This window comes from Tachypleus tridentatus, chromosome 7 (genome assembly GCF_004210375.1).
Source record: "Tachypleus tridentatus isolate NWPU-2018 chromosome 7, ASM421037v1, whole genome shotgun sequence".
Classification (NCBI taxonomy): Eukaryota; Metazoa; Arthropoda; class Merostomata; order Xiphosura; family Limulidae; genus Tachypleus; species Tachypleus tridentatus.
In genome coordinates this window covers 53,789,688-54,033,896 of record NC_134831.1, presented here as the reverse complement: position 1 = coordinate 54,033,896, position 244,209 = coordinate 53,789,688, and the positions used below count along the sequence as shown (strand labels likewise).

The window sequence follows — 244,209 nt, the reverse complement described above, 5'->3', positions numbered from 1 at the left end:
CAGCAAATAAAGATCAATGACTCTCTCGCCTAAATCTTGTTGTATTTACATCTGAACAAATACGTTAGTTTAAATGACTTATTCATTATTTAGAAGCATTATACTGAGAAATCAAGTTCAATGGGATAAAGCAAGCGCATACACATTCATAAACCTGAAACATAGTACTTATTCTAAATAACAAAGGAACAGGGTTGAGATATTGCTCAAGGTAAGTTCCTTTCTATACACTTGATGAAAACAATATGAACTCTAAATAATTAATCTAATAAGGTTAAACGGTGCTCAGTATAAACCAGCATATACACTATTTGGACAAAACAACACAGAGAAAGCAGTATAGCAACGTGTGGTTCAAACTTTGGCCGTTAGAGCTGCTTCATATCTTTATACAGAAGGTTACTTCACAAAAAGCTTGACAGTTTCATCATATATGACGATCTTCCAACCTGACGAATTTCACTTCTTGTTTTGTTTTGAATTTCGCGCAAAGCTACGCAAGGATTCTATGCGTCAGCTGTTCCTCACTTAGCAGTAACAGCTAGTTAACATTACCCACTGCCAACTCTTGAGCTACTTCTTTACCAATAAATGGTTGGATTGATCGTCACGTTACAGTGCCCTCACGAATAAAAGAGAGATAATTTTTGGTGTAGAAGATTCAAACCCTTAACTCCCAGATTACGAGTCAAGCGCCCTGCGCTCTTACTATCAAGCCATGCCAAGACTTCATTTGACAGAACTTCTAGGATAATCACCACGCTATAATACACTTTGGTACTGTTCCTTTCAAAAACCCAGGAAATTGCACTGTTTAGGTCGCTAAAGCATCTATTAGTCCAGATCCCATATTATGCCCTCTTTGAAAATCAGTTAAATCACTTTTGGTTTCCATGTTGTTAAATAGCCGACGTGTAATAGAGTTTACATTTGTTTACATTTATAGTTTATATATTTAAGATATCAATGGAGTATTACATTAATTTATCAGCTGAAGATCAAGTCCTTTTAACATTTGGAGGAGGAATGGACACTTCATTAACCTGGTGTTTCTATTTTTCTCCAACTCTTGAATGTACTTAAATAAAACAGTACTTAATCTAAGTAATATTATTTATTGAAGTTAAGGAACGAGTTTGAGATAGCACTCAGATGAATTCCATATTCATATATCATAACACCGCATAACGTACCCCGCTAGTCCAGCGGTAAGTCTACGGGTTTACAACGCTAAAATCAGGGGTTTAATACCCCTCGGTGGGATCAGCAGATAGCTCGATGTGACTTTTCTATAAAAACACACACACTCAACACTTATTGTAGGTAATTAAAAATAGGAAAAATAAGTTAGAGATAATATTTACTTAAGGTGTACATTTTAATACACCTTACAAACACGAAATCTTTTCTACACACTAAAGTGAAGAATAAAATGATCGTACTTAGTATAAGTTCCAATTCTTACATTCGAGAACCTACTCAAATTAATGTAAAACAAATTAGGAATATTAAGTGAAGCTGTGATACATTCTATGTATAAACAAAGAAACAGACCTATGCCTAACTCGATGAGACAATCGTAGTATCATCCTTAATCTCATGTGAAATACCATTCTGAAAGAATTTAATGTATATATGTGGTGTAAACATTTATCTACAAATATGTTTTGTATAAATGCATAGCTACGTTTTTTTAATCTATTTCTGCTGTAACTGATCAGGAATAAGCATATCATATTACGTATTCTCAATTCGGTTGGTATGGGTATTAAAATTTTAATTAAAATAAAGTACAGAATAATGTTTCGACCTTCTTTGGCCATCTTCAGGTTAATAAAGAGAGTTTGTATCTCATCTTTTGTATTCTATATTACAATCCATCAGAGTGAAAGCAAACGCATGGAAAACAAAAGTGAATAATTGTAAATAACTTGGTGTTTGTATAAGTTACAAAAAGTGATTGTTCGTAACTTTTCATTCCATGAAGATATTCTTGTACTTTCAACAAACTTACATATGTAAATTTGAGGTATGATAAGATTACACAAAGTTTCCTCAACTTACCGCGTTTGTAGAGTAGATAACCACTTGTTTAATGCATTCAATATGATATTTACTGTAGAAAAAGATTCAGTATTGTGAGATTAATTATATTGTTAAAAAAGATAAATAAAGCACAACCTGTTACCCCGGAACACTCTCACATTATTCTGAAATATTTTGTCTAAGCCTAAATCAGTTAACAAATGTCTTGTTTACCTTGACGATGAAGTAGTAATGGCGAAATGTTGGCTTAGATAAAACAATGTTTTTTTTAGTAATAGGTGGTGTTTTATTTATCTTTTTAACGATAAATACAACCCTCTGGTTTTGCACTACAAGTTTCAGACTCTCATAATAGATTTATTTTGTTTCATTAAACAATAGTTTTTGTTCACATTATTTGAAATCCTAACTTCTTAATAATGTACTTCGATATCACATGTTTCTAAAATTATGTTGTTCTTTATCCGAAATAACATTTGAATCAGAGGAAATGGTGAACGTCAGTGTATTTACACGCTTTATTTTATTTTCTGTTATAATGTGTGTTCACCTATTCGTAACAAAATTGCTTATTCTTTACCAACTAATTGGTGTTATATTCTTGTACATTATTAAAATTTTAATACGGAAATTTGAGTAACCTTAGGATTTATTATTTTTTGAAGCTTTAGTTTTGTTTGTTTTGAATTTTCGCACAAAGCTACTCGAGGGCTATCTGTGCTAGCCGTCCCTAATTTTGCAGTGTAAGGCTAGAGGGAAGGCAGCTAGTCATCACCACCCACCGCCAACTCGTGGGCTACTCTTTTACCAACGAAAAGTGGGATTGACCGTAACATTATAACGCCCCCACGGCTGGGAGGGCGAGCATATTTAGCGCGACTCGGATGCGAACCCGCGACCCTCAGATTACGAGCGCATGCCTTAACGCGCTCGGCCATGCCGGGCCTTGAAGCTTTAGAATGTTCTGACTCTGAAAATGACATCTAACTGTCAAGATCTCTTTTGTTTTCCACTTACACGTAGAAAAAATAAGCTATCTGAAAATCCCTTTCCAGTAAATATAGAATAATTGTTTTGTTTTTACGCCAATATTACCAATTCGACAAAAGTGGAAGTCGCCATAAAACAATGAAACGTTGTTATATATAGTTATTTAGACATTCTAAAAGCGTGAAAAATGTCGCTAAATAAACTCTTTATAGCTAATAAAATGTGTCTGTTTAATTTTATAGATACAGAACAAAACATTTTCGTTACAATATGGAGACATTCCTGAAATGATACATTATACACTGAAAATGTATTCCATTAATAATATTTTACTATTTGTGAGTTATGTTGTAATAAGAATTGGCGACTTCTTTTTCTGAATATCACTGTTGTCGGTAGTAAAAGTCGCTAGTCACTTCGACAAACTTGTATCGCTAGAAAAACACTAAAATCGCTAGATCTAGCGACAAAATCGTTAAGTTGGAACGTTGGTTTTTGACATGTTTTATATTAAACTTACTATAATAAATAAATTGTGAGAATCCTAAATTCTCACTACTAAAATCTTACTAAAGCTGACGCAAGAGAAGCAGATGTCATAAGTAATTTATCGTCAGCGTGACTCAATGTTTTCTTATCAGTTCCGTTTTCTCAAGAACGGCAATACTTGTTCGTATCCTCACGTACATATAAGTAAACGATATTTAAATTATGAACCACTTTGACGTCAAGGGCTTTAAACTATGTTGAACTTTTACACGTATTTATTGTTCATTTATACGTTGGAACACCATCAATAACTAAATTTCAAAGTAGCATTTTAAGACATCTATTATTGGTGAAACTTTTAAAGCTGAAAGCTTAATCAAGTTCGGGTTGTACTTAAAACCGTATTACTGTAATAGACAAAACACATCGTTACAAATATCTATTTAATTACTTACCTGGCTCGGCATGGCCAAGCGTGTTAAGGCGTTCGATTCGTAAGCCGAAAATCAGCGGTTCGAATCCCGGTCGCACCAAACATGCTCGCTCGTTGGTGGAAGTGCGGCGACCTTATTCTTATGTTTATCTTTTTTTTTTCTCAAAATTTAGCTAATTAAAATGGGGGATGCGTCTTCGATGCTGTTAAGTAGGGTATTTAAAAACTAAATTTATTCATTGGCTTATAGTAAAACAAAAATTTAACTAACAAGCTTGCTAACTCAATAATCAATTAAAGAGTATCTCACAACTTCAGACTCAATGAAGTTCGTTGAAAGTTTTAAAACTCTGCAACAACATATTTTAACTTGCGTTTTATACCACTCAGGCTGGTCTAAAATTTTGGCGAAATTACAGATGTTAAACCGATTTCTCAAACACCTTTCTTGTCAAACAATAACAAAAACGTTTAAACTAAAAACATGGCTTTCAACATTACCTGTTCCCAAGATTGTGAAATCCCTCGAATGGTCCTATTGCACAAAGAAAACAGTAGTACGTTAAATTTCTACGATTCATTCTTGACACTGAAAAATATTAATATTAATAAACATTACAGTTATTAAATTAGTAGCTAAATTTGAAAAACGAAGTACAATCAAACTTTTAAGTAACAGAACAAAATCTCTCTTTACTCATTTACTGTCTCTAAGTTGATCATTCGCCAATTAATCTGGTGGATTCCTTTTCTGTAGGCTTTGGTATAAAGGTGGGATATCGTCTTGTCCACAATCAAAACTGCCTGTCTTATTACTAGTGGTTACCTTCTGGTAGATATATGAGGGAATCTACTGAAGTCTTCATCCCTGGTATACTCTGAAAATGACATCGACAAAAACCTCGGGTTCTTTAACAGGTTGATTTATCTCTATAACATCTTTTTTGAAGTCGACCAATTGAATGTTTTATTAGCAACATACTTTCAAATACAGTTATGGTGGATGATCTTTGGTTTGGACTACCTTTTTTATCAGAACGCTATAAACAAATCATTGACTCATTTTATTACAGCACACGTGACTTCGATATATTTTTAACTTTGAAGATAGTTCTGTCTTGTGGCATGTATTGCACAATTATACTTTGTCATCACAATGAAATCCAGGCTTATTAGCATTTGCATCAGAGCGATTGCATTTTATCCTAGCTGTTTCAAGTCTTTCTCGGGTAAAGTCATGGATGTCTTCAATGATCTTTCTTAGTCTGACTCTCTGAATAATGGTCCTCTGGGTGTGTGTACTGAAAATTAAATGGTACTCTTAGTTCCCTTCCCAGGCTCAGTATTGTTGGCATGTTGCTTTCAGCTTTATGTGTAACTGTTTGAAATTTCATGAGTAGTAGTGGAAGATTTTTATCTGACTTCCTCTAATATTGATCCAAATTGATTTAAAAGTATATATTTGTATCCCTCCACCATTCATTAGAAGAGGACGGAAGAGCTGATACTCTACTTTTTTTTTTATTCTAACGAATTAACGCATCTCTATAAACAAGGTAGATTGAAGTGATGATCCATGAACAATTCAAAATTTGAAAATTTCCAAAATTTGGAACTTTAATTCACAGAACAGTTTACAAAGATTACAGCAATTCTCAACAAATTCCTGGGTCTAGTTCAATAGAAACGACCTTTTATCTCCTATATCTTCTTACTGCATAGATGCCAAAGGATTTGTATTCAATTTAATTACCTCCTGTACTTTCATGGTTTCTGTTTAAGCTTCAAATTCATTTAAAGCTGAATTTCATGTGGGAAACTGATAGACTGGGGAGTATATATTCAGTATCAATCTTAAAAGATATTTTATTTGTCTGACACAAGTCACGAAATCCAGTGGACAAGGTATCTTTGTATTTTATGAACAAGTCTCCTAATATGTGACATTTACAAGCTATAAGACTTTCACATAACTATTCATTAAGTCCCTGCACGTGAGGTGAAACTTTTACACCAGAATTCCTCTATCTCTCTTCCAAAATGAATATTTATAGTATTTTTTAACGTGTAATACGTTCTTGTACAAATTCAGACTTTGTAACACTTTAACCAAAATTGACGCAAATCTCATGATTAGTTGAGTTATTTTATGGGTAGTGAGTCTGATGATGTTATTCTTATCCTACAAACCAATGAAAGTTATTCACATTTTCTAGGAAATATCCTCACAGTAAAGGAACTTCTCATTTTTATCATGCAGGAATTTCACAACCATTTGCTGTTGGTGTCCATCTATCCTCTTGCTTCATCTTGGGAAACAATATCCCACCTTTCATTACCAGATTGGGCTGAAAAATGGTAGCTGTAAAACCCAACCATTATGTTGCAAGGTTTCCTTAAGAAAGCTACTGACTTGTTGAGTGATTTTTATATAATTAATTCCTTATTTACATTTTGGCAGGCAGGGTAATCTCATCTGAAATTCGCCCCTTAAATCTATCTAAGCGAATTTCCGTTTTCTCAAGTTCATTTAGTTCTTTATTTGTTCTTTGATATATCAGGCCTTCGCATACTTGGTTAATCATCATGTCTTAGCTGTAATGTTCATGTTTTTCACAGAGCCATCCTTTGGAGCAGTCTCATTTTTACTTTAGGCTTTTGTATGTAGTTCCTGACAATATGTCCTTTTACAAAAAAGTTCAAACACTTATTTTTTCAGGTTATTTCTTCACCCTGAGCGAACTGTTATGCAATTAATTATTTGAGTACTTCTAGATTAACAGCAAGGGAGTTCGTGTTTCCATATTATTTGATGTGATGAACTCCTAATCCCTAAATGGTGCTTTTAGTTATTTATATATTCTATAGAACATTTTCTTTGAACAAAATTTACACCTACTTCGCTTTAGCCTAATTTACATATCCCCATCCTTTATGGCATTATAGTCTTTGTCACTTGGAGCATCACGGTAAGATAACTGCGCAACTTTTCCAAGTCTTCTGCGAGTTCAACTTAGGTCTTGTCGTTACTTCTTACTCTGCTCTTACAGTTTGCTTTAGAAATTCCAAATGTTTCACAAAAAGCGATCAATGCTCAGTAATTATTAAATATTTTCTTAGAAAGGGTACTTAATGTTCCTGAAGCTAGTCTTCTTAGTGTCTAGCAAGATGAATAACTTGCCTTTAATGACTTCACCCATTCACAGTGAAAATTATTTCATTATGTGCAGAAATGCATCAGTGGTACCTTCCCATTATAATATGTCGATTTTTCGATTTCTTAATGATGTTGAACCTGGCTTGGAAATAATTAGTAGTGTAGCTGGAGTCATAGGTGGAGCAACTGTAGTGGTAACAGTTGTAGACCAGCTGAACTCTTCTATTACGTATTGCACAGTTCGTTATGTTTGTGATTGAAATTCTTGAGCAGATGCAGAGAAAAAGATGTTGGTTTCATCCTTACATTTCACAATTTCAGAATATGTTATCTTAAAGTAAACTTCCTTGTTGTTTCTTCAGTCATAGTGTTATAATCCTTCTGTACGTAATTGATATTCTTTCTTTTTACTTTATTGACAAAACTTTACATTTCCACTTTTTACTTTGTTAATTTCGTTTTATACTCTTTGATTTCATTGTTATAATTACTCTGTACAATCCGTATGACTTCTTCGGTTAAAGTTATTTCTATTCGTAATTATGTAAATCTAGTATCTCTTTCTTATAATTCCTTTTCTAACATCCTTGGTCTAACATGCCATTGTGGTTACGGTACTTGGCTCTTATTTGGTGAACTACGGGTTCAAATCCAGTTACCAAGCATACTCGCCTTTTTAGCAAAGGCGTGTGTCTGTTACAATGCTGTGGTCACCCCCACTATTAGTTGGTAAAAAGTAGTCCAAGCGTTGGTGGTGGGTATTGTTGGCTAAGTGTTTTCTCTCTGGTCTAACATTTCAAAATTATATTATAGTATTTTTATCCTTAACAATTTCCTCTCCACTCAATCACAAACTACAAAACAATTTTTCCATACTTGGGAATCAAACCCAGCACAATGATTTAAAAACGATAATTTGTCATGGCTCTAGTGACACAGAAGTATGATGAAGAGGTGTGGTAGATTGGTGTTCTAAGACACTCATTTTGAACTGCTAGAACGACGACAGATGCCATTTCACTGATATATTCTTATTGTGGCAAGAGAAACATTCGGTAAATTAAGAGATAAACAGAAAGTTGTGAAACATAATTCTTGCACAGTTTTTAATTTGTGTTGGTAATAAGTGTTGATTCCTTATAAACTCTCCTCCTCCAAAGTTTCTCAGTAGTAAGTCTGAAGGTTTATAATACTAAAAACTCGGCACAGCACCGACCGTCCACTGTATAATAAAGCTCTTAAAAGCAAACAAATAAACGTTATCAATTAAATGAGCTTCATAATGTTTCTGTCGAAGCTTCTTGGAAACTCTGAGGCCCATACGCATTTCTAACAATCCATAAACGTTTTAGGAACCTTTTGCCCATTCGTGGAGTGGAGTGGAAAGAGCTGAAGATCATTCTTATTAAGTACACTTAAAGTATAAATCAACTGAAACTGTAGTAAAAGAAACCTGTCATGCTTGCTATTTAAAGCGTAAAGAAAATCTGACTAGGCCACAAATAAAAGACCAAGACGAAATGTGCAGTGAACAAGATCAATCTATTTACAAAATGGAAACGCTATTAACTGAGTTACTGACATGTGAGAAGTTTTATGCACACTAAATTTTTCCTTATACTTACAGGGTTAACTTTCTCTGGTAGCTAAGAGAGACAAAATAAAAACAATGAATGTCAGAATCTAAACTTCGTCAGGACTTTATAGAGTACTATGTCACACACTAATTATAGAAAGGGGAAACTAGAAGTTCCTATTCCCAATTTAAGCTCATGACCAGTTTACCAAACATTCCGATGATACCCATTCCAAGATTTTCATCAAACAGAGTAACTGCCTAAGAACATGGGAAGAGACATATCCCGGAAGGAAGATACACATATGTTGAAGGTTCAATGTATCATTTGGTCTGGAATTTTTAAATCAAATTTAAAAAAACACTATTCTAAATACTTGGGAAAAATTTGAAAAATTATGTTCTCAGCTATGAGAAAAATACAGTACCTACGTAACACATTAGTTTCCGTTTAGCACGACACAGTAAACCGTTGCTGTAAAATACTGTAACAGTATTATAATGGCAGAATGTGCAGAATGATCAAGGTTTTTATAGGTTTCAGGTTGCCTTGAAACCTATTGTATTCATTGTTGTTGTATTATATTAATTATGGCACTGACTGTGTCACGTAGGAAGGTTTTGTACATATTTTGTTGTCTTCAAACCATAGAATGTACAGCTAAGACAGAAAAAAACATTAAATGCATTTTAGAGAAAAAATACTATTTTATCTTTTCTTTTTTGAACGTCAGAAGTAAAGTATTAATTAGTACTCTCCGAATAACACTATTCCGAGTATCAAATATTTAGTAATGAACAATTAATCTACTACTACTGAAATAATACATCTAACCATATATACAGTGCAAGTGCGCATGACTGGGGGAATGGATTGATGGAAAGATATGTACGTACGTGTGTATCAGTGTGAACACTTACAAGGTTTCAAAGCATCCATATCAATAATAGGAAATTCTTCACATATGCTGCGTTAACCGACGTTGTGATCTGACAATAATAAATGTCTGCACTTTACTCTGTTTTTTTTTGTCTAACATAATAAAATGTAATTATAATAATAATAAGCAAAAAAGGTCGTCATCACGTGAGTACATTCAGAGCATTTGAAAGTGAAAACATCAACGTTAAATGTTCCAAAATAAATTATTTACCACACTATGTTTAATTACTTGTACCTGACGTTTCAGCTTACAGCCTTATCAAGAGTTTAAGGAAGTCACAGGTTACCAAACACATTTTAAATGACAGTAACCGACAACTAAATTCAGTTACAACAATATAACGTGCAACTGATACGTGATACAAGTATAGTCGTTTGTAATGAAAGTGATAATAGTAACATAAAAAGAGATAAAATTAAAATGATAAAATTAATAATAATAGTAATGAAATATTAATGGAGTTAGGCTTACCTGTTAATTAAATCAAAAGTAATTCCTTACCTTTTCTGTGGCGAAAATTGTCACAAGTTTCTAAAATTTTAATTGTGTAAGGTGTCCCATTAATTGTGTCATGTTCTTTGTAGTAATGTTCACTGGTAGCTTCTTTGTTATTAAGATTTCCAGAAGAACAGATGTGTTCTTTTAAACTATCATGTATTGGACGACTAGATTCGCCTATATATGTGGCCGAACACTGTGTACATGTAAGTTTAGTGGCCCGGCGTGGCAAGATCGTAAGGGCGCTCGACTCGTAATATGAGGGTCGCGAGTTCGAATTCCCGTCACACAAACTATGCTCGCCCTTTCAGCTGTGGGGGCGTTATAACATGAGGGTCAATCCCACTATTCGTTGGATAAAAAGTAGCCCAACAGCTGGCGGTGGGTGATGATGCTTAGCTGTCTTCCTTCTAGTCCTATACTTCTAAATGAGGGACGGTTAGCGCAGACAGCCCTCGTGAAACTTTGTTCAAAATTCAAAACGAACAAACATGTAAGTTCATAGACAGTGTGCAGGACTTCTCTAAGCCATTCGTCTTTGCAAAACACGTTTGGTATTCAGGTGTGTTGTCGTTACTAAAGACTGAACAAGTGAGCATATCCTTCAAATTTCTCAGTTTTTTTGTATGATTTTGATATTCAAACTAGATTTTCTAATCACTTAACGAAGGCAAGTAATTTATGGTACATTTTTACATAATATTTTCTATACTTCAGTCAGCACTGAAAATTCTTAACAAATAGTAATATATTAACACATTTATCAAATAAAAGGGAACAACTTGCTCATATGTAATTTACATTAGATATTACAAAATCCTGTAAAATGGCAAGCGTCATAGGAGCATGCATGGGTGCGACTGCATCCTTTAAATTGCACATATATATGTATAAGCATGTTTAAAAGAGGTAAAATTAACCTCCGATACCATAAAAATACACCATTTTCAGTGAAAATGACAAATTATTTTCAATTTAGCAATTATGTTTGGCTTTGACACCCATTTCCTTTTACTATAAAGCTAGCACCCCTTCTTATAAACAGATTTCTGCTTACGCCCTCTGTAGAGCATACCAACATTAAAAATATCATTCTTTTATAATAAACTGAAATCTTGCTGATCTTTCGTAAAATCGACTTCATTGTTCGATTAGCGGCAATCTGGCAGTCTCATAGTATTATAATCCGGGGCTTGAAACTCGTGGTAAATAGAGCATTGCGTTAAAAACAAAGGTTTAATGGTTTGAATTTCACACAAAGCTACACAAGGGCTATCTGCGCTAGCCATCCCTAATTTAGCAGTGTAAGACTAAAGGGAAGGCAGTTAGTCACCACCACCCACCGCCAACTCTTGAGCTACTATTTTACCAACGAATAGTGGAATTGATCGTCACATTATAACGCCCTCACGGCTGAAAGTTTAGTGTGACGGGAATTCGAACCCGCAATCCTCGGATTACGAGTCGAGTGCCATAAGCACCTGGCCATGCCGGGACAAACGTTTAATCGAAATGAAAGTAATATTTACATTCAGTTTCTTATCATGATTTATTCATTCTAAGTGTAAGAGATATATGAAATATTTGTGACCTCAAAATTATAAGTCAACTGTCATTGTTATCAAAATATAATGGGATAATAGTTACGACCTTCTCATTTCGTTTTAGTAATTGTTATGGAATTATTGTCATCGAAACCAAAATGCTCTGATGCCCCCAGTGGCACAGCGATATGTCTGTGAACTCCTATGGCTAAAAATCGGGTTTCGATACCCGTGGTGAGCAATATAATGGTCAAAATATAATGGGATAATAGTTACGACCTTCTCATTTCGTTTTAGTAATTGTTATGGAATTATTGTCATCGAAACCAAAATGCTCTGATGCCCCCAGTGGCACAGCGATATGTCTGTGAACTCCTATGGCTAAAAATCGGGTTTCGATACCCGTGGTGAGCAAACCACAGACAGCCCATTGTGTAGCCATGCGCTTAGTTCCAAACAAACCAAAATTACTATGGTAAATAAATTTCGCGTTAAACCGTAAGCACACATTGGATAATAAGAAAATGTGAAATACACAATTAATGAATGATTAACTCCTGGAGGTGTTATACAGAGATTTGTGGTGTATTTTGTTCTTTTATTTTTCAAAATAAAATTATCAGGCTGTCGCACGTGAAGTGTCAGATTTTCATATGCAAATTTGAAATAATTTTTAGTGCCTAAAAGAGAAGCATTATTGTAAATTTGTCAGAATAATATAGTATGTTGTCTTGTTCATTTCAAACTCACATTTTCTTATTTCAGAAACCAAATCATGCTTATGTTGATTTTTATCACCAAAGATAAAACTGATATTTGAAAATGAGTCACCCTCAGACAACCATTAATGATGAAGAACTGAAGACCTTAGTTGAATCACATACCCGATAACCGTGAGAAAACTTGCTGATAAACTTAATGTTTGTTATTCAACAGTTTCTCGACATCTGGAAACAATTGGTAAGCTGAAAAAGCTCGATAAACCAGTACCTCACGAACTGGCTGAAAACCATCAAACAAGACGAGTTGAAATTTGTTCCTCACTCCTTACTTGCAACAAAAATGACCCCTTTCTCCAGATAATTGTCAGCTGTAATGAAAAATGGATTCTTTACAACAATCGACGATGATCGGACAGTGAGATGACTATGAAGAAAATTCAAAATATATGTCAAAGCCAGTTCTTCTTCAGTGTTTGGTGTTTTTCAACAGGTATGATCCATTATTTATTCTTAAACCAAGGAAAAACAATTACAGCAGAAAAATATTGTTGTAAACTTTAAATTATGCATCAAAAGTTGTCATGAAGACATACTACAACAGTCAATCTCAGTGAACCTGTACTGCTTTATGACAATGCTCGATCTTATATCTCATGTGTTACTGTCCAAAAACTAAATGAACTTCAGTATGAAACTTTACCTCATCCATCATATTCACCAGATCTTTCCCATAGAGATTATCACTTTTTTAAATAATTGGACCTTTTATAAAGAAATACGTTTGCAAACCAAATATCAACTAAAAGTGACTTCAATGATGTCGAGAAAACCCATTTGTAGAGAAATATATATAAATGTAAAAACTGCTCGTTTGGGTTGAGAAAATATTTTTACGTAAAGGAGCGAACAACGTTACGACCTTCTTCGGTCATTGTCAGGTTCACAAAGAAAGAAAGAGGTAACTGACTGGAAACTGACCACATGTTTGAAAGGGGTTGTGTAACTGAGTGTTGGAATGTAGAGGGCGTCCTTAGATGTTTGAAATGTAATTTTATATTATTTATTTTATTATTATTATTTATTATATTATTTTTAATATAGGTATACATGTGTTCCTTTGTATTGGTTTATTTTGGGCTTGAGTTGTTGTATAAGTAAGGCTTCTTTAATTTTGCATTTGTTTATGTTTGTTTCTTTATTTAGTATTTGAGTGTTTTCTATGATTATGTTGTGTTTATTTGGCTTGCAGTGTTCGTAAACGTGTGAAGGTGACTTTCTATGTTCTTGAATCTGGTATCCATTTTTCTACTTGTTTCTCCAATATAGAAGTCGTGGCAGCTATCACATTGTATTTTATAAATAATGTTTACACAGTATAGACCTCAGTTTTGTGTCTGGTTTTTGAATAAATTTAGTATTAACTGGAATGTCATATTTTGTTACTAGTTTTTGCCAAATGTTGGTTATTTTTCTGCTGATATCGGGAATATATAGCATGCAGCCCCATATAGTTTCGTGATTTTTTTATTCATGAGATATATTTACTTTTGTTCGTTGATTTTGCTTTCTGTCTAGGTGTGTGCGTATAATGTTTTCTACGGTTTGTGGAGGAAACTTATTGATGTTGATGAAGTATTGTTTTATATCTCACGAATCAAAAAATCACGAAACCATATACTGCTGCATACCATATATTCCCAGCTCCACAAATATAATTTTAATGTATTTCAAGTGTTGGTGTCTTTTGGGCATTAGACAGGTTTGTTTGCTTGTTGCTAAGTTTTCGCGCAAAAGAACTCGAAGAATATTTGCGCTTCACTAAATAAAATAGAAGGAAGATAGCTGTTCAGCCCCACAAACCGCCAACTCTTACGTTTTATTAATCAACGAATAGAGGCTTTAAGTGTCACATCATAATGTTCCCACGGTTGAAAGAGCGAACATACACGATCCCGCGACTAAAAGACTTCAAGTTGATCGCCCTAACTATACAGTCATTATCGTGTTGGTAAAAAGTTAATTGAATCAGGGTCGTATGTACAATTATGTAATACCATTAATATTTTCTCTGTATACAATATTATTTCTTATTGTACAGGGTGATTATAAAGAAAAAATCATGTTTAATATAATTATATCTTAAAAACTATTTGTCCTAAGGGAAAAAAAATACCAGTGCCAATTTAGGAATAATAAGATATGTCCAGAAAATTCTGGACACAAGATATTCAATATATTTTCAACCATTTTACAATCAGTGTATCAAGTTTATCTCTAAATGGAGCTGTCGTAAACATCACTTGTTCTGGACTATGGTCAGTGATATTTGCAATATACTGCATCCTGACACGTGTTTTATTGAAATCCCTAGATCTGCTTTGTTGAAAAAGAAAAATATATATATATGCAAGATAATCGGTTTTGGAAACATCCTATACCATGCTTAAGCTTTTCGAAATAAAATTTTGATTATGAGCGCACCTCTAGTTAAAGAGTTTTAAGATATATTAATTTAATTTAAATTGTGTTTATTCTATATATAATCACTGTATAAATCATTTATTACAGCCACTTTCTTCTAGTTTTTGCTTACTTTATATAAATAACTTAGACAAGATTATGTAATACAGGTGAAACTTTATTCTGTTAAATAATTCACTAAGCCTTATATGTGCAGTAAATCACATTATAACTGGTTATTTGTAGTTTCATGAACTATAACAACAAATACACAGAATATTTTCTTTAACACACATCTGGTGATGTTGTTCTTCGAGTTTGACAGGATTGGGCGGACAAGATGCTTCATTGGTGTGTTTCACCAGTTTTACCAATAAATATAAGGTTTGCCTTTGTTACTCATCAGTTCTTTTTTTTAAAAAAAACTTGCTCTTCAGACTATGGGTTTGCTTAGGCAACAAGGGAATGTTTTTAGTATGGAAACAGTGCTCAGTAAAGCTGGGTAAATAATAATTGTCAAAGTCATTCACTTGAAGTTAAGTTTGAAATGTTAGAGGTACTTATCAATTGTTTCAGATTGTGCTTCAAGCTTCAAAGTTATTGATTTGTTATGTTATGTTTGACGGAATTATTTCTAACATTTTATATACGACTGTAAGTATGAAAACATAAAATCGTGCTACACAGACAGACACATGTATTGGTATCACACACACAAATGATCGATATATGTTACAAAAACAACTTGGAATTATAAAATATTTCTCTAACCAAATACTTTTTTTAATTAGGTAAAAAGCTATAAAGTGATATCTGTGCTCTGCCCATCACGCATATCAAAACCCGGTTTTTAACAATACGAGTCTGTACACATGCCACTGTGTCACTAGGGAGATTAACCAAACACAGTGGATCATGAGTTAGACCCACTTGTAGTACCGACAAGATTTTGTACACACGTACTTTTGTGGATAGTGTTTATCACCAGCGATCTTTGTTTTTGCATACTCTTTCTTTTTACGGATTCTACCTTTACACACAGTGTTCTTTTAGTAATGGTCTTTACCTCGCAGTGTTTACAGTATTACAAAAGACTGTTTTAATGTTCTATAACGCGGCAGTTTTTATACAAAAAATTTTGTTTCCAAAAGTGTAGTATATACAATTTTCTCTTTCCAAACGTCTAGTATATACAATGTTCTCTTTCCAAACGTCTAGTATATACAATGTTCTCTTTCCAAACATCTGGTATATACAATGTTCTCTTTCCAAACGTCTAGTATATACAATGTTCTCTTTCCAAACGTCTAGTATATACAATGTTCTCTTTCCAAACGTCTAGTATATAAAATGTTCTCTTTCCAAACGTCTAATATATAAAATGTTCTGTTACTTATCAGTCTTTACACATTCAATGTTCCATTACCGTACTTCTAGTGCATAAAGTTTTATGTTACCCTGCAGACTTTATATGGCCCGGCATGGCCAGGTGGGTTAAGGTGTGCGACTCGTAATCTGAGGGTCGCGGGTTCGCATCCCCCTCGCAACAAACATGCTCACCTTTTCAGTCGTGGGAGCGTTATAATATGACAGTCAATCCAACTATTCGTTGGTAAAAGAGTAGCCCAACAGTTGGCGGTGGATGGTAATGACTAGCTGCCTTCCCTCTAGTCTTACACTGTTAAATTAGGGACGGCTAGCGCAGATAGCCCTGGAGTAGCTTTGCGCGAAATTCAAAAACAAACAAACAGACTTTATGTATATGTTTTTCTATTTCCAAACATCTATTGTTGCAATATTTTATTACTTAGCAAATTTTACAAATACATAATGTTCTTTACCGAACATCTTGTGTATGCTGTGTTTTGTTACTGGTCGGTTTTTATATAAATAGTTTACCGAAAATATATAGTGTATACAATGCTACTTGGTAGTCTTTATATATATAATGTTCTGTTTCCAAATATGTGTTGTCTACAATGATGTGTTACTTGGCAGTTTTTACACAAAAAATGTTTTGTTACTCGTTTTCTTTATATTTAAAACGTTCTGTTATTTGGTAGTCTTTATATATATAATGTTCTGTTTCCAATCATACAGTGTATACAGTTATATGTTACTCGGCAGATGTTACATATACAATGTTCTTTTTCCGAACATGTAGTGCACAAACTGTAGTGGCTTTATTTACACGTACATTCTTCTGGTACCAACAGTTACATACAGTGGCCTGTTATTGGCAATCTTAACACGTGCAATGTTTTGTTATTGACAATTATTTATACGTATTTTTTGTTAATGACAACATTTTACACGTGTTTTTCTATTGACTCTCTTTATATATATATATACAATGTTTTGCTTTGAGCATTTGTTGTACTGGCAACAAAGTTTTAACATCGATAATATTGTACACGCTAAACTCTCTAGATAAATTTTTGAAATGAGTTGTTTCTGTATATGATCTCTCAGCACTCCTCCAAATTAAAAGTAATATTTATATATGAGAAGGTCTAGCGTACAAAGGCTTCTGGGAATTATCCAGAACATCTTGAGTGTAGCATAAACTCGGTCAAAATGTAAATCAAGTTATATAGGTATTACTTAGTGTTCATTTTCTAGTCAATTAAAATAGTTCTCACAGTAAATAATATTTTTACGATGTTAAAATAAAGAACTTTAACGAAGATATTAATTTCGTGGCACTTGTATATAATGTTAAAATAATAAATAATGAACACAATGTTAAAATCGGTACACAATCAAAAATATGTTTAATTCAGGTCAGTATATGGTCTCTAAAATGTGGATTCTATCGATACATGTTTTAACGTTTATCACGCCATTATCAGGGGAAAACGTGCAAGACATAGGTGTCATATTTATTAATTATGTGACCTACGTGTGAGTTGACATTTTTGCATAAATCTTAGAGGAGGTCCTGCCACATTATTACACATAAATTTGCCGGACCTTCGTATTTATTTATTTATAAAAAACAGAAAATAAAATATTATGGAAAAATACAGTAACATGAGCTCAACCTAAGGGTGTTAGAACAAATAATATCAATAAATATTTACAAATAATAAAGTTTGAAAGATCATCACTTATTAAATAGAAGCAAAGATCCTGAAAATATCTGTATAAGAATGTGGCGGGACCTAGTCCGAGATTTATGTAGAAATGTGAACTTAAACACGCGTTACTTGACCTATCTACGAATAAGTAAATATGACACTTATGCCACTGTGCAGCTTTGTGCTTAACTCCAAACAAACACTCGTCTTTCACGTTCACCCCTGGTGATCACGTAGTAAACCTTTAAACATTTTAGAGACCATAGATCGTCCAGTTTATTAATCATCAACCTATAAAGAATGCTTGTTTGTTTATAATTACGTACAAAGCTACACAATGGACCATCTGTACTCTGCCCATGACGAGTATTAAAACCCGATTCCTAGCGGTATATTTTATAAAGAAGTTAACAACAAATCGAAAAACTTGAATAGGGTAATTATCTGTACACAAAGAAAAGAAAAATTTCTTTTATAAAATAAATATGCTACGTACAAACATATTATAATTTGGTTCGATATGACGTTATAAGTAATATCTGTTAATTCAGAAACCTAATTCTGTTTGAAAATTAACACATATTTGGATGTTCTTCACATAGTTTGTAATTACATACTGCTGGATCATCGTCTTTATCGATTATTTTTACTTACCAGATTTTCCGTCAATTAGTATTTTTTTTTTTTTACTTTTTAAACGACAACACCAGTAATATATCATTTTCACTTTAGTTGCTCAGTACTTTAATTATATACTAAACAACGTAAACAGTCAAAAGCGTGAGTCGTGTTTGCTCTTGAACTTCACAAAGAAGTTTCTCAGTCCATCTAACTAGCTACTGAATAATTAACCAAAAATAACGGATATAGAATAACTTTATCGGCTATTTAAAAACAGGTTTCTAAACAATTTCATGCACCAAACTACTTTTGGATCCACGATTTTGTTGGTTATAGACTCCCTCTTATAAGTTATGTTTGTTAGCTAAATGGTGCATTATGTTAAAATCAATACCTAGAACAAGTGGATTATAAATAAGATGTTATGCAAAGCACTTGAATGTTAATTGAAATGCGAGTTAAAACATAATTAAGAGGGTTTTTCAAGGAAGGAAAGTTAAGTCAGTGCGTTTTCGTGAAGTATTTAGATCTGTGCTTGTTATCGCGAGTGCATTGACTTACACATAGTACAAGTTTATTTAAATTAGTTAACGTCATTTGAACCGTACACCTACAACAAGTTATGGAAGTACAAACGTTCAAGTTTATAGATGCCTTAAAGTAGAATAAAAATAATTTGTTCTTGTCACGTGGACTAAACATTGAATCATTTTAACCAGATAATGTAAAACCCGCCAAAACGACGTTATTAAAGGACCGAATAAATAATGCAGTGTTAAAATACAATGGATCTAATATTAATGTCTTATAATCAGTATGTGGGTGTTTTCTTATAGCAAAGCCACATTGGGCTATCTGCTGAGTCCACCGAGGGAAATCGAACCCCTGATTTTAACATTGTAAATCCGTAGACTTACCACTGTATTAGCGGGAAGTTTTACGACCAGTGTAATAAATTATGAACATGCTTTACCAGCTTAGAAAAGGAGTTCCCAGTACATTAGTTTAGGTTTTACTATTTTCCTCATTTATAATTATAACACGTACGTTAATTGCAACAGCTAACACCTTTGTCATAAGTGCAGGAAAAAAAACAGTAAGTTTCGCATTTCTTGTTTGTTTTGGAATTTCGCACAAAGTTACTCGAGGGCTATCTGTGCTAGAATTTCGCGCAAAGCCGTCCCTAATTTAGCAGTGTAAGACTAGAGGGAAGGCAGCTAGTCATCACCACCCACCACCAACTCTTGGGCTACTCTTTTACCAACGAATAGTGGGATTGACTGTCACATTATACGCCCCTATGGCTGGGAGGGCGAGCATGTTTAGCGCGACTCGGGCACGAACCCGCGACCCTCAGATTACGAAACGTACGCCTTACGCGCTTGGCCATGCCGGGCCTCGCATTTCTTACAATGGGGTTGAATGTTACCCAACACAAAATTTTCTCGGTAAATCCATTTTGTGAAAGTGATTGGCAAGTTGTTATGTTAAATATAATTAAAATATGTTATAAACGATCTTTTTGAGTAATAAAAAATAGCAACTCGCAGAAAAAAAATATGTAACTTCATATTGTTATTTCCTATCTGAACATCAAATTATGCGCAACATGGATTAAACGCCAGTTCAGAGGCCAATAGGATAACAATCTTAAGTTTGAAAAACTGACAAGAGGGAGGGCAATCAGTCACCGGATGACGCTGTCATAAAGAATTAATCCGGTTACTGTAAAGAAATAATAATATAGATTTACTTTTATAATGCCTCACCAGCTTAAAGTGTGGACAGTAGCATCACGAATCGTTCCCTGGGATTTATAATATTCAGACTAGCACGTCAACCACTAGACGGTCCTCGCTCATTATTACCAAGCTTATATTTTCTTTGTTTCAAGTATCTAATCTTTCGGAATATTTATTTATTTTACCAATACGGTTGAAACTATTTGGTGCGGCATTCTGTGGTACGGCACATTTTGAATCTCCTGACGTTAGTTTGCAATTCGGCCACCAGGACGGTGCTGTTAGCAGCGCCAAGGTAGTAGGTTTGTTTACATCTGCAGTCGAATGCTTTGGTTACACACTCCTGTTTTATTTCATATTTTGTCTATATTTTAAACCTGCATTATATCTTCCAAGAAACTAAAAGTTGTGGAAGGCGATGCTAGTGCTGTTTTAAGGTTTAGTATACTTTTTATCACATAGCAATAAGTATGTAGAGCAATCTGGCAAGCCTAGAGATAAGACATATGTTTACATGACTTGTTCTTACGGGGCAAATTTTGTGGTTCGGTATTTTCTGTACTCCGGCACTTATCAGGTCCCAACGGTGAAAATGCTTGATAAATCTCAATGTTCGTGATTTTATAAATATCGTTTACTAAAAGATATGTAGAACTGCATAATATTGTTTGCTTTAGCGATTTGATAAAAAATCATTACTTATTTAATATAATGCTAAATGGCATTATTCAGAATCTGTGGTTAGTAGGTTCAAAATAAAATGAATCTTCGACTTTATCCTTCGACTTCCAAATAAGGATATGTGTGTGTGTTTATTTCTTACAGCAAAGCCAGATCAGGCTGTGTCCATCGAGTGGAATCGAATCCCTGATTTTAGTGTTGTAAATCCATATACTAACCACTGTCCTACCGGGAGACTCCACATAATATTTTAATTTAATTATCAAGTCAACATGAAACTATAAAGTGCGTTAGGCTTAAGCGAATCGAATTATTCCACTCCAAATTCATATAAATTCGGTGTCAGGTAAAATATTACTCTACAACCTTTTACAGTGGATCCTTTTATTAACACTTTTTTACATCACTTTCTTGAGATGTACTGTGCACAACAACAACAGACGAATAATAAGTATTAAAAAATGAAAGGGAGACGCACAGACTTGGAGTAAAAGCTCAAAGTCTCCAAGATGTTTTCCCATACACCAGAACGACCAGATTTCCAAATTTAAAAAATAATAATCAGGATAGCTCACCCCCTGGCATTCTTTTTAAAATAATTTCAACTACTTTTCTCGTTACAAAATGAGCACAAAAAGTCAAATTATACATCCAATTAATCTTAAAGTCCGCCATTCTATACCTGGATTTATTTAAGAATCCATAACATTTTCCAACATACTATTTTTATGCTTTAGTATTACTTTGAAATTTTTAGACATATTTTTGTGGAGAACAAATGGAATATCCAAGTTATGTTTTTAATGAAATAGTTATCAAATTCAATACCTGACTGTGAGCACTGCTAGAACTGTCTCTACGTTCACGTCTGGGTTTCTTATGCACAGACGGAAATTTTGAGCTAGACTAGAGAAGAACATGTGCTACAACAATACGTAAATCAAGTAAGTGTATTACATTAGTGATTCGACGTGGCTGACAATTTAAAATCTTTAAATCATAAAACCAGAATGTTTTTATGCGCAGAAAGTTTTTGAGTTTGTTTGTTTGTTTTGAATTTCGCGCAAAGCCGTCCCTAATTTAGCATTTTAAGACTAGAGGGAGGGCAGCTAGTCGTCATCACTCACCGCCAACTCTGGGGCTACTCTTTTACTAATGAATAGTGGGATTGACCGTAACGTTATAACGCCCTCACGGCTGAAAGGGCGAGTATGTTTGGTGCTACCGGGCTTCGAATCCGCGACCCTCGGATTACGAGTCGAACGCCTTAACACGCTTCGCCATGCCCAGTTTTTCGAGACACTGGGACAAACTACCTGGTCACCCAATGCAACATGTAAAATTTAAACATTTTATTTAAATATTCGTAACTAAAAACAGTATTCTATTTTTACGATACATTAAAGTTCCATAGAATACTTGCAAAAATATGGCAAAAAAATAGAACATTAACGTATTACAATAATCCAATGTAATGCCATCTATTGGCAATTTATTTTCATCATACGCGTAAAAACAAACATATATTGCCCTATCTTAACTACCTTTGGAAATGAACGATCGACTACTTTGAGTAACAATAGTTTTTATTCTGAAAGTTTTAAAGGTATGAAGCAATAAGAAAATCAAATCGCAGTATTTTAATCTTAACAAACAGTGAACTGGTAATAGGTACTCTGAAAGGGGCCCCATGACCCCCAAAGAGGAGCTAAGCACTTTTTTTTGTTTAGGTATACTAAACACTGGCCATGCCCAAACAAGAAATATTTATATAAAACGACTGAAACAATTTTAGAAGGTTAACACATACAGAAACTTCTTTTTTCAGAGTATTGCTTTACTCTTTAGTATATTTAATAACATTGTGACATGCTAAATTCTTGTTTTGCTCAAACTATAATTTTAAACAACACTTTGAATATCATATGAAAGACAGATCAAAAGACCGCGAAATAGCGAAACACATTCAACAGTGTCTGCTCAGTCTGTGCCAGTTTGGCTAACTATTGTTGTATATTTCTGCCAACTACAGGTAATATATACTATGTGCCTACGAAAATCAAAAGGTAACTGTTTTATACACGTGCGAAAAATTTTTAAGTGGGAAAGTACCAAGTTTATAGGCATACATAAACTTACATTGTTACCTTCTTCAAAACGAATAAAATGGAAATATCAGAATATTTCACTTTGCACAAAGGTGTTATTTTTTGTATTATCGATCGATGCAATAACGAACTAATAGGAGTTCCTAGTACGTAATTACCACGACATCTCTCCTTGATCGACACGAAACAAAACAATTAAATTCACCAATTTCATGACTCGTTACACTGTATTCGACTTACTATTGCCATACGTCAGCAGTAAAGGCATCAATTTTAGCAATCATTACACTTAGTATCTACTGATTTACTGTTGTCATACGTTACCAATAAACGTACAACACTTAGTAATCAAACTTTGAAACAGAATAGGCATCAACTGCACTTATCTTCAGATGTTTATTGAAACATTGTTGTCAAAAGTCATCACTTGAGTAATTTTTATAGTCTCATGTCAAAATTCTATAGTCGTTACATTTTACTGGTTCAGTAAATCATGTCTTCATAACATGGCACAGATAGCTGTATTCATTATTTTTACATGTCATTAGCAAATACATCACATGAAATGGTCATTATAATCTGATTTATTACTATAAAACACCATCATCAAAGAATCTTTTTCATCTATATTTTTGACTAGACAGCAGCAACTATAGGAATTAAAAATTAACTTTGATTCTATATTCTTGGTAGCTAAGTTTTCTTACCAAACTAAGAACATTTGTTACACAAAATTATGAGACCGAAAAAAGTTGCATCTTTTGTGACGCTACTCCAGTAAAAATGCACCAGTTGTAAAAGTTATGACACATTTTTAGTATTAAAAAGCAAAAATGAGTAAAGGCACAAATATATTTTATTTCTTTTGTTTTAAAGTTGCACTGTAAATTAAAATGCAAAGTATACAGATCATAACAGCTGCAAGACAGTAACAGTAAATACCATGATCCTTCATGCCATATATTCAAATATATGCACTCCACTATTCACAAACAAAATTTTGACAAAAATTACAAAAAATACATGTAAAAAAAATATCATTTGAGTGAAATTAGGGCTAAAAGTTTATACATTTTCAATAAAGTAACTATATATGTATATACGAAATTGCTGGAATTACTATTAATGGATAAAAATATAGTACATCAGTTTAATTTCAAAAGCAAAAGTTCTAAACTTAAATACATTTCATAAGATACCTCTGAGAAATTAGGATTTTATGGTTATCAGAGCAAAAAGTAGGTAATTTGTAGCAAAGTGTTGTGTATTTTACTGGGTTTAATTTACAGCTTTTATTAACTAACAGGTAGAATAAAGTTTTGGTAAACTAGAAACAAAAGCTAAATTACTTTTTATTTTACTCCAATTATAGTTTGTTCTCCAGGCCAGATTTATATATATTTTCGTTTTGTTTTTTCACAGAAAGGCACTTCTTTGGCCAATTGTAATAACATCATTTAGACCAATAACTTCATGAAAAAAACACATTAAAGTTTACTCTATGAATCAAACAACTTTTTGTTATTAAGTCAAACTATATATGACTGATCCTGCTTTAACATTGTAAATTGCATTTTTAAACTTCCACATTTTAAATATCAAGACAAATACCTAATCTCTTCTCAAATATCTTTCCAGATAACTATAATCTTCATTAAGCATTGACCACAAATACAGAAGCAAGAATCATAAAAGGATTACTTAAGAAATGTTTTTACTTGAAATACCAATTAATCCTTTACTATATAACATATATAATACACATTTCAAGTCAAACTCATTAAATTTACAGTTGCAATTTTAATTTGAACTTTAAATCCTTCCAGTAAAAATATTTGTTCAGAATATCATTACATCAATCCTTATGTGAAAATTGTGCTTGTTTACCAATAAAAACCAAATTTCTCAGAAATACTTGAAAACAACCAGATAAAACATCAAATACCAAAAGTACAATGCATGATAAAAAATTCCATATTAGCAAGTGCAAAAAAAGTCTGTTGTGAGTGAAGCTTACATAATATTAGCTAATTACAGTACCATTAGATACTGGTTTCATCAAAAAACAGTGTAAAACTTGTAAGGTTAAAGTAAAATGCTTTCATTCTAATATTATAAAATACTACAAGAGAATAGAATACTAACACAAATCGGTTACATTTTAAAGTTTGTATTATCAGAAATATTTATCTTAAGGTTCAATAAAATACATCTCAAAGGAATTCAAAAAAATGTGTAAACAGTAAGTCAGTAAAGAATAACTTTTATAAAAATGGTCACTTTGTTTTTTTTAAATAGAAACTGATATTTAGGATTAGCTAACAAAGTGAGATAAAATTGGTTCCTCAGAGTTTGAAAATTAAAGTTTTCAGTACCATTTTCTACTATTTGATAAGTTTCGACAACTACACAGATGCTTATTTAAAAGTATTATTTGCAGTGTTATAAAACAAAATCTGAAACATCATCTTATATTTGGGGAAAGTCTTCATAAGATGCACATCACAAAGTTTAAATTACCACAATTGAATTTTAGTTGTTACTTGGCATTCTTTTGTAATGTCAAACAATAGAAGAACATTCAACAATCATAACTTGTCTGACAGCTTCAAGTAGCCCTCTCTACATGAGTGTTTAATATTCCTTCATCACATAGAAAGTTCAAAGTAACTGCACTAAATGAAAATGTCTCCAGAATAATATACCACAAAATTTAAGTTCTTTAACCAAAACATTATAAAAATGAAGTCAAAAAAGGATTATAGGATTTTGTAACTTACAAATATATTTTTATTTTTCCAATAACTTCACCCCTTGTAGATTAAGTACATACTTTATTATATATTACCCCACACACACACAGAGCAATCAATCCACTTAAAACAGAACCAAAATTTAATTCATAAGCTAACAAAGTAATCAATAAAGCAACAAACTCGTTCAAAATTATCCAAAAGTTAAACTAATGAAAAGCTGTAACATCGCTCGTGTCAAAAATTAAACCACTCAGGACAGAGTACAGCCTGATTACTACTTAGAATAAGATGCTTCACATTTTTTGCAAAAAAACAGGGAAATGATGATAGTCTGAGAAGACATGACAAACTGGACTATAACAGCATTAGCTTTACATGCAAAACATTGTTCATTACACTTTACAATATATTACATTGTCAAACAACTGTAACATGTTCAGATCAAACTCATTTAATTGTATCTTTCAAGTACTTGAAACTGGTTATTAAGTAAATACAAATAAATAAATACAATTATTTTTTCATGTCATGGCTAACAAAAACAAATGATGATGAACCCCAATTTAGTAACAAACATGCACAGCCACCAAAACATTTTAAAGAACTAATTTTTCAGATCTATGATATACATTCATTAACAAAATAACTTAAAAGCATAAAGTCACTTATACAATAATGCATTCAAAGAGTGAAAGCAAAGCAAGTTGAAGCTTGTATAATGCAAAATGCAACAACATTTGCAATGAAACATCATCACAATGATCTCAGTAAATGATCAAATTAATCTTTATCAGAACCTGCACGACCATTCAGCCAATTTTTATTAGAGGATCAGATAACTGATCATATAAACATTCACATGCTTTCTTGTTTGTTTTTTCATTTAAACCTTTTCAAGAGTTATCTGCACTAGACATCCTATTGTAAAATCATAAATTAGAGAGTGCAATTAAATCAACAGTATTAAATGACAACTCTTGCTATTGGGAAATACTGACTGTCCACCAAATAGTGGCTCCAAAGTGCAGAGCAAGATTAATTATATGGTGCTAACAAGACTTGAACAGCTCCATACTCCAACGTGCTAACTAGTGGGCCATGCTTGGCCTATTTTATGAGAACTTGGAAGCAAAATTGCATAAACATTCATGAAAACTTAATTACAAATAAATGTTGTGCAAGATAAGGAAGATCAAACCTTTATCACAGTAAGATCTGGACATCAATCACTCTACATCTTTAATTAAATCATTAGATTTAATTTAAATCATCTTGACCAAAATTGGCAAAAACTCCAACAAAGTTTGAGAAAAATATGAAAGATTTAAAACTTTTACATACTTTTCACATTTTGCCCTCCTTTGCTTTTCAAAATTCAAACAATTATTTTTTCCTTCTTTTTAATGCAACACTAATAATTATAATTCTTGAAAAGACCAAGAAACAGTTTACTAAATAAATAAAAAAGAATAGATTTACACAAATTTTTCATAATCTAAACATACAGTCCAGAAAAACAATTACCACCAAAGATTAACCCAAGAAATTAATGTTTGTGTGACAATAAAAAAAGAATATGCTAAAAAATGTTCATAATGAAATATCAAAATAAACTTTTTTCTACAGCTTGAATACCTTTAAAATGTATCATCACAAACTTAAATGAAAAAAAAATTAAATAAAAAGAGGGAAGAATATAATTACTGAAAAGTTGACAAGTTAGGGGAAACTAAACAAAATGAGCAGAAAGAAAAATTAAAAACCTAGCATTTGATGCAAAAGATGAAGAAAGTACATTAGGGCACGTTTATTCTTTAATAACCTTCCCTTTAGAGTTCTTCAGACTCCTACTTTATGTATATTAATACATAATATTTTGGCTCAACTGTAATTGCATATTCTCCAACTGGCTTATAATCATCATTACTGAAGTAACTGCAGCAGCAAGAAATGACTAGATTAAATGAAACTCCTAATTCTTTTCCAAAAAAGCAGCTTAAACAAAATCTGGATCTCAATCTGTTTGGTTTAGATTTATTTTGAAACAAAAATATGGTTCCAGTATAATTTATTTTTTTCTGAAAAGTTTAATTCTACTTTTGCTGCTGCTACCAGTTATAATGCATCTTTCAGAGCAGCTGAAACATTATTTCTTCAAATGAACTAACTTCTGTATATACTTAATTAAGAACATTTATTACTTATTGCATTCAGTATGCATAATGAAATCCTGAATACTGCAACACACATAAAAATGTTTGAAGATATAATTTGTTTGTTGTTAAACACAAAGTTAAACAATGGACTAATTATGTTTTGCCTACCATCACAAGTATCAAAGTAACATTTTGTGTTATAAACCATTATACTTACTGCTGAACCATCATGAAAATGGAAGCATATCGGGAACTAAAGGCTGGAAAATTACATTTATATTTTTATATCTTAAACTACATTCACATAACTAAACTTTTTACCCTTCCTGATTTTTTAACTGGAATCTCAAAAACTTATGACAATAACACAAATACTACAAAAGCTTAACAAAACTTTGATATAAATATACTGTTCATAATGTACATTACAAAATTATTCACTGAAATCTATTTAATAAGACAAATATAATCAATATTTTGATTTTTTTTATTGGTAGCATTTTTGATGAAAAGTTCATAGTCCTGTAAAATCAAGCTTTTTAATCTTTTGTTCTACTTATATTACCCTTATTTTAAATACATTATAAACTATCGGAAGATATTAACATGTTTATATATTTTTCTCCTTTAAACAAGATGTGAGTGATTCATAAACCATAGGATGATGTTCATTCCTATGAAAATACTATTATTTTATCCACAACAACAAAAACACATCTATATATATAATAAGATAAATACAATACAATTTCAAATCAAGTTGAATCATACAAAAAATGAAGAAAACATTAAGATTTTGTCCACTTATGCTGAATGGAATGCAAAAGCAAACAGACACCCCTTTCCATTTAATATTACTGAAATGTATAGAAGCAGCAAAATACAGACTTAAAACTTTACCATTATTACAACTTCTTTACTTAAATTTACATCTTTGTTTCCATTTTCAAAACTGGAATGCATGAAAAAATAACGTGTATTTAAATATGCAAATTTTAAGCAGTGTAGCAATATTATATAATTCTAGTGATTTTACAAAATAAATATACAACTTTCTAATTCAGAAGTTACTGAGACAAGTGAAGCTCCAATATTTAGTCACTACTGATGTACATATGTAGAAAAGTTTCCTTGAAGTTGTAGTAAAATGTTAAACATTTCATTTTGGTAGTTCCCAAGCTGTAACTGTTCTGTAGGCATTAGGATACATAGATGAAACTGTGCTGCTTAATAATTGCTGGGACACTCAGGTGGGTTGAAGTAACCAAAGATATTTAACTCATATAGGCTTGCCAACACCATAAAAAGGAGATACCAAATGAAAAGTATCACTCCATACTTTCTGTCCAGTTTCCACCCATTACAGTGTGTGGCCACAAGTAGAAACACCACAGTTGATATAAGGGTTACAGTTGAATATGTCAAACCTTAAAAAATAAACAAGTTTTATCAATGTTCAGAAAGATACCAACAGGCACTGACTTAACACATGATTGAAACAAATTTTGGTGTTTCCCAGAAAAGTAGCCTCTGGGCTGATTTAAATCAGCCATTCAAGTTTATGAACTTTTGTTCTTAATTTACATTATCAATAAGACAGAAGTCACAAAACAACTACAAAGTAAAAAATATGAAATGCACCAATTTCTTTTTCATATACATATACACACACACACATCAAAATGAAAAAAAAGATACATAGCCACTTGTCCTTGAAAAATAAACACTGACTGGGAATTGGTGGAATTCAATATTTGGACATGTCCAATGAAAACCATTGTCTACAAAGTATTCTTCAAAATGATAGAAGCACAACTTCCCAGTCATTCACATTGCAAATTCTGGTTTAAAAGTTTAAGAAGTGGCATGGTAAAGTCACATTTATAGGTTAAGTTCATAAACTTCAAATTTACTTCCCATGACTTTAAGAGACATTAGGAATTTAATGTTTCTCATGAAAGTTTTCCTACTGCTAATACAGGATTTTTGTAGTATTATTTTCCTTTAAAAGCTACAGAAATATTTTTCTATTCATAAAAGTCAATATTTAGCACTCTGAAATGGCCAGACCTACAGTTCTCTGTGCTGTGATATTCAACAGCAAGTCACTATCAATCAGGTTTTTCTTTATCCAATTATATAATATTTTCAATGGAAAAAGAAATGTATCAAACAAAAGTAAAGGTAAACATGCTAGGCTTCCGCTAGCCATTAGCTACATCGCCATTAGAAAAAAGATATAGCCTGTGGCTAAAAAATCTAGTGTTGGTTTTGCCACAGTGGCAAAAGATAATTTTTCGGTCTTGGATGGTTTTCCTTTATTTATTGTGCTCAAGTTTCAGTCTTAACAGCTTTCATGGTTTTTATCGTTATCCACGCCATTAATGATAACAAATGACCAGAAGCACCCCCAGCGAGTTGAAGAAAGAAACGTCTTTAAAAACTACCACTGACTAATCTATATGTTCTTTATATATGTACTTTTATGATTTTATGATTTAATAATTCCAGTTGCATCTGTTGACTGTGAGCAGGAAATTAGCAGGTACAACAGCATCAAAACAGATGCCAAGAACAGTCTGTCTGTGGCCAAGACAGAAATGTTACTGAACTTATCCATGGAGTCCAAACCTTTAGATCATTTTAACTTCAACTCCACATTCAGATACTGGGTCACTCACAAAGACAGATGTGGGTACCATTCCCTGTTGAAGAAATGTGCTTCGGAACCTCGGATGTCAACTTCTACCACATCTTCTGTTGACAATGATTTGGCTGAAGAGCTGCCATTGGATTTATCTACTTACTAGTCATGTTACTGTACTCTAGTTTTAAGTCATTTTTTTTGTTTCTGTGTTATTTTGAGAAATGTATCTCTTAATTCTCCTTTTTATCATGTTTATTTTGTTTTTTTGGTGAGGAAGATTGCTGGGGAATAAAAAAATAGTACAAAACTTAATGTCTTGTAGATTTTCACATCATTACAACTATTTTTTACTGGATGGAGTTGATGCACATTAAAAGTTACGCACCACACAGTTTTTGGCGACCTAAAATTGTGGCTAAACAACTGTCACTGTTATTTTTCTAGTGGAAGCCCAGACATATTAATAAATATAAAAGTTAAACATTTCATGAACATGACAATGTTTTGATAAATAATTAAAAATATTTTTTTCAAGTCTGTAATAATCAAATTCTGTAATTATAAAAAGTTTAAACACACACTCCAAAACATTTTATGTCCACTGCTGTAAAGTCCTGAGTAAATTAAATACTGTATTTTATGTATTAATAATTACACCTATTTTATTTACCTGAAGAAAGAAAAAAAGAAAAGACATTCTTGTTGAAAAACTTACTAAATTTCCAAAATCCACCCCAGTAAAAAACTGCATATTGTGTAACTAAGCAAGAAAATACCTTTAATTTATATAGTGTGTTAAAACCATGGAAACATGAGACATTACATAAAATGAAATAAATACTTTTCCTACTTCAACCACTGGGTAATATACATTACAGCACTTGCCACAACTATGTCCTTTGTTTATACATGTAGTAGGGGAAAATAGTGCAAAAATAAGCCAAAATGCTCATCTTTCAAATAAAACATGAAACTTTACCTACAGGGATTCGCAGACATAAGCATTTAAAATATATCCAAAATCATGATGGCTGAAAACCACCTCTACTTTAAATCATCATCTTAACATGCATAAACTCCTCCCATCATGACCTTTCAAAGTGTCTGCACACAGAAAGTAGCCTTCATATTATTTCTTCAGAAACTGTAGAGAAAGCAGCTCTACTTTCAATGTCTTATTCAAATAAACAAACTAAGAGTAGACAACTTTATTCTTACACCACAGATGAAAGAGAGCATGTCTCATCTTTAGAAAGGCTTATCTAATATGCATTAGAACATATAGCTTCTGAGCAGTGTGCTCTCAACATCCACATGAAGCCTTTTCCAGTGCATCAGTTCAACATCTGTAGCAGCATTTGCTTGTATCATTAACTACTGCTATTATACTCATTAACTTTGCAATCTTTGTGTAATCTTCCCATCATAACAATATACTTTTCTTCACTCTGTAGGCTAGGCACTCCTCACTTCACCAATTATGATTTGTAGCAAACTTACATGTAAAAAGTATGTTATTTACCACATTAATGGTGGATATCTTGAAAAGTACAATAAATCCTTTGCTTTTATTTCCTTTTTTCTTTATCTTAGTTTTCCTCTGCTCACTGTCACATTATAATCTGTATTAATACCTTAGTGCAAAAATATAGTTAACAATTCTACAAAATGTATTTCAGGCAGATACTTACCTCCTTTCACAAAATGCTTTATAAATTATTACTGCCATAATTTATTAAATTATTATTATAGCAGATTTTTCATTTAACACTAGCTTTGTAATTTCCACTTCGTTTTGCATATTAGCATTATATTGGAGTAACACTCTGCCAATGGGAGTGCGACACTACCCATATCATAACTAGCACTCTCTAATTGTGCACTTCTTAATCACTTCAAGATTAGTCATAACTAACTGAACCAATTCACACCAGAAATGAGGATGACGAAAAGGAAATGTGAGAGGAGGTAAGTACCTATCAGAAATACATTTTCAGTTGGCAATAATACCTTCCAATATGATATTTTACCTCTTCTTACAAAAAGCTAGAATCCCACACTGAACTGGTGAAGGGACAGTGTAAATATGATACCTCCTTGAAAAATTGCCTAAAGAAAGACCACGAGATGTAGTAAGAAATTTAAAATATCAAACCAGTGGGAGACCTCACTACTTCTGAGCCAGGTATACTCTTCAACCTTCAGGTATGTGTCATTAAAACCTAAAAAGCAGAAACATGGAAGGGCCAAAATTTTTTCAGTAGGAAAGGGATTCCCCAGGTCTAGAGTGGATAAGGTAAGACAGATTATAACTGGAAGTTTAACCTCAACCAACACTTGGTAGCATCTGAAGTTGTACATCAGGTCTGTGGTAGGAAGAGTGTCCTCTAATGTTCACTTCAAAACTGAGTACTTGATGGAAAATAAAAGCATCTGTACCAATAATTCAGTTCACCTGTTCACATGTTGGTAGGAAGTAAGGAGAGTTCAGGAGGCATCCACCTCCAGTTCAAAACCTGGCAGCAATGGGAATGTTACATCCAGTCTGTGGTAGGAACAGAAAAGCCAGCTCTTCACATGCAGGCAATCATTTGTTTTACACAACTTCAAATAAAACCAGATCTCCCAGAAACTGATATCCAATGGACAATAGGAAGAAAGATGGACATCAATTTGGGGTAACATTTCTGATCAAAACCTTTGTGGCATTGGGGATTTATCATTCAGTCAACAGTAGAAAGAGAGATCCAGTGAAACACATGAAGACTTATATGGCTCGACTGTCTCCAATCAAAACCTGGCCCAACCCTGATAGTTAGAAGGAGAATATCTCAGCCAGAGAAGTAAAAATATACACACACATGGCAAGGTGCTACAACCAATACTTGGCAACATCTGGAAATGTACATCGGATTCCCAGACAGAAAAGCATTACACTGTTGACACCAGCTGAATGTCTCTGCCTTACTTCCAACTGAATGGTACTGTGCTTCACTCAGGAGAACTTGCCTCCATGGTCCATTACCCCAATAGCTAGGAACTGTTCAGCATTCAAGACAGTGCAATGGGTGACCACAATATCCTATTTTGAAAAACAGAGCAATCACAGTGAGTGAGTAGATCAACAACACCTGGTAATGTCTGGTCTGCATTAAGAAAGGTTCAATACCATGGAGTATCAGAGGTAAGCAGTAAACCCTGTCTGCTTTACCCATGTAAGTTCATGAATGTGTGGTCTGGGACAAGCATATTCATGAAGCAATAGACCACAAGATATAACTGAATGGCCCTACAGAATAACCCACCTCTATAATATATTTAACATGATCCTGTGACATTTTATTATATTTCAATAAAATATAACTCACAAAAGAGTAAGTCAGGATAAGAACAATCCTAAAGGTGCGAGATAGAGGAAAGGGTATGAGGAGGGAAATCAGGATTACTTTCCCAAGAAGCTAGTCTTGGGCATAAAGGAACACTCAGGAACAATGGAAAATAACAACAATGACAACAAAGGTTCAAACAGAGGATGAGTAAGGCAGTGAGAGGTAACACTAAGGTTCCAATCCTAGATATAAGCATGGTGGGAAGGACAGGCAATGGAGAATGAGTGAAATAACATACATGAGATTGGAACACAGAAGCAAATTCAGTAAAGCAGAAGACAACTGGCCTATAACCTGCAACAAAAGAAAACCAACAATTCCAGGCAAAAAGCCAACTGAAAAAGAGACAGTAATGGAGGAAGGGAAGGAAGATAACCTAGGTATATAGAACACAGCATTAGGTACAAGTATACCACCACTGGTAAACCAACAAAAAGGAAAGAAACTGGATGGGAAAACAAGGAAGCTAAAAGCCTGAAGTCCTAACCTTCAAAGTAAGGGAATGGACAAATGTCATGCATGAAGATGGGATGAATTATGGATGGATAACTCACACTGGAGTGTGGGAGAAGGCAGAGGAAAGGGAGGTGACAAAAAATTTTGCAGAAGCAGAATCTATGACAGAGCTGGCTAATACAGTGCCACTAGCAGAATTTGACATACTTTGGTCTGAACTATTGATATGGCACAAAGAAAAAGACAAGGAGGAGGATATGCACAGAGGTAATGATCTATTCAATCTTAACTGAGAGCATTGACTTCTCCTGCCAATGGACAAAAAACAGGATGCCTAAAACAGGGAGGGTTTATACTGAGATGAGAAACAAAAAGCCCACACAACTCTCAAGAAATAAAAGGATCCAAATACTACCTTATCAGTAGAATCCTATTGGTATAAGATAGTTGATTCACTACCAGCTTCAGAGCAGCTATAACAAGACATGCCAACAAAGTGATATTATGGCAGAGGCCCAAATATAAGAGACCCAAAATACCTAAAATAAAGGTCACTTGACTGGTTGCCACCTCTGCCTTGTAATATAGACACCATTATAATCATTGGAGTGTATCATCATCATCTAGTCTCATAAAATCAGCAGAAAGGTAAGAACTAGCTGACAAATTGCAAGAAGGTCCAAAAGAATAGGAAGAACAAACCCAAAAAAGTTCCCTGCAACCAAACCTCCCAATGTCAAGAACTGCTCCCCAAACAGAAAGAGAAGCATTCTTAAAAAGGTGACAATGTGGATGAGGAGGAGAAAGGGAAAATACCTACAGAGAGGAGAAAAGGCAAGAGGAGCATCTAAGGGAACTCAAACAAGGCATAGTTGGCTGATCAGAGCCCACTGAAGATGGTGCATGTGGGCATGACCAAGAGGAAAGAGGGCTTCATAAAAAGCCCTTTTCATAAAAGAGATGCAATCTCCTACAGAAAGAAATGAATATGAGACTTCACATACAAGACCTATGATAGCTCTCAACTTAAAACGAGAGTGCTGGTTCCGAGAGAGAAATGAGGTTAGAAACACCACAGAGCCTAAAATTGAGTAATTGTGAGGAATGACTTTCCAATTTGATAAGCCAGCTCCACCCAGGCACCTTGCCAAAGAAAAAACTGAGTATATAGGGTATGGTCAGCTTGTGAGGAAGCTAGAAGTTGCCAATTGCCATATATACTCATGTGAAGAAAAGCCCTGAGAATGAAGCAGTTGAGAAAAGGCCCAGACCACTTGACAGAAAACATAGGAAGTCAAGGCAAGTTTGAAAAGAAAAGCCCAAAACTGGAACCCAAACACCCACAATGAACAAAATATCTGCATGTCAGGGATATGGGAATATGTAGATATGCATCTGAGACATTATACTATTTCATCCACAAACCAGAAGTGAAAATTCAATGAAGAGTGAAGTACAATTCCATGGTCAGCTTGAGAATGATGAAGCAGTTCAGAAAGGATAACTGAAAACTAGTTGCCAATCTCAGAGTCATTTTGGGAACAATACAAAAAATGAAAAGAAACACATAACAAGAAGAACCTTCAATGTCTCCTTTGAGAAGTAACTTTGTAGCCACCTCCAACTGTGCTGACAAGAAAAGATTCTACTGATGGGAGAAAGAAATCAGGTGGTGAGACAATGAGGGTGGGTTGGATGAATGGAATGTAGTTTAGTAGGCAGGCTGTGCAAACCCCAAACAGTTCAGAGAACCCACAAACACTTCCTGATATAAAACAAAGGTGCCATGCATAATTCATGCAATGAAGAGAAAGGTAAACCCAAAATAAATTGGTATCTACACCTAAAAGAACCCAACAGCAGAGGAACCACATCTCATCTGGGGTTGAAAAGGAAAGGTGTGTCATGTGAGCCAAAAAAGACTATGTTGATTAACAGAAAATCCTTAATGAGACAGATGAATAGCCTCAACCAGAGAGTGAAGGGAGTAATCTACAGATTTACTGGGAAATATACAAGTCCCAACCACAGTAAATAGGTTAAAGGAGAAAAAGAGAGGCAAAGACAAAGTACAATATACTTGATTACTCACACCTACAAACCCCCAAAATGACTTGCAACAGATAAATATATTCAGGAGGGAGAAAAAGGGCTACACAAAGTCACATCCACCTGTACTGACACATCTAGGTGCTGGTATGACAGGACACTCATTAGATTATCCAGAAAGTTGCCTAAAATGATACAACTCTATGCATCATAAATCAACAGATAATAGCAATAGTACCAAACCTGTAGACATGGTTGATAAATCCACTGTAGCAGGAACAGCAGAACAAAAACAGAAAAGAGAAAGTAGATAAAACTAAATTGTGATTCTTCACAGAAAAATGAAAAAAAATGACAATAAAAGAATTAACATTCAAGTTTGTAGACACCTTAAAGTAGGATAAAAATAATTTGTTGTTGTCACGTGAACTAAACACTGAATCATTTTTACCAGATAATTTAACATAACCCGCCAACGACAAAGGACGTTATTACAGGACTGAATAAATAATGCAGTGTTAAAATACAATGGGCCTAATATTAATGTCTTATGACCAGTATGTGTGGGCTATCTGCTGAGTTCTCCGAGGGAAATCGAACCACTGATTTTAACATTGTAAATCTGTATACTTACCACTGTATTACATCTGGATGTAATAACTAAATCCTACAAAAAACAAACATCTACATACTAAGACTGACAATCAAGAAGTAATTAACAAGTGCATGATTAGGGAGAGTACTAGTTATGATAGGGGGTAATGTTGCACTCCCACTGGTAGAGGGTTGAAGCATGATTATTTAAATGTTGATATGAAGAAAGAAGTGGGAATCACAAGGCTAGTGACAAGCAAAATATCTGAGCTGATAGAGAACAGTAATAGCCAAGAAAGGTTTTATTAGCAGTGGTAAGAAACTGTACTGGAATAACAGATTTTGTCATGATGAGTTTGCTATTCTAACTACTGGAAACAAACTGCTGCAGGTTGTTAATTAATTATTAAATATTAATACTACCTATAATTTGGTGTCTGTACCCAATTTTCTAAAATTTTATCCTCCAACCAGAGTTATTGATTATAATTTCAGATTTCACAATTAAAACACTGGAAGACTGAAATAATATTCTTATCCAGTACATTTTTTTTTTTATACCCAATAATAGGCTAATTAATGAAAGGTAAACACAAATAAATGCCTCCACCTACCATTAATTTTTTGAAAAACACTGAACTGAAAGCAATCATATTTTTTTAGTTTCCATTATACAATACCATGCAAAGTTTTAACTCAAACAGTACACACTGAATTTTGAATTTCCAAACGTAAATGTTTCTCCATGTTGACAATCTCAGACTCAACAGCAGCATAAATTGTAAGGAACTTTGTGGGAAGTATATTCAACATTTCTGAATAACCACATGACCTTAGATTATTTTATAAGGAACACAGAGGTGCATGTCAATTTATAATTGAACCACATTCAACCAAGTTACGACTGATTTTTTTTTGGCAGAAGAGTTAGGTGACTTTTTTTTTTTAGCTTAATTGCAAACAACTGTCATGGCATTGTTGAAGTACAATATTTATATAGCATTCACCATTCCTAATTTTATTATGAAACATGTGAAGAACTGTTGAGACAATGAGCCAGTATCTTTAAAAATTTGTTTTTGTGAAGATGGAAAGATCAGATTGAAAATTAACCAACAAAAGTAAAACAGCAAAATGCCTAAAGTATTACAGGGTCAGCAGATGTAGATACAAACACAAAAGCACACAGTTACAATTACTCAGTCAGTTGTGACAGTAGCCAGGGAAGCTTTGGCACAGGAGACTCTGCAAAGCACCCAAACAAAAACACAAACATACATGAGCAGTTAACTTATGATGTATCCAATTTGTCCTCAAATATGAAAAAAAAAAAAATAGATGATTAGCATAGTATACATTTCAACAATATGAAAAAAATTAATTTAAGATCAAGAAAAAAAAAAGGAAAATACAAAAATGGTTTCTAAGTGCAAGAATATTACAAAGATAAAGTGAGAGAAGTATTAAATTAATGACAAAAATAGCACGATCATATGGGTTTGTCTATGTTAGACCCGAAACATTTTAACGACAACTTGAAACAAACAAAGAAAGCAGCATGACAAAATGATCTCTGTATTATGCACTACACAGCTAGGCTTCTGGATTTCCAGATAAGATGGGATACCCAACCTCCAACCAAGAGTAATGTTTCTTCCATTGAGTTAGACTGCTTGTAAATGCTACAAAAAATAGTGAACTATTTGTTTTGTGGGTAAAAACATTCATTCACAAATGAGGATGATTATCCCAAAAAACAAGCCCCATCTTCTTGCAAATTATTTTCTAATATTTTCCATGAAGTAATAATATTCACAGTAAATTGAGAAAATTATTACCAAAAATAAACATATTGCAAAATTTATAATTTTCAGGTATTTTTAGCTAATTTTTTTTATTTCATTTTTATCTCATTTCTAATACAAATTGTTTTTCACATGTGTGACTAACCCTTATTTGACTTTTAGTATCTGTCATTTTATTATTACTTGCTCACTAAAATTAGCCTTAACAAGTGAACTGTAAGTTAAAGTATGATAACAAAAATATAGCATTTATCTTGCAACATAACATTATGTTCACTGAAATAATTTAAACACTCAAGTTGAAATAGTTATAGAAGATTAAGCAGGTAAGTTCTGTGACTATTAAACCCTGAATGCCATTACAACATAAGCATATCAGTATTATGATAACCTTTGTCATACAATAAATTGTGGTAATTCAAGTCCCTTTAACAGAAATAAAATTTATTTTTATTGTACAAACAACAGTCATTTGTTTCTAAACTTTCAATACTAATGGTAACTGTCAATAAAAAGGGAAACCATAATAACAACTACTCTTTGGAGCAAGAATGACAAATCAAGGTACAACTGAGTACCTACCTTTACTGTACACTTTAACAAAAGAACCAGGCTTCATGACTGCTGTTTGAAAAAACCATGGCAATCCAAGGCACAAAAGGATATCGAACACATTGCTTCCTACAGCATTGGAAATGGCCATATCACCCATACCTGAAATAACAGTATCATGTATTCTGTATCTAAAATCCAGGAGTGAATATGAGTACTACAAAATACATGCTTCATAGAATATTAGAAGTTTTTAAAACTGCAGGTGTATATAATTCATATAGCTTTGAACACAAGTGAACAAAAAAGCATATGAAAATATTGCATTTTTTTGTGCTTTATGTTTTCTATAATCCATAATATCTGCAAATTTTAAAATTGATAATGAAAAGAGTAGGCATATTTTAATAAAGCATGTTTTGCAATATGTATAATTTAACAAGTTATTTCATATGAATATAAAAAGTGTTTTCATTGTTTGCACTTAATAGCAAAGCTACACTATGTGCTGTCTGTGCTCTTCCCACATCAGGTATTAAAATCTACTTTCTAGTATCATAATTCTGCCGACATACCACTGTACCACTGGGGGCTAAGTGTTTTTCTCAAATGATATGTTTAATCTCATTCCAAGTCAAATGCCAACTGCCATGAAGCTGAGTTTCGAATACAGGATTGCAGTTTATATGTGGAATACGCATAGCCATGGCAGCACCAGAGCAAATAAACTTTGCTGCCCTATCAATGAATTAATCCCCACAAATACAACACAGGAGATATCCAGAAAAATGGGGTATTATTGGAAGATGAAGAAAAATGGGCCAGTTATTGTTAAACATTGACAAGAATAGAGTGAGAACTAATGTGAAGCAATTTCAGGCCCAGTAAAGAGCCAAGAGAGTTGGTGTAAATAGTAAAATCAGCAGACTGCATAGCTTCTATATGATCCAGTACAAGAGAAATGGCATACAACTATTTGACAGTGAACACAAACTATAGAGGGGATCCTATGAGCAACTACTGAGCCACAACATACTAAGGTAGAGCCCACAGAGTCACCTGATTTAAAATCATTCTTATAAATGGGAATAGAGAGAAGGTCCAAAAGACGTTTGGCAAAGAGAAGATGGTACTTCCAATGACTGGCTCAATTTACCCAACTACATTTGGATAACAAAAGCCAAAAGAAAGAATGACAGACCATGTATTGCAAAAATGGTATAGCCCATTGAGGGAGGAAGATAGCCCCAGGTGAGATGCCGTGGAAAGGCTGAAGTTAAGTAGCATGCTGATAGTTAAGTAACCATTAAGTGGTAGAAGTTAAGAGGAAGTTCGTGGGAGTCAGTATACAAACTTTAGACTGGAGAAATGTGGAAAGTTCCCATGCAGAGCCAAAGCCCCAAACTGTGAATGGAGTCCATCATCTTCAAAACCAGAAACCCATAGAGCAGCTTGGATCAAATAAAGGTACAATAGATCTTGAGCATAGAACATCAATCAACTTCCCAAAAGGTAGAGGAGAGAGCATGGAGGATGTTCAGTGCTCTAATACATTTGACACTTTATATGAGGAATTAAAGTAAGCTGATGGTCAAAGATAACCTTCAAGAACTTAGCCTCAAGAACCACAAGAAGAATAATGTTATCGAGACAAAGCTCGGGATTGGGATATAGACTTCTTTGGTGGCAAAAGTGCATGCAAACAGTTTTGTTGGGGTTCATTTGAACAAGCAACTGAGGACAGTTTGAAGTTGCCTCTCAATAAACCTTATACTTAACAAATGACCCAAGATTTAGAAGTCACTGATATACAGTCCATTTGCAACCGTAAAAGGAAATTGTTTAGTGATAGCATTGATCTTAATACTGAAAAGTGTGACACTCAAGATAGCCCTGAGGGAGAACAGGAAAGAGTTGAACCAATATAGACTGGGAATCACCTGTTGAGTAAAAAATTAAACTAAATAATGTCAATGAGATGCCAATCAATACAATGGTTGAAAACATTATGAAGCTAGTACATACCTGTTTTCTTTTTCTGCTTGAATGGGAGAGAGGAGTTGCAGGGAGCATGCACTAATTGACTGATGAGCTTTATGATTAATCAATTAACATATACCATTAATTTCCTAGCTCTATTAATGTGTCACAAAATCACATATACATATCATGGTGTTAAGTGAAAAACATTTTTCTTCCCATTTCCTTTACCACATTACCAAATTCATTTATTTCCTGTTTCAGTTATTATATATTTCACACTATTGTATTCCAATATTTTTAATGAGGTAACACTTAAGTTTTATTATGCAAATAATTCAACACCACCATGTATTAGTTATGGAAGTCTAGAGGTTTTTTGTTTTTTTTTAAATTTCGTCTTTAAAGGATATGTGGGGGCCAACAATCAAGTCTCCTTTTAAATATTATTAATAAAACATGGGTGTAAACAATAAATATCACTGTTTTAATTGAACATAGGTCAACTAATGTTGAGTAGGTATGTTACTTCACTGTTGAGATTCAATAGAGCAAAATATTGCTTTAGTTATTGAAAGAGATGATAATGGTGCAACAAGTTTTTAAAGCAGTGGGTATTTCCATGTTAGACATGCAGTTCTTTAGATTATGTTTGTTTTGTTGTTCAGCATAAAGCTACTAACAATTGACTGTGTTCTCCCCACATGTACTGAAACTCATTTACCAGAGGGGAATGGATATTTATAAATAAAAATTTTGTTTGATTTAGAAGGATCAGCTAGACCCTCACAATACTCTGGAAGTTAAAATTTGTTGTTTTTTTTTTTTTTTTATACTAGTAATTCTCTACAATATAGGCTTTCCACATTGGAGAACAGAGTACCCGACTTCAGCATTGTAAGCCTGGAAACTTACTGTTAAACTTACTGGGGAGGCATGTGGGTTAAAAGAGCACTTAAATGTTTATTTTTATACTCTAAAATTAATTTTGTATATATAAAAATCAAACTGTAATCTTCATAATTCAAACATGCACTTTATATTTTTCTCTAATCATCTATGTCAAAACTTGCCTTCAACTGAGTTTTCTGTGTTTAAAGCACTGATTCTGAGCATTCCAAAACAACCATTTTAATTACTCTTTCCAGAAATATTTTGTTCCCAGGATATACATGACTGAGAGCTTCATAACAAATTACATTAATCAGATGCTGCTGTACATTTTAAAGTAATTTACATCCATTGTTGTTGTTATGTAATCTTGATTTATTTTATGTCTGCAGACAAGTTAACTAGTTTCTACTTGGCATTTTAATTCTTTTTTTTTTGTTTTTTTATAATTATGAAAAAGTTTTTAATTGACAAGTTCTTTCCAGGTCAAACCATAGAAGTTTGCAGATCTGTGGAAAAGTCATGCATGATAGGTATTGGAAAAAAATTTATCTTCACCACAGATACAACAATATGCTTCATCACAGTTCTTACAAGAATACTGCAAGCATACGACTCTCTATGCTCAAATCAACTTTCATTCTACCATTCCTAGTCCTAAAAATTAAAGTCAATACTGATATTAGTCGTGATACCACTAGTTGCTATAGATTTGTAAATTTATAACCTACATTGATATGAAGTGTATTCAAATTTGCTTTTTATTTTAAAAAACATTTCTTTCATATATCTTCACTTTTTACATAAGTTGGTTTGTGATCAACCTTGTAACCACAGAAGTAATCATGAATTTCTGTGCTATAACTTTTAATATAGAATGTATAATTTCATTACAAAATTTAGAATGTTTTCAGTAAATATTAATCTTTTGTATACAAGAATTCAGATATTTGTTTAATTAAGTATTTTTGTGTTAATTATCTGTACATGAATATATGGAGTCAGGGTGTTGACTAGTCCATGTGTACAGTGGTTCTCATATTAAGATTTAAAAAATATTTTATTCATCTAAACATTTTCAAATTTCATTCTGGTAGCTTCTAAAACCTCCTAAATGACTATCTAACTTTTTTCTTTCAGTAAAACTACATTTTTGTTATTTTTTTAACCTTAACTTTAAACAGACCTGGTTGGTTTTCGACCTATCTGTAATGAAAGGGTTACACATAAAAAGACTCATCCACACTGAAAAAAAACTTAATTTATCAGTGTTGTGCAGTTTAATAAAGCAAGTCAAATATATAAGTGTGAAATGCAGTTTTTTTTACACATTTCTTGTTTAACATCTGTAACAACTAACTATGATGAAAATCATAAAAAAATAATATGTAGTAAAACAAAGTTTTCATTACATTTGTTTTATCTTGAATCAAAAATGTCAAACTAAATGGACCTTAGACACACAGGACTCAAATATAGCCACATCATTAATTTTAAGCTATTGACCAGAGGGAATGAAACCAGTCAGCAGCACCTAAAACTGAAGGCTTTAGTATAAACTTCTGATTGAAGTAATGGAATTAGATAACATCTTCATAACATACCCACAGCTTAAAGTGTAGATCTTGTTCAGTAGTATCGCACTTCAAACCCACAAGTCTTTAATTAGCAGCCCAAAATATTAAACAATGGGTCATGTCTGGCCCAGCTGTTTGGTTTATAGAGCTTTCTTGCTTAACCTTATGAAATGGTCACACACATATAACAAAGTTTAAAAACACCATCACAGATACACAATTCCCTTTATACTGGAAACTGATAATCAAACACTGAATTGAACACCAATGACAATAGCATTTCCAACTCTTCTACTAATACCATACATTCAAGTTTTCCTACATACCTTCCTGCACAACTAAGAGACTAGATATTGCATCAGGTACACTAACTCCTGCTGCTAAAAACGTCAGCCCCATTACAGTGTCAGGAATGTGAAGTGTGAAACCTTTAAAAGAAATGACAGATCATAGTTTACAGTGAATCTTTATACTCATAGCACAACTACTTGTCTTTTAAAATACACTGCATGCAACTCATAATTAACAAATAAATTACAGTTCCTGGTCAACTGAAACATTATTAATTTCCCTAAAACATTGATAATAGATCTTGTTTCAACTTAATTGTAATTTATTGCAGTTAATTAGAGATTTTAACACTACTTATTGTAATCTTATCTGTTACATTACAAAAGAAAGATTGTATTTAGAAAAAATATCAAAGTTAAGCCTACTGCCATACAATAGTTATGACCTTCCTCGATAATTAATACAGCATACAACAGTGTATATCTTAAGTATTCTTAAAGATAAAGCTTTATTGATAATAATCTAGTTTCATAATGTTGATATAGTGAAGATTTATTAAGCATATTGGATTTTTACATAAATACCAAAAAATAGTCACAAAAAAAACTTGTCACTAATATGTAATAAATGGACACTCAATTTTTTTTTTTAAAGTTATCCACATGCTAAGTTTCTCACAAAATATTTTCATCCATAGTCATATTTTATATTTCTTTTCTATTTTACTTTTAAACCAAATAGCTAATGTCGTTATGCATTCTTTATTACAAAAGAGTAAGCAGTACAAAACATGAGACAATACAGATAAACAGGTTCAGATAATATCTACTTGGGATATATGTGAAAAAATATCAGGGCCCACTCAGTTAGATAGAGTGGAACAGTATTAATTTCTATATAAAGCAATAAATAGTGATATTACTAAGTTAAATTATGACATTCCCATTAAAATCTGAACATCTCTTTTACATTATTTTGAGGGTCTGTTTTCTTTCCAAAATAATTTTTCTTATAACTATCATTATGAATATATAACAGCAAAATGATGTGTTTAACCTACCAATGATAGTAATAAACCAAACAAGGATGTAACAAAGTCCAGATATCCACACACAGGACATGAGAAATGTAGCCATATACCAGTTCTTCCAACGCTCCAAACGACAGTCAGGAATAGTAAAGTAACACAGTACAGTGATAGGGAGTGAAATAGCCCACATAAATGCTTTATAAAGTTTCTGTGGAATGTGGAAAGGGGAAACATTTTCCACATCATCAGTTCTGGTAAAATTTTCAACTTTATTCAAATCTGAAAGAAACAAAATCTAATGAATATCCATTTAAGAAACAACATATCTTCACTAGGCTTAAAATATATGATTTAGTACTGATTACTGCTGCTCTGCAAGAGTAAATCTACTGAATAAAACATTGGATAAAATGTAATAATAACGATGTTCTATAAAAATACCAAATCAGATGACTGTTCAAGAAATGTGAAACTTACAATAACTTAAAAGCATTCTCCAATAACTAGACAATGACCAGGACACAGAGAAAACTTTACTGAGAAGCAAGAACAGGAGGAATAAAACTTGATGTACTGCAATTCACAACGAATTAACACACCTAGATTTCGTACGCTCTTGCACATTTATTTTCAGATGGCTATTGCACTATTTAATTGGCTAGTTTGCACTTCTTCTGCCTTTTTCACTGTAATGGACCATTCAGCTGGGAGCTGAAGACCAAATATCCACAACCATGAACTAGCACTTATACAAACACTATATATGAACATTTTATTGTTTATATATGTACAATCAGGTTTTGAGACAGAAAACAGTGCTCTATTCTTCAGTTATCACTACAGCAAATATGAAAATACACCAGAGTGAATATGCATTACACCATGGATACACATATTGCTTTCAGTTATGTTGAGGAAGTCTTTAGGAGTGTCACATGACATGGTCAAGTGTCAAGATGCCAAAGTCACACCCATCTCAAACTTAGATGGGTTAAAGGAACTGATGCTGATCTCCAAGTTCAATGGAACAAACAAATGAGAATGATGGCATATTACTCTTTCCTGGAATGCCACTATGCAGCTAGGTATACTTAATACTTTCCATATGTGGTTGGTAGATATAGCCAACATTGTAACTACAAAGTAATCAGTTTCGATATCTTCACAAAACTTCAGATGTTTTCACTAAATATCACATGTATTTTGTACACAAAAGATCAGTCTTTAACTTTAGTGGTTTTACTAAAGATATGCCAATAATATTATCATCATACTATATGGTGTCAGTATTAACTGTTCCAATTGCAATGCAATTTTCATTAGATTAAAAATCCTTTAACACTTCTAAAAAATTTCACTTGTGTAGCCTCTATAACCTCCTAAAAAAATCCAATGTTTTTTTTACAGTAAAACTATTTTATCAATCCTATCTCTATATGAACTTTATTGACCTGACCAACTTTGGCAACATAAGATATCAATTTAAAACATACCTACTTTTCTTTCTAAAATGACTGCAGGTTGTAACTGAAACTACAACTGCTTATCTTAAATAGCTTAAAACTTGTAACAGTGTACATCTGCTTCTAACAAACAATTCCAGCATTCAAATTGTAAATAACTCAGCAAACACATAGGATGACAATTCATGAACTACTGACAAGCACAGCTCACCTACCATTATCTTACATAATCTAACTTAAGTTTGTATTTTTTACATTTTAGTCAGGAAAAAAATAACTAAAAAGGAAGAAATAGAGCATTTATGTTTAGAATTTTGTTTTTTTGCTATTGGTTGCTATTGAAATTTAAGACAAATTTTTTATAATGATGATACTAGTATTTTGAATTGATACCTCTACAAACAAAAAACTGTCTTGACTAGTACTTCCCTCTATTGGCACAAATGTTTTGCTTGCCTTACAACTCTCGCTTCTTTCTGCATATCAGCAAGTGAATGATCATGCAACAACCCTTAATCTTCTTAATCACTTCAAGATTGCTCATAACTAGTTGAACTGAACCACTAGAAGTGGGGAGGATGGGTGGGAAATGTAAGAAGTGACAAGTACTGGAAATACATTTTCAGTTCAGAAAAATGTTAACTTCTTATATGATATCTTGCCTATTATCACAAAAATCCCACATTGAATTGGTGAAAGGTCTGGGAGAATATGATCCTCCTTCAGAAAGCACCCAAAAGGATGATCATTAGGTGTGGTAAAGACTGAAAAAACATCAGTAGGAAATTGTACCACTTCTGAACCAGGTATACTCTTCACCCTTCAGAAATGTCACTAAAACCTAAAAAGACCCAAAAATTTCAGCAAGAAAGGAACCTCCATGTTTAGTGATTAAATGTAACAGACCATAAATGGAAGGTTGACCTCAATCAACACCTAATTGCAGATGGAATTGTACAGAGGTTTGCAGTAGGAAGAGTCCTCTATGTTACACCTCCAAAACAGGTACAGGATGGGGATATATGAGTACCCCTACTAAAAATCAAACTACACGTGCACCTCCATCACAACCAGCACCATATCCACTGAGAAATAACATCCAGCAGATGGCAGGAAGCAAGGAAAGTTTAAGTGGCATTCATCTCTAGTCAAAAACCAGGTTTGCAATGGAAGTGTTACATCCAGTCTACAGTAGATACAGAAGCCAGTTTTACTCATGCAGGTAATCACATGTTTTATCCAACTTAAAATAACACTAAATCCACTAGGAACCAGCATCCAGCAAAAGGGAGGAAGATGAAGGGCATCAATCTGGGGTAGCATCTTCAGTTCAAAACCTGACAGCATTGCAAATTTAATATTCAGTCCACAGCAGATGAAGGAAACCAGCCAAAAACATGAAGTGTCTTATGTGGCTGAACTATCTCCAACCAGAAAACAATGTGAAGAGGATGGGATCACAGGAAGAAATATTTCAGCCAGAGGAGCAAACTGCAATAAATATGTATATGGCAAAGTATTACAACCAACAGCTGGCAGTAGCTAGAATTGTACGTTAAATCTACAGCAGAAAGGGCATCATGCCATTGACACCAACAGAATTCCATTACTCTATTCTCAACTGAGGAATGGTCCCCATGGTATATCACCCCAGAACGTACAAACTGGGAAGCAGCAAGTGCTCCCATACTCTACAAAGGGAAAAATACATTGGCAAGTTCTTAGGATCACAGTACCTATTTTGAAAAGCAGAGCTACCAAGTTGACAGAATTGATCAACAATCACCTGGCAGTATCTTGAATTATACCCGAGGTCTGCAATAGAAGATTCTCAATGCCATTAAGCTGAGCAGTAAACCCAGTTTGTTTTACCCATGTACACCCTTGTGCAAATTAATTGAAACAAATGGCCATTTTAAAATATTTTCAGTATGGTGGCCAGTGTAGGCTCACTGGACACGCTAATTTCCTTTAATAGTCATTTTTTCACACAGACTGCATCATTAGCTGTGTTTTGCAGTACGGTCGATCTATTTTTGGGATATATAACAAAAGTGAGGAACATTACGTCATTCAAAATTGTGTTAGAAGGGCAAGGAGACCAGTCAAAAAACAACTTCTTACCAACTCAATGAAGAAAAAATGGTATCAATGGGGTCTGAAATACAAGAACAATGGTGGAAGGTGTTATTCAGTGACGAGACTCATTTCTTCGTACAGGGTCAAAGAAGTCTGCATGTTTGCAGATCTCCAGGTGAGAAACATTGAGAATCTCACAGTCAGTTCATAAAACATCTCTTGAAGAAGATGTTTTGGGGCTTTTTCAGTTACTATGGCGTCGGAGGCTTACATATTGTAGAAGGTATGATGCGAGGACCACAGTACATCGAAGTTTTGCAGAGAAGAGTTGTTCCAGAATTGAAAAAAGAGATTTCCAGATGGAATTGGCATTTTTCAGCAAGATCTGGCTCCATGCCACACATCGAAACTTGAAGAATTTTATAACTACAATGCGAATAAAGGTGCTGAACTGGCCTGGAAACTCTCCAGACTTAAAATCTTGAAAATCTTTGGGCAATTTGTAAAGAAAGACTTCGGAGTAAAGACTGTACTACGAAAGATAAGCTAATTGAGGCCATAATTGAGGTGTGGTACTGTAATCCAAAAATTAGTAAAGATTGCAGTCAACTCGTGGACTTGATGCCAAAGCGAATTAATGATCTTCTGAAAATTAAAGGCTGTCATATCATGTATTAATTTGAGAGTAATTTTTGGATTCTCAGAAACAAAATGCAAAAACTTGTAATTTTCCATCTTGTTTCAATTTATTTGCACAATGGTGTATGTAAATTGTCTGGGAAGAACATATTTATAAAGCAATAGACCATGAGATGGAAGTTTGAGGGGTCCTACAGAATAATCTATCTCTACAACATGCATAACATGATCCTATAACGTTTTATTGTGTTTCAAGTAATTTATATATTGAAACCTAGATGACAATTAGACAAAATGAATCAACAAACACCTGGTGGCATCTGGAATTATACATGAGCTCTATATTATGAAGTGCTTGAATTTTGAAGACTTCTAGCATGATCTATATAACTCCCCTGATGATGACCACCCAGGAAATATGGAAAAGCCATGGAAAAGGTATGGTGACAAATCTAAGAGGGGAAGAAAAATACAACAAATATCTAGAGAAGGGAAAGAATACACCAGACAAAGTAATTGGTTAATCCAAATCATAAGGGGTTTTGAAGTAGTCACAGAAAAATATAAGAGTACAATGAAGAAACCAATGGATCTGGAAAAACAGAAGAATGCAGTGCATGTTGTATACCACCTGAAGGCCCTCATAAAGCAAGAGTAATCAGGATATTGTGCTCCCATAAGTGGAGGATTGCCACATGATTATTTAAGCGTTGATATGAAGAAAGAAATGAGTTGCAAGGCTAGTGACAAGTAAAAGTTTATGCCAACAGAGAGCAATACTAGTCAAGAATCCTTTTGAGAAAAGAACTAAAAATATCATCTTGGAATCCATTTTTATGATAAGTTTATTCATATATGTTGATAATAAAGAAATTTAATTAAATTTAATTAACTTGACAAAAGTTCATAATATGAGTAGTTTGATCTACCCATAATGAGAAGGTTAACAACTAGTGTAAGGCATCTTGCTCTAAACAAAACACCACTAAAATATCTAGAGGTACAAAACAATTTTTGCAGAACTTGTGTAATAATAAAGTAGTGGAAATGCAAAATGGAAATGATGTTTTAATCTTGAGAGTGAGAATTAAGTATGTGAAGAAAAATTTTAAAACTACAACTTCAAGTGTTAGCAAAGATATTCAATAGTGCAGATTGAACCCTTGATAAAAATGGAAAAAGCATAATGGATTAAAGTGATCACTTTGAAAAGAAAAATTCTGTATTAATAGAAATGTGGTAAATCATAAGAATCATTACTCCAGCATATAGCATGTATACAAATAACGAAAAGACTCTGCAATGAATATACGAGACCTATAGCTTCCAGACAGAAAATCCTACAACTTATGTCCCATACAACTCAAAAGCAAAGTCTCAATTAATTACATTAAATTCTCAATTTGTGAGCAAATATTTAAATTACATATTTCAGAATGTAAAAAAACCCTAAAATAATAATAAATTACACAGAAAAGCACAATAAAAATTAAAATGTAATCAGATATTCAGACAAAGATAGTCAGGTAGGACATACATACTTATGAGAAATACTTCTGACCAAACTGATTAGTCTAATGCATATGATAACAAAGGAGAAAAATGAGACAAGTCTTAATTTATAAATTGGCTGGGAGTAAAGCCCAGAAGAACTCTTGTAATTGAGCTAAGCTTTGTGAATATTTGATTTCTTTACATAAAGGTAAAGTGTATAAGAATTTTAGACACTGATATTAATAGAAAGACAATTTATTTCACAACCATGAAACTGAAGATTGTCATTCATTGCCAATTACACAAGTTAGTGCACTTATAAGAGCTTCAAGAGCTCAAAATTATCATGTTGAAATCTGTTTTTGATACCCACTAAATTTTCAATTAACTGAAAATTAACAGATCACATGGATAATAAACAGTTAACAAAAAACAAAACAGCAATCAGTTACATTAAATTAGTAAACATATGGAATAACTGGATTATCAACAGTGTGCAATGTTAACATTTTATGTCTGAATGAAAATGTTTCATACCTCCATTTACATTATCATCACTCTTTTCCAAATCTTCACAGAGAAGAACAATCTCATCATCACAGAGGTGTTTATATGCCACATCATGAGAGTTCTCGGGAAAATTGTGCCTCGATAACTCACATAGCCAAGATAGATTTTTAACCCATTTCTCTACCCGTTCGTTGACAAACATGAAAGCTATATAAGCTCCATACAAACTCAACAACACCAACGATTCTAACCTGCAAAAATAAAATTATCTTTCAGAAAAAACAAAATTTTAAAGGGTCAAAATATTTATCTCATGTCTAAAATCACAAATGATTCAAGTCTAAAGAAATATATGATGCCTGAACAACAATTATACATCATGGGACATAAAGCAAAATATTCTCATATTATAGTAGGTAGATAATGTGAAGTTTATTATACATTTAGAGCTACAGAATCAACATAAAATAATGCTCTTTGACCCATGGAACATGCATCCAAATTAATACAAATACAACATTCATATTTTGCTATAAAGAAACTAAATATGGTGTTATAATAATACAATCTACGTAGTAGAGAGAAAGAATTTAAGTGATAAAAAGTTTCAAATTTAACTAAACAAGATTTTCTTTTTCAATAAACTTCCTTCAAAAAATTACATGCTAAATGCCAGTTTAAGACAAATTAAGTATCTATGGCAAGTTTTCTGACAGTTTTACATATTCACATAGCTTTCTGAAGATTTATGTAGAATACTAATCAATCATATTCTATTTCATAATCTGTGGGTTCATAAAATAAACATTTCACATCTAATTTATACTTTAACTTATTTTCATGTAAAGAAAATATAAAATAAAATTAGTAAAACTATAAAAGTGTTACCTTTACAGTTAATTTGTATTTATTTTTACTGTTTATGTAGCCACTTTCATAAACCAGAAACAATATTTTCTTCAGGTATTCTTTCAGAGATAAGTTATGTAGTCATCATAATGAACAAATTAAGGTAAAATGTAGAGCAACTATCTAGTACAGTGTGAAACTTAATCTTTATACTGAAAAGTATGACACTCAAAACACAGTTCCTGTAGAATAGAACGAGAAAGTGTTGAACCCACATGAACTTCGAATCTCCTGTCCACTGAAACATTTTTAATAAAAATGGGCAAATGTCCACATAACCCATATATATGTCTTGCAAAATGCCATACCTCCATGTTGTATCATAAGCCTTCTCAATGTCAAAGATACAAGATGTTGTCGTTTGAGAAAGGTTTCTCTGATTGATGTTTCAAGTCCAATCAGGTGACCAATTGGGCATCAGGAAAAACATTCTGCCATATCTGGTTAAAAACAAAAGAATAGCAAGAGAAGCAGGAGATAGATGGTGCAGAATTTCACAGTATACATTATCAGGTCCAACCAATCTACTGTCAGACCTATCAAGGGCCAGTTTGAGTTCCACCTCTGTAAAGGGACAATTATAGTCATAGAAAATATCAGCTCAAAAGGAAAGAGGTGATCACTCTGCCCAAGTCTTGATGGCTAAGAAGGTGGAAGAAGAAGCAGAAGTGCTAGATACCCGGCAAAAGCTTTCACCTAGAGTATTGGTGATGCTCCGGGTATCACCTACTTCCTGACCATCAGAGACCAAGATAGAGTGGGGGACAGAATTATACTGCCCACTGACCTTTTGAATTTTGTCCCATGTGACTTTAGAACTAGTGGTAGAAGATATGCTGGTTGTGAACTTAATCCAAGATTCCTTCTGGCTTTGACGTCTTACTCACCGAGCATGTGCACAGGCCTACTGAAAAGAGATGCAGTGCAAGTGTGAGAGATACCTACAAGAAATATGCCAGGCCTGTTTTTGAGCCTTCTCTACAATGTAGCAGGCAGGATTAATAGCAGGATTAAGTTCTGTGAGAGCAGTATAAGAGGATTAGCTTGTTTGATGCAGCTTTCACCAAGACACGTGGGTTGGTGGTTTCTACCATGATCAGTCTCTCTCAAGATTACAGGAAAATGATCATTGCCTTGTGAATTACTGTCAACCCTCCATAAAAAGTGGGAAAATAGTGAGGGGGAGCAAACTGAGAGATTAATAGCAGTAAAAGACTTACTAGGTGCATGAATATAAGTAGAAGAACCACTATAGAAAAGAGAAAGGTTGTGATCAGAGAGAATACTGACACTATGGAGCAACCCTTCCTATCAATATCAGCCCTTCCCAGAGAGGGTGATATCCATTAATGTCTCCCGAGATTAAAAAGGGAGATAGCAACTGTTCAATGAGAGCATCAAGGTCTGATTGATCATAGGTCTCTCCAGGTGACAGGTAGAAAGAACAGATAGTAATAGTATGACCAAAGGAAACACGGATGGCTATGGCCTCCAAGGGTGTGTCGAGTGGCAAAGACAGGGTGGGCATATGGTGATCAACCAACAGTGCCACCTCTCCATGCACTCATCCATCACATAGCCTGTCATTTCTATAGAAAACAAAACCACTGAAAAGCGATTGTATTGGCAGGTTTCAGAAATGTTTCCTGTAAGGAAAGACATACAGGATAGTAGGAAGCAATCAGTGTTTTGATGTCATCCAGATTAGAACGTAAACCTTGACAGTTCCATTGTATCAAGGTGGCCATTGTTATTTACATGTAGGCGAATTGGATGGAGAACCCTTCTGTTTACAACCATGTCTTTTTTATTTACCGTCTTTATTCAAGGGAGATCTATTGACCTCCAGGTACCCTGACCTAGGTCAATTGGGCAGGTCTTTGCTGTTGGAAGAGGATTCCAATGACTGAGGACGTGAATGAATGATTGTTTTGCTTCTTGGGGTGGGAAAAGATATATCCAAGGAAATACCTGTGCCCAGAACCAAAGGAAGTGGAACTTGGGATTTGTTGGAATGTATGTTAGGAACAGAAATGGGTGTTGAAGTAGATTCATCAACTTTTTTAATCATGGATGTCCTAAGACTCTGCATTTGGTTTGAGAATGATTCTTATGGAGTCACAAAGAGATCTGTCTGCACTCCCACTGTAGCAGTGAAATGAAGTGCAGCAGCATATGTCTGAGATGAAGTGGTGGACAGCAACTTTCAAGCCTAAGGGTAAGTAATGTTTTGAATCATTTTCAAACACTGCACCTCTTTTTCTTCCAACCTCTTAGGGCAAGAACGAAAGTAGGACGGGTGAGAGCCATTGCAATTCATGCAATGAGGGTTCATTTCATACTCATAAGCATCGTGGTCCTTTCCACCACAATGAGCACACATTAAGGAACCACAACATTACGTCTTTGAGTGACTGAACTGCTGACACTGGAAACATCTGAGAGGATTTGAAATGTATGGCTGTACCCTACAATTAAGGTAACCTGCCTTGATGGTGGCAGGTGAACATGGTGATGTAAATGTCAGAATAAGGACATTGGTCAGCATTGTAACTATCTTTGTGAGTGGAGATATGCCTCACTGTAGAAACTCCTTGGGTGGAGAAACCAGTGAGAATCTCCAACTCAGAGATGTTCTTCAAATCCCTCTCAATAATAACTCCTCGTGATGAATTCAAATTAGAGTGAGGTGTAACCTCAATAGTAATATCTCCAATTGCTTTTGAATGCAAAAAGAGTTCGCTGTGTCGAGATGTGGATATTTCCACCAATGTCACCATATCAAAGCTTTTTTACTGACTTTGAAGAGCCAGCAAGTCCTTCTAGTCCCTTCTGAATGAAAAAAGGGAGACACTTGCCCTAAAGATTTGTCTGAAAAAGAATGTAGTATAAGAAAATGAGGTACAACAGGTGTTACAGATGTTGAATATTACTGCTCAGAATCTTCAAGACATGGTCATTTATCAATGGACTGTTTTTTCACTATTTTATTTAAGATTTTATTTAAAGGATCCATAATAAAAACAGAATATTTTGGTGCCACTGATCCCACCCACCATGGAGCAGTACAATGCCAAACAATGACACTGCAGCAATGCCTGGGTTTAGTGAGCACTATACCCAAACACCAGCATCAAATATGTCCATAACACGTATTGAGAACATTAAACACTGGTGCTTGGTTGACCCTAGCACAAGTGGACCAGCCAATTTATCCAAGGGAAGCCACCCCAAATCTGCCTGTCTACAGGAATTCTAGGCCAAAGTGGTATGTTAGGGTTAAACTCTTCAACCATCAGAATCCTCTCCTCCCCTTCAAAGGTCACCATGCACAGCAAACACGTGGGTGGATGTTTAGATCCCAGAGGAGGTAAACTGAAAGACACAGAACCTTCCCTGGGAGGTCCCCTCACCACATAGTGGAATCCACATTGAGAGGATAACAGAACTTAAGTATCTTGAGATCTACTATGTACTTATGACTACAGCTGTACAGTTCAAAGCATTTATCTCAATAATTTAATCATAAAAAAATATATTAAATAAATCAAAATAGAAATATATATGTGTGTAAATTACTTACCAGGAAACTTCTTCATTATAAATAGCCCATAGCAAGGTAAAGATACTTAGAAGATAGAAGAAGCAATCTCGAAATAATGGCCACCAATTCAGATAAATCTCCTGTCATGAAAAGTTTATTTCACATTATTACCCTTTAAACACAATACTCTGCCTATGAACTAGATATGAAAGCTACAAAACAGCATAACATTGTTAATTATAATTTTTTGATAACAGAAAACAAGTAGGCCCACAAAATAAGTAATATCACAATTCAAGATACATTAGGACTCAAGAAGATTTAGATTGTGGACAATTTTTTGACAAAGCACACCATAATAAAATAAATTATCTTGGGCTATGGTTTATACTGACAAAATTCTTATGCTTCCAGATAAGTAATTATGAAAAAACTTCCTGCCATACAATTTCAGTGTTTCATGTGCATTAATCATAAATATTTTAAATTTGTGAAGCTAAATTTAGAACTTCAAATCAGTTGATATAATTATCTTACTGTTTTTCAGAAATTGATAGAACAGTAACTGTGATCACCAACAGTACTTGCTGCTTTTGGTACATAAATGCAGACACTTGCAGGTATTCAAGAATTAAAGGTAAAGATGAATTTACTTTAACCTTTTATATATGTTGCCTATTGGTTCCACAGTTTATTTGCATGTAAATGAACCTAAAATCATTTCAGTACCTCCTGATTAAAAATTTATAATCAAATGTGAAATATATTTAAGTCCTATATGTTATATCCTACAAATTAAGGAAAACATTAGGCATGGAAGAAAGAATGCTATATTAACATTTATATATTTATCAAGTCTGACTAACTTTTAAAGGCAACTAGTAAAGGGTTGCTGTTAATTTTTACTCCAGTAACAAATTCACGACTGCTACTAGCAACATCATTTTCTTATCTACAATTACTTGTAACTATATCATAGTTCAATATTTCATGTATTTAATGTTAACTATGTATACACCACTTTTATATATATAAATCATCTGTGTTTTCAAATATTTTTGACAGTAAAATCCAATTTATTTCCATGTATGTGCTTTTATTTTACCTATTTCACAAAACCTAACAGATACTTCAAACTTGGATTGGGAGGAAACCGATTAATGTATTCTTGAATCAACAAAATTCCACAGTACTGTACTGCAAACAGTATTTTATTCTTAAAAGTTAGTTTAATTACTGAAGGCTGGCAAAGCATAGAAAACCAAAAGGCCTAAAATGTCTGTTAATTACATTGGCAAATTGATGTAATATGGAAAGAAAAACATCTGTAGCTTATGTATTTCTATCTTGTTATTACCTCCAATGAACAACCACTTGTAAATAGTATTATGTTACCAGCAAAACTATGCTGCAACAGCACAGGTCAGGTGGTGCAAGTTAAGCCAGCTGCATCCTTGATACCAACACTTCTAAAATCACAAAATATGCATGCAACTTCTCCAAAATGAAAAAACACTATTTTTGAATTAATTTTGCTCTAAATTGACTACTTTTATCACTAAAATGTAGATTTATTTTAATCTTAAAAATCACACCTGTTTCTTAAGAAATTCCAACATTTTAATAAATGATATCACCCAGGTTGCTTGTTGCTTTATTTACCTTGAACTATTACTGTTTACACACATAACATACAAGGGTATCTGGTAAGTTTAACTTACAAAAGAATGATGCATTTAGGAATATCTTGTACAGGGAGATAAAACATGTAGAAAATTACTTCTCTTGATAAACTAACACTCACAAGATTTCTGCTTCTACACTGAATTAAATATTTTTAAAGAACTAGTTGTTTAAATTGGTTTTTGGTGTTGAAGAAACAGTAAACACAATACTGTTTTTTAATTTTCAACAGACTTCAATTATGCATAAAAACACGCATCTACAATTAAGAACAAAAGACAAATATCCAACAAAAATGCACACACCTTTAATCATTACTTAACTGAATATAAAAACAATTTCAAAACCTGAAGTATAATTTCAACCCAGAGGACTGTCAAAAACCCAATACTGACTTACCAAAACAAAATAATCCAAGATTTACAAAAATATTAAAAGGCTTGACTAGTAAACTACACAATAATAAACAAAAAACTGACAATGACAACAAAATAGTTATTGACACTAGTTTTGTTACCTGTTAAATCCTTAAGAGTTTTAGATAGTTAAAAATAAAACTGATTCATATTAGAATTAATGAACTCATACGAACAATCATTAGGCTGACGACATTTGAGCAGCTGCTAATACCTCTTTATGCAATTGTACAGAATGAGAAATGGACATGAAAAATTGGCAAAACCCCCTCTTTTCCACTGGATTTAGAGTGCACATGTGTACTCACTGACTTGTAAGTGCAGGTACCAGGGCTGGCCCATGTGCTAATTGCCTGGGTATTTCATGCAGGCCAAACAGGATAACAAAACCAGCAAGACACCAGCACATGGAACAATCTGTTATTCCTAATCATAGTAACTTTCTGCTTCAAATCTTACAATATAAAGAATTAAAATGCATGTAACATGGGTACTAATATTCAACAGAAATAATCTGTGAATCATTCTTCTTCAATGTAAACTAGAAATGTTTTTCTAGTGTCTTCCAAATATTTACTAGTAAAACTCCAATAGCACCAATAATTTGTTAGGTTTGATTTTGAGTTCCAAATATTATGCATGCTTATAATATTAAATTGTTTTATATGCAAACATTTAGTATTATTTTAAAGTTACATCAAATGGTTTTGATACATTGCATGCTACAAAAAATTTAATCCATGCAAGAAAAGAAAAATTTCTAAAAGATGATGGAATTAGTGATGTACTGATACAAAATCGACTTGTGTGAAAATGAAAAATAAAAGCATGAAATCAATAGTGAAATGCAACATAAATAAGATGCAAACTTATGATATTATGTTATAAATTTAGGATAAACAATAGAAATGTCACTCAACTTCAATTCTTTACCTATTACTGAGTGTAAGTTATTGTAAACCAAAAATGGAACTAAATAGAATCATGCTTCACAGGCAGCTGTTACGGTGAACATGCACCAAGAGTTATGCCATAATTAAAATTTAAAACCAATTTATTTTTGCCCAAAAAATAACAGCTCAAGTTGTTCCTTCACAGAAAAATAATAAATACACTTCCTTACATTTTGAAGAGAATCATTTCTATAGACAAATCCTTGATGATGAGAAACTCACTTGAAGTAAAAATGTATCTCAGAATGGCTGGTATGAGTATGAACACTTACTAATAAAGCAGAGAACGTTTCAATTTTCCTAGAAACATTGTTCTTTGCTTTATTAGTAAAATTGTTAATACCTATACAAGTCATTCTGAGACATCTATATTAGCATATCATATTCTTACACCAAGTTTAGATAGCATAACTCAATAAAAAGGGCATACCCTTCCAGCAAAGAGACCACAGATGCTGATGACAAATGCTATGTTATACACAGCAGATCCAACAACTGTCCCAATACCAATGTCATCCTAGATTTATAAGGAAGACAACAATGATTATCATATCTTTAAAGTTGAAAAATTTTGTTCAATAAATATAATATACTATTTGGATTTGACTGAATAAGAATACTTCAGATTAGTTCTTAAAGAAATAGCACTTTTGTCTTCAGTATACTTTTGGTAAATTGGGAGAAATTCTGCTATGAAATAATTTTAAAAAATTGGTTAGAAAAATTAATTTTACTAAACAAAACCTGATTAAGAAAATGCACTAAAATCAAATCCAATAATATTGCAACACAATATAATTTTATAAAATTCTGTTAAAGTTATGAACTGTAAAAGATTTTAACATTTTAATTAATCAAACATTTTAAAAATACATTTACACTGATCAAAGATGTTTTAATACTAGTAAGTGAACAAAACATTAATATAACAGATAGCTTGACAGGTGTATGCTTTCAGTAATCCAATGTACTTGTAGCAAAATTAATCTGTTTCAGTAATGCACTTGTTACATGTGACATCTACAACAAAATTCATGTTCTTCAAAGCTGTTATTATACTAACAACTGGGCAGTACATGTAAAAATATGAAAGTTCTCATTCAAATATTGTATAATACATGCTAGTACCATTCATGAACTGCTTGAACCCTCCCCTCTTCCCCAAACCTTAGGAATAGTTTGAACTGTGTGTGAAATAGACAATTCTCATACAGAAAAAAATATAATAAAATGTCAACTGATATACTAAAACTTAATTTTATTGGTTTTAAATGTGTGTGTTCTTATATCAAAGCCATATCATGCCATCCCATGGTGCCCACCAAGGGGAATTGAACCCCTGATTATAGCCTTGAAAGTATCAAAGAATTATTCACAATTTCTGAAAGAGAGGATGCAACAGGTAGGCAAGATAAGTAGGGTCTGACTTTCACTTTTGAGTATAATTAAATAAATTTGAAAGCAATAAAAAGGACATTTTGACTGCCAATAACAACATAATGAGTAATTTAAATTTAGTTTCATATTTCTCAGAGAGGTGATGAATGAATTAAAGAAGAAGGGTTATCTATAGAGCAAATGCCAAATTTCATACTTAAAGAAATTCAGGAATTTTTTGTAATATTGTCTTATAAAATAATGAAATAAAAACATTAACATTTGGATTATTAGCCACATCTGCATACCAAGTTTGTATGCATATCATGATATGAAAGCAGTTTAATTAAATTATGAATGTAACTCAGTGAAACCTCATGGCATGTACCAAGAAAATACCCATATCAAGATGGTTAAGTACATCACATCAAATGTCATTTCTACATTATTTGTTTAGTTAAATGTACCGTGGTATTTAGATAAAATTGTTTGAGTGGAGTAAATTTTCTTAAACTCACCTTAGCAATAAAAACACCTATAACAGCTGTTGCTAGTTCTGGGGCTGAGCTGCCAGCTGCCATGAAAGTTGCCCCAGCAACATCAGATTTCATTTTAAACACTGATTATAAAAGAAGAAATTTAAAAAAATTATAATAATGGTATTATATTCATTCTCTTACTTAATATATATTCTAGTCTGATTTTATAAACTGTAGTTAAAGAATAGTGCATGTTATAATTGAAACAGAGAGAACTTGTCAAAAGATAAGCATAAGCAGATATGTACCCTGAAGATTATAAAGCAAAACAAAACTAAGGTACGTATGCAACAAAACATTTCTCCCTGAGATTGTCATATTTTAAGTATTCATCAGTATAGTTGACTTGAAAAGCAAATAGTCATTGTTTCTATTTCAATCTTCAATAAGAAAAATAGCTACATACCTTCGCAAATTTTCTCTACAGCCGACACAAAGTACTTATCACAAACTATAGCCAAGCCAAGGAACATATATAGGGCTACAAAAATGTGGAATGCTAATCCCCCTGCCCGTCGTACTTCATATCTCATCATGGGTTTAGGAAATTGTTCAATTCCAGGTGGAGTGCAGTTGGAACCAGAAATTTCCAACAGATGACGCAATGGTTTGGCTATAATAATGAAAAATATTTAAATTACACAATGATCATTCTATATGATCTGTATGAATATTCAAATGCCTGTATAATCTAAAAAAATTACTGATTGTAATAAATCAGAGTTAAGTGGCATAATTAAGAATTGTCGATTAATAGGAGATATTCAAAATACAATAAAAATATGCATCTTACATCCATTTCTACCATCTTCTGAAAATGAAGAAAGGGTGTTGTCATCTGTGATTAAAATATGATTCAAACAGAAGAACAAAACTAATCCTGTGCAGCAGATGGTGACACACACTGTGTAGATACTAATTATGGACAAGATAGCATCTTCATGCTGTCTTCTTCTCATTTCCTGTTAAAAGAAATTTCAGTCATACACCTTTTGTCACAGGATCATTCTTACACAAAAATTCAATTTGATTTATAGTCTACAAAATAAACCCAATAAGCATACTCAAAAAGAAAATGTTTCAAGGAATGTTTCTTTATTATGAAAAGAGTCACATACTAAGTAACTGCATATGCTTTCAACATAGTATATGGTGCATCTTTAAATGCATAATAGTTATCCCTATAGCCTAAACTACATTTATTAAATTAAATTAAAAGGTTTTCTGACAATTATTTTTTGATAGCCTGATAAAGAGTAGTAATTAATGCTTTCTAATCAGTGATTATCAAGTCAACTTTTCCAAAATTGATTTTATAAACTTGTATAATATTAATGATATAATACAAGCAGTGCAACACATTTCTAAATGGATACACAGTTAGAAATTATGTACATGTAGTCTACAGTGAGTTAGCTCGAGATCAACATAAACAAGCCTAACGTATGTTAATCTAATACCAAACAGCTGAAGTTAACACTAGTATTTGTAATATTACACTTAACTCAGCAGTTTGTCTGCCTAAGCAATGGCATAATCATTTTATCATGTCAATTCTAAAAAACTTAAAAGAATACATAGAAATATTTGTTTGTTTTAATGCAGGTTTTGCAATTTAATGACAATGTATATTGTGCTAATGGGTAAAGCTGTGTCAACAATGATGTACATGCATTCTCTGAAGATATCAACTTGCCACTTAACTAGCATATTATATAGAAAATAAACTTTTCAAAAAGAGAAATAATTGCAGGAATAGTGAATATTAATCCTTTAAAAACAATAAAAACAAGATAGTAGTGATGGCACTTGCATCATCACTATAAAGTATCACAGACACATTGTTTAATATAATGTTAACCAATATAAATAGGATCAATTCATTTGTGATTGAATATATCTATATAAATATAATAATAATGTTGTCTGTCTATAACTACTTTGCAGAGTGTGGATGGATCATCAGAACAGGTTCATTAGGTCCATGTGGGGGTACATACAAATTTTCAGTTTTGTATTTTATGTTTCTTGTGGGAAGTTTTTAAAAATTCCACATAAGGGAAGCAACTTTATGTCCTAAGATAACCTTCCATTAATAACAAATTTACACATCTTCCCATCCAGTGGATGGGTACTCCCTCTAGTGATTACACATATATATTGTTAATTCTTGATATCAGGTAATAAAAGAGCAAAAAAAAGAATAAAAATAAATAACTCATTGCTATGGTATTCAAGTCTAAACACAACTAAGAAGTATGTCCAAGAGCATTTAAATATTCATGCAATAGCTATACAGGCAGTTTAATACAATTAAACCACACTTTCCACAAACAGACAACATAAATCTTTCAATACGAGAAAATGATCTATAGTTAAAGGAAGCTTGTTTTACTTTGAATAGTTCACATTTTATGAAACACAACTATAGGTAATAATACTTTTGGGTTCTGGAATACTTGATTTGGTCTCAATTTTTATAACTATGTAATTAATGACATGGCAAAATAAAATAATGAAGACTGTTGAGTTATTTGGTGACAATGGGAATAAAAGTGAAAGTAGCTTGTGGCACACCTTAAAGAAAAATAAGCTATCTTGGGATTGTGATGTGACACAGCCTTTGCTTTATTTTCACCAAGTAATCTAAAAGAATTTGCCAAATGACAGAACACATTACAACACTGTTTATTTTTTACAATTAAGTTAAACCAATATTAATATAAGATTAATATAGTAGTACTAAATATAGGAACTATTTTTCCAGTGAGGATTTACTTCAAGTATTTGGTTCAACAAACCTAAAAAACAACAATTTTTGTGAGTAATGGGAAGCAATTATCTGTAGCAAGTTAAATCATATATTATAACAAAGAAACATACCTATAGCAACTATAAAAAGACACTTCCTAAACAGCTGATGTATTACAAAAACTTACTGTCATTACCTATTTATTAGGAAGCCAATATAAATACAATAATTTAAATACTTTTGGAAATAATGTTAGTCAAGTAAAAATTTTTAAAGTTTACATATAGCATGTGTTTCAATAAACCTTTTAATGCAATACTTGTTAATGTTGTCTGTGAATGTATGCATTTTCTCTGAAAAATTAAGAATGTTATACTTATTAGATATCACCTGTAGACAAATACTCAAATATAATTTGTTATTAAACATGGGATACTGAAAGTGCACGCACTTTTATACTGTAGTTGTAAAGCAAGTAACAATGACTTGTTTACTTACTGCTTGGCTAAATTAATATTTTGATTAGTGTAGTTAGTATTTTGATTAATAATTCTCATAAATGGATTATTTTCCTTAATACTGTAATGATTAAACACAAATAAACAGGGTCCCAAGTCCAAATTCAGCCACATTGTAACAATCATAATACCTGTTGCTTATGTGTTAAAATCTTCAAATAACTGCATTTAAAAAAGGAAACACTAAAATTTGTATTAAGTACTATGAAATAACTTATGATTAAACAAAGATAATTACTAGGCAACTACAGCAACTTGCTTATAATGATGAAGCAACAAGAAGCCAGTTCATTCATGGAGTTCAAAGGAAACAGATAAATAGTGTTATATACCAGCAGATTAAGGAATTGAAACATATCAGTACATAATAAAATGCACAATGTCTGAATGTTAATTAGATGGAATGTTTCAAAATGTGGACATAATCAACCACAGCATCACATTAATGCTACCAGTCTTCAAAAAATCCAAGTCCTCAAGAACAGTATCATAACCATTAGACTATGATCAAACAGTGTAATCATAAACTGTTTGCAAGATGCAAGATCATTTACATTATTTCTCTATTTACAGAAAAAATAAAATTTTGGTTTCATAATCCCAATTTACCAAACTAATACTACTGAATAGAAAATAAAATGAATATACTTAGCTGTAAACAATTTAAACAGAAATGTTTGAGGAAAACTATTCAATGTTACACCTGGAAAAATGAACCGATTCAAATCTGAAGACTTTGTTGTTCAACCAACAGAATATGCTGAGTGTGATGATTTCATAATTAGCTCAACTGTGAAAAAAGAGAAAACTACTAAATCAGCTTTGCGACTATTTATTCATTTGAACAATATGATAACAGTTAAACGAAAGGATAATATTTCTCAAAGTTACAAGTATTCCACTAATCCTCATAAATTTCAATAAATGAAATGTATTACTCATATTCACAGTAAAAACAACAGTGATCAGAGAGATTGCATAACCTTGTCCTGCCACTTCTCAAAATTGTATGCATTTATATTGGAAAATATGAAAGATCACCTTTAAAAACTCAGAAAAATCCTTCTCAGATTTAATATAATCAACAATCAAGATCATTCTTTGTAGTATGACAAGTAGTCTGAACCTTAAAGTGACCAGTAAATATGGTACAAAAGTGACTACACTTTACAGTTATAAAAAAAAAAAAAAAAAGGCCAAACTATTCCACCACCCCAGGTTTGGGGATGATTGTCCAATGCAGACTTTCCACCTTGTGTAAATGTTTAAGTGCATTGCTCTATTAATTTTTGACATGTATTGACAGGAACAAATGCATACATATATGGACCCAACTGCATTTAAATTAATGGAATATATACTTTAATATATCCCAAAAAGTCAATTTACTTTATGTTGTATTCCAAGGTATTGAAGTCAAATACTTTAATTTAATAAACCTATACAAATTTAAATACCACATATTTTGATAATTTATATAAATTAAATGTAACATTTATTTGTCAGCAGTCTTTCCAAACAAGTCTGAACCATCTAATAAAAATATTCGTCATTGTCCCATTTATCCACAAAAGCATATAACTTATTAATCGAGAATGCTTTATTGAGTAGAAATTCCTATGGTAATGACTACCCAAAACCTACAAAATTAAATTTCCAACACAAACTTGTATCTTACAAAAAAAACATTTTTAAGCTTTTTTACACATCAATAATGATCGAATGAATAACATTCTTTCTTCACACCAAGATTATATTATCTTTACATTTACACACTCAACATGTCATTACTGGAAACCTTAACAATGGAAAAAAGAAAATGAAGATTCAATGCTTCTGATGAATAAAAGAACTACATTTTACACATAATTCAATGTTCTGATGCAATCACTGATATGTACAATAACAGATTGGAGTGAAAAATAAATAAATCTCAATCAGTTTTCAAAATGGTTTGGATGGACAGAGGTTATCAACAATACAATATTTTTTTGAAAAATTCACACTCAAACATTTCACAATAATACTTCAAATAGCTACAGTAGAATCTTTATACTTAATTGAAAAATATAACACTAGCAGATAAAGTTAAAAGTAACTTTGTTTTTATTTATAAAAAAAATGCATCATTACACTTTGTAAAGAACTAAGCTTTAATTTTCAAACTTTGCAACCTTAAGATAAATGTTTAAACTTATAATCAATGCAAACCAAATTACCAAACAAGGTAATAAAATTTTCAGTTGATATAAATATTAACAGCAATAACATAATTCCCAAGTTGTTCTGTGTTCCTAAACTCCACAGGCCACCCTCTGAATAGAGAATCATATGTGGAGTCAAAGAAAAGCCACCACCAAAGGGTTACCCACTTTAATAAGAAAGGCTTTTAGTACAACAAAAATTGGAAAAAATATTGTATCATTATAAAAGAAAAGCCAAATACTGATGCACACAAAATTATCAAAAGAGTTCCCAGAATACAAACAAAACCTTTCAAAGCTAAACATATCAAAACATCAATTTCAGCAATTTTATACCAGCCTACCCTAACATGAAATATTTGAAAAACTTAAGTCCTTAACTAATAGACCTTTTAACAATGCAGGTAGATTACAACTGAAACTTGATTAAATGCACACAGTTTTGATGGTGGGAAGTTCTTTTGCTTTAAATTTACATCAGTGACACAGATAAAAAAAATAAATTATTTATATTTGTGATGATATTAAAGGTTTGGGTGTTGGTGGCTGCAAAGAGGTTGCTGCTGCCTTACAAGACGATCAGGATTATTTGCCAATATTTGGTGAGTCGGACAAGTGACAGATGGTTTTAATTATAACAGGTGTAAGGTAACGCATGAGAAATATCACAATTTGAATTATAACTATAATTTTAATATGATTAACTAACAATGTTATTTAAGAAAATGATTTTGGTGTTCTGGTTTATCAGTCTCTTAAGCCATCCAAGTAATATGCTGTTGTCAGTAATTTTTTGTTTTATTTACAGTAATATAAAAATAGAAGTACAAAGAAGTTATAATATTATTGTATAGGTCAATAGTTAGACCACATATGGAATACTGTGTTCGGTCTTGGACTCCTTGCCTTAGCACTTTTGGAAAAGGTTCAAAGGAAACTACAAGAATCATACCTGAATTTGAGAGACTGTCATACTAGAATACAATAAGTGAAACTGTTTTTTTCTTAAAAAGAGAAAGTTAGAGAGGATGTGATTACAATGTTTAAGATTGTAAAGACAACCGAATTCTAATATATTAGCTTTATTTGTATTTAATGGTAAGAATAGTAGGACTAGGGAACACAAATGTAAATTTTGGCAGGACAAAAATCACTTTTAGCTAAGACTGCTTTATTTTTCTAACAGAGTGGTATGACCTTTGGAATGGATTGCTTTCAGATACAGTAGATGCAATCAACTGAAGGAAAAGCTTAATAAATATTTGAATGACAAGGGCTATCACTTATTAGGATAAGAGACTAACTTTGAAGAGATGTAGCACTAAAACCTACCTTGATCTGCTTGGGTCTAGTGGACCTGAACTACATAGGAGCCAGAAACAAAGGGATGATACAAATCAGCAGTCCTGAAAACCAAGAAAATACCTATTAAGGAACTGGGGTATTTAACATTTGATATGGAGTCTCAAGCAGAGCCTCAGAACACACAGACTCTAATGTTGACAACAAGGAATATTTAAATTAGTACCATTAATGTGGCTACAAGGATACTGAAAACATTAGAGGCAATGAATAAAAGAAATCTCATAATACTTGAAATATTTAAGACTCAATCAAGTAAAAGGAGAGGAAAAAAATAAAAATTACCAACTTCTATAAAAGGAAGAAGATTATATGCATAACATCAATTATTTTGAGTACAAAATTACAAAAACTTTCTTCCAACATAAAGATGCTCACAAATGGGTTTGATATAAAAAATGCAGAATATATAATTGTTACCCTAATAAGTCTATGGTTAATTTAGTGTTAGCATTAAATAGGAGAAAAATCACAGATGTTAAAAGTATACCACCTACCTCCCTGGAGTGAAACTATAGGCTGGTAATATGCAAAACAGTAACAAGACCAAGTACTTATAAACTCATAAGTGTAAAAGATTTAAAATTGAATAATTGAATATTAATGTCATGAACCAATTTCAAAATAAGGTAAGTGAAAAGTACAAGTTATTTGCATAACAGAAGTTTAAATAAAGTTAAAATAACATGGGAAACATAAAGGACCTTCTAATATCAACAAAGAGAAAGCCACAGGAGTTATAACTACTAAAGAAAATAGGACAAAATGCACAACATGGATGACAGAAGATGAAATATGCTCTTAAAAATAAAATATACAAGTTTAGGTTGTGGATGAAAGGAAAAGTAGAAAAAGAGCATATGAAACAGCAAGAACAGTATCAGCATATAAACAGAGCAAGAGTAAGGGAAGATTTTGAAGAAAAACTGCAAGCAGATTATGAAAATTTAAAAAAAAAACAAAAAAACTTGTACATAAAATTTACAAAAATGGTACAGGAAATGCAGCAAAGAGTAACTGGAACATTTAAAAATGCTAATGGTAAAAGAGAAACTGCAAAATATGGGTTGTCAGTCATTAGATAAAAAGAAACAATTTTAAATATCTTGGAGTAAACCTTGATAGTGAAGAAGAGAGAGAGAGAGAGAGAGAGAGAGAGAGATAAGACCACAGAATTGCAGCCTACAGCAAAAACATTGGAATACTGTATTCTTGACATAAATAAAGAGAAATACCAATGAAGATAAAATTTATAAGACCTTATTAAGACCATGACTGATATATAGCTCAGAAGTATATAAAATAAAGGCAGCAGAGATGAGAGCCTTGAGACTCGCATATGGAGTTACTCATAGATATGGAATGAAACATGAAGATACAAAAAATTCTTGCAATGGATTTATTCTGGACTTTATCAAGAGGAGACAGTTCAGATGCTATATAGATGTTAAGTGAGTGGATGAAGAGTTACATGAAGAAATATATGAAGTGGATACCAACTGGAAGAAAACTCATAGAAAAACCAAGGGTGAGATATAAAAAGATAATGAACAAGCAGTTGGAAATGGAAGAATAATGCTGGAAGAGGTAACATTACATCTGGAAAAGAGTGTGTTGCAAAGTTTTGTGATATGATGCAGCACACAAGCTTCAGCCAAACAGGTAAAGAAGAAAGGTTGGTTTGGAATATTTTATTTTAGAGTTTAGTAAAGTGGATGGTATGGCCTAGATGGACCAACAGGTCCTTCGTTGTCTTTAAAATGTATGCAAGTATAGTGCAAAATACTAAAAATGTCGCACTGCAATGTTATGCATTATTAGTTCTCTGTTTTTAAGTCATAAATGAGAATTGTCTCCTGTTGACACTGTTTCTCAACTGGTTATAAATAAGTTTTTAAGAACATATTTGTGCCAGCTGGAGTTGACTAACTCAGTCCCAGTCTCTAACACCAGCTCTTAGTAGGGAAAAATGAATGGGAAAGTGTGAGAGAAGGTATTATTGGAAATACATTTTCAATTTAAGAAAATATTACCTTTCAAAACACATACAACCTCTCATACTTATAATTAGAACCCCCACATTAATGAGAAGAAGCCAGCAAGGACACTGTCCATAAAAAAAGCATCTGCATAGATCATGGGTGTGTAAACAGAAGTTTAGCATCCCAGAGAAGGGGAGAACCACACTACATCCAGAACAGGTATGTTCTTCACGTGGAACGTAATTTATGGACTGTTTGTGGAATTTTATGATTTATCATCACTAGTGGAAAGGCCCCAATCAGACAGCCAAGATTACACTACTTAGGGTTGAAATTATAGGGCCATAGTCCCATTGGATCACAAGATACAATGTTATGAATATATCCCAGTCTGGAGCCACAAAGTGATGCATCCTGAACCACCAGAACTATGTTGAGAAAATAAACAACACTGAAGTACACAAACCTTCTGCTCAACCTGCAGTCTTAATATACCAGTTAGGTAATTGGAATGTTTATTTGGAGCCAAGAATCCAAACTAACTTGAGGAATCTGGAGAATATTATGGACTCAAAGAATATTTTGTCACAAGTATTAAATGGTAGTCAATAAGGTTACCTTAAACAGGTTGGGACTTTTGATAAAAGTGTATTCAACTTCCTCTCAATACACCAATTCTAGTAGCTGTCATTGCAGGACTAAACAAAGACTGGGACAGGAAGATGGCAACTTTAGAAATTAAACTCTTATACTGTACAAATGACTGCATAACCTCTATGCCTGAAGCTTAAGTTTCTGGATATATGGGTGTACAATGTCAGGTCATGGCTGCCTCTACAGAGATGTCCTAAGAAGTAGAAGAGGTGGACACTCTGGAAGGTACCACAGAAGCAGAAACCTTGGTTTAGTTACCAATATGGTACTCTCAACAGGACCCAACATTTGGATGCAACAAATCACATTTACTAGCCTGGATAACTTATGGATTGGAAGGAAGGCATAGAGTTGTAATCCCATCCTGATGGAATGCATCCACTGCCAAAGCCCAAAGGTGAGATACTAGTAACCAAACTGCCAAATTGTTCCAATGAAAAGCCAATCCAACAATCAGTTACAAAATGAGAGCTAGTCCAACAGTACCATGCAATGCAGCATCTAGTTTGTTAGGGAAATCTGTTTAGGTTGAGACAATTAATACAATTAATCTGCTACCACACACAGCACCTGTGAAACACTGCAAGCTAGTAGGGTAATATGATAGAAGTGGTCCCAAGAAAAGAGGTCCAAGACTTGAAAACAAGGAATTCTGGACCAAGTGCCTACTCAATGAGAAACATAAGATATCCTGTGTGACAATTTTCTCTTTAATAAGCCCAAGAGCATGAGGCATTGCTTTTTGAGAAACAAGGAGGACAAACATTTTGCAGGGAAGCCTTGTCATACATGCATAGATCCTGGAATTTCTGACTGTTGGTATATGCATTCCATTCCTGAAGCAAAGTGTTCATGAAGAGATGGAACTCTGGACAAAAGAAACCCTTATTATAGTAGTGTCCTGAGTTAATACCTCGAGGTTGAAGAATGTTCAAGGCGATGGAAAGTAGAGAATACAGTGAATTGATGTATATAATCCCTTAGTTACATAAAGACCATTAACTCTCTCAACACAAGCTCCCTCAATTTGACTGATCACATGACCTCTTTGCACTCAAAGTTTTTGTATATTTGATATTACTAACTTTTATTACAGTATGTATATCTTCACAAAATTTGGCAGTTTTTCTGTAAATATTATAAAAATCTTTAACATAAAATAATCATTTCTTGAAGTACTTTAAATAAACTAAAAGGTTTGTTCATAAATAGATTATTTGTTTTGAATTGTTCATGTGCAAAGTGATTTTTATGTTAAGATTAAAAATACCTTTCATCACAAAAATTTAATATTTTGTGTGTGTAATCTCTTAAACCTCCTAAATATATTTAAAATGTTTGTTTTCAGTAAACTTTATATTTTATCTGTTAGTTTCTCTAATCTAACCCCATACTATGTTGGCTAACTTGACCAACCTTATAACCACCTTAAAAAAAACATAAAAAATAACAAAAAATAAAAATTCACTTTTTTTTTTTCTTTCAAAAATGACTTTGTATTGCAACACGAAACTACATTTGTTTATCCTACATAGCTATAAGCTTGTAATGCAAAACATCTATTTACAATTAAACATATTCTTTCATTGCCCTTTGAATTGTGTCTAACTACTATTCTCACTATTATAAGCTGTAAACCACTTGGAGAATGTGAAAATGTTATAATGTTGAATTATGTTACCAATGAGCTGCCTGTGAAACATTTTTATTGTATTATTTTACCTCATATAGCCTAAAGAGACCCCTATATTTACATTTTGTTTAATTTTAATATAATAAACAATAAACATGAAAAACATGAAATCACGTATTTACCCGAATCTCCTTTTTTTTCTTTCTGTTGATTCTTAATTATATTTAACCCTACTTTTTCTTTTATGCTAACAGTTGCAATGTCCCAAGTTGTTTTATAATGAATAATGCACCAAAAAACAAACTAATAACATGAAAAAAGTTGTCAATTTCTTCTAACTCTCACAATTTTTCTGGCTTTCTAACAATGTGACAAGAGCCATTACAAATTCATCCAAGCTAGTCGTTATCTTTCAACTGAGAATGAAGCTTGTACTAACAACAAAGTGACAATTCTATGTCTAGAAAACAATATAATGCAATACATTTGATAGATAAAAATGTTGGCTTTCTATTGGTTATAGATAATACAGAACCAGATGTAAGAGAAAACTATTAACAAATCCTGAATGAGAGGATGTGACAAGAGGGGTCTGATTTTCTACTTGATAACTCTGTAACCAACAAACCTGAAGGCTATAAATTAGTTTGTCTAAGTGATGATGATTTTATAGTGAGTAACTTGCTTTTAATTCCACACCTGGTGGATAAAATAGAGAAATGGAGATATCTAGAGAAAGTGTTACATTATGGAAAATTCAGTATTTAAAAAATATCTTGTACAATTAAGAACTTAAAACTTATATACTATTAAAATAAGGATTACTAGCTAGAATTTTATGCTATACTAATGGTTATAATATAAATAAAGTAGAATAATAAAATTTAGAATGCAAGTCACAAACTTCATGACATGCAGAGTAAAGGATACCCATCATTATAGGTTAAACATATCTCTTGTGTTCTTGTCAAAAAGGCATGGGGGATGCAAGTGATGCCCACATTTCCAGAAAAGCTAAGATTACCTGTGCAGTGAATATAAATATGTCAAATGAAATAATTACACATTGATTCAGATGAATTATAAAACTAAGTCTCTAAACAGTAGTGTCCTAATGAGAGGTAAGAAACCTCTTAGGTGATCCTCAAATACAGACTCAACCCTTCATAAAACACCAGATGACATCCAGCTGCCCAATAGAGTAGCTTAGTAGTTGTAGATGAATGGGTTATACTTCCAATGCTTATCCAGTCTGGCTTCAAATGCTGCAATACTCAATACCGATAACATTTTTTTCTCCAAGTGAATTCTATAGTTAAATTAGTCTTATAAAAAACATTCTCCCATGTTTGGCATCTTTATGGATAATTCTTTGCTATGGCCTCATGTCCCATTTTCAATGATTGCTAGATCAAGGTTCATAGTTACCTCTGAAATTTGTTAAACTGCTTACATGTCTACCATTTCTACTGTTAATCTCTTGTATGTTGAACTTGGTACTTTCAGTTTTCTTAATCTCTCATAATACCTTAAATTACACAAGATGGTATAAGCCTAGCACACCTTCACTGAATATTTTCAAGTGCTTTTATATCCTTTAAAAAATTACAACCTTATTTGGAATATTCCACGTGAGGTCTTGCAAGCCTTTTGTATAAATAAACATACCTCTCCATCCATATGCACAAAAGCCCATCTTGTAAAAGACATTATACTATTCACTTTAATATTTTTTTGCATATAATATTCAAATAATTCTGAATCAATAGTAACAATTAGGTCCTTTTTAAAGTGTGCTATTTCATGACTATTGAGGAAAACGGAGTTTACAAATTTCAAAACATAAACCCTTCCACTTCTCTGAGTAAGCAACTCTTAAGTCATTTTGTCAACGCATTTGAATTATCTTGCAATTTATCACAACCACCAATCATTTACATTCTTACAAATCTTAGCATCATCAACAAATACATTCATATTTGAACAGTTCATAGCTTCTGGCTCATCAGTGATATAAATAACAAATAAAACCAAAAGAAGCACACTTTCTTGGAAAATTCCACTAGATACATAGAAAAATTAGTTATATACACATATTCATTTCCTATTAGACAAAAATGCTGTAATCCATTCCAAAATATTAATCACTTACCCCATAGCTTTTCATTTCACTCAATAGTCTCATGTAAGATGCTTTATTAGTGGCCTTCATAAAATCAAACTGAAGTGTATCACCATATCACATGTAATAACCATTAAGATGCAAAATGACATTAATGAATAAAGGATAATTTATTTACTTTAAAATGTTAAATAACTATATCCTACAATTAATCCAAATACTTTTGATGCAATATGTATCAAGCTGACAAGTCTAACTCTTTGGTAATTTTCTACTTCCTGTCTTAAACACACCATAAATTATAACTTCCTTCCATTCACTAATATTTTTATTTCTTTACAATGTGTCAAATATACTTTTTATGAGTTCATATAAAGTTCAGGCAATTTACTCAAATTCAGTTCACCTTTTCTTCAATACACTGTTACCCAAGATATAAAGACATCATCCTGTCTTTATTCAATATTAAAAGATCCCAAAGTTTTATAAATTGTGAAAATTTTAAAACTTTTCTCAGTCATTTTTTGTTAGTTTCTATTTTCAACACTCAAAGTTAGATTGCTAATACTGTTTTAACTTCATATACTGACAAATTTTCTTTGGATTTTGTTCTTTTCCTTATCTTTGTAGTTTCCTTATGGAGTACTTTCTATTAAATGCTTTTCTCTTCATCTGTACTTTAAACTCTTTCTCATACCAGATTTAAATTTAATTTTCTCTTTAGTCACTTTACCAATCACTACATTTTTCTTTGTTTACCAGATAGGTTTACTTGTACCTAACAATTGAGTAACACATCTATCAGGTAGAACGTTTAATTTACCTTTACATATGTTCCATCACACTTGTAGTCTACATTTTCATCACCATTACAAAACAGTTCATTCTAAGTTCATTAGAAGTGCTCATACAAGTTACAACAAACAAAAAAAAAACAAAAAGAATCGATCACTAGTACTAATGATCACTTTTACGAATAGGACTGTACCCTGCAGGACTTGTAGCTGCTTGTCCCACACAACCACACTTCGTAGTAACGCTAAATGTACTAGTAGTACTATTAACTAAAATATTATTACTTATATATTAAAATTTTATAGTTCTAACCCCTGTATATCTTACACATGTATTAAAAAAACAAGTACCACTAATAGTTATATTACTAATCACTCATAGTAATACTAACACAGCATACAACACCGCCCAATAATGAACTAAACTATTCGACATATTTATTATACATTTAACTTCATCATAGTTCGTGACTTAAATTGAACGTAAACTAAATAAATTTTTAAAAGTTAAAAGTCAAAGCTTCAAAATCAAATTCAATTTATCAAGCTCATCGACATCTTTCAGTCACTCTTGCAGTATAAATCTCTTTAAGTTTTATATAATAAATACTCTATAACTGTAATTGCAGTCTACTATGAAAACGAACTTAAATGGAAAAATAAATAAATAAAAGGACTTACATTCAAGTTCAATAAAACTTCTAAAGTTTAGGTCTAAGAGTTTAACATAACTACACGTTACAATTTCTATGTTCTGGCAACGCACACAACTTCGATAGCTTGGTATCTTTCTCGACGCTATCCAACGTAATGATTTGTAGATGACGCTTTGTGGTTTTACTTTAGCATACGAATGGCGCTTTCCAAAATACATTTCTCTCCGACAGTTCCATATTTATACAATTTGGTATTTTATTGAGCTCTTAAGCCCAATTTTCAAATTTAGTTTGTTTAACAGGCTTCAAATTCTCACCAAATTAGCTGCTAAGCACCATCCCCAGAACATACGCAACATTACATAGCAGTTATTATACGTCTTGACGTTATTTATTTAAATTAAATGCAAGGAATATATAATATTTCGTTAAACAACTGTTTTCTCATATTAAAAGTATAAAATTCAGCTATCACTATTTAAATTCAATACATCAATGTAGGCAAATAAATTATCAAAGTAAATTAATTTAATGTTTTTTTTGTGTAATTGTTTTTTCTCTTAATTAAAGTATTAAAACAACATATTACCACATAATATTCTATCTTTTTATTTGATAAAGAACTAACACCATCCTATCACCAGCTGCATCTTACGACAAACATTAGCAATGAATCACTCTGCAAAACCCGCACAGCGGCGTGTCTGCGGATTCTTATCGCTATAAAACAGCTTTCGATACCCGTAGCGGCTAGAGCATATATAGCCCATAGTGTAGCTTTGTGCTTAATTCTAAACAAACAGAAAACACTGTTCAAAATATTTCTTATATGGTCATTATCTTAAAACTTTAAAAGGGGAAGGGAACCAGCACAAGAAAAATCTCCAAAATTCAGAGCTAGGAAGCCAGCTTCAAATTGGTACGATACCATAAAATATCCTAAACACGTTGAGTTGCGAATGTGTTATAAGAGTAGCAGTCAACCCCCCTAGCGCAAATGGTAAAAATCTGATATCTGGCTACTTTTGTTCTGTCAGTGATTTGAAATTAATGTTTGGTTGGGTTGTTATTAAACGCGAATATACACAATGGGCTATCTGTGCCATGGGTATTGAGACTTGAATTTTAGCACTGTGAGCCTGCAGCCTTGCAGTTGAGCTACTGGTGACAGCAGCTGAAAAGCTCAGCAGCCTTGGCATAAATACAAAATTAAAAGACAACTCTGTATATGAATGCAGAAAATTGTTACATTATTGAAATGTAATTTATAATAACCCGATTGACAATTCTGGATTTCACAATAAAGCAATATTCTACTCTTATAATTCATTCTGAAGTTATTTCATAACAAATTATTATCCATTTTAACTACAATGTCACTTGAGCTTTAACTTCACTGTTTGATTTAATTTATTTCTGGTGATGCCGATTGGGTGTTTCTTATGGCTATTTGTTTTTGAATTCGCTCCAAGCTAAACGAGGGTTATCTGCGCTAGCCGTCCATAATTAGAGGGAAGGCAATTAGTCATCACCACCCACTGCCAACTCTTGGGCTACTCTTTTACCAACGAATAGTGGAATTGACCTAACATTATAACGTCGCCACGGCTGAAAGGGCGATCATGTTTTGTGTGAAGGGGATTTGAACCCGCGATCTTCAGATTACGAATTGAGCGCCTTAATCACCTGGCTATACCGGGCCCATTTTTTATAAAACGCCATTAATAAACATTAAGTGTTTCACAAGATTGTTATGTGTCGTGATTGTTATTCTAGTTTCATTTATTGTATTTATACTCACCACATATAATAAGCTACTTATATATCGTAGTCATAAATATATTGCTGAAATTACGCAATAAATAAGTCATGAAATGCATACATGTTTATATAATTCTTACATGTGGAGTCCAATACATTTTGTCATTCCTTTCGTCAACAATAAATTAAATGTACAAGTTCACTGGAAATATTATTAAACATGGTAGTGTTTAATAGTAGATATCGCGATAAATCCCAGTGGCGGCTGTAAAAACCGCCAGTTTAAAATCAACTTTAAAATGCCTGTATATTAACAATGATTACACTATGTAACAAAATTTTTACTTTTTCTTGTTCCTGAGCAGAAAGTGTTATTTCCCACTTGCTTATGCCTAAAGTAAATGGAAAAGGCATATTTTTCTCTTCAAACTTTGCTTTTGTGACCTTGGTAATGAAATTTTCAAATTTACCCACTTTCCAGAACATTCCAGGTAGATTCAGTGCCTAGTCGCTGATAGATAATTTTCTCGAACTCACAAGAATTTATAAGAACTTTCTAGAATGTTGTAGAAATTACGAGAATTTTCAAAATCCTTTTGAAATTTTCTAAAACGTTCCATTGTAATATATACACAGGGACTCACCACTTATCACTTCATGTTCGTTCTAGCTGGTTAAGTGAACATATAGACCTATCTGATTTTATCAGAGATTGCATCAAGAAGCTGCAAGCATTCTCCAGATGTATTTTGCTATGTATGTAGCCAAGTTATCAAGACAAGAGCGAAAAAGTACTATGTGAAAGAGGAATACAACAGCATCAAGACTTGCTAAAAGTCTTGAAGTTTGATTAGTATGGCTGGGAGGTAATCAGAGAGTTTGAAATGGTGGCATTCCTCATGGGTCTCCAAGAAGGCTTTACCAAGATTTCCTGTTATCTTTGCCTTTGGGACAGCAGGGACATTGCCTCGTACTACAACAGGAAGCACTGGCTACAACAGACCGAGTTTTCTGTGGGGAGGCACAATGTCAAGTGTGACCCACTAGTGAACCTCCAGAAGGTGTTGTTCCCACCACTGCACATAAAATTGGGTCTTATGAAACAATTTGTCACAGTTCTTAATAAGGAGTCTACAACTTTCAAGTACCTTCGAGACTTCTTCCCTGAGCTGTCTGAAGCAAAAATCAAAGCTGATGTCTTCGTTGGACCACAAATAAAGAAGATCCTGGAGTGCACAGTAGAAATGAAAAAAAAGCTTGGAGCAGCTTTGTTGCAGTGGTTCAGGGCTTTTGGGCAAGCATAAGGCCGAAAATTATGTAGAAATGGTTGAGGCTCTGGTGAAGATAACCGGAAAATTGGGCTGCAGGATGTCCCTGAAAGTTTATATTCTTGACGCTCATCTTGATAAATTAAAGGAGAACATTGGAGCATATTCAGAGGAGGAAGGCGAGCATTTACACCAAGATATACTGGACTTTGAACACCGCTACCAAGGAGCGTATGACGAAAACATGATGGGAGACTATATTTGGGTGCTGATGCATGAAAGTGATTTACATTACAGTCGCAAATCTCGAAAAACTACTCACTTCTAAATATTTTTGTTTATTTTTGTATCACTTTAGTATAAATACATGTAAATCTTCATTCATATGTTGTTTTATTCAGACTTTATGTAAATGAAAATGTGCAAATTTGCCCGTTTTTACATAGAAAATAGGTTAAATTCTAAATTTCATTATATAGGTCACAAAAGCAAAGTTTGAAGGGAATAATGGCCATTTTCTGCACTTTTACAACATAAACAATTAAGAAATAACACATACTATCCACGAACAAAATTTGTGTTACATAGTGTTATATCATGCTATTGGATGAGTGAAACTAAAGGTTATTTTACTTATAAATCCGTCTAAATTGCTATATATGTACGTATTGATAGATTGAATTAAAATTTCACTATTTCGAAGTGAATACTTTCCTAGAGAATCGTACAGAAAGAACAAAAAGACGAACCTTGAGGCTCTAATTCTTTCACAGAGCTCTTTTGTCTGGAGTCACAATGACTTCTTTCTTCTACTGAAAAGGGTATTATATATTATGAACTACTTTGGTCGTATAATTGGAATTGAGGATAGATTGTTAGAGATCGTGGTGACTAATAAAATCGAACCAGTTATGGCATTGCTGGAGTACAAAATACAGTTAATAAGAAGGAAACAAGCAAGTGTAATAAAAAAATAATAATTTTATAAAAACATGTAGCTATCAATATACACGTAACATAGTCAGCTATAGTAATAGAAAAAGTTATAATGTTACAAAAAAGTACTGAAAAACAAAAATCAAAGTACAATAACTCAAAATTGTTATCCCTACTTTCTCTTAGACTAACATTATTACAGTGATTTCCCAAAACAGGGATAATTTTTATTATTATTATGAGTAACTTAGGTTTTCCTTGTAATTAAACACAAAACCACTAAATACGCTATTTGTGCTCTGCCCACCATGGGTATCGAAACCTGATTTCTAGCGGTGTAAGTCTACTGACAAATCTATGTGTTACTGTGAGCCTCAGTTTTTGTAGTTTTGATTTTCGTGTTTCAATACTTTTTTTAAAGCATTAAAACTTTCTCTATTACAATAGCTAGCTGGGTTACATGTATATCAATCCTTATTTGTCTTAATAAGATTTAATTTTTTATTATGCTTGTATAAACATATTTATTAAGAAATAAGATGAGTTCCTTCTCTTAAAAAGCTAAAATTCGAGTCTTAATTCTATTTGGTTTGTTTGTTTTGAATTTCGCGCAAAGCTACTCGAGGGCTATCTGCGCTAGCCGTTCGTAATTTAGCAGTGTAAGGCTTGAGGGAAGGCAGCTAGTCATCACCACCCACCGCCAACTCTTGGACTACTCTTTTTTCCCCCAACGAATAATGGGATTGATTGTAACATTATAACGCCCTCACGGCTGAAAGGACGAGCATGTTTTGTGCGACCGGGATTCAAACCCGTGACCCTCGTAATTACAAGTCGAACGCCTTAACACGCTTTGCCATGCCGGTTCCTTTTTCATCCGTTAATGAAAATAATTAAAAGAGTGTATTCACATAAAATGGTACCTTTGCTAAGTACCTCGTCATAAGAACTTTAATAAAAACATGTATGCTTTATTATATCTCTGCCTGGTCCATATTGACAAAGCACGGCGTTATGTAAACAAAATAACTGTTATGCTTCTCAGAATGTATGTGCTACTCACATGATTGTTGGTAATTCCCATGAAAAAATAAAAGAAGTCGAAACCCGTCTTTGGATAAGATCATTGTTTACTTTCACGAAGTGTGTTTTACTTTACAGGAGTTATTCAACAAGGTGATCGAACCAGAAAACAGATAATTCGGGCTAAATGAACTTAGTCATTCCCTTTACAATATTTTACGTTTAAATACATATACCTCAATATATGAGAATTAAAAATTACTTAAACAAGGGTATAAACAACATATAGTATTCTTGCTTACAATAGTTTTACTCCAATTTTTCTTAAGGTATATCTAAATTGACTATTTAATTATAATTAATTAAATCCACACATCACTCTGGAAAGTATTGTAACTTTATCTTACTTCTTTGAAACATGCACAGGACAAACAATACAACCCTTTAACAATGATACAAGTCATAATTTTAAGTTATAAATTTATCTTTTTGTATAATAACGCATGCACATTACAATGCATTGTACAAATACACATAGAATCAATAGGAGAAAACTAAAATAATCAGAGGCTGTACAACAATCAAAATTAAGGTACTAAAGAAACACATTATTTGTGCACACAACATAATATAAAACTTGTGATTAGTTCATAGAAATTCTACACAATGAATTTCTTAACAGCATTATACAAGAAACATTTATGTATTACTCAGTGTCTATTGATTCTCCTCTAAACATGTACTGCACAGATCACATGACAATAATCTTCAGATGTGTTTTAGAAGATAGCTCTCTAGAGAGATTTGCCACATTTTTACCGGTAAGCAACTATATATAATCAGAAATTACTAGAGTTTTCATTAATTTCCTTCAAATAAATGATAAACAATTTCAAGATCGCCAGGAAAAGTCTTAAGTCTTACGACATTGTATCTAATATAAGCAACAAATATGCTGGCATGCAAAACTTGATCAAAGAGTAGAATATGTCCCCTGTGTGTTCAGTTTCTCAGTTTTATTGAACAATATGCTATGTACTTTTGTACTGGAAGTTGTTTATTCTTTATCTTCGTGAAGAAGCTTAATGTGTTTTCTCTGCTTTATCCCATCTGTGTAAGTGCCTACATGATGTGCTTGACGAACAAAGTTTCCTGATGATAGAAAGATTATCAGATGCAAGGTAGAGTGCCTATACAGATGCAGTGCGAGTCTAGAAAATAAAGTACAAAGCCATAATGCTAGTCCTTGTTTCCATTATAGATAATGACTCTGAAAAGCTTTAAGTGTTGTTAGATCCAAGAAGTCTTATGCTACAATTGGAACATCTAAAAATAGGTAAAATGACGGAATTATGGAGCATTAGTCTGGAGAGGTGTCGTTCATTACAAAAATTTAAAAAAATGTTTTACTCACGAAAAGTTGGAGAGTTGAATAATAAAGACGTTGACTATGTACTTGGACATATATGAGTCTATAATTAGTAAAAAGTTGGAGATTCAGGATGTTTAGGGGCAATGTAATCTTTATCCTCACAAAAAGCTTATGTGAAAGGAACTGTAATGGGAATTGAGATGGAAATAATAGTTTTGATGGCGAATTAAATATCAAGGGGCGCCATTTAATACCGAGACAGAGCCTGAAAGCAATTTACAAAGAAGATGAGGATGATATAGTGCAAACTATCTGATCCCGATTGTTCATCCTCATATGGTAAGAGGCCATTCAAGGCTCGTTTTTTTTCCTTGACGTTTTATTCTATGGTATTTTATTAGGTGGAATTGGTCTTCTTTTGTGTTTTATAGTATTTGATGACTGAGGCATCACCAGATATTTAGATCTTTCGAATAATTATTTTACTAAACATGAAGTAATGAAGTATAAGAAAATATGTTTATGAAGTAATGATATTTACAGAACAATGACAACTCCAAGAACATACCAAGAGAGTTGTCGCCGTATGATCAAATAATATTTAGTTTAAGACAAACTGACGCTATCAAGGACAACAGGAGGAGATGCTTAAAACAGAGATTCAGAGAAAGCTGCTGAAAAACATTCGTTATAATTACAACAGAAAGTGTTTGTACCCCTGCGTCCCGAGTGATTTTTTGCTCATAACTTAAAAAGTACCACGAGTAAGTAATAGAAGTAAAATATATTATAAATATTATATTAACACACATCTACATATTTTTTATGTAAATTAAGCGACAAATAAACTGTTTATAAACAAATAACTACAAATAGGAGGAGCAGAAAGTGTTTGTACAGTTCAGAAGTGTGAAAAAACTGATATTCCCGTAAAAATTTTGCTTAGTTTGGAGAATAAACTACATTATACCATTCAAGAACTATACACTGGGTTCATAATTATTGGAATTTAACCAGCAAAAAATTTACTTCCGGCAATTTAGCGTCGTCTCCGTCATTATCTGCTTGGTCATCATGGCAAACAGGAAACAAATGTCCAGTGATTTAAAAAACCAAATTAATGTGCCGAAATATACTGTTCAAAGCATAATTGCCAAGTTTAAGCTTACAGGATCAACTGCTAACTTCCCTTGTTCCGGACGTTCCATCAAACTTCTAGAGAGAACCAAGAGGAAGGTTCTCAGAGAAGTTAGTAGGAACCCTCGTTTAACACGTAATGACATACAGAAACTGGGGTTGAGTAAGCACCTCTACAGTTACGAACATGTTAAGCTCTTCTGGGTTCAAAGCATGCCGTCCTCGTAGAACTCCATATTTAAAGCTTGTTCATTTAGAAGCACGATTGAGGTATGCAAGAAAGCATGTAGATAAACCCTTTACCTATTGGAAGAGTATTCTTTGGTCAGACGAGACTAAAATCGAGCTTTCGGCCGCAATGATGTTTGCTATATTTTTCGTAAGAAGGGGGAACGAAATCTTCCAAAGAACACCATCCCTACAGTTAAACAAGGAGGTGGCTCGATTATGCTATGGGGTTTCTTCAGCTCTTCTGGTGTAGGAAGCCTTCACCGCGTGAACGGAATCATGAAAAAGAATAGTACGTTGATATATTAGGCACTTATATCAAGAATGATGCTCGGAACTTGCGGCTTGGGCGTCGTTGGATCTTCCAGCACAACAATGACCCTAAGCACAAATCAAAATATGTGCAATCCTGGTTTTAGAGGAACTATATAAGCGTTCTGGAGTTGCCATCGCAGTCACCCAATCTCAACACAATTGAAAACGTTTGGCATGAGTTGAAAACCACGGTTCATCAGCGTCATCCGAAAAACTTGCAAGAGTTGGAGGCCTCCTGTAAAGAAGAATGGAAGAAAATACCAGTGGAGTACTGTCAAACGAACATACAGGGCTATGAGGAGAGATTGCGCCAAGTAATTCACCTGAAAGGCTACACAACTGACCATTAAAATAAACGCACGAATACTTTCTGCTCCTCCTATGTTTGGTTATAAACAGTTTATTTGTCGTTCAATTTACATAAAACTTTATGTAGATGTGTGTTAGTATAATATTTATAATATACTATATTTTCATTATCCTTATCGTGATAATTTTAAAATTAATGATACAAATCGGTTTAACACATCATACATATATGAAATATATATTTTTATTTTATATTTTGCACTTCATAAATGTAGTAATTGTTTATTAAACACTAGAGGGCAAACGCACATTACTCTTACATATGTGTAGGGCTATACGTCTACCGCTATCCTAGTGTTAGATAGTTTTGTAAGGTGTAAATTTTTAAGTTAGTCGTAATGTAACAAACATAATGGAAGAGGTAATATGTTGTTGTTTTTTTCATTTTAGTGTTGTGTTTTTAATTTTATTAACTGTATTTTCACTAAACGTTTATATGAACAAAACTTAAGCCTAAACACATCGCATGCAGGGGTACAGGTTCTATGATATGTTGCACTGTAAGACTGCAACTGTGCAGTTTAGATGTTAAGTTGAATTCTTTGTATTATTACTGTCATTATTGAATGGTAAAACGAAATACATGATTTAAGCAGGTGAATGCTGACACCATCAAATGATCAAGCTCGTTACTTAAATAGCATTGCATAAAATTCCAGTTGTGAAATGACAAGATTGAAATATGAAGCACATGATTTAAGCAGGTGAATGCTAACACCATCAAATGATCAAGCTCGTTACTTAAATAGCATTGCATAAAATTCTAGTTGTGAAATGACGAGATTGAAATATGAAGCTAAACGTAAACTTCAATGGCAGTACTGTAGTATTACTAATAATATACCCATAATGATTAGTATTACTAAATACGAACGTTGATATTTGCTGCATAGTTAGCCCTTTGATGTTAATTGTTTTCAAACCAAACTTGATTGGCATACTAATATTAATAAATAGTGTCAGTCATTTTCGCTATTTTTTTATAACGTTTCTTAAGCCTTCTGCTGTTTTGCACACTTAAAGTTGAGGATTTTAGTATGACTATGTCGATTACAGAAACATTTTAAATATTGTGAAGTAAATATTTTAAAGTTGTTGTACAATTGAGTGAATGTAACAAGAGTAAAGGGATCTCTTGGGTATTTCCAAACCTTTCTTTTTCATTATTTATCTTGTAACTAATTTGGTTAATGTATTACAATAATACTTCCAAATTCTTGATTCTATTACTAGTAAATAATAATGATAAAGTAATAAGAGTTGATTCTTCTGTTAAATGTTTTTTTTTTCTTTTACACAAAAGGACATTAAAAGTCTTAGAAGTTTTTTATATCTGAATGTGGTAAATTTTAGATTATACTTGTGGGAACTTTAGGTTTTGGACACTGAAGTTTCTAGAATACTAATTGCACACCATGTGACCATGTGTATGTTAGTTGTTTTTTACTTGTATTATAGCATATTTTATGCCCATTTTAAGAGATTGTAAAATATCTGATATTTATGATCTGGCAACAAATCTTAAGAGCCAAGGTGGCAGTTTAACCCAATGAGGAATGAGGCTGTTCCAAGAATATTTGCCCCAGTTTTCAGTTTTGTATGAGTTTCAATTTTAGTCACAAATAAATACACACATTAGCATTTTTGAATTTAATGTTTTCATTACCTTCAAATCATGCAGTCTTTTTCATACAATATAGAATTATGTAAAGCCAACAGAAAATTAGTGACAACCAACTCAGCCATGTCTTGGCAACTGATAGCCTACTTGTAAGTTGGAAATGTAAGTTATTGCAAACTTAAGCCAAGTTGAACACCCTTTACAGTTTTTTTTCATATTTATAGTGATGTTTAAATATATCACACTTATTCATTAAATATTTTCATATACCAGGTTACTTTTGTTTTTTAAATAACATGGTATTCTTGTGCTCTGCTATAGACATGTTAAAGAGTAATAATATAATTGGTAGTACTTCATTCTTATACATTGCTACTGACCTTTTCTAGATAAAACTAATTTCTAAAATGAAGTATAATAAGGTTTTACAAAAGCTTTACTGCTTTTACTTGTAAAAATATTTTAAGTTTCAGCTAAAACTACTGAAGCCTAGGTTACAGTAATATGCTTGAAGATTTTGGGTGAGCAAGGCCCATTGGTGAGCATGCCTGTGTATTCATGGCTTAACCTAGAAGGTGACTTTGGATGGTGTTGACAAGCTGTTCTCTTCTCTCTAGTCTATCACTGCAAAGTTAGAGACAGCTGGTACAAATAGTCCTGAATAAGCTTTGCATGAAATTCAACAGCTTGAAGGTTTATAAAAGATGCATGATAAAGGTAATAAATAAGAATAAAAAAAAATGTTCTCAAAGACTTCATAATTTAAACTATAAATACATCAGATGGAATATCTGAGAAGCTAACTTTTGTTATTTTTTTTTATATAGAAATTAAAGATCCGAATTAGAGACCTGAACCCACACATAGTTTGCATATTATGTGCTGGATACTTCATTGATGCTACAACAATCACAGAATGTTTGCACACCTGTAAGTTGAGTTTTATTAGCATTTCTGTGTTTTCAGCAATTAATGCACTAATATATTTATTACCTTAATTGTTTTTTATGTGGCATATGAATTTGTTATAAACTCTGAATTTTAGTCATTGCCATCAACTGTGTGTGGCAGGATTTAGTTATCTTAAATTGTATTATGGGTTCTGGAAAATGTTAGAACTTTTCTTTAGTAAAGTCTGTATGAAACCTGTGTAGGGTTCTATACCATTTTTTGATGATTTGGATATTTTCTGAGAACAGTATAATTGCACTACTTTTTCAAAACTTAACCAAGCTTAGCACTTGAAGTTAGCAATCATTGGTTAGTTATAACTCTGTTCACAAATAATTAAAAATAATAATACTTCACAAATATGTTTTTAAAATATTTTAATTAAATTGTACATCACAGCAAAATGCTAAAATTATATAGTAAGGTTTTGTCAAATTATGATCAAAATGTAACTAAATATGTTATCTACAAATCAGGAAAATGGTCTACTGTGAGTGGAGCCTTCAAAATATCATAAACTGGTGATTTAAGATTTTGTGTAATAATTGATACTGATGTATAAAATGTTATCTGTAGGGCTCACTAAGCAAATATATATTTCAAAGTTTATTTTTTTTTTAGTGTTTGAAATATTCAGAGTAATTATATTTTAGCTGTCAATGAAATGTTTGTAAGTGTCAGATATTAGATTCTTTTTTATGTTTGCCAGTTGTCAATTAAATGCTTTTATTTTCTAGCATAAAAGTATATTATGTTGTTGAGCTTAGAAGTCTTTTACATTAGGTGTCTGGTACTTATAAGTGATTAATTCTAAGATAAATGAACAGCACTACTCTCTCCACTTGCTTTCAAAAGAATGTATATAAACAAACACATTTATATTCAAACTAGTTAAATGTATATATAACAATTTTTTTACACTACAGAGATTATTGGCATGTAAACATTAAATATACAGTGTTACCCCTCTAAGTGGCCACCCCTTGAAAGTGGTCATTCAATTGCAGTCCCTTTTTTGTTTACATAATCCCTAATTATGTACAGTGCAACTCCTTTAATCAGACCAGTTTGTCTCAGTCCCAAAAGTGGCTGCTTTAGAGGGGTTCCACTGTAGTTCTCTTCATGTCAAGTCCACTTAGGCCTGTTCACTTTCTTTAACATTTCAGTTCACAAGCCAAACTACCTCTCTATTTCTTTAGCATTAGTATTCTGTGTATAATTCACTTATGATAGTAGCATGAGTTACCACAGTCATTTACTGCATTTCCCCTAATTATTTGGTCTTATTTCTTCAAAACATCTTGTGTTCCTTTTATTAAAGTTCACTCAGGCTGATTTAGTTACCTTAGAACCACACTTTGATGGAACAAATTCTTCTCTTTCAGCTGTAAGTCTTACATTAACATTAAATGTTAGGTTTGTCATTTCAGCAGTTAACATTACCCCAAACGTTTCCTTAGCAGTGACTTTACTCTTCTACTATTGTGTTTCTGTTGCTTCCTGTTCATATCCTCCTATTTATATGTTTATTACTAAATCATTTGCTCACTATGTTCTATAGAGCATTTGGAATGGAAGGAAAAAATCTGCATTCCACTATCCAACTTCTATATACCTTCACCCTGTGAGTGGGTAAATTTTATTTGGTTCTAAGTGTTACTAGAATTCCATATAAATAAAAATGAAGATGTGTGACTATCTATACATACAACAAACATGGTAGATACAAAGTAAGATCAACCCTTAAACAGCAGGAATGTTGTAGGTAGCAGTGTGAATTGATGATGACTGCCATTTAAAGGTTAATTTTATGCATTATCTAATGTGTTTTAAACAACGGAAAGATGTGGTTTGACCAAGTTGAGTCATTTGTAAACTTATATCTTCAAATTGCAAATGGATGTATTTGTTTTGAAAGCTTTTTGCTGCTTACAACACTAAATGTACCAGCATTTAAGCATGGTAGAGACTTTGTGATTGTATGGGCAGCTTTTTGTCAGAATAGTTAAGGGCCTGTAATGTGTTTTAGTTAAAGGTAAGAGGATATAAATGATTACCGAAACCTTATCCTAAACTATTTTTATCCTGTGCTAGTCTGTTTTATATATTAAAAAAACACCAGTTAATACTTTTAAAATTTAAGACTTCAAGGAACAGATTGTGAGCACCAGAGTCACAAGATTTAAATGTTATTGAACCTCTGGTTAATTCTTGGAACCAGTCCTCAAAGCAGATTTCCAATACCAACATCACTTTAAAAGTCAGAAGAAATGTTGAACGAATGGTCAAAATATATGTCTGAATAACTCCATATTAACCCTTTCTAGGACTATGAGCATCTTTGAGGTGATTTTTCACACTTGAATACCAAACTCTAGATTTCAGCAAACATAATAATCCTAAATATGTTTCAACAGTTTTTTACTAAAATATTTAAAATTGATATTTTATAATTTGTAATATTAATTCACAAATAAATGTAAGTAATGTTCTAACTTGCATTTCTGTATATCTAAGAGGAGTCTTGCCTGTAAACAACAAATGTATTGACAATTATGTTTTAAAACGTTTCTGCAAAGACAAAAACATAGATTTATATTTCCTAAACATCTATTATCTCTTGGGAATATATGACAATATTTTGTTTCTCACATGATTTTCAATTTCTTTTTTGAATTCTATTAGTACAGCCTCTTGGTTCCCACCCTTTTGACTTCTAAACTACTGAACAGCTACAAATGAAACTCAGCCTTCAAAATATCAGACAATGAATTTGAATAAAATCATTTGAGAAATAATTTTGGTTTTATTAAGACTTAAAATGTAGTAGGAAATTCAGAAGTTTTAGGAACAAATTACAGTTCTGAGAATTTAGTTTTTCTGTTTATTATTTTCATTCTTGCAATTTTTTTATTTTATTTTGAGTTATGTTTGTTCAAAAAAACTAAGTTTTCTTCTGGGGTAAGACATCAAGTAAGGCTTGTTAGATAGAGAGAAAACTAGGCAGTTGAAACATTTCTGGTGACTTAAGTCCTTATTTATTGATATTAAATTTATCATATTCACACAATACAAACATAAAAGGATTTATAGTTTATGTACAAAAAATATTTGTTAAATACAAACTGAATTTGATAAAGAATATTGTTACTTAACCTGATGCTCCCCAGTTACAGTCTGCAGACTTACAACACTAGAATCCAGGTTTCAATACCTGTGGTGGGTAGAGCACAGATAGCCCACTGTGTAGCTTTCTGATTAATTCCAAACAAACAGTTTGTAGTTGGAATTGGTTACTAGTATAATTGTTATTGAAATAACAAAATAAATTTGAATATCAATGAAGTTGAAACTGATTGGATAAAATTTGTGATAAACATTGAAAAAATTTGAATTGCAGAGTGAAAGGAAGTTTTCAATATCTTTTCAAAATAATATTTCTCAACAAAAAAATTATAGAAAATCAGATTGTGTGTTTTTTTAAAATCTGAACTAGGAACTATTTAGTAACCTTGTTCTAAATATTATACAATTTTTTAAAGTTTTTGTTGTGAGAATGAAAATATTAAATATGTGACCCCCATTCCAGAAAAGTTAATAAGTAAAATGTAGAAATTAACAGGTATTTTTATTCTTTTGTTTTAAATTTTGAGCTAAAAGTTTGTTTCAAAAGTAAGCAAATATTGCAACATGATTTTTTTTTCTTGTGGCTTTTATTATTTATGAGTAATGTTTAAAGTCACTGTTACTATGGTAATTCATTCAGGTGGATATGTTCAGTTTTCATACCCAAAATGACTTGCTTCAGCTGAAGATGTACTTGACTGGTCATTCCTTTGATCGGGAAATTTATTAAATATTAGACATTGATTAAGGTTTGAGGCTTTTTTTATGTGATATGGCCATATTCAATTTCCCTTATGCTGATAGCTGAAGAAGTTGTACTTTTGTGTTATTTTTTAAATAAAATTATCTTTTATTTGCTTTTTCTTGAATTTGCATTTTAACTTTAATGAGTATTTTGTCTGTTTTTAGAGTTCTTGTTAATTATTAACTAGTGACTTGTGAAGAATTGTTTTAAATTTAGGTTGCCAATCAATGAAGGTTTTTCCTTAATAATTGTAAAAAAATTTGCTTTGAGAATATATGTTTGTTTGTTTTTTGTGGGGAATAGTAAGCATGAATTAAAATGTTTTAAAGTGCTACAATCTATGAACTGAACTTTTTTTTCAGTTTGCAAGAGCTGCATCGTGAAATTTCTACAAACCAGCAAACACTGTCCCATGTGCAATATTAAGGTTCATGAAACTCAACCTCTCCTGAATCTTAAATCAGACAGGACTTTACAAGACATTGTATATAAGATTGTACCTTCTCTGTGGGAAAGTAAGTATTATAAATTCTCTACATATTCCTTAAAGGTGAGTGGTTGAACTAAGAACTGATTTGTGGAAGGTTCTATGATATGTGCAATATTATCATCAAAATCTGATACAGTTACTGAAGCAAAATTATGTCAAGTGAAGATCTTTAAACAATATGATCAACTATGTTTATTGATTATTTTTTTTGCTAGTTTTGTATTTCATCCATAAAACTTTTTAAATGTTTATACAATTGTTGAAAAAAGAACTACTAATCTGTTAGAATATGTGATGTAAAATGACCCACAGTGTATGGGAATTTATTATACATAATAAAAAAAAGGAGACTTGTTATGATATAGTTTTAAATATGAAACATGTTCATATTGGAAAATAATTTCCATATGATACTATATAGTTAAGTATTAAAGATTATAAAGTTTGTGAGGGAAGAGTATCATTACTTGATTTAGTAGTTCATAGTGTGATTGATTTCACTGAAATTATTAATGATTAAGTGCTGTTGTCTACAGGTGGTCCAAATTTACCTTTCCTATTTTAAAATTTAATAATTAAATGACTAACAAAATACAACCATACAGTTTCCAGCATTTTGTAGTGTAAATTAAACACTTTACTGACATGTCAGCAGATTTCTGTATATTCATTATTAGTGACTATCAGCACATCTAACAGATATTTGACTTTAGTCCATGTTTACTGCACCATTTTCACAGCTATATTAGGGATCTGGGGATATAGCATCCATTATCATAGTCTTTAGCTCCATGATGTTTGCTGTATGTTACATTATATGATGTCCTTAACATACACCTAAATACGTCTAGTGAATTGATGTCTGGTGAACACAGAAGACATGGAATTGGCTTACTCCAACCAATCCACTGGAGTGAGTTGGAATGAACCTTTATTGCAGGGTTTCCATTTTACAGGGTAATCAGTATTTACTAGACTAACAAAAGGAAATTACAATAAAAACCTTTTGGTTAAAGCTACAAGATGTTAGAAATATGACCATGCAGTTTTCATAGGTAGTTATTAAATCTTTAAATAGGTAAGACAATTTTGAGCCACCCTGTATTTGAGATTTTGGTGTAGGTATAGATATTTATTAACTCTGTTAGTATGCTTTCTTATTGTAGATGAACTTAAACAAAGAGAAGACTTTGAAAAAATGAGAGGTTTGACTGAGACAAATACAGAAGGTAGGTAACATTTTAAATAAACCATCATATTAGTTTACCAACAATATGAATTTATTGATTATTCCAAAGTGCTATCCAGTTTTGAATTTACCATATTTTTTTTATAGAAAATTTCAAAATGTATTAGAATTGGATGATTAGTGATACTTGCAAATCAGTTACTTGATGGGCTCATTAATTAGTTGCTTTTGATCAAATATAACAGTACTCCTGACAACATGGCTTCCCCTGTACAGGCAAAGAAAATAATTAGGTGTATTAACATCTCAACTTTGGGAACCACTGCAGTGTTCTAACATAATTTTAGTTTCCATATTTTAATCTTTTTTTTTTAACTGAACTAAATAACATTTCAACCATTTTAAGTCATATTCAGGTTAACAAAGAGAGAATTTGGAACTGACCAGAAGATGACCTAAGAAGGTCGAAACAAACATTCTGTACTTTAATTAAAGTAGTAATACACATACCAGCTGTATTGAGAATACATTTTTACTTCAAATGGGTTTCTTTTCATCACGGATCTAATAGGCATGTTCTGTATATCATAATTTTTTCTCTAAAATATATTTTTGGCACAAATATTTTAATTTTTTTTTCAGATAAGCTGGGCATTTCCTATATTGTGAATAACTTACTGTTGTTAACTATAGACCAACGTTGTTTGTTTTCAAAATATGCAATAACATTCAAGCGATCTTGTGTAAATGAATCTGCTAATTAATATATGAAAACGTGTTTTACTATCACTTTTAAGGGTAATGATGTATTTATCTAAAACATATCACAGTTATAATCAGAAATAAGCAGTTGTTAATTAGACAGTTTATATGGGTGATGTTTGAACAGGATAAACATAAGTAATGAATAAAGGGTGTGAATCACCAAAATATTTTTCAGTCTTCTACCATACTTGCTAAATTTATCTAAGCTTATCTGATTTGATTTAGTTTGAACATAATTAAAAACCTGCATGTTTACAAACATTGCAATTAAAAAAAACATAGTATACCTATTAAAAAGTAAAAGCTGTAATTTTTAAACAAAGAACCAAACATCAAGTTACCTCTAAGCCTGAAGCAATGTAGTCATATATTCCTGTGTCTAGGTAAACTACTTGTATCAGATGATGAGAAACCTTCTCCAAACATTGTAAACTGCACAACAGTATGTCTGCAGATTTATGCTGCTAGAAACTGGGTTTTGATACCGTGGGCAGAACAGAAATAGCTCATTGTGTAGCTTTATGCTTAATTCTAAACACAGACAAACCAAATACTTGTTTGTGATAGTGTTCATTTCTGACATTACATTATTAGTAAATGACAGACACAACTAAAGTGATATTTAACTGATTAGTTCAGATTGACATTTGAGGAAGTCTTAGGAGAGTAATATCTAAGAAAGAATCTTTGTCCTTTCTACCTGCAGTTTAATCCTTGAAGACTTTCTTCTCAAGTGTCAATCTAAACTAGTCATTTGTACCCATATTGATGTTGTTCATCATGAAGACTGCTTAAATACATCTCTATAAAAAATAATGTAAAATCTTGTTTCTGTTATCTAAGGTTGTAAGGAAGAAGAAGATAGTAACAAAGAAGATGGTTTGTCTAACCAGCATCTTTACATACATGATGAGCTGGTACATGTTCAAGTAGAACCACTAAGGTATGAGAACTCAAAACTTTTGTTTGGTTATTGATGATTTTATTTGATGTAATGCATCTGGGGTAATATTAGACTGCTTTAAAGAGTTTCAAAGTGGAAATTATTTTTTGTTAGATGTAAGAATTTAGGCAATATTGAAAAGCTAAGAGATGAAATCTGGAAAATAGATGTTAGTTTAAAGTTTTACTCTTAGTTTTAAAGTAATACCCTATTATTAGAAGATTTCAGAAATATTTTACTTCAATTTGGTACAGAAATTGACAAAGTAAAAATTAAGTCTAGTGTTATGTCATACATACTTGTAACTTTTTTGTTCTGTGTTTCTATGTTTGAAATACAAGTTATTCATAAGTTTCATAACATCATTCAGTAGTGAAGTTTGGAAACAATAAATATTTGAAAAAATGATTTTCAGAACTTATGCTACACGGTGGCAATGTATTATTCACAATCTTCATATCTGTTATGGAATATTTTAAAAATTAACAGTCTTGAAATTTTTACAGATCTTTTGAAAGCACAAAGTTTTTACTGGTATTGGTGTTTTTGACCTACATTGTTATAACATTTCTAGTTTCATCTACTAAGTGCACCAGTGGATCCAAGAATAAAGTAAAAATGAAATGATGATTTATTTAGTAAATGTTTATTAAAATTTAAACAAGTGTTATGTGACCTAGGAGAAGTCATACAAAGAAAGATTTATCTTTAAGAACTAATACAACCGTTTATCTGACTTCATTATATTTGCCAGGAATTAGTGGTTTTTCCTCTATTTTTTACATCATAAAAATGAAGATACAATAAGATGTACTTCTGCAGGGTTCTTGTAAATGTTCTGTTTCAATAGTACATAAAATCCAATTTAAGAGTAATGTATATTTGTATTTTTTCCTTTTGAAATTCATTTTATGTGGTAATGCAGCTTACAGTGTGTATAATTATGATTGATGGTTTGAAGATGTTTTACTGATGTCATGAAAGTAAACATTGCAATGTTAAGCACCACATAAGTTAATCTTGTGTGATGTTTTAATGTTGACTGACTGACAGACAACATACTACTGTATAATGGCATGAGTGGTTAAAACAGAAGAACCCTGCAGACAGCCTTTGTTCCTCTTTTATGACAACTAAATTTATGTTTTAATTGTGTTTTGTTCTATGTGTGAAAGGACAAAATTTATAAATATTTTTGTATCCTAATATTAACCCAGAAGTTATTTGTTAAATTGCTAAGATAAATCAATGACATTTTAGAAGTCTGTGTTGGGTGCTGAGGGGTTAGAAAAACCATTGTTACATTTTGAAGTAATAAACAGTTTTTTGTGATTTAACAATGAAAATAACATGTTTAGATAAATTGTTTTTAAGTTAGGGGAATTTTAAGAGTGCAATGTATAATATAAAAATATCTTTATCATTGTCGTCATTGTGTGTGTGCATGTGTGATTACATGAGAACTGCATGTGATTTTATTCTTTTTAGCAAGTCAACTGCTAAGGAATGTTTAAAGGATAACTTTCATATTACAGTTGATGTATGTAGCAGAGGTTAATGTAAGCATAAGCCAAAAAAATAAATGAAATAAAGGTAAAGCATGTAACAGTAAACAGTAAAATTTTATGTATTACAAATATAAAAACGATAGTCCATTACCATCAGTAAATCAATAATTTAAGTACAATGATATGATTTTAACACTTAATAGAAAATATCATAGTTTTAAACAGAACTTTGGAAATGATTACTTTTAAGAAAATTCACAATGAAAAGACTGCTTTATTTTCATACTTTTTTCAAAACACTGGAACCTAAGCTCGATGATAGTTACTATTATGTATGTGGACTTAAAGGTGTTGAAAATGTATAACCAAATACTTTTGATTATTGTGATCTGCTTAAAGAGGTATAGGTAAAGTGCATCTCACTAGTAAGACTGGATCTGAGATTCCATGATTCTTGCTAAGTTACTGCAAAAAATAGTGATCCACACTGTGGATCCATGGATGTATTATGAAGATGATGGTAAAATCCCACTTTTATTAGAATAGGCAGTGAATTGGTAGTGACTAGTGTCTTCCTTCTAGTCTGATACTTCAGTGTTAGGAACAGCTAGGATAGATAGCTCTTTAGTTACTTTGCACTAAATTTTACAGACAGCAACAAATTTAAAAGGTCAACTGCATTACCCATGGATTGAAGTAAGGTTATATTGTAACAGTCTTAAACTTTAATACTATATAATGTATATATTTTCTTGATTAAACATTAAAAATAGTTGCAAAATCAGTAATATAAATTCAAAGTATTTGTAAAAAATGGACTTAATTTCATTCAGGTGATAACAATTGAAAATAAATGCTGTTTGTAAAAATTGATGGCCTGTTAATGTATATTTATTTTTTCAGGAAAGTTAAACCTATTATCTTTGAATATTTATGAGTTGAAGTTCTTCAACCCAAATAAATGACTGGGAATTAACTTTTACTTTCCTAGAAATGGCCCTAGTACAAGAGACCCTTTTATTAGAGATGGAAGACAATATGTTCGTTGTTCTGTACGGGCCCAGATCTACCACTTAAAGAAGTTGATTCGAAAGTTATGGCCAGAAACAATGAATAAAGAGGTATTAAAATAAGAGATACAAGCATTCAATCATATAAAAGGTTTTCTTTGTAGAAGCTGTTGCCATTAATTATTTTAAAACTAAAACTTTTTGAATGCTTGTGCACAGTTAAAATTAAGATATGGAAAATGTATCTTTTATCATTTACTATAAATAAATACAAGGTTTTATTTTACGTAAATGTAAGTTAATGATAAATAACTTTTAAATAACTTGTTGCACATACAAATGTTTATTAAACTATGATAACTGTAAAACATAGGAAATTTCTAAATAAGCTCATCACTAAAAGTTGTTTTTGTATAGAATACTTATAGCTAGTTTCATAATGATTAAGTAGTTGAATTTTCCAAGATTTAAAATTTTTCGTTTGGTTTCTATTTGTATGCACTCTGTGCAAAAAAAGGGTAAATATGATAGATTTGAAAAATAAAAAATGGGATAGTGTCAATTCAATTGACACTAAGTACATACAATCAGAAATTTGAAAAGTATCACAATTAACTCTTTTGCTTGGATGTACATTTCTCAGTTGTTGTGAAAGGGTTAACTGTAATAGTTAACATTGTTCAAAACATTTGTCACTAATTTTGTTATTATAGTATCTCTTTTTCTATTTTTTTTTTATATATAGGTTGAAATTGTGTGTAGTGGGAAAGTAATGTCCGACCATTATTGTTTAAAGCGTGTTTGGTTATCATCATGGAAAGATAAGGTAATATAATTTAGAGATCTTTTGTTTGAAACTAGGTTCTTATGAAAATATTTTATAATTCAAAATATGGTACACTATTATATACCATGAGATTAGAAAAAAATCCCAAACTTTTTTGAAGTGCTGTTACAAATAACATTTAAATGTTTTCCTTATTGATGTTCATTTTGAATTGAAAAACATGAGGTGAACCTTTTGATAAATGATTTGAAATATAGAAAAAAATCTTTTGCTCAAAAGACAATTTTTCCTGTGATTGATTGATGAGTACTTTTTTGGTTTTATACGTAAATCTGTATACCAAGGTTTAAAATTGAAGTAAGGATAATAATTTTGTTTCTACAATTTTTAACTATATTGCATAATAGGTTATTTTGTAACTTTTATTTAGTGCAATTCATAAAGGAGTATGTCAGCTTTAATTCTTCTGCATAGCTCTGAGATATCTCACCTATACACAGTGCATTTATAAGTTTCTTTGAATTTTGCTTTTCATTCCAAAGTATTGCCCCCAGAGAATATTGTCTGTGCCTTGTTTGTTAAGTGATTTATTTCGTTGTTGGTGTGTTTACTATAAACCCTGCTTTTCATCATCTTTATGAAGTTACAACATAATACATGTGATGTTAAAACATTACTAATGAAACACAGCTTTGAAAATAAATAAAAGCAACATTGTAATGTAATTGCATAAAGCAGATTATAAACTGTCAGTGTAAAGTAAATAAAGTGACTTGAACAGCAATCTATGGTTGGATGGAAAAATATGTAGTCCAAGCACATACAAGAATAAAGAAAGGAATGTAATGGTAAGATTAGAAAACTTAGAAACAACAAAATGTTATTTGTTTTAGTTTTTTATATTCTCAATCCTGAAGATGTTTTAAAAGCAACATATTTTCTATGACAAGAAATCAAGTATTTAATTCATTTCTAAAGTACATATTGGTGTATAAAATACATTTTAATAATAGTAAAATTACTTTATAACACCAACTTTATTTTTCTTTAATTGAACACTAGATATTTTGCAGGACAGTTTCTTCAGGAACATTCCACTAAATCACAAACTGTAACTGACAGCACAAAGCTGCATGATGTACTTTAGTGGAATACCTTTAAGAAAACTGTGAATTGAAACTTTGAGTATTTGAATGTTAAAGAAAAATAACATTTGGTGTTATAAGGTTGTTATTTCCATTATTACAACCAAGTAGACTTAAGTTTAGTAAGTATGGTGGGCACTAGCAAAATATTTTAGTGACTTAATTTATATTTATTAAGTCATACTGACACAAATGAAAACCTTATCATATAATCATAATACATTTATTAAATATAAATTGATCTTAACTAATAACGTTGCAGACAAACATCACAATATTTATCTTGACAATCATTTTTAAGTCATGTCCAAGGTCATTGATTTTTTTTTGCCTTTTCTACAATTTATAATTAGTATAATTATCAAAATTAAATATCAAAAGAAATACTTCAGTAAACTAAAATTGAGACACATATTAAATCAAGTCATGAATTTTTAAAAGTTAAAACTACATAATGAAAAATAGAAATCAAGAGACATCTGTGACACCCTTTTTATCCAGAAAGTGTTAAAAAGTGTTACTAAAATATGTAATCACTGGCATTCAACCAAAAGAAATGTATGTTTAATTGAAATACTGTTTTCTTTTATTTGTCTTAGAAATTACTTGGACTTGTTAAAAGTGATGTATTGCAAGTTATTCTCATCTCTATGGTGTTTCTTTTTACAGAACCCTCCGTTAGTGCTACAGTTTTACATGAAAAAAAAGCCTCTGTGATGAGTTGGTGCCTTCTAGTTATGTTTATCAAGTGACATATACTGAATGAGAGTCCTGCCTTATTTCAGAGTATTTATGATGAATTAGAAAACCATCCAATGATCATATTACGTACATATATATGCATGATCTTGTATATATGAAGTATTTATTAGTCATTTTTGTAAATATACTGTACAATGACAGAACATGTTAACCATGACAAATAGTATTAACTTTAAAACAGCATTCTTAGAACTTTGTTGATTTTTTTGAACTGTTAGATAATATTCCATCTCTGAAAAAAACCAAAATACAGGATATAAACCACACAAGATTTTAATGTTAGGTTTCATTCTGATTTTAGGAAAATTAAGATAGTCTTCAAGCAGCTTGAAGTATAGATTTATGATCTTCAAACGATTTTTGTACATAGCAGTTTTATCTCTGCCAAACTAAGAATTTCTATGAAGCTGTAGGTTTTAGTTTATATCATTGGCTCTGTTAGCTATTTGTTCATATTTTTGTACAATGCACTTTTCCAGTGTTTCAGACACTATCCTGATTCACCAACACTTTTGAGGTTAATATTTTCATTCTGGAAACTTGTCTTTTTCCATGGTTTCAGAAAATGTATGTAACTTGTAATATATATAATCAAATTAACAAAGCATTTAAGTTTTTTGTCTTTCTGTTTTACACTTATTTTTGTGAAGAAACTTATTCGAATGCTACGTTTGTTTGCTGTGTAAATATTGAAAACAACACTGATTTATTTTTTCATTCACCTCTAATGATTTTTGAACAGAGTTTTAAATTCTAAAGTAGTTTTTAATACTATTTTTGCTTTTTAAGTGGTAAACTTCTGATCATTAAGATGTTTTAATAGTCTGACAACAGGTTATAGTACACTGTGCAGAAACTTTTATCATATTGTTTGAACTTCTTTGCTATGACAATGAATGTTATGATGAAATGAAAAACATGGGTAAAATAAATTCATAATTTTTTCTACCTGCAGTTGTTTTTCAGTGTGTACTACTATGTTAAATTGTTATTTACATTTTGATATTTAGCAAACTGTTTATCAATATTTTTAGTTGATTGTATTAATGGTAGATATGACATTTTTTATTTTTTTAGAAATGCATCTAATTTTTCTTGAGTGCAATGTAAGAACACATTCTGTAGAAGTTTATCAAAATTTGTCAGATCTTTATTAATTTGTGTGGGTGTCAAACATCGTTTTACCTTATCCACCAGTGGCACAGCAGAAGGTCTGGAGACTTGCAGTGCTAGAAATGGGGCTTTGATACATGTTCTGGGTAGAGCACAGATAGCCCATTGTGTAGCTTTGTGGTTAACTTCAAGCAAACAAACCTTTTACCTTTTTAGATATATTAATAGCATATTTACAAATTGATTAGAATTCTTCTTTTGTTATTACTACATGTGTTTTCTTGTTCCAAAATTTCAAGTTTAATGTCTGTTATTTTCTTTAATCCAAGATTAATATTTGTTATTCTTCAAAGATGTGTTCTTATAGAAAGGTTGCATTTTTATGATATTCTGTTTAAGTTTTTTGTTGTATTTTATACATATTTTGAAACAGGGTTACACTTGTTATACCATTTATTCAACCAGGTAGTTTCACTCAAATTGAAGCCAATATAAAATTATTATAACTTCTATATGCTTTATATTTGTACAGAATGTTTCAAAAATATTGAACCACAAAAATTGCATATAACAAACAAAAGTCCTAAACTGATGGTCTTGTACTGTTTTTTATTTTTCTTAACAAAAAAGAAAAAAAAAAGATGCAAAATGAAGTTCATGATAGAATAAAAATTGGTCAAAAAATGTGATATTTCCAGTAAGGTGTACATAGTTTTGAAACACACTGTACTTGCTTAGAATGTTTTTATTGTGATACCTGTTACATAGGAGTAGTAATGTGTTTTAGAATCATTTTAATGGGATGTCTATACAATGTACATGTCAAGTTGGTTATTGAAAGTTTAATTAAAATGATGTTTTATTGATGGTAGTGTTGTCAAAAATAAATTAATTTTTTGCTTATACTTAGCGTTTGTGTGTGTATATTATGGAAATGGTGAATAAAATGGGTTAACATTGTAAATATTATAGGATCATGCCCCTTCTATAGAAATGAACTGCATCAGAGTGCAGTAATGCATTAATAGTATACATTTTGATTAGTTGTCATCCACTCAGTGAGAAAGAGCCAACAGCATAATGCCTTTAAAAAGTAAGGCTAGGTTCAAATGTATGTTGGCTACCCAGTAATTTGAAGATAGTTTTAAATGTTTGGAGGTTTATCAGGTGGCATTCAAGCAACATTATAGATTTGTTTTATTCCATTAACAAAAAGTTTGGCAAAGTTTCAGTTTTAATCACATTAAATGTTACTCATGTAGGAAATTTTATCTTTTGGTTTGTAAAGAGATGTATTAAAAGAATAAACAAAATCTTCTGTGCATTTGAGAAGAATTATGGTGAAGCATAGGTATGAAACATCTTGATGATTGCATTGCTTAAAGTGTTCCGAATGCTCGGTGAGCAACATGTAACAGAATGTTGTATTAATGAACAATGCTGTTAAAATAACTTTCATTGATATGAGCATGCTTATAACTTAGGTCTGTTGTTTTTCCAGTCAAACTCTGTGTTATTCTGTGCTTTTTGCTTTTTCTTATCATAATGTTTATTAGGCATGTTTAATCAGTTGTTTGGTTAAAGAGAACATGGCTGCTAATCTGCTTGGAATGGGGGCTGTTTGTATCTGTTGCATATCTTTTAATTGGCTGCTGTAATATGATGCTTTTGCAATGCATGCGTACTGTACCAGATTTGAATGTAACATCAGTATAGATAAGCAACATGTATATATTTTTTAAATATAAGAACATTATTATTGTTTTATGTATAACATGTTTAAACTACATGTGAAAGTTTTTTTTCAACCTGAAAAGTAAAAAGGTTTCCAACTAAGCAACCAACTTTTATGGTGACAGTAAGTTATGGAAATTAATACTATCTAAGGATTTAGCCTTCAATAAGTAATGTGTTCTTAACCATTGAAGGTCAAAAATCTACCTTTTGTTAAAGCCCTAATAAAAAGTACAGGCTTTTTTGCTGTCCTCAGCAGTTGTGTGGTTCCTGGGCTGAACATGTAACACAGAAGTCCAAGGTTTGTCTTGTGAAGTCTACTTCACACAACTGATTGAGATAAAATTTCATGTTTTAGTAGGAATAGAATAGACACTGAAGAAAGAAACTAGTGCTGTTGATAATAGAAGTAGTTAAGGTGGAAAGCTCAAACTCTGTGTGAAAGTGATGTTAAATAACTTGAAGTGTGTTCTTTGTGTGATGCATGACAATCCAGTAGAGATAATAGCCAATGATTTAATTGCAAATACTTCTATGAATGCTACCTCCAGACCATTAAGATACACATTGGCATGAAGTAGCTTTAACAGGTATATATGGTGTTTAAAAACCACTTCTTATGAAAAAGAACCAAACAATGGGATGAGTGAAAGATGCTTTTGTAAAGATGAACTCAAAGTCAAAATATTTTGTTCACTAGCAGAGGAGAGAATGGTATCCACTGTACAAGAGTTAGTGAAACATTTTGTGGGATTATTACAAGTGTAGATGCATTTTTGAAAGTCTTTCAAAAATTAAACTATTTGACTGCTGACAGTAAGTCATTAAGACAGGGATTTATCTTTAAGCAACAGTGAAACGTCACCTGGAAGAAACACTCATTTATGTGTCTTGTATGTATAATACATGTGCATTTCCATAACTATTTCCAATACTATATTTATATTAACAAATTGTCTCCCAATGGTACAACAGTATGTTTGCAGGCTCACACTGCTAAAACTTTGTTTTGATACCCATAGTGGGCAGAGCACAAATAGCCCATTCTGTAGCTTTGTGCTTAATTCTAAACAAACAAACAAACACACATTAATAAATTAATGGTGTAGTAAGTCAATTTGTACCAGATGTAGAAACTATAAAAGTTATATTTCAAATGCAAATTTATTTTAACATTTTTGGGAGTTGGGTGTTATATTATTTACTGTAGGTAAGAGTCTATATTTTGCAATAGTTTTGTAATAATACAATTAAATCAGTATTCTGTGAATATTTTGGACCAAAAAGTAACTGCTATTTAATATACTAATGGAAGTTATGCGAGTATGTTAATCTTTTAGCTACATGGGAGAATTATATAATCATAAGTTGCCTCAATCTTTAAATAAATGGCAGTGTTTGAGCTAATCTTGAGAATTGATATTAAGAGGTAACTACCATGTTCACAAGTGGCCAGAAACAGTGAATGTGTGGTTGGATTTGGAATGTTCTTGGCTTCAGCAGTTGAATCAATCCTTACAATTGGTTCCTTGTTGTTTATTTACAAGTTTTATTCTGGAGAAAGAAAGTATTTACGGTGATGACTAAATGCTTATTACAGTTATTTACTTCCTGAAATGTTGCACCTATTGTCATTTATAAATCCAGTACAGTTATTTTTTGTTTTATTAAAGTATGATTTTGTCATACCAATAGTTCTTCTTTTATTGCTGTTAATATTGCCCTCTAGCAATGGTTGTAAAAATATTAAATGTTTGATGTATTTATAGTTCATTCAACTGTTTTTTGCAATTTAGTTTGAAAATATCATGCTTGTTATACATTTAAAAGGTGATGGGGCTTCACATATTGTCCTGTTGGTGAATGGCAGATCAGAATGTTCGAGATTTGTTCAATGATGGCACTGAACAGGTTTAGTTTGGGGTGCGTTATAAATAGTTGCGATAAATTTCGCTATTTGGTTGAAATATCTGTAGCATTGAGTGCTTCTTGATGGCTGACTGCCCCTTTCTCTGGTTACTAGTTCAAAATTGGTTAATTTTTAATCCTAGGCGTATGTTGTCTGCCCATTTAGCTGAATCCTGATCTATTTTTTAAAAAATTATGAGGTACAATTATGCATAGATGTAACTTTATTTAATAAACCTACACTCAAATTAAACATTGAAGTAATGGTACTTATTGTACAGAGTATGAACGAGTTGTTAGCATTCAGTGTACGACAGTTTCATGAGTTGAAATAAAGAAACTCGCAAAAATGAAGAATGAAACTTGAGTTAAAGAACACAAAAGGCTAAAAGATGTGTAAAGCAAAATTACTGCCATATAAAGTCGTGAAGGCAAACAACCGAATGTGCAAAAACATCTGAATTTGTGTTCACAGAGTGATAAGCACATGGTTTGAAATGGACTATACGTGCATATTTTAGATCTAAATAAGTCGAGAAATTGTATTTAATATAATCCTCATTTTTTTAGGAAATTATGTGTGTGGATTAAGTATTGTTTGTATTATAAATAAAAACTAAAGCTCAAATTGAAAGCACTTAAAACACCGACAATGATTCAAAAGTTTGCCAAGGTAACAAAAAACAGTTAAGGTGATTCTGAATTGAAAAGCCAATACAAAATTTGTACTGAGTTTGATCTCAAAGGCAAAAGTGATCATAACAATAAATCGTTTATTTTTATCATATTCTTTAATAATCAAGTAAGTTTTTTATATATATATATATATATATATACATACATACATACATATATCACGTAGTTCATTTCAGTAATTCTTTGAGTGAGATTGCTGTTAATAAAGTTTTTGTATGATAATGATTATTAAGTGTATTAGGAGTAAAATAATTGAGTTCAGTGTTTTAGTTATAATTAAATACGATATAATGGAAATTACCGAAACTTGGTGATATTTATAAAATGCTAATAGTTAGTTAGTTATCACCATTATATTCCATAAAGGAACATAGGGCCACAATCGCTTGCGGATTCTTCAACAGGTATTTAAGTGAGTAGGTTGTCAGCCCGCTGCACCGAGCCGTCCCTAATTTAGTAGTGTAAGACTAAAAGGAAGGCAGCTAGTCATCACCACCCACCGCCAACTCTTGGGCTGCTCTTGTACCAACGAATAGTGGGATTGACCGTCACATTATAACGCCCCCACGGCTGGGAGGGCGAGCATTTTTGGGCGACCCTCGGATTACGAGTCGCACGCCTTACGCGCTTTGCCATGCCAGGCCAAAATGCTGATAACAGCAACGGTTTTGAAATTCCAGATTATATGTTACTTAATAGCGATAGATTTAAAAAGAAGGGTGGAGTGGTTCGATGTATAAGAAATGAGACCGAATTAATAGGGATTACAATCAGAGACTTTAAAGGCAGAGAGTTTTAAATTGATAATTATTATAAGAAGTCTTCTGATATCGTTTACACATTGTATACTGAGATCAAGACTGTTTATGAGATAACGTGAGCTACGACACACAAGTAGTGAGAGATATATTTCCTGAAGACATTCAAGATAGTTTTCTATGTGAAATAATGAAACAAACTACCAGAAATGATGTCACTCTATATTTTTATTTACCATTAATAATGATATAGTTACAAGTGTTGAAGTAGAGGAACGTTTAGGGAAACAATAATCATTGCACAATTATGTTTGATGTTTCATATACGGTAAAATAAAATTAAAATTTAGTATATGTTTCTATAACGCCAATTTTAAGGCCAATATCATTTGTGAACTAGAATAAAGTTAAAAGGAGTTGTGAAACTTAGTTGGAAAATTTAAAATATAAATGCTTTTAATTCAAGACAAGCGTATTTTAAAATCGAAAAGGATAGCTGGAAAGATCAAATCTGATTGGCTCAGTATGTTATTCAGGAACACCGATGTCCAGCAGGATAAGGATTGTTAATCAATAGTAAAGTAAACAAACACGAGCGTAATTTTAAACATAAACTTATTTACTAAAAATATAGTTTTCTGTTACCACAATTTGGCAGACTCCTTGCAAGTTGTCTGGCTGCTGGGGTAAAAGCAAGAACAAAAGAATGGAAGCCAAAAGACTCAAAACTAACAGACCAAACTTTGGAAGTACTTAAACAAGAAGGAACAACGTCACGTACTCTTCGGGCATGTTCAAGTATACTTGACTTAATAGGGGATCTTAGATAGGCATGTTCTTTCCTCTTTATTTATTTTTTAGTGGATGCGATATTGGCTTGCTGACAGTGGAAACAAGTAAATTTATTTTCTATTTGAATACTTTAACGTAGGAATCCGATTTTTGAATCCGAAAGAAACATTGTGGCGACAATTACGTTTACATATAAGTATCAGTTGTATCTGTTCCTAAATATCCTGCTATCATCAGTTTGTAATAAATGGGTAGACAACTATATAATAAACAAAAATTAGTTAAATGCTTCTCTGCAGAGAGAGATTCAACGCATTTACTTTTTCAAATAGATCACACAGGTATGCTAATTTTGACAAAAAAATCAGCATCCAAGACTTTTTTAGTGCATTCGTGTTCTTCTTTTTGGAGATAATAGTATAGTTACTGTCGTAATTCGAACACACAGAGAAGTACATTTCCACGGGAGAGCCATCGCGAGCTACAGTAGTACAACAAAGGTGTGTGCTCAGACCCCATATCCCCACTCATCTTTTTAAAAACCTCACCTTCTGTGGCCTAATTTTTATCAAGTTCACCACTTTCAATACACTTTCCAGGATTAGGTTCAGTGAAGGACTCAGGTACTTTGACGCAAGGGCTTCCCTGTGGATTATGCAGTGGATCCACAGTGCTTCAAGAGCTTTGCTTCGTTTGAGTGCCTGCAATCCTCCATAACAGCCAGACATAGAGCTACCACCATTGATACAGACACCAAAGCACTTAGTCCAGTCTAAGTTGTTTTCACACATAAAAGTGTCAAGGATCAAAAGCAAGACTTGAGTCTTTGTATTTGCAGTGATACTTTTACAAATGAGAAGGTCTTTCGCAATTTTGTCATCATCCACAAACCGAATGTAGCAAATCAAATGAGCATCTTTGTTATTATCCGTCGCCTCATCTAGCTGTAACTCGAATTCCTTCTCTTTCATTTATTCGATTAGCTGATTGTTGAGGTCTTCGGCCATGTATTGGATTCTACGACTGATAGTATTGTTGGATAATGGCACCTTTGAAAGCAGTTTTCCCGCAGATTCACCAACCATAATGTTTACCATATTAACTGCAGCTGGTAAAATAAGTTCATCTGCGATGGTCTGAGGCTTTTTACACTTTGTGACTCTATATGCCACTTTGTAGGATGCTAGCAAATCATTACTTGGTATTGATACTTTTTTCAAAAATGCACCTTTTTGTTCTTTCAATTCTTTTCACTTTTTGGCAAAATAATCACGGTATTTACTAGCCATGCTAGAATGATTGGTCTCTAAGTGGCGCTTTAGTTTACTTGGAAGCATGCACTCTGGAGCCAAAACTTTTAGACACAATACACATTGCGGACACTTCATAATTGACATCTACCAAATTGAACCAAAATCTAGATGACTATCGACATATTTCCATAATTTCCTTTTCTTCACAATTGTGCCACTGGTCTGTGGTTCGCCATCCTTTTTTTCACTACCCCACTTCTTATTAATGTTCACAAATCTTTCCATTTTTATGCACAAGGACTAAAAATCAACAAAATAATTCACTAAACATCGCTAGACCTCGCAGATACTTGATTACAACATCCTTCAGTTATTTCGATTACTGACGGACTGGGAGAGTCGACAGGTATTTATATGGAAAAACTAAAAAACGAGAAAGTTTGAGAAGTTATTGGAGTAGTCAAATGTACAGGTAAAAAAAACAAAACATTGGCGAGCGTTATCAAAAGGAATGTAACGCGATTTAAGACAGATGTCGGTATCGCTGTGTTTCCCTCGAAAATTTGAAATATCCTTCGGCGCCCTGGGGCGCCAAGGCGCACAGTTTGAAAATCACTGACCTAGACGATGGAAAGGTCATGAATGTGTTGTGTTCAGATTTGTAAAAGGTTTTTGATTACATGCCACACAGTAAACTAAATAAAAACGTCATTTTGCTGGGGTTAGAAATAGACTAACTAATTGGAGTGTAGAATAGCTGGGTGAAAGGAAAAAAAGAGTTGTTATTAATGGAGTCTAGACAAAATGGGCTTTTGCAACTATTAGTGTGTCTCAAGAGCAAGTATTCATTTACAATAATGACATTGACAAGTACGTAATCAATATATTTACTAAGGACATTGAACACCTGGAAATTTCTAGATGTGTTGAGGATGTTATGATACTACAGAATGGCTTGAATCAACTTGTAAGTTGGATATATAGTTGGAAAATTACCTTTGATAATAGTAAATTCAACGTAATGGATTTGAGTTATAATAATTTAGATTACACGTATAATATACCTATGACATAGTGGTATATAAGTTGCTAGCAGTAAAGCTAATACAACCTTAGGACGAATATCTTAGACGTATTAATTAAGAATTAAAATCATTACTTAGTCAGACTACTGTGCACAGTTTCTGTGTCCTTACCTAAAAAAGAATATCGAATTATTAGAAAGGTCTCAGAGAAGGGTAATTAAGACGATACTGGTGATAAAGAAAATTATTATACGAAGATATGTTAAGAAGAGAGAATTGTTAAAGATTTTTGTTAATCACTAATGTTTACAGTTATTACTGTCACTGTTAATTAAATATCTATAGAAATGTTTAGTTTCGTTTAATTTGTGTAACTGTGTTTCTATATTTATTTAATTTTTAAGCCTCTATGGTTATTGACAAAATTACTTAAGTTTTTCCACGTAAACTTTAACTCACTCCAATAATATAAACAGACAGTTTTTAAAAAAAAGTTGTAAGATGGTCCTTGAAAATGGTGGATGTTAGATTTGACTAAATTAATTCAAAATCGGCATTTAAATGTAAGCAGCCATACAAGACAATAATCTAATTTTAGATTTGGGAAATTTCCTTATTTGTGCATGGCCAAGAGTGTTAAGGCGTGCGATTCATAATCTGAGGGTCGCAGGTTCGCATCCCCGTCGCGCCAAACCTGCTCGCCCTTTCAGATGTGAGGGCGTTATAATGTTACGGTCAAACCCACTATTCGTTGGTAAAAGAGTAGCCCAAGAGTTGGCGGTGGGTGGTGATGACTAGCTGCCTTTTCTCTAGTCTTACACTGCTAAATTAGGGACGGCTAGCACAGATAGCCCTCGAGGAGCTTTGAGCGAAATTAAAAAAACAAAACAAACAAACCTTATTTGTGGGTCGAAGGAGTTTTGAGGTTTTCATGACTGGAAAATTTAATGAGAAATTATAAACAGGCCTAATTGTTAGATACGGATTGTGCAATATGCTTAGTATAGTTGTTATTCATCATGAATTTTTATACATAATTTAACAGTATTTAATCATATATTTTTAATTAATCATCCACAATCTTTAATATAGATGTAATGTTCAGTTGTCAGCATAAATTTTGTTCAGTTTATAATTTAAGGTATGTTGCTAACAAATTGGCTTTATGGTATTAAATGTAACTAACTATTAAATATAATTAACTCTTATTGATTTTTTTGCTTAAAAGTCTTGTGTAAGTAAAATCTTGCTAGTTATACAATTGATTGAAAAATTTTTAAATCATCTGAACCATTGGAAAGCGTAATTCTAGAATAAATATTAAACATACAAATTAAGGTCAATTTATAAGCATTACCCAACACCTATACTTGTTTCTAATACGGCGAGGCAACGTATTTATAACTAATGAACTTTCGAAGCCAAAGCAATACCTTTCTCCTGGAGTGGTTTTTTTTTAATATCTTCTAGGTATATATGAATAGTTTTAACCGCTGTACATGTTATGTTTTTAATGTTTTTATTTTGGAATGATAAACCTTAGTTATTATTATTATTTAACTCAACTAGGGAGAAAAATGAATTACAATTTCCTACAAAACACTCTTGGAAACGTTTTCGCCAATATAAGGACAAAGCACAGAAGATATAAAATACTGATGAGAAGCCCATAGTGATATGTCTACAGAGTTATGCTGCGAGAAACTGTGGTGGTCAGGGCACAGATAAATCTCGAAACCAGTATGTGGTTTCTCAGTGGTTTCTGTGGATTCACATCATTAAAAACCGGGTTTCAATATTTAGGGTAGGTAAAGCAGAGATATCCCATCGCGTAATTTTGTGCTTAACAACAAGCAATCTAGTGTGCGTCAATTTAAAATATTAATAAAAACTTATTTCGATTATTAGGCATGATTATCCCAAACAAAAGTGTAACATAAATTATCACCAAAAATAAATATTAACTGTTAAATTATACTTAATATTTCTATTCGCTAAATATTATTTTCTAATATTACAATGCTTTAAACACTCTGGTTTACTTTTTCACAAAAATACCACTTTATTTCAACATTTTATTACAATACATAATTCGTTTACATATATTAATCATTACAAAATGGCCAATATCAGTTGTTTCACAAACAAAATGTATCACACAAAACACTTTTTATTCAATTAAAACTAGAAATACTAATTTTCATTTACCTTAATACACATTTTCATTCAACACATGTAGGTAATTTAGATTACCTTGGGTTTTATTGCTAAAATTATAACAGCCAGTTAATAAAGAAGAGAAAATTCTGTCTAAATAAATCACTTTGCTGAAAATTCTCACAGTTAAAAGTTTCTTAAAGAAGACAAAAACAGTTGACACAAATGAAATAACTAAACCTATTAATAAGTTCTAGTATTCTTTATTTAAATATTACTAAAAAAAAAAGTGGTAATGCAGTTCAGATGCAGTTACCTCGCGCTACATTATAATATTTCAAGATATTCCTAATGATTATAACAAAATAATACCTTTTCTCCTCTATCAACATTTCGAAGGATATGATATGTCATTGTCTAGCGGTTTTCCCAAATAAACGAACTTTAATTCACGTTTTAGAAAACAAGAGAAACGAATCGTGTTATTGTTAATATATAAACACTTTCTGTTTTTATACTCTTAAGATACAAACAAATGTGTAGTTTGACCAGAGACTGAATGAGGTCGAGTTAGGAGATGTATACGTCTATGCTATGTTTCAAGAACTCTAATTGCATGGTATGCTATAATTATTATAAAAGCGTAATACAAATATGGGCAAGAGAAATTTTTAAAAATGAAAAGTTAATAGAGATATTGTATAAAAATCAAGCCATCTTTTACAGTTACATGCAAATTCGCTGATAGGTTTACAGTATTAAGGTTTCATACAGTGCATTATTACGTTAAAGAAAACGTAGTTAGATTTTTCTAAAGTAACTTATAAAATGTCATTAGTTGTTCAAATATAAATACATTATGTAATTGAATGTCTGAGATATAAATATTTGTGCCTGAAGGAACGACTTTTTATCGCTTAACTGCTCTTAGATAATAAGATATAATTTTTTAGTAAGAACTAAAAAACATGTAATTTAATATGGACCTCGGTTCGAATTATCAATAGCCTGTATTATACAAAGGAGCTTATTTTAAAATGCCTGGATAATTATAACTGATAACCCAAACATCTAGAAAATCGCATATTAACTTCAAAACTTTATGGATAACATATACGAAAGCTGAAAACGTTTTGTAGAAGAGTTGGCATATCATTCATACTTTGCAACTTTTAATGGCCTGAAATACAATATTCTAACATCAATGTTCTTACCACCAGATAGCACATGAGCAGCCGATACATTAAAAAAAAAAGATATCTATATTAAACTCCACTGACAATATAAAACATTTAAACTGCAAACAAGCCAAGAATATATATATTTATATATACAGACACACATTTATTTATACTGGGAAACACTTATGAAAATGGAATATATTTTTTGTTTCTTTAGAAAATAAATAGCAACGTATATCTACTTTCAAAATATTATATAAGCATTTCATAAACACACTGCAATACCAAAATATACAACTCAGACAATTGATAAAAATGTATAGTATTTAAAACTATTTTAAGCTCAATATTATAGATTAGAGAACTTTTTTTAATGAAGGTCGGATTAAACACTGTAGCTTTCAAGAGGTAGAAAATTTGATTTGGATACTAAACGTAATATACACCCAACAGTTGATTTGCAATCAGTGCTTGCATGCAAAATAAATTTTAATTAATTATGAAATGGTATACTTACCAGGTTTTATTTAGATCTATTTGAAGTAGTTATTTCTATGTTTCTATTACAAGAGGAAAATAATAAAGATTGTGGATCTCAATCTTTTCCCCCTTTTACTCATGTGCGCATTTATAGGCTGAACGTTAGTAGTGCGCGGCTGTTACGCCATGTTCACTATTTATAACAATTTGTAAAAGAAATAGTAGTAACTAATTATAACAGATTGTAAGAAAAGCAATAACAAAGTAATGTTAAATTTGTAGTTCACAAAGCGACATGTACTGCCATTACTTTTATAACAATAAAGAGAACATTTTAAAATGTACATAAAACAGAAAAAAACGTTAACAATGATAGTCATAATAAACCGAACGTTTAATTGATATTATAATGCCTTCAAATTATGTAAACTTTTAAAATAAAATTTTAAAACAATTTTGTTTGACAAAAATTAGTTTAATTGTGCAGCTTAAAATTTCTTTCTTTATTTATTTCAAATTTTAGCAGGTTCGAGTAAGACCAAAACATTCTAATTATTTTTCGTAGGAAATAATACAATAACGTTGTTCCTTAAGACATTACATACTATACAACAAACTTTGCTGAAAGAAAAGAACTCACGAAAAGTCTGTCTACGGCTACTCTGATTTTGAGCACCCTCAATTATTAATTGCTGTCTCTGTTAGTGTCACAAAAGTCAGTAACAGGTTCCGTGATTGTGCCACTCTTAACTGAATAAAACGCACCTGTAATCGACAACTAATATCATCGAAATTTCTCATCAAGTTGATACAAAGCAGCTACAAACGTGGAAATCCTAACCAAACAAATTGATTTTGTTCACTGTGAGGAGTGTATATAAGGAAAAACGACAACATGATTATGGTTTAGTTTCGATTTTAATGAATGACAAGCAAGAATACGAATGCAGTATTTCAGGTAATAGGTTTACTTGTTATTACGATAGAAGAATTTGCCGAAGTTTTACACCAATTAAAATATATTGATATTGAAAGAATACTTCTGTTTTTTGTGTTTTAACTTTGTTGTTACACATGCGATAAATGTTCACAATCTCTTTAACGACAAAAAATAAATTCTTTAAAAAATGAAGATTATAACATATAATGATAGAGTGATTAAATAAAAAAATATAGAACAATGTAAAGTAAAACATTTTAAACATTATTTTATTTTTATTTTTGGAAGAAAACTTTGACAAAAATATTTCTTCTATTATGCAGTATCTCACACAAATCAATAAAGTTCATAAATGTAATTAGGTCAAATCGGATATTTGTATTCCTGGGAACATATTATTGTACTGAGCGATCGACTTCTTTAAGTGTGCTTACAATATATTTAACCATGAAGTTTTCTTTAAAAAGAGTAAAAAAATGATAACTTTATTTTTTCTGATATGTAATTTAAACTTTTATGGGCGTTTCCATAATGTTTCTAGTGCATAAAATTTTCGAGAATTGAATTAAAGTTTTTTTAAAATATTTCATAGATCTTTGGTATGTAAGAAGTATTATCCATGGACTGTATGCCATCTTTAATTTTCTACACGTTAATAAATGATTTCTTTGTAACTTTAATCCCAGAATCATCTATGTGAAGTAATAAACATCTGCAAGCCACGTTCTGTACTTTCTCTTGGAACAATTTACTCGAAACTGGTTTATATAAAGTAGTAACAACTGCATCTCATATTTTTCTTCTCTACTTCTTGGATCTTTCATCAGCTATTTCTTGGTGTTTTCTTTAATCCTAGGAACGTTTATAATTCATCTTTTCTATTTCATAGCTCTTGTTTTTTCCTTAACCCTACGAAGATCTTTGTGAAGTTCATGCACGAATGGACTGTAACTCTTCTTTAAGCTTTAAGTAGCGCTGGGCTGAATAAACGTATCTTATATTTTATAATTTCTAATTTCTGGTTCTTTAATGCTAGGTAGATTCACGTGAAGTAGATTGTATCTCATTTTATTTACTTTCAGGTTATTTCGTCAGGTATACTGAGAGGGTACTGAAGATAAAATTTTCTCTATTTGACTGTTCTTTCAGCTCAAATTGTTCTAAGAGAGTATATATATATATATTATTCACTGTGTAGTACTATTTTCTTATACTATCTGAGATATTTTCCACATGCTTCATCCTGGACAGACTGAGTGAAGTAGTTGTTCTTTCAGTCACTTTCGATAAATACGACCATCTTTTGTTAAAGGATGGGGTTCAACAAACTTTATTAAAGCTTTGATGAAAACAACGGCAACAATAAATCAAGACATATTCAATGTCATGACGTCATTCACGGATGTACAAATATGGCTGGACTGGAACACTCGCACGACATTGTTACAACAAAATTTTTAATAAAGCTGCTTTTACTATTACCCACACTTATGTTTTAATATCGCTCATGCAATGAAGAGACACAACAGTAGTGTACAACAACGTCACTTTATGACGATACAACGATTGACACGCCCAAATAAATATTTTATAGCTTCAGTTTACAACACCGTGTCAAAAAGAGACAAAGATTTGGAGATCGTTTCGTCCTAGACAAGAAAAATACACAAATGAAGAAATTTTGAAATGAAAACAACTAACAATAAATAAAACAAATGAATATTAGCATGGTTTTTTACGAACATGTAACATGTGAGTATTCCATTAAATAGTACATAACACTATGCAACACAAATTTTGTTCCTGGGTAGTATGTGTTATTTATTAATTGCTTATGTTGTAAAAGTATATAAAATGGCCATTATTCCCTTCAAACTTTGCTCTTGTGACCTGGATAGTGAAATTTAGAAATTAACCTATTTTCTATGTAAAAAACGGGCAAATTTGCACATTTTCATTTACATAAGGTCTGAATAAAACAACATATGAATCAAGATTTACATGTATTTATACTAAAGTGATACCAAAATGAGCAAAAATGTTTAGAAGTGAATAGTTTTTCGAGATTTGCGACTGTAATGTAAATCACTTTCACGTATCAGCCCTCAAATATAGTCTCCCACCATGTTTTTGTTATACGCTCCCAGGTTACAAAAGCAAAGTTTGAAGAGAAAAATAGGCCTTTTCCATTTACTTTAGGCATAAGCAATTGGGAAATAACACTTTCTGCCCAGGAACAAGAAAAAGTAAAGATGTACAGAATATATATATATATATATACACACACTTCTACTCTTCATAATGATTCTGTGATTAAATTATTTATTTTATTTTAAACATTTTAACAAATAATCTAAAGAATTGTAAAATCGTTTGAAACATAGAAGGCTATTCTACTTTTTAAAAAATAACTACTTGCACGTGCAAATACAGCGAGTGTCGCCACATATATAAGCCCTAGTGCAGCGAGCGACTTATTTAGAACAGGTATATTGATCAACGACAAATTTCCAACCATTTCACAGCGTAATGCTGTTCAGCCAGTCGATGAGAATTATACCAAGAATATTAAACGGTTTAAGTTCAAGGGGAAAGAGCACGGAAAAGGGTACTTTTAGAATTCTTAATAGCAATCACATTGTGTACACTCACACAGAATAGTTTAGGACACCAATGGACCCTGAAACTAGATCTTAAGCCCATGTGGACCATTCTTAAAGTGAAGGTCATGGTTACGAAACAGGATCTTTCGATAAAAAAAAATATAGCGAATATGAGCTTCTCTCCCGGTATCAATAGAAAAATATGATAAATAAGCATTGAATCTGACAAAGGTTTAGAAGCCAAATGTTCATCAACTTTCATAAACAGCTGGAAATTAATGGTTGTTTACATGAGAAAGATGGCCGAAAAAACTTGAGTCACAGTGATTCCATTCGATCACAACCTATCAAGTCTCCCAGTGCAACCACGATGGAATGTTGTGCCTTGTTGGGATATGCGGTCTAAGACTGATATCCACGCCCAAAGAACACTTTGCTATGACACATATTGCTGTGTTGGGCAATAGTACATAATACGATAGAGAAAATAGTTGTAAAGGCATCACTGGACTTGGAATATCGTTTTTACAAAACTCGATTAACTGTCATTACACTGATTTTAATCAAGAATTTTATAACGTATTTTATAGTATTAAATATATCACTATATATAGATATATGTTTGTTTGTTTTTGAATTTCGTACAAAGCTATACGAGGGCTGTCTGCGCTAGCCGTCCCTAATTTAGCAGTGTAAGACTAGAGGGAAGGCAGCTAGTCATCACCACACACCGCCAACCCTTGGGCTACTCTTTTACGAACGAATAGTGGGATTGACCGTCACGTTATAACGCCCCCACGGCTGAAAGGGCGAACACGTTTGGTGTGATATATATATATATAATTTAATTTAAATACTGTTATGACCACAGAAGAACACTGACAAAGAGCTCCGAAAATTTACACTTCTGCTTTGATATTATATTTCTGTTTAATCTCCAATAATGGAAGTAAGAAAAAAAATGGTTTTAATTAAAATTCTCCATTCATCATTTTAAATAAAAGAATTTCGATTTGGATTAGTTTTACCACTGTTTGGTGTAATTTAATTTCAATTTGCTTTATTTTTGGTGTGATACATCACCGGTTCAAAGATATTCAACCATACTGCTTTTAAGTTACGTGCATAACGACCATTAGGACTGGACAGCATTTTTTCAAAATGACCTTTTCTTAAGTACATATACACGCGTACAGTAGAGATGACTCCCGTTTAAAACATATTCTGTAAAACAAAAACTATATTTTATTATGTTTTTTAAACTTGGTCAGCGATTTGACCTTACTTTTGCAGTTGCTTTCATTTTATTAATATGGTAAACTTATGATTATGATTATTTATGGTGACTAGTCTATACTGAAGTAATATTTTAGACAAAATTTCCATGCATTTACTGTGTAAGCGAAGCGATCGTATATCACCTAATGAAAGATTACGTTATATTCTATTAAAATTAAATGGTTTATAAATTTTATACCGAAGTCATAAATTCATTAAGTACACTACAATATGACGTATGAAATGCAGAAACTTGTTATTAACAAATTATCTACCTAGGAACTTCTTGTAATTCTAACAGTTGACAGTGAATATATTTTCATTCAACTTAAACTAAGTTTTTAAGATAATTTATAAAACTCATTCAGAAACATACATATTTTTGTTGAATAAGATATATGAAGGCTTGATAATGGTCACAAATGGATCTTCTAAATAAAGAATATATTCACGATATAGCTTCATTCGTGTCTGAATGATCTTTATAACATACACATAACAGAAAGATCTGATGTATTAGAACACAGCACGTATGAAGAAGTTTAATTTTGTTCATGACATCTACATTTCTTTGACAACAATTTTTGCATAAACTAATTAATTTCTTTTACAAATGTAGTTTATAAATATGAGTCATTCGTTAGTGGTAACGAATGACGACTGATATTGCTATTAATTCTAAACTTTTAGTGAATAAAAATTTGTGTCATTAATCCCAAACTTCTAGTGAATAAAAATGTGCATGAAAGAGCTCGTGCATGAGGCAGGTTTTGTAAATATAAATGCTATGTCAAAATCCTGGCATAAACGTAATGAACTTATTATATCCCGAAACCGGGTACTTCGCTGAAGATACATTATGGTGAAAGTATAAGATATTTGATGAAGTGCAGCTGAGCATTAGTATCAACCTTTCAAATGATTTATCATCTTATTAAGGAGCTCAAGGGTAGAATGGAAACTTGACATATCGAAATAAACTCTAAACATAAACCTAATAAATATAACTTTTGTGAAGTAATGATTATAGAAAGAAGTTTTTAATGGAAAGTGTCGCTTTAGTTCGTTCTTAGCGTTATCATTTCCTTTAAGCCGTGTTTTAAGCAAGAAATAAAAAAAAAAATCATCCGACGAAGGAAAAGAGGAAAAATACGTAACAGTCTGTTCTAAAGTCTGAAGATAATCATTATGCAAAAAATACGTAACAGCCTGAAGATAATCATTATGCAAAAAAATCGATCATAGGCGCTGACTTCATGGGTACTCCGAGGAGCGACTACCCACAGAAAATAATTTGTGGTTACTCAGAACCCTGCGAGCTTTTTTCATAAAGTTATGCTACGTAAAACCTTAATTAGCGAAGAAAATATCTAGTTATTTTAATTAAATAGAGAAAATACGAAAAATAAAAAACAATCATGGTAATTGTTAATAAAGGCATCGACTCTGTGGACATATTTACAGTTTGAGCACCTCTACATCCAGATTTACGTGTAAATCGCCTTTACACCCAGATTTACGTGTAGAGTACCTCTACACCCAAATTACCAAAATTGCCACAAGATTTCTAGGTGGAAGAGCCACAAGTACAGAAATTTAAAGACGCATTAATACCTCATTAGTTACAAGATACCAATCCATTCTCGATGATGATTCTAAAATATATAACATCAATTTACAACAGAAATTTTTTGGGTTGACACTTGTTATGACGTAAGCAATACTATTGTCAAAGGGATTTTATTGTAAGCTTTGAATGAGAGAGAAGAAGACAAATGAGTATTTGAAATGTAATTTTAAACCTGTCAAAGACTTTTCATAATTGCAACTAAAAAAGGATGAAACATTTTACCTTGATAAGTTAATCATTTGTACATTAAGGAAATTTCCAAACGTTTTCGACTCAGAAAGTTATTTTGGGTTTCTGTACTTTCCGTAAAATCCTAGATATGCCCTATCACGTGATCCCAGATCTTCTTCAAATGAGCAAATACACATTACTTGGTTACAGACTGAAGTGCGAAACACATGTAAATATAGTGTTGTTAACTCATTGTACACTGGAACAGAACCAGGATTCGACTTTGGGCATTTGATTCAGTACGTACGATTACGATAAGACAGAAAAGGTGGTATTCTTATGTTATGTATGATGTCCAGGAGTCTGAGAAACGTTCGTTCAAAAGTAGTTTCAGATATTTCTAACGACATCTTGGAACATTTATAACCAATTTTTAACAGTCTTCACTGATTGGCTAGTTGCTATTAATCTGATGGCTCCACACATAAGTGAAAAAATAAAAAGTTGTCTTTGAGGTCGAGCCATGGCTCATGAACAGTTATGAGTATTTCAGAATACCAAGACTGTTGGCATAAATAACAACAAACAAGCGAGGTGATTGGCATTATTTTATAATATTGTTTTTTTATAGACAAAATATTTAAAATTAGGATTATCTTTTAATTTGTTTTGTCAAGTAAAAATGTTAAAATCATACAAAAAATGGCTCTTAATGTAGTGATTTTGTAAAGTTATATAAAGAACAGGAATCGTAATATCACTTCTCTGCTTCGCTTACCTTGGTGCATATTTCCATGAATTCGTCAATGGTTACAACGCCATCCTTATTTAAATCCATTTTCTAGAGAAAAAAATTATGTTAATATTAGATATTTTACTGCCAAATGAAAACGTACTTAACTTTGCAAGAGTATATCAGTTAAATATATATATAAAAGTCATCAAATTGCACGTTTTTAGAATATCTAGGTTATTTCTATAGAACTGTCAGATTTATGTTTGCACAAACGACAATAGGTGAGCTACGTGTAAAATTGATGTTTGAAATTTAGTTAAAATCCTAATATTCTAACATTATAAAGGCTGATGTTAAAGAAAGCAATTTTTCTTGATCCTGAATAACTATTAATTTGTAAAAACATATTTTAACACCTCAAGAATGTTTTGTACATAAGCTACACTGATACAGAGACATTTATTTTATTTCTAACTTCACATTCAATATCTTTCGTCTTTTGTTGATGTGGCAGTCCTTGTTTAATATTCAAATATTGAGGAATCAGCTCCTCCTTTTTAAACAGTTATTAATCACGAACTCTGGCGACAGATTTTCAAATTACAGATTCATTAAAACCATAATTGTTAGTATCTTGAAATAAATATCTGTACAGAGTGAACTCGTACATTGGTACAACAGTCAAGCAAAAAATAAAAGGAGAGATAGATTAAAAATAACTTATATTTTGTACAAATAAAACTTTTGCTCAACTATTTGTATCAGTACTAAAAAATTGACCGCTGATATTTCAATGGTTATTAAAATAAATTACAAATGTGATGACTCTAAGAATTTAACTCTTTCGTTGCTGCATTTATAGATAGAAAAACCTTCTCAATGTCAGGTTGCCTTTAGATATGCACTGAAAATAAATGTTTTAGTTTTTCTTACTGATCTTCTTGGTTGTATACAAACTTTCAAACTCATATGTGGTTAATATTACACTTTTCAAAGTTAAAACAAAGGTTGTGTAGTGTGTCTCACATATATATGCTCATAGCAGTGAAAGACATAACTGCTTTAATATTCTTTATTCAGATTTGTTTTCAATTTTGTGAAAAGGTACACGGGGGGTGATTTAACAGTGAAAGATTAAAGGGTTTGGTTTGTTTTGAATTGCGCGCAAAACTACACAAGACCTGTCTGCGTTAGCCGTTCCTAATTTTGCAGTGTAAGACTAGAGGGAAGGCAGCTAGTCATCATTACCCACCGCCAACTCTTCGGCTACTCTTTTATCAACGAATAATGGGATTGACCGTCACATTATAAAACCCCTACAGCTGAAAGGGCGAGCATGTTTGGTGTGATGGGGATTCGAAACGGCGAAAATCAAGCGTCCTAACCACCTAGCCATGTCGAGTCTTTTTATTAAGAATTTCTTTATGCAAAGGTTCATTCTTGATAACTGAGTAAAACTAACCTCCAGTTTGTTATAACGGTAACAAGAGGTTTCTTTAAGCGCGGGTTTATAACAGTTCAATAAATTAAATATGTTTACAGTGTCATTTGTGCTATATATTTTACACACAAAATGAAACAAAATCGCTTAATTTACAGCAACTGTCAGGAATTGGACAAGTTCACTTTATCAAGAAAGTCGTTGTTACATAATTTGATAATAAAAAGGACTAAATTACATTGTATTAACTCGTTTACTTTTCTTATTGTAATTCGGTCAAAATAATTTAAGTGATAATACATGGATATATATATTTTTTTTGGCGAAGAGTTATTCTAAATCTGTAACATTATATTGTTGGTTAAAGATATAATTCCTTGTTGAAAATATAGTACTTTATTGTTTTGTCATTTCTAGTTATGTAAGAGGTTAAAGGTTAAAAGGTTAATATAAAAAACAACAACACAAGAAACGTACCAGAAAGATCCTGTCAACATGGTCTCGCAAGGATTTTTCATCAACAGCGGGATGGGATCTTCGGCCTAGCAGGGCGTAAACGGAACAAACAATATCCGTCATTTCTTTCTTAGTTATGCAGCCATCTCCGTTGATGTCATAGAGGGAAAACGCCCAGCGTAGCTTGTCCCTAGGTGAGCCTCGGCAGAGGAGTGACAAACAGTGCAAGAAATCCTATAAATTCAGTTCAGAATTTTATTCCAAAACATTAGATAATTCCAGTACAAATGAAACTTTAAGCTATTTTTAATATCGAAGGTATAATTGCATTGGTACTACTATTACTACTATGAGCAACTCATTATGAAACTTTAAATAAAAATAAACGAAAACAGTTATTTGATTAAAGTAAGTTGCTGAGCAACCAAGTGAAAGTTGAAATAAGTCATTGGCATAAGATTATTAATTCACAACCTGTTAATTATTTTATTTATTTTGTATTTTTCGCTGATGCTTATATAACTGTATATCTTAATATATATATATATGTATGTGCGTGTACAGGGAGGGAGAGAAAGAAAGAGAAAAATCAAGAATTACAAACAAACAAGAAGCAAAAAAGAAGAAACAAACCAAACTGTGACAATAAAATTCGGGTAATGCCTTGACGGAAAAATATCAAGTTCAACATCACTAGAGTTTGAGATATAATTAAAAGGTTAAAAGGTTACTCTTCTTGTCATTCTTTTATTTCTGCAAGAAAACTTTGCACAATAAGTTCGGCTGACAAATTACTGATCCTTATCAGTTCTCGTTTGTGTCTTATGTTCAGCTTTCATTTTATGTGTAATCTGCTCTTATTAAAATTGTTTCTCTGCATCAAAATATCTAATGGATACATTTTCATAGGTTATGCCTAATTGGGTGGTCACGCTTATTTAGCTGTCATTCTTGGCCATACTACGATGCTCAACACCCACTGTCATGCGAAGTTTTAGTTTTCTTAACGTTTCACCCATAAATTTCTTTGGTTTTTACGTATCTATAAAATGTGCTTATTGCAAATTATTTTTGCTAAAAATAAAATGTATCGTACAATTATTGAAAGTACTATGAGGGTTTATAACATTGGTTACGTATTATAATTTAAAATTGCCTGAAATTTTAATTTATAACTTCTTGTTTGTTTGGAATTTCGCGCAAAGCTACACGAGGACTATCTGCGCTTGCCGTTCTTAATTTAGCAGAGTAAGACTAGAGAGAAGGCAGCTAGTTATCACAACCCACTGCCAACTCTTGGGCTACTCTTTTACCAACGAATAGTGGGATTGACCATCACATTATAACGCCTTCACAGCTAAAAGGGCGCGCATGTTTGGTACGATCGGGATTCGAACCCACGACCCTCGGATTACGAGTCGAATACCTTAACACGCTTAGCCATGCCAGGCCCGTTATAAAATAAGAATAATAAAAACAAAATATCACAGTTACGACAGAAAGTGTTCGTACACCTGCGTCGTGAGTAGTTTTGTTTTTTCCTCATAACTTAAAAAGTATCACGACAAGAATAATGAAAGTATAGTATAAATATTATACTAACACACATCTACATAAAGTTTTATGTAAATTGAACGAGAAATAAAATGTTTATAAACAAATAACCAAATATTGGAGGGGCAGAAAGTATTCGTGCGTCTACTTTAATGGTCAGTTGTGTAGCCTTTCACGTGAATTACTTGGCGCAATCTCTCCTCATAGCCCTCCATGATCGTTTGACAGTACTCGACTGGTATTTTCTTCCATTCTCCGTTACAGAAGGCCTCCAACTCTTGCAAGTTTTTCGGATGACGCTGATGAACGTTGGTCTTTAACTCATGCCAAACGTTTTCAAATGGGTTGAGATCGGGTGACCGCGATGGTTTATATTGTTCTTCTGCAACCAGTATTGCACATCAAAAAGACATCAAACGTCTTCCTAATGGAAGAATCATGATTAAATGTACCGAACCTCAAGAGTTTGCGCATATTTTGGCCCACTGGCCCAAGGATGCCTTCGGTGTTCAAGCCACCATTACAACACCAAAAACAAACACACCAAAACTAACAGTCATAATCAGAGGTGTCGATTTCGACATTGAAGATCATGAAATCACTGAAGAATTAACAACTCAAGGCTTTGACATTGCATCATCGAACAGAATCATCTCATTCAGAACGAAACAAAAAACGCCACTGATCAAGGTAACCGTCAACAAAAAAGACGATCAAGAAAAATTATTAAAAAACGGTTGCTTTTTATTTTTCAAAAGACACACGACCGAACCGGAAAAGACACATCAAAAACCAATAATCCAATGCTACAAATGTCAACGGTTCGGACACACAAAAAACTAATTGTATGGCCAAGGATAGATGTGTCAGATGTGGCGGATCTCACGAGGTCGCTCAGTGTCCTAACGAGCGTAACCAAGTTAGATGCGCCAACTGTCAGTCCCCACGCAGCCAGTTACAAAGGCTGCCCCAAATACACCCAAATACGCAACAGATTCCTTTTCAAAACCACGAACAACAATAATCAAACCCACGGCTACCAAAACAACACCAAACAACCTCTACTACCAACTCCAACCGACTCGCAAATCAAACACGCTCAACCTCAACCAACACGTACTTACGCGGACGTAACACGCCCGAAAACAACACAAGCATTTAACCCAACAGATTTCACCACAAACTTGCTAGCAATGCTGATAGAATTGAGTGATCTCCCCTCATTCGAATCGAGGCACGAGTCACTCAAGGCTGTTTGCAGCCTTGCAAGTCATTATTTTAACCTCCCTCACCTGAAACCACACCATCTCTCACTCAAAATTCACGCGAGGGAAATAAAACAACACAATGATACAACACATTAAAATCTTACACATCAACTGCCAAGGAAATCTTAAAGACAAAGGATAGAAATATACAACATAAACAAACATATAAACGCCAACATAATCATCATTTCAGAAACACTTTGCACAGAGAAACAAAACACCACAATCCCCGGATTCATCTCACACAACATACCTCACTCAGAAAACAACAGAGGTATAATAACTTACTTTAGTACAAAAATATCGCATCTAATCTCGATAGAAGATTCATTTAAATCTGACATTAATGAGACCATTTTTTGTAATATACACTTTAACAACCGGCTAACTATTCCGATTCTAGCCATATATTGCTCACCAACCAAAAATATCGACATTAACTTCCTTCAAAAATGTGTTAATCGTAAACCCAAACCAATTATTATTGGAGACTTTAATTCACCGCACACAGAATTAAGGGGTAACAGAAACACACGCAGAGGATCCTGCATAAAAAATTTTATTTCTAGCAATAAAATGCACTTAATTAATGACAATACACCTACACACTTCTCAGCCGCTAACGGCTCATATGATGTACTCGATTTCATCATCGCACCCAAGGACATGGTTAATAGAATATCTAACTTTAAAGTGCATGATGAAATCACCAGTGACCACTTCCCGGTGTCATGTATGATTCACCCGCGCCACCGGCTGTGGCGTACGTGACTCCTTCCGCATACACCTACACTGAAACAGACTGGCTCACTTTTAATGCCTCTCTGGACTCATACCTACCCCACCCAATCGAACATGTAAACAACAAAACAGAACTAGACAAATATGTTGATCAAATTACAGAAGCCATAAAGAAAGCCACAAAAAACACAATTCCTAAATCAAAAAGAAAACAATCACTTATTCAATGGACTCTAACACCAGAAATTCACGCACTAATAATCAAACGCAGACAATTACGACGAATACACTACATCACACGTGATCCACACATTAAAACAGAAATCAATAGAACAAATACAAAAATTAAACAAGAAATTAAAAAGTCAGAGAAAACAATTGGCATAACTTCTGCAAAAACTTAGAAAAACCAAGAAAATCCAAAAGAATTCTGGAAAAAATTCAAGAGTATTGCGTCAGACAAAAACACAAATCACATGTTACAACACATCACACACAACAATAAAATCGCAAGGACGGACGAAGAGAAAGCTGACTTATTAGCTGACTATTACAAATCCGCTTTTAGCGATTTAAACTCAGTAGATTTCGACACACAACACCAACACCATGTCAACAACTACATAAATGCAAACCAAGCTTCATTCTCACCAGGATTTCCCGAGAGACACTAGAAGCATACTCAAATTCAATCAATAGAAAAATAACCATAACCGAACTAAAGATTAATATCAAAACTTGAAGAACACTTCCCCCGGACATGACCAAATACCAAATATTATTCTCAAAAAAAGTTCCACTCTCCTACTACAACACCTCACAAACATCATGAACATTTCATTAGCGACAGGGTATTACCCTGACACATGGAAAAAAGCCATCATAACAACGATCCCCAAGAAACAAACTAACAGAACAAATCCAGATAATTTCCGCCCCATCAGTCTGTTAAGCTGCCTTGGCAAACTGATGGAGAGAATTATCTCCAACCGTCTCCTCCATTTTTGCGAATCAAACAACATCCTTCCAGAATCTCAAAATGCCTCCAGAAAAAATAGACAAACAACAGATCACCTCACACGACTCACCGAATCAATATACAAAGCTTACAACAACAATCAAGTAACCATTGGGGTATTCCTAGATGTCAAAAAAGCATTCGACAGCGTTTGGCACAATGCCATCATATACAAACTAAACCACCTACAAATAAATCCTACGATAGTCAAATGGATTTCAAATTTTTAACCAATAGAACAGCACAAGTAAAAGTCAATAAAACCATATCCAAATTATTTAATATAACGGCAGGAGTGCCCCAAGGATCAGTCCTCTCTCCACTTCTTTACATAATTTTCGTCAGTGACATACCTTTTCCAAATCTAACATACACACACAATTCACAATACGCAGATGACATCGCAATCTGGAGCACCTCCAGAAACCCAGTAATGGCCATGTCTCGCGTACAAGAATCACTAAACAACGTCTCAACATGGAGCAACAAGTGGAGGGTCGTGTTAAATCCGACAAAAACACAAGCAATCACCTTCTATAGAAAACTAAAGAAGCAAAGAAAAAATCTAGAAAAATAAATCTATCACTTGGAAACACAACCATCAACATGAGCAAAACATCACATTCCTTGGCGTCACTTTCGACACAAAACTAACATGGAAAAACACATAAACAATATACACTCATCAATAAGAAAAGGATTTCATATCTAAAGACTATAACTGGTAAACAATCAAAATGCGCACCGAACACCATTATACAAATATACAAGGCTTACATCCGTCCACTAATAGAGTACGGATGTCAAGTAACATACAACATGTCAAACAACACACTCCAAAAAATCCAAGTGCAACAAAACAAAATATTAAAATCCGCATTCAGTTTACCATCTTTTACACCAACAAATTATCTACACCAAATTAGTAATTTACCAACTATAAGAGATAGAATAACAGAACTTTCTCTGAAATATTATCGAAAAGCAGAAAACAGAAACAAACTAACGGCATCACTACACAAATTATCAAGTGCACCAACAAAATACATATCACCATACAACATATTTCAAGAATCACAATCCACTCAACAAAGAGTTTAAATTCATAAAAACTATGTTATTAACATGAATTCCTTTTTTTTCAGGTACAGGGCACACGACAGACAAAACTTTCGGCGCCTGTCGTGTGAAAGTGGGTTTTCTCGGGGTACTCCCGTTTCCCCCCCCACATCAAAATCTTCAGGCATTGGATTTCTAGATCCCAGCCCAGGCAACCTTTTTGCCAGACCCAGAATCGGGCCGTTTGATTTGATCTGAACTTGAATGAATTACATTCATGTTCACATCTACCCAACTTTTTCTTTTCGAGACAGGTCCCGACCTTTCCTTCTTTCCACTGCTACCTTTGCCTCCACCCAAAAGACCATTTAGTGAGACATTCCCCACCCAAAAAGTCAAGAATAATAACGATAAATAATTTATTAAAATAATAATAAAAAAAAACCCACCACTTAATCCTAATAACAATCCACGAAAGGGGACGAAGAGGAACTACAAAGTTCCTGAACACCCCAGTTGGAGAGAGAACTCTTCGGATTTCTCTCTCTCTAAACTGAACCCCTGCCACGTTAGTTTAGTTTAGTATTGCACATATTATAACGCCCCTACAGTTGAAAGAGCAAGTGTGTTTAGTGTGACGGGGATTCCAACCTGCGACCTGTGAATTACAAGTGGAGTACCTTAACCACCTGGCCATGCTGGGCCAATTTAAAAGTGAATTGAAAGTTTATATGTATAAAAGTTATGATATCTGCCAACAAGATTAACACACACAGTTTTTTTTCTTAACACAGATATATTTCAATATAGAAACAATAATAATTTACAAATAATGATTTATATGCAAAACTTTTACAAACTTAAAAACAATACTCTTGATAGTCTTCTATTTGGTCTGGAACTGAATATTTTATCGAAGATTTACAATGAGCGAATTAATTCTGTGTTTATACGCAGGTACAATTCACTTGAAGGGAAGCTAGCTACCTCTATTCTTGGCTGGCCTCACGCGGTTTACACGCTGACTTTTCACCAAGGAAGATATCTAATGTCCTCGTATAAATACTAACGTCCGATGTTAATTTTCTGAAGTTAAACGATTTGTAATGTTCGAAATCTATAAACGTTCCTGGTCAAATATCTGCAGTTTTACTGATTAATAAGCGTTAGTCACAGTTATATCTTCTGTAGCAAACCAACAATATATTTAAAAAAAACTGTCTATTGGTGCATAAATTTATAAACTTTAGGTGAGGTTCTCAAAAGTTCAGTTGACAACAATATTTTACTTACATACATAATACTTTGTTGATTCTTACAATTGAGAATCTTCTACAAATTTAGACAAAAGGCAGGAATTTCGCAACGCATATTTAACACTATAACTTACACGCATTTCTAAATATATATTGAAACTGAAAGAAACATAGATATTAAAATAAATATATAATAGTAAATCTGTCAAATATTACATTTAGTGTTCAATCCCTACTGTTGACACAGTGTGAACGATATATTGTAGATGATATCTTAATTCTGACTGATTTTATATTTTAAACATTTTCTGCATCGAGTTTTCAGTAGTAAAAGATATAAAGAATAAAAATAAATAGCACGACATATGTTTATGATATTTTTTATCCAAACTTTGAAACTGCTTTTGTTTTAACTAAGCCCATTTTTCCTTCATTAGAACCATTTATTAATCCAGCTATCTTAAATTAACTTTTCGTGATGCTCATGATCATAGTTTGTGTTTTGATATTTGTTTGTTTGTTTTTGTATCAGCTTAAAACTGAACACTGAGCTATTTGTGCTAACCTTAATGAAGGATGGGATGATAAATTCAAAAGATATTTTACAACTCCGATGTTCTGTTTTCAATCATTTATTTTCATTTTAGTTCTTTTTTCTTTCATCAAAAGTAACTTCTATCTTAGAAATGACACCAGGCAAATGGTAGTTTAAGATGTGGCTTGTTGATAACTTGAACATTAATGACAATTCCTGATTTTTAAAACATTATTTAATATATGAGGGTTTGTAAATATGATTTTAATGGATCTTACGTTAGAAAATATTTTGTTTCACTCTGTAGATGAATTCTAATTTTACTTGTGTTTTATATGTATGCGCCATTTGTTTCTGGTCACCTTACTTGATAATAAAGTATTACCAAAACCAAGACGATGTATACTTTCTTTCCTTTATATCTTAAATGAAACATAACTGTTATACTGTCTTCACAGCTATACATGCGAGTAGTCTGAACTTCTTTGAGAAATTGAATAAAAGAAATAATATTCATTCTATCACAATGTAAACTTAGAAATCACGTGGTATTTGGTAATTCCTTTGTACCATATTCTTGCGCGTCAGAACAACCAACTGTTATTATTTCGCAAAAATACTTGTTATTAGATGATTTTTTCTTCATCCAATACAATATATTTCACTACAAAAAAAGTAAAGACAACCGAACTGGAGCACCACCGCTAAGCCGTATATCACAGGCTGTAGAGAAAAACGTTATTAAAGTTTCAAGTTTTAAGAACTCAAGGCATTTCTTCTTTAGAAACACCTCTTCTTTTCAATTGAAGTTTAAGCTTCAAAGACTCGTTTTATGTTGGATAGAGACGATAAAGTATTTTTTATTTTAATCGAAGCTTCATTTTAAATAAAGAAACCTACACTTCTATAAGGTGGGAATTCACCATTGGCGTACAGTTTTTCATTCTCAGTAAATTGACTTTGCATTTTTAGTAGTATCCAGGTTTAGTGTAAGACGAAACTCAAAACTTTAGAAGTTACTTATAAGTTCCCTGAATTGAATATTTTGTGAATGGTATAGACTTACTACAATATTTAAGTTTACTTTTCTGCACAGCGCAATCAACGTCTTTCGAAGTTTGTTTTGCTGTATGCAGAGCGGTGTTAGCAACTCAGAAGTTAAAAAGTAAACCTCACTTGAAAGTTTGAATACTATCTATAGAAATAATGACCACATTTAGGTAAAGTTAACGTATAATAAAATTGCATTTACTGAAAAGCAAAGCTCATGATTCATTGTACTGCAGAGAATGTGATTAAAACTTAGCTGTGTTGTGGGAAATGACTAGAACTTAGTTCAATCTATTTTTGTAGATTATTACAAGAACTATAACATACGTTCACCGTACGTTTGTAAGATATTTTGTGTGATGGGTTTTTACTTATTCAGAATTTTTTCTCCCAACGATGTCTGCTGTCGTGTGAGTGGGTAAAATAGTTTTATGAACGTGACTAACCGTACTAGTTTACTGCGTGAGTGAGTAAGGTAATTTTCTGAGGGTCGTGGGTTCGAATCCCCGTTACATCAAACATGCTCGCCCTTTCAACCATGGGGGCGTTATAATGTTATGGCCAAAAGAATAGTCCAAGAGTTGGCGGTGAGTGGTGATGACTAGCTGCCTTCCCTCTAGTCTTACACTGCTAAATTAGGGACGGCTAGAGCAGACAGCACTCGTGTAGCTTTGAGCGAAATTAAGAAAACAAATACAATTTTATGAACGTGACTAACCTTATTAGTTTAGTATGAGTTGAAAACTTTTTTATTTGTTTTATTTAGTAAAATATTTTAGTAAAACGAAAAGTAGAATCTAAAAGGACCCACTTGAGTGTGATAACTTTAATCACATAAACTTTAACTTTATTTAATCTGTTCATTAATATGGTTTCTCATTTGATTACGTTAAAATATGTGGTTTGCACACAAGAGAAATACACTGTTAACTCTATTGATTGCGGAGGATTTAGTACCACACATATCCCAATGACTGGGGCTTCTAATTATCCAAAAAACATTTAGAAGCGTAATGCTTCGAAAAAAATTTGACGAGGACACAATTAATTGTAAAAAGGTTATATTGGACTTATTTTGTTTGATTTTTACTTGCAATGGCTTCCCTATGGAACACGCAAATAAAATCACATTAAGCACAGTCGATAACAAAAGACGTGTGTTGGATTTCATTTGATCCTTCAGTAACGTACCAAAATATTGTTGTTCGTCTTAATTAATCTGTATCGTGTGGGAAACTGAAGATTAAGCTCATTGTAGATACAAATTATGTTTGTTTTATTTTAATTATTTCGATTTTATATTAGGGGAATAAAATAATCATGCGACAGGATGAGGCAAAATTCACCTTATACTGAAAATCGTAGCAAAAGTAAAAATGAAATAGTTTTTTACTAAAGTGTACAGATAGTTTTAATAATTTAATTATCTGTTATGTGATGCTTTGTTTAAAAATAGTTATAATTAGTGTTACAATTTTTTGTTATTTCTAATATTCTGTACTTTTTTTAAAATTTCGCGCAAAGCTACTCGAGGGCTATCTGCGCTAACCGTCCCTAATTTAGCAGTGTAAGACTAGAGGGAAGGCAGCTAGTCATCACCACCCACCGCCAACTCTTGGGGTACTCTTTTACCAACGAATAGTGGGATTGATCGTCACATTATAACGCCCCATGGCTGAAAAGGTGAGCATGTTTGGTGCGACGGGGATGCGAACCCGCGACCCTCAGATTACGAGTCGCAGGCCTTAACCCACCTGGCCATGCCAGGCCATTCTGTACTTACAAATTGTTTCAGCGAAGGCACAGATGTTATTATCGTCTGTAGATATTCACACTAGTAAAAACCTTTTAATCTTTCTATTTTTTTTGTTTCTAAACTACATATTTATAAAAATTTAGTTCTCCGTTTACTTTTATCTTCATCTTTATTTTTTTATGTTCTCACTTATTCTACTATTCAGCGTAAAGAACCGATCAAACAAATCGGGTAAAATCACTAAATGTACGTGTAAAAATACATAGCCCATTTGACAGTAATTAGTTGGATTAATTGTAATATATTTTTGAAATTTATGTGTAACTTGTATATTTATATGAAAGTGTAACCGGAAAATTCAAGCCCCACATTTAATTTCGTCCATAAACACTTAAGACAAATGTGTATAACAAGTCTATGACAATGAATCCTAGCATCTGCAAATCTTGGGTTAATAAAAAAATAAATTTAGTTGTCTTTAACACGTCCATCACGAGCTGAGAGGTGTCTTTACACTACCATTAGTTGAATGTTAAAAGTTTGTTCAATCCGGAAACTCCCAAAGAGTGTGGTTCATGGAAATATACTTTCGACACAATTTTGATACAAGTTTTCATTTGTTAACTGATACATGAAGTGAAACTTAGCATCCTCAAGTCTCTGGATTGTATTAAGATCTACCAGGTGGTAGTAAATTCAGTGTACGATTCACAGTTATTTGGATGCTTCTTATGCTTGGCCGTTAAGCTCTTGATGTGCTGGAGGATTTCACTCACCTTGCTACTTCAAATCACTTTCGCAGCCCCAGCGCTAAAAGAGTGGATGAAATGCCTTCCTTTTAGCCAATAAAAATGTTCAAAAAATTTCAGTTCAAATTAAGAAAAACTGAATTGGGTAGTTTGTTGTTTTTTTTCAACGCAAATGTTCGTGAAGGGCCTGCTAAATCAACCAAAATCTCGTATCAGTGGTCCTAACTTTATTGATGACTTCGTTGAATAAGAAAGTAACTTACGCGACCTAAGTTAAAAAAGTGTTTTTTAAACACAGTGGATCTTGGATTTGTTACTTTTGTCGTTTTTTTTTAAATTGCGTTGACTAAAATAGAAATTACCTTGAAAATTCCATAATAATATTTAACATAAATCATTACAGTACCACATATTTCAGATTTCTATTTTAGAATTACTGTTTACTTATTCATTGATTACGTTACGTCTATGTTCTGCTTTTGAATCATTTGCTTCACTTTCTTGATTTTCATTTCAATCAGTTTATTTCCTTGTGATCTATTTTTGTGCCATAAAATGTTCCTGAATTAGACTGAATAATTGTTTTCGAGAAGGATTTGCAACACTACTTAACCATAGCATCTAAATACCGACTTTAACACATTCTACACAAGATCTGGAAGGACTCATAAGACTAAATGTTTGTGGGCGTGGTGACTGGCCTTTCTTTTCTTTGATCGCAGCTGAACTGATTGCAATTGTTTATAAAACAAATGTCAAACCTCAATATAATACATGACTAGACATACGCACATAAATATATAAATCATACAAGTACAGAGAGGGTGTTCTTCAAACAAAAACGTTAAAACCACAACCATGAAAAGACACTGATGTAAAAACATTACTCTTTCGTTAGCTAAGTTGAATGCTGAGGTTAAGCTTTTTAGCATAACACATAACAATAGATTAATGACAATTAAATCATGTTTAAAGATCGATCAGTTAGTTTGCTAAAAATATAAAATAATAAATTAAATTTATCTCAAGCTAAAATATGCAAAAGAGTGATTAATAAAGAACGGTATGAAATTAAGTTAATACTTATGATAAAATCAGAAAGCCTGGAATAACACTTTAATGATTTTGTAAACTGTGATCTTGTGTTTTGTAAGAATAAACTCGCAAAATAACCAAGAGTTTTTCGAACTTATAAAAAAACGTAATACGAACGTGAATCCATTGAACAATATATATGAAATAGCTTAAACTCTTTGAAGACGACTTAATGTCAAAATTAGTTCAAGACACTCAAACGGTGTAGATACAATAGCACGTAATTCAGCGGATTGAGTTCGTTAAGGTTGTTGTTGTTGTTTTGGAATTTTTGCACAGTTCTACACAATGATTATCCATATAGCCATCTTTAGCTTTGAAGTGATGGACTAACGGGAAGCAACTGGTTGACATTAGCCACGGCCAACTCTTCAACTACTTTGCACTAACCAAATAATGAAACTCTGATAACGCTTCCACTGTCTCAAAATGCAGAAGTGTCTATGTGGCTATGGGCAGCATCATGAAACCTCGAGCACACTACCTATTAAGCCACGTCAGGCTATCACAAAATAAATAAAGTGTGGACAGAGCATGTGGAATATGCAGAGCTTAAAGATATAAAGCCTAGTACCCGAACATTTGCCCACTTAACCCAATGGTCTCAGTCTTCCTGAAAATGGCATCCACCTGTCAATGGTTTAATCTTTGTAAATCATAATTTTAACATATTTAAATTCTAAATATCATTTTAAAAACAAGGCACACTGAACTGATGTTTTTAGTTAAGGCCAGTGTCTGTGTCCTTAAATTCACTCACTACCTCTTCGAGTGGGATGAAACCACTAGCCATGATGAACAAGTCCTCCAACGTAAATATCTTCTCATCTTTACCGGCCTTTTTTACAACTTGTCACTAACTACATGAGAAATGAATCCATGAAAAAGAAATAAACAATCATAACTGGAAAAAAAATCACGCCCGGAGTTGAAGGAAAACGATTGTTCTTAAACACTCCTGATGGGAAGGGGCAGACAGCTATTACGTTGTCTTCTCTCCTTCAAACAAAACTCCTGCAACGTTAAGTTTTTGTTGTTGTTGTTTTTTTTGCTCATTAGAGCCTATAACACTGGTCCTTAATTGTTTCACAAAAAGCTACGAATGAAGAGAGGAGGCATTTGTAGCATGGATGAGCAGCTGTGTTTAGTAACTAATAAAAGTAACTGCCACTTCGGAAATTAAATGCAATTTTGTCAATAGCAAGCCCGTAGTCAGAGGGGTTTGGAAGATGCGAACGAGTTCCCCACTCGCATTTCTTTGATGATGCCCTCTCATTATATATCTGCTCTTGTAACACTATGCACACATACAAAAATAGCGCTTTCATACTTATAAGAGAAAGTTTACTATAAATGTTTATTCGCAATGCAGATAAAGGAACCGTTAAATAATTTGATTTTTTTTCTTTCGTCCCCGGGCACCAAAGTTACTCGTGAAATGAGTTTCACTTTGGACATAAAAGACTCCCCTAGTCTCACGCTGGAACAGTGGTAAGTCAACGGATTTACAACGCTAAAATCATGGGTCCGATTCCCTTCGATGTGGCTTTGCTGTAAGAAAAACACACACACACCTTAAACTTCCAGAGTGTTTCTGTACTAAAATGTTCACACATAAGTTGTAATAAGGTAGTTGCAGCGAACGAGAGGTCAGGGGTGTCGGGGCCAGTCAGAGACCAAGTAGGCCATCAGTCAGTAGGGTGTATTTAATGTGAAAAATAATAATTATTTATCATAAAGTGAGATTTTTAGAACATGAATACAAACAATAATTACAGGCTAGAAACAGATGCTCAATCTATTGTAAATGTAACATCAGCTAGCTAATATCAAAACTTTAAACATTTAATTAAAACCTATAGCTGCACAGCTTATAAAACAAGCCAAGATATACCTCTGTATAAATGTGTCATTCTTAACAAATACTTTGAGCTAGAATCCATGAATAATGATTTCAAAAAGTTGTTTGTAATTAAGCACAAGATTACACAAAGATCTATCCGTGCTCTGCCCACCACTGGTATCAAAACCCGGTTTATAGCGTTGTAAATCCACAGACATACCGCTGTGTCACTGGGGGGGCAAACTTAAAAAAAACAAGGAATACCTCGAGTATTAATCTCTATATTATTGCGCAGCTCTAAAGGAAAAAAATCATAAATGTAAACTACATAGAGATTGGTTATCTAAGTCCGTTTGAAAATTCAAAATTAGTAGTCTGATATGTTTATGTTAAGTAGGCGCTAACTGCTATTCGTCTTATAGTTAATGTTTTACATTCTACGCGATCTGTGTGTTCTATGTATTTCATCGTTTGCTTCTAGAGTTTCACAACCTTCATGATCAGTATTCTGTGATTAGTCATCCATAAGTTATACGATGTGTATTTTCTATGCTTAATGTTAAACATACCTTGACGTTTCGAGTGTTTGTTTTATTTATCCAATACGATTAGTGTTTCACAGTCTCCACGATCTGTATGTTTTATTTCGAAAGCATTTGCCTAGTGTCTCTAACCTCCAAGATATAAGTGTTCAATGCTCGTTTCATGTTCTACACTTTTCATGATCCATGTAGAAAAAGTTTTTCATACTAAAGTTAATATTTCACAGTTTTCACTATCTGTATTTTGTATACTTAATGTTACCCAATCAACATTTAATGTGTTATATTTTCTTATTCTATGCATAATGTTCTACAGTTTTTACTTTCCATGTTTTTTGTGCTATGTTTAGTGTTTTACAATATTTATTTTAGTTTACACTATACTCTCCTTGCTGTGCTTAACCTTACAATATCTTCTTTCTGTGTCTTCTGTGTTCCTCATTTTATGCCTGGAATTCCTAAATGTCACTTTTTATTTTAATTCTTACACATTCTATAATAATAATTCCAAGCTTAACATTCTAGCGTTAACATTCTAATTTTGTTTGAATAATTTTAGTTTGTTTTCTAGTGATCTAAGGTTATGTGACTTTGTCAACAAAGACATCAAATAAGGAAAGTATCTAATATTTGAAATATCGATCCAAAGACGTCTAAGCTGACTTTGTTGTTGACAATGTTCTACTTTTTAACAACATTAAAGCTGTATTGTCTTCCAGCAATACATTATCAACAAGGGAGGTTTAATTACAATTGAGACTCAACCATTCATTTTCGATACTGCTTGAGAGTTATAAAACACAAATTAAAGTTATTTTATTTAAAGTTGACTGTCGTGGTGGTATTTAATTTTTGCCGCGTTCTCTATATCTCTAATATGCCCAATACTATATTTTTAATTTAATTGGTGGTATATTCTGGATTTCTCTAATAGTTCAAGACTATATTTTTAATTTAATTTTTGGTGTATTCTGTATATCTCTGATAGCCCAAGACTATGTTTCTAATTTAATTGTTGGTATATTTTGTATTTTTGTAATAGACCAACTGTGTTTTTAATTTAATTGATGATGTATTCTGCATATCTGTAATAGACCAAGACTACGTTTTTTAATTTAATTGTTAATGTTTTTGCATATCTCTAATAGACCAAGATTACGTTTTTAATTTAATTGTTGGTAGATTCTTTATATCTCTAATAGCCGAAGACTATGTTTTTAATTTAATTGCTGGTGTATTCTGTATTTTTTTAATCGTCCAAGACTATGTTTTTAATTTAATTGCTGGCATATTCTGTATTTCTCTAATAGCCCAAGACTATGTTTTTAATTTAATTGCTGGTGTATTCTGTATTTTTTTAATCGTCCAAGACTATGTTTTTAATTTAATTGCTGGTATATTCTGTATTTCTCTAATAGCCCAATACTATGTTTTTAATTTAAAAGTTTTTATCAAAAATAATAAACGTCTGCATTCACGACAACGTGATGTTCAGCTGATTGGACAATTAAATGAGGAAAACATCGGATTTTTCGCCAAAACGCATTCGTGTCCAATAAAAGATCTGCATGTTCTATATATATATATACGGGTTCTCGGTTTCCATAGCTCAGTGTTAAGCCACCGACACGCAATACAGTTACGCCAAGACTGACTGAAGCACAACGCAACAACGCCATTGGCCGCTTGGAAAGGCGAATCTCGAAATGTTGCCAGAGCTGTGAATGTCCACCCAAGCACCATCACACAAGAATCGCAACATCCGGTTACGTCACCTTCGGGATAGTACCACCACTGCGACGTCACCTTCGGGATAGTACCACCACTGCGACGTCTACTGCTTCAACCATACCAGGGCTGCGTATGATTTCCGATCAGACCGTACGTAACCGTCGACGAGATTCTTAGGCCCCATGTGCAACCCATCATGGTGAACGTCAACGACGTTTTTCAGCATGACAACGCCCGTCCTCACACAGCCCGACTCACCACTGTCTTCTTGAGACACCACAACATCAACGTTCTTCTCTGGCCCTCCAGATAACCAGATTTAAACCCCATCGGACATCTTTGGGACAAGTTGGACCGACGTCTGCGATGGCGACAACCTCAACCGCAGACTCTACCTCAGCTTGCAGCAGCTTTGCAGGCTGAGTGGACAGCCATTTCACAGGATGTGATTCGTCATCTCATCGCTTCCATGGGCAGTACATCTACAGCAGTTATTGATGCTCACGGGGGGCATACTCGTTATTGACGTTGAGTGACGTTAAACTTCAACTAGTGAGCGTGGACTTCGCCTTTGCAGACTTTGGATGTTCAGCAGTGAATGTGCAAAGTTTCACACATGTCATACAGAACTATCCGGAATAAACTTGTTAACAATATGTCTCAAATTTTGCCTTTTGCGTTTTTTTTTTTAAGAGTAGTATATATATACTGATAGATGTAAACACAGAAACAGCTAGATGGTTTTCTGGTTTGAAACAGAGGAAAGACGAAACCACATTATCTGAACAAAGTAGATTTCATCAAAAACTTGTAGAGGAATATTGATTTCAACACGCCCACATTCCCCTTTCTGTGTTTCTGGACTGAAGAGGTCCACGAATGTGTCAAAAATAGTATTCTTGTACAAATCATTTGACAGACTATAGTTTTCTCCAAAACTGTAACATTGTTTTTCTTTTAACTATTAAACACGACATTGTGTTCTTTTTATCAACTAGTTTGATTTATTTTTCTTAAGTTGTCAGTTATATGCATGTTCTGATAACTAGCTTCCAAGAAACTTAACCCAATTAACCTAAGATGTATTCTTATATATGTTTTTAGTAATTGAAAGAATTGTGGAAACACGAAACGTTACACTATAAGAATCACAAAGTACCAAAAACTACAAGGCGAATTTCTTAATGGTATAGAATATTAGAACAGAGCTTGTAACAGTGTATTACTATTTTGTATGTGAGCCCTTCGTTTTACATAAAGCGTTGCACACTACTTTTATGCTACTATAGAGCTCATCAATGAATGATTGTAAAATATTTTAGTGAACGCCCTATATCACTCTCACACGTTAGTCAGGTTGTAGGTTTACTTAAATCCATACAGCCTAAAGAATATCCACAAAGAATTTTGTGCAGATAAATCGTGGCTGTAAGTGCTCTTTCAGGCTTCTTTACAACCAATGTATCGTTTCACCACACTCATTATTTGCTTGTGATAAATTTCGATCGTTGCCCGAGGGGGCGTGATTAAAAAGAATCTAAATATATTTGTCAAAAGCTAGCATGTTGTAAGTTTTGTGATGAAACTTCAAACTTGTACTAATCATTCACCATGCTTTACTGTAGATCTGTACAGTAACTATGATGCCGTTCATTTCTCCAAAGTCGATTGTTGCTGAACACTTGGAACTCGAATTCATCTGTAAAAATCACACACATCTCCAGTTTTGCTTATTCGATGTTCACGGCTAGATATATATTTATTTTTAGTTTGGTTTCTTTTCAACAGGGGTTTTACAAGAAGGTAGTGGACAACCTCGTGTTAATATGTATCTTAATATTATCTAGTTAATATCTAGATCTACTTTTACATTAAGGTGACTTGCAAGATCTCTACTCGATATTGTTTATCTCACAAATAACATACTCTGAGATATTTAGCATAACCTTTGATAATTTCGAATTTATACCACGTTTGCTCTTAACATTATCATCCTTACATACCTCTTTTGAGTCTTGCAAACAGCTATTTCTAAAACAAACATGGAATATTGGTGTAGTTTTTCGTGTGAACTATTCTTAACCAGGCACAATTTTCATTCCTATGCGTTTTTATGTCATATTTTTGTGTCCGAAGCAGTTACTGGATTTACACTGCTACTACTGGGTATAATATTACTGCCTGCATTTTTATAATATTTATAATGATGTAGCACTTTCTAGTTGATTCTATGATAATTAATTACAGTGTAAACTGTAACTGCAGCTAATTTTCACACTTTAAAGAGGGGACATTCCCATGGTATTTGCTTTTTTTACAATCCTTTTCCTTGCCTTTTCCATAATTATACATACTGTATAAATACAAATATGAGGATCACCAAAATATTCTTAAGCTACTTAACTGCAATAGCTTTATTTCCTTCCAAATCCTAAAAATCTAATTCCTGGAGTGAAAGAAACGACTTTCATCAAAGGTTAAAATGAGGGTTACCTTAAACCTTATGGCTCCATTCCTGTTTTGGTCAAATGTTTTGAAAACGTAATGAGCATACAGGCTGGCATCTGGAACGACAAAAAACAATTAAGTGTTGGTTATTGTTTTTCATTCTGAGATGGAAAAGAAACCTTTTTATCGTTTTTAGTTAACAAAAGTTCGACTTTATTACAATTTTGTGACGCAAGTAAATAGTAATATTTCATAAAAGAAATATATATACATTTTCTACACATCTATTTATATGTAGCTATAATAATGTTTTTTGCAGATAATTATATAGTAAAAAAGTAATGCTTCTCATTGGTCTATATTTTCTTGAGGTGAACTACCTATTAATAGATACGCAGATTAAAATAATAAATAATTCAAACGTTAAAATCCATACACATTTTAATGTGATACGTCTTGCAAGTTTACTCCTGAAAATAGGTAAACGTCCAAACATGTAGAGTCTACATTTCAGAAATGTTTTTATTTGTGTATCGGTTTTAACATTGTGTAGCATTTATTTATTATTTTAAAATTATACACAAGTGTCAAGAGAATATAGATTGTTAATAGATTTTGCAGATTTCCTACCGGCTATTTGTCCTATAGATTATGGGTAAATTTATGGTTTTAAGTATTTTAGACTGATCACTACCTGAGTGACCACTATCTGTGTGTTTTTGGTACAGTTGAAAGGTTTATTTAATTTCACTTTAATTACTGCATCACTTAATGTATTTTTTAGTATTTGATATAAATAAAGAAGTAGAAAATTATAAACAATTTTCTCATATACAACAACAATAAACAGAGATTGGACTATTAAATTAACAACCACTACGGTACTGCCCTGGTACAAGTTTTTCGTACTGAATTTTTCCACTTGCTTCATATTGTTTATAAAACTTTTAGTTATAGGTAGTCAGTATGTATATTTGTTGTTGTAGCTCTCACGTCCAAAGTACGTAATAGACCATTAGCACTCTGTCCACCATGGGAAATCGAACCCTGAGTTTTAGCGTCATAAGTCCGTAAACATAATGCTAATCACCAGCAACCAATGTAATATACACAACTGCACATACGAAAAGACCATTATCCAATTTCCAGTGCAAAATGGTTCAGAATGAAATATTGTAACAATGCCAATGTAAAACTGTTATTTATTCAAATACTTTCCAGGTCATGCGTTTAGTTTGAAGAAATTCTAAAAATTGAGATGTAAGAGTTTCAGAACTGGCAATAGTCATGTTTCTGAAAAGAGAGTTGTGGAGCTGGTAGATGTTGTAAACTTTTAACATCAAACAACATGCCACATGTTCATTAATTTTCTATTGTAAAAATGTTAACAACATTTTTGGTTGATCGTTAATGCCTGGCATGGCCAAGCGCGTAAGGTGTGCGACTTGTCATCCGAGGGTCGCGGGTTCGCGCCCGCGTCGCGCTAAACATGCTCGCACTCCCAGCCGTGGGGGCGTATAATGTGACGGTCAATCCCACTATTCGTTGGTAAAAGAGTAGCCTAAGAGTTGGCGGTGGGTGGTGATGACTAGCTGCCTTCCCTCTAGTCTTACACTGCTAAATTAGGGACAGATAGCCCTCGAGTAGCTTTGTGCGAAATTCAAAAAACAAACAATTAATCATTTTGGATTAGTTTTTGATGCTTTAGTTTTGAAGAAATTTCTTGCTCTTTGTAGTTATGTATAAAGCTCTTATGTTGTGTCTTACTTCATCATAAACTACATCTTGGAGCCATAATTCTTAACTGAAAGTTGAACAGCCACGATAGTCATAGACTAAAGAAAACTTTGTCTAATCTCTTACAAAAACTATAATGTGACTAATCAAAAGATATAATGAAATTAGTAACACTTATGCCAAAACACAGGCCAGGGAGACCACTTTCAAAATCAGATATTAAGTATCATAAACTTAGTTCATTCAGATAAGATGTAGCAGTTTCTTATCTGCAGAACTTAAAAAAACAACAACACCAATGTCAAAATTGACCTCTTCGCTGTTTACGCATTCTGGCTCAAGAAAAACTGACTGAAAGGGTTCTTTGTAACAAGAGACTTAAGTTTGCAAGAATCCCAAAATTGAACAAACTGTAAGTAGAGAAAAGTACCTTTTACTGATGATTCACAGACTGATGAGATACTTCAACGAACAGACGCTAATACATTCTTCATGGGAGAGTTGAGAGATTAAAGCAGTCTTTAATTAAGCATGATGAGGATAGAATTCAAGTATGAGAATCTTTACCATACTGATGAACACTATATTTTTCCCAATATAAATAAATACACTATTAATTATATTCTTCTGTTCGGACGTAGGGCCCGGCATCGCCAGGTGGTTAAGGCGCTCGACTTGTAATATGAGGATCACGACTTCGAATTCCAGTCGCACCAAACGTGCTCGCCCTTTCAGCCATGAGGGCGTTATAATGTGACGGTCAATCCAACTATTCGTTGGTAATAGAGAAGCCCAAAAGTTGACTGTGGGTGGTGTTGACTAGCTACCTTCCCTGTAGTCTAAATTAGGGACGGCTAGCGCAGATATCTCTTGAGTAGCTTTGCACGAAATTTAAAACAAACTGTTCAGACGTCGTTTAATGGGAAAAATTGATCTGCCAGTATGATAATGATCTCAAATAAACATATAACAAAGTGAAACAGTATCTTAACAGAAAAGAAGCAGATGGAACCCTTGCATAAATAGTATGCTATCCGCAGGGTCCAGACATCAATACTGTTGAATGTGTGTAAGACTATCTCGATCAATGTAAACAGCAACGGCAGACGAAATAAAAGGAGGTCCTCCAGGCAGCACTTCAAGATATCTAGAATTCAAATCATATAGAGTGTCTTGAAAGTTTGAATAAAGCATTGCTAACCGGATTCAAGAAGATATTTCAGTTGAAAAAGTCACAAACATATCAAAGAAATAAACTTTAGATTTGATTTATGATAATTGGTTTTTGCTTTCAGATATTTTGAAATTCTGAAATACATGCATTAAATGAACTCAATATGCAGTGAATTAAAATACACGGTGATTATTGAGTGATCTCTTTTAATTGATGCAATACTCTATGTGTCGTAATAACTAGTGCTAATAAAACATAAACAACATAATCCTAGTGTAAAATGTTCTTATCACCTCTTGAAGTTTTCCTTTAAAAAACTTAAGCGTGAGGTGAAACAGGAAACACTAGCCAATAACAGATTGGCGTCAAATGACTGTAACATGTTAAAACGCTCAATTCTTTGTATACTATACAAGTGCTATCTTTAAGGAGCCAACTTCTGTTTTGTATAAACTGAAGGAGAAAAAAAAAGCCGATACAAATAATGTTAAATTTATTACACACTTTGATAGAATACACTAGTTTTCAGTCGGGGAGTGTCACAAAACAAGTAATAACAAATGTAAAGTGATGTAGAAATGGTTATGCCAAAAATATACAAACAATAATATCGGGATGATAGGATACTCCAGACTGGAGACATGTCAGCGTTTAAAATTATCAAAAAGAAATTTTCTAGTGTTATAAGTCGGTTGTGATAAAGGATCAGGATTGTAGTTTGAAATTTGTTTAAAATATACGTCTTTAAGTAAAGGTTATATTCTATGTAGCCTGGTATAACATAACTAAATTAAGCTAAAATCTTGACTTTCACACTAAAATGTTACATAACTCAGACAACGCGGAGATCATTATAACTGTAAAACAGCGTCTAGAGGCAACCGTTAACATTTCCCGCTTTGGATGCTGCTTTCACAAGATTATCTACAAAAGTAAAACTTAGAAATGTTAAGTTGGATAAGTTTATAAGAGCGTAGTATAAGTTGCTTAGAAATGTGCTACAAGTAGTTATTTAACATTACAAACACATTTCTAAACTTCCATAGGGAATAGGGTTAATTAGAAAGCATACGAGATACGCCCAGAATGGCAGCAACAATTGTAAGTCATAACATGGTCTAAGATAATTCTGTTGGCATTTCCCATTTTATATTTGTTTTGAAAGACAACTAATGTAAAGAAGAATTTTTTACTGCCTGAATATGTCATACAAACATTATTCTTGTATGGAGAGTAATTTTAATGAATTTAAACTATAATTAATAATGTACACATAATTAATGTGAAATAAGCAAAATATTAGAGAAATATGCTTCGCATGCTTTCTAAACCCATCCAGTTGCTTATTCTAATTAAGGCAGCATATGTTTTGTTGTTTTTAATGATGACTCGAAATGCAATTCTTTCAACATTATAAAGGCCAGGCATGGCCAGGTGGTTAAGGCACTCGACTCGAAATCTGAGAGTCGCAGATAGCCTTCATGTAGCTTTGCTCGAAATTGAAACCAAACCAGAATCAACACTATAAAGGTATCTAAAAATTCGCAGCTTGTTGCTTTGAACAAGAAACAATGACTATATTTAAAAATCATGGCCTTCTTGGGTGCTATAAACAATATATTAAGGCACTGAAACAAAACCTCAGAAATTTACTTCGTGGTGAATTCTGCTTGTTTTTCGTTTCTTTTAAAGTTGAATTTCAGTTCGTTTCCTTCTATGTATTGAATTCCGTCTAGTTTTCATTTCATTGTTTGTTTGTTTTTTAATTTCGCGCAAAGCTACACGAGGGCTATTTGCGCTAGCCGTTTCTAGTTTAGCAGTGTTAGACTAGAGGGAAGGCAACTAGTCTTCACCACCCACCGTTAACTCTTAAGCTACATTTTTACCAATGATTAGTGGGATTGACCACGGCTGAAAGGGCGAGCATGTTTGGTGTGAAGAAGATTCGAACCCGCGATCCTCGGATTACGAGTCGAGCACGTTATCCATTAGGCCATGCCGGGCTTAATATGTTGAATTTCATATGAAATAGTTTTGTTCCATGTCGTAGTGAATTTTGCTTGGTTTGTGATTAGTTCAGTGTTGTGGTGAACATACTCTGGCCTGGTTTCTACAAAGTTCCCCACTCGTACAGCTGTAAGTTTTTGGACTAGCTGCCTTTCCTCTAGTCTTACACTGGTAAATTAGGGACAGCTTACGCTGTCAATTTCCCGCTTGTACAGCTGTAAGTCTTCGGATTTACAATGCTAAAATCAAAGTTCGATTCCCTTCGGTGGACTCAGGAGATTGCCCAATGTGACTCTGCTATACGAAAACACACATTTTTACAGAATAAAAAATGCACTGTTCTCTTTTTGTTTTCTCGAAACACACTTTGTACGTTAAATAACGCAGTCAGCTATAAAAAAGAAACTTCCATAAAAGCGGCTTTTCAGAAATTCCATTATTTTCGAGAAGATTTATTACACCAATGTTTGGATGATTTTCAAATATATATTTTTAGTTCAGACCCTCAATAAACGCGGATTATTACGAAATAACTCAATAAAATCTTTGTAAATACATCTCAAGTTTTACGAAAAGGTTTCTCACTAGATTTAAAAGGAAAAACCTTGATTTCAGTAGGCTTCAGTTCAAGTTCTTGGTGAAAAAAAAAAGTGCTTGCTTCAAATGCACAATAAATTTCATATAAACCTTCAAAACATTACTCGTCACAAGAGGCTGCAAGCGAAGAAAGTTCAGATACTTGTCTCCTGTAAAACATACTTCATCATCTTATTCGGCCTAACGTCAGCTTTGAAGTGGCCATCGGCAGATGAACATTTTGTATTTGAAGGGCTAGTAAGGCTAAGAAACAGCAACAAAATCCATCGTAACTTTATACACGTATTATTCTAAGTTCAAAAACTTTATCATCTTTTCGAATCTTTGATGTAATTGGCGTTAAAATATTTGCTGTCTGGAACGTTTGTCTGATCTTTGGAAGAAGTCTGCGTCGAAGGACTCACAAAGAGAGTGAAATTTTTTTAACGACTCAAGTTACATCAAGAACACATAACAGTATTTGGAACCATCATAACTTTATAATTTTGGTGTAATTTATTGATTTTTCTTGATGTTCAAAATAACAAAAAGCTGTAGCATTTTCAAAGTATATATTGTTGTTACAAAACTGAGAGGAAAAAACACGTTTCACCAGTACCTAATTTATTAACAACCATGGCTTCTCCAGTAAAGACATCAACAGGTACAGACTGAAATGGTTTGTAACAAGGTTTATATAAATATTTGAACAAAGAACTAGAAGTAACTTTGACATTCTCTTTGAGACAAGTGGGAAGGAGCTGAAGTTGGTTTGGTTGTTTAAAACATTTCTGGATTTGATTTTGAACTGTCTAGTTTGTTTCTCAATATTTTTCACAGCTATGTAAACTTTTGCAGTTTTTTTGGATAATTTTCCTTTAATTTCCAGTTTCTAGAATGCTCTTTAAATCTTATTTCTATGGAACGCCCAGTTTGACATATATATATATATACACACACTATTACAGTCTTGACTCGTTAATTGGTTTATTTGTTTGTTAATGAAATTTCGCGCAAAGCTACACGAGGGTTATCTGCGCTAGCCGTCCCTAATTTAGCAGTGTAAGACTAGAGGGAAGGCAGCTAGTCATCATCACCCACCGCCAACTCTTGAGCTACTCTTTTACCAAGAAATAGTGGCTTTTACCGCACATTATAATGCCCCTACGGCTGAAAGGGCGAGCATGTTACGAATCGGATGCCTAAACCCACTTGGCCATGGCGGGCTGTCGTTAATTTGTAAACACTACCACTGTTGTACTTTTCGATTTTGGTCTTTGTTGTTACTCAATAATTTGCCTTCGTTTTTGTAGTAGTCAGTCGGTCTGTAGATTTCTTTGTTCAGTGTATTATATATTTTTGAGAAAGGTTTTATTTGGTACAGTATGTGGATATATTGATTTGAAATTTACAGCTTTCACTTTTTTTAAACAATGATGTTTTAACTAACTTGGTTTTATAACCACTGTTAACAGCATTTTTTTATAGTTTTTAATTCAGTCTTCTAATATTCAGTTGAGAAGGGTAACAAACTATGGTGTGTGTGTGTGTGTGTGTGTGTGTGTTTTCTTATAGCAAAGCCACATAGGCTATCTGCTGAGCCCACCGAGGGGAATCGAACCCCTGATTTTAGCGTTGTAAATCCGTAGACATACCGTTGTACTAGCGGGGGGCGACAAACTATGCAACACAACAAGTTTGGGAGATACTGCATGTCTTGAATAAGTATATAATGATAGTGTCACTATAAATAATTGTTGTTTTTTTTATTGTAGGGAACATAAGCTGTTATTTATTTGAATCCAAAAATTAAATTTTCCGTTTTCATCAGGTTCCATAGTAAATTTGAAATTTCTGTTTTGTGGATTTAGAAGAGTCACAAAACTGTCAAGATGTTGTTTGGATTCTGCCTAAAGACAAATCACATCATCAATATATCTATACCAGTATTTAACATGTTTTGTATTATTTTCATCACTAAACAACTTCTTCTCTAAATTATCCATGAAACGTCTCCAAGAAAAAGAAAGAAGGAGAAACCCATAACTAACCCATAAGTCATTTATATATTTAGTCATTAAATATGATGTACTTCTCATGTAAGTGGTGATTATTGTTTTTAATTTCTGAATACACTGTTTACGTTCTTGTTATCTATTAAATCACTAATAATTTGTTTATACGTTCATTAATAGGTATTCTTCTGAAAAGAATAAAAACACGAAAAGAAACAATTTTGGTGTTATTCAGTATCCCAGATAATTTTATTATACTGAACTTAGGTTTAAAACCATTTAGATTTTTGAAATTACTGTGGGTTTTCCTGTGCTAGTTAGTAACGGAACTCCATTAGAACCTTTAGATCTAATATTAAATATATTAAATCTCTGTTGAATAGCAGCAAATAACAACCTAACAAATTCCAAGATCGGTCCTAGGTCGCCCACGACGTATGTATGGACTTCTAACCTGTACAAAACACATATTCCCATGATACCTGTTGTTTCCTATACTAATGCACCCGCTGTCACATACAGAAAAGGTTTAAAACCACCACACCAACTTAAGCTCTTTCCCACTTGTCTCAAGGTGACTGTCAGAGTTATTTCCAGTTGTTTAGATAAACACATGTATAAACCCTGTTACAACTCAAGTCAGTCTGCATCTGATGTTACCTTTACTGGAGAAACCATGGTTGTTAATAAATGATGTATTTGTGAAATCTACAGCCATCTTGTTTTCCTGAATTCTGTAATCACGGAATTTCATCTAGTACCGAGGGTTTCAAATATCAATTATATATACTATTGTACTTTATTAATAAACTAACTATGATTTGTAAATGTTCAATAAATGCAATTAAAATGTGATTAACTGGTGTATTAGCTGTAGAGATACTGAGAGATTTTAGGTTTTAATTCAACTTCATTAAGTACTACTACTCTACAAACACGCTCGCCCTTTCAGCCGCGGGATGTTTTAATATAACGGTTAATCCCACTATTCGTTGATAAAAGAGTAGCCCAAATGTTTGCGGTGGGTGGTGGCGACTAGCTGCCTTTCCTCCAGTCTTACACTGCTAAATTAAGGACGATTAGCGCAGATAGCCCTCGAGTAGCTCTGCGCGAAATTAAAAACAAACCGAACCAAAACTAGTACTTCTCTGAAATTATATTTATCAAAAATACTTATTATTTTACATTTGTTACTCATTATTTATTTCTTGAAAATCAAAGACATATGTGATAAATAAAACACTGAGCAGGACGAGAATTTGTCAGACTGTGTGACCATTAACTGTTAATAAAGAGAGTGTCAAAAGTCATTCTATGAACGCCATTGTGGAAATAGTGGCACCTTTTGTTGCTCTGTGACACTATACAACAAAGAGTCACGCATAATTCTCGAAAAAAATAGTTATTACACTACAAAGTGGAGAACGTTACACTAATGATTTTTATTACAAAAATCAACAAGTCACATGAAAACAATACCACATATAAAGTCACAGTGGAACGGAATGTATCCGACCTACATTTGGACAATGATGTTACGTAGTGGTTTGACGCCAACAAAATTTGAGGACGGGTAGGTAAAACTAATTCTACGATAGTTCACTACTAAACATTTCCTACCGGTGTTTTCGTTACTATGGTATTTTGCTACCTGTTTCAATATGTATAAATGACTTAATATGACTCGACTTCTATTCGAGGCAGTGGCTGAGCTACAGGCTTATGACCTAGCAAACAAACTCCCCTTTCTTCGTGGAATTGCTTAGAGTCTGAATTATTTCTAAAAGTTCAAATATTTCATATTCTAAATAAAATATTTTACAACGTAATACCATTTTTTATTTTTGAGGAGTGTTTCTCTAATAAACTAATATTTTGTGGAAATATTTCCTATGTTCTTAAAAAAGATATGTAAGTGAGATTATGACATAAAGTTATGAGGTTGTGAAATAGCCTGGTAGCGAAATGTCCGGGAATGAAATATTTAGTAGCAAAATATCCAGCCATCGTAAAGACTATTTTCAATGTAAAATATCCATACATTCAGACAAATAATGGTTTGTTCAGAAGTGGTACATAGAATTTCCAAGACTGGAATATCCCTTGCACATAATGGTATTTGAATACAAAGGAATTATGGATCAATTGGGAAATCAGGGATATTCAGAAAGAGACCTGCAACATTACCAGCTGTGGTAAGCAAAGTGCCTCATCTTGAAACAGGTAAAAATCCACATACGCATAGGTCAGATCCATGTTTTCCAAGCAACAGTGTGTAACATAATTAAGAAGGAACTCCATCCGGCAATGCGTTTGTGAGATATTGGATGTCTTGAAGAAGTATATATGATAGTGTCACTATAAGTGACGTATTAATTATGACATCCTCTTGAGTTCACCAATATAAGGCAATCAGTCATACCTGTTGTTCAACCGTCTCATACTTCAAGTATTTGAAGAATGAAACCACCTGGTATTCGTGCTAATCCAGATGAAGACGTGTTTTTTGTGCAATCAATCGCACTTTTGAAACAGGCGCTGAGAAAATGTTATTTTCTTTATCCAAGTGTTAAATGTCAGTAAGGATAGTGCGCTTTGGGCATGGAACTTTACGACGGAAAATTTTGCGATGAAATCTACAATGCAGGGTTCCAAAATCATTTTTATATAACAAACTTAACCATATATACCACATGTTAATAGCCTTTATAAGAATATGAAAATAGTTTGGTTGAGGAGTCAAGTTTTTCTTAAAGAACTAGAGATATTCGTTTTACTAGACCTTAACTTTACAACCTATGGCAATATCAAGGTTTCTGGAAGTTAACATTGCATCTTCATTTAAAATTCAAATTGAACTTGTAAAAAATACGTAAAAAATGTCGTAAACTGGAACTAGCTCCTATGTTCAGAGGGTATGGCTTTGTAAGCATATCAACATATCCTAACGAAGCTCAAGTATTTAACAGTGGAACAATGCGTAAGGCATCAACTTTAATTAAGGATCGTTATGGATCGAATTACAACAATACAGAGTGAGCATCTCTAATCTTAGATGATTTTGTCTGATGTTAGCAAACAAAGCCTCTAAAAGTGTTTACGAATTTACGTTTCCTGTGAAAGGTGTTTAAAATATTTACTTTCTGTCACAGGAACAAAATATCTCGATATTTTGAAATTGTGAAAGTAACTCAAGCAGAAAGAAATATATTTCAATAAACAGATGTTGTCCGACATGATTTACAAGCCAGCTATGCGTATTTGTATGTTTAACTAAATCAATAATTTTTATAGGGTTAACGTTAAATTTAAAGTGTATTGTTATAATATAACCGTCACAATTTTAATGCCGTGTCCTTGAGTGGTAATAGGATATATGTTACTTAATACTGCACTGATTTCCTTGTATTTCATAAAAAAATAATCTAATATTATATGAAAATTTAAGTTCTATAAAACGTCACATTTTGCTCGATGACAAAACATTGTGAACCTTCAGACTTTTGCCAAATGGATACGCTCACTCTCTCTCTTAATCATATTAAAACTATTATCATGCCTTTCTAAAAGTGAATATTTTTAAAAACTTTATAGCACAGTCACGGAATTTCTGGTGAATTACCGATAAACTTTAAACGGATTTGTTCGTAAATCCTGATAGTTAGCGTCTTCTTTTGTTTCCTTTGGGTAAATTACAAATGTTGTACATTGTCATGCATCACTCTATTGTTGTATAACTGTGAGTTCCAACAAAATAGAGATTCAATAACATAAAAGTTGTTATGGACAATTTTTAAAATTTTAAAATTAATGTTTCACCAAAGAATGGTTGCTGTAGTTCCGAACAGGTAAAACTTCTAACGAATACCATTCAGAATGAAAACTAACAAACAAACAAAACAAAGTTGGTAGAATGTTTAACACCTCATTCATTCTTTTTAGACAGTTCATTAATGCTAAAAATCATGAGTTTGACAATTAAAGTTTTAGTTAAGGCTACATTATTCATAGCATTATATACATATATAAACACTCAAGTTTAGCTTCTGCCTAGATATAAATGTCAAAGAGTTTTAGATTCAGTTAACAGTTTCAACTGACATACTTTTATTAGAAACAACAAGAAACTTACTGCCATAAGGAAAGAACTGGGAAAAGATCTGCTTGAATGCGTCCTCATCTACAAACCCAGATGGGCATACCTGATAAAACAAAATGGCGTCTATCAGAAAAGACATATCTGTTTATTTGTTTAAGTATTTATCTCTCAAAATATCCACACAACATAACTAAGGAAAAAATACGTAGTGTATTTATATGATTCACGAGGTTTTCTATTAGGAAATTAAGAATATATTTAATACATTAAAACAGAGAGAATTATGTATTTGCATCCAAACCATCTGTATATTTGTATATTCAGATCCATAAATTTGATAAGCACTAAATTTTAAATATTAACGTTTCATCCGATGTACAAAATTTTATCTCTGAGCTACAATAGAATATATTAGAAAAAATTACTCCTGTTACAACCCTGAGCAGCACTCCGAAATGTTTAGCCTATTCTAAATAATACTGTAAACCAGCAGCTTAACTTACAGTTGTAACGACGTCGTTCTTTTTGACAAAATAAAGCTAAAAAATTATCATCACTTTGGAAAATCATTAATTAGTAGTTCCCATTAATTTTAGATGTGCACTAAAGGTCTTGAATATGCTCACTTACTGCTAAAAATTAGTTATATACAGTTAAATCACACATTGAGTTAAACTATTTTTTAACACAGGTGCATGTCAAGAATATACTTAGAAGAAGAAACGAGATTTGCTGAGTGAATCTTCAAACGAATGTCCAGAATCAAACACAAAATGTCGTCTTTTTTTATTATCTCTAGTCTTAAACTCAAGTCCTTAGCACTTTTGTTTTGGGATTTATATCCAAATGTTGGTGGCGCTAGAAGTTTGAATTACTCCACATATTCTCTGATACGTCACTTATTTTTATTATTGATGAATAAAATATGGCGGATTACATTCACCGTGACTTGAAAAATAAATGAAATAAAAAGAGGAAAAATATGTTGAAAAACGACGAAAAAAAAAAGCTTTTATATAATCCACTTTACATAACTAGAAGCATCGGGAGATGAAGCTGGATTGAATTACTGAAGAAACGCTTAGACAACAGCTAACTAAAAAGTAGAACTTTGAAGTCTTCTCAGATGGGCCTAGAAGACTGATTCTCATCAGCATGAACCTAAGACAGTATTGTCAGTATGGATCAACAAATATGTAAAGCTTTACATGCAAGACGTCTTTTGAGAAGCTGGTTGTTTTCAAAATAACTTACAAAGTGCACTGACGCTTAATAATGCGAAGGAATACCATTCAAACTCACTCACGTTCAGTGGTTTCTAACATATAGCTATCATCTTCGCTGCGATAGCCTAAAAACCTCATCCATGCAAAATTTAAGGTTTTCACATTAAATACTGATTTTACTAGGTTCGAGATTATTTGTTTAAAAAGATGTTACTCATAACTAATAGAGAGATAACTCACAAAGTGTTACATTTCAACTTTTTGGATACTTACAAAATTAACGAAATTCAGCTTTCACTTGCATACAATTGTTTGCATGTTTTATCCAATTATATTCACAAAAACGCCAATTACTTTACTTAAATCTGTAATAAAGGATTCCATGAATGATGGATGTAGTTATTCTACTCAGATTCAGGCTGTTTCATGTATTATTTGTTTATTAATTAAGTGAGCATTTTTATAAGTTTTAACGCAGGTTTGTACAGCGATCGTTTAGGTGCTTTCATTGCACATATTGCAAAAGTTTTACTTTTTCTTGTTCCTGGGCAAAAAATGTTATTTTCCAATTTCTTATGCCTAAAATAAATGGAAAATACCTATTTTTCTCTTCAAACATTGCTTTTGTGACCTGGGCAATGAAATGTTCAAATTTACCCATTTCCCAGAACATTCCAGATAGATTCAGTGCTGAGGCAATTGGAGTTGCCTGTAACCTGAATGAGTGGCGCCTTTTCATCGATAGAGAAAAATATATATGTAAAAACGGCTGGTTTGGGTTGAGAAAATTTTTACATACACATTTTTTTCTCTACAAGTGGGTTTTCTCGTCATCACTGTTCATTGACAGCTCATCCAGAAGCCTCAAAGCTGTGCTGCTCCATAACGGGAATAAGTATCCGTCTCTTCCCCTAGTTCATTCGGTGCACCTCAAAGAGGAATACGACAGCGTCAAGACATTGCTAGAAGCCTTGAAGTATAAATGAGTATGGCTGGGAGGTTATCGGAGACTTCCAAATGGTCGCATTCCTGATGTATCTCCAAGGAGGCTTTACCAAGTTCCCCTGTTATATTTGCCTTTGAGACAGCAGAGACACCGTATCGCACTACAACAGGAAGCACTGACCACAACGGACCGAGTTTTCTGTGGAGAGGCACAATGTCAAGTGTGAGCCACTAGTGGATCTTCAGAAGGTGTTGTTTACACCATTACACATAAAATTGGGTCTTATGAAATAATTTGTCACAACTCTTCATAAGGAGTCTGCAGCCTTCAAATACCTTCTAGACTACTTCCCTAAGCTGTCTGAGGCAAAGGTCAAAACTGGCGTCTTTGTTGGACCACAAATAAAGAAGATCCTGGAGTGCACAGAATTCCACAAGAAGCTCAGTAGGAAGGAAAAAATAGCTTGGGGCAGCGTTATCGCAGTGGTTCGGGGCTTCTTGGGCAATCACAACGTCGAAAATTATGTGGAACTGGTTGAGGTTCTGGTGAAGAACTACGGCAAAATGGGCTGCAGGATATTCCTGAAAGTCCATCTCCTTGATAAGTATCTTGATAAATTCAAAGAGAAGATGGGAATATCGGTAAGTTTACGAATTTACAACGCTAAAATCAGGGATTCGATTCCTCTCGGTTGGCTCAGGAGATAGCCCGATGTAGCTTTGCTATAAGAAAATACAAACACAAATATGGGAGCATACTCAGAGGAGCAAGGCGAGAGCTTCCAGCAAGATATAACGGACTTTGAAAGCCGCTACCAAGGAGCGTATAACAAACACATGATGGAAGACTATATTTGGGGGCTGATACGTGAAAATGATTTACATTTACAGTCGCAAATCTCGAAAACTACTCACTTATAAACATTTCTGTTTTTTTTGTATAACTTTAATATAAATAATGTAAATCTTTATTCAGACCGTATATAGATGAAAATGTGCAAATTTGCCCGTTTTTACATAGAAAATAAGTTAATTTCTAAATTTCATTATCCAGGTCACAAAAGCAAAGATTGAAGGGAATAATGGCCGTTTTCTGTATTTTTACAACATAAGCAATTAAGAAATAACACATACTATTAAAGAACAAAATTTGTGTTACATAGTGTAATTGGAAGAAACTGATGACGACTTAAGATGAAGAGTGAAATCTTCTTCCAATAAAAACAGAAAGAAGAAAGAATCGTAAAAAACATGGTATTGTTAGTTACTTTACTTTATGGTATGAATGGTTGTGTATATTTTTATGTACACAAAATAGTATACAAAGTAGTATAAATTTAATCAGAAAGTTTTAAACCTTATGCCATTCCTTTAAATGGTGTGTTTTAAACATCCAATTCTGTTATTTTCTTTAGTTAAAATCAGTTGTGTGTTTTGTCATAATAATTGAAATAATAACAATACAGCAGTCTCTCCCACTTTCTGTCTTTGTCCCTATGTAACATAAAAGTTTATTTTACTTCAGGCTAGTCTATTAAGATCGAAACCTTATGCCATTCCTTTAAATGGTGTGTTTTAAACATCCAATTCTGTTATTTTCTTTAGTTAAAATCAGTTGTGTGTTTTGTCATAATAATTGAAATAATAACAATACAGCAGTCTCTCCCACTTTCTGTCTTTGTCCCTATGTAACATAAAAGTTTATTTTACTTCAGGCTAGTCTATTAAGATCGAAAAAGCATGACATACAAACATGCGATATGACGACACGTCTCGAAGAAAATTATTTCCCTCCTATAAGTTCGATGGAATACTTGTTTATACCAATATTTCTAAACTGTTTCGTAAAATTCACCTCGAAGTTGAACCAACTTCCCATTCAGTCAAAAAGAAACCAAAAATATGCCAAAGTGATTCAACAATTTGACTTTGGAAGAAGCTTATAAGTTTTAGAACGTTTGCACAAATAAGAATATTGCTTCTTGAATCAAACACGTTCAATTCGCCTACATGCCAGCAGAGGTTTTAGATATACATTCATTCGAAAGGTTATATATAGTTCGTATTAATTAAATAGAAGTGTTATTGTTGTGCCGTATTCTTTCAACTGTTTGACTAAAACTCTTCAAGATATTAGTGTAAATGGATCACCTTTAGTAAAATCCCTTAAATATACGAAAGAAATGTTAAGTAATTTGTTATTTAAGTCGTAGAACGTCAAATTCAGCTTATTACAGACACTGGTTCATTGCCTTAACTTACTGTCATCCAAAACGAATGTTTACACAAACACCTAAGTAATGGCTACTTCTCTTCTTGTAGTCTGACTCTGAATAAGAACAATTATATAACTGTAAATCCTGAATAGAAAATGTAAATTTAATATCGAAAACCAATACCCGCTTATTTCGTTTAAGATGGTGTTTATGTTGTTGTCATGTCATCTTAAAACCCCTTATTTTAGTTTTGTCACCATTTACTGCTCGAAATCCTTGAATTTTAAGTGCAATTACCTTGACCCTTGAACTGAAAGTTCCTAACGTAGTTATATTTTTGTACACAGTTAATATCTGAATATAATATAATGTATATATATATTATATATAATATATCAAAAGACAATCAAACAAAACCCTATATCCAGAGTCCCAGACTGTGACCAGAAAGAAATGAAAACTGGTTTTTACAGGTAGCACAGATTACAAGATCAGGCAAGCACAAAGGTTGTTGAATAAACTGTGAATTATTACAAGCACGATATGTCTAACGCAGTAGAATATGTGCCACTGGGGTAAAGTCGAATACCAAATTGGTAATTAATACTTAACATAGATCTTTTTCGTTTTTAAAAAACTGAAACTGAGACATTGAAATTTGAATCCATGACTTATAAATAAACTTACTAAGCATGTCTATAAGTGTCGCATGATTAAGCCTTCAGTTCATTAAATAATAAAATGAACAGATTGGGAGAACTCTTGAGGACCATCAAGCAACGTTGTAGTTTAAAAAATCTAATACTTGAAAACGGAGTAGCAGTCTTGCAGTTAATTAGCAATAAACCCAACTTACGCTTTGTTCCATCTAACGGTAAAACACAGCTTATGTTTGAATAACTTTATTTTTTTAATTTTAAATCCAATATTTATAAATCTTGACAGCAGAATGTAATCAAACCTGGTTAACAGTCCTCTAAGTAAAAGAAAATGCATGATTTATCATTTCAGTTTATGAGTTAAATAAGTATTTGGTGTGGTCTAGAAATAAGGCAATTTATTATGTATAAATTGGTAATTATCTTCAATATTAACTTATATATACTTGTAGTCCTTATGCAACATCACATCCAAGAGATTGTGTAATACCGAAAATAAAGGTTTTCGCATTTATTGTTTAAAATGCAGTCTTACAGAAAATTTTGATTTAAAATACACTGGATCGCAGGAGAAAGAAAATAATATGGAATAGAAGCGCCAAAGATACTAATTCAAATATCTAAAGGTGTGTAAAAAATAAAATTTACAAAGTAGCACGTAAAACTCTTCTGGAAATTAGATTTATAATCTATCGTCATTGCTGAGACAGATATAACTAAAATACTATTTTCAGAGCAATTTAAACATAAAAAGAGAAAAATAAATATCGTAAGTCCAGTATCATAGTTGGAGTTTGGCTGGTAGTTTTGTTTAAGATAAATTAGCCAAGAAAACGCAGCTAAATTGTTTTTATAGCTAACGAGTAATTAGAATTAGCAGATAGTAGAAAGATTATTTTTTTGGTGCAAACGAATTTAAGAGAAGAGACCTGATGTAAAAAAAACAACAATTTGTATTTATTATATAAAAACTATAAAGTTAAAATCTATATTAATAATACACTTGCATTTGTGTGTCTGGTACTTTTTTTTGTTGCAAATTTCTCGACCAAACGCTATCAATCTCACATCGTTATAAAGACCTTTGTCCACGCAGTCCGGTTTACATAATGACTTTTCCATTCAGAATCACTTTACGTGTTTTGTACCTAGTCTTTTGTTTGTTTGTTTTGGAATTTCGCACAAAGCTACTCGAGGGCTATCTGTGCTAGCCGTCCCTAATTTAGCAGTGTAAGACTAGAGGGAAGGCAGCTAGTCATCACCACCCACCGCCAACTCTTGGGCTACTCTTTTACCAACGAAAAGTGGGATTGACCGTCACATTATAACGCCCCCACGGCTGGGAGGGCGAGCATGTTTAGCGCGACGCAGGCGCGAACTCGCGACCCTCGGATTACGAGTCGGGCGCCTTACGCGCTTGGCCATTCCGGGCCTGTGTACCTAGTGAAACTGTTTAATGCAACAAGCATGCTATATGATGGCACAATGTCATTGTGATCACGTGAACACTGACTTCTACTAGCTTTAATTTCAATTTTAGTTTTTATTTGCAACTAATTTCACACAAAACATTTAACCCATTGTTATTTCCTTTAAAAATAACATTCCACTAAATACGATTGCTTTGAGCTTTCTGTAATATTTAAGTCTAAAATACGTATACGCAGTTCGTTCAAAACCTTGTGCTTTTTACTTTGTGAACAAGCATTCAAATGTTTCTGCTAATTCAGCTAAGTCTGCTTTCATTACAGCTTTACGTTTACTTTACTTTGCGATAACTTATCTTCGGTTAGTTTTAAAGACTACTACAAACACCTTTTAGCTATTTTTTTCTTTGTTTCGGATTTTATTGTTCCTCTTTATGAGTTTTTGTTTCAACTTGTGAAATCTACTATGCAATGAATGCTCATAACTATTTCGTACTCTGTACACCAGAGTATGTTTTTATTTAAGTGTAGTTTTATTAAATAAAGTTACGTATGCGTGAGTTTGTTTGTTTGACCACAATAAAATAGAATTCAAATAGACCAAGATCTATCGATTTAACACATAATGCCTAAAAGAAGGCGTAACTTAAATGCTGTGTGTGAAAATGATAGAATAAGAAAAATTCACGCGAAGGGCATAACAACTACCGCAAATATTTTGCGGATCGCAAAAAGATTGAAAAACAAAAAAAAAGGAAGTTAAGTTCACTGAAGAAAGAATATTAATGGTGAACTTGAGACTTGAAGTGTATTAAAATATAAGCAATCAGAAATACACAATGCTGCAGTAGTGCTTAGTCTTGGTTGATTTAATTTTTCTCAAAGACCAAAACACCAGTGGAATTTATTTGCTATTACTGTCCTAGTGTTAATCAAAGCACCAGTTCCATTTCTTCTCTAGGTATTCTACAATTCGTTGTATTTACTTACATCAGTGTTATCTGTTGTTAACAGTCTTCAATGGGGAAACACGTTTCACACATGTAATCAAGTGTGGTACCTCTACGTGGCATAAGGTATGTATTTTATTTAAATGCAGCTGACAGTTTGGTTATGCACAGCTGTTAGAAAACAAGTGGAACACTCACACGACTGACTCTCCCATTTCATCATCTGCGTATTTAGAAACCAGCACAATTACCTTTGCCATCCTTCATACTTTGTTCTTCAGAAATTTTTAACTGGTTCGATGTTGTGGAGGACATTCCTCTTCCCTCACAAGCCTCTGACTGAATATGTGGTCTGATAGCAGTTATAGTTTCCAGAAACTCCCGTTTGATGGTAGAATTCACTCTCGGTGCACAACGATACTTCATGAGATTTTTTTTTGTTAGATTGTAAATTCTTAATAATTTCCAATACCTTCATTTGCTAGTTCCTTGAAAGGATGTGTGCTGATGGAGTAACTGAAATAATAAGTGTATCCTGACTCCATCAACATAAATTGTGATTTCAAACTTCGTAGAGGCAAGAGTAACCTTATGATCTGTTACAGCTTTATTTAGATAAACTTGTTTGTTTGTTTGTTTTTTAATTTTACGCAAAGCTACACGAGGACTATTTGCGCTAGCCGTTCCTAATTTAACAGTGTAATACTAAAGAGGAGGCAGCTGGTCATCATCACCGACCGCTAACTCTTGGGCTACTCTTTTACCAACAAATAGTGGGATTAACCGTCACGTTATAACGATCTCACAGTTGAAAGGGCGAGCATCTTTGGTGTAACAGGGATTTGAGCCCGCGAACCTCGGATTACGAATCCAGCGCCTAAACCACACAAGGTGTGCTCATGCAGTCTGTGTGGAATGGTGCACGCCAAAGTTAGTATATTCAACTATATCTAAGCCACCAGATGAACATCAAACATTACCAAGTAACCTCCGCACTAAGAGGATTGTGCCTTTAAACCCTGGTTTGTCTACATCTGATAAGACACTGGTCCCTCTGTGTGATGGAAGAATAGAAGTGTTCAGTAACTACCATTAACTAACCATGTCTCCTCAGCACAAGTCACAAATGCCTTTGCCCATAGATGAGAGAGCTGAAATCCAGCTGAAAATGTTTTCGTTAAAGATTTTTCAGAATACCTTACATCTACAGCATCTAGACAGTTGCTTATATTTATATTTCTGCATTCTTGCTTAATTAAAATATCTGACGTAACTAACACTAACAATCTTTATTAACATCAATAAGTTAACAAGTAGGAGAATTTACAAATAACAGGAGAATAGTGGGTTTGGTCGATAAAAAAAGAAATGAAAATACTGAAGAGGCGAAGTGAAAAGATGAAACTAGTTATCCAACAAATGAAACTTAAATATTTGTTACATTAAATATAAATATGTCCTCATAAGAATGCAAAACGAAAGTCAGTTAAAGTAACTGAATGAAAGTTAGGGTTGAACTAAGAGCTAAATTGAATTTAAAGATTGAACTGTGACAAAAAAAGAGTCCCCCGCTGGTGCATTTACAACGCTAAAATCATGGGTTCGATTCCCCTCTGTGAACTCATCAGATAGCCCAATGTAGTTTTTCTATAGGAAAAACACACAGACACACACAAAAAGAATAGACTGAAGAAAACACACTCACTGGCTCGATGACTGAGACAATGGATATGAAAACTTTATAGACTGAAATTCAGGACAAGACAACCTGTAAACATACACAAAATAAATCATCAAAATCATAGGTTTTATGCTAATACCGTGATGATCAGCGGGTATTAATATAATATGCTCTCTCTCCATCCACCTGCAACAGCTGTACAAGATGTGTATATACATCAACAAGTTGTCACTGCCTTGTACAGTTGTCTCGGGAGATGTTGAAATACCACTGAATTGCATTTAGAAAAAAAACATACACCCAAAAACGTTCTATAAGTGTCATAAGAGGTAAATACTTGAATGTTTTTATGACATATAAGAGAGTAAAATCATAAAATAACTCATATTTGTAACTAGTATTCTCTTCAAAATATACCTACAAATGCCCAATCACTTTCGTTTATATTAGCTCTAGTTTAATTCAAAAGAAGATAAAATATCATACATAGTGTATAAGTAGAAATACTTGTGCATTTATTACTATTTCTCCAAATTAACAGCAGTGAAAATTTTGAATGTTTTAGGTAACTAATATGCGATGTAGAATTTTTAATGCTATTATACATATAAAATGATACGCATGAAATACCATTTAAAGTCAGAAACAAGTCTGTGTAGAGTAATAAAGATCATATAACATAAACCATTCACGCAAAATGTTTTTGCATGGTAATGAAAAGTATATTGTAGCGTTAATAATATAAGACGATTGTCATTAACTACATGGTAATTATCTTTGTCTTTGAATAGCTGAGGACAACAAAAAATGTTAAATTACACTTTTTCTTACGTCTCGTGTCTGACGGGGAAGAGGACAGACAGTTTCTCTTTTTACACACACATCATAGAATACAAACTGAGATAGACGTTGTTTTTTGTGTGATACCTCATGTTTCTGTTACTATACACCGTATGCTAGTGAAGGCAGACTTTGTTCGGATTTCAGGTGGATGAGGAATGTTAAAAGCCACATTAACCTATTTCGCGCTAAATTTTCGGACTCATAGAACTTGTTAGAGCATGCTGAGTTGTTATACCATCTCAAACCTACATTGGACGACAGCAGAATCAATTTCCTGTTTGCACGAAAACAACCCGCTAGCTGTTGCAGGAATCTGTATAGTGATAAGTATTATGCCGGTAACTTCTACTGTTTTATGCGACCATTATTACTTTTATAACCCTAAGTTTCTTTTATGAGAATCTCGAAAAGGTTAAATTCCTTTGTAGGAAGAATGACATTTGGACTTATGTTGGTTTCACATTTAGAAGGGAGAATCATTAACCACATAAGTTGATACTGTGACGACACTGATGCAAACGACGGTACTTTCGGCAAGAGTTTTCTTCTTTCTTTGATGCTATTAGGTCCACACCTCACATGGCGTACAATATATCTGTATTCCTTGGGCACGATAGAATGATATTTTACATCTGTGCGAGCTTTATAAATCACTTTGTGAAAAACGTGGTAAAACGATATTTGTTAAACAATTAAGAAGTTTACTCCATTTCTCTGGATAATGTAATTTATAATATGTAAATATGCGATCGACTTTACTTTGCAACTTGTTAATTCATTGGATGATATGTAAGTGTGCATAAGGTTAATGAAGGTCTACTGGTTATTTGTTTTTTAATGTTCTGCATACGCACTTGAAGATAAATTATTTAAACACTTCGAAATGTGAAAAATAGAATCTTGACACTGGTATAAATAATAGTTTGTGGAACAAACAGCTAGCATCATCTTTAAACTATATCAACGTTCTTATTATATATATTACATATACTGTTTATTGTTAAAAGCAAAGCTCTGTTCACCGTGGGTACCAAATCTCTAGTTTTATCGTTACAACGTCTACTAAGGATAAACAAACATACTAAAAAGTGAAGTTGGTTAAAGGTGGAATCAAATTAGAAAATAAATGCAAACTTAAAACAACGTGACGTTAGACTGAGTTTGACTGCACCAGTGTGTCTATATACAATTTGATACACTAGGAAGAAATAATGATGCGATAATAGAGAAACTCATTCCTGGAAATATACCACGTGGTAGTTCTTTTACTTGTGAAACAACTTCCATCGTAAAAAAGTAATGTTTACTTTAGGACGTCACTTCTAGGCCAAATTCACCTGTTGTTCACCTATTCTTCCTTACGTCAAACGTGTGTATATAGATGCTTATGTATATATAAAAACAACACATATTAACCTGTTGACTGCCAAGTATTTCAGCTGCTACATTACAACTCTAATGCTTCTTCATTTTGTAACTTTTTTCGTGATGTCATTTTGGATCGAAAGTGAAACAATTTGTAGCTAGGTCAAATGCATGTATGATGCTGACATCTAGCGTTGAATTTAGGTATTATTGAAAACAAATTAACTCGTCCGTGGCACTGTGTTACTGATCGGCTTGGACGAGTTATCTCGTCTACGGCACTGAACAGGTTAATTATCGGAACCTAGCTTCGACAGATTATTTGGTTAATAGTTTCTTAAACAGATACTGATGTTCACTTGAAATTTTATTTAATAAATAAAACTAATTATTGAAGTTTAAAGTGTAAAGTATTCGAGTACAAGAATACAGATGTGATGACACTCTATTTGTCATAGAAAAAAATATTTTATTAATGGTCCTTTTAGAATAAAAACCTTTTTACATACTTTGATATCGGCTATTTTTTAACACTAAAGGACATGTACAGTTGGAAGAAAGTTCACAAACTTAACAAAAGATAAGTTAATTATGGACCACATTAAAGTGCTTTTTACATCTATAATAAGTATAGAAAAATGGAGAAGTTAATAAAATTAGAAATGTAGAAAGTGTAGAAACAAGATGACAGACGAATATATACATGAAAGTGTAAAGAAATGTAAAAAGTAAAAAATATGAACGAATGAAAGAGGAAAGCAATCACTAAGGAAATCAATGGATTCGGAGGACGATGAATTTGTTTGTTTGATTTTTGAATTTCTCGCAAAACTACACCAGGGCTATCTGCACTAGCTGTCTCTAATTTTGCAGTGTAAGACTAGAGGGAAGGCAGCTAGTCATCACCACTCACCGCCAACTTTTGGGGTACTACTTTTACCAACGAATAGGGGGGTTGATCGTCACATTATAACGACCCCACGGCTGAAAGGACGAGAATGTTTGGTGTGACGGGGATTTGAACCCGCGTCCCTCAGAGTACGAGTCGCATGCCTTAACCACCTGGCCAGGAGAACAATGAAAGGAAGAAAAAACAAAATAATATAGAGAAATACCGAATACCTTTTAAAGGAAGAAATATTTAAATAGTAATAAATAAATAGATAGTAAAAACATGTAAGTAATGGTATTGAATTATGTGTCCTCCACTGAAACAAGGGTAAGTCTTCGGACTCACAACACTCGGTGGACACAGCAGATAGCCTGGTGTGGCTTTGATAAAAGAAAAAACACATACAAACAAATTATATGTAAAATGTATATAAAGAATTTATATAAATAAGTTAATATTAGAAACGTAGTTTAGAAAAGTATGTACCTGCTTTCTGAAGAAAAAATTCTGTGGAAAGACAAATTCAAGGTGAAACGTTCTTAGAAACGGCAGGAAAATGGAAAATACGAACTAAAATATTACACAACTTTATGTTGTATTAGCTCGTTGTAAGAGATTCTGATAATACATTTATCGATTTTTCTTCAAAATATAACGTGTCATCACAAGTTTCCATAGAAATTAGAATTTAATTATTCGTCGTGAGAATATGAAATCAGTCACGAAAAGCTTTGAATAACTATATATCCACATATGTATGTATTTAATGTGTGTATTTTTGATGTTAAAATCACGGTATTTGTATATGCAGTCACATTCAATGCAACTACTGAAATACCGTATGTACAATATTTTATTGTAGACTTAAGGCAGAAAAAAAAGTACGGTGAAGCTGTGACGACTAGGAATCAGCCAGTGTCACAATGAGTAACTTATACGATCATCTAAATCTATTTCTGTTTTTTCTACGTACTAATTTTAGCTAATGTATATTTATTAAAAATAGCTACTAATTAATAATTAGGCTTATGTGCTCGCATAGGTCAGTAACCATGACAACGGTCCTACAACTTCTTACTGTGTTTAAGTACAGATATGTTATGTGCCAGTGTCGTATGATATGTTTAAAATAAAATAAACTTAGAACTTCATCTACTTCCTAACTTTCCTTTCTACTGACATACAAACTTTATTTACAGAAACAACTGCCTTACTCGTTTGACCCCTTTTGTTTCAATAATATCTAAAATATTTCAAAATGAAAAATGTAATTTGATATAGTATGAGCTCACTTTAACATTTCTCGAAGACGGATTACGTAAATAAAACATTCAAAAGGGCTAATCAGCCGTTTAACTACGCAATTTTTGTCTTCCTCCACATGAAGAAAAAATATATTTCTATCCTCGAAATTTTCCTTTACTTGTCTCGACAAAAACGTTAAGTTATTGCAAAGAGAGTTTATAAGTGAAGACCGTCAAGGATAATGTTTAAGTTTATATTCCAAGAAGAATGAATATCATCACTTGAACTCACTCGCATTACTTCAGCAGTAAAAGCCAACAAAAGCTCTAATTTGCGAAAAGACGTCTTATAACAATTGTTATACCGAAAGTCAAGACAAACATTAACAGCAAACTGTTTTCTTTCTCTCTCTAAATATCATGTTATTTATTTTTTCCTTCATTAGTAGTACACAACTAAAAGAAACAATGAGTAAGTTTTATTAAGCTAAAGAAATTTAAATTGAGCACTTTTAACCATTATATCAGTAACGAACAGTTTTGTTCAAATTTGTTTTGAATTTCGTGCAAAGCTACACGAGGACTAGCTGCGCCAATAGTTGTTCCAGGATTTTTAAGAAGTATAATCACAACAGACCTGCATTTCCTTACTAAGAGGGAAAAAACTAGGTTGGTGAGAAATAACACTGTATCATTTGAAATATCGTTATAGTTATAAAAATATGAATATAAGTAATATGACAAACACTGGTCTATTCATACCAGCAAAAAATAAGTTAATTTTTGGTAGTTCAAAAGAAGCTATTATGGTAAGTGAAGAAGAAGTGAAATTAGAGGCTTTTCAAATTATTATTTAATAATGTTTATGGTTTTGGAACAGACAGAGTAAGGATGAAAGTACAAAACATACCACTACGTAGTTCGAGTTATGTTAACAGGAGGTAGCTGCATATTCACCGCTTCTCTCTATAATACCAAGTATTTCAGAACTTTATTGTATACGAAAATCAGTGTTTGACCACATGCTGTTATAGACAAACATCAAACACGGTTATTCCTGGATTTAAAAACAGCTGATATGTCTCTTGTCAGTAGCACCTTTTCCTACCGTTATATTTTCCGCCTACATATTAGGGTGGAGTGTAGCATCATTATGGTAAACTTCAGACACAGTTGCAAGACACCCAGTCAGGATTTGTCTTCAAGAATTACTCTCACTTGAGGTAACTGTTACCCGGTCAATAATAATTGACAAATACTATAATTAAGAATCATTAGTGTCAAATATGTTTCTTCAATAAGTCTTTTTCCTCTAAGAGCTTTATAACAAGCGCATAGAGAAGTCAATGTACTATTCACAATGCATTAAAGATGTCGTAATGTCATGGTAATTAAAATAACCGAGCAATTTACTTATCCGACGTTGTTGTGAACCTTTAAGATAAGAAAAAAAACGATAGAAAATTTACATATCTAAAATTCACACAAAACAGTTACACGAAAATAAAATTTGAAATGAAGAAACTCCATCTTACAGTAACTAGCAGAGATGTTTAAATAGTTTCTCGTTTCAAACCATCTGCTACGTCATCGCAAATTTGACTGTAATACCACATACTTTATCAAAACAGCACGAATATATCAAATCTCTCTATTTTATGATAAAAGCAAGTGACATGTAGCGCATAGCTTGGAGAAGCTGTATACGTGACTATTCTATATAACTGCCTATTTGTCGATATTTCACCTGCTTTTACCTACTAGCTATGAAGGAACTTTCTTTTGCTTTTACTAAACAAAAAATATGGCAAGCACGAAAGATATTTATGAGAGATTGATCTATTGTTCCTCAAGAGGAAACTTTAAACTTTTTCATGTTTGTTTTCCTTAAAAAATGTTTCAAGGTAAATATTCTTATATTATGGCCAAAATACAGTATTCTGTCTTTGAACATAATTATTTTCAGTTGAAAAAACAAGAACAAAGATTGAACTGAATTTGAAATTTAATACATTGAGGTTTTATTTTCTGTGCTTTCTCTTTATAAAAAAAAAATTTCTTCATAAACGATTTCACCGCCAACATTCTGTTCTGGTATAAAGCTCTCCCAAAGTACTTCTCTTTCTTTCTTTCTGGTAAGTATAGGGGTATATCTCATATACATACAGGAAATAGACAGAAAAGGTGGCTACTTTAAAAATATTGTAAGTTTGTTATATCTTTTATTAGATAACAGTGTGAGTGTTTTCTGAGAGTAAAGCCACATCAGCCTATCTGCTAAGTCCACCGAGGAGAATAGGACCCCTGATTTTACCGTTATAAGTCCGTAGAGTTACCGCTGTACTAGTGGGGAACATTAGATAACAACAAATATATAAAACTATATGCTTTAGAACATACTCGACGAGATCTGTTGTAATATTATCTCAAATCCTAATTTTAACTTTCATAAATACCTGAACTTTCATAATTTTAGTTACATATTCTCAAAAGAGTGTTGTGCGTCTGCTGTAGATATTTACGAAAGCTAGTGCTAAAATTAGGATCTAAGATCACATGTAAACAGATCTTGTCGAGTGATTTCTAAAAACATATATATTTTACACATTTTTCTATTTTAAATATATAAAAAATTAACAAGAGGGGCTACGTTTTTGTCCACTCCCTGTATATAGGTATAACACAGCTTTTGCACTAAAGTATTTAATCACGGTTCCTAAAGAACAGGAGCACATAATTCCTCTGTTTTCATTGGTAGAAGTTTGCAAAAACAACCAATAATTTAATTTTGAATAATGAATTAATTATACATATTGTTACCCGGAACTTCCTCGATCATCCTCTTTGGAATTAAATTTAATTAAGTGTGTTTTAGACGAGCGTATCGCCTGGTAATCCTCTCAGAACATAGTTTTTCAAAATAAACTTTCTTCATTTTCATTTCTAGTTATTATTATTACTAAATGGAAGACGTGAAAGGACGGTGTACGATACTGTCACGGCAGCCAGAAAGCATGATTAAATTTCCCATTTGATAGGGTGTGGCACATTTTGAATACAAATCAGTTATTAAAAATAAACTTCGAAATTTCTTTGCATTTTATTACAGCAAACAATAAATGTCTATTGCCATAACATTTATATTGAAATTATACATACTTAGAGAGTGTAAGGGAAGCATATAATACAATAATTGATGTTAGTAAAAACTTTATGTAGTTTATATTAAAAGGCATAGGGAACTGATAAACACGTAATTAGGAAAAAAAAGCGCGGTGAGGAACTAAAAATTTGCATCACCATTAGCACATCTTTCCTGGATGCCACTAGTTATTTAAACCTCAAAACAAATATCTAAAATCATGGAAAAAATAGAATACTGATAAACATTCCACAGTTTTTGGCCAGTTTTTGTTTTTCTAATCGTTGTTTTGTTTTTGAAATTCGCACAAAGCTACATGAGGGCTATCTGGGCTAGCCGTCCCTACTTTAGCAGTGTAAGACTAAAGGGAAGACAGCGAGTCATCACCACCCACCGCCAACTCGTGGGCTACTCTTTTACCAACGAATCGTGGAATTGACCGTCACATTATAACGTCCCCACGGCTGAAAGGGCGAGCATGTTTGATGCGACGGGGATTCGAACCCGCGACCCTCAGATTACGAGTCGAACGCCTTAACCAACCTGGCCATGTCGGGCTTCTAAATCGTTGTACACAAAAATACCTTGATCAGAAACAAAGCATACTCTATAAAACTGGAAACGTCAATGTCTTTTTTTTTTTTTCCTTGGATAGGTCGAGTCGCTAAACGACTCGGTCTCATGAATACGACATAACGACATTAATGAATATTTGTTGATTGAAAGAGAAAACACTGATTTTGGAACGCTTAATTTCTTTAATAATAAATTAGTGTATTTGTAGAAATAACATGAATGATATTCCAGGTTTATTTTAAGTCACTGTCATTAATAACGATAGTCTAATAATTCGTATTTGACAAATTAGAGAAAAAAAGCAGTAATTTACGCTGTTCTCTACTTTTCTGTAATAGTACAGCTACTGCTTTATATATATTTATGTATCATCCATCATCTTATCAGTTTACCTTAACATAGCTGTTAAAAGGTTAGAATATAAATAATTGTATAATTTAATAGATTAAGCAACAACTGCTTTGGACATTTAAAAATTAATATTTCGTGAGACAGAGAAATGTCTAATATTCTCGTTTGTTTACTAAGTAAACACGATTAAAGTCATGGAGTAGGAAACTGATTCCTTCTTGAAGAACTTCGGTACACGATCTTTCCATAATAACATGAAGATGCATTAAGTTACTGACAATATGTAAGATGAAGTCTATCATCAATAGCCTACAGAATTGCTTATGATAAAAAGAAGGGATGTTCAGCAAGTGAGGTTATGATAGTAGGGAGGTTCATTAAGTGAGGATATGACAGTAAGTGAGGTTATGACAATAATATCAAACGTTATTAAAGTTCTTTGTCTACCTTCCCCTCCTGCTTCTGTTTATCTTAAATCCAACGTATGTATTCTCTTCATGTGCTGATATTCCCAAACAACTTTGGTATATCTGTTTTCTAGAGAAACAACGTCAGCTATGGTATTCTAAAATGCTTAAAGTTGTAGATGAAATCTAATAATCATTGTTATACAAGTCAGATATTTTCATTGCCTTAGTGCAAAACTACTATTTACACTCTGTTTATCGCGAGCTCCAAATTTTAACGTTGTAAGCCTGTAAAGTTCCCCATTGTCTCCCAGAAGGACTACCTAAGTATAAACAGCTAGAATAAAAAAGTAAAATGAACGTAAAAATATTAGAATATTACACTAACGCTACTAGTTTACCTTTGAAAACAAGAAATAATATTTCTATTTCTAATACATATTGTTTTAAAAAGTTCTCGAAAGTTCCCAATCTCTACTTTTTGTATTTTTTACTACTGTTATAGAAACATGTAACTTCGCCATTATTAATGCTTTTTAAAGATTATTTGAGTCATTAAATAAGGACACATAAATCACGAAACGTCAAACAACGCCTAATTTTAGGAATCCTCACAACGGAAAGTACTGACGTCTGTAAACAAAGCTGTTCTATTTCACGCAGAACATAGAAATCTGTTTTGTTTTCTGCCTGAAAGTAATGTTTGGTTTAGATTAAAAATTATATTATTCACATTATTTTCAATAAAATTATTTAGCATAAGTTTACATTTTCAACTAAAGCTGATTTTTCTAGCTGAATTATTAATAATAATTATGGGAGGGAAAACTTAAGTATTTACAATAAGGCCAGCGCAATTATTATTTATGTATTAAATATAAATAATTTAAGGGTTTAAAAACACAGAGAATATAAATGCGAATATGCTCCATTTTGCTTTGAAGATACAGTTATTATTATTGCAGTGTGAAAATGGTTTTAGTTTGTTTACTTACCAGTTTAGGTACTGTAGTGTACAACAAAGTGTACTAAGTCATGCAACATTTATGTACTGGTTTATTCATGTTGTTATTAGTTACTTGTACCATTCCACGATCAAGAATATACTGGGAGAGACTGAAAACCTAAGACGTCATGAAAGAGAACAAATATCGGACAATATACTATTTGACATTACGTTTTTGTTGATGTTATTATTATTGTTGTCATAAGATAAATGGTAGTTTCCATCTATATAAGTAGGTTAAACTGGCTAGGATTTATTTTCGTGCTCAAGATAAAGTGACTGAATTTTATCACGAAACACTTGAAACTCTTGCACACGTCTCTACATCAATCCAGGTTCTGATTCCCTGGGATTTTAAATAAAGCTATTTGAATAAAGTGCAAACAAGTTTCGCTCATGCTGCACGTTTCTACCTCGATGATCGATCAAACAATTAGAAGAGTTTCTGTATTCTTTCAGTTATAAAAACTTTGAAAAATGTTGACTTTTTTGCCTCATATTGCAATACAATACTTTTTGGTTTATATCGTACTAAAATGTACTTTCTTTTTCTGAAGGTTAGCACCACAACCTAAGTTGGTTTATGCACTGGTTGTAATAAAGTAGATTTAAAATAAGAAATATAAATTTATCCATAATTGTAGACTAAGTGCTGTGAGTTTTATCAGCTGATACATTAACAATCTTGTTGTTTTTACTGTTGAATCGCCTGGTGAGCCAATGATAAGTTTACAGACTTGGAACCTTAAAATCTGGGGTTCGATTCACCTCAGTGAACAGAGCGTAGACAGCCCATTGGGCAGTTTTGCGCTAAAACAATCATAGCGACGACAATGTTCTTGTTGTTTATTTTAACACAAAGCTACACAATGGGCTGTCTGAGCTCTATCAGTCGCAGGATATCGAACCCCAAATTCTTGATATTGGAAATAGGTACCGCTGATTCTGTGAGTACCTTACAAATCTTTTATATAACTTAGTCCACCACGCATAACGAAGATCAACAAATTTAACTATTTTTCGTTAAGCTATGTGCCCTTGTGATTACACTTCAGATGCAGAAATACAGAACTTACTATAAATAAAAAAGTTTTGTGAAAACACACTATCCATTGATGTCATTTAAATGTGATATATCTTTATATTCATTCATTCACCATTAAATTCCATCAAGGAACATAGGGCCACAATCGCTTGCGGATTCTTCAAATGGTATTTAAGTGAGTAGGTTGTTAGCCCGCTGCACCGAGCCGTCCCTAATTTAGTAGTGTAAGACTAGAGGGAAGGCAGCTAGTCATCATCACCCACCGCCAACTCTTGGGCTACTCTTTTACCAACGAATAGTGGGATTGACCGTCACATTATACCGCACCCACGGCTGAAAGGGCGAGCATGTTTGGCGCGACGGGGATGCGAACCCGCGATCCTCGGATTACGAGTCGCATGCCTTACGCGCTTGGCCGTGCCGGGCCTTATCTTTATATGAATAATTCAAATACTCTAGTTTCACATTCTATCAGATGAATTATTGAAAAAAATTATCGGTAGTACTTGTTTTGTTTAAAAACAGTTTTTCCTACACAATTATTAAAAATACACAAAATTATGAGTGTGCATTACATAACAAATAACTTACGTGTTATATTACAAAAATAAAAGTACCTTTGGAAGATATTTGCATCAAAACAAGAACATTGAAAACGACTTTCTCTAAAGACTAACTGTCAATTCATACAAATCTAGAAATTAGAACATAAAATAGATTTTCATTGATAAATAATAAAAAATAATTAGAATCATGGCACATTTGTACATTGTACACTAGCTCTCTTAGGAATTGTGTTAATTACGAGCAAAGAATTCCATTTGAAACAATAGGTGTACTCAGAGAAGCGCAAATTTCCGCCACGCAGTGTTGATTGTATTCGGCTCTCAATGGATACGGAATACTTTTTGGCAGGGCAACAAGGAATAAGATTCTACATATATCCACCAAGTTCCATCAAAACCCGATCATATTTTACTGTTTAGAGAAAAAAATGGGCAAAAAATCGGTCTCCATATTAACAGATAGATACTTTTTGAATTTTCGTGACCTTGATCCTCAAAAGCTAATCATTTCTACGTTGGGTGTCATTTCTAAGGTGTGTCATAGTCTAAATTTATAACAGCTTTTGTCTAAGTCATTCAGCCATTTTCGGGAAAATGTATTGGTATTCTTACTCCTTTTTATTTATATGAATGACATATAAATATAAATTATTTAAATTTGGTAATTATATTAAGGTTTTGATTTGAATTTCACACAAAGCTACACGAAGGCTATCTGCGTAAGCCATCCCTAATTTAGCAATGTAAGACTAGGAAAAAGGCAGCTAGTCGTCCCCACCCACCGCCAACTCTTGAGCTACTCTTTTACCAACGAATAGTGGTATTGACGATTATGTTATAATACTCCCACATTAAAATGGCAAGCATGTTTAATGTAACAGGGATTCAAACCCGCGACCCTCAGATTACAAGTCGAGTGCCTTAACCACTTGGTCATGCCGGACCGGATACTAAGGTATTGAATATACATCCTTGTGCAAATTAATTGAAACAAGACGGAAAATTATGATTGTTTTTCAATTTTTTGCGTTTTATTTCTGAGAATCCAAAAATTACTCACAAATTAATACATGATATGACCGCCTTTATTTTTCAGCAGATCATTAATCCGCGTTGGTATCGAGTCCACGAGTTGACTGCAATGGCCTCAATTAGCTTATCTTTCGAAGTACAGTCTTTTCCCCGAAGTCTTTCTTTACAAATCGCCCAAAGATTTTCAAGATTTAAGTCCGGAGAGTTTCCAGGCCAGTACAGCACCTTCACGTTGTAGTCATAAAATTCTTCACAAGTTTCGATGTGTGGCACGGAGCCAGATCTTGCTGAAAAATGCCAAATCCGTCTGGAAATCTCTTTTCCAATTCTGGAACGACTCTTCTCTGCAAAACTTCGATGTACTGTGGTCCTCGCATCATACCTTCTACGATATGTAAGCCTCCGACGTCATAGTAGCTGAAAATGCCCCAAAACATCTTCTTCAAAGGATGTTTTACGAACTGATTGATGTGAAATTCTCGAAGTTTCTCACCTGGAGATCTGCGAACATGCAGACTTCTTTGACCCTATACGAAGAAATGAGTCTCGTCACTGAATAACACCTTCCTCAATTGTTATTGCGTCCAGTTCTTGTATTTCAGACCCCATTTATACCGTTTTTTCTTCATTGAGTTGGTAAGTTGTTTTTTGATTGGTCTTCTTGCCCTTCTAACGAAATTTTGAATGATGTAATATTCCTCAAAATTTCGTCATATATCCCAATAATAGATCGACCATACTGCAAAACACAGCTAATGACGCCGTCTGTGTGAAGAAATGGCTATTAAAGAAAATCAGCGGCTCTAGCGAACCTACACCGGCCGCTGTGCTGAAAATATTGTAAAATGACCATTTGTTTAATTAATTTGCACAAGGGTGTAACTTACCATGAAAAAGTTGTTGATGATTTATAAATAAATTTGCAGAGGTTGATGAGAGTTGGACAAATAAATAGAAGATGGTAATGAATTACAAGTTAGATAAAAACGGCTGTTTTAATTAAAGTATGGCACAGGTGTTAAATTTAGTTACTTCTCAGAAACAATACCTTATCACAGGTTTGTTTACATAACTGTGTGAATCATACATTGTGTAGTTTAAATATCGCATGGTGGCGAATATTGTATTGTCATGTTACTAGAACCTTCTAAATTTTTCCTTCAGTTTTACTATATCATAATATATTGTAGTACATGGAAAGTTCTAGGAATCAGCTGGAATACTTATGAATATGCGTCCAACTTCTAGTTTTACTTAAAAAAAAGAAATAATAAAATAGATATAGTTCAATAGTGATAGTGAGTTTAGACATCAAGAGCGTAAAGTGGCGACTTATAGAGTGAAGTATCATAGACTGTAATCTAACAACAGAGTAGAGAAAAATAACTTGTCTTGTTGAACAAATCTCTGTCGACGTTTGACGAAAAGAGTCTAAAGAAGCTGTATTGTTACTGCATTTAAAAGTCATTGCTTAGGACATATTTGGAGTATTATATTCAATTTTGGCTTCCTTATTTAAAGCTCTGTATACAAGTGTGGTAAGTGAAATTATCAACGACTGTATTGTAATAACAGAGCATAGAGAAATAATTCGTTTTGTCAATTTTGTTCTCAAGTAACTCAACCAATCTCTACGGATTTTGACGAAAAGAGATGGCTATTTAAAGCTCTGGATACAACTGTGATGATTAACTGTGTAACAAACATTTGAACTTGTTTTAATATATTGTTTTAAATCAAATGGACTGTACGCTGTTTGTTAATTTTGAAATTTATTGTTAATTGTAAGAATGCGACCCAGCCACAAATGCGTAAAAACATGACAAAGTGTTATGAAAAAAAACGGTCTTGGTGTTCTATCTGATAAGTCTTAATCCATATAGACAATATGCTATTTCAAGTCTAAAGAAGCTGTATTGTTACTGCATCTAAAAGTCATTGCTTAGTACATATTTGGAGTATTATATTCAATTTTGGCTTCCTTATTTTATAAAGGGCATTGAATTTTTCGAAAGAATTCATAAGAGGGTTATAAGCGTGCTACCAGAGATGGACAAGTACGTTGTCACAGGGGAACAGGTTCAGACCCCTGAAATTGTTTTCTCTTGAAAGAAGAGGAGTTGGAGTGAATTTGATTGAGGTACTTAAGATTGTTAAAATTGATTGGTGTGAATTTTGCGCAAGGCCGCCTGAGTGCTATCTGCGTTAGTCAACTCTAAAAAAGCAGTGTAAGACTAGAGGAGAAAGCAGCTAGTAATCATCATCCACTGCCTTTTCTTGAGCTACTCTTTGTACCAACGAAGAGTAAGATCGACCCGCACATTGTAATGCCCCCATAGCTAAAGGGGTAAGCATGTTTGTTGGAATGAAAATTCGAACCCACGACCCCATAGGTTGCAAGTCAAAATCCCGAACCACTCGGAGATTCCATTGAGAATGGTAGAAAAAGGGGACATAAATATATATCATTGCAAGATGGGAGTCATCTTCACATAACGTAACTTTATTTTTATAGCTGGGTAATTGAACTTTGGACTTGGTTGCCTTCATATCTAATGGGTATGGTTTAATTAAGGACGTTTAAGGAAAGGCTTGTTACGCATTTCAAGAAGGACCGGATTTGAGTGTTTTACTTTTATTTTAAAGCTTAGTGGATGGGACCTAGATAGACCAACAGGACCCTTGTTCTCCATTAACTACACATATATGTATAAGACGTCTTAGAGAAACTCTATATTTTTCACACGAAAATGAGAGTTTTTTTCATTTTAAATAATGATTGACCATTACTGAAAAATAATGTTTAAAAGTAAATCAAAATCAATTGAACCTTATAGTATACGTATAGCAACATACAAAACAAGAAGTCGTTACTAACATCATTATTACTCTTTAAACCCTTAGATTGGATTTATGCACCAAACAAAGAGCACTCATAGTTGAACGGTTAGAACAAAACTGTAAATATCATCTAGGTATATTACCATGGTTATTCTCGTTCCTTTAAAGTAATTCAGATTAGAGATAATTACACATAGATCCGCACATGGCTTTTACAAGTATATATGTTTTTGCACACATTTTCAACATTTATAGTTAAAGAAAGGGCTTAGGGTTTCTTCCTCTCCTTGTTCTGTACCTTAATTTAATATTTATTGGCGTTAATGCAGACAATAGCCTACATATGCTCTACACATTATAGGTATCTAAACCTGATTTCTAACGTGGTAAACCTTTTGACTAACTGCTAAGTCACTGAGGGAGGAGTTATTACATTTTCAGTTATCCAAGTGCATAATGATACTGTAGCTTTACCACTTCATCTTAGTGTAAGACATACATCAGTACTGTGAAATGTTAAAGAGAAGAATTTAATACATTTTGAGAATTCACTTTAACACATACTAATTCACAATTTTGCTAATATCCTTGATTATATATTGTGACAGAAAATTGTCAAATTTCCTTGCATATCTGGTAAAAGGGGAAATATTGATTTTGTCATTTACTTATCGCAACCGCGCCATTAATCCGCCACCTATGGACCATTATTTGAATTAAATGTGAAACATTTGGGAAAATAAATGGCCTCGGAGGAATTATGTATGACAGACAAAAGATAGAAAACTATCAGACTTAGAGCGGAATAATAGTGTTATAAATCTAACGCATCAATAGTACCTGCTCCAAAGCGCTTATCTTGGCTAGGCTATTATTAGGCGGCAAGGATAAGTGTGTTGCATTAGGAGCTTCCAAGGCATATTCTAATAAGATATTTAATGCCCACGCTTTATTTTCCAGATCATTCAAATTAACACGGAATAGTTTCGAATACTAGCAACCCATAGCCTGTGATATAATATCGAATACTCTCGTTATAACACTATCCAAGCCATAAAATAGGGTTTGTTTTAAAACAAGTTCCAATATTTAAAATTATTTAAATGATTCACAAGTTTGTAGTCTATGGTATATTTCATTAATTTAATGAAAGATACTTACAGTAATGTGGAGCAGCAACTAAGTTTGAATTACATAGTTAAACATAAAAAAACAAAGTTACGAGTAAACATTTCTGTAAAGAAGTTCATTCGATATTTCTTTACTTTTCAAATAAAAAGTAAATAATTGCTTTCTACATATTTTATAAATCATGACTAGTTTTTTAAGAGACCCAACCAAAACTTATTGGTCGTTAAGGTACATAATCAGCTCTGATTGGTTCGTTAAGGTACGTAATCAAAACTGATTGCTTAATCTGAAAGATGTGAAACAAACAACGTAGGGCAAAAAAGCAGTTTAATTTTATTGAAAAATTCCAGACCCTTTTAGTAACATTTATAGTCATTCATAAATAAATCGTTTTAAACTCAAAACTAAGTAACACTTATTTTTTAGTCCTTTATTCTTAAAAACAAAGCTATGCAATGGGCTATCCAAAGTACTCTACCTACCACTGGCATCGAAAACCGATTTCTAGTGTCGTAAGCCTTCTGATTTACCGCTGAGCCACTGGGGAAGGCGGAATAGCATTGGAAGTGGTCTCTACTTCCAAGACAGCTTCGTCTCGATTTGATACTTACTGATGTTACTATGTGCTATAAACAATGGGATATATATATATGCTATGTACATCAAGATATCGAAACCACATTGGGTTAAAAGTTATTTACACTTAAAAAGAAACTTAAACTTCGCTTAGTGCTTATTTTTCTCAAACTAAGGAATGGTTGTTTGTGTCTCTAACGCGATTGGAAACAATAACTGTTTAGTTAGTTATTTATATAAACATTTCCAAAGGTGTCTGTTTTATGAATAAAGAATAGCATAAATAAATAATCTGATGAGATAATTTCAAGTTACGAAAATGCAACTTTCAATACATGTGGTTTAAAATATGAAAATACAACTTCCAATGTGTGTGGTTTAAATAATATCCCTATAGTTATTTGTAAAATTAACGTGAAAAATTAAATAACCCTACAGTTTAGAAGAGTTAAATATCATACCTTGTTACTACATATTATAGAAAGGTTTAACTGAATCAACTAGAACAACTTCAGCAGGATTCAGAACGTTAGTTTTTTATGTCCAGTAGTTCCTTCTCTAATGACTCAGCGATAAGTCAATAGGCATACAACGCTAAAAACTAAGCTTTGATATTCGTTGTGGGCAAATCACAGATAGCCATTATGTAGCTTTGTGTTTGAAAGCAATCTAGTTATCTAATGTACAGTAATAAGTCGTGTGTTTTAACTTCTCATAAGTAGCAAAAACCACTCTCTCCTCTTTACTGAATTATTCAAACATTCTTAACCATGTAATGTGTTATGCAAATGCTTAAGAGTTCAGATAATAAAATTCGAATTTAGAAAGAGAATGATAAGTAGTACCATTTAAAGACTAGGTCCGTTTTGACATTTGAACTGATCTGTACCTTTATTGCATCAATTCGGGATAAGCCTCCAATAGTAGCGAAGCCATCTTGAACAGTTACCTTCTCCTACGGACGTGGCTGTGATTTTACATGTACAAGTTCCAATCGACTTGAACACACAATGCGTCAGCGAAGGTCCATCCATGAGTGTCAGACAATATTAGTTTAAAGATATGTCGTCATTGTATATTAGCAGAAGCATGATTATTTTGTTTTATTCTATGTCCATTCAAAAGCAGATGTTTGTTTTGGTGGTCATCAAAGTAAATAGGAAAACAAACTGATCACACAGTAAGGCTTATCCTAATTCGCACTAGGGAACTAAAGTTTAAAGTTCACGAGACTTTATTTTGCCCACGCATTGACATTTAGACATATAAACATACACCTTTACTCACTAATCCTGTTTTCGACAAAGTAGACGAACCAGTAAATGATGAATTTATTCCACCATCTTGGATAGTCTTAAACTAATCCCATTCATCTTCAGCTACTAAGTTTCACTTGGTTGTTAAAATACATTGGTGAATGGAGTCACGTTAAGGTGATGATAAAACAGTTTATTTTGAATGTCATACAAAGGTACACGAGAGATATCTGCGCTAGCCGTCCTTCATTTAGTAGTGAAAGACTAGATGAGAGGCAGCTAGTCATCCAACTCTTGGGGTACTCTTTTACTAGCGAATAGTAAGATTAACCGTGATATTATAACGCCCCCACCCCGGCTGAAAGGGTGAGCATACTTGGTGGGACGGGAATTTAAACTCGCGACCTCAAATTGCGAGTCGAGCATTTTAACCACCCGGCCATGCCGGGCCCAATAGAATGTTCATCTTCTCAGTAATTATTCTCGATAGTTTTTATTGATAGAAATTTGTTGTATACTATTTTAAGTTACATGCACCAGATACTAGCTTTTTAATTTCAGGTGTTGCTATTTATGAACATCATCCTATATAACTTGCAAATATATACTTAACAATGAACAACCTTGTACGAAGTAGTTTGTTTTACATATTTGCTCCATATTTTATTTGATCTTTTAATACTTCAGTACATATTTATCATCAGCAGTACTTCCATTTTTGCTTTCACTATGAAGATCATTCTAGCCCAAAATAAATTTTAATTGAAATTATTTTCACTTTGATTATATTCCTCAATCAATGTTGTTGCTGTTTTTCTTCCATTTTGTTCGTAAATTTTTGAACATTATCAATAAATGTTTCGAGGTAGTGAGAATGTTAAACTCGCGCTTACACTGACGCATTACTGACCATATTAAACGCCACCAGACGTTTGATGCGAGAGCGGAAACTCACAAAAATACTTTAGTCATTAGACATCGTAAGTGTAAAGTGTAGCCTTCTCGCGAGTCCGAGAGGTTAATATTTGTACTTTGTTTAAACCGATGTGTTCCTCAGTTCTGAAAGTACACTGGATGTTTTTGTGGTCTTATCTTACCTAGCGGTAATTCCTTTCTGACGCGACGTTTCGTCTTTTATGACGAGTCCTATTAGTCTATTAGTATCACGGGAGTTATGATGTTTTTACATATGATCCTGGGTCTTGATCATATGTGAAACTATAAAATCCAAAAATAACAGTTTAGAGTCAAACGCAATCAGGGTTGCTTAGAAATGCATTTCTATTCACTCCGCTCGTACTAAGAGATTAGTTGAAATAGCTCTGCGAAAAAAATAATACTGAAAAGGTTGAGGAGTAGAATGATAAGGAAGTGGCTGCAAGTAAAAATTGGCAAGAAAACCTCAGACGCGTGTGAAACTCGAAATTTGCTTTAACTTGAGATGTGTGTGACGCGGACTTCAAAGTGGACTTTTCTTTATTCTAATTGGCTCTGTTGGTTGTGAGTAAAATAAATTTTGTTCAGAACTCAGTAAGTAGTTCAATTTTTTTTTCTGTTCTTCGGTCCCGGCTCATGCTTATCTTTTTTTTCTACTTTTATTCTAAAATGTCTTTCACTTTTATAAGTTTCCAATTATGTATCTGCGATTTTATATTACTATTGGATATCGTGTTCTGTTGTGGAGAAACAATATTCAGCTATTACAGATGTTTCTTGACGGAAGAGTCTTATTGCGTCATCATTTTTCCAGTGTATATCTCTCCACATGTACAAGGTAAATTATAAATAACGTGTTTTTGTTTTAGTCTATCAATGATTTGCTTGGTTTTATTTTTAGCAGTAACAGAACGCGAACCAAGAATCTCAGCTCTACTTTCAGGCACGTTAACATCTTACCGTTCCTAACATACATATATGTATATACTTACCTTAAATCTACGGCTATTAATAAATCTTAAAGAACAATAAAAATTTAGTATATAGTATATATATAGTTCTCTGTAATGTAAATGGACAAAGAAAGAATACGTAGCTTTTGTTAAATTAAACATATTGATGTCCTAGTTTGCTCATTTTTATCACGTTCAAAGTGTCCCAACAGTTCATCCTGTCCATTATATTTCACATAAATGAACACAAAGAGAGTTCAAACTCCTTATGTTTCATGTAAGGGTGTATCTATATATAATGTATTTAAATACATGCTTGTTTGCGAAAGTTGGCGTAATTTGTTTGTTAAGTATAAATGTATAGCGATGTCATTAAATATTTACTTACGTGAATGCTCATACATTAACGTTCAGTACGTAAGCACTTAGTTTTCAGCTACTTAAACAGTGCAAAAAAAAGACATTAATAATATCAGCCCAGTTGATATTATAGTTGTATTATTGTTGAATTCCGTTAATAATAGTCAAATTAAATGAAATTAATTATACTTGAACGATCAAGCGAGTTCAAATCTACTTTATAACCTAATCTTAGCTTATATTTTGCATCTATAATTTAACTGGATGTTTAAAAACAATTCCTTACCATTCAAAGTTATACATATTGTAATAACATGCTTTCATAACAATGTCCACATAGTTGCAACATAATGCAAATAGCTTACTAGAGAAAATAGATTTACCTTTACTTTCGTCTGATAATATGCTTATTGAATCGCATGACTTGTTTAGTTTTGCATGTTCATGTTTATGTTTCTTTATGTTTTTGAAATTCGCGCAAAGCTACACGAGGGCTATCTGCGCTAGCCGTTCCTAATTTAGCAGTGTAAGACTAGAGGGAAGGCAGCTAGTCATCACCATCCACCGCCAACTCTTGGGCTACTCTTTTACCAACGAATAGTGGGATTGACCGTCACATTATAATGCCCTCACGACTGAAAGGGAGAGCATGTTTGGTGCGACGGGGATTCGAAACCGCGACCCTCAGATTATGAGTCGAACGCCTGAGCCCACCTGGCCAAGCCGGGCCTAGTGCTTTAGAAAGGTGGACTTTTCAAAACCGTTCCGATTATAGAGTTTTTATTCCTTTGCTAAAGATGCTCACAATTACACATTTGGCAATTAACTGGATGTTCAGAAACATTAATACAATTCAAAATTGTTTCTTTTAAAGTATTACCTCGTCATTGTGCTGTAATGCAAATTGATTAAAAAACATCCTTTGTGACAAATAATATGTTTACTGGGTTATGTGATTTTTTCTTTAGAAGAGGCCAAACTAACAGCATACAACAAACTTACACAAACTTTAAGACAAAACTTTCGAGAATATTAACGTTCTATTACTAATTTGGACGTGATTCCATTCGCAAATGCATTATGGTAAACTAAAATAAATTGAGTTGGAAGTTACCCAGGAATCTGTGAAGAAAAGAAAATATTTATTGGATAGAGTACGCGATCGAAAATTCGATTAGGATAAAAAATAACAAAACTGTGTGGATCTAACTGTCCCTGACATTGCGGAGAGCCTCGTAAACTTTAGTGCCAGAGTCCCTGGGGTAGGATGAAATATACCTCGTAAACTCGGCTGTATGGTCAGTTATTTCTTTACTCTATACTTTCTGTATACCCAAAGTATTTCCACTTTTAATTAACAGGAAGTTGGACAACAAACATAAACTGATGATTTAGCATGGTGGTGTGGTTTTAAACTAAAACAATTTGAAACTCATGGAGGATATTTTTATAACTCATTGTGTATTCAAATCGAATTAGTTGAAAGACTATCAGAGGACCGTCTAAGATGGCTTCACCCATAAGAGAGTGCAATCTTGTCTATATGGCTGCACGCGTATTTGATATCAACTAGAACGAGTTATTTAACTAGAGCAAGTTATTCAACTTCGACTGTTCTCTAAGTGGAATTGAACGTAATATCTTTATCGTATATCATTTCTATCTAGCTGAGTTAATATCAGTGAAATATAATAATAGTAATGAAATAGTAATAATTGCTGTCTGTGATGTGGATTTGTCATCAGGAAAGGACTATATTTATTGTTTATAGGAAAATATCGGAGACAGAAGAAAGTACGAAAATGTGAAAAATATAAGGTTATTAAAATAATAGTTAGCGAACAGCTTTGTTGCATGTAAAAGGTAATTTGTAGAAAGAGATTGTTGATACCGGAAAGGGGCCCAGCATGGCCAAGCGTGTTAAGGCGTGCGACTCGTAGTCTAAGGGTCGCGGGTTCGCATCCCCTTCGCGCCAAACATGCTCGCCCTTTCAGCCGTGGGGGCTGAAATGTGACGGTCAATCTCACTATTTGTTGGTAAAAGAGTAGCCCAAGAGTTGGCGGTGGGTGGTGATGACTAGCTGCCTTCCCTCTAGTTTTACACTGCTAAATTAGGGACGGCTAGCATAGATAGCCCTCGAGCAGCTTTGTGCGAAATTCAAAACAGACAAACAAACAGATACCGGTAAAGCCGAGACCTTTATATCCAGCATGAATACAGCTTTGCTGTAAACTGTACTGGCGAGTCTACAAACTACTGTAGAATAAAACACCATTTCACTCTAATCAATGATAAACTAAATGCTTTAACAACATAAACTCAGACGTAAGCCTTAACATTTATACCAATACTAAAGTCGCTAAAAATGTTAAGCACTTACTTTTTTGTTTGAGCAATATGATACATCGGTGGTGTAGTGTGTGTGTTGCGGGGGAGAAATCATGCTAATGTTTGACTGTATATCTGTGTCTATCATGAAATCTGTGATGCGTATAGTAAACAAAAAAAATCGACAAAATGAAATAGAAACAAAGGACAAAACGTAAATATTTACATGAATTGGTTCTAAATAACTCAGCGACTGCTGGTGAAGCGAATGATGGATTAGGCTTCATAGCTACTTGTAGTACTTTAAACTATTTCTGTTTAAATTTAGAAAAACAGTACCATTAGTGCTGCATTATATTCTTCACATCTTGTATTAGTATAACTTTATTCTGGTCAGAAATATCCAACTCAAAACATTGGGCATGTAACAGTATACTCGGTATATGATTCTCAATATACTTTGCGCGAATTTGAACTACTTTTTATATCAAAGTATTATGTATAATAATATTATTGTTATATTAGGTATGCAGATTTGAAGTTTGTTTACTCTCAATTTAATATTACTGCCTGCAGTAGACATCAAGAATTCAGTATTAGAAAGAATATATGTTTTATAATTATTATTATTTTCAGACTAGGTTTTATCGGTCGCACAAGATAAGATTGTCATTTACCTTATCACAACATTTCACCAGATTTATTTGACATCATCAAGTGAGATACTAGAACTGACGCTAACATAAATTAATTTAAAATAAAATAACCATGTAAGTGTTTATAACAACAACAGACTACAAAGCATGTGATTTAGCAATTCTATACTTAATGAAGTATTTGTGAAAGAACTTATAAATATATGTAAGTATAAAATGAAGCTTTAACATCTGAGTCTAAGTACAGAAGTTTGTTTTATATATAAGGAGTAGAGAGCAACTGAACTACATATCATATCTAAAGACTATAAGTTTGAACACCATTTTATATATAATCCGGAGTAGAGTCAAGTAACATACAACTGAACTACATATAAATCATGATATTTGTATTTGTTAAGAATAGAAACAAACTAACGGGCACCAACAAAATACATATCACCATACAACATATTTCAAGAATTTGTTTGTTATTAACATGAATTCCTTTTTTTTCAGGTACAGGGCACACGACAGGCAAAACTTTCGGCGCCTGTCGTGTGAAAGTGGGTTTTCTCGGGGTACTCCTGTTTCCCCACATTTTTTATTAATAAATTTTCCACCCAAAAGACCTCTTCTTTTTTGTCTGTTAATGTTATTTCTCTACTGAGAATTTTTACTTTAAAAAGATTAAAAGAATGATTTTTCTCCAAGACATATGTTTAAACATCAAACACTAATTGTAAATATTCCGTGAACGAGTAGAAATCTAACAATGTGTACATTCTATTGCATGCATATTTCCTGGAGTATTATTGTCTAAATAAGCTATATAATTTTTGGATTGCAGTTGACCTAGCTGTTTCGAGGTAAATATGCAAGTTCTTTTAACATCAATTTTTATATTTTCCGATTGTTTTCAACCCACTTGTTTATGGCATGATAGATGTTTGGAATGAAAGGTAAAACACGAAACAGTGTTTCTTCAATTGCTATTAATCGTGTAATTGATTATTTTGAAAACAAGCCACAAATTAACATAACAAATAATCATCCGACACATAACTATTTAGTGTTGGAAATTGTGATTTCATTTATCCGAAAAGCAGTTTTTAATATTTAAGATACCTACTTTTTTGGCATTAGTCACAAAGAGAACTTTGAGGTTTATAAAATCCAGTGTGAATGTTCTTATGACGTACGGAGGTTTGGAAATTTTCGCTTGTCTTTTAACAATAATATTTAGGAATGACTGCTTGTCATCAACTTATTTTCTCATTGTGAATTTCATGTTTTGGTATATATAGTTTAAATTGGAAAAATGTCGTAAACAGCGACAAAGTTAAAAACCGAAAAAAAAGTCATTAACATATCAAAACCCAAAAATTGATTTGAGTGAATCTGAGATATCAGTATCTTGAATTTTTATTGTGAATACATTGGAAAGTAGTGAGACTACACTATATCCCATACTTTGGCCTTCAGATTTGATATAATATTGATCTTCAAACTACAGCTTGGAAGATTCAGCTGCAAAGACAAACAGAGTTTTAGTGCCTCATGTTATTCTGTAGAAAAGTTTGATTTCAATACTTTAAGTTTGTCGAAAAGATTTAGTATTTGCGAAAAGAAAGGCACCAAAATCACGTACATCTTGAATATTTTTGGTATTTTATAAAACGAAAGAATGGGTAACTGTAGACGTTGGAGAGAGAGCACATTTCTTATTTCAGAAAAACCTTGATTATTTATACTTTCGTTGCGACAAAATTTTAATCAGTATAACCTATAGAACCTTGTCTTAAATTTCAAGAGTCATCTTTCTGACATTTAATTCTAGTTAATTTTAGAAACCATTAAATAGTTCAACATCATTGGGAATTTATTTTCATCCATTCTTGGTTTAATAATTTACAACTATTTAGACCTATGCCCAAACCTAAGAACAAGAACTATCTTACCTAACAGGATAAAATACCTATACCTAAGTTAATCAAGATAACATATTCTATCATCAGAATATTTATACTCTTCCTCGGACTAACTCTACCTTCTATGATTCCTGTAGTATTTTCTCAAAATTCATGATTACTTTCAAATAACATTTTGCTACTAATCATGGTCCTTCTGTGAAAAATGACATTTTGTGCAAAAAATAAATAAATAAATTATCTACTATTCTTTTTCTACAAAAGTGTTGTGATCATCACAATATTTCTAATTTTCTCGAGTATAACTTAAAAAGTTTAATTTTTATATTGCCGAAATACGGAAAATAGAATACAAACTTCTTCGTGAACATATCTGTAAAAATGTGTTTGTTTGTACTTTAAGGACAAAGCTACATAACAGGTTATATGTGCTTCTCTGCCCATCACAGGTATCGAACCTCGTTTTATAGCGTTGTAATTCATAAACATAACGCTGTGCCAATGGTTTGGTATCTATGTATATCAGACTCTTATCAAAATTAAACAAAACTATTTGCCAGCAATATCAAAATTTAAAAATAGCTTTGACTGATGAATATTACGGAGTAGTATTCCGAAGTATTCTTATTACGAAGTAGTATTCCGAAGTATTCTTATTAATATCAACAGTCACGAAGAAAAAAAACAATAAGAATTACTGGTAGGCTTGGTTTGTTTGTTTCTGAATTTCGCGCAAAGCTACACGAGGGCTACCTGCGCTAGCCGTCCCTAATTTTACAGTGTAAGACTAGTCATCACCACCCACCGCCAATTCTTAGGCTACTCTTTTACTAACGAAAAGTGAGATTGCCCTTTACATTACAAAACCTCCACGGCTGAAATGATTAGTAGGTTTGGTGCGACGGGGATTCAAACCTGCGACCCTCAGATTACGAGTCGAGTGCCTTCAGTTATCTTTTCTTTATTTTTCTCACATTCCAAGAAAATATTCAAAATTTACCACCTATTTATCCACGAATTTCGAATCTTTTCGACACACCTAGACTGCTGAAATCGAACTTTCTCAAGAAGAACATAAAAAATTTAAACTTTTTAAAATGATGAAAGTGTAATTTCAATGAAATCTTACAATGGTAACACTGTTGTCATTATGAATTGAATAGTATATAAACAAAAGATAGTTTCACTTCTCGATGATTCATCTCATTTCCAAACAATGTGAACCAACTTAACCCCTTCCAGAGAAAACAAAGTACATTAAAATTTTATACTTTACAGTTATATATTGTTAACGTTATTTCCTCAAGCTACAAGTCCCTATTTGACTCCATGTACAAAATATGATAGTTACAGTATACTTAATGGATGGTGGTTGGGAATTAGACTAATTAATTTAGATAACTGGATGGGATCTTTCATACCAGTATAATTGGTTTATTGGGCTACCAATTAGTGCATTTGTACCATAATGGGGGCTGGAATGCTAATGTCAAGAGGTAAGTTTACTTAACTTACTTACCTCTAATGGTAACACCAGACTTTTCTTATTCTTATTTTTCAGTTTTTTTTTCTTTACTTTGGAAAACAATCACCTTTCCACAACCGTCTGTATTTAGTAAAGGGTTATATGTATGTGGAATATTGTGGGCTTGAGCACCCACATCTCGCTTTCCTAATTTCTATTTCCATGTATATTATTTCTATTACTATTTCTTTCTTTTTCTTTATGTGAGACTGGCGAATGGAGGTTAAGACTGATACACAGTGTATCCCCACCGTAATGTGGGTTCTACTTCCTCAGCCACTTCCAAAACCTAGGGTACATTTTATATCCCACATTATAGTTTGTACTCTGGGAACCTTTTAATTGGTGCAACGTTTTTTATCTATTTTTGTTTCGGCTTCTTTTTGGTTATAACAAACTAATATAATTAGTCAGAGGTTTAGATTTCCTGTTTTTAATGCAGTCATTCCTTTTAATTTTGCTTACTTAACTCTGTTAGTAGTAATTTTCTCTAAAAAACGTATGTATATATATATACATATCATTTTTAAGGTGTAAAGCCGGATATATAGATAACCATACGATACATCCATATATACTGAATAGAAATGTAAGACAATGAGTAGTAGTATAATAGCATGTGTACACAAATAAGCATTTTTAACATTTCTTGTAGTTAATATATTTCTCCCTAGTTTTCCACCTCACCGCTGGCCATACCAAGGTTGGTAACGGTTTTGTTGCGACTGGTTATGCTTCCTCTTAAACGTAACACTTTGCACACACTATACACAAGGTCGAAAACATGTTAATTACCAATCATGAATTACTTATAGTAATATATCTTCCCCCTCCATTTCTGATAGAGTTTTAATCCTGACCCTTTTACACTGTGAAGACCCTAAACTCTGTTAATCCGTCGCTGCTCCATAAATAAATATTTTCTCAATAAAATATATAGCTACTCCGTTTCTGTCTCACTTTCTCCTAGAATCGCCATCTTTCGCCTGCACGATTCTTGGCACTCTTTATAGTCATCTTCAAGAATGGCTACTCTATCTTCAGTATCTATAACATTCGAAATCACGCAATGTTAGCTACAATTAGACACTAACCATCAGAATTCACCGTGATTGCCGATCCGATAATCGGAACGCTTGGTCTTATATTTTAAACTGCGGCTTAAAGATTCCTTAGACGTTTCTATAACAAGACAGAAATCGATAATGCAGTGTTAAAAAATCAAGCTATGATCCTGTCAGTAGCGTATTTTCCGAAAGGACAGGAACCTCTATACATAAAGAAATGATACGTGACATCAATACAGTTGCAACAGTAAGTTAATAATAGCTATGGTGCACGTGTCATATCTGCCATATAAACATTAATTTACATCTACAGCCTGTGCGAAGCTATATATATGGATGTAGTAGCTAATAAGACTCCATAAAAAACACAGACAATATTAAAACAATTGTATATCAAGAGGCATACAGCCGCTGTTATATGATAGGTAGTCAAGTCAAATAAACTTGGTGGTTGAAAATTACTCTATACAAATGCGCAATAATGTATTTAGTAATATTACCTAATTTTATTACAATACCTACAGCCATTTTTGCTATAGACTGACAGAAATGCATGTAATAATAATATAAAATAACAAATGAGCGATCCCTATTATGAATCAAGACCGTGGTAAGAATTGAATATATTGTTATCTCAAATTCACTTTTTCTTTGGATATGTCTTTTCAGCCAAACCTCTGTAGTTCGCAAGAACTCTCAAATTGACTTTTATAATCCAATGATCAATTATACTACATGGTCAATACAAAAAGTTGGATACAATAAAAACTATTGTTCGTACAACTAAAATTAGAAAATGACCACCTTAGGTTTAAGTTTTATGTGCCAAACAGTTTCCTTCCCATTGTTGTTAATCAAGTAATTGGTTATTTTGTAAACGAGCTACAAATGGAAAATGGAAGAGTAATTTCCCATGTACATTCCTGATGCTATGAAAAAACTGCTTAAAAATAGTCAGAGAGCATAAAAATGACATTAATATACAAGTACATTTCTAGAAAAATAAGTCAAACGTTAGCCAAAAAGTATACAGACAATGGTGGGTCAGGATAAGTGTATACAATAGAGCGTACATATTTCACAAGGTGTTATATTGGTGATTCAAACACCTAGTAACCTTCATACTCATTTGTGAAAAACAAATGACAGATTTTTCATTTTGTGGCTTTGAATATGTTTAGGAACAATCATACTTTTGGTTCATCTAAGATAAAAATCCTCAGCAGAGAAGAAAACATTAACAGACGAAAAACAAATAAATCTGTTAATAAAAGTAAAAAAACCATTTTTAACAAATACAAATGTTTTTCATTAAAATCGATGTTAATTGCTTTCTTTCCTTTGTATATAAAAGAAATTTATTTATTTAGGCTCGAGCTTTAAAACTTTATTTTTATATTTGAGAATTTCTTAATATATACTTTATTAACTGTGCAGTTTTTGAATCACATGCTTTATAGATCATATTGTTATAGACGATCACGTGATTATCTTATATTAATTAATATTTGTTAGCGTAAGTATTTGTATCTAGCGGCACAGCGTTATGTCTGCGTGCTTTCAATGCTAGAAACCGGGTTTCAATACCTGTGGTGGGCAGAGCCAGAGAGCTCAGTGTGTAACTTTCTGCTTACTTACAAACAAACAATTTTTGTGTCTCACTTGATGATGCCAAGTAAATCTGGTGAACGTTTGTGACAAAATAAACAAAAGTTTTAGTCTGTAAAACCGATAAAACCGTATTTGAAGTTTAAACGTTCTGAGTGTCTGAAAGTTTATTGATATTGTTAGAAATTGCAAGCTCTTAGTATTTCGAACTGTTAGAGAAATTAAAAATACGAGAGAAGCGTAGTGTTCATAAATATTATTCAGTGAGAGTTATTTAGTGAGTTTTAAATATCTATGTATATATATATATATATATATTAACGGAATATTCCGATTGTATTCAAGCTTTAGGAACTCGGAAAAAAATAAACAAAAATTCTGTTACTGTCGCAATATTTTATCTGATACTTTGTCTTACTAGTTAACACAGAAAGAGGCGTACAAAGATCGAATTGCAATGTTGGTTTGTAGACACCAGTTTGACGACGGTTTTAAAAAAGACGTGGCGAAACGTTCCCCAGAGATAAACTAAAGCGAGATGGTTTCGTACATTTCCAAATGGTTGAATCATCAGCAACTGCTTTTTCCAAAACTTCCAAGGAATCAGAAACACGAGTAACATAACCTCAATAACAATCGTAAATAACACCTCAATTCCAACATTTTATACGAAGAAAATACTCTTATACAAATCAGAAGAGTGACCTTATCGTCATCTATATCAAACGAAAACAAACATGACATGAACTTTGTTAAATGTCTCAGAAAAAAATGTTGAAGTTTAAATGAGTTCAAGTCGATATTTTCGAAACAAAAGGCCAAAGTAAAAAAACCATAGTTGGAAAACAAAAGTATGTGCTATCGATTCGGCTTCTGACAGAAAAGGCAATTTTAGTAGCTTCACTCTTATAAAATTCTCTGAACTTGAAGATAGAATTCCAGAAAATCAGTTAAATCACCAATAAAGAGGTTGTTAATGATGCCGTAATATTTAATAGAAGCTGAAAACTCCTGTCAGGTCCAACTGATATACTTGTCCTGAAATTTTTTCACTACAGGTTTTGTCTACCAAAGTAATTTAAGAAGAAAGAATTCGCGAACGTATGTTTCTGATTCCTTCTATTGTGGCATTTCACGCACGCTAAAGCTGAATGGCTGCCTACTCACCAAAGGCTCATTCTATGTTCAGTAACATTCGTCTCCTGTTCAAAAATGCGAATCGAGTGTATAGATATACACGTTTTACAAGAAAAGAATTCTTATATTAGAAGGACGGGAAACAACTATTACATAACATGAGCAATTAATTGAACACTCGTCTGAACACAGTCATTGGTAAAAAAATATTGTTACGCATGATCCTGTAATATCTTTTTACTGACGGGTAAGTTAGCAAAACAATATTCATAGCAAGAGTGAGGTTACCAAAAATCAACATTGTTTCGTTTCTGGCAGAACAAGGTTTGTGTCATCGTGGACACAAAGATGTGAAAATTGTTAATTTCATTCCCGGAAGTCATGGGAACTCGTGGCTTTGCTTTCCAAGTTTGGCAGAATGTTTTGTGAACCTTTGGAGAATGTTATGGATTAAAAGAAGACAAAAGGCTGGTGTGATTCAACCGTTACTTTCTTGAATACTAAAGGTTTAACACAAATACTGCTGCCTAATATTTTAAACAATAACCAGCGAAGTTCAAATATAAAAATATCTCAGCATCAACATATAATGTACTGCTGATATTGTTCATAAAAATCATATGTCGATTGTAATCAGTTACGCCATATCTCATCCTCGGGTCCTGGAGTGCTATAAAAGTGGTGTTTGTGAAAGACCTGTAGACAGAATGTCTGTATAACATTCTGAAAACCTGTGAGTTGACTTAAGATGTGCAGTTGGTCAGTCGTATAATAGTGCTACATAGATGTCAGGTGGATATACCTGTGTTAGAGCATTAGTAAAAAAGCAAAAATCTCAACTGTCGCTACATTTGGATGTTTGACAATGAAAACATGTAAGGTTTCTTTACTAGCCAAGTGATTATTTGGCCTCTTGTAAGGATGTACAAATGCTTTTACGTCTGTACGTCATGTACATGTGCAGTTTCAGTACAGTGTATTCAATTTACCATCCAGAATAGATGTTAATTAATTGCTGATACTTCCATCAAACAAATCCCAATGACGTGTTCTTTGCATGTAAATAATATTTTGGTTGCTTTGTTGATGCTGTTGATAAATGACCATCAACTGATCACAGTCCAGAAACTGTTTTCGAGGAGGATACATCTTGAAATTGTCATTAATTATTACTTATCTAAGAAAACGCTGATATTCTACAAGTAGTGAATCATACTGAGACTTGTAAGTCTCATCAAATGGAACTCCGGAACAAAACCAATGCATACAAAGAGATGTGTGAATCCAGTTTGTTTTCTTTCTGTAAATAACATGCCCTTTACGTTGACAGTTTCCCGTAGTTCGAAGCTGCAGGAGGAAAACAGTGATGGATGAAATGGCTCCGAATGAGATCATGGCCAGTGCAAAAAGAGAGCCAACATCTTATTGCTCATCCTTGATTTGCTTGTGAACTGAATAAATGGATGTTTTCCTTCTAAACGATACATTTTACCTGACTTTGTTTTGCTGAATTCACAATATTTCTCCAGGTAGGAAGGATTACTGGATAAAGATGCTTTCCATTTTGGGGCTGTCAGTTACGGTTTTAGTAAAAGAAAAATCCAAAATACATGTAAGAGTTTTATCAAGACTTATCCAAGGCTGGCAAAGTTTGCAATTAGGAGTTCAGAAATACACCATGGACATCATTGTCCAGTGTCTATCAACTCTTCTTTTTAGTAAGTCCACCAAGTTCATGGTAATTCTGGACTATGCTTGCGTTCCTGGATCGCTGTGAAATACATAATATTCTTGTGACATTACTAGTTGACTCACTCATGTGAACGTTGCTTCTACTAAATGGAACTGAACAAGACCCGTTTGTGTTCCACTATGTCATCCATAGCTTCTTTTATAACGATTGTTATCAAAAGATGTGTAATTGTGCAGAGAAATTGACTCCAATTCAGTAATCTCCTATTCTATGTATTCCTTTCTACAGTAGAAAATATTCTTCTATAAGACCTTGTTTTCTGGCTGTATGTCAAAAATTATATCATTATTTTTATAATAATTTCCATGTGCAGCTGTTGAACTATAGCAGAGTGTAACAATGATTCTCTTTGGTTTTCTTTCAACTACTAAGACAATCTTTTTTATTAATTTCTCATATGCTTGATCTACGAGATTAAAATGCTATTCAAAATAAGAAATTTAACATGCGTAGGATATCCTACCCATAATGCCACTTCCCACTCCAAATCCCACTTTGTCTAGAAAAAAAAAAAAACGTTTTTGAAAGGGTTTATAGAACTTACGTTTATGCTACTGCTATTATATTTAGAAAGTCAACTTAAATAAATGTACAGTTTACAACGTTTATGAGCCATATGTCTATTATTTATGTTTTCAGTCTTACTATCATGTTCACTATTCATAATTAATATAACAAATACGGACTTCTACAGGAGTAACTGACTACCTAGTTATCTATTCAGGTAATCGCACTAACTCTAAACAAAGAACTTTTAAGAATAAAAGAATTATGAAGGTAAACGATATATATAAGTATGTCTTGTTTAATAGTAGTATAGTTCCGGAAGAACACGACGAAAATAAAATAATCCACACTGTTACAAGAAATTCAATATTCATTATTAGAATTCTAAGTTTTCAAACAGTAAATTTTAACGACTTTACACACATTCCTGATACGTAACTTTAAATGAATTCCACTTCGTTAGAGACAAGTATAGTTGGTTTCCAAGTAATTATATTTATAAATTTTCTAAATGGTCTATGTTGCGTGTTAATAAACGTATTTAGTATATTTTTTGTCGCTGATGAATTAAACATTAATATTAGTTTTAGTTTCTTCTTTTTAGCTAGTCTTTTATTCTTATATTTTGTTTGTTGCTGAAACTCCATATTATGTCAAAGTTTTTTCCTGTTAGTGGTTCCATCATATTCCTGATGTAGATATTTGAGGAATTACTAGCACTAGGGTACAGATGTTTGTTTATCCGTTGCTCTAAACGACGCGTGTTTGATATCTTCACATTCGCGCCTATATCGAGAACAAACACACCAGTAAAAAACATTGGAACTTTGAAATGTATTAACTTTGTTCTTCATTTTGAAAAAAAAGTCTTAATTCTCAATACTGATTTTAACATTTACATAAATATATAATGTTATACAAATGAGAGACAAATTATGGATATCGTATAAAAATAGTCCTAACAATGACCCTTATCGAACAAATTATGTCAAATATTGAAATATGACAATGGGTAAAATTAGAATTACAAAAATCTGTCAAAACTTCTATGAAAAAATAATAATAAGATAACTTTGAAATTCTTTTAATAAATTATTGTAAAAAAACCGATAACTTAAACCGATGACTTAAATTTGAGAATATGAAATATAGTATCTCATTAAGTAATTTTAATAGTCACTTCACAAGCTTAACAGATAAGTTAAAGTGTGTTAACCCAACAATTGATATATTTCCTGTCTTTTAGATCATTCGCACAACTAATATAAGAACTGGGGACTAGATAAATATGGGATCATCTAAGATAGCTGCACACACTGAAGGACGCCATGTTGTGGTTAGCCTGATCTAATATCACAGATTGATGTCAAGACGTCAAACGAATTTGGCATACAGGTCAAGATTAGATTAAACGGACCTAGTCTCTCAACAATGCTACAATAATGTTCAAATTAATTATTTGAAGCTTCTGAAGTAACAAAAACAAAACGAAAGTCTTGTTCAAAACTATGAAAATCTGTGGTAATGCTAAAATCCTCACAACATTTTGTATATACTTAATTAATTCAGATTTTTAAAAAATCATTAAAATTTCTGGTTTTTTGCTTTCCACTTCAGTTTCTAAAAACATGGTTGCTGTTACTTTAAATGTGTTTAATAAACGGTTCATATCATTAAACCTAATTGTAAGCCACATACTTTTTTGAATTTATTACACAGCATGCGTATGCTTGTGTCATCCAGCCTTGAAAAGTTTAAGAGTATTTCATAGTTTTCATTGCTTTCAGCTTGATATGTATGTATCATACATATATATATATATATATATAGCAGAAATTAAAAGCACATTAGGCTTTACCTAATTTACTATTTATACAACGGCTTGCAATCAAAAACTAGAGGTAGCTTAATGACAAATGTGATAACGTTTTTTTTTTCTAGCCCTTTAGATAGTTTATTTATTTCATCTGGAGAAAATCGTTTCCTAACGATCTAAAAAGTTTCACACAAGTATTAAAAAGTATAATTGCTTTTATTATTTTGGTAGAAAAGCCGATTTCACATATACCAACACAACAATTTATCAGAAATTCGATTTTTCACTGAATCTCGAAGAAAGATCCTATATTACAATTTTCCTAAAACGCAAAATTCTAACACTATATAAAAAATTGAGTTTCGGGTGATTGTTGATAAACATTGGAAAAATATGTTATTTTTCAAATATTAAATAAGCATTACAGAAAGTAGTAAGTCGCTTAATCCTAGTTTTTGACTAAGGATTTATAGGCCCAAAAATTAACGACATTAATACAGAATGCGAATTGTAAACTTAAGACAGCAGTCTTCTTATAACAATTACTTTTTAACAAATGATTTGTTCAGTTGAGATATTTTAGTATAATATCGCAAATTTATGTATAAATATTGTTTGTATACGTACATGTTTATTACGAAATGAGAAATATTAAAGAAATAAAACAGTCCATTATTAAATCTTCATTTAAATTACGTCTTTTGTTAGATTTGAATTTTACGCAAAGCTATACAAAGGTTATCTGCATTAGCGGTCCCTAATTTAGCAGTGTAAGATTAGAGGGAAGGCAGCTAGTTGTCACCACCCATCGCCAACTCTCGGGCTACTCTTTTACCAACGAATAGTGGAATTGACCGTCACATTATAACGCCCCCAAGGCCGAAAGGGCGAGCATGTTTGATGTAACGGGAAATTGAACTCGCTACCCTCAGCATACGAGTCGAGTTTCCTAACCGCTTAGCTATACCAGATCATTTAAATTATGAAAATCGCATAACTAACACTGATATTATGTAAAAAGAAAGGTTGATTCGGTACTTGTGTACTAGAATAATCCAGTATTGAAAATTTACCAAAAGCTATGTTTTCTCTGCTTCAAATAAAATGTATTCATTTTTGCAACCTTAATAAATGCCCATATATAGTTGGAACATTGGACAGGAATGAAAAGAAAAAGCTATCACCTTTAGTGATACTTTCATACGTGTTACTTTCTGATATAAAATACAACATTATTTTCACCATTATGGATACGTAAGAGGAACGAAAATCAATTAACGATATATATAATAAAATTATGAAAAAACCTATCATTTTCACATTTTCAAACGCGGATTCCCACTGTTGATAGAAGAAAAAAAAACAATAAATAAATCCACCATTACCATGTCGTATTATATTTGAATGTCTTATTACTTTTAGCTATATCACCGTCACACCAAACATGCTCGCCCTTTCAGCCGTGGGAGCGTTATAATGGTACGGTCAATTCTACTATTGGTTGGTAAGAGAGTAGCTTAAGAGTTGGCGGTGGGTGGTGATGACTAGCTGCCTTTTCTCTAGTCTTACACTGCTAAATTAGGAACGACTAGCGCAGATAGCCCTCGCGTAGCTTTGCGTGAAATTAAAAACAAAACAAACCAAACTTCTAGGTATATGAAAACCTTCAGAGTAAATTCAAAGAAAAACATTACAAATATTGAAAAATAACATTATTTTATGAGAATAGTAATGTTAGCTCATTAACCATGATCTTCAAACTCGAGTACTTCTTGAGTAATAACAACTGAATACATAAGAGCTGTTGTGACGAGTGAAGGGTTCACTGATCGTCAATTAATTCATGCCAGTATTTCGATAGACGTCACGCATTTTTTTATAAATTATAATAATCTAAAATAGTTAAATGGAAAAAAAGAGAAAAAATATGCTTTACATTTGTAAATAAATTATAATTTCACTCAATGAAATGCTCTGTACTTTTGGGACACAACAGACAATTAAAACTAAAATTAGCTTTGCAGTACTTATCATTGTTGTATATCAAATAATTAGTTTGAGGCATTGTTCAAAATTCATATGTTTGTAAACAAACAATGACCATTTTTATACTACTGATCATTGTTTTTTACCAAATAATTAATTTCAAATATTGATCAAGACAGATTTGTTTGTAAACAATGACCAAACTAGTAAGACTGATTGTTGTTTTTTACCAAATAATTAGTTTCAGACATTGTTCAAAACATATATGTTTATAAACAAACAATTTTCAATACTTGTACAAATACTTGTTTAACATTCTTCAACTTTGTACTAAATGTCAGTTGTGAGATTCGGAGCAGGAGGGGCACCGATAAGGTTAGAAGAACCTAACAATAAAGTACCAGCTTCATTTCTTTGTTGTGTGTGCTAAACAGCTACAATAAAACTTAGTACCAGGCCGGAATCGTGATGTTTATTAATTCCTTAACAAAATAAAATAAAACAATTACTTTAGTGTTCCCATGATTTCTGTTGATTCTGAAAACTATAGAATACAGTTCGCTCTTTTATGTAAAGTGTTTTCTCAGCCCAAACGAGCCGTTTTTGCATATAAATTTCTCGTGAGATATTATTAAGATAACAGCTGAATTACCGCTAACAATGACGGAACTCAACTGATGAATCAATGTGTTTTAATTTCTTTCGGGAAGAACGTTAAAAGACGTATATTTAATTAGCTATACTTATTATCCGGTGTATTTTTAATTATGATTTATGTGGTCATTTTGCTTTGATCAGAAACTAATGTTAATTTCGTATAATGTCAAACTTTTAAGTAGTAAAATACTAAACAGAGCGTGATGTTAAGGAAATAAATTTTATGGGGCAACTTTTGAGAAAGGTATGATCTAAGCACGGATAAAAATTCTGCGAACAAACTACCTATACTCTTTAATATAGCCACAGTTTTAATGTTATATAAAACTACAGCACGTTTTGCAAGAGTAGGCTAAAGAAACAAATGACGTTATATAACAAAGAGTTAAGGTAGGATAAGTTGTCAAACAGATTTATGTAAAGAACAATAGATCAATAAAAAATTATAAATACTTCACCAAACGAATTCTGAAAAAAATGTTTGTTTGTTTTTGAATTTCGCGCTAAGCTTCATGAGCAGTTTTTGCGCTAGCCGTCCCTATTTTAGCAGCGTAAGACCAGAGCGAAGGCAGCTAGTCATCGCCACCCACCCCCAACTCTTGGGCTACTCTTTTACCAACAAATAGTGGGTTTGACAGTAACGTTATAACGCACCCAAAGCTAAAAGGGCGAGTATATTTTGTGTGACAGGTCTTCAAACACGCGACACTCAGATTACGAGTTGAGCACCTGAATCACCTAGCCATGCCGGGCCATGTAAAAACAAGTAATACTGGTAATTGTGGCACAAGCAATTAATCAATGTTATCGTTTCTTTCCAGAAAGAAAAAAAAAATGTTTAAGTTTTGATTTTACTACCTCAAGAAATAGCCTTAAACTTTAACGACGGACTAAAGAACTGTATTTGTAATATAGAATGTTTCAAACATATTATGCGCAGTACACTTAAGAAGTTTTGAGTGACTAATTATATTCGTTGTACATTAGATCAGATTTCAATATTCAGGTTAGTCAGTTGTGAAGAATCGTTTGAAACAAAAAGTATTTACAATATATATAAATTTAAATGTTATAGTTTTAAATTTGACTGATTGTAATACAATACGAGGACTAAATGGCCACTGTGAGCTTGTCAGCTTATAATGCTAAAAAATCAAGATTCGATACCTGTAGTGAACAGAGCACAATTAGCGTATTATATGATTGTGCGATTAAAGAAAACAGCAGACATCTTGAAGGTTGAAGCACAGAATGTAGAAATGTTGACCATAGTTAATATGCAGTACTTGGTGCCTATGGATTGACATTCACATCGGTTCTATTAATCACTGTAAGGGACGTCAACAAAACCGCTATAACACTATATAGATTCATCTTTACTCCTGGTACAGTAAAACGATTATATGCTATAACACTATGTAGATTCATCTTTACTCCTGGTACAGTAAAACGATTATATACTATAACACTATGTAGATTCATCTTTACTCTTGGTACAGTAAAACGATTATATACTATAACACTATGTAGATTCATCTTTACTTCTGGTACAGTAAAACGATTATATACTATAACACTATGTAAATTCATCTTTACTCCTGGTACAGTAAAACGATTATATACTGTAACACTATGTAGATTCATCTTTACTACTGGTACAGTAAAACTGTTATATAATATTCTCTAAGAAAGTTATCAAGATTATCCCAGAATAACATTTGCAGAAATACCGCTTATCTACATATATGAGGATACATACCCTATGCAATTGTAGAGCGAAAAACTAAACGCTGGGCAAAAAAGCTAATTTTATATGAAGTAAAACAATTGTATTTGTTTACTCAAGTTATGATACAAAAATTAGGTAAACATAGTATTACGCAAAAATACATACACACACATATATATACATATTATCAACCATTATATCATTGCCTATCCCACTAGATACGTACAAATTAATAAGAATATTTAGACAGTTTTAAGATAAAAAATAAAATTTCGATTTAATGATTTACATTATTGATGCAGAAGAACGTACACTGCACGACTTCACACTTCTTTATTTTCAGTGGTGGCGCTTTACAGTTGCACTGTCTCAAATTCATCATATTTTTACATTTTTCAGAAACAGTTTTTTAGTAAAGTTCTTCTTCCTGGTATATACATACATATTATTACCCCCGTTTTCACACAAATATATATGTATAAACTAATCTTTAATAAAACTAAATGTGTTTTTATATTTGGTTTGGTTTGAATTTCGCGCAAAGCTACACGAGGGCTATCTGTCTTAGCCGTCCCTAATTTAACAGTGTAAGACCAGAGGGAATGTAACTAGTCATCACCACCCACAGCCAACTCTTGAACTACTCTTTTACCAACGAATAGTGGGACTGACCGTCACATTATAATGCCTCTACGGTTGAAAGGGCAAGCATGAGACGGGGATTCGAACCCGCGACCCTCGAATTACGAGCCAAGTGCCTTAACCACTTAGCCATACCGAGCCGTGTTTTTTAGGAGGCGGTATTACTTCCCGCCATTCAAAGTCGAAGCTTTCATGTAAACTATATAATAATTTCCGTGTAAATATGATGATGGTGGCTTCATCTTACGTCATTTTATTTGTGTTCTGTCATTACCTATTTCCACATACTTTCATACGTGAGCATCTCAAAATACTTTATCTGTACTAATAATTTTGCTTCCAGTATTTTTAGAGACAAGTCTTGAACTCTATTTTTTTCTTTATCCATCGTTTTTGTTCAGTAACAAGTTCAAAGCATCGATTGGATATTTTTTCTTTCTCTCCTACCGGTTAAAGATGATAACTATAGAAAAAAACTACTATATATTTCATTTCACGCAACCATAAGCTAGGTCACCAAAATTGTTAGAAATACGAAACCGTCATTATTGATGACTCAAATGACTCGGACGATGTTATTTCTGAAGGAGTAATAGCTGTAATAACATCAGTTTTTATGTTGTTGTCTTTTACTTTCTTAGAAAATAATCTTCCGAGAACGTAATGAAACATAAGGTATGCAAAACTAGAACTGGGTTCTCGCCAGTTTTTAGTTTAATTTACTTGAAATTTTCTTATAAAGGAAAGTGTCATATAAGAAATATTAAATTAAACCAAATAAAAATCTTTGGTAAGCATGGAAAACTTGGGCTAATTCCAGACTTACATCAGAATCCAAAACCTAGGCTAAATATAGTGTTTGATAAGGGCCTGAAACTCTGGTGAAATGCGATCTTAATTCGGAATCTGAAATGGAGATTTAATATAATTTTTAATAAAAGAGAGAAACTAGGATAAAACGCGATCTTAGTTTGGAATACGAAACCCAGATTTATATGGTGTTTGAAAAAATAATATTACTCAGAGAAATACATTATTAGTTTGAAATATAAAATTCAAGTTAAATATGGTTTTGAATAAAAAGTGAACTCAGAAGATGATGTTGTTGTTTTGAACTAAGCTACACAATAGGCTATCTGTACCCTGCCTCCCACGGGTATCGAAACGCGGGTTTTAGTGGTGGAAGCCCGCAGACATACCGCTGAGTCACTGGGGGGTAACTGAGGTGAAACGCTATCTTAAATAAGAATATGGAAACACAACATTAGTTTAGAACTGGAAACGTGATTTAAATGTATTTTCTGTAAAAGATCTGAAACTTAATAGATTAATAATTTTTCGAGAACTATGAAAGATTGTATCTAAATACGTTTTCATATAAACTTGTTACTACGTATTATCTAAGTCTCCGACTAATTAAATATTGGAGCTTTACACATTTATGTGTTGAAAGTTTATCTGCTTCAGAGTTCTCACTAAACACATTCTTATGATGAGAAAGGAAACAATAAATTTTGAGCAAACACCTGAAACAAGGGATAAACAACGACTGTAAACATAATCTGGAAACGATGTCTCGCTCAAGGAATTGAAATTGAGTCAAATAATTTTAGCTTAAACAGGAATTTCAAATTTAACATATATTAGAAAATAACTAGAAAAATATCAAAGTGAACATGGTCTTGAGTGAGAGCATGTAAATAGTATTAAAACCAAAGTTAACAGAAAATCAGAAATTCATTATGAAACTAACTTTTAAGTTTGATTTACTTGGAATAGTTAGTGGTTAGAGTGTTTATGAATCCGAAGATTTATGCTTTACATCTAGTTGCTTCAGAAACCCAAATAATTTTTGGGTCGTGGTGCGCTATAAGAACGAAGGTAAAATCCCAATATTCGGGTAGATAAGAATGAGTAGCCCACGAGTTGATAGTAGGCACTGTTCATCTCTGTCTTCTCTCTGGTCATATGTCCCCAAAATTTAAACTAGACATGCTACAGTAATCCAAGAGTAGCTTTGAGTGAAATTCTAAGAACAAAAACTGCAAAAGTTTTCAATGATTTCATACGTCCGTCTTTGTTGTTTTTTCCATCTAGAACTAACCAATTTCTACATGTTTTGCATTTATCTTTTATAATTGTTAACTTATATATATAATCATTGTGATAAGTTGTTAATTTGATATTAACATGTTAACTAAATCATGTAAGTTATTTCTATTTATGATTTATTTACTTCATCATCTGCTTTATCAACCAGGAGTTTCGTGGGAATGCATCCCACTAGGCGTTTTCGCACGGCTCTTTTTTTTTCTTCGTGCTTTGTTACTCTATTAGAAAGACATACCACATCACTGGCAGTCTAACTAATGTGTTAGTATACGGGGGAAAGATTCCCTTACGGAAATAAAGGAATACTGTTTTTTGCACCAAGTCAGTTCGCAGTACACTAACTTTTTACTTCTAGGTGAATTAACAAAAATCACTGTGTGCAGTGACGAAGGACTATTGTACAGATTTTGCCTTTACTAACTCAACGTTAAACACTAATACATAAACGTCAAGTTAAATACGAGTTAAAGAATTCAATTCATGTTGCTTGTGATTCTAAAATATTTCATCAAATATTTTGGTTTTTCACAGCCAAATCTTGATATTTTTTTCAAATGAATACAAACACTTTGTGGTTCTATTATTGGGTATTTGTTTCTATTCAGCAGTGATGCTTATTCCACCTTTTTTCTCGGTTGTTATGACATTTATTATGGTCTACCTATATACAAATTATATATATGAAGTGTCATAACGAAAATAAGTGATCATACCAATGCTGTTGTGGTTCTTAAAACTGCCTTACAACAAATAAGTTTTAGCCTTAACTTATAGATAGAAGTAAGTGAATATAACTTAAAATAATTCAGTGGTGCAAAATCAAATAGCGTCGTACACAAAGAAAATACAAATGACATTTGATGCAAACTTCAGAGTGGAGATGTAGAATTCAGATGTAGAAACAAGAAAAGCCTGTCGATGTTAGATGTCCCAACTATTAAATTCAAACGAAATTCACAAATTTCACATATGAAAAGCAAATGGAACTTAAACATTTGAGGTAGAAGTTTGTGCTCACGTAAACAGCATTTAAAACTACTATTCGACATTTGTGGGAAGGTGCTTGCTCTTAATAAAGTCGTTTACTGAAATAGGCCACTGGGAGTAAAGAGTAAGTGAACCTTTACGACTAAAAACACCTAATATTAGGAATAACAATTCCAAACTTTAAAAAGAAATTCTGGTTAGTTAACTGTACAGTTCCTGTGGTAGACACAGCAGATATTCTGATGTGGGTTTGCTGTAAGAAAAACACACACACACACACATTAATAAGGAATGATTTTGTTTTCACAAAGTACGATATTCTGTGCTTGTCTAACATAAAACGTAAAAGTTTGTATAATACAATATTTAAATTTGGTCTTGAATCTAATAAGGAATTTTTTTCCCACAAAATACTTGTTCATTTTTGGTCTAATATAAAACAAAATGTTCTATAAAGTACGAGATATAATACTAGGCAGCGTTGATCAAATAACGATTGTTTGTTTGTTTTTGAATTTCACGTAAAGCTACTTGAGGGCTATCTGCGCTAGCTGTCCCTAATTTAGCAATGTAAGACTAGAAGGAATGCAGCTAGTCATCACCTCCCACTGCCAACTCTTGGACCACTCTTTTATCAACAAATAGTGGGACTGACCGTAACTTTATAACACCCCTACGTCTGATATATCACGAGTCGAATGTCTTAACCCACCTGGTCATGCCGAGCTGTATCTAATAATGAACAATTCGGTTTACGTCAAATATAGTATTCATTACTGGTCTGTAGAATATTAAACAAAGCATTCCATAGAATTCAAGATTTAACAAAATACATAAAGTAATTGTTTTTTCACAAAATAAAAAATTTTATATTATACACGTTGCCCTTCTGTAGAACAATATAAGTTTTACAAAATGCAATATTCAATACCAGATACTATTAGCCTTCCACGAAACAATTTTGTTTTCACAGTATATATATATATATATTTTGGTTCCAAACACCTATGTTTTACAAAAAATAGAGTTTAATAACAGGCACTGTAGGTATAGGAAAGAACGTTTCTACTATGAAAAATTGGTTGATAAACTGATTACTTTTACTTGGTAACTCTACATCTTACAACCAAACAGATAGGTGGATGAAAAATATGTGCCATGTTCTGTGCGTCGTATTGTATCGAGCAGTTTCAAAATAATAATTTTGAAAACAGTCACATTTCCATAGAAACTGGCTCACGAACTTGGAACAGACATGCCATAAAAAGTAGGACACTGACTGTTTCCTAACGCGTGACATTGTTATACACATAGCCGTAACTTAGTCGTGCCTGAAACATTCAACACGAGTGTCGCATGAAATAGGCACCGCCGAGGAACCAGAAATATTTGTTATAGCTACCACAATGTTTCCTATTGCCGGAGAACTGCCTCGAGAGACTTATCTTCGAGACGCGAAAATGAGAACAAATATTCTTTATCACGAATTCACTTGAAAGATTTTTTTAATTTTCGAACTGAGAAACTGATTAATCTTATTTCTTTTTTGAGATTATAGATATTTAAAAGTTATTGGTTGTAAAAGATAAATAGAAAATTTAGGTGTTTCTGGGTTTGTTTGTTTTTTTACAACAGAAAAAGGAAGAAACCCAATACTGATACATATATAACAGACAACAACGAAAAAGAGCAGTAAAAATATATACATCATATTTTACAATATGAGCGGAGAAACTAATTTTGTTCATATAGCTGGTAAATATACAAGTATAAGAAAGTACCTACAGAAGGTATAGCGTTGTTTTGGAATGTAGTGTTTGCTTTTAAACAAGTTCATTACAAATATATAAATTTTAGATAAAACAATGTCTTGGAATGTCTTAGAAATTCATTTCTGTTAATGGTTAACAAATTCTGTGTTTATTTAAAGCTCGTGCAGTATAATTTGTCAAAGATTTAACAAAACTAAAAAATGACACAAGTTTCATATTTTTTTAACTTGTTAGCAAGGGATTTACGGAGAAAACATTTAGTCGAGTATTCATGTGTGTGATCCCGAGCTTGTTTCTATGCGTTGTTTAAGAAAAAACAAAATAAATACGGAACTATATTGCATTATACAAGTTGATTGTAATGAGCTGTTTATGTTTCCTTGTTGAATATGTTGTTTAATTCTCGTTAAACGATTACGTAAAATTTGTAACTTTAAATTTCATTACCTATAATAACAACAAAAATATTTTAATAGATATAGATAGATGGATCGGTTTTTGGTTTTTTAAGTGCTCGCACAAGCTACACGAGGGCTATCTATATTCGCTAGTGACTCTAATTGTGAACAAATAGATAATACGAAAGGAATAAGTTAACACACTGCTAACTCTTGGGTTACGATAATCGATTGATGAGATTTGATCGTCTTTCTTATAATGCATCCACAGCCCTTAAATACGAAGCGCAATTTTATAGAAAGGGGAACCAGCAGACTAATCATAGGCCACGTCCGATACGGAAGAATCTCACAACTTCTAGTACTTACTATAAAGTTGTAGCGATCAGATAACAAGTGTTGTCATGGTTAGTAGTAACTTATATGTTCACGTTAAAACTAATTACTGATCATTCAATATTTATTCCTTACTATGAACTAACTACTGACTACCTATGTCCTAGCTTTGAGCTACAAATCTGCTTCACCGAAGACTCCAGACAGCATTTCTGAATTCATGAACCACCTGAACAGAAAATATCTAGTGATATATCTTCACAATGAAAACATTAGAAGTTATTAAACTTTCATTCGTATGCTTGAAGGTTGCCAAGACACAATAACTCTATACTAGACAAATTTAAAGGAAACCCCCGATTCGAGTAAATAGCTCGATTATAATTCAAATAAGCTAACACTCGTCACAGACCGCAGAATCGTTACAATAAGACTTGTAACATCAGAAAGAATAAAGAAAAAAATCGATACGTGATTCTCCTTGACAATAGATTTGTTTGTTTGTTTGTTTGTTTGTTTGTTTGTTTGTTTGTTTTGAATTTCACGCAACGCTACACGAGGGATAGCTGGGATAGTCATCCCTAATTTAGCAGTGTAAGACTAGAAGGAAGGCAACTAGTCATCACCACCTACTGCCAATTCTTGGGCTACTCTTTTACCAATGAATAGTGGCATTGATCGTCATATTATAACGCCCCTAGGACTGAAAGGGCGAGCATGTTTGGTGTTGACAACAGATATCTGGAAAATTATGCTTATAAACACCAAGGATAAGCAGGTAAAATACTACAGACATGCCGTACACACCTATGTCCAAGGTTCTCTGAAACATGTAAAAATACGCAATAACATAAATCAAAACAATAAACAACATTCAAAAATTACAACACGATATCATTCACTTCCCACTAATTCACCTAAAAGCGCACTAGAGAGCATTATACCATTTACATCAATGCCAGTAGGTCGTATAAACAGGAGAATCAACCAATGTAATTAGACGTACAGGACTTTGTAATACTTTGCAATAGCCTATCATGTCACAATAAACCTATACACTAAAATGTAATAATGCTAAAATAATGGGATATGAGCTGCATTCGAAAAAAATAGTAAAATAAGCCTTTTACACCTACCTAACTCATAACAAATTCAGTTAACTTCACGTAAAAGTCAGTAACACACGGGTGTGTTTTTTAAACCATTAAGATATTAAGTTGATGAAAATCCTAACGAACGAATGGACAGCAACCATCTCCTCTATTAAGGAAACTCAGGATCAAATCTCGACCACTCGCCGCAATTACAGTTTTTCTCAGGACTTTCCTGAAGATGGCAGGTGATTAGAAGCCATAATGTAAGAAATAAACAAGTCAGTGATTAGTTTTAAAAAGAGTAGAAACTTAACCAACTAATTAGTAGTTACAATCACACGTTCGTATAGACTACTGACAAAAACACATTCTAAGTTACGTGGATAAGACACAAGCTCAATCATTGTTTTCACTTCTAACAGGATAGGAGTTTATTTATAATTTTTCGTTTACAAATTATCATTATCCTTAACATATTTATTGTTTAAAGCAAATATCCTGTTATCCCTTTCTTTCATTCGATTTCTTTGAACTGTGCTTAATTTTCTTTTCATGGATACATTGTGAACCTCTAGTCAGTTGTTGTCCGTATTGAAGCGCTATGCTACACAATGAATTATTGGCGTTGTGCCGACCGAAGTTACATAACACAGACTTTTAGTGTTATAAGCCCTCAAGCTTAACACTAACCCGCTGTAGGCACCAAACCATACGGATTTGTAATGATTATTAGATGTAAGAGTTACAGTCGTTATTGTTTTTTTATCTAAGAACATCTAACTGCTATTGTAAACTTATTACGTCATATTGTTGTCCTTTTCTATTTTCCATCAAACAGCTTTATCTCAACCAACGGAACTATAACTGTACATAATACTTTTTTATAGCTTTTCTCACGGTTTTTTTTTCTAAATACAAACCATCGTTGAAGATACTTACAGCTCATCTCAATGTTCACCTTCATGTCATTAGTTACTAAGCTTAACTATGCTACGTTTTGTAACTTATCCCGAACGAGCCCTCAAGTTATTAAGTTAAGTATTACAACTTCAAATAGTCTAATTTTACTTACACACATCGTACATTGTTGATTCTTACACTCGACAATCTTCTGCAAATTTAGAGAACAAGAGGAACTTTCGCAGTACACATTTAACAATATACGTTACATGCGTTTCTAAATATATAATAAACTGAAACAAGCATAGATATTAAAATAAATATATAATAGTAAGTCTGTTAAATCTCCCTTCTTTGAGAATAAAAAACTGGGGGGCTTGTCTGGAATAAGTAATAATACTTAATAATTATGAAACTGACCTTGACGCTATGGCATTTTCTTTCAATCCCAAGCGGTCACATCATAGAGTATATAAAGTAAATGGTGAAGTATGTATCGATCAGGCTGTCATCATGATGAAGGCTACAATATTAACCAAGTGTTGTGTTATGTTACAAAAACGAAACACCAGAACACGGAGTTTTTATGATTGTTCACTCAGCCAAGCTTTCCTCTTAAACATAGAAATCAATTTCCTCTATTTTTTTCTACTATAATGAAGATTAGAGTAGTTATAAAACTATTGTAGGTGTCTGTTTGTTTTAGAAGCTAGCTGCATTAGGATATCTGCCGTATCCACGGTAGTGAAACAAATCCTAGATTTTATCATTTAAGTCTGTAAAATTACCGATGTCTCACCGAGAGGACGCTATAGTTTAATGATTTTAGTTTAGAGTAAGTATTTATCTCTCATAATCGACTATCACTGTATATATGAAATTACTCGAGAATTATTGATCATTTGTAGAATAATATCGTGCATTATGTGTATTGAAAATGATTGTTTGTGAAAGTAGAGAAAATCCTGTTCAGAGTGGGTCGAAAAACATAAGCGTGTGAGAAAGAAGATAGAAAAAAACAAACCAAATGATAATTTTAGGATAGTTTTAACATGGTGAGTGGCATTATTATAATATCCTGAAAGGTGCTTATTAATAATAAACAACAACATGCATTGTACTACATCAAAATCATAAATTTTCCTTAGACGATAAGACCAGATCTACGAGATATAGATGTTGATGCTGCTATTTTAACCTTACACCTGGTGATCTTCTGAAATGTTATTAATAGAAAAACCTAAACCTAACTTTAAAATATGATATTTAGTCAACACCCCCAAGATAACCAGATACGAAAGTTTTTATCATCCAGCGCTTTTCTTTGGATTATTTGTAATATATTGGGGCTTTGTAGGTAGATCTTAAAATTTGAAATTTATGGCCGCTGTAAATACTAAAAAATGGCATTTGATTTGTAGAGATAATTGGGTAGATGTGTTGTAAAGATTCCTCTGTGTTATAATATGCCCCAATGACCACAATGGAATGTATGCGGACTTACAGCGCTAATAACCGGGTTTCGATAAGTACAGATAGCCCATTCATTGTGTAGATTTGTTTTTAATTACAAACAAACAAACAAACCATTATGAGATAGAAAGAGGATTATTGTTTGATATATAATAAACATTGTGAGTGATGTATAGAAAAATATTTGATGTTTAGTAGTAGAATATGCTATACAATATACATTAGTGGATTCGAAATGTTATCTGGCAAAGATTCTTGTATATATGTAATGGAAAATCCTGTACAATTCATGCATTGAATAATTATATATGATGTGTTTTAAAGTGACTTGAAAGTGTTATATATTGAAAAAGTTGTTGAAAAAATGTATCGTTGAAAAGTCCTTGCATTGTATACGAAAACGTGTTATTGTATTATGGAACGTTTGAATAATGCAGAGCAGAAAATCATGGATCTTGTGTAAGAAAGATATTGGATAATGTATAGGGTATGATCCTGAATTTTTAATGGCAGAGTTTTAAATGATATAATGTTATAAATCATACACAGCTCACTTTTATTCCATGTCTGATTTGTTAAACCTACCTTCACAACAAAGCATTCTTACGAAGTTTCATACTGAAATGATTTTTATTGGTGTTTGTATCTGTTACATTTAGTTTAATTAAATTGTGCATCCTTTTCAATGATCTGTATAGTTCAAATAATTCATAATGATTTTTCATATCTCCACGATCTGAAACATAATAACGTACTTTTTTATTATCCATGCGCGTTCTATTATTTTATCTCTCTAAGAAATCAGGTACAGTTTCTGGAAACTTCCATCTTCCACAATGGTTTACGTGCTCAAGTATCAGGTGCAGGGCATTAATGGTGCGGCCATCTCGTTAGGTCAGGTTGTTAGGTCTTTTACTCTTAGTAGCGAGATAACAGACATACTATAGTTTAATTTAAACTACACTACCTGTCTGTTGGTTGAAGCAGCTCAACATAACTAAAGTATCTCGATTTCCAGTCTGGTTATGCAGAATGCATGTGTAATTCCACTAGTTTATATTATCTATGTCAATATTTCCCAACCTATGGCACGCTTACCCCTCAGGGTAAGCAGAGACATTTTTGGGGATTACGCGAGAACCTTTGAAGAATCTAGGAAATAAAATACCCCCCTTCAAAATTGGTGGGCAGTCTTGGTGAACTTCCGAGGTTTTACACTACAGTATTCAGTGTTCGCGTATTGTTTACCCATTTTTTGATTTACTTTTCTTACCATAAATCACTCTTAAGTTTTTTTTTTTTTATAAATCATATTCGTCAGAGGCACATCACTGGCTCAAAGATCTAACTACCTTTATTAACCATAAAATAAAAATTATTATTTTGATGCTTTAGTCTATCATAACTATCCATGTAAAGCATTATTTAATAGTCTGATGTTTTCAACCTGACATAATTTATTGTATAAAGTAGTAAGTTATATATTTTAATATATCATGATTACCTACAAAAAGCATTAATAGTTTGTAGTGTAAGTCTATCATGACTACACGAATAAAGTATTAACAGTCTGATGTATTAGATTATCGTAATTATCTACAAAGTATTAATACTCTGATGTATTAGGTTATTATAATTATCTAGTGAATTACATTATCTTGATTACCCATACAAAACATTAATAGACTGATGCATAAGATTGTACAAAGCATTAATAATCTAGAATATTAGACTATTAAGATTATCCATACAAAGCATTGGCGATCTGAGATATTAGATTATCATGATTATCCATACAAAGAGTAAACAGTCCGAGGTATTAGAGTACTTTGATTATGCACTCAAAGCACTGAGAGTCTAATAGATTATCACAATTATGCAAAAAAGAATTAACAGTGTAATGTATTAGTCTATTGTAACTTCTCATGCGAAGTATTAAAGTTAGATATCTTAGTTTAATCTTATAAATATGGCACAGTATTAATACTCTAATGTCATATAGTATACTTACTCAAGCACAATCAAACTAGCCTCACATATTAGTGTTTGTAACATTCCGTGTGTTTTGTACTAGTTTGATGTGCTAATATGTCGTGTTCACCATACAAAGCAACAACAGTTTGATAATTTAATTTCAAGACTAGGCAATAGATAAAATCAAATCTCTAACACGAATAACAAAAAGATCCAACTGTAGAGTGGCAACTAAATCAGAAAATACAAGGGCATGGTTAAACTTGCTGTAAGCAGAATAAAAGAAAATTATAGTAACCGTTCGAGCTAAAAATTTTATGTAGTAATACAACATAATTTCGGGTATGATGGTATAATGTACCGTCATTTTAAACTTACTGAAAATGCAACCAACTGTTATGGATGTCACCTGGAGGATCGTTTCTTGAATCAATAGCATGTGAAGTCCTAGATAAACTAAGAGTTAATAGTAGTTCGGTACATGCTTCATAGCAAGTTTCATGTGAGATTAAAGAAACATCAGTAAATGAAAAAAGGTTAACTATATGTATATATACCAATACACACAGGTATTTTACGGACAAAATAACCTGCTGCAGGACGTACTATATGTGTTATTAACAGGAGTGACTGATAGTCTAGCGATTTCCTACCTTCTGTATCTTAGACTTTGATAATTCAAACTAACACATATTTTCAGTGGATTTACTGCACTGGGATTTTACTTCACAAACCAAATTTCAAGACAATCAATTAAGAAATACCTGAGATATAACAACTCCAATTTTGATTGATTTTTTTTCATTTTTCTTCTTTGCACCATAATTACGGATATTTCATTCAGTAGAAAAACATATTTAACTTTAATGAATATTTTTTTTTCAAATTTAGTACACAGATAGATCTTTTTAACCTACAATTAGGAGTCTCATTTGGTTTAAGTACAAGCCACATGTATAAAGCTATCGAACAAAAACCGCTCACATTTGACAAAAATAATTTGTGCACGCTTACGTAAAAAGTCACGTGAGTTATCAAAATAACGTTTTTCTTTTCTACAGCTTCAACTAACAGTCAAAGTGGACCATGTTTAATTTTTTGTCACTCGGATTAAAGATGGCTGATTCAGAGCAGCAAAACTATAAGGTGAAAGTAGTGTGTGTTTTCATAGCAAAGCCGCAAAGGGCTATCTGTTGTGTCCACCGAAGAGAATCAAACCTGTGATTTTAGCATTGTAAATCCATAGACTTACCGCTGTCCAAAAGGAAGTCAAGGTGAAAGGAAGTGCAGATACAGGTTAGGCCAAGTAAACTAAATTAGCAGTTTCTAGCTCAAATTTTCAAAACAATCATAACTAAGGTGGACGGTTAATTTACTAAATTTTGTTAAATTGTCCTCATTAAAGAATGTTTAGCGTTAATAATATTCGCTTAAGCAATTAACATAAATAATAATATTTAATACGGCTTTATAGATTGCATAGGGGTGATGACAAGAAACTGTCAATGTAAATTCCATAACGTTAGTGTTAAGGAAGCTATTAACACTGTTTTAGGGATGAAAACTACCATCATGGAATGGCCAGGTGGCTAGGGCACTCGACTCGTAATCTGAAGTCCGCGAGTTCGAATCCCAGTCACACCAAACATGTTCGCTTTTTCAGCTGTAAGGGGATTCTAAACTACGGTCAATCCCACTGTTCGTTGGTAAAGGAGTAACTCAAGAGTTGGCAGTAGATGGTGATGACTAGCTACCTTCCCTCTAGTCGTGCATTGCTAAATTAGGGAATGCTAGCGCAGGTAGCCCTCGTTCATCTTTGCGCGAAATTTAAAACACAAACAAACCACTATGTATTTTAAAGAATCTAGTTAAGTCTTTCCCAAATAATAGGGTTGCGAACCTAAAGCTAATGTGGGTTACTGTTGAGTGTCACTTTCTTATTAGCTGTGGTTTGTTGGTACCTAATAAAAACTTTTTATAGATATATTCATTGATTAGTTAGCAAGGGCGTGTATTTTGTTTTATCCATCATCATGTCCGAAATAAATAAATATTTGCAGTAAAATTCTAATCGATACTATAAATGTATCTACCAGTTTGGTCGCCAGTTTTGATTTCATTATTTTAAGTTGCACACTAAATTCTTTTTTTTGGCTGCGCCTTTTTTCACACTTAAGGTTATTTTCAATTAGATAATTATAAAGCCACGCTGAACAGTTTTATTTTTTGCAGAACGAGATTTAATTTTCCATGACAACCGAAATACATTTGAGGTCCAAAAGAACGACTTCACTGGCGACACCTAAGCCTTTTTTAATTAGTTACTGATAATTCTTTGTAATAAATACTCGGTTTTATCTCGGATAAAACCAAATAATGGTGAAGTTGAGAGTTGTATGTTAAGAAAAATGATAGTGACATCTCAAATGGAGTTTATTAGCGTTCACCTTTTATAATTTTAAAAAATTCACTTTTACAAAATGACAAGTGAATGTTCTGATAAATAATTTTGTATGACTTGGATTAAAACACGAAAATATTTATAAGATTACTAATGTTCATATCTACTTTTAGATATAATTATATTTTGTTTTACCTAAACGTTTCATGTTCTCTGAATTTTAAATTTCGATGCAATAAACGTTTTTGTGATTTATCAGTTGTGTGCTTTACTAATAAGAAAACAAATACCGAGAACCTTTAATTTTCACTTGTTGATGTTATCAACTAATCGTCAAGAACAATTCCTGGAATGTTTTGATAAATTGAATTCGCATTCAAAGTTTTACCAGATATTTTTAGTAACGTTCATTGCAAGTTTTTTTCATCTTTGAACTACTATTCTGAAAAACTGATGAAACTTCACTTATAGAATTCGCGGTATTGTACAATTGAAAATATATAATTTTGTAGTGTTTACTAAATATCTATATGTTCTTACTTTGAAACAACATACTTTATTTTATTCTATTTCGTATGGTCCGGCATGGCCAGATGGGTTAAGGCGTTCGACTCCTAATCCGAGAGTCGCGGGTTCGAATCCTCTTTGCAACAAATATGTTCGCCCTCTCAGCCGTTGAGGCGTTATAATGTGACGGCCAATCCCACTATTTGATGGTAAAAGAGTAGCCCAAGAGGTGGTGGTGATGACTAGCTGCCTTTTCTCTAGTCTTACCATGCTAAATTAGGAACGCGCTGATAGCTCATAGCTGTGCGCGAAATTCCAAAATAAACTATCTCTTATTTTTGTACTTTGTAGGCACTTTGAAATAAATTAAATATAATTCTTATGACAGCCAAAATCAAGAAACCAGCCAATATTTCAGTAAAATGATTCTGAGTTACATAATTCCACTTTGAAATATTTTATGAACATTTAATTTAACAATTAAACAAACTTACATGCAGGAGTGGCGATTGAAAGCTTCGCTAATGCATTACTGTAAGAAATATTATGACTGTGAAAGGGTATGACATTTAGTTTGCTAACATTAATAAGTATTAATAATATTTATATATGTATGCATATATATATATATATTCTAAGGTTTGTACTTAGAATCGCGCATATTCACCTTACGAAAGTTTAATATATGATATGTATTAACTGCCTTACAAACTGATACTTCAACATTTCTCAGTCCAAGCGTTAAACATATTCCTAAGCACCTACGAATACACATTTCCCCTTATATTTGAAAAAAAAATCATTTTCGTTTAGAGCACCAGAGTAAAATCACTGTATTAAAGACCTAGTCACAGAGTATGTCTTACGGTTTATAGACCAAGCACTTCCTTCCGTATCAAACTTAAACTGGTCTATCGATACTACTTATAAGAGAAATAAGGAAAAGGAAGTCTTAGGCAAGAATCAACTCTCTATCCAATTTCTACAGGTTTTATCTACATCTAGTCTTATGTTTGGTATGGTTTATCCATTTCGAAAATGAATTTGTCCTTCATACTAAGCATAAAAAAGCTAGAATTACGAATATGAAATATTCTCGTTACAGATATGTGAATTACTTAGAGCATAAATGACCAAATGCGTATTGACTATTCACATTACTTATTTAATTTACAGCAGTTTTGTTCTTCATTTAGTCTTCAGTTAATCTCAACTTAGAGTCAAAAGCAAGCCCATCAGGCTAAATCTATAGCGTAAAAATAAGAGTTATATATATATATATATATTTATTTATGGTTTATTTGTTTGGTTTGTTTTGAATTTCACGAAAAGCTACATGAGGGCTATCTGTCCTAGCCTTCCATAATTTAGTAGTGTAAGATTAGAGGAAAAGCAGCTAGTCATCACCACTTATCGCCAACTCTTGGGCTACTCTTTTACCAACGAATAGTGGGATTGACTGTCACATTATAACACCCCCACGACTGAAAGGGCGAGCATGTTTGGAATGACGGGGAATTTATTTATGTATTTAAATGGAACGTAAGAGGTACATACATGTAAAAAAGTACATAACCTGAATTGTTATATTTTTGTTTTTAGAAAATTATAGTTTTGTAAGTTTTAATGTAAATATTAGCTAGAGGATACATGAAGTTAAGATCTATTAAATTATACTAAGGTCTAGGTGAGTACATTAGATACAAGTACAAAAATCAATGAGTGAAAAATTAAATTCATTTCGTTCTGTGCGTGTCAAAGAGAAGTATTTAATGAAAAATTATGAAGTGTGTTCTGTTATTAGGTTAATTGATAACAGAACTAGTTAAAGTAGCTGTACGTCTTACAGTTTCTATTGAAACGTTGTATTTGAGGTTAGGCCAACAATTAGTTGTATCGTTAATGTTGAAACGTTGTTTGTGCCTTTAGAAATACAACAACTTGTATATTTTGCTGTAGTAATGTTATAGAAGAGATGAAGTAATTTCTTATCCTTACGTTGACTGAACCTCACATAATGCCATTAAATAGTTTAAAAGAACCCGCCTAACGAAGAATGTTACAATACCTTAATTAAGTCCATAAAGAATGTGTACAAATGAAAGGCGTTACGTTGGTGAAAGTTGAATCATTATCTGACATACTTCAACACATTAAATTTTGTTAATTAAATCAATTCTACCAGGAACGAAGAAGCTTATAAGAACATAAAATAATGATTATTGCTTTATCACTTCAAACACATGTAACACCATTGTTATCAAAGGGAAAAATTTACATGACAAAACGAGAAAAGATCACGTAATATTCGTGGCCTAGCATTGTTTAGCACTGACCAATGCATTATCCGCTATACATTTCTTATTTTAACTTAAAAATACAGATATGTAAAAGATCTCGTGTGCTTGCAGAGGTATCTCGCATGTTAAGCTAATTATTCATATCATTGTAGCAACTTACGATAAATTAACTCCCAGTTCTGGCTTTGTAAACTAATGAAGTTCTTAATGAGATGCTAATTCTTAAATAAATCTATTCTAAACTAATAGCTGCATATTAGACATTGTTTCAAATTTCTAAGAATGTATATAAATTTGTATCGACGCCAGTTTGCTTGACAAGTTCTAACATTTGTTCACGAACAGTTGGTGCCCTTGTTATTTTATGGTGCAATGAAATGTGGTCTATCTCTTTTCACAGTTTAGCACGGCATCAGCAGTATATAAGCCAAGTTCAGCTTTAGCGGATAATAATCCACTACACTTTAAACGGAACACTCACGTTCGCAGGCACATGCAAGTACAAAGTAGAGCCTCACACGTTGCACGCAATAACAGCGGTAGATATTCTAGATTTTGAACCACAGACACAGGACCCAGGCCCTTACTTCTTTGAATTTCATTTACTCGTTGAAAAGTAGTTATTGGTTTTGGCAAGAACTGATCTCTAGGAAATTCATAAGAGGAAGGTAACAGACCTGGGATAATGTAGGAACATGGTTGAGTATACGTTAAAGTAATCCTGTTTCTCGAGTCATACAATGGAGAATATATTTCTTGAAATTTATCGCACCTTCCAGGGATACTAAAGTAATAATGTAGTGTCGTAACTCTGTTCAATATGAGAGCGTACGCAACGAATATTCTTTACCAGAACTACCAGTGTAATATTTTAAGACGTTAAAAAACAACCATTATCTTATCAATAGTGTTATTAGTTTGTTTAAATATTATTGTTTGAGTCATTGATGTATGTTTAATAGGTCATTTATTAAATAAGTTTTTTTTTTCTAAATGAAGGTTTAAATATCATTACTAATTTTACTTTAGAAGCATTTCTTATTTTGACGTCATAAATGTGAAACAGTCATGTGGTACATATGCAGCTTTCTCACAAGTTTACTGTATGTGAACTGTTCCGAACATTCGCCTCAAGACAACGTAGTACTGTGAGATATTGTCGAAGCGTAAAAACAAAACACCTGTTTTACCGAGTGTGTCTAATAGAAAAAGCTTTAAGGATAATTCAGAAGTGGCTTTATATTGACAAACGTGCTATGAGCCATAGTTTTCGAGAGGATGAAATACGTATCTATCGATATTGTTACCCGTTTATCTATTTCTTTATATTTGTGTTTCCATCTATCTGCCTGTATGTCTGTAGTATAATATTTTGTATGCTATTTCTCTCTCTCTCTTTCTGTTTTTATATTTATTTTACAGATCGATGACTAACATTAGTGTATGTGTGCGAACCTGTTTGAAATCACCACTACAGTGGATATTGTTACGACAGTTACAATTACCATAGGTATCGTACGTGAAAATGCCTGTACTGTATTTGCATATATTGCCTTCTCACAGATGGTCGAAATGTTCCACACTGAACCTGATGGTAATTGTATGCTCACTCTAACACCCTCTTCTCATATGATCGATCAGAGGCTGTTCCAAGGTGTTATTACAACTTTCAGTATTAATAATAGTGAAAAATTAGGGCATGGTCGCATTAACCGCTCGAATTTCATAGTGAATGTATTTTGTAACGATGTTTTGTATTTTTGTAATCTGCCAAGAATTTGCTTTCTGCAGAGCACGATTGAGAACTTCATTACGATGTACGTTCAAAAACAAACGTCGCGAAAGCTAAATTATGAAGTTCGCAGTATTAGTTTAAGCTCGGTTTTTCAAGTTTCTTATCGCCTTACGTAAATTTAACAAATCAACCACGTTACAGGAAGATAAATGCTGCTACGTACATGGTTATTTTCCGATCGATTATACTATATATTATCTCCATTACCCTCGAGCAGACCATGCGTGATCGTGATTTAACGTCCATATTTGTTGTAAACATAACTTCACATAATACGCATTTGCAACAACCTCGTCTGGGAAAACAAGCACGGACTTATTAGTTAACATAATATCACTGTTCGTTTAAGCAGCTTGTCTCTCTGCTAAGTTTTAGTAATGAGGCTAAACCTGAAACATTCAGTTAAACTTATCTCAGAGTTCTAGTTGAGCAATAGTACTGACGATTACAAGGTAACTACTTGTATATAAAACTTTGAATCTGTATATCTAGAAATATACAAAGTCTGTTAAATTTGTTGATCGTATTTTTTGTGTGCAATATAGGCTACACTTTATAAACATCTTTAAATTGAATTTTTAATATAAACTAGTTAAACGCGTGTAAATTTCCCATTGTAATTAATAACACATACAATAATATCAATACATTTCAAAGCCCTATACCATGAAAATTAAACAGAAGTTTTCTACGGAAAAGGTAAATGTTTTTAAATTTCATTTCTAACTGACACATACTGGTCAAGCATTAGAAACAGTCGTAGCCATATATTTTTCAACCAAGATAAAAACAGTTGTTCTTTCTGTCAGTTCATTATCCCTGCATCTGCTGCGTGTATTTAGTTATTCTGTGCCCGTTAAATACCAACAGCTGAATCAAATTCAGATATTATATTCTATATGCTGTCACTTAGTAACAACTTTAAGCATAAAAATAGGTTATCTACATGAAAATATCGAGATTAATCGTACATTGTTTTATTTGAAATTTATGCTAAGACTCCACTACCCTTGAATATTTCTTCTCTGGATAGGTGACACTTTTTGTATTAAATAATTTATAACGGACTTTTGACTTGCATAAGAAATTTTAATGTTACGTGTTCAGAAATTGAACATAAAAATGAGACAGTGAAAAATGAGGTCGTAAGAACACCTGAAAGATGCATCAGATGAAACATTTGACTTTCTACATCTCTATTTCAAAATTCATTATTTTGCGTTTTCATTTGATATCTATGTGGGTTTTAGCAATTAACTGTTCGTCATGGGTTTGTTTACTTATTCAGAAATTGTTTTCTTATTATAGTGGGTCGGGTGTAGCCTTGTGAGATGACCTTTCCATGCTGCCGATTGGTAGGTCCAAGATTCGAGAATAGGATATGTCGCTGCATATGCTTTGCGATTTTATCTATTTGGTGTTTCAAAGAGCCAGCCACTCCCTCTGTTTCTTTCATTATTTTTTATTTGAATCCAGAAAACATCGAAGATAGTGTGCTAAGTTTGGTCTTAGGTGCCTAATCTCTTTAGCGGATGCTAATCTTGACAGTTTCTGCCAGTTCACTGGTTACTTGGACATTGTAGCTCGTGCAGTGTTGCTTGTAAAGTTGCCTTGGCATTTCGGAGGATTTGTTACTAAGATTTAGTAGATTCTAGACCTTACTGTATGTGGCTCCCTGCTCTATATTTCATTATATTTGTCTGGAAAATTAACAAGGTGCTTTATTTTTGCTTTGATCTAACCTTTCGTTTTGTCTATTTTTGTTTATTTTAGTATATCAAATCCATCCGCAAACTATGAAATTTTTACGGTGCTTTATTTTTGCTTTTATTTTACCTTTAATTTTACCCATTTTGTTTTCCTTTAGTACATCAATTCCATCCATGAAGTATAATATTTTAATGTAGTACATTCTTATTCTCAGTTAACCGTCCAAAAAAATTCATTATAATTATATATTGTCTGATATCATTTTATGGTTGATCTATCAATCAATATTGTTCATTTTAAATCGTGAAATCAGCTACATACGTTTTCAGCAACGTAATATTTAACCCTATCATTTTAGAGGTCATTCTGACTACGCATTTTATTATTCCCCACCCAGAAATATCACATATCGTCCTTAATTTTTCTGTAAGTTGTATGTCTGAAATAAAGCTCTGACTATAGGAACTTGTTATATATATGTTTTTTAAGTTCAAACCTTCATGAGCGTTGGTCCATTGTTTATATATGGATAACAACGATATACTGTGATTTTAATGAACTCTTATACCAAAATATGGCGTATAACTGAAAAAAAATCATTTTAGACCATTTGTCAAGATGTAAGGTGGAAACAAATAATGTATGAATAAATCAAAATTCATTTAAAAAAAAACCAGAACGAATCATAACAAGAAATTAATCTTCCACACAGAACGAGCAAAGAAACTTCTATACAAACTTCCATATAAAATGAGTATGCAATATTCAATACGGTAATAAACAATCCGTCAAACAGCTGGTTTAGGCGTGGCCCCGTGGTTAGCGTACTATCTTTTTTAATTCGAGTCCCGTTACTACAAAATCTAAGCATTTTGTGGCTGTGAGTGCGTTACAAGAATAATAATCAAATCACACAATTTAATTACTGTAGCACAGCCGTTGACGATTGGTACTGTTGACTGTCTGTTTTCTCTATAGTTTATCAGTTCAAAATTAGAGAAGACTATTGCAGATATACCTTGTACAATTATAAGCAAATATCTGTAAAAAGAAACAGTATAGTTGCAAATAATCTTCCACAATGAATAAATAAATAAATAACTATATAGAGTACGTAAACAGTTGTCCACAAATAGTAAGTGAGCAATTCTCCACACAAAATAAGTGAAAATTTCTCCACATAAAGACAGTTCTCTACATAAAGTAAGTAAACAGTCCCACATATATTGAGTGAACAATTTTCTACATAAAGTAAATGAAAAGTTTTCCATATAAAGGCAGCTCTCCACATAAAGTAAATAGTTCTCCATATACAGTGACTAAAGAGTTTCCACGTACAGCAAGTAAATAATATCCAGTACAGAACACATATACAACATTCTATAAATAACAGGTAACTTCCCAAGAAAAAATCAGTGAAACTTATACAGTGTAAAGCAATAAGAAATCAATTTCCCATGTTGAGCAAGTAAACAACCTTCTATATAGAGTAATTAAATCTCTCATAAAGAAAAAGGAAGTAACCAGATATACAATATATACAAGTAAATAAGCAAATTTATATATATATATATATACACCAAATATAAAAATTTTAATACTGAGCAAGTTTACCTCTGAAACAAAACAAGTAAAATGAAATTACAGTGAGTACGGATGTTAAAATGAAAAACCGACTTCTATATATCTTTACAGACATCCAATGTTTCGAATACCAAGAAATGTGTTTGTATCTCTAGCTTTCCCTAAAGGTTTTTATAAAAAACAACAAAAAACAACTGCCTATTATTTTAATATAAGCTCAGAGAAAATTAAGGACATGGGCTGCACATATACATTAAGACACAGTTTTTCCATTTATTGCTTCTCTGTACCCAACAACTGTTGGAACTTGTACTCGCTGTATAAATTCAGGCAGTTTGCAACTCCAATCTAACAGTTTCATTCCTCTAAGTTTCTTACACTATTAACGTAAATCATCATCAGAAATAGGTACCTGTTAGACTATTTTAATTTCTTCAGAACTAAACGTTGCTCTACAGATAACCCAAATATCTATATAGCGCATGCGTCGTAATACACAAAAAAGGTATCACCCCTAAAGATGAAGACAGACGTTGCTATAAACGTAAAGTTTTGACAATTCTGTCTGTGCATTTAATCAGTTGTTTTCCTAATTATAAGATATATCTATTAAAATTAGCAAAACTGAATTACCTTTTGTTTAAAAAATAGTTACTTGGTTAACATTTAACACATTCGTCGCCATATGTCACATTCGACTTTTAGTGATGGGCCACGTGACACATCGGTGAGTCACATATCACAAGCTTCTTTAGTGACTTAATTAAACATGGTGTGATTACCCATATGAATATTAGATACCTAGGTTAAGTAAAGAAAGAAAAGGCACTAGTATATAGATTATTAATACTATTAGTGTCAGCGAACGTGTTGAGAACGAAAAATATCAATGGATAACACTGAGCACCATATTTCTGTTGCAGTAAACAGATTGGTAAAATGTTCCTAGACGATTTGTTTAAGGCAAATATGTATGGTTCACCGATGTAATCATAATGGCATATGTTTCCATGAATTTCCTTTTCTGTAAATACACGTAATTCTCTATAAGATATCCCAATTGAAAGTGCATCCTTTGAATACCGTTGCTAACAACAAATTTACAAAGCAAATCCAATCAATAACGCTATAACAAAATATACCAAACATATAGTCACTTGAATTTCTCTAAAAATGTCAAAATTCCGCCATTAAACTATTTAGCAGATGAGCTAACTTTTGTGGTACTCTTCACAGACCAGCAGAAAATCTGAAGCGCTAGATTTGTTCTTATTGTGTCAGACAATGACAGTTGACTTTAAAAAAGATGGTTTATTAAAACTTTATTTTTCTTTCATGTAGGGTCATTTTATGAAATATGCCTTTAAAAAAGATGATTCATCAAAACTTACAGTTTATTATTATTTAAGGAACTAAACTTTAATAGAAAAAAAATGTGGTTATTTTTTCTCTGTTTTGCACATTGCACATATAAAAAAAGAATGCAGACCATGTATAGTTGAAATTCGCGCGTTGAAATTTAACAGTACTTCTATGAACCGACAACTTCTCAAGTATCTAGTAGTAAACTATTGTTTATCCCACAAATTATTGGGTAATTTTATTGTTATTTATTTCTTGATACAAAATACTGATTGTAAAGAAATGATCAAAAACATGTCTGAAACCAATAATTTTCTATGTAACATATATTTAAAATCCTTGACGTAATCAGTGGGGGATAATTGCAATATTGATGATGGTCAGTTATACAATGATGGAAATACTGTTCATCGTTATTGTCTGACTAGGCAGTGATTTGCTTTACTAGACAATAACCTAATAGAGGATGTAACCGCCCTGGCAGTAGTATAGTGGAGTATTTACCTGAATTGGCAGTAATCTAATGGAGGATGTAACTGGCTAGGTAATTAGGCCATAAAATGATATTATGAAAATCTCAGATGTTTCTGAATCGGAAATTGTGATTCGCTTTCAGTTGTTAGTATAAGGAAGGAATTAGAATTTGAATAATTATGCAAAAGTATTTACCTGCTGTGGTCATAGAAACCTGCTCAAAGCGTGAATGATTTGAGATATACCATGTTTCGCAAGATCGGGAATGCTCAGATCCATCATGTGGTTGTGCTACGAATTAACGCATCTATGATTTTACCGCAATCTGAGAAGAGTAGGAACACCAAACAGAGATTTTGAGATGTTTTATTGAAATCTACATCTCGCAATATGTGTCAGAATGTGGCATTTGAACGAACAAGACCAAGAACGTTTTCTTTCCGCGTTCAGCATATGCTTTAATCAGTAATATTCTCTAATTACATAATCCATGTCAAAGTCATTTACTCAGGTGGCGGACAACGACAAACTTGATGTGTGATAGGGTTCGTGCATAACATTTAGCTGTGCTAGAGTCTTATGTGGAATGTGGAACCATTTTGCATTTATATCAGATAGCTTGATAATAAGTGTCTCTTATCACGCCTGCCAGTACGTTTATTTCGTGTCTAAAGACCCTGAACTAAGATGACAAGCAGAAACGTTTCCATTGCTTCAGACATCTTTGGATGCTATTTATGATGTTAAAGGACAAGTTAGATAGATACTGGTGTTTCTTGACGCTGTACATACTTTACATAACATAACATAACGTTTATGGACAACAAGGAACCTATTGATCCATCTCAGCTAACCCATCCTCTAAACAAACTGAAACTATTAAATAAAACATTTTAAGTTAGCCTTTATCATTCATGTATCTATGAAATTTTCTTTTTAACTCACTCAAATTTACTACTTCCACACGTCCGAAGGCAACCTATTCCATTGGCGAAGCACCTATTTGAAAAATAAAATTGTCTTAAATGAAGACAGCTTTTAACTTGCTTAATTCCATATTTGTGTCCCTTAGTTCTATAATTCTCACTGCCGAGTATGAAAAATGTTGATGCATCAACAATATCAATTCCTTTTACAATCTTAAACACTTCAATCAGATCCGTCCTAACTCCTATTTCTTCAGGAGAAAACAATTTTAAGGATCTTAATCCTTCCTCATATGACAATCCCGCCATCTCAAGTATTTTAGTAACTCTCCTCTGAACCATTTGCAACAAGGTAAGAAGTTTAAGACTGAACACAATACTCCACATGTAGCCTAACCAGTGACCTATACAATAAAATTATAACCTCCTTACACTTGTATTAAATATCTCTGTAGATAAAATCCAAAATCCTATTAGTCATACTACTAGCAACAGCACAATGCTTGAATAGCTTAAGGTACTGATTAACCATTATACCAAGATCCTTTTCTTTCGTGACACTGCTAAGGTTTTTCCCATCCAAATTATGTTTATAATTCAAATCATGATAACCCACGTGTAGTATCTTGCATTTATCATGATTAAAACGCATCTGCCGTTTATATGCCTAACTCATTAAATGATCTAAAACCTTTTGTTAAACAGCAGTATCCTCTTTACAGCCAGCAATACCCAAGACCTTGTTTGTTTTTTGAATTTGAATTTTGCACAAAGCTACTCGAGGGCTATCTGTGCTAGCCGTCCCTAATTTAGTAGTGTAAGACTAGAGGGAAGGTAGCTAGTCATCACCACCCACCGCCAACTCTTGAGCTACTCTTTTACCAACGAATAGTGGGATTGACTGTCACATTATAACGCCCCCACGGCTGAAAGGGCGAGCATGTTTGGCGCGACGGGGATGCGAACCCGCGACCCTCGGATTACTAGTCGCACGCCATAGCACGCTTGGCCATGCCGGGCCCCCAAGACCTTGATATCATCAACAAAATTAAGTACCTTATTGATCAATCCTTCATTAATGTAAATCAAAAAGAGTAATGATTCTAAGACTAATCTATTTTGAGTGAACTCAGTTATAACAACTCTCTGCTTTCTTCCATCCAGCCACTCTACTATCCAATTAGCTAATGTATCCCCCACATCTATAGAGCTAAGCATCTATATAAGTCTTTTATGTGGCACTTTGTCAATTGCTTTCTAAAAATCCAGATACATCAAATCTGCATCTTAACCCTCGTCTAGACATGAGTAACATTTTCAAAGCAAGCAAAAAGATGTGTAAGGCAAGATTTTCCTTTAGTGAAACCATGTTAACTATCCGATAAATTTCTAAATTTTGTTAAACAAAATTGTAAATTTATCAAACTTTCCAAACCTTTTCTCAAAAATTATGTGAGAATAATAGGCCTCTAATTACTGGGAGAACTTCTATTATCTCCCTTGAAAATGAGAGTGAGATTTACTGATGTTCAATCTGTTGGTACTTGCCCGCTATTCAAGGACTTTAAAAAAAATTGTAGTAAGTGATTCACATACTTAATCTTGGATCTCCTTTAAAACTCTGGGGAAATATCATCTGACCTAGAATCCTTATCATTTTTTAAACTTGGCAATTTTATTTTAACAAGCTCAGAATTTATGTCACTATCCTGTTCAACTTTGTTTTCACCTATCAATTGCTCAAGATGAGGAATACTGCTTAAGTTTTCAATAGTAAAGCCTGAAGAAAAAGCAGAATTTTATAACCTTGCCATTTCATAATCATTCGATACAAGCCTTCTTTCGTCATCCTTTAAAGGTCCTATCCCCATTCTAACATTTTTTGTTACTCCTAATATATTTTTTAAAAATTCTTACTATTATTTTTTTATGTTTAGAGACAATTTTTTTCATACATCCTTCAGGATATCCTAATTTTCTGTTTGACCAAACTTCTTGGTCCTTTATAATCTTTTATAATACCAGTCAATTTAAATTTAATAAATTTGTGATGCTTTTCTTTAATTTTATCTCTTATCCCCTTTGTGAGACAAACTGGTTTTCTACTTGTAGCTACAATTTTATTTCTGTAAAAAATGTATTTCTTTTGAATGTTGAAAATATTTTCTTTGCAATTTCTCCACATTTGCTCAGTATCTCTATATAACATAACCGCCCAAGATACAACAGATAATTCTTGTTGCATCCCTTCAAAATTTGATTGTTTGAAATTTGTAATCAAAATATCATCATTCCTGATTTCCACATGCAACAAAACATCAAACATAACACAGAAGTTATCACTTGTGCCTAGGTATTCCCACATTTCCGCTCTCCCGACCATCTTTATATTAAACGTTAACAATAAATCTAAAATAGCATTATTTCTAGTTGGTTCTTGGACCAGTTGGTGAAAAGATCCATCTTCAACAGTTTCCAGAAACATTTCTCCTTCATGGTTTGACTCTAACATTTTCCAATATGTCTGAAATTAGTATTACCCATAATTATGGCTTCACTAACAGCTGACATTTTAATCTCACTGTGAAGTTTCTCACTAAGTTCATTAGTTTCATCTGATGGTTTGTAACATATTCTTGCTACGAGCTTTTGTGCTTGATATCCACTAACATAAATCTAAATGGATTCAATTTCCTTGCTATTATCCTTAATATTCTCAACTTCAACAGGATGTAACTCACACTACTCGTCTTCCTCTCTTTACTACTCTTTAGACTTTATTACTACCCCTGTTAAATAACCTATAACCATGTATTTCAAAGAAATTTCTGCCATTATAATCATCTACATTTAACCACATTTCAGTTATTCGCGTTTTATGAAAATCTTCTATTCCCACCAGTGCTCTAAGGTCATATATTTTATTTCTAATACTTCTAGCATTACAGTAATGACAATTAAGCTCACTCTTATAACTACTTTTAAAATTATTTTATATGCAAAACTTTCCTCCACATCACAATTTTGTTTCATTTAGTTTATATTTACCCTCACCAACTATCTAGTTCTAGTTTAAAATTTCCACAAAAGCTGAGTAAAAAGCCCTTGCAAACATGTTAAACCTTTCCCTACTGAAGTGTAAACCAGGAATTACGTTCCATTGAAAGGATCCCAAAAGTCCAACTAGCTAACTTGCTCATTTTTATACTTTAATTTCAGTCTTACATTTAGTCCTAGTGATTCAAAATTTCATCTTCACAATTAATTCTTGACAGTATCCCTGACACAATTAATTTATGACCTTTATCTTTAAGTGCTTTTATCAACCCATTATACGTTTTAATTATCTCCTCTGATTTGTTCTTCTCTATATCGTTAGTCTCTACATGCACAAAAAAGACTGCATCGTTGCCAGTCCTCGTCATTAGATCTCTTACTCTGTTAGTTGTGTCTTCCACCTATGCCCCGAGATAGCATAGTTTAACTTTTTTTTTGTCCCTAATTATCCCGCATACTATTCTATCTACATGATGTGTCAAGGAATCACCTATAACATCTATAAATTCATAGTCCATACCCTTCTCTATTTTTTTTTGCTTTCTCTCCCTACAATAGCTTCTCGTCTGCACATGCCAAGGGCTGAAATCTGCTGCTCGGTAGAATAGGATCTTTACAGTTAAGTTCACTACTTTAATACTACCCTTTTTAACGTGCTGAATGTCATTGTTAATCTTACATGTGAAAGCTCAAGTTCCTCTTCAAACCTTGCTGTCATTACCCACAATTTTTACTTATCTTTATCTAGTTCCTCAACTTTAGTCAGGATAACCTCAAATTTTTATTCCAACCAGCAACTTTACATATAAGCTGAACATCCTAACTACAACTTTCCTTAAAAGTGCATATTAATCCAGAGTTACTCAATAAACCCTATTTGTTGCACATATCGAACCTAATAAACTGGGAAAGCTTAACTCCCAAACCAGTTTTAACTATTTTATTATTTATAGAATTAAAATAAACATTCGATACTATGATTACCAGTAGTCTGTTCTTAACACTGTTAAGCCTAAGTTTGGCAATTAACAAGTTTTTAGACTGTATCTGATAAGGTATACAATGTATTTAATTTGTTTTATAATCTCACTGCAAGTTTAATTATAACTAATCCAAAAGAACCATTACACGAACTAAGTTTAATTTAACGTTATACTGTAGGTTACACTACTAAAAGCTAAATTAAACGTTTATACCTACTATTTAGTCCACAATCTTACTAAATCTAGTTATTTTTTATTATTTAACTCCGATTTCTGTATTACTACTATTACGTTTATGTGTATTAATCACAAAAACTCCACCCTTGATGCCTGGCCAGCATACTCTATCATTAAACAAGTATATCTGAGCAAGTTTAAATAATGCATCTGGTTCTCTGGACTGAAGCTCTGCCACTGTATTGATTGTGCGTGCTATTTAAGCAGATGTTTGAGTTTTAAATGCTTACAAAACACCATTTCAAATACGTCAACACATTAATCTAAGTGGCATGTTTTGAATAAAATTCAGTAACATCTCTATCTACTGTTCGACTCGTAATCTGAGGTTCGCGGGTTCGAATCCAGATCGTATCAAACATGCTCGCCCTTTCAGCCTTGGGGCGTTATAATGTAACGATCAGTCCCACTATTCGTTGGTAAAAGAGTAGCCCAAGAGTTGGCGGTGGGTGGTGATGATTAGCTGCCTTCCCTCTAGTCTTACACTGCTAAATTAGGGACAGCTAGCACAGATAGCCCTGGAGTAGTTTTGTGCGAAATTCACAGACAAACATCTATATCTACTGACTGTGCGTCAATTTACTATGTATGGATCACCTGTCTTTCCTTTACATTAATATAAAGATTACGTCTATATTTATGTTATTAATATTTGCTACACTATAACAAACCTAGAATGCCCAGTAACTAAAATATAACAATAAATTATCGAACAGGTATTAAAAATATGAGAATGCTTGTGAGTGACATGCATCCGATCAGTCTTCCAATCTTGATATGTCTAATAATAACCAGTGTTAAAACAAACAGTTTAAAGTAGTAGAATGCGATAAAGGTCCAGTACACGTGCATTGTACAAACAGGACTTAGTTCTAGTACTCTGAAGTTTCTATAGTGTTACAGTTCAAACACGAGTTCTTGCACGTGTTTACGGTCTGGTAATAGTTGTTGAGAAATTTCATGCATAACAATGACATGGCTCATTCTATAGCTATAAGCAACAGGGTGCAAGAAAACTTACCTTTATTTAATAAGACCCTTTAACAAATCACATAGTCATAACTCGGCACTATTTAGATTTTAAAAATAACTACATAAGAATCTCTTCTACCATTCAAATCCATGTTCGTATAGAATGTATTTCTGGAAAGAATGAGCTAGTTCAATGGAAACTATTCGTAATATATTAGGTTCTCACGGGAAACATACAACGTTACAAAGAATACTGCATTGTTTAACCTTTTCTTGGGTTCTATATTATTAATCAAAATTAGATAGAAGTAAAAATAAAATAATGAACTGCTTAAATAATACATTAGTATATGAAATAAAAATAAGCTAAGTATTATAAACGTGTAATGTGCAAAATCGATGGTAAACAAAATACCCACATTAAGCTTCATGTAAAATTTTAGTCCCTTAAATAATAGTAGGATGCCATGATAATACTGAAATAGATTAATTGTTTTTGTATGAAGTAACATAAAAATAAAACTATACAGAATTGATATGTATTTATGGATAGTTTCCTTGTGAGTTTTTGTAACGTAACACATTGAAAACAAGGGATCAGATACTCACTCAAGACATTGGTTGCTCATCCACCTGTGAGAAAGATAAATATTTACACAATTTTTTATGAAATCACCTTTTCCTTCTTAAACTCTTGAAAAGCGAAGGTATACACCACTGTTGATGTTAGTTCGTTTCATAAATCAATTCCTATGTCAGAAGAAACGGCCTTAAATATAGCCTAATTTTCAAATTTTAAACATAGTTTTTTCGTCTTATTATCTTCAAAATATAGCACAAAGAAACTAAAGGACGAAGGCGTACTGATCCTCAAATAATCTTGTAAACTTTAGTAAAACTACCCTTACCGTTTTCTTCTCAAGATAAAATAAAATGTTATCCCATCCATAAAAGATGGCCTTCCCATCCCGAAATAATCCTAGTACCTCTCTTCTGAATCTTAACCAACAAGTCAATATTCTTTCCTATATAAGGAGACTAAAACTGTAAATAGTATTCTAATTAAGGCCTAGAAAGATAATTACCTATTTTGCCTTGTAATTAGTATGCCTATACATTTATTCTAAAATTCTATTAGCTTGGATATTAGAAACACTTGAATCACTGTAAAAACAAAATTGTTTTCTTCAGTCACACTATTGAATGTGTTATATCTATATTAAACGTGCAATCCAAGTTACGACTCAAATGTAATACAAGGTCATATACACATGGGTACACCCCCAATATTTTTTTAGAAGTTTGACTAAAAACTGTCATAAATGTTTGTTTTTTTAAATAACAATGTTCTTTAGAAATTCTAATGTAGCTATCATAGTATATAGGTGAATAGCCTGGATTTGTTATATGGCGGCGTAAGTGTGTGTTTTCTTATAGCAAAGTCACATAGGGCTATCGGTTAAGTCTACCGAGGGGAATCGAACCCTTGATTTTAGTGTTGTAAATCCGTAGACTTACCGCTGTAACAGCGGGGAGCTAGATAGCGGCGTTGCAGTCCTTATTATACGTAATACCCATGTAATATTAGAATACTTTGCATGCTAATCGTGCTTTGCACAATACACTTTGACTTTTAATCTCACAAATTTAAACCCCCATTCCGAACATTCTGCGTATGGGCCTAGTTCTAGGGAGAAGAGTGCCTCCAAATTGAAATCACTTATCTACTGCTCTTTATTTCTCTACATTTACTATAATTAAAAGTAATTTGTCAAATATATGTTCAACTTATCAATGGATCCATGCCATTTTGTACCAGGATAGACCGGAGTTAGGGGTAGGTTGTTAAAATGTTCATAATTATCTATAGTCCTGTAATGACGCAGTTGTGTATAACAAGTTGTGATTAGATCATCTCGGTGTCAGTTATCAAGGAGTAAAGAACGAAAAACGTGAGGCTTTCCAAAGGTAAGAACATGAAATACATTTTTTTTGTCCTCAGTTGCTTTTTTGTGCACAGAAATGGTTTAATATTATTTTAGTAATTAAAGGTACTTGTGGAAATGAAGCACGTGAGCATACAAGGTATAAAAACATTTATTATGTGAAACGCACAACGTTGAGTGACATACTGCTGGGATGCTTGCCACACATCGTAATACTAAAGAAATATTAATGTTACCAGAAACGCTGAGATCTCTTAGATAAGTCAATTACAGAAACAAAAGTTCTGAGTAAGAAGAAACAAAGACACACCCCTACATATAGAATATCGGAATAAAATTTATAAAGATCATATTTCTTAAAATTCCACAACGATCATATTTTTGTTTTGTTTCTTACACATTTATACGAATTAGACATTTGTTTTATAAGATCTTTCACTTGCTAACCAGTATCCACTTATATCACTTGATGAGTTAGTTGTTTTTTCCAAGCAATTCTATCAAGTGAAGAATCTATCCCATTAGGTGTCACAATCCCGTTAAATAAACTAATCATGATAACTAACTTTTTTTTTAATACTTAAGCTGTATATTAGAAAATTTGCAAGATACAGTGGTTTTTATATAGCATAGACAATATTTTATGTGAGTAGAAAAATTAATCAGTTATGTTTCCTTTCTGTTAATAAAACAATATTTAAAAAAACTAATGACTAGTCCTGGCTAATCCTACTTCAACACATAATACAGCTTGAAATACCCAAAAGTCTCACGTCATTAACAATCCTTATGCCCCAAGAATATCAATAACGTATAAACGGAAAAACAAAGATCCAGCCACTGTGGTATTCCATTAGCAAACAACAAACGAAAAAAAAACCTATTGACTAAACTCCATTAATAATAACATTTTACCTTCACTTATCCATCTACTATATATTCCATCAAACTAGTCTTTAGCAACACCTACTGATGTGATTTTCTCACTTAATATGACCAGGTGGTTAAGGCACTGGACTCGTAATCTGAGGATCGCGTGTTCGAATCCCCGTCACACCATAGCTGAAAGGACAGATTACCACTATTCGTTGGTAAAAGAGTAGCCCAAGAGTTGGCGGCGGGTGGTGATGACTAGTTGCCTCTCCTCCAGTCTTACACTGCCAAATTACAGACGGCTAGCGCAGATAGACCTTGTGTAGCTTTGCTCGAAATTCAAAACCAAACCTTACCTAATATTCTGTGTTGAAACTCATCAATTTATTATTATTATTTAAGTACATCGAGGTAACACCCTTTCCGTTGTCCAAATAACACATGACAGGGTCGAAAAAGTTAGATTTGTAAGGCAAGCTGTATAAGTCATATCTTATATTTGACCTCCATTTACACCTAGGGGACAACTGTGCTAGGTCTTGTGCTTTATCTATTTTTAATCTCCCATTCTTACTATTTTATCACCAAGGAATCAATATCTACATGGGTGAAGTCAATTCCAATATTTTTATATAGAATACCCAAGATCAAAAATACAAACTAGTAACACATTCACTTACACGGATATAGAAAATAAAACATTTTAAATCTTAACCATCTCATAGTCTTCATTTCAATATCTTGCATTCTTTTAACATTTTAAAATGTTCCCTAATTTTAACACTACCAGCTAGTTGTTTCTCATAAGCATTTTGGATTTCCTGACTGATGTTTTGCCTAAATTCTGGCTTATCTATATTTCTGCAAATATTCTATCCTAGTTAAAACATTAAACTCTTAAAATGAGGTCATTTATTTCTTATTTTCTCCTTTACATCTTTCATAAACCACATAGGTTTGAATTTCCTATTTTTATCATTTTTCTTTTTTCTGTGCCTCCACCCGTGACACAGTGGTATATCTGCAGACTTCCAACGCTAGAAACCGAGTTTCGATACCCGCGATAGGCAAAGTATAAATAGCCCATTATATAGTTGTGTGCTTAACCTACAAAAAAAATATTTCTTTTTAGAAATATGTTTATACTGAATTAAACACATTATCTCAATTCATTAAAAATAAATTTAATTCATGGCCTCACAATCTGCTTTCTGAAAAATACGGAAATAAAAGAAAAATTACTTTTATCTTAATATGCAGCAGAACATCAAACCTAATTACGCAATGATTACATTTTCCCTGATGTTCTACTATTTCGATTTTGTTAACCACAGCACCATGAGAAGATGACAATATATCTAAACTTCTGTGATCATTTGGTATAAAAAATCAACGTGATCAGTTTCAATAACTCTTTATTAATCACTACTTGACTCTATACAATCAGAATCAATGTGTCTGAAATTAATGTCACCCACAATTATTGTATCAGTATTCTTATTAATAACGAATATGATATCATTACACAATTTTTCAGTTATATTAGCTGTCTGATCAATTCGTTTATAATTGTTATAACAATTGACAATGAAAAGTTTTCTACAATTGAAACCCATTTCTTCTCAACCTATAGAATGCAAACATTTATATCTTCAGTCCCAAAAAGCTGCATATCAACCCTCGTATAAAGAATTTCTCAACCCTCTTTAAAAAAGTTTATTAATGTTCACTTATAACCTGAAATTTCAAAATAATTTCTGTTATTAATGGTCTGTACATCTAACCACGTTTCAGTAGTTCTCATTATATCATAGCCTTTCATTTTATATACAATTTTTGCTATAATTTGTTTCCTTTTCCCTATATACATGTACATATTTATATGTATGCGTTTGTGTGTGTAACAATATGATTTGCGAATTTTAAAAGACCGAAAATTATAACTATGTAATAGCCATTTAAAGTTGCTTTTTAGTTCAACTATTGTTATTTTTCTATTATTTACATTTTTTATTATTAATATAATTTTCCTTGGGGGTATATACCATTGAAAGCTGGATTAGTTCTCTTTGATGGGCAAAGTGCACATAATCCATTGTGTAATTTTGTGCGTAACAAGAATATTAATATTCGCTTAGTATATGTATCTATTTTTAGTCGTGGCATAGCAGCTCATAGAATGGTTCTGAGTATAGTTTTGTTTTTTTCAAATACAAACTTTAATTCATAGTTCCGTCATCTCTTGACCGATTTGAGATCTAATTATAGTTTTCAACTCAAAAGGTCAAACCCTTTGAATTGATATCTTTGACCACGACCATGGTCTCATAGATGAACTCATTCTAAACCTACCTAAAAATATTTTAAATGCCGCAACTACAGAAGATTCCCTCTTATTTATTTCGTATTCATGCTGTGTCAGTTCTATTGTTCATCTACAAAAATCAATGAACTCAGAAAATAGAGTTGTTAGTACCAATATCAAATGTTAGCAACAATTATCTCAACATGAATTTACGTTCCAATAACTATGTCAGATATAAGTAAAAACAATAACTTTTCATGTGTTATGTGACGAAATGATGTTGAAGTTATGATCAATAACAAATCTTTGTTGTTTGTCATAACAACACCATAAAACTTGTATACTCTATGAATATTTCAAGTGTCTCAATGAAATGCTTTCATTCCGATATAATACATTACTTACCTGTTTGAAACTGCGATACATTAGCTGAATTTCTCGGCGAGAAAATTTCGTGTCACGGCATAGAGCCTCCAAACCATCGGTATCTGAATGAAAGCGGTAGGGACGCGCGTGCTCCATGGCGGGATAAAGAAATGCAGTTCAACAACGTTCTACTGGGTTTAGTTAGAGGTTCGTGTAGTTGTAGATAATAGTGGCAGATATTCCTATATCTGTCTAACGACTCTCTATATTGAATGCTGCAGTTTCAAACCTAGAGTCAAAACTAACTATAAACAACTGAAAAATATGAGATTCACCTGACAATGTCTCGCATGTATGTGTTGGCAGGAAGCCAACCTCATGTGTTAACTTTAATGTCGGAAACGAAAACCGACTGACAGCCAGAAACTAACGGTTATCTGAGAAACCTGTTTTACTATGTACTGTAGGTGGCGCGCATGTGTACTTAAAACGGTAGCTAGCGTATGTTTTTGAGTGCGCTGATTATTAGCAATGTAACCTAATGTTGAACTAGAGTAACATAAAACATAATCTCGGCAGGTTATGGATTCCAGTAACGGTTACCGCGTCGCATGTTGATTATAAATAGATAATTTTAGATTGCATTTTCATAAAAAAAAAAATAGAAAACACTGTGATTCTAAACTTCTTTGAATTTTTAATGCCGAGAAAGAGGAAACAGACAATAAACAACGAATATTATCAGATGACGGTGGTTAAAAAAACAACAACTTCAGTTTAGAAACCAGACTTGAAAAAACATTAAGTTATGATTAATACATTCAATATAACAAAGTTATGATTAATACATTCGGTATAACAGTCTGGATTAAACCCAGAAAACGACATTGAAAACTTTTTTCTTTTAATAGATAAAAAACGAATTCTTGGACTAGTGAAAATGTCAGAGTATTATCATTCTGTATTTTCACCACCTGTGCTAATGAGTAATCTTGTAACTGGTTTATGTATCTTATCATAGTGGTATTTTAGCTAGTTTATATGTCTTGTCATAGTGCTATTTTAACAAGTTTGTATCTCTTACCATGGTATTATTTTAGCTGGTTTGAATGTCTTATTCAAGTGGTGTTTTTAGCTGGTTTATATGTGTTATCAAAATGGTATTTTAACAACTTTGCACCTCTTAACATAGTGGTATTGTAAGAAGTTTGTATCTCTTATCGTAATGGTATTGTAATAAGCTTGTATCTCTTGTCTTAATGGTATTTTAACAAGTTTGTATCTCTTATCGTAGTGGTATTTTAACGATTTACGTGTTTTATTATAGCGGTATCTAAACAAGTTTGTGTGTCTTATCATAGTGGTGTCTTAACAAGTTTGTATGTCTTATCAGAGTGATATTTTAAGTGCTTTATGTGTCTTATCATTGTGGCATTTTAACAAGTTTGTATCTCTTATCATAGTGGTAGTTTGACTGGTTTATGTGTATGACCATAGTGGTATTTTATCGGTTTATGTGTTTTATTATACCAGTATTTGAACAAGTTTGTATCTCATAGCATAGTTGTTTTTAGCTGGTTTATATATCTTATCATAGCAGTATTTTAACAAGTTTGTATATCTTATCACAGTGATATTTTAACAAGTTTGTATGTCTCATCGTAGTGGTATTGTAACTGCTTTATGTGTCTTATCGTAGTGGTATTTTAACGGTTTATGTGTTTTATTACAACGGTACTTTAACAAGTTTGTATCAGTTACCGTAGTGGTTTTTAGCTGGCTTATATGTTTTATCATAGTGGTATTTTAACTGTTTTATGTGTCTTATCATAATGATATTTTAACAAGTTTGTATGTCTTATCATAGTGGTATTTTAAGTGCTTTATGTGTCTTCTCGTTGTGATATTTTAACAAGTTTGTATCTCTTATCATAGTGGTAGTTTGACAGGTTTATGTGTATCACCATAGTGGTATTTTATCGGTTTATGTGTTTTATTATACCAGTATTTGAACAAGTTTGTATCTCTTAGCATAGTTGTTTTGTAGCTGGTTTATATATCTTATCATAGCAGTATTTTAACAAGTTTGTATGTCTCATCGTAGTGGTATTGTAACTGCTTTACGTGTCTTATCATAGTGGTATTTTAACAAGTTTGTATGTTTTATAGTAGTGGTATTTTAACTGCTTTACGTGTCTTATCCTAATGATATTTTAACAAGTTTGTATCTGTTATCATAGTGGTATTTTGACTTGTTTATTGTGTATAACCATAGTGGTACTTTAACAAGTTTGTATGTCTTAGCATAGTGGTATTTTAACGGTTTATGTGTTTTATTATAGCGGTATTTGAACAAGTTTGTGTCTGTTACCATAGTTGTTTTTAGCTGGTTTATATATCTTATCATAGTGGTATTTTAACTGGTTTATGTGTCTTATCATAATGTATTTTTAACTGGACTGTATACCTTAGGATAGTGACATTTTAGTACACTCTCATGTCTTGTCACGTTAGAAATTAAACCCATTATTTAGAATACTAAATATTCTATGAACAGCAAAGCAAGTGCCGCCAGCGAAGTGTTTGTTAGTTAGTAATTTACACCGTGGGTTATCCGTGCTCTGCTAAGTACGGGTATCGAAACCTGGTTTGTAGCGTTGTAAGTCTGCAATAATACCGCTGTGCCACTTGGAGCCCCAGCAAAGTGAACATAAAAAGTTGCTTCAAACAAGCAATTTCATATACTTTCGAAAAATTCTAAAATACTAATAGACTATAGTGTAAGAATGGATACGGAAGGGCTGTTCTCCCACATACAAACACATATCCATATTTAGTTGATTTTTTCGTAGTTTTAACTTTTTATTTCGCAAACTCAATTAATCTAAATAACCTTATAATATCATAATTATAAACATCCTTAGGAAATATTGTGGAAAAGTAATTTTACTAACCTTATTACATGGTCTGTTTAAAAAAATATAAGATGTGATTTGATTTGTTTTGCTAATTACAAAGCATCAATGAATAAAGCAACAATGTGAATTATCCAGTAAGAAAATGGAGGTGAGTGATTTATAGACTTAAACCATGGAAAAGAAAACTCATTTCAAAATCTGTTGTGATTTCTAAAAATGTAAACATTTCTGGTGATCTATAAGAGCTATAAACTAAAAAATGCTTTTTAATAATTTAAAATAAAAACTTGAATTGCATATTACATCTGGTGTCCTTTTGTGGCTTTAACATAAGAACTTGAACTAGATGCTATATGTGATGTATCCTTTGCTAATGTTAACGTAAGAATCTCAACCAGATATATAAATGAGATATTCTAAACATACACCTAATGTGGATATTTATACTATATATAAGTACTGGATAAAATTTTCACCTTATATTCGTTCTTGTATTCCAGCATCAATACCTACCCAATTTTCATACACCCACGTCTCGGTAGATTTCTACTCTTAGCCTCTGAACATCAAAGTATACATACTATACTTTATTGTTTTTCAACAAAAGTAGATGTGCGGGGTATATATTTTAAATTTATTTAATAAAAATATATTTTTATATAAATTGTTTGTCTTCTTTTCTTAGATTTTAGCTTTAGAAAATAACTTATACATAAACGTGAGAATTACGATTAGCTTAATTGAACGGAAACATTACAAATAAAAACTCTGAACTACATAAATAAGTATTTAAAATAGGAGAAAAGAAGTTAGACTACATAATATATAAAAATAAGTAACATATACGAAAATGTGTTTGTTACAGAGCTGTTGTTTGAAACTGAATTGCTAAAATACTATTTAAACGTTCAAATGTTGCCACTGTGACGTCCTAGCTTCCTGAAAATTACATGGTAGTTCTAGCTTTATTTTCTTCCATAGTAGTTTTATTGTATTTCCGTATTAGATTTTAGTTCCTTATGTCTTGTGCTAGATGTAGTTCTATGTTTCCCGTAGCAGTTTTATCTCCCTGTATTTTTGTGGAAACTCAAAATCCATTTATATTTGTTTTAATCTGCATGTCCAATGTCGAATTAGTCCTAGTTGAAAGTATATTTGTGCATAAATTCATTCCGTGTTTGTAACACTGGAAGAAGTTAATCTTCTGTACCTTTTCGATTCAGTGTATTTTCATTACTTGTATTTACTCAGTAACCCATAAAGTTTTATTCTTGAATGAAACCAGTAAAATACAGAGCACAGTTTCACAAAGAGCCATCACAAGATCTGAGTCTTGTAGTAACTATTTAAAGTGTGTATGGCTCAAAGTGAGACAAAAAAATTTGATTATTTGATTACTTGCTTAAATATTTCTTTTTTGTAAATTTCATAACCTTCAGTACGTACATACTGTTTTACAAAGGATTCTGTTTTTAATCGTCTATAGTTGAAAATGAATAAGGATCAAAACAGGTATATAAGAATTTTTTCCCATAAAAATCTTCAGCCAGCTAAACTGTCCATGAAACACTTAACGTCTCAACTGGTGGTAACTCCATGGACGATACATGTATGTAAATACACGCGTGACCAACAAGTGAGAAGTAAGCTAAAGAGTCGAATGAATCTTTAGTTTCCAAACAAAATTAATCAATTCATAAAAACCGAAGCTAAGGGGAGATAAAATTAAGCCTTGTGTGCTTTAAAAGCATCGATCTTAGGCTAAGGGTGATAACTTCTCTTTCCAAGGATCACCATGTAGTTACCTCATAGATATGTGCTATCGACGCATGCGTATTAGCGATCGGTGCAACAAATGGCTACTACTCGGTCGATAAAAAGGAATTTTAGATCCAATCTAACTGCCATCATTTGAAGAGCCACTTTTGTATTCTACTTTCCTTAGAGGGCAGTAGCTCGGGTTTATGGTTCACTGATTCAAAATTAAACCGTCAGTGAGATTGATAGGTGTTTTTCTTTCTTTTTGAACAGTACTAGGTTAACTCCAAATAGTCATGAACCTAGCTAACGTACTCCATTCTGTCTAACCGATAAAATCAATTCATCCTTAGCGCGTAGGAATGGTTCTTCTGAGTTTATATATGCAGACAAGGTGTCGAGATATGGCACATCATGAAACATCAGTTCGTCTCTCACGAGTACGTAGAAGTGTAATATCCGCTTCCGTAATGTTCAATAAGTTCAGTAGCTATAGCATATATAGTCAGACCTCCATAAATAAATGTTACTATAGATAGCTTCAGATATGTTTCTGATATTCTAGTCGTCGTTTATTCTTGAGAAATACTTTCACAGATCAATCGGATTTTCTGAAGTTAGTGTTTTTGTATATAGATCATTTTGACATTACAGAACAGGGAGCTAAAATTCAAATTACGTTACAGTGACTTAGAATAAAAAGTTAAATTTATTATCTTAGATCTATTAAACAGCTGGGATGATTACCTGAGCTTATTACTAGTAAATCATCATCTAACGTTGATCAAGTGTGTTGAATGAGAACTGATTAAAGTGCTCAATATATTAATTACCTTCTGTTATCTAAATAGTGTGGAAAGAAGAAAACTGTCTTTCTTAGATTTCTTAAGGGATTTTTTCAACTGATTTCACTCTTTATCTTTCTACGTAAAGTATAAAAACTAACAAGAAGTAAACAAATCACTGCACCGATCAAGATTACGAACTAATCTTCCAAAAATTGAACTAAACAAATGACTAAATTAAAAAAGAAACAAGGTAATTGAATTGTCAAACTCAAAGGACCCATTCTTTAAAGCAAACTAGGCTCAAAATATATAAGGCGAAACCTTCAAACGATATTTTATTTTAAAAAGTAAAAAGGTTGACAAGTATCCCATTACTTAAATACAAATTCTTTCTGACTACATATTTTCTTTAAGTAGTTCTTTCATTTACACATGCTTCCCCAACACACCAATGTTTTGGGACAGATTTAGGATCTTTTATTAAAGTGTTGTTCTTGTATCTGCTCATAGATTTTTTTTATATATCACTTTCGTTAGTAAGTCCAACTCTGAAAACCTATGTATTGCTTCGATATTTTGCTTCACATTTTCAACCAGATTCATGTGGTAAGATAAGCTGTAATTCTTTACGGCCAATAACAATTTTACACAATCAACGTTTCGGTATCACGACTTTATGAGGATGGTTTTTCACTTTATTCTTATTCATTTCAAAGTTTGCCTGAAATATTATTGAAAGCGAAAAATTCAAAAGAAGGTATAAAAATACCCAGACAATATTTTCGTTATTATCAACTAAAAACACAAGTATTTTCGCTCTGTATAACACTGAAAGAGATTTGTTTGAAATATAACAGTACGTCTGAGATTGTAAAATTGTTAAGCAACATCGTACGAGGAACGTTTGTTTGAAATATAAACAGAATTGAATTAAAAATAAATAACTTTATCAAAATATAAGTTTGAAAATTAAACTCTTTTATGATAGTTTTAGTCTAAGAACGATCAATTCTAGAAGCATTTTAGAACACCTTCCATTTAGGGTATTCCTGCTAGTTAGTAAACAATGTTTAGATACATCATTGTGGCCTTTGCTGTTTTGTTGTCTTACTTTGGTTTAATCTGAGTATTTAAACTCTTCATATCAGTGTCAATCAAACCGTTTATGTCTCTCTGCACCAAAAGCTATATCACATTATTTCCAATTATAACGCTATAAAATACAATTCCAACCATAGTAGAAACTCACAAAGTAATGGTCTCTCATGCTGGTATAAAGCTTTTATATTTAGTGAATTTGATAGGAGGATGAAAATATAACAACAAACACTGTTAAGACAAGAGTGACACTTTGACCAGCAGAGCCTGTTATCAATAAGATATTTGTAATCTTACTGAAGTCATAAACATAAACATTTCTAAAAAAAAAAACAGTACAAGTCAAATCAGAGCGATATATAAGTATGAAATTTCACTACAGTAGTAGCAACACTAACAGCAGAATTCGTATTTAGATAAACTTGAGTCCTGGTGATGTTACGTAGTGGTTAACATTTCTACTTGATCGTAGGTCAAAGATCAAGACCACACTAAAGAATAACTATATAATTTGAGAAAATTTTATTTCTGTTTTTGCCTTGATACATATTATAATTAATATCTGATTTATTATGTCACGAACGTTACGTATTACGATTTCAAACAGCCGGAAATTTTAATTTCAATTTAGCAGTTACTTGAATTTCAATATGTATCAAATTTATGATATTTGCTAACAAAATTGATACACACTATTTTCTTTCTTAGCACGAACATATTTTGCTATAGAAACAAAAATACAACCTATAATAACAGTTATTAGAAGTAGTTATTTAAAAAATGGGTTATATATAAGAGTTTTACAAACTTACAAATAATAGTGAGTTTTATATCTGGTTTAGAACTGAATCTTTTATCGATGTTCACGGATAGCAAATTAATTCTTTGTTAATACACTTGTACATTTCTCTTGACAGCTAGCTAGCTTGAAGCACCCGTAAGTTTTCACCGATAACAATACACATCCAATAATATACGTCGCAAGCATCAAACTGAAATACAAATAGGCATTAAAATAAACTTATAATTGTAAATTCGCTGCAACGTAGAGTAATATCTCATGTTATGATTCACAAAATTAATACCTTTATGGACCCTAAATTACTCCAGTCATAAATTTCCCCAGCTTGCAAATGTATTTATACATCAGTAAATAATCTCTAGTATATATTCTTCATTATTTTTCTACCAATTAGCAGGAACGTCTTAGCTATAGAAATATTCACCTTACTGACTTGATGTATTTTACCTGGGCCCCCGAAAATGTTCTACTTCAAGAATAAATAAAATCAAAATTAAGAGTAACAAGCGTTATTTTCTCTTGATTTTGAAGTGCACATGTCATGTTGTGCTGTAACCTACAGGCTGCATAATACTTCTCCCGACTCATGACACGCATACGTTAACGTCCGTTATGCGACGTCATTTTAGTGTCTACTGACTGACTGACAGGCAACACACTACTATATTGTTGTGAGTATGGTTAAAACACGTGATCCTACAAGTGTATATATATGTATGAGTACATTTTAGAAAGGCCTGATCTTATCTTATACTAATGTATTTAAGGAAGCCTCTCTTCATTGTAATGTACTTCAGGTGGACGTTTATGTATATTTTTAAATTCTCAACCTTAAATGCATTAGTAATTTCTCTATCGTTTATCATGTCTTACCAAATATTACTAATTAAACTTTGTTTTCATAGAAATATCAAAAGCCAACATTTTTGTATAAAATGGAGATATTTTAAGTACTGATGTTCATAATATACACACATGTATATAGAAATTATAACCCACTGTGGGCACTAATCTAATCGAAATAGTGTTTGTTTTTACCCACATCTCTTCTCGAATATGATTAACAAATTTTGAAAGTTATGCGTATATTGTTTGAATCTAATCTTTTGCGATGTATTTTATCAAAGACCACCTTAAGCAAAAAGAGAAGTCTAAAAGTACTCTTGTTTGTTTAAAAGAAAAGCCTAAAAGTATAAATGTATGTGTGTTTTCGAGTTATAGTAGGAGACGAATGGGCTCTGCTTTTTTCGTATTGTAGTGAATAACGGGCTGTTTCTGTGGTAGAGCTCTGTATTTCGGGGTTGGTGAGCCTTGTTTGAATTGGTGAGATAATATATTATAAGTTCCTCACTTTAGGCTTTGTGTGCGTTATAGACATGGCAGTCAATACCTATATGATGAGTGGTAGAGTATTGCTGACGATGAATGATCTTAGTAGCATTGCTAAAAAT

At 32.6% G+C, this 244,209-nt stretch overlaps 4 protein-coding genes across 8 annotated transcripts; 1 reads left to right on the top strand and 3 right to left on the bottom strand.

Annotated features, from left to right (window-relative positions):
* Positions 1–23,929: 23,929 nt before the first annotated feature.
* On the bottom strand, positions 23,930–75,932 carry LOC143255677 (putative sodium/potassium/calcium exchanger CG1090). 4 transcript variants are annotated; one of them, XM_076511722.1, is made up of 12 exons: positions 75,573–75,930; positions 67,677–67,750; positions 61,664–61,832; positions 61,277–61,483; positions 60,850–60,950; positions 59,385–59,471; positions 55,942–56,042; positions 51,477–51,700; positions 45,295–45,543; positions 44,270–44,371; positions 39,526–39,657; positions 23,930–29,430 (listed from the first exon to the last, which is right to left on the bottom strand). In XM_076511722.1, exons 3-12 carry the CDS (start codon positions 61,827–61,829, stop codon positions 29,231–29,233), a joined length of 1,569 nt encoding a protein of 522 aa, XP_076367837.1. In that variant the 5' UTR covers positions 61,830–61,832; positions 67,677–67,750; positions 75,573–75,930; the 3' UTR covers positions 23,930–29,230. The 4 variants fall into 4 exon arrangements, with proteins under 4 accessions (XP_076367837.1, XP_076367838.1, XP_076367839.1 ...); XM_076511723.1 differs by having other exon boundaries at positions 75,865–75,883; XM_076511725.1 differs by lacking the exon at positions 23,930–29,430 and adding an exon at positions 29,438–38,820 and having other exon boundaries at positions 75,573–75,932.
* Positions 75,933–84,183: 8,251 nt separating this feature from the next.
* LOC143255676 (polycomb group RING finger protein 1-like) lies at positions 84,184–101,016 on the top strand. 2 transcript variants are annotated; one of them, XM_076511720.1, is made up of 9 exons: positions 84,204–84,317; positions 86,045–86,294; positions 86,405–86,507; positions 90,762–90,914; positions 92,056–92,118; positions 93,687–93,786; positions 96,286–96,415; positions 97,050–97,130; positions 98,906–101,016. In XM_076511720.1, exons 2-9 carry the CDS (start codon positions 86,250–86,252, stop codon positions 98,951–98,953), a joined length of 723 nt encoding a protein of 240 aa, XP_076367835.1. In that variant the 5' UTR covers positions 84,204–84,317; positions 86,045–86,249; the 3' UTR covers positions 98,954–101,016. The 2 variants fall into 2 exon arrangements, with proteins under 2 accessions (XP_076367836.1, XP_076367835.1); XM_076511721.1 differs by lacking the exon at positions 86,045–86,294 and having other exon boundaries at positions 84,184–84,317.
* A 4,806-nt stretch (positions 101,017–105,822) lies between these two features.
* LOC143257675 (protein FAM200A-like) lies at positions 105,823–106,970 on the bottom strand. Its single transcript, XM_076516716.1, has 2 exons — positions 106,548–106,970; positions 105,823–105,888 (listed from the first exon to the last, which is right to left on the bottom strand). The coding sequence occupies exons 1-2, from the start codon at positions 106,968–106,970 to the stop codon at positions 105,823–105,825; spliced, it is 489 nt and encodes a 162-aa protein (XP_076372831.1).
* Positions 106,971–110,390: 3,420 nt separating this feature from the next.
* LOC143255675 (A-type potassium channel modulatory protein KCNIP2-like) lies at positions 110,391–235,805 on the bottom strand. The gene is made up of 6 exons (XM_076511718.1): positions 235,434–235,805; positions 151,637–151,706; positions 140,041–140,111; positions 121,372–121,584; positions 119,496–119,558; positions 110,391–114,684 (listed from the first exon to the last, which is right to left on the bottom strand). Exons 1-6 carry the CDS (start codon positions 235,548–235,550, stop codon positions 114,637–114,639), a joined length of 582 nt encoding a protein of 193 aa, XP_076367833.1. The 5' UTR covers positions 235,551–235,805; the 3' UTR covers positions 110,391–114,636.
* Between the last annotated feature and the right edge of the window lie 8,404 nt (positions 235,806–244,209).

Excerpts from the sequence above, each read along its gene's own strand:
- LOC143255677 (XM_076511722.1), bottom strand. The coding sequence starts at position 61,829 with ATGAGAAGAAGACAGCATGAAGATGCTATCTTGTCCATAATTAGTATC. Across the intron at positions 61,484-61,663 it reads AGAAGATGGTAGAAATGGAT|CCAAACCATTGCGTCATCTG; the intron begins GTAAGATGCATA and ends TCATTATTATAG. Across the intron at positions 44,372-45,294 it reads TTGGTTTATTACTATCATTG|GTTTCACACTTCACATTCCT; the intron begins GTAGGTTAAACA and ends TTTCTTTTAAAG.
- LOC143257675 (XM_076516716.1), bottom strand. The coding sequence starts at position 106,970 with ATGAAAGAGAAGGAATTCGAGTTACAGCTAGATGAGGCGACGGATAAT. Across the intron at positions 105,889-106,547 it reads TAAAAATTAGGCCACAGAAG|CAGCCAGACAACTTGCAAGG; the intron begins GTGAGGTTTTTA and ends CTTTTACCCCAG.
- LOC143255675 (XM_076511718.1), bottom strand. The coding sequence starts at position 235,550 with ATGGAGCACGCGCGTCCCTACCGCTTTCATTCAGATACCGATGGTTTG. Across the intron at positions 140,112-151,636 it reads CCAGTTCTTTCCTTATGGCA|ATGCCAGCCTGTATGCTCAT; the intron begins GTAAGTTTCTTG and ends TTGTCGTTCCAG. Across the intron at positions 121,585-140,040 it reads ATGGAGCCATAAGGTTTAAG|GATTTCTTGCACTGTTTGTC; the intron begins GTAACCCTCATT and ends CTGAATTTATAG.
- LOC143255676 (XM_076511720.1), top strand. The coding sequence starts at position 86,250 with ATGAAATTCAACAGCTTGAAGGTTTATAAAAGATGCATGATAAAG. Across the intron at positions 86,295-86,404 it reads ATAAAAGATGCATGATAAAG|AAATTAAAGATCCGAATTAG; the intron begins GTAATAAATAAG and ends TTTTTTATATAG. Across the intron at positions 86,508-90,761 it reads CACAGAATGTTTGCACACCT|TTTGCAAGAGCTGCATCGTG; the intron begins GTAAGTTGAGTT and ends CTTTTTTTTCAG.